The following is a 288,358-nucleotide window of genomic DNA, read 5'->3' as shown; positions in this document are numbered from 1 at the left end:
CTGACCCGACCCGACTCACTAGTGCAGTCTGATTGGCTGATTACTTTAAAATTTTAATTTTAAAGTGTTTCAGATGTTTTGAAAACTTTGCTTAAAATTATTTGATTAGTTTTAAAACTTTGGTTTGAAAATTTTTAAACCTTAGGGTTGTGGTTACGATTAATCGTCTAAGGTTTATCGATTGGAAAATTGTTAAAACTTCAAACTTGATAGGTAAATATTAAGACCATTTGATATGTAACAACAGTTTCTCATAACTCATAGACTAAGGTAATTAATTGAAATTATCCTTAGAGCAATTTGATTGATTGAACATTTTGAAAAGATTTTGAATTTTTAGTAATATTTTTGTCCCTGTTTTAAAAATTTAGTTTAAATATCTATAAATCTTTAAAAATCAAACTGTAATTGATAAAAAATTGTCAAAAAAAAGGGCATTTCGACAACTGATTTAGACAATGAGACATAACTACAATAATAAGATTCAAAATTCTCAAACTAAAAATTTTGATTTCAATGGAAGAAATTATTTCGGTTTACAAACATTTTGATTTGCGAACAGCGTTACATGAGCAAAGTTGGTGACACCAGGGTCCATTGCATATTACTATTTTAGTATTAGCAATGAAGAATTTGCCATTATAATTGAGCATTGTTCCGGAAAGACATTCTACTTTATTTACTCGCGTTTAACGAGAAAAAATTGCCTAAAGATGAAGATGAAACATATAATAATCGGTAGAACGTATTGAGCTAAACGAAATGACATAAATGAATGTAAAACCCCATGCGTAGTTTTTGAGAGAATGGGGAAAAAGGAATTAGTTTGTAAATCTAAGGATTGAGATTGTATGAGAACCGGACCTGTATTAATTTGAAATTGATATTGAAAAGTACCCTCACTAAGATCTTCATTATCATACTAGCCAGGCGACAGTATATAAGGTATGGTTATTTACATATAGAATAAAGTTTTAATTTACTCTTAAACTAGGAATGCAATGGATATACTCGATTGCAATGAAATGAGCTGAGCGAGCTTAAGCAACGTAATCAGTTTATTGTGACTTTTTAAAACAATCAGTAATTTTCATAACAATCGCACAATTCTTCGTCTTGACCTTTTGTTCCGGCTAAAAAAAGTTTTAAAAATCGTTAATTTGTTTTTAAATTGTGATTAAAATTGTAAATTTTTACGCTAAAAAAATAAAAGGGCTTCGCCGGAATTTTTGAAAATCACGCGCAGATTTTAATTGTTGACAAAAAAAATCACGTGAAAACTTTTTCCCCATGTTAAGTCTATGGAAGCGTTATTCGGTGATTATTCCTCGATGGTACATCGGATTTTTGATTTCAACCTATGTTGTCACTCAGCACGACATACTCTATCAGCGTGCTAAGTTTGGTTGAGATCGGCCAAACGGTCTAGGAGGAAGCGTTTTTCGGTCATTATTCCTCGAGGGTACATCGGATTTTTGATTTCGACCTATGTTGTCACTCAGCACGACATACTCTATCAGCGTGCTAAGTTTGGTTGAGATCGGCCAAACGGTCTAGGAGGAGTTCGCGGACAACCAAACGGCTAACCCGAGTATAAGAGCTGAGCGAGCTTCGGTCGCTCAGCTCAATTATATTGAATTAAAATATTGTCTCAGGATGAGACATATTCAGTCGATAGAAAACATATGGCTTAACAAAATAACATGCTTGTGGGTAACGTCAAATGCGTAGTTTCTCAAGGAAACCAAATAAACTAACTTTTCTGATCCTAGGAAATATATAATCGTTACTGATGATGATGATGATAATAATAATAATAATAATAATAATAATAATAATAATAATAATAATAATAATAATAATAATAATAATAATAGACTTTTAATTTTGATAGAATAAATTGTTATTTACGTATTTATTTATGTATAGTCAAGCAAGAAAAAAATCAACCTTTCAAGTTATACCGAAGAGGGAAAATATTCCCAACCCTGTCTCAACACGCGTTGAAAACTCTTGTTTGCTGTTGCCCTCAGACGAGCCAACCACAGCGGGTGAGTAGATTGTCACCAGGGTTTTCCTTACCTTCATCGTGAAGAGAGAGAAAGAAATGTAAATGAAACTCATTTCATGTAGAAAACAAAATAAATTATATATATATATAAACTAGTTTCAAATAATGGCGCGTCAACACTCCATTATTATTGTTCCCAGTGCCTTGGGCATGTCTATCTTATTGTATGCAAAAATTAGTCTTGTTTGCAGGAGGGAAGATACTTCTGGACGGGAGCCAAATTCTCCGGGAGATAGGTGACCACCCCCTCCCATGGAACTAATGTAATTGAAATTGTGATTACATGTCACTCTTGTCCATCACACGTTCTTTACCAATGCCCAATTGAATCCCCCCTCTCAAATTTTGATTTCGTTTTGTGTACAAAATTTTCTGGAAAAAAGCTTAGTTGCATTTCCAAAATTGCTTTTTACTTTTTTGGCACTAATGATACTTAGTTATGGGTAGAACAGGGGTGCCAACAGGTAAGTTTTAGCTCTTTGGATGCCCCCATGAGATTTTGGGGGGAAAGAAATTTTTTGTCCTTGAAAATGGCACAACGGCACTTCAATTGCATAATTATTCCTTTAGATAAATGCTAACCGTGTAGGAGAACTTACCATGAATAACAATTTAAAGCAAATAAACTTCTCTTTACAGTTGTGAAACCACGATTGTGTTTCCAAACTATTTAAATATAATTTTGAAAAAGATTTGAACCTCGTGGCTTCAATCTATACAGGGTGTTTCAAAACTACACCGACAACGTTTCGGAGTTGATTCCTGACACCAAAATAAGACGAAAAGTATATGCCTGGGTGCACAAATGCTTTCTTTCAGAGTTATAGGCTGTCGAAAACATGAAAAAATGAAATTTAAAGGTCAATAGCTCCAAAACTATGAGACCTATCGTAGTCGGGTTAAGACTACTCAGGAACTAATATGTACTTTATCCAAAAATACATGTTTCAGAATCCTAAGGTACTCACGCAACAATTTTTGTACAGGAAGTTTGGTTACGGGCATATCATCTGAAGTACTCAATACCTCTATAAAAATTGTTGCGTAAGTACTGCAGGATTCTGAAGCATGTATTTTTGGATAGAGTACATATTAGTTCCTTAATAAAGTCTTGACCCGCCTACGGTAGGCCCCATAGTTTTGAAGCTATGGACCTTTAAAGTTCATTTTTTCACGTTTTCGGGAGCCTATAACTCCGAAAAGAAGCATTTGTGCACCCAGGTTGGTCTATACTTTTTGTCTTATCTTGGTGTCAAGAATCACTTCCAAAATGTTGTCGGTGTTGTTTTGAAACACTCTGTATATTAAAATGTTAGGTTTATATGTTTGTCTCCAAAGATAAGTTTATATATTTGTCTCCAATCCTTTCAACAATGAGATCTCGAAAGCCACTAGTGCTAGAAAGTGAAGTTTTCGCTGCTAGAATCCAGATTTTGTGTAGATTGTGCAGTTATAATTGAATATTTGAAAAGAAAAAGTGCCCGATATTTCTTTATTACATTTTTAAGACTATGCTGGAAGTGTTGAAATTTAAAACAAGTAAAACATCATACCCTATGAGTTATACATTCTAACACAACGTAGTTGTATACAGGGGTTGAATATCCCTAAGGCGTTTATTTTATGGCCAAAGGATGAAAAATGAAGGATAACCATTTCTCCAGGCTAAGATGAATCTTTATTTTTTAGGGTATTTTGCCCAATTAATATCATATATCACTGACATTATAATTAATTGTGTATGTAATGTATTTGCTTATTACATACTGCATGCAAGAAGAAAGAAAACACTGATCATACATGAATTAGAAACTCCAACCGGAAGTAGGCTCAAATCTTGCAAACGGTGCGAGATATTGAAAAAAATCTCCCCTTTTTAGTACCGATTGCCGATTTTTAACAAGACGTCTTTCACTTGTGTCTGGAAATGGACATATACGGATGATGTGAGAAATGACAAGGAGATTCATGCTTATACGTGAATAATGTAATGTGTAGAAATCACAGGTTCAGCTAGTAGAAGGATATTATGAGAGAAGGAAGCTGTTAATCTGACACTGAATCAATATTAAAAATGGTTTCTTGACATGTCTTTCAGCTATTCCATTTTTATCACATATAAAATAATATTGAACAGAACGATCTACAATTTCTTACTACTTTCGATTGAGAATGTAGTAACCCCTTGGGTACTGTATCCATATAAAATATGGTTTGTACCCTCCTATTAACGTTTTCCCTCTCAATGGGAATAATTATATTGAAACTGGAACTAGTAATATAGTTCTACCACTTCTGGTTGCATTAAATGAATGAAGTCAAAGATGGAAATTATTTCTAAGGTATTAAGTCCATATTGGAAAACTACTTCTGACTCTGTGTCAACATTTTGCACTTTTGTGATCAATATTAAAACCGAAAATCATAGATTTCCACCATTGCGGACATAACAAAGATAAGGGTCGGATTGAAAGTTTTCTTTGGACGCTCAATGGATTCTGAAAGACTACCTCTCAGTATCTCTTACCAGTTTAACTCTATTTAGATCAGTATCTAAACTAGAAGTAGTAATAAATTTTTATCACCTCCGCTTTTAAGTTAGTAGGGAGATACAAGAGAAGGTAGAATCTTCTTAAGACACTGAATGGATTCCAAAAAATCATTTATCGCTTTCTATTACCAGTTTTATTCTATGGCGATCAGCGACCAAACAAGTAATGAAAGATTTCTACCACGTCCAGTTTGAATAGAGGATTAGTGGGAGAGACGAAACATATTCTTTGCAGGAGCGGATCCAGGGGCGAAGCGATCGCCCCTCCCCAGAGGAGGAAATTTTCATATTTTATATATAAATAAAACCCATCCCAGAGTTTGGAGCTCTTAAAAGCAGCTCTAAGTAGCAGTATTACAACCCCCCCCCCCCAGAAGTCTGTCCTGGATCCGCCCATGATTTTTGACAGCTAAATTTACTCCAGGAAACTGCATTTCAATATATATTACATTTTGGTGCTATTATTATTATTATTATTATTATTATTATTATTATTATTATTATTATTATTATTATTATTATTATTATTATTATTATTATTATTAAGTATTCTGCCTTTTGACAGGACCTGGGACTAATTATTTTTTTTTTTTCAATTTTAGATTTGGGCCTGGAAATGTTTCTTCCACGTTTCTCGATGTTCAGCTGTCTCTTTTAATGACCAATATTTTCTTCTATTCCTCAAATCATCTATCACTTGTGTTCTTATTCCTATTTCTCGCTTTCCTTTATCTTTTTCTTCTATGGCGAAGACAGTATCATCGCAAGATGAGTCCAATCCAATTCGCCTTTCTTCAAAGGATGATGGCTAAAAGCGTCCTCTTCTCTCCTATCCGGTTTAAGACATTTTTATTTCTTGCTCTCTCTGTCCATTTTATCTTATTCATTTTCCCCCAATACCACATTTCAAAGCTCTCTAAATATTTCTTCTCTAACTTCCGTAACATCCAAGTTTCTGAACCTACAGTCCAGTGCTCCATATATAGCACTTAACCAACTTTTTCGTAAGTACAATATTGAGCCTGCTCGTTAAGAGTGATCTTTGGTGCTATGCAGGCCGGTAGCCAGCCCAAAAATGTAGGGGGTTGGGGCAGGATGAAGTTAGGGAGAGAACGATCCAACCATATTATTTTCATCACCATATTATAGTTCATTTCCAAGCGTACCGTGAAAATTTTAGGGGAGAGCCCGACCTCCTAGACCCCTCTGGATACGGGCCTAGTGCTATGGAGATCAATATTGAAACTTGAGGTACCAGTAAATTTCTACTGCTTCCAGTTTCAGTAGAATTTTACGGCTGGAAATGGTGTATTTTATAGATACACCAAATCAATTCCAGATAACCGCTTATCGCTATCTATTACCGTTTTTATTCTATGGTGATCAACGTTAAAACCTAAAACAGTTGATTTTTTACCACTTGCGATTTGAAAAATGAAGGAGATAGAACCTAGTCTTAGAACACTAAGTCGACTATAAAATTAAAGAATAAAATAATGATTTTTTTTTTTTATCGTTTTTGCTCTGATGCCTCTCGGCAGACGGACGAACGGAATTAGCTGTTATAGTTAGACGACAGTTAGACATAGCAAAAAGCTTAGAAGTCTTATAATTAATTGTTATAGCAAAGAATGCATTCTCTTTTGCGGTCGGAATGGCGTACTGATAGAGCGCTCAACCCTGGTGTGTGGGGTTCCTGATATGATTCCAGCTCGCATCAACCGGGCTTAATTTTGGAGAAACACCATGAGGATTAGTTTTCCCAAAGTTTCCCCTTCAGGTTATTGTTACTAGTAAAAAGGAAAATAAATATTAGCATGTAAATTTATTATTGAAAGTAATAACAATTGTAAACTGTATGCGTATGAATTATTGTGCTTTTTCTCATGTTTTCGTCAAAAATAAACTCCAAGAACTCCTTTTCTCTTTCTATTTGAAAGCAGAGGTCGTGCGTGGGGTCCCTGGTTTGATTCCCGGCTAAGTACATTTGTGGTGGACAACATCGTGTTTGTGGGTTTTCTTGGGGTACTCCGGTTTCCTCCTACATTATCATTCCACAGTTCTTTCATCATCATTCATTTGACTTAATCATCGTATCTCTTAGCCTAAAGGGCATAACTGTGGGGCGCTAAACTTAATGATTTCAAAGATTTTTCTACCTGAAAGCACTTAGTTTAGTATCGAAATCAATGTTGCTTTTAAGGAAACACTAGGTTTGCTCGGGAGAGGCGTCTCATTGTAGACCTCAGGTGAAAGCAGCAAGTCTTCCAATGCAGTTACATCACGTAAACAGGGTTGGAAATATTTTTCCCTTTCTGCTGTAACTTGCATGGCTTGAATTCTTTATTTCGTGCCTGTACTATGTATGGAACAAAATGCACTGTTTAACTACCAGAAGGTATCTATTGTTAATTGTCTTTTCCTTTACGCAGATAACCTACTATTTCTAAATACCAAAATATCATTAATATCATTCCTCTGTAACATTATGTGCATATATGCTTAATACATTTCAGGTGTATATACTTGGTTATTTTGAGATGAGGCTACATAAGTTAAATGCCAAAATTGAAAGACTTAAAATGATGCGAACACTGACTGTAATTGTTATTATAAGCCACATTGCAGCATGTTCGATTATTTGGGTCTTCTGTACCAAAGCAATCTGTGATCACAAAGAAGGAGTACAAGCAGAAAATGAAACGATGACTAGTAAGTATAGCCTTACAAAGACCTGTTATAAGTTGACTTGAAATATTATTACTTTAAGTAGATGTACAGTCACGAAAGAAAGTATTCTTCAGTTGACAAAATTTCTTTCCCTAATAACTCAACAATAAATTAACCTATTAGAGTAACGACTTTGTCAAGTTGTCAAGTTATAACTATTCTAAAGATAACAACAAAAAGATCCAAATTAATTCATTTGTTCTCGAGTTATTGGCAAAACAAAATTTGTCAACTGTCAAATACTTTCTTTCCCGTGTGTACAAGTTATTGAAAATTTAAAAATTATTTCCTCTTTCAGAACCTTCTATCCCAATGACAGAATTACACACACACACACACACACACACATATATATATATATATATATATATATATATATATATATATATATATATATATATATATATATATATATATTAGGGTGTCCCTAATTTGGGGTAATTTCGTGTTGAGATACGCACACCCCCCAAATGTGATCATAAACATGCATTAGTGAAATAGAAGCTCTCTACGAGAACGTTAACCCATGCCGACTTCACGACAAAGTCATGAAATGGCGTTTCCACATTATAATATAATTTAGAATTTCCAACCGTGATAACGGATAAACTAAAAGAGACAGAGAAACGAAACTTTGCAAGAAGCAACTAGACAAAGGGCGACATCTGCTCATGTATTGACAAACAGCACCGGATGTTGCCAACCCAAGACAAAGTTGTGTTTTTGTAAATGGAATGACCTAAATTGAATATCATCATTGGAAGCAGCAATGAAAATAAAGATAAAGGAGATAGTAAAGGAGATCAGTGGTGCAAACTTTTTTAAGAAATAACGTGTAATATGTGTTGGCGCACACAGGGAGTGAGGAACTAACGTTTTGTACACCTTAAATCAGATATTGACAAGAATTGTTTGCTTCGACTCTAAGTCTAGAAGCATCCGCTGAACAGTGTTGCCATCAACAGAAGGGAGAAATTGAGTTTGGAAGAGATACAATAACTCGGAAAAGGTCACTAGTGTATGGTTTAAAACCTATAATGCAAGGCAGAAGAGCATGAGATGAAAGGACTTTATGGACACCCTATATATATATATATATATATATATATATATATATATATATATATATATATATATATATATATATCACGTTATCATGAATTAATTCAATTCAAAAAATTGTATTTGAGCTTATAGAAAGAATATTTATGCTAACTTCCAGTACCTTGCTCTTCATTGCAGTTTGTTTTAGTACAGAACGTTGCTTAATTTATCAGAGATTTGTTCATATTTGCCACTTTATATTCAACATTTCCAAGCATTCATTTTTCTCTACTTATGTGAAGAAACATAATTGCAATAGTTACATTTTGAATTATACATTCTGCTTTGTTTAGAACTAAAGATGAGTATTAGTTATTAAAATCTAGTTATATTGAGTACCAGATATACAGATAACGGAAACCAGTGTGCTGACCATGCCCCGAATAACTGAAATTCATTTCGTTGACCGTAGCTGTTTATAGACTATAGAAGAAAATTTAATTTTCAATGTAAATCTATTTGTAGTTTTTATTAATAGAAAAACCTAGAATGATCTTTCTGTTTGTAAAATTGTATTTTATCCTCATTACGTGAGGAAAACAGGGAAAAGATCGCACCTAAAATTGTAATCATATTTTTCATTATGCTGTTGTCATACCTAATCAATGAGAAAAAAACAAGCCGCACCGAAGAATCAAATACGGTTGTTTGTGTGGAAGTCCTGTATGAATCCAATCAACCACGCTATAATATGTTAACAGATCTTGTGTACATATTTATAAATATGTAGATAATAACTGTAAGTTTCGATTATAGGAACGTAGTTATATTTTCTTATTTTTATTAAGTTTTATTATATATCTATGGTATCTTGTGTTAACTGCAAAGAGAGAGATAATATAGTATATCTATCGATCTTGTTAGGAATTGGGCATTTAAAATCTTAAAATTATTTAATTAAATCGCGAGGATGGTAGAGAGGAACGCGTAGAGATTTCATTCTCATAGCAAGGGGAAAAATGTATTATACCACAAAAAGCAAGCGTTTTCATTGTGAAAAACAATACCCAACATACAGGTTCCCGGTCGCTTTCCTCCTTCCCTGGATAATTTGCTCGCTTTGAGATGTCATTGCTCATACGTTACAAGTTAAAGACCATAGATGCCGATAATGTCCAAATACATCAGAAGAACTCAAACACATAAGAAAATTCACAAAGAAACCTAATGTAGCAGTATGTCGTATCTGGTAACAAGATGCAATTCTATGCAGAATGGTAGAGCTATGTGAAACTGTTTTCTACTAATGGAGAATGTTAAACACATTTTTCAAATAGAAATTGAATGGTAGCTATGGGAATGGGGAAATCGAATGGTAGGATTCAAAGGTAGAGCAACTTAAAAGAGGATTTGTCTCACTGCTGTGGCTGTAGATAAATGTTTCTCCAGGATGGTGCTGTAGAGTTTCTTCCAGGGTCTCAAGGCATACATGCGCAGGTCATCTCCAGGTATTGCAACGGTCAAGTGTCCGTCAATCTTTCATAGCAAGAAAAGACAGACAAGCTCTAATAACGAAGAGTTTTTCCAAAGATCAAGATTGACCAGATGACAAATGTCCGGCAAAATGACCATTACTGAATAACCAAGAACAACCAAGAACATGCCCGCTCAATCGCTTTTGACCCGACTGCCTCTCTGACGCCATGATAAGCAGAATGATGTGGCACCCACAGGGTCACATGTACGTGGTCGATTACCCCAAAATGATATTAAGTCCATGTTTCCACATGTCGTCGACCCAACACAAAGCTGTTAAACCTCCTCCTTCACTGGCTATTGATGACAAATAATCACACAAAAAGGAGACTCATCAGAGTCAGGCTTCCTAGTTGTACATCAAGATGCAGGTGAACGGACTAGCGGGCAATGTCGTAAGATGACATGACTTGAGAGAAGCAAATTAATGTAAACGAAACAAACGAGAAAACATCGCGTGTGAGAATAGGAATTAAAGGTGCTAGAAAAAGCTACCACTGTTTATTACATTTTTTTTTACAGCTATAGACTTCCTTATTACAACAAAATAATAAGTAGTTATTTCTTTGATGTTGATGTCAGATGGCGACGTGAAAACAGGTAATTGATGACAATACCCATCAGGCAGTGAACTCTCTGCAGGATTCTTGGCTTTCCATAGATGTATGATTAAACTCACAAGATGTCCTGGCGGCTCCTTGGTTCACATCCCGTAACACTAGCAAGAATCTAATAACCTTCACACGTGTTACAAAAGGTGTTGATTTACACCATAATGTATGTGCTATCAATAAAGAACTAAGGAAGCAGAAAATAGATTGTCACAAGAATACAAGGAAACAACAGATCTCTCCCGCTGGTCAAGAAGTTTTTCCATCTTGAACAGATCAATAAATTCATGCGCTCAGGGATCTGCTATTCGAAGAGATTCACAAGACAAAAGCATCTCGCACGACAACGCGCTCTTCGCTATGTTTGAGGTGCTACAAATACGAACACACGACCCCATCTGTGGAAATCAGAAAATCTGTTTTAGATACGGGGAGAACCACACTCAAAATTGCAAACCACCAGTCAACTCTTGCGTCAAGTGCAAGCTGATGAAATACCAGACACGACAAAGTGTCTGCCCGAAAAGACCACACCAACACATAAGTAGTAGCAGCTCCATTTAAATTTCCAGCATACTCAAAAATAGAACATAAGTAGCTCCATCTACAGCAAATAGATCTTTTGAGAAACAGGAAATAGCTCCACACAAGAACAGTCAACATCAACATCTGTAGCGCAACAATCAATCACAGCAACGAAACTAAGACTAATTAGCCAATAGAAACCGTCATCCGAGAAGCCATTATAATAAGCAACACAAGACTTCATTATGTCTGTAGCCTCAATACTCACATTGGCCACCGAACACACAAAGAAAAATACTACTACAAAAAGCACTTCAAAAAATATTACTACAAATCGTAAATGTAAGTATAAATATTATCACGTCCACCCATGGTATAAATATTTAAATCACACACACAAATTTAGAAAAGAGGCATTACAATGAAACAAAACCACGAAAGACAAACACACGCAGATCCAAACTATACAAAAAGTGAACATAATACCGAAATCACCAGAACCAAACTAAACGCACACACACCCCAAACCAGTGGCGGTTCGAAACTATATGAAGTGGTAGTGCCAAAATTGTACAGGATAAAAAAAAGTGCATGTGATTCCTCACATCAAAATCAAGGTCAAAAATGCATAGTTTCAGAGCTAGGGCTGTCCAAAGCCGTGAGAAAATGAACTGTGGGGAAGAATATCTCCAAAACTATTACCTATTGAGCTGAGGCGGCATGTTTTTGTCTTAGACTCGTAATCTGCTCTATCCAAAAATGCATGAGTCTGAATCGTTCTGTGGAGGCGCAAAAGAGTCCCCGCAGGAAGTGAGGGGTCCGCATATTCCGTTAGAACAGATGGGTCTGATTCATGACAGATGGAACAATACCCCATCAAGTCACAAAAAGTCGTTGACAGACCATGGATATTTCGAACACAATCAAGATGGCGAACGATTTTTGGTGTATTGTAAGTGGTTATATAAGTACATTAGAGACTGAATGTAGTGGACAAAAGGAAATTAAAATTTAAAAACATCTGCAGGTTGATGATCCACAATCATGACCTCTATGTTAAAAGAGACAGACATTAATATGTAATGATTTTGGAAGAACTGATCCAATGAGGATTTACGAAAAAATGACAGTATCGTAGCAAAGGGGCCGCGGTGGCTCAGTGGTAGAGCGTTCACCTCTGGTGCTTAGAGTCTCGGGTTCAAACCCTGCTCCCGCCAAGTGAACTTTGCGGTGGACAAACACCGTGTGCGTGGGTTTTGTCGGGGTTCTCTCGTTTCCTCCCACTTTCTTCATTCCACCATTTCATTAATCTCTCATCATTACCGTCTCTTTTAGCCTAACCGGCGTAAGTGTGGGATGTTAAACTCAAAAATTTCAAAAAAGTATCGTAGCAAAAAAAAAAAAAAAACGAAAATAAGAAGAAGTGACAAAATGTTCTTCATCATAAAATCTCTTGTCGCGGATTTAAACTGGGATCCTTTGCCATAAGATGCTCACTACCACTGAGTTACCATGTACTCCTCTTGGCTTGTTTACAACGTATGGGAGGGAGCTGATGATACATAAAAGCAATAACACTGGTTATGTAAAAAACAGAGGGAAAAGTCGTGTTGAGAGGGAAGATTCCTCGAGAAGAGTTGGTAACTTATCCTCGTAGATTTGTTTGAAACAAATTAGCATTTCACAGTGTTGTATCTTGTAACCTCTAGGAATCGATTTCGGGATTCTTGATTACAAGGCGTCGCGTGATATTATTCATTCGTTGTGGCCAATGTGAGTGCACCCCTGAACAAGGAGTTTTCAGTTTACTTCCAATTTGTTTTCGCTGTCCCTCTCATAAAGGTCTGCATGGTCCGGAATTTTTAGCCCTGGTCACCACCCCCCGTGAATTTATAATGTGAGGCCCGATCTGAATCCGAAATTCATTTTATCCCTTAGGCCTGAGCCCGGCTCGAGTCAGTGTGATAATCAAATGAGCCAGAAATAAGTCCGAATTACAGAAACTTAATAGTTAACGGAAAATTGTATTTTTATTTGCGGTAATTAGAGGTTTAATTTTGTAGTTGTGCTTTAAAAGTCCTCCAGAAAGAACAGTCCGATAAATATCAAAGTATACAATATATTTACAAAGTTAGACCCGAAAACTGTTAACAAAATCTCATATGTTCATTCGTCAAAGAGGGAAGGAGAAGGTAAAGGGAGGGGGTTACTTTCGGTGCAGATTGTGATATTGTTCCGAGACATGTTCATGTGCTCCTGATCCGTTCAATGATGCTCTCATCATTGTGGGTGCCTGGCAATACCATGTGCCCTATTTGCTACTACTACTTACAACGCAGTGGCGTATACTGGTTTAAAGGTATGGGCTACCACTGACCTTGTATATGATTAATAATAATAATAATAATAATAATAATAATAATAATAATAATAATAATAATAATAATAATAATCAAAGTATGCATAACAATGAATAAAAAGTGGTAGATGTGTTTTGTATGAACTTTTGCTTTGAGACCATTAATGTTTTCCACCGGAAATGAAATTCCATCCTACATTTGCGTAGTTAAATTCTCGTGGATTGCATTCGTAAAATGTTAATTTTTACCAATGTCACTTCCCTCAAGACTCGCCTCTGTGACTGATGTTGGTTGTGATTCCGTACCAGTCTTCGCAAAAGTTCTGAGTATAGCAACGTAACGTAAAAATGCAGACAGTCATTATAATTGATATGTCTATTATCAGTACTTGGATCGCAAAGTTTACGTTGTGTTAACGCAAACGATTACTGAATGTGCCCGGTTATCCCATACAATATTCTTCGTTCATCAATTTACACGTATAGTGATTTTGCTATTTGGTCTTAAATCCATTAGTGTATTGATTTTAGTCTTACAAAAACGTTTTATAATCAATTTACTTTGTAACAAAAATAAAAATTGATAATTTTCTTCGTAGCGTTTCATTTTCCCGCTAAATATTACTCGCAATGCTCACTAGAGTAATAGATTAACACATTGTCCAATCTACAATACTGTCTTCGGACCTCATTTCGTAATTGTTGGCGTAAAATCAGCGGATTCAACTCAATACAAATAACGCAATAAGTAATTATAACTACAATAACAAGAATCGCAAAGTAAAACAAATTTTGCATTGAGTTGACGCAGAGCGCAACGAAACGATGCACCGGAATTCTTAGACAGATCCAAAATGGCTGCTATGTCATTGTTCTTAACTATCCCGTGCCTCGCTAGCATACTGTTACGGAGGAACCTACGTGAGCGCGAAGCAGTTACATCTCTCTCTCCGCTGGAAGACGAATGCGGTTTCCCAGGAGTTGTCAAATGTTTACGTTTACGAAAGTGAGGGTAGCGTTCTAAGCGTTAATGGCTGCCTTAGTACGTATTCACATCTGCGAAAATATAGAGAAACTAGTACCATGAAAAAGAGATAAACTGTAAACGGGTTATTTTAAATTAATTTATACGTGATATATTAACTTTCTTTATTAATGTTGCAGTGCTACCGCCGGTAGCCTCAGTTGCCCATAAAATACGCCACTGCTACAACGTGACACACATGGCCAAGAAACTTTCAATATTGGTCATCGCAATGAGCAGGTGGCTTTCCAGAAGTGTCCACGGGTTTCCTCACGGTTCCCCCCCCCCCCTGTCTTGCGTTCTACATTCTCTCAACTCTTTTCATATTTCTTTAGATATCCGCCTCTTTTAAGCAAGGAGATAACACTGTGAAATGTTAATTTCTTTCAAACAAATCTACAAGGATACTCTTCTCGAGATATCTTGCCTCTCAACACGACTTTTCCCTCTGTTTTTTACATAACCAGTGTTATTGCTATTATGTGTCATCAGCTCCCTCCCATACGTTGTAACAAGCCAAGAGGAGTACATGGTAACTCAGCGGTAGTGAGCATCTTATGGCAAAGGATCCCAGTTTAGTTCTGCAACAAGAGACTTTATGATTAAGAACATTTTATCATTTCTTCTTATTTTTTTCTTTTCTTTCTTTCTTTCTTTTTTTTGTTACGATACTGTCATTTTTTTTAAATACTCATTGGATCAGTTCTTCCAAAATCATTACATATTATTAATGTCTGTCTCTTTTAACATAGAGGTCATGATTGTGGATCATCAACCTGCAGATGTAATGCAGATGTATTTAAATTTTAATTTCCTCTTGTTCACTACATTCAGTTTCTAATGTAGTTATGGAACCACGTACAATACACCAAAAATCGTTGTGTTCAAAATATCCATGGTATGCCAACGACTTTTTATTACTTGATGGGACATTGTTCCCTCTGTCATGAATCAGACCCATCTGTTCTAACGGAATATGCGGACCCCTCACTTCCTGTGGGGACTCTTTTGCGCCTCCACTGAACGATTCAGACTCATGCATTTTTGGATAGAGCAGATTACGAGTCTGAGACAAAAACATGCCGCCTCAGCTCAATAGCGAGTTTATGATATTCTACCCCAAAGTTCATTTTCCCACGGTTTTGGACAGTTCTACCTCTGAAAGTATGCACTTTTGATCTTGCGTCCATATGAACATTTTTCCTTATTTTGATGTGAGGAATCACCTGTTACAGTTTGTCGGTCTAGTTCATTAACACCCTGTAGATAGCTATGAACTATACCTACAAATTGTATGAGGTGATTCCTCATATCACAATAAGAAAAAAAAAAAATCATGTCGGCTTCTAGGAAGAAGTGCATAGCTTATGTTCAGGGCCGCCCAAAATCTTTGAAAGCTACAATACAACATTTCCTATTTCGAATTCGACAAACTGGAGTGACAGTCCATATTAGCGTGTAGGAAATCAATCACATATACACTATTCGAAACTGTCTTAATTCAGCAAAATGCAACAGGTGCTCAACGGACTCCCTTCAGATTCACAATTCTTTATGGTGAGTTTTCAAGATTGACAAAAGTTGTCCTAACAGCAGTGAATATGGAAATCTTCAGATGAAAGTCGGAAGTGTTAGGGACTGTGAGCACCACGATCCCTCGTGTTCGGAATAACACAAACTGTAATGTTTTGTTTCACAGTTATATGTTAAAAAAAAAGTGAAACCATGACAAAATACATTCTTCAAGTGTACTGTTGACTTTCATTTATTTTTTTAAATCTAATCCCAAATATGCATTAAGTCAGTGACGCTAGATTTTTTCCAACTTGCGTCCGCTCCGAACAAAACACACAGGAAACAGAATAAAGCATTCGTTACATCTCAACTACAAATCCAACTGTTTTTCAAATGCATGCTCTTGTTAAATTTAGACAATCTTTCTTTATTACGGGTCAGTTGTTTCACACATAATTTTAAATTAAGCATTCTCTTTTTAAGATTTTAAGAGTTAATTTGTCGCCATATGATAGCAATGAAAACGGAGATTTCAATAAATTACTTATAGCATTCATTGTGGTGAACTGTCCAGGCTTCGTCAAGACTAGCAAAAATATAGAATTCACATCTTACACTATGCAACACCACAAATGCGCACCACACAACACATTGTTTTTGTTTCTATAAACCGGGAAAATTTATACTTGCGTATATAACAAAAATTAAAGAAATCGAAATTAATGGTTTGTTTGGATGAATCCAAATGTTAAAAAATGATAATTTAGTTAGAAATGATCTTGCTTAGAAACATTGCAATGCAAACAAGTTAATCAGGGGTCACTTGACACAATTCCAAGTAACTTCAGCTGCGAAACAAATGTCCGGCTTGGAGTCTGCCTCGACCGTGGCACAAAATGGTAGTTATTTTTCCGTACTTTTATCCTGATCCCCGAATAACACGCATGCGCAGAAAGCAGTTTTCAGGCTATCAGGAGAACCAAGTGAAATCTGGCACTCGACTGATTCTGAGCCATTTCAATCACCGTGCGACTCAAATGAGCTCCTTGTAAGCAATGCTGCAATTAAAGTTGTGTGCGTCAAATCGAGTGATTTTTTTTTTCAGTAAGAGGCCGCCGATGACACAAACCAACTAATCCCTTAAGAAACTAACCTAAAACAAAAGAGCCACAATCAACAAGACACAAACACTCTCAGAAATAGAAGAACAATGCAAGGTCCACACAATCAAGACTTCCTTCTCCGCCTTTGCCACCCTTATCCAACTAGGGGAGCAGACGAGATTTATGGCACCTAAAATTAAACGAAAGAAGAATGGCCATAAATAGAGTTTCTTAAACGAGAATGATAAAGCTACGCTTTTGATTAATTGATTCTAGTCTGGTAAGTGCGAAGATAGAAAGCATCGAATGGACTTTTTCTGTCTTATTCTGTTCATGCAAAGCTGGCCGCCTACTAAAATTAAAATCTTACTAACCAAGACTAATAAGATTTTAAGGAAATCCCTTTATTTCCTCTTGACCACTACTGGAGATCTACATATTCAAACATATGTAATCTAGCTAGTTCACGTTATTGTTTAAAATCAATAATTAAACATCAGTACCCGCTAGAACAGCTTTTGCTCACCTATCGCAGGAGTATACAGATGGCCTAAGTCCCTACGAGGGATCCTCCCTTTGATCGTCTATAGCACCACGCATCAGGACTATTTAAGATGGATACTTTCACTCTGCACATTCTGCAATACTTCATCTACTCTCTCACTGCAGCGAGACAGTACAATTGTTTTTACATTACTACAAAATATATCAAATCATATATTTTGAAAGTAGTGAAAGCTAGAGGCCCGTCATTCCTTCGAGGGTGTAAATTGATGTATTTCGGTCGTACGTTTGGCCTCATAAAATAGTATGGGTATTTTGGTACCAGTCTTGTCAGTATGTTTTGTTGTTCCAGTACATTAGTTGGTTACATGAAAGATTAAAACTCTTAAGCGTACAGTACTAGGGCAATCTCCCATAAATATCTGAAACAAACAAAGTTGTTTTTCACACTCTAATTCTATATAATTTTATTTTACCGAAGTATGTAAATAACTCCAATTAAAACACCAGTTCTTAATTCTAAATAAAATGTACATATTTATTTCTTTGCAGATTTTGTCATGAAAAAACAGTTGTATATACACGCACAATTTTATGTTTCTTCCCTTCTTACGAGAAATAACATTGAAACTGCTTCTAAAGCCCCGACAGCAGAGAAAGTAATTGTGGTAATACTGGTTTTCTTAAGTATCCCATGTATGGCCAGTTACTTGGGTGATATCTATTCTCTGTTTGAATCAAGAAACATTATCAGAATGGTACGAGAACATGAAGTCAAGAAATTGAAGGTATGTGACACGTTAAGCTTCTATTGTAATCATTAGAGTAGGTTTTAATTTAATTGCATCATAATGTGAAAATAGACAGGAATTGTTGAGGAGATAAAATTCTGTGTACCTCATTGACCTGAGATATGTATGAGGAACTGGCCCATGATGTGTTAGATGACCATGTATAGTATATCATGTAGGATACTTGGGGGCGTGTATTGAAGCGAGCAGACAGTAATAACACAAAATGGGAGACCTCTCTTAGTTTCAAAGAGGCCAAAAATTGGCACAAGTGTATCTAAACTGATCAATATGTTTGGTGTGTTGCGAGCAACAGTGTCCCAGGTGAAGAAGGCCTATAGAATGCGTGACAACCCAACATCGGTGAAGGATAATAATACATGGGAAAACATTGAATGTTGCCACCAAGCACTGTAGAGCGAATTCCAACTCCTGAGCTTATTCTCACAGGATGCATTATTGTGATTATGTGAGATATGCAGATGACAAGATTTTCCTATAGTTCAGATGTTATTACCTTCCAATGGTACAGTTATCCAAGATGCTAATACACCAATTTACACTGGTGCAGCTGTTAAGGTGTCATTTCATGAGAGTTAAGATAAACTACACCTTCCTTACCCATCCAGTCCCCAGACCTCAACATTATTGAAGATCATGTTTTCCTCGATTCTCCCTGACGGAACTGACCACTGAAGACCCCCTCTGGCTCCTGAAAACAGCTTAAAAACGTACCCAACCAGGGAGATACCCCCCTGGAAAATTTTCTTCGAGCGCCCATGATGAAGAGTGACATAATATTTCTTTGGAAACCATTCATGGTATATAATTCCATTCTCCGTTAAATCAGAGCTGTTCTACAGGTTAAAGGTAGCTCCATGCAGTATTACTAAGGTAACATGTACTTTCTTCTAATGCTTTCATTATTTTGATGACCATCTGTGTAAGTAAACTAGCCAGCTTATTCATCTATAATTTTTAACTTAAACACGTCACTATCACACTTCTCTCCATTCTTCAGTAACCAGCGAATTTCCAGACAAAAATAAATTTCTCCTTTTGTTTGAATTGTATTTTAGGTAGTAAGTTTAATAAAATGTATAAATATTTCGTTGTTAAAAAATTGTTTTGTATTGTATTGTATTTATTTTTATCCTTTTTCATACAAATTGTTCACAACATGAACGTATGAGTTGAACACGTCATAAGAACACTGAATGTGTACATATGTATACATTTAAATCTACATGCAATATTAAAATAGTGTGAATTTATGTAAAAAAAAAAAAAAAAAAAAAAAGTACAATTTTTCATTATTCTAATTTACATACATCTATATAAAACAACATAACAGTTAATAAAACCTTACATTATAGATATACAAAATATATATACTTTAAACCTTATTTACTACAGGGGAGATATTCTTCTACAGAATAGAAACAGTGCTCGAGTAGATAGTACTTGACTGCTTTATTGAAACCGGATGTTTTGTTTTTTTAAAGTGGAAGGAAGCTTGTTGTAAATATTCACTGCCATAGGAAATGTACTATTCTTATGTACTTTTAAACGTGAGGACTCTACATGAGGAACAGACGCTTGTCTTGTATTATGCATATGAATATCTGAGTTCAACCGGAAGCTGCTCGTTTTTTACTACGTGAAAGCACATGCACGAAGACTTTGTTGTGTTTAGTATTAGTTTATTTCTATCCATCCAATCACTGACGGCAGACATGGTGGAATCTACTGCATTACATAACTCAACGTAAGTTTCTCCAGTTACTAATATATTTGTATCGTCAGCATACAGAACAATTTTAGCAGAGTCTAAACATTGTGACAAATCATTTATATATATTAAAAATATAATAGGGCCTAAGATGGAACCTTGAGGAACTCCAAATTTGAATTCTTTGGTATCTGAATAACATTTGCTTACTCCCTGAGTGTTTCGAATTTGACAGTTAATTTCAATAGTTTGCCTTCTGTCGGATATATACGATTTAAACCACTCATAAGCATTCCCTTAATACCATAATCTTGCAATTTTTTAAGTAAAATTTGATGATCAATTGTATCAAAAGCTTTGCTAAGATCAAGAAATATGTCGGTTGTATGTTTCTTAGCGTTTATTGAATTTAAAGCAGAATAGAGAAAGGAGTAAAGAGCAGTTTCAGTAGACTTATTTGATCTAAAGCCATTTTGAGCAGGAGATATTAAGTTAAAGTTATTTAGAAAGCTAACTAGTCTTATATACATAAGTTTTTCAAAAAGTTTAGAGAAGGTAGACAGACATGATATCGGTCTATATTTCGATGTAAGATCCTTCTTGCCACTTTTATATAAGGGCTTAACAACTGCTAGCTTCAATGCCTCAGGAAAAACGCCACTACTAAATGAGTTATTTACTATGAAGCATAAGATATCAGCAATTTCATAAGAACATTGCTTTAGAATTTTATCAGGAACTTCATCATATCCTGAAGAACTCTTATTTGTCATTTTCGTGTAGTATTTAAGATTTCCTGATTAGTTACTGGGTGCAAGAACAATGATTTTTCGAAAATATCGTTGTCTACTAACGTATTGTTTGCTAGATAGTTTATTGTTCACGTTATTAGTGATAAGCTTTTTCACTTCATTCGTGAAGTAATCGTTAAAAGCGTTTGCAATTTCAGTCGGATTTTTAATAATTTTATTTTGACAAGAAACGCTAGTTATCTTAGAGGAGGGTCTTCGTTCCCCAGATTGTTTCCGAATAATTTGCCATGTAGCTTTCATTTTATTGGCAGCTTTCCCAATGTAAGTATCATTCTCTAACATTTTTGCCTGTTTTATGACCTTATGTAAAACTCGTTTATACATTTTGTGGTATCGTTTAAACACGGGAGTACGGCACCGTCGGGATAGTTGATGTAAATAGCGCATTTTTTCTAGAGAAACCTTTATTCCAGAAGTCTTCCACTTCGAACTGACATTTACCGATTTATTTATCTTAAATTTTTGTTTAGGAAAAGCAATATTAAAATAATGAGTAAATATACATAAAAAGGAATTAAATTGCTCGTTAACATTACATTCAATATAAACATCTTCGCACGACTCAGTTTTCAAGTATCTGAAATATGCCACGTTAGTGAGTGTAAATGAACGCCGTTCAGACCATTCCACGCCCACGTTTGTATTCTTATTAATTATTTCTGAGTAAAAATAAAGAAGCTGAGCATTATGATCAGAATAGCCTAGGTTTAGTACATCAACATGAGATACGAAATCATCACGTGAAATTATAATTTGATCAAGAGCAGAGATTCTTGTTTTGCCTATTCTGGTAGGAGTATTTACGATAGGTTTCAGATTAAATGATGTACAGAGCGAAATGAGATCTTCTTTTTCTTTGCTATTATTTAGTAAAAAATCAATATTAATATCACCACAAATTACTAACGACTTTTTAGAGGACGAGAATTCCGATATAAGGCTTTCTAATTTATTCAAAAAGTTCTTGACATTACTGTCTGGCGTGCGTGATAAGTATTAAATTATGATCGCAAAATTCAAGTGCTACAGATTCGAAAGATTTCTCAACATTCAATATAAGGGTATTCGTTAGAATTTTGATACGAAAGTCCTCTCTGACGAATATGGCAATACCGCCATGGGATATATTTTTCCTACAATAGTACGCAGATAGTTTAAAACCTGTGAGTGAAATTGTTTCTATTTCTTCTTTATTCAGCCAGTGCTCCGATATACACAAGACGTCAGTTTTACTTAATTCATTTTCCAAAATAATTTTTAATTCGATTATTTTATTTCCTAATCCTTGGACGTTGTGGTGTAGGATTTGGAGACTGATATTTTTAGACTCACTTACGTCTTCTACTTTCCGGATCCGGGGTTTTTGGGCTATTTTTTAGACTTTCAGTCAAGCAGCTACTGCATCGTCACTATTTATCCTAGGATCATGGTTCATAACCTCATTCTCTTCAGAATAGAGCTGGCTTTCAAATGGTACCACTTCCATGCTCATACCATATACCAGGAGCGGGAAAATGATGTGAAAGGGAAAATTTCGGAGGGAATTTTTCTCCTCGCATTTTGGGCCCCTCTGGAGCGGCCCGGTGTGAACGTAGCCATCTAAAAAAAATCTGATAAATAGTACTTGGTATACTGAATGTGTGTGCCAAATTTCAAGTTTCTATCCTGAATACCAAGGGCGGCAGAAATTTTATCAGGAATTCCCACCATGCCCCAAATTACCGTAAAACACCATGATCTCAGGTAAAAAATTTCCTGAGACATCCCTAATTACCCTAGGGTCATGTTTCGCCCATCATTCTCTTCAGAATAGAACTGCCTTTCAGGCGGTATGACTCACGTGTCTCCATCATGTATCTAAGGCGGGAAAATGAGGAAAAACGTGATTTTTGGGGTAAAAATATCCTTTTTTTTCAACTTTTAGCCTCCCTGGACCCCCCTGTTTTATCGCAGAGATCTGAAAAAAATCTGGTAAATACTAATCGGTGAGCTGAATGTTATGCACAATTCCAATTTTCCAGGTGCAAAAGTAAGCCCGCCAAAAAAAAATATATATATATACCGACAATGTCCCATATTCAAGTATACAGAGGGAATTTTTTAAACATTCCCTGAGACATACCTAATTACCCTAAGGCCATGTTTCACCTATCATTCTCTTCAAAATAGAACTGCCTTTCAGGCGGTACCATTCACTTGTCCCCATCATGTATCTTAGGCGGGAAAATCCCGTGAAAGGGATTTTTTAAGAAAAAATTCCCTTTTTCAACGTTTAGCCCCTCTGTACCCCCCTGTTTTAACGCAGAAATCTGAAAAAAATCTGGTAAATACTACTCGGTTGACTGAATGTTTTTGCACAACTTCAATCTTCTAGGTGCAAAAATAAGCCCGCAAAAAAAAAATAATACCGAAAATGTCCAAAATTCCCCTATACAGAAGCATATTTTGATAAAAATTCCCTGACACTTCCCTAATTACCCTAGGGCCATTTGTCGCACATCATTCTCTTCAGAATAGAACTGCCTTTCAGACGGTATGACTCACGTGTCTCCATCATGTATCTAAGGCGGGAAAATGATGAAAAACGGGATTTTTTTAGGTAAAAATATCCCTTTTTCAACTTTTAGCCCCTCTGGTTCCCCCCTGTTTTAACGCAGAAATCTGAAAAAAAAATCTGGTAAATACTACTCGGTAAACTGAATGTTTGTGCAAAATTTCAATCTTCTACGTGCAAAAATAAGCCCGCCAAAAATACTTTACATAAACCCCCGAAAAAAATATTACACGAAAATATATATTTTAGAATTATGACGTCATCACCTCCTATGTCTCGACGCAGGAAGGTGTGAAACCATACGTAATGTTTTCTACAATGTCTCTGGACTTGAAAAACAAACAAACAAAAAAAAAACGGACGAAAAAGCTCAAATAAGAGAGTTATAACGTACCATGAAACACCCCGTATGGTATAGATTCTACCATGGGATCCCCAAAGGGTTAGGGACATACCGGTAGTTATATCTACTGTTTTTAGTAGGGGAGTATTACTTTGGCAACTTACATTATCTACAACATTTAGATCCGAGATACAAGAGGGCATACCACAGCACACATAACCTACATTACTTTTTTTGTCATAACAATTACAGGAAACTTCTCTATGTTTATCTTGCGGAAGTGAAGTACACATCATAAATTTCGTTTTTCTGCAGAACTCGTAACCTATAAAACAGCATTTGCTGCCTCAATAATCCAGTCACAGACCCTTCTCTTTCCTTTTGCATTTAGATGTAAACCGTGACTAGTGTAATCCTGTCTACGCAATGCACCTAAACTAACAAATCTAACATGGCTGTACTTTCTAGAGATTATTTTTTTCACCTGCATATTAAATTCAAATATTGATCTCTTTACACTACCGTTCGGCCTATGCGGAAAATCAGCCCTATAAGGTGTTGACAATACTACTGTTCTAATATTTCTTTTACCTGTGCTTTCAAGTGTTCTTTCTAAAGATACTAACACATTCTGGGTTTCTAGTGGATGGCTTAGGTTATTATTAGTTCCACCAGCCAACACAACACAATCGTTTTCATTGAGATTACTAGTTAGTATGTTATGATGTTAAAAGTTATGATGTATTTTTCTCTGCGTTATCCAAAAGTCACTTATTTCTATAAAGATCAAATATGAATTACAGACATGTTTTGTTCGATAACCTTTGCCACATTTCATTGATTTTCGTAATGTTGTGTTCATAAGATCTGTCTGGAAAAAGATGCTGATTCATAGAATCGTCTGAACTGAACGATACGCTAGGTAAAACGTTTTGAAGAGACCGAAACAAGTAAGAGTGTGGCGTGGCAAGGTAAGGCGAGTATCCGATTCAAGCTCCAATAATTTTTATAGATGATTAAACTGAAATGTGGTTTTGCGTTGTCGTGTTGCAGAACAACCCTTTACAATTAACGAGCTTTGAATATTTCTGGATGATGGATTCGTTTAAATAGCCAACAGTACGTGATACATTCGATTCATTATTTAGTTCCTTGGTAGGAGCTCCACAAACACGACAATTTTAAAATGCCACCATACTGAGAGCATAAGGATCCTCTGATGCTCAGCAGATTCTGTAATGTAGTAACATTGCCCCGTGCCTTCCCAATGAATTTGAAGAATAATATTTAGTAAGAATAGTGATGAACACTTATTCTATGAACAAAAATTGTATATGAAATCTGTAACCCTGATTCATGTGGACAAGAGATTTGGAAAAATAGCTTAAGTGAAAATGTTTGATGTTACTGTTTACGTGTTCTGGCATAGTTCTTTCTCGCGTTAGTCTCCTTTACAGAACAGTCTTTTAAAACGTCTTCCTTTCAGTACACTCGAGGAAGTAGATATTTTCCTTGTGGCTGAAGTATCTGCTGAGAATTGTAAATCTACTATTAGCAACACCGCTCGACTGTGAAGTTTAACTTCTCTCCCTTCTCTCTCTTGCCAAGCAAACGAATCATTCAAAAGTTTTGAACTCAGACAAAATATTATGAGTGAAGAGTGTTTTAAGGCACAAGTAGTTTTTTTTAAAGCATATTTAAAGACATTCTGCTTGGGAACTTTACATAAAGTGCTACTCAAGCTGAAGTGCGAAGGGAGGAAACGAGATTTTGTTATTCTTTTTTTTTTTTAATTATTTATAAGGGAACTGCTATTGTGTCGATTTATTTTTTTAAAAAAAGTCGATTCTATAGATTATTAAGGAGTTGTGTTTCGTCTACTACTAAATAACCATATTTTGGATATTGATAATAAAGTCTAGATTTGATATGAGTGGTAATTTCTTAAAAGAATTGAATTCAAATTGATATACATTTATTGGATCAATAAATCATTCGTGACTAAACAGAAAGTTACAATTATAGCAGACCTATTCTAAATGAATATGAATTAAGAGCTCTCTTTTAATATGCTGTTTCAAACATATTAAAATTCACTATTTGTACTATTTGAAAGCTACTTTATGGAAAATATTGAAGTGTATTGAATACATGTAGACCTGACGAGAGACCTCCTTGAGAAGTATTTAAAATACATTCTCCAACATAAAACAAATTTAATTATAATGAAAGGTTAACGTAATTGAATACAACGGAAATTCTCATGTTTCTTCTGCGTTGACAACTTGTTTCGTTCTGTCCTTTAATATTGTTTCTCGATAGTTTCTCCTCGAACTATCATTTTTGGGAAGTATTTATATAAGTCCTAACACTTTAAAAACAAACTATCACGTCATACATCCTTTATCCCTTTCAACACGGCGACAGTCATGGCTTCGTTGAGAACACTATTTTCTTTCTTGTACGCGCCAAAAATGACCTATCACAGACCAAAACAACTATTATAGGGAGCTAGCTTGTTTACCAGCGGAAGCTGAGGTAAAGGGGGAGAAATTTCAACAATTTTTCTGCCTGACTTTTGCAATACTCACTTACCCTCCTTCTATATGTCGGCGTTGCCAGGGTTAAAAAATTGTCACATGAATGTCATTCTGAAGAGTTACTGTGAGTTGGTTATTTGTTGTGTGCTGTTGTGGTCGCGGTTTTTGTTGCCTATTATTCATTTGACAATGGCTTCACAGCGTAAGAGAGGGCATACTATAAACAGCGAAGCTAGAGAAGTAATAAGGAAGGCCATAGTGCAGTGTGACGAAGAAGCGAAGGAGAAAAAACTGAAGCATTTGTTATCACAGCCTAATTTGCGTTTGTTCACGTATACAGGGATCTTCGATAGGGATTGCATAATTGCATAAACTCTTTGAATTAAGTGAGTATTAGCTGAATTTTTTGACAACGCACTGGCAACCCCGCCCAGGACCGTCGATTGACCGTTTCTTGGCGACGGGGTGGGGAACCTGCCAATCAACTCTGAATTCCTCAGCCTCGCATTAAACAAATAATACAAATCCCTATAATATTACTGTAGCTTGGCGCTGTGTTTTGATACAAAAACTGGCTAGCGAATCTTAGCAGTCCTTCCCCTTCTTTCCCCTTATCACAGTGGTAACAGTGGCACTAACTCATCAACTTTAGCACTAGTAGAGTTTGGTATTTGCAAGTTGCGTAAATTTCGAAACAGTTTACCTCTTCTCTAATCAGGGCCCGTAACTTGTGTGGGGCAGGGGAGGGGCAACTGCCCCCCAGGGAGGTTCCTCGCCGTTTGAAGGTGCCCATTTTGAGGCAAAATTTTCTTAATCCATATACGATACGAATATGAAATTATAAATGAAGAATCAAACAGTTTCACTACATTACATAAAGCAGCGCACAAAAGATAAATAAAACAAAAGTGAGTCGTGGGCCCACTTCAGTAAAAAAGTCTACTATTAGGGGCCCTAGAAATAACAATTATTCGTATGGTTTTGAGATTTGTCAATATTGTCCCCTGTCATGTATGGAAGCGGCCTAGGGGCGTAAGTAACGGCCCCGCAAACCTTGCCGTGAGGGAGGGCCACAGGCTCCGGGAGACATAGATATTAAGAGAAAGATAGAAAAGGGGGGCCTTAGAATGAGAAAAAACTTTTTCTAGGAGGCAAAAATACACGTATTAATGCTTGCCCCCCAGAAAAAATCTAAGTTACGGCGCTTTCTCTAATGTGAATTTATTGGTACAGTTCTGCTAATATCAGGTTGGTCTCTTTAAACCTCTGGTCATGGAGAGAAACAATCTTACAGGAGGATAGTATTCAGATTTTAAGAAGGTGAGGAAAAGAGAGCGAGGATGAGAAAAATGAGAAGAAAGAAAGAAAGAATCACTTCTACATTTACTTCATAATGAATTTAAACACATATAAACGAAAAAGAGATATCCGAACCCAACACCATAATATTTGTGGAAGTGTTGGCAACATTATGGCGTAATATATTTCCCGCCAATTCTGGGACCTCAGTGTTTGGACCAATTCTGGCCTTACAGCAGTGGCGGATCCAGGGGACCATCAGGACCCCCCGGAGAGGAAACTTTTTTATTTTATATATTTAAATAAAACCCATCCCAGAGTTTGGAGCTCTTAAAAGTAGCTCTAAGTAGCAATACTAAAACCCACCGCCCTCCCCAGAAGTCCGTCCTGAATCCGCCCCTGCCTTACAGAAGCTATCGTCTAGGCATTCACCTCGTGGGACTGAGTAAAACCTTAATAAGGAATACCAGCCAGAGCTGGATTCATGCCCACGCTCGATCTACCTATTTTAATGCCTTTTTTTGTGTTGGACAGTGTCTGGTAAGGGCACCGAAACAGGGTAAATGCGTACTGTTTTAAAATATTTACATGTGAAAATTCGCTTTATACTGTACTTGGAACACTTAATTCAATGTATATTATATTCTTCTTACAGCAACATGCTTTATTTCCTAATACTTTAAGTCTATGGTTGTTAGTATTTATAATTATTGCATCATATTAATCCTCAAAGCTCGTTCAATTAGTATGAAATCCTAGACTCGGCAGTTTGCAACATTGCAAACCTCCACGAACAGGCAATCATGTGGCAAGAATATTTCCACCTATACTCGCATCGAAATTCCCAGCCTCTGTTTACAATCAGTACAAGATGTTTCTGTCGCCTTATCATGAAAACAATACTGTCCAGCGAACCTAACAGTGTTCGCTTTCTCTGTTTATTGTTTACAATACAAGCTGCATGCTTCCAGTATTGCCAGGCGTACAAGGTTTTCGCACACTTTCGAACAAGAACACTTGTACAAAATTGAGTGTGCATTATATGTAAGATTGTATTACATAATAACTAACTCGATTTGTCATAACGTTAATATCTCAGTCATCCCAAAAGCAGCAATTTATGTAGTAATAACAATTGTTCTATGACTGTGCAGAAGTAGGTACATTCGGTTCGGCGATTCATGTGCCTGGCAACCATGAATTTACAATGTAGGGGTGAGAAGCAAGGTGTTGACGCTCGCACTACAATTGTTGTTTGTAAACAATCTTCCATCCTAGAGTGAACGGACAATACAAATCGTTGAACGAAACTTACACAATCACTGCACCCGTTTCGAAGCACAAATGTAATAGGGGGCACTTCTATTTCGATTTTAATCAACCCGCACAATTGTGTTTCCCCGTGTTGAAAGGGGTATGGAGTATTTTGATGTTGTTTACTACTTATTAGTTCCTATTTCTTTTTAAAATAAATGTTGTTTATAGGACTTGAAAATTATTTCAAGTTCAGTACAAGCATGTACAAAAGTTCTGTATGTTTCTAAACTGCAATAAAAGTTTTTAATATTTCAAAGAATTATAAAACGATGTTAACATTAGTTAACACACTATAAACACCTTTTTCATTTCTACTTTATATAATTCTTAAATTTATGGGGTAACGATCCAATCTTGCTCATCGGTGGGTATTTTATTAAATGGTATTACTTGAAAGGTTTGACAAATATGTGGTGTCAATGACGAATATTCCTAACGAAGTCGACACGAAAATGCATGTGTCTGTGGATATTGGGAGCCATATTCCTAGATCCGACCCCCTGTGTTTAGCCTGAAGTTTAGGGTCCTCTTTCAGCATCCAATTCGTAAAACTATACACTATTTACCAATAATAATAATAATAATAATCCATGGCATTATAACTCCGAACTATAATCTACCAATCGACTTTCAGATGAGTGATGTGTGGTGCATATCGACCCTACGCGATTTTTAATGGGTTTCTAGGTCAACTAGATTGCATTTAGTTGATTTCTGTGTAGTCCCAACATTGACCCAAACGCGATTGTTACTGAATTTCTAGGCCTGCCAGAATGGTTGAGTGAATGGCTCAACTAAAATCAATCTGGCAGACCTAGAAAGCACAGTAACAAACGTGTTGGGATCCATGTGCTGACCACACATCGCTTAACTAAAACTATTCTCGTAAGTGTAGAAATTGGGTAACAATCGCGTTCGAGTCCATGTGTTGACCACATATTGCTTAATTTTAAACGTCTACTAGGACCAGATATCCAGTAAGAATGTGCTTACAACATATCACACAGCAAAAAACCATCTAGTAGGCCTAGAAATTCCAATAACAATTGTGTTGAGGTCGATGAGTTGACTGCAAATTACTCAACTGAAAGCCTGGTAGGCTTAAAAATCCAGTAACAACCGCATTCGGGTTAAGTGCTGTTCATACAGCACTCAACTAAAACCATTCTGGTTGGTCTAGTAACAATCGTGTTTTGGTCAATGTAGAGACCACACAAAACGCAACTAAATTCAGTCTGGTTGGTCTAGAAATCCATTAAAAATCACGTTTAGACTCGATGTGCTCACCACACATCATTAAGCTATAAATCGTTTTGTAGACCATAGTTCGATATTGTAATGTCAGGGAATTGTATTATTATTGTTATTATTGTAAATGAAGTACTACGGTTTTGCGAATTGGATGCTGAAAAAGAATCCTAAACTTCAGATCAACGAATCTACTAATGACCTCCCGATAGGGAGTCGAATCTAGGAGCGTGCACAGGGTAGGCCGAATTTCTACTTTTTTCGAAAATCGGTTCGGGGAAGCGGTTATAGAGTGTCTTTTAGTGGGAAAAGTGCGCCAGATTCTTTTCAGAATTTTTAGTCAACGCCTTCAAGTGCCGCATCGAGGTTTTATGGAAAATGTATGCAACCCGCCCCGCCCTACACGGTACAATATTTCAGTTTTTGGCTATGTAAAACACATATATTCCCGTCTTTTTTAGATTCAGCCTTAGAGGCAACTTCAACTATACCTAATGCATCTTTCCAAAGCCCACTTATGTGCAGTTCTTCGCTTAAATTGGCCAAATTTCGACGCTTAAGGCAAGAAGATTTTTTTATTTGTATGTACAAAAACTTGATATATTTTGTTTAGCCTAAGAGTAGAGCTTATTTACTTATTTATTTATGTATTTATTTATCTTTTTCTCTAATGCAATTCGTTATCAACATTCTCGATCATTTATTCTTTGTCCAAAATAATCCAGAACTCACCACGAGGAGGTGACAGCACTTCGAGTTCCACCCACTTTTAGTTCCACCCTGTCTAATTTTCTGTCATGGCCTTACTTGCTTGCGCCCTCACTTACTTGCTTTACTTTTCTAGGTGGCATAGTCTTTTTCTCGATTCGAGTGTTGACATTTCCTTGCTATAAATCACGACACATTTGTAAAATTAAGTTAAACAACCCTGAATATGGGACATATACAGGATATACTATTTATGCAATGACAAACTCATTGTTACTTTTCCCCGTCATTTTTGTACCGCACATCCAGTGGCGTACGCAAAATTTCATCAAGGAAGGAGGCATTCAAGTGCTTAATTTTTGGATCAAATGCGATTCTATTTTTGGGTGGAATGCGATTTTTTGTGTATATATATGTCATAATATAATAAATATTTATTTTTTCATAACCAGGTAGGAGAGGAATACCAGATTGAAGTTTTGAATAGATTCTCGGCTTTAGAAGATTTGAAGTGCACTAGTGTTGAGGATACCTGGATTGAAATTAAAGATAGAATTAAAACCTCAGCAAAAGAAAAATTGGGACACGTGGAAATACGTAGGAACAAACCATGGTTCAACCAGGAATGCATTAAACTAACAGAAAAGAGAAAACAGGCAAAATTACGCTTTCTACAAAATCCTAATGAAATAACTACACAAAATTTCGCAGATATCAGGCGGGAAACTTCCAAAACTTTAAGAGCAAAGAATCGTGATTTTTTGAAAGCTAAAATTAAGGAACTTGAAGATCATAGTAAAAATAAAAACATCCGGGACATGTATAAGGGGATCATCGAATTTAAGAAAGGCTATCAACCTCGTGCTTATATACTAAAGAAATCTGACGGTACAGTTCTCATTGACACGGGTAGCATCTTAAATAGATGGAAAGATTTCTTTGACGATTTGCTTAACACGCAGCCAAAAACTAGTGTGCGTGGAGGAAAGGAGATACACACCGCAGAACAGTATATTCCAGAACCCAACCGAATAGAAGTAGAAACCGCTATAAACAAATTAAAGAAATACAAATCTCCGGGCGTAGATGAAATTCCGGCTGAGTTAATTTTAGCTGGAGGCGAAAAATTGTGGAACAAAATACACAAACTCATTCTCCTTATCTGGAACAAGGAAGAATTGCCACAAGAGTGGAAAGAATCAATCATTGTTCCAATTCACAAGAAAGGCGACAAAACTGACTAATAATTATCGAAGCATTTCTCTTCGGTCAACATCCTATAAAATCCTTTCAAATATTCTATTAGCAAGATTGACCCCATACGAGATGAAATTATTGTAGATTATCAGTGCGGATTTAGACGAAATCGATCAACTATCGACCAAATATTTACCATTCGCCAAATACTCGGAAAAAAGTGGGAATACAACACCCCGGTACATCAACTATTTATTAATTTTAGAAAGGCGTACGACTCGGTTAGGAGAGAAACATTATACAATGTTCTTACAGAACTTGGAATATCGAGAAAGCTAATTAGATTAATTAAGATATGTTTAAATGAATCCCAAAGTAAAGTTCGAGTAGGAAAATTTTTGTCCACGAGCTTTCACGTCGAAAATAGCCTGAAACAAGGAGATGCGTTGTCGCCATTATTATTTAACTTTGTTGTGGAATACGCTATAAGGAAAATCAAAAATAGCAACCAGAGCCTAGAGTTGAACGGTACTCACCAGGTTATGGCATATGCTGATGATGTAAATATAATAGGGGATGATAGGAGAACAATACAAAGAAATGCAGAGATCTTATTAAACGCTTGCAGGGACATGGTTTTAGAAGTAAATTCATAGAAAACTAAATACATGGAAGTGCGTCGGGACCGTAATACAGCAAAATATGGATGCGTTAAAATATTAAATAATACTTTTGATAAAGGATCTTTCAAGTATCTAGGATCAGTATTAACAGAGGAAAATCATCTTCACGAAGAAATTAAATGTCGACTAAAAGCAGGGAATTCGTTTTACTATTCGGTTCAAAATCTCTTGTCTTCGCGAATTCTGTCTAGAAATTTGAAACTTAAAATATACAAAACGATAATCATGCCTGTTGTTCTGTATGGTTGCGAAACATGGTCGCTTACTCTGAGGGAAGAACGTAGACTGAAAGTATTTGAGAACAAGATCCTTAGACGAATATCCGGACCCAAGAGGAACGCGAATGGGGAATGGCGAAAACTTCATAACGAGGAACTACATAATTTATACGGTTTACCCAACATTGTTAGGGTCGTCAAGTCTGGGAGGCTTAGATGGGCGGGTCATGTAGCTAGAATGGAAGAAAGTAGAAACGCTTTCAAAGTCTTGACTGGAAGACCAATTGGAAAACGACCATTAGGAAGAGCTAGGCGCAGATGGGAGGACAATATTAAGATGGATCTCGCAGAGATTGGAATACAAAGTGGAAACTGGATGCAGTTAGCTAAGGATAGAAGTCAGTGGAGAGCTTTTGTGAACGTGGCATTGAACCTCCGGGTTCCATAGGCCATAGAGTTAGTTAGTTTTTCGTAACATTTTACTTAAAAGGATATTAAATCTCGAAATCCCCTTGTTACGCCACTGCCACTGCTTACATCAGAATTTAAAGAATACCTGCAAAGTGTAAAACCACAGTGGAAACTCCAAAGATAGACAGGGTGGAAACTCGGTTTCACCGTCACTAAACGATGTGATTTCCTCTTTGTAGAACTCCGGAACCGTCACTGTTTTGATAAATATTTACTTTCGATGTGGTTTCAGTGGAATCATTACGTCGAGACCAAGACCGATTGCACACCACAATATTATAAATAATTTACTTCTCATTATCAAGTATTAGTCTCATAAAAAATAGTTTTCCCCGAGCAGCACAGATGTTTATAAGCGCTGTCAAACGAACTTCTTTGAATTCAGGAGAAATCCACATATCGAGCTTGGTAACATGCTATCTTCTTTATATGGTCGTAAAAACTCAAATGTGTGATGTTCAATGCTCTTGCAAACTCCCGTATCGTGTAACGTGGATTTCACTCTATTAACCCTTTACGTTCCGGTGACATCCATGTCATCATCATCATCATAGGTATTCTGCCTTTATTGGCAGGTCACTTGCCGCAGCTGAGAAGCTTCCATGCTCCACAGTCCTCCGCTAACCTTTTCGTCTTCGCGTATGATCTTTCTGTTTTAATATCATCCATTAATTGTAGTCTCCTTCGACCCCTTCCTCTCTTTCCCACCATCATACCCTCTAGGACGTCCCTCATGATACAATCTCTTCTTAGGCAATGTCCCAACCAGTTTTTCTTCCTCTTCCTAATAATGTCTAAAAGTGTTCTTTTCTCACCCACCATTTCTAACACTCTCTCATTCGTTTTCCGCTCGACCCAACTAATTCTTTCCATTCTTCTCCACACCCACATTTCGAATCCATGTAAATGTCATAAAAATACTCCGTTGTAAAAAAAAAAAACAGCGACGTCGATGGGGATGTCATGAAAGCGTATTCTTTATTAAAGGTCGTATTAATCCTGAAGGTGATGAATTTTTTACTGGATGCAAAGTACGAGTTAGTTTTACAGTTTCTCCTTAGGTGACAGCACCTTACTGACAGAAAAGAAAATATGTTTTGTCTCAATAGCATTCAATTACGACAAACATGTGTTTGTGTTGACGATAAACAATTTGCAACTTCGAGATCAGTAAGCAAAAAACTTTGATCTCCGATTGGTGTTCCCAACCTGAAGAAGCATAAAATCCCTTCAGAACATAAAAATTTCCATTTTTATCGAAATTATCAACCTTTTCTCCCTTTTCCTTTCAAATTTCCCTTTTTCAAACAATGCAAATTGTGTGTGTGTGTGTGTGTGTGTGTGTGTGTGTGTGTGTGTGTGTGTGTGTGTGTGTGTGTGTGTGTGTGTGTGTGTGTGCTTGAATAACAATGCCCTATGTAACGGTCTAGACAGTCTTTTATCAGTAAATGAAAATCTAATATTACAGCACGCACATAGAAAAATAATACCTGGAATGCAAGGGGTTAATAGCTTTATTTTTTTTCGTCAATCCTACTGGGTCTCCTTCATCGAAAATGTTACAATCAAAATCACCAATTCGCAATTTCGTAAGCCATCGTTGTCACCGACGTTCTCGTAAACCAACGTCACAATAAATTTAGGCACAATAAACTTGTGTTTGTTTGTTGAAGTTTAGCGTTCATTTTCAACACCGAAGCCATCTGAGACATAGACCTATATTTTAAAGTAGAGTTCAAACTTCTTATAGTGTACAAATTTCAATGCTCCCCCAACAAAAAGTGCATATCGCGCAGGCTAGTCTCTAGGAAAATACTTCGACTTTATGCAACTCTTCACAAGCTTAGTCTTCCATCTTGAATTTACTGTAAACTCTGTAAAACTCAATCACATTGTTCAACTTTTGTTTTAGAATCAGTGGCGTACGCAAGGGAGTTTTTCGTGGTTTTAATCTTCTCTTTAGCAACATATTATGAAAATATAATTTTATAAATATAAATTCTCTGTACACCACTATTTAGAATGAAGCTATACCTATCACTTGTCATGTCACGTATGACTGAATTTTTTACCTCCAAAAATAACTTATCACCATCTGTAAAATGCATAATGTCATTTCCAGAAACAGAAATATGAAAGCTATAGATATCAAAATATTAGAGGCAAGTAGAACAATGCTGACAGGAACCTTTACCCGAGGAAAACTATTCAGTGACAAAATATGACAAATTCGTAGGAACTGCCGGCAGGTGTTGATTGTACATCTTTCTTTGCTTCACTTCAAGGATGAGGTTTATTAAAATTTGCAGCAGATATCAAAGATCTTAGTCAATATGATTAGTCAATATGGGTTCATTGTTGGTTATTTAGCAGGCAATTCCTGTTTCTGCTGAAGATCACATGGAAAGCTTTTATATTTCTGTACTGTTATGCCGTATTGTCCTAACCTAAATGTATTTCCTTTCCTTGTGTTGTGTTGCTAATAAAAAAATAAGTTTTAAGGAGTTATGGCAACCACACAAGAACGAAGTTGGTGTGCTTTGGAATATCACAACACGCAGAATCTTGTGCAGGTTCAGCATGTCTTTTGGCGAAGATTTCAAGACCAGGCTCCTACACACACGTCTATTTTGAAATGGTACCGTGACTTTGTAGATACTGGCTGCATATGTAATCAAAGGAAAGGACATTCAGGGAAACCATCTGTCAATGCAGGAATTTGGAACAAATGGGGGAGGCATTTGTATGTAGCCCTAAGAAGTCTGTCCGTAGAGTTGTTCATGACTTCTTTTTATGCGGTTACATAAAGGATTGTGTCTGTGTACCCCCATTGCCTCAAAACCTGCAAGAAGTGCAAGTTCGTACCAGTGCTGCTATCCAGTCCATTTCATCAGACATGTTGGAGCGTCTGTGGCGTGAATGGGAATAATGTTTTGATGCCTGCATCACCACTTGTGGGATCCACATTCAATGTCCATGAGGCATAGTAAAAGATACTTGATTTTTTCTTTCAAATGTGACCAACTTCATTTAAATACTATTATCCAAAGCGACGTAATATCATTTTAAAGTATGATATTATTTTTATGGACACGCTGTATATTTTAATGTCTGCGTAAATTATTGTTCTAAATTCCTATGGAACTAATGAAATTGCACACAGTAAAATATAATAGAAAATTGTGGTATTAATACAACTTCCTGATCAGGGAACATCTAATATTGATAGTAGCATTGGTCAATCAAACAATGCACAATCGACAGAGGAGTGAAGAAAAGTGAGAAATCAAAGTTTTGTCGACTGACACTCAGAAACACAGGAGATACAGAGAAAAGAAGAATCCAGAATCATGTGAAGATAACAATGCAAAAGATACACTCACACAGAAAGAGCTTCCAAATGATTAAAGTAATCAAAATGACATTTACACATCAGTATAGTAAGCAAACATTGTACCCACAGACATGTCCAATAATAACTACAAAAATAATGGGCGAAGCACAATGTTGAAGCATTTTTGGCAAAGGAAAATGTCAGAATAGTACCAAAACACAGCATATAAGCTGAAATTATCCATGCCCTTGAATGACCAAGTGGTCCGCAGGCTCGCTGCTGGTGCACATGTTCTTCGACACTGCGCTTCGTCCGTTATTATCATACTTAAGTGATTATATTCTTGTTTGTGGTCTCATATTTTGGTTTTAACTACTTTGAATCGTGTTCTCTTCTACATGCGGGATTCATATAGGAATTCATATAGGCCTATCTTCAAACGTTGGCAACACTGTATATCAAGACTTCATAGGTATGGCTCTACTCATAATTAGATTTTCTAAATGTTATAATTTGTGTTCCGAGCCATTTAACAAAACTTCATTTTTTGGTCAGTTGGCAATACTGCATTGCATAAGATGTTAATGAGCAGTCTGTGGGTACAATGTTTGTCTACTATACTGTTGTGTAAATGTAATTTTCATTACTTTAATAGTTTAAAGTTCTTCCTGTGCCAGTGAATCTTTTGCATTGCTATCTTCACATGATTCTAGATCCTTCTTTACTCTGTATCTCCTATGTTTCTGGGTGTCGGCCGGTAAAACTGAGTTTCTCACTTTTTTTCACTCATCTATCCATTGTGCATTGTTTGATTGACCAATGCTACTATCAATATAAGATGTTCCTTTGTGAGATTACCACTTGACTGTATATTTTTCTTCAAATGCTGGCGAAAGCTTGCTTCCGAGTCTTTTACTCTCTATCAGGGGAGAGAATTTAATAAATTTTGTACTTAGTGAATGTAGATGAGCTAATATACTTGCCCGTAATATTAGAGTCATAGTTAGCCAGTCATTGATTCGACATTGAGATCATTATCAGAGTCAGTTTGGACAGAAGAGATGAAAAAGAATATCACAGTATATACGGCTAGATGATAAGGGTCTCTTTGAGTTCAATGGCTCCTACGGATAGGATTGAAATTAGTGGAATCCACTACACATACGGGCTACGGTCAGGGCCGCCTTTCCTCTTAGGCACGCTAGGCACGTGTCCCCAGACAACACGTACGTGTACGACACATGTGCACTATCCATGCATAAGCCGTACATTTGCACATATGCATTTGTGTGGATGATGAACACATACATAACCCGTGCATAAGCCGTACACGTGAATTTGCGTGGATGAAGCACACATACATAACCCGTGTATGTGCACATGTGCATTTACGTGGGTTATGCACACGTACATAACCAGTGACTAAGTCGGGCATGTGAACATGTGCATTTGCATGGATAAAGTACACATTTACATAACCCGTACCTAAGCCGTTACATACACATGTGCATTTGCATGGATACAGCGCACGTACGTAACCCGTGCTTAAGCCGTTATGTGCACATATGCATTTGCATGGATGAAGCACATATTTATATAACCCGTGCTTAAGCCGTTATATACGCATGTGCATTTGCATGGATGCAGCGCACGTACGTAACTCGTGCTTAAGCCGTTATGTGCATATGTGAATTTGCGTGGATGCAGCGCACGTACAGAACCCGTACTTAAGCCGTTATGTGCACATGTGCATTTGCATGGATGAAGCACACATTTATATAACCCGTGCTTAAGCCTTTACGTACACATGTGCATTTGCATGGATACAGCGCACGTACGTAACCCGTGCTTAAGCCGTTATGTGCACATATGCATTTGCATGGATGAAGCACATATTTATATAACCCGTGCTGTAGCCGTTATGTATACATGTGCTTTTGCGTGGATGCAGCGCATGTACATAACCCATCTTGAGCCGTGCATGTGCACATGTGCATTTGCGTGGATGAAGCACATTTAAATTACCGGTGCTTAAGCCGTCGTGTGCACATGGGTATTTGTACGGCTACTGCACGTGTGTGTGAGACTTCCATAAGTAGTGTATACTTTTACTTTCATTTTTTTTACTCTCATTCTCATCAACAGAAAGTAACCTCCATTTTTAGTAGGTGTCGTTTTTCCTCCAGGCGGTGTTATAGAGACTTTTCGACGAATAACAGCTGAATGATTGTAAAAACTCCATAACGTCCACTGAGCTAGGATACAAGATAAACAGGTGGCAGCATTGTACTCATGTAACTACAGTCAGGCAGTTCATAGGTTTACAAAATTATTGTTGTGACCGATTACAGCAGAATATGTTGCGTTATTTGTTACTTGGCAAACATGTCAAAGATACTACCTAAAGCTTTGCTCGTTGCAAATAATAAACTCCAAACCTAAATTCTCACTGACAATTATTAGTTACTTGTTATATACTTTGAAGGTGATGTCTTTGCAGTTAAAGATGGTGTTACTGCGTAATACACCACATATATAAACTCCTTTTTTCGTTGCATCTCGAATTTGCTTTTACATCACCTCTGTACTACGAGGAAATCAACTGTGCACTACATGTAAATCATCTGGGTACTGCTTCAAATCACCTCTATCGTACGTGTAAATCATCTGGGTACTGCGTGTAAATCACCTGTGTGTTACGTGTAAATCATCTCTGTCCTACATGTAAATCACCTATGTGCTACGTGTAAATCACCTCTGTCCTACATGTAAATCACCTGTGTGTTACGTGTAAATCATATCTGTCCTACATGTAAATCAGCTGGGAACTGCGTGTAAATCACCTGTGTGTTAACGTGTAAATCATCTCTGTCCTACATGTAAATCACCTAGTTACTGCGTGTAAATCACCTGTGTGCTACATGTAAATCACCTGTGTGCTACATGTAAACCACCGCTGTCTTACATGTAAATCACCTGTGAACTACATGTAAATCGAATACGTGCTACTATAAATCACCTGCGCGGTAGGTGTAAATCACTTGTGCAGGACGTGTACGTGTGCATTGCACATGTTCTGTGCACGTGAAGATGTTGAATAGAATCTGGCATGTATATGTGCATCACATGTACAGGCGTGCATTTATACAGATGATGCACATGTTGCATCCATGCAATTGTACATGTACTATACGGATACTGTACGTGCATTGTGCTGTCTGGGTCTAGGGCGGAAAAATTGGAGGGCGAAAAAAGAGAAAAAATGAAATACCCTGGTGCAGGAAACGTAATTTACGTTCCGGTTAAGCTACCTGGTTACAAACAAACTAGATCTTGGGAGCTAAATGTGATACGTATAATTTTACTTTTCTTAACTGAAAATATAAGTAGATTTATATTACTTGAAAAATAAGAATATTTAAGAACAGTTGTCTGAGAAAAATTGGGATGAAAACAAATATTAACTATACTAATATTAGGAAAAATACGTGTTTTCTGCTATTAGCAGACATAAGCCGAGATTGTGGAAATTATTCCTTGTGAACTTTTTAATTATAATAATTTACGAGAAACATACAGATGCAACCTCCATCTATTTAAAACTACTAGCTTGTCACTCAATATATAAACTGAACATCAACGTGATGAAAGAATAAAAACAAGAAAAGAAAACAACAATTATAATATACTTCTGATGAGTTCAATGTATTATTATAAGCGCGCCCAATAAATTTCAATCTTCTGTACATGCACGGGACTATCTTGTCACTTGGTTATTTAGTAGCAATTACCAGCGTGGCGGTTAATGAAAAGACTCTCCAAAGACTAAAAATAAAGAAAGGGAAAAGAGTAAGAGAGTTAGGGGAAAATCCCTCTCGAACCAAAACTGTCAAGGTAAAAACTGAAGAAGGAGGTACTCTAAAAATAATAGGGGGCGTAACAATTTGAAGTGCCTAGGGCGCCGGGAGGTTAAAAACAGCCCTGGCTACGGTGCGTGAAATGAAGGTAGGTATGTAGAAATGTCTACAGGTAGGAATGTCTTATATTGAAAAAACATCAACATCGGCAGTGTTAGGATCAGTGAAGCCATATCTAGCATCTTGGTGCTAGATCTAGCATAATCCACATGCATTTAGCATCTAGCACCTTGACTTTAGCATCTTGGCCAAATCTAGCATAATTTCATTCTTCCCTCTGGAGAACAGAAAAAGAACGAAAATATAGATGGTTCAAGGACCGTCTGGAATTATTCTTATTAGTTGAAGAGATGGTTTGAGAGTGAAACCAGTCAGTATTTCCGCGGTTGTAATTTATTGTTGAATTCAGAGAAATGTTCAAAAATAGCAAAATGTGACCCTGCAAAACATATTTACTTACCCATAGTTTTATTACTGTCAACTGAAACCTGAATGTGTGGTTATCTGGGATGTTTCTGTCACTTTCAATTTACAACTTGAGAGGGGAGAGATATGAGCGTCAGGGACAGCTAGCAATACACTAAAAGAAATGCTTCAGGGCTGTGTCGGAAGCGGCATGTTATACATATATTTCTTAAAATGATATCCATTCATAAAATATAAATTCGACCTTCCTTCCCTATAATGTGTCATTTACCAATTTATTTCATTATCATTCCTAACAGCGTCATATTAGCTTTGTAGACTACATGAATACAGTTGAAACACTTTATTAAAATAATGAAGATAAGTAGGGGCGGGTCTTTAAATTAGTTAGGAAAGATAATTTGAAAATCTGGCATAATTTACAAAAATCTAGCATAATTCAGAACCGTGTTTGGCATCATTACGAGTCTCGAGTGTGGCAACCCTGGTTAGGATCATCGGGTGTAAGATTATAGCAATATAATGTAAAGAAGAGCAACAGCGGGCTCTAGTATTAGTGGTATAGTGAAATATAACCCTTGTCAATTCGTATAGTCTTAATTAAAACAGGGTGGCGTTGTTCAAACCTAGCAGCTATAAATTTAAGATGGAGGGATTCAAGATGATAAAGAAGATTACGAAAATTAATGCTTTCTTAAAGTTCTTGTGTATGGAGTGTAGTTTAATACGGAAGGCCAAGCAAGATGCATGTCGTTCCAAAATTTTGAGTAGAAGTCGCCAGCTGAAATCCATGTGATATGCCCTTTGTTAAAACTAGTACAAGAAAAAACTTATGCAAGAATTACACAGTATGCATGGGCGTAAGTTCCATGTGATACTCACTAGCCGTAGATGGGAGCACAAAGTAAGGTGATCATGATCTATGATTATTCCAAACTAGGTTACTTCTTTCATAGAGTTATTACATGCACCATTAATGTGGAGTTGCAGTTCTTGAGGGTTCTTTGTACTTGGGAACATTTGTCCAGAAGAATGGAGACTATAGAGTGGGTTTTGACAAAATTTAATTCAAACAGTACTTACTGCACGTATGTACCAGAATAGTAATAACAGAATAGAATGATTTCTGGATTTATTGAATTGTGTGGGCTGTACATGAGAACGTTATGTCATCTATATACTGGAAATGGTGCGTATTGACAGGTAAGGGTGAAAGGTCTGCAACAAAGAGAAAGTAAAGCAGTGAAGATAATGCGGAGCCCTCAGAAACGCCTGAATATAGGAAAGAATATAGGATATGATATACTATTATTGATGGTAACATAACCTAAACGGTTGGTTAAAAGGTGGAAGACATACCTAAGGTGAGGAGCAAAAACGATGAAGTTTGAAGGTTAAGGCAATGTAGCAGATCTTATCGAACGCCTTTTCAAAGTCGAACAACAAGAGGCAGGGTAGCCGTGCAGTGTTAAGTGATGTTTCTGTGTTGAACACATTGAAGACCATAGATGTGCAAGTGTACAGAAAAGGCTGGACGTGTTTGCATTCACAGTACAGGACCAGCACCTAACATTCTGCTAGGTGAGCAAGGCTAGACATTCCGGTTGCCTCTTATCTTCATTAGGTAAGTGTAACGTCGTTCGTGAATCCTCAATCATTTCTTTCCTAGTTTATCTGAACGTTTTGCGGAACCTCATCTTCCAGCAAGATAACGGGCGTTGCCATACCATCAGGATATCCCAGCATGATCTAAGCAATATATACCTCCTATCCTGGTCTGCTAACTGTATGGACCTAAGCCCTATCGAGCAATCCGGGATATTGTGGAACGTTTTTAAATACGTTTCCACTAGTTTATATGATAACTACTTTTCTCGATCTTCATTAAGCCACCAGAGGGAAACGTCATGACGTGACAAAACCCGGGATAAGACAAATTGGTCATAGGACGTCGCTCATCCCTCAATTATCAACCATTCAATCAATGTTGAATAGCCAACATTGAAACGTATCGACCGCAATCGAAATTTCCGCCAAGTGTGAACTACGTGATAAAATTTTATTTTTCCAGCCGGTTGCTGAAATCGCTAAGATTCAAAGATCAGGCAATTCAAGAATCATAATCTACACCTTTAACGAACCACCTAATTGACACACTTATCTGGCACGACAGATTCCCATCTTTGGCTATTCTTTCATGTACGTCGGTAAATCCTACTTTAAAGTTTCTGCAGTAAGCCTACTCGTGCAGACAGACATCACTTATAAAATACTATCCATAACCTTTACTGACGTGCTGCACCTTTATTATGTCCTTCCGCCTGGAGAAATCGAATTACATCACTTGCTTACGCTTGGCTACTTCACAATGATTAAATATCAGTCTTCCCGTCTGTGGGGAAGATGAGCAAAATCCAAAAAATATAGGCTTGCCAACCATACGATAATTTGTCGTGACATACGATAATTTAGGCCTTCGTGCTATATACAATAATGCACCCTTGCGGTAATAGGTGAATATACGATAATTTTAAACGCACACTACTTTTTAGTTTTTAAATGTGCAAATAAATTGTATATGTGCATTAAATAACTATATTAAAAAACACACACACTGAGGTTTTAACCCGAGAAAGCCGAGGGGGTGCCTTCACTTTTAATGCAATTATTGTTAGTAGATGTTTCGTCGCGTGTCTTCCGCTCTAGAATTCTCCTATCTCTTTGGAATATGCCCCCTGATTGAGTTGTTCATACGTTTTCTTATTTTACTTCAGAAAAAAATAGGGTTATTTTTTATATTGGCGTAAAGGCACACTAGACACCCTGGTCAATTTTCAATATCATTATTCTTAACAGATATTTCGTCCCGTATCGTGCGCTCTAGAATTCTAACTCTTTGAAATACACCCTCTGATTGAGTTTTCTAACCATTTTTTACTTTACCTCAGAAAAAATAGCGTTATTTTTTATACTAACGTAAAGGCCCAAGGGGTGCCTCTGAGGCTCCTATTGAAGTGTGTATTTTTCTAATTTTTTGATACTGTTCATTGTTTATTACCATTGACAAATAATTTCATAGCAAAGTAGTGACTAGCCTTTCCTATTAATGACGGAAAATACAAATGGTTGCGGTGAGTTCAGGTAGCTTGTATATGCAGCACGGAGCCTTAGAGGCACCCCCTGGGCCTTTTAAAGGTAGAATTATCATGGGCTTTCTCGGGTTAAACAGTCATTCACGCTATAATAAATCAATAATGATTTGAGAAGTGACAAATGGCAACCCTTAGGGAGTGGAAATATTGTTGTTGAGAGCAGTATTAATAAGAATGAAAACAATGGTGAGGACAGTGAAGCTGATTTGGAATTCGATAATTGAAGATTACTAGATAGGTTCATTATATATTATTGCCATTATTAGTAGTATCTTACTTGACATTATAATTATTACGTACATTACCAATAAACGATATTTTTGTAATATATGATAATTTTAAAGACGAAAATCAATAATTTTGTCCTCTGAGGTTGGCAACTCTGAAAAATAACCCTTATGTAACGAGCTTTTCCTTTGATGGCTTAACGGAAGAGAAATAGCTCTCGTACATGCATTTATTTGAAGACATAGGAATCTAGTAAAAGTATGGAGATTGTTTATTATTACTATACATTATTATGCTTTTTTAACCTTTCTCCCATTGCATTATTTTTCATAAATGTCCTCACCAGTAGTCAATAGCACAGTTAGGATTGGAAGTTAAGAAAACAATAATAATGAAGCAGGGGCGTCATTTAGGGGTGCAGGGAGGGGCGATTGCCTCCCTGAGTTTGAGATTTATATAGATTTTATCAATAAAATAGTAGTAAATCAGTAAAAAAACGCAAAATTTTACTGATATCAATTATATATAATGAACCTATCTAGTAATCTTCAATTATCGAATTCCAAATCAGCTTCACTGCCCTCACCATTGTTTTCATTCTTAATAATACTGCCCTCAACAACAATATTTCCACTCCCTAAGGGTTGCCATTTGCCACTTCTCAAATCGTTATTGATTTATGATAGCGTGAATGACTGTTTAAACAAAATCTGAAATGACGCTCCTGTAATTAACAGATATTATTTGTAAAATACTTTTTAAAAAAATAATTTTAATGTGGGCATCATAATATCTTTTTTAATAATGAACTTTGTATAGTAGTTCACTAAATTTGATTTGTAAAAGAGTTAATTAATACTGAACATTTTATTTTCACCGCAGTTATATTTGAAAAATATTAATTTGTCTGTCCTGCTACAATCGAAAGTTAATACTTACGTGACTGCCTTATGGGAGACCAGAAGAAGTCAGCATTTCCCCACGTTACTCAAGGAACCATCTCACTACCTTCAAAATGAAATCAAATACGAAGCGTATATAGGAAACTTTTTTCAGGTAACCTTATATACAATAGGTTATATACATACACAGCTTTTCTTTAAAGTAAGTAAAGTAAATTTAAATAGTTGTTTTTAAAAATACTGTATATACCATGTCGGTTTTTGTTTCATTTGATACAAGAGTCTTTATGGTTTTATGATAGACTAAATACAGAATATGGATTCAATATGGGTGCCGATTGTGACGCGACAAACACTTATGTGGAAATCTAGCTCCTGCCTGATTTTGGTTAGCATATCTGGTGTGACCAACGTTCCTGCTTCTTGAATTCTGATTCGTAGTTCATCTAGGCCCTGTGAAAGAGGATCCCGGTGGTAAAGCGCTCACTTTTAGTGCGTAGGGTCCCAGGTTCGATCCCAATATGCGCCAAGTGTGCTTTATGGTGGACAAACACCCTGTATCTGCGTCTTCACAGGTTTTTTTCTACTTCCTCTCACTTCCTACATTCCATCATTTCATTCGTTCTCATCACCACTGTCTCCTTTAGCTTATACGGCATAACTGTGTAATGTAAAACTGAAAGATTTCATTACATTTTAGAGGAATTTCTGCAACTTCTTCTTAAATAGAATTGATATACAGACATAAGGAAACTATCTTTTAAAAAAAACATATTGGGAGATGGCCTAATTCACTGTTATACCCTCTATAATACTGTCCAAATGTAAGATATACATCAACGGATATATGACATGCAACAGGTTAAACTTTCATGTGAGTTTCAGTGGCGGATGTAGTCCGGGGCCGGGGGTTCTAGCACCTCCCCTGTTTTTTGAGTGACAAAAATAATTTAAGATAATATTTATATATTTTTTGAAGGTTTACAGAAACTCAGAACATACCGATCATAGTCTAGGTTCTTTCTGCCACCAGTTTTCACCTTCTAGATCCGCCACTTTTGACTTTCCAAGGAAAAATGGTTTAGGGTCTATATCTTTAATAGCTATGAAAATTTTTGGCAATAATAATTGATGGCCTTCATTCTGCTGTAACCTATTATTTATTTAATTATTAGTGTAATGTATGACAACACCCTAGTCGCAACGGAATATAGTCTTTCGTCAGATCAGCGGAATCAAGCAGTGTCGGGTCTGGCCAGAGAACAAATAAGTGACAGTTCGTACTCATTAGATGGTGTAGGCGTTTCGGCATTCATCTAGCGTAATGAGGATAATTGGGGAGCTAAACGAAAGAAACCTCACAGGCATGAATGTAACAAACTTCTTGGTAGACCTGGCCCCTAAAATTAGTTATTAGTTCAGTTTCAGTTTGTGTAAATATATCAGGTTGTCTTTAAAGTACTGAGCCTTTAGAGCTCAAATTTGAGAATACATTTGTTGTGGTTTGAAAATTACATTATCAAACTACGTATGCACTATTTTGGTCGATAATCGTTTGAGACGAGCCATTCTGAATGAGATTTTCCTGTGATTTCGTCATTCACACCAGGCAAATGAAGGAATGGTATCTAACATAGAAGTCCCAGACCGCTTCCTTCCTTTCCCCATCCTTTCTTCCTTCCCTTTCCCAGGATAGTGTGCTCGTCGAGGGACGTCATCCCTCCTACGTGACGGATTAGCATGACCATAGATGCCGAAAGCTCAGAAATCTAAATCCCATGGTCGACGATCTTCTGCTAGTCTCCCGGCAACAACATGATCCCATCGCTATAGATATGGTACTTACGGTCTTCTTTTGAAACTAATTTGACAATATTCAGGGAGTTTTGCAGAGACCGAAACAAATTATGGTCTGATGTAGGGTGCCAGAATGGCTATACATGTAGGGTGCCAGGATGGCTATACGATGGATACATGAAGACCTTTCAGCCAAATTCTCTCAATTTCTGACACGTCGTTAAGTTGCGGTCTAGCGTTGTAAGCGTGGTATACGATGTCCTTTCTGTTGACCAGTTCCGGCCGTTTCTTTCGAATTGTTAAGTGCACATTATAGGGGTCGGAGTCTATCGTTCTGCCCGAAGACAGCACCCTATGAGGAACGATACACTTCCAATCCCACCAAACACACATCGTATCGTTCCTGAGCGTCAATGTGAACTTTGAGTCAGACAGTGGACCTTTTCTTCATTTAGACCCCAATCTTTCTTTGCACAATGTAGTCGTACGTTATCTACTTTTCATCACCCGTGATCAACCGCTTAAGAAATTACTAGAGTTCCTAAGATAAATTCGATCGGGTAAACGTTTCTTGTGTCAGATCATGTGGCACCCAAATGCGGAGCTTTTTTTTTTTTTTTTTTTTTTTTGTACCCAACTCTTCAGATGGTTTAACACTGCTTGGTAATGAATGTGTAGGTCATTGGCGATGCTATAACTGGTTACATGCCGTCTTGTTCGATCTTTGCTTGAATATCATCCAATTTTGGTCTCCCACTGCGACGAGGATCTTGGGTTTCAAAATTTCCAGAGCAAAAGCTTTCGGAATCCACCTTTTGTCTGTTGCTTTTGATAATATATCTTTCCCGTAGAAGCACATATTTCTTCACAGGTCGGAGCAGCATTTCCACCTTTACTGAAATAAAATTGTAAAATGTAGTGGTTTGGCGAAAAGTTCATTCATATTCACGGCGCAAAACCTTGCATCTGATTATAAGGGATTTCGATACTTTTTGCCACATCTAGTAGCATCAACTGTCGGCTGTCAAATGATGTTAGACCTATCATCATCGAACCGAAGATTTCCCTCCTGAAGGGGGGAGGATTTATTAGCACAGTTGCTGCTCTATCCCTTTGTAATTTACTTTGATTGTGCTTTTCTGTCTCACCAAGCGATTGAATTGTGCTTTCGTTGTGGGGGTGGAGGGAAATAAGTCTTGGGAGATGCGTGTTCTTCTTTGTGTGAGCTTTTTTTTTTTTTTTTTTTTTGTTCAGTCAGTGTGCTCTGGTGATGTTGTGCGTAGCCGCATATTTCAGAGCGTAAGGCAGAAAAATTCACAGGAACGGGGTTAGGTTTGGTTTTATGTGAGTTTCAAATTATGTTTGTGTATATTGGCATACTGTGTACTGTTAGTTTTCTGTCGTGTATCCTGTCGCTTTCTTTGGGAATATTTATAGTTCTTGTTCAGTGAGTGTGAAATATGTATTCCCCCATGAGTAGATGTTATGATGCTCAGATTATCGTTTAGTATTTGTTTGGATGCTGTTTGAATTGCTTTGAAAACAACTGTTTATTTAGCAGATCCGGCTATTGATGACAACCCAATTCATGATGTCTTCTGTTGCTTTCTTGATCGCATCTTGGATTAGTGTCCCTATTGGCACGATGCTATTGATTTCCTGTGCTGTGATTGATTGTAGCCTTTCCTCTTCTTTTTCTTCTTCTTCTTCTTCTTCTACCGTAGGGTGTGCTCGGCTGTATGTGGAGTTCTGGACTCCTCACGGGCTTTCTAGGCAGCTGCTGTGCCCGGTCCGGTGTCCCATCTTCTTGCATGAGGCGCAAAAATGTAGGTTGAGTCGAAGTTTGCAGTCATAGATGTGGCTTTCTCTGCATCTGAAGCAGATCTTCTGGTTCAGGCAGAGAGAGGTTGTGTGTCCATATTGAAAGCACTTTCAGCAGGGCGACGGCCTTGCGGGAGTGCATCATGCTTCTGTTCGGTGTAATTTCTGAAAAAGGAGCGTGCCGGAGCAGACGAGCTTATTTACTTGTTCAGGATTTCGGGAAAACACCCTGACCAGGGGAACAGGACCATCTTTTCCCTAGATTCTTGTTGCGTTGCAGAAGTCGATGTTTTGTTTCTGCAAGTCTTCTTTGCTTTCGCACATGCTTCACTTCAGGTCCACTCCTTTCATGACGCAGGTGAAAGTTATGCCGCTCGTGCGCTCCTCTTTTGTTCGTGAAGAGTTCTTTGTGATGGGGATTGTTTTCACGTTTTCTTCTTTGTTTTCCAGTAAGAAGTTTGTGTCGTTTTCCGTATGTTAGTGTTCGATGGATGTGGGTGAAAGGAGTTCTTCTTTCTTACTTTGTCTGTGTTCTTGATTGTTTGTGGGGGGTTCATTGATGTCTACGTTGGTCCCTTTTCCATGCAAAGTATGCGTCTTTTCCGAAATCTGATGCCACGTAGCTTTCTCTAAAGAACAAGGCATCTGTAGGGGTCTTGAAAGCAAAGTGAAGGAAAGAGTCCTCGTCTTCTATCACTTTGTTTCATTTCGAACTTGATTCGAAAATCTCTTATTGCGCGGAAATAAGTGTAGATGCTCTCTTCTATGTCTTGGACGTCTTCGAAAGGATAGTCATTTTTGTGGGGGTGTAAACCCTGAGAAAAAGGTTAGGGTCATTTTCAGCGGGGTCTTCCATTTGTGCGCTTCAGCTTGTTTGTATCAATTACTTCACGCTTCGCAGAGTGGCAGTGCGCGTCTGTTGATGTAGCTCCTGGGGGGGGGGTGACGGATCCAGGTTTGGGGGTTGCCTCCTCTGATTTTTTCTCAGACGACCTCTTCCCATGATTTAGTGTATGCAAGAGAAAGAGGATTTTGTATGTATGGTTGTGTGTAGTGGTCCTGGGGAGGGCCGCTTTTCTAGTTGTGTGTGAGCGAGTGCTCCTGTGTATTCCCGAGGAAGGAAAGAATTGATCTACACCATCGGCTGATTGCCAATGCGAATCTTAGGATCCAAGAGGCCACCACGGCTCGATCGTTCTTCCTTTTCCACGGGAATGACACAATGTGGGAAGGATAACAGGGCCAAAGCTACGAGAATAGCACTATGTTCGTTGTGTCTGCGACGATGAAGAGAACACTAGAGAACATCGACGAATTTTTCCAACACACTTCACTACTCTTCTTTGTGTGGGAGCAGGGCACAGACCACACCCACTTGATAGACTATCTACTTCCTTCTTTCTTCTTACGGCGGGAGTCTCAGTTGCTCATACCGCAACATAATTTTGGTTTCTTACGAATAGCTTTATCTTTAAGTATACGGAGTGAAGCTTTGTCAGGTCCGTTCTCACTCGCTGTCTTACTCAGAATCGACGTTAACCCACTGTGACTTATGTACCCTGAGAATTGGGACACTAACGCTATCTCGTAGACAAAAGGCTCACTAATTTTCAGACTACCTGATATATATATATATATATATATATATATATATATATATATATAATCAACATATACCTCTGTTAAGCAACAGGTTCTTTCTTGTCCTCTTCAGTAACGCACTTCAAACTGAGAATTATATACAAATAAGTAATTTACTGTAATAAACTTTTTTTCAGCATCAATTGTTTGAAAACCTTCAAGAGAGTGTAATCCGTATGATAGCATCCAAAGTAAAAGAATATCATTATTTCCCTGGTAATTACATAGTATATGCTGGTGATATGACCAGAACTTTATACTACACTCTAATCGGTGAAGTTGGAGTTATTAGAGGCTGGGGAGGGATTGAGGAAGCACTCGTCGATTTCATTCCCCAAAACAGTATGTTCGGGACGGTAAGTATACGAATTTTCTCGTAGTATCAATTCGATAATTTTATGAAAGAGAAGTAAAAAGTAAATGGTGTAGTCATATATACGGATAAGTTGAAACTAAGACCATTACAATTATTTTAACGATTATTAAGTTATCTCAATAATCACTCGAAAAGAAAAGTTCATTATTCAATTTTTTTTTTTATTTCGAGTATAAACCCTAGCCATGTCTTGGTATGGTCTACGTAGCTTAAAGGTAGAGTTGGTTTCTGATTGGTACTCGCAAAATCAAGGTTGAAAATTAAATCAAAGATGAAAACGGTTCATTTAAAATATTGAGCCATTAAAAAGCCAACTCCGTTGAATAATTTTCTTTATTTATTTCTATTGTCCTGATAACCAAGATCCCAAAATCCTATTATTTAAAACACATAAAACATATGAATATCTTTTTATATCGATATTATAATTAACATATTTCTTGGTCTTTCTTTTCTCCTAATTACATAATCAGCCTAGTACATATTTTAAAATATCTTTCGCCCAAATAAAATAAGGGTTTACAAGTAGTAAAATTATACAAATATACAACGTACTGTTCTATATTATGGCGCTCGACGAACTTTTCTTTTTATTTATTTAATAAAAAGAAAAAGAATTCTGGACCGTTTACCTTTACATGTTAATCATTCGAGTTTTCGAATGCACCTCGTATATTTGAAAATTACAATTCGTATAAATATACATATATATATTTAATTTTATAACAATATTATTATCATATTTATTTTAAATTTTATCATTGACTTCATTTATTTATACATTTCAACGACGATAAGGCACATTCGAAATTTGATTTACAAGTTATTTAATTTTAAGTCCTTTTTCGGGTCCATTAAATGCTTGCCACAAGTTAATAATTATTTACTTGGGCATAATGAAGAGGGTTTTGAAGGAGATATATTTATGATATTCATATGGTTGTTCTTTATACGAAAAAGATCGAGTACATATATCTTCAACAATAACAATAAGACTTAAGATAAACATGATAATTGATATTAGAACAAAATTAACCTTAGTCACAATTTCAGAAGGAGCTAACGTTTTGACTAATTGCATCCATTTACTTCTAGTATACTTTGAAAAATGTGCAAAAAAGTAGCAATTCCAAACGAATGAATTATCATCACAGAATTCAAATAAAGTACAAATAACACATAAAAACATAACGATATTTACAGTGGAATAAAACAAGAATCAATTGAATATGGTTTTCTCGGATGCCGTAACTTTAGCTTAAGTTACGTGACCAACGAATTCACTTAAGTTCCTCTGAAAGTCATAAATCGAAATACAGTCTTTCGCGTTATTTATCTCTACAGTTCTTAGTTTCTTACTTTGATAATTTTCGCCATCTATGAGATTTCTACGAAGTCCCCATCGAACGAAATTAGATCTAACGCTTACATGCTTCTTAGGTGTACGTAATCGTACTACACTAGGATTAGGTTCGGTTACATTACCGTTACTCGTTATTTAACATCATCTTGTATATACATTGGGATCATACTTTAATCTCACATGAATGTATCGAATTTGGTTTCGATTAAGGTTCGTTTGATTCAGGTTATTACTGTATTGTACGATCGATGGATTTTCAAAATTTTGCAATATCACACTTAGATGATGGAAACCAACGCACTGCATCACGTTGTGTGAAAGCATCATAGGATTGTCTACTAACATCATTTTGGTCTTTTCGTTGAATGTACAATTTGACAGATTCAACTCAATCGGCCAATCACTACAAACATTGGTGGGAACACACGTTTTCTTTCGGAATTTCACGAATACTGGAATCAACTTTCTTCCTGCTTCATGAACATATTTCTTGGTCTTTCTTTCATTCTAATTGCATAATCAGCCTTGTACATATTTTAAAATATCTTACGCGCAAATTAAATAAGGGTGTACATGTAGTAAAATTATTCAAATATACAACGTACTGTTGTAAGATGTTCTGCAGGATGAGAGTGGCCCCATGTCTGATTAACCCTTTTGGAATTTTGAGATTTTTAAAGTAAATTTTACATTTTCAATCAAGCAGATACTGCATCATCACTATTCATCCTAGGATTTTGGTTTGTACCTCATTCTCTTCAGAATAATGCAACCTTTCAAGCACTACAATTTGCATGTCCGTATTATATGCGTGAAAAGGAGAATTCGAGAAAAATGGGGATTTTTCTGAAAAATCCTTTCCTCAAAAGTTTATTCCCCCCTGGACCGGCCCTGTGTTAACGTATAGATCTCAAAATCATTTGAAAAGTATTAAGTGGTGTACGCAATGTGGATGTCGACCACATATAGCCTATATGTGTTCTTGGATCCCATAAAATATTTTAGACAACATTTGCAAGAGATCAAAATAAGCCATTTGCTTTATAACCTTGAAGGCCAAACACTTGACATCATGACCACCACCAACTTGACGAGCTCCTTCTCAAAACACAGTACGTATGTTTTACAATGCATGCATGACTGAATAACAAAAAATCCATCAGTAATAGATGTTAAATGAGCGTTTTAAAACAATACACACGCATGGTATATATACACAGGGCCATGCCGTTGGGGGCCGAATGAGGCGAGGGCCCCGGGCGCCGAAATTAGGGGGCGAAAATTCGGAACAAAAAAGGAAAAAATATAGGTAAAATTGCTTGGAATATATGTATGCGGGCGCCGTCGTATACTCTCGCCCCTGGCGCTGATTTTTCACGGCACGGCCCTGTATATGCATACCATAAACCTCGAAAGGGTTAAACACCTTGCATTTTCTTCAGATACTTCCAGAATTATGATAACTGTCTATATGTTCATAAACATAGACGCTGACTGCATGAGTGCTACTAGCGACAAGCACCCATTGGACATTTTTGGTGAAATTAATTTCGAAATTACACTTTCATGTTGTGAATAAGCAATATGTAACCTAATCTGAATTCTAGTAATGCAAGTGATCTAAGTTATTTAGTAATTACACGATGAAATCTTAAAATTGTGAAAGCAATCTATCGAACGAGTTCATTTGCAACTTTGTGCGATATTTATTATTTATAATTTTAATCTTTCACAAACTGATTGAAATATACATCATTATTTTAATATTTTTGTCTCTCTTTCTTTTGCTCAATATTTCTAAACACACTTGGGATGGGAAACCAAAATTTCAATATTTAGTTAGCGTTTGTTCAACACAAAATGTAGGTAATCGTGTTTTTTTTTTTTTTAAAAAAAAAAAGCACTGACGCTTTTGCAATATAAAAGTGATTTTCACTGTTCATTTTTTCAATATCCTATTGCGAGCAGTCCCGGGTTCGATTCTGGATGGGGAAACTCGGTCGAAAAATTGTAAAAGCTTTTCCAGGCCAGCCATCCTTAGTGAGGTTTTAAGGTTTTCCTCATTCACACCAGGCAAATGCCGGGATCGTACATAACAAACAGGTCCCAAGCCGCTTCCTTCCCATTCCTCCGATAGTTGATCGCCGAAGGACGTCATCCCTCATACGTGACGGGCTAACATGGCCATAAATGCCGAAAGTCCAGAAATTTAATCCCTCATTCCTAATTCAGTACTACTCGAATTCAGTACAACCAGTTTTGGAGGCACAGCTTTATTCGACTGTTTTTTTTTTTTTTTAAATTAAGTGCGAGGTGGCGTGATTTTTCTTACAAGTACTGAAGAGGGAACACACATTTTAAGTAATAATAATAATAATAATAATCAAAAATAAGTCTTCAAACGCTTATGTAAATTCTAGGTATACCAAGGTATTTTGGCTTCCATTAAAAACTAATGGCTGTATCCCTTTGGTGTTAATAGGGTTAATATAGTATATAAGTTTCTTGTAGAACACGAACTTCCATATAGGGTAATTTTATTACGCTTAAGATATAAGAACTAAGTAATGTGATATTACGTTTAATAAAGTAAACATTTTAAGAATTGAAAGCCCTCTACCTCACCCCCACCCCCCACCCCGTATTGTATACGACTGCTATAGGAGCCTACCGCTTGAGAGAAATAAAAAGCTGTTCTGTTGTTTCAGGTCGAAGGAATCATGGCTAATATACCTTATGAATATACATATAAGGCTATGACTCAATGCGTGATTCTCACATTGTGTAGAGACGACTGGTGGGACCAGCTTGCATATTTTCCAGCAGCTGTGAAAAAGATACAGGAAAATCTTAGAAATTTAAACATAGAGGATGAAGTATCTAGACCGGAACCACAAATAATAATGATATGATAAAATATATTTTAAGCTCATTAGAACCCACCTCAAGGAATTTAGTTCTGAGTAAACCAGGAGTTAGCAAGTAAACTGCACGTTTTAAACTTTGCCTCGTTGTAACATTTCTTTATAGGTCTAACTTATAACAAAAAAAATGTTTTGATGCGTTGGCATTTCATTGTGATTGTTATGAATAATTAATTTTCTTCCTTTCTGTGATCGTTCATATTTCTTTAAGTATTGAAAAAAATGTTTAATTTGTGTCTTGATATATTCGCATTTCTATATAAATATTGTTAACTGTTCTCGTTATGAATTGTGATTATTAATTTGATATTGTGTATTGTGAAAGAAGTAAAAGTCGCACAGAATAAAGCCATTTTAACTTCTGTTCCGTGCACATTTTTATATTAAGATGTACTAAACGAACTTAACACCTTCACTGCCATCATATCTGTTGACCGTTATCACCTGTACACCACTGGTAACAGTTCGCCAGTAATATTTTGTCTTCTTTCTTTTAGGTGTATAATAAATTCATGGTTTTCTTTGTGTATGGTTATGCATATACGCGACCTGGACATTAAATTTCGACTTCTACCTCATATATTTGTAATTGCATACACACCTATAAAACAAATGCGACACTATATTGTTTGTGTATGGAAAAGTCATACACGCGGTGTTGTACAGGAGAGCCGTGTATATGAAATTCCATACTTACAGCAGTCAACGTGTTAAACAAAGGGAGGTAATCAGTTCTTTAGATTTTCTGAGCAGTAACGACGCTAGAGGTGACAAGGGAGGCTGGCGTCCCCGATGACATCGTTTGCTCACACTGATTGTTCTCCAGACATGTAGTATTCTAATGATGTATCTCAAGTAGGGTTGTAAACACTCATTTTTGAAACGAACTTAATAACTCAGCTTAAACTCAAAGTGTAAAAAGTAAGTTATCTCATCCTCAAACACTAGTGAAAGGATTCTCCGACCAAGTAACTTTGTGGTGGACAACGTCGTGTCCGTGGGTTTTCGCAGATACTCCCGCTTCCTCCCACTTCCCCATTCCATCAATTCTCCATCATCATTTACTTGCTTTAATCATCGTCTCCCTTAGCCAAAAGGGGCCTAACGTGGAACGTTAAGCTAAAATATTTCTTTTCAAGTGAAAGAAGCGCGCTGAACTTATGCTCAGAGCTACAACAGGACTAATCCGTCGTTCAACAGGAAAATTATAAATAAAACTACACCATGACTTACTAACTAAAATATTTACTACTAGCAGAAATGTCAGTTCCCCGTACGAACAGTATGCGACCTGAAACACAGTAGAGTGAAATGGGTTATCTAAGGGGTTTCTTATTTATTTATTTATTTATTTATTTATTTATTTATTTATTTGTCCTACAGAGCGCGTGACCCTCCAATCCCACCTTGAGCTGAAATTCAAAAACCGGCTTCGTACAATATTAAATATAGTGAAGATCAAACTCTGTTCAAATTGTGGTGGCTCAAGGTGTCTATGCGAAAATCTGACATACATAAATCTTTTTAAACATTAGTATAGATGGTGCAAATTAAGAACATTTCGGTGTACAAATGATACAAAACTACTGTACAAAAAAGAACAATGTCTTCAAAACTCATTTATACAAGCGGCAAATGTAATTGTAGTAATAAGATAGAAAATGAAATGAAATCTTTCAGTTAACGTACCACGACTACGCCATTAGGCTAAGGGAGGCGAATGATTAAAGGAAATAAATGATGATGGAAGAATTGATGGGATGATAATGTAAGAGGAAACGGGGGTGTCCCAAGAAAACCCACGGACACGATATTGTCTTATCACAAACTTACTTGGCCGGGACCGAATGAGGAACCCCATAATACACCAGATGAAAGCGCTAAACCATTGAACCACCGTGGACCTCAGCAATAAAATGGAAATAACAGATAATAGAAACGTGATCACCATATATAGGCTTTATAAGAAATTGAGCCACAACGGTAATTTGTATGTGAAAGCGTGAACAGAACAGAACTTATGAAGCAATGATCGAATGATGTCTCATCCGAAGGGTCCAGACAAAAGAACAAGGTGTCCGAGTAGTCTAGGGGCCACCCATAGGTCCTGTTGGATCGAAAAGGTTGAGAGCAAATTAATGGACTTTGTCTAATGGTACTAGTGGATGATTTCTGGCTTGGTCACATGTTCTGGAAACCGTGAGTTTTTTTTTGGCAATATGGCCGCCAAGGTCAAAGTCGCCGAAAGAATACTCTATATCAAAAATCTTTAAATATATTTAAAACGGTTGAGTTTTTTGTTTTTTAAAAAATACCCTCTATAAAAGTTGTTCACAAATAAATTTTGAGCAAATTCACTATTTTTACCTTTTTGTTCAGTGGCGTAGCATGATCAAAAATTTAGAGGGAACTATTTCCTAAACAATCTTACACATATCTGGACCATATAAATATCAATTTGATAAAGAGATAAGTAGATATTTCAAGGGGGAAAGTTGGAGCATGTATCTCCCTATGCACCCTGCACGCGACACTCTTGCCTAAAATCTACCATAATCGCAAAAATGCACGCAAAGTTAAATGCTGATATATAACGTAAACGTGTAGTCTACATTTTATTTTATTTACGTTTACAGTATTTAGTAAAATGTAAGTCATTGTAATTTGTCAGATGTTTTAATTCATTAAGTAAAAGTAATCGAAGGTGCTTATAGACTGGCAAAAGAACTGCAGCTGTGGTTCCCGACTAGTGATGGGTAAATTCCCGGGAAGATATTTTTTGGGAATATTCCCTGGGAATATTCCCGGGAAGATTCCCAAAATGGGAATTTATGTACAATTACAAAGAAAATTGCATTCTATTACTATATTATGATTTCAAAGATAAATTCGTTTTTATATCCCAGTATGTTATTACTGTTGTCCCCAGAGGAGTCTTTAAAATGTATATTCTGAACGATGTTATCTTATTTTATTAATATTCTATTATATTTTAAAGTACGCATAAATGTATATTTACTTACAATATGTTCTATCAATTAAATATGTGTGAAAAATTATGTAGTAAGTCCTAATACTTTTAAACCGCTAAACAGTTTAAATTTATATATAAGTGGATTTGCTAAACTTGACTCTACTACTGATATTATAAACACATTAAATTTACAAATTTTATAAACCAATTAGATTGGGTAAATGCCAGAAGATACATGTCTGACCAATTTATCAACATTTGGGCATACATATTTATGTTCACAAAATTTGCAAGATACTTACTTATCTTTATATTTTAGCACGTAACACTTCCATACACGACCTTTCATTCTACCTATTTCTCGAAATTCACATGTAATACGTTAATTCACATGTAACAGAAATCCGAGTACCTCTTCAGAAATTAGTCAGAGATTCCCGGGAAGATATTTTTCGGGAATATTCCCGGGAAGATTCCCCAAAATGGGAATTTTCTGGGAATTTATGTACAATCACAAAGAAAATTGCATTCTATTATTATATTATGATTTCAAAGATAAATTCGTTTTTATATCACAGTATGTTATTACTGTTCTCCCCAGAGGAGTCTTTAAAATGTATATTCTGAACGATGTTATCTTATTTTATTAATATTCTATTATATTTAGAGAGTACGCATAAATGGATATTTATTTACAATAGGGTTCTATGAAAGTAAATATATTTCAAAAATGGTATAGTAAGTCCACATACTTTTAAACCGCTAAACAGTTTAAATTTACATGTAAGTGGCTTTTCTAAACTTGACTCTACTACTGATATTATAAACATATTAAATTTTTAAATGCTATAAACAATTTTGTCAACATTTGCGCATAAATATGTATGTTCACAATATTTGCAAGATACTTTCTTATCTTTATAACTTTGTATGTTACATTGCCACACACGACATTTCCTCCTGCCCATTTCTCGAAATTTCGTGCGTTAATTCACACGTAAGAGAAGTCCGAGTACCTCTTCAGAAATTCGAGTCAGAGAGAGGAGACAGGCCTACGTCTATTACTAACGGTAGTTCAGGTTTATTAATAGTACTTCATCTCTATTTCTACATAAGTTTACTTAATTCTAAATTACTTTACAAAATGGTTCCTTTTCATCATTTGTAAATTAGTACTTTGCTAATTTTGGCTGTTGTTTAGCATTGGGAGCCAGTTTTTGCACGTACTTTTTTGCAATATTCTATTCCGATGCGGTTGTTTTATGGTTTCATACGTTAAATTACGTTACCAACATTAAATTCAGACAGCATGGCAGAGCGAGAGTTAGCGAGTGAAGGCGGGTTACAGCCCCGCATGGCGCGTTGTTTTATATCTTTGTTACCAACAATTCACTTTCTTTTCTCACATAAATCACTTCCACTTATATTTACTGTTTGTACAAATCCCTTACTGCCCTAAAAAATTGTGTTCGATACTTTCAAGACTACTTGAACATCACTATCAACTCATTTCTTCCGTAAATCATCCTACTATTTGCTAGTTTTGGCCCCCCAATATAAACAATTAGCTTACTTTTTAGTGCAAATTCAAATGGAACTTAAAAATCATATTATTAGTTATAGAAAGTACAGTCAAATAATTTAAAATTTTTAACCTCCAAATTCTGAAAACCTAGAAGTAAATAATAATATAATAAAATAAAGTAATTAGTCATATGGTTCTTATAATAAAGTAAAAAGTTGGAAATAAATTCCTTCCCGGGAATTTATAGGTCAGGGAAAAAACCCGGGAATATTCCCACTTTTAAATTCCTTCCCACCGGGAATATTCCCACTGCCCATCACTATTCCCGACGAAGTTTAAAAACATTTTCTTCGGCCTGGGTTCGTTAAACACTTGTACAGTTATCGTCAACTGCATTAGTGGTTATCTGAGTGAAAGTGGAGCAAAAGATGTGCTAACAGAGGCAGAAATATTTGGGACAAAAATGATTGAGATTGTGCTTTGTGCTAGTCACTAGTCTCGTCGAATTCGAGGTCTATTTCTATTCGCAAAAGCAATTAAAATTTTACAGTGGCAACAATTCTTTCTCAAATCAGCTCCCAGGAAATATATGGATGTCATTCAATCAGTGAAACATCTTCGAGATGCATGTAAAGTTGAAGTCCGAGATGCAGCAATACGTTCGCATATTGAAGTTTCCAACGTTATGCTACCCATGATCGGTTATTTCAATTCCTTTGTGAAAGACGGATGCAATAAGGCAAAAATGTTCTGTTATTGGAATACATTCATCACTTTTGTGTTCCCAGTCTTAAGAGATATTATTCGAGCTGACAGAGAGGATAATTGGGAACTTCATATATATCTTCTTTTCCGACGCGATCTTCCACTGTTCTTCGCGTTCGGAAAAATTAATTATTCTAGATGGAGCTCAGTTCATTTGGAAGACAGCTTGAAGCTTCAAGAAATATACAAAAGCATTCATGAGGAGGTCATGAGAGGTAATTTTGCTAGATCGAAACTTTAGTGGAGTTGCAATGGACCAGGCACTGGAGCAACTGTACAACAAACCCGCAAATGGTCCAGAAGGAATCATTGGGATCACAAGACGGAAGGAAGCTGTTCTCTAACGCGGTCTAATTCAACATGAAGAGACCAGCATCAAACACTTCCATCGTATGATGTGCAAGTTCCAGGAAAATAACGAGCGCACGCTTCACTACGAATTCTCCTTAAGTGTCACGCAATCAGATGCCGATTTTGTGAAAGAAAATTGTAAATTTTATCTGTGCAAAAAAGAACCTGTTTGATTTAAATGATTGTAGTTAGCACAATCTAGTAACTAGAAAATATTATACGGAAACTGACGAGAACTTCAGGCTGACATGCACGAGCATTGGCGACAGAAAATACCTTAAATTTCGTGACGATAGATTTATTAAAGGGACAGTAAGTTGTTCAGTCCTCTTTCGCGAATAAAAATCCCGAAAACTCAACAAGAAAACAAGAAATTTGACATCGTGAAAGAAACATCTGAAAGAATGAGGATTATTGACATAGCTCACAACTACAGAATATCCACTTGATCACTTATTGTGCTACGAAATAACTTCAACTTTGTTCTTCCTAAGAAAAGACGGCTTCCTGTCCAAATGAAACAAATCTGAAATGATAGAGGAACTGGAAAAAGAATTGCCTGAAATGTCTACTTCAACTCTCTCTGTGTCTTCTTTAGCACATTCAGTTGCACTTGACTTCATGCATCATGCCTGTATTATTGCTGCGTCGGTTGAAAGTCGTTGATGACGTTTGGAGATTTTGCATATTATATCTTGCGTAGAATTCTATCGGTAAGGATCAAGCAGAATTGATATCACATTCGATATGTATAAAGAGTATAGTGTAAAATCGCACGAACACCTCAGAAGATGTGAGGATCAACTCACTGAAATTACCATCAATGACACAAAAACCCGAATGTCAAAAGATATGCATGCATTCTGGGCATCTTCCCAAAATGGGTACAGACTGCAAATGGTTTTCGTCAACTATTTGATGAAACAGAATCATGAATTGCGACTGATGGATGTGTATGTTCGTAGGGAAAGAAGCATTCACATATTAAATGCGGAAATAAGCGATGTTCCTGATTTGCAATCCAAGCTAGAAAAAGCTGATGAGAGGATATTTTTGCATACTAAGCATGCAGTCTCCAACTCGAGCATTAAGCGTCTAATTCTTGCATCCTCTGATACTGATGTATTTATGAGTGCCATGTATTATTACCAGAAAGACTTCAGAAGTCACAGATTAGTAGAATTATGGGTATTATGTGGGGCTGGGATCACTTCACGGTATGTCTCCATCCTTATTCTTGCTGAATGTTTGCGGAGTCCTGTGACTGATGTCTTACCGCACCAGGGGTGTAGCCAGCAGGTTTATGTAGGGGGGGCCGTCGTTTTTGAGGGGGGCCAGCTACAAAGCCAAAAGAAATTATGTTGCAGCTAGTGTTTTTGAGGCATGAAAAAACCGGCAAATTTTGGTTTCCAGCTTCTTCTTCTTCTTCTTCTTCTTCTTCTTCTTCTTATTATTATTATTATTATTATTATTATTATTATTATTATTATTATTATTATTATTATTATTATTATTATTATTATTTGCTTTTTGTGCATAAATTATATTCCAGGTAGTTTTATTATGTTTAACCAATAATCACTGTCCCGGACCAAATTCCTTACCGGACCCGGAATATACCTTTTGCATAACTAGTTTAAGCCCTTGTACGCAGAACCTATCTACATAAGGCTAATTTTCTTTGAAATTTCACTTATTTTCTTTAAGATTTCCTCACAAAAATAATTATTTATTATTCGTGACTAAAAGAACATAATTATTTTATTAACATCTACAGTACTGGCACAATTATTGTGGATTTTTGATAAAGACAAAACTTTTGTGCAAAAATGTCTTGCAAACAATTTTATTAACTAATATTTTATTTACTTTACCACACCAGTACCAAACAAATATTTATTAGTTATTTTAGGTTGGTTTTACAGTCTTATACGGGAGTGTCTGGCAATACAGAGAGAAAATGTCTGACAACCCTGACACAATCACTGCATTGTCAGGACAGAGCTCAGTAATAGTCTGGCATTTGCGTGGAGAAATGTGTGTTTATTGCATTATCCGCCTGCCATTTGCATGTTATCACTTTAGTTTTGTGTGCTTGTGCATTCAAGTTTAATACCAACTTTTTTCCCCAGATTTTCTAATGTGTTTATGCAATTGAGCAGACATGGGCAAAGTTCGTGATTTGAGTTCTCGCAAAGTTGGACAGATTAGTGTTTTATTGAAAGAAACCACCTTAAAACAGAAAGAAATAGGGAAGAAACTTAAAGTTTCAACTCAAACCGTCAGTAATATGAAGAAGAAGTTGGAATATGGCCACAGTTTGGCATCAAATAGGGTTGGAAAATGTGGTAGACCTAAGAAAACAACACCGAGAATGGACAGAAAAATAATTAAAATGGCAATTAACAACAGAAGAGCATCTTGCAGAATGATTTCCAACTAACTTGAAGCAGAGGGCACTACCATTGCTCGCAGAACAGTAAATAAGAGACTATTGGAAGGTGGACTAAAAGCATATCGTCCCAGAAAAAAGCCTCGCCTTACTGATAAGATGAAACAGGCTCGCAAGGCCTGGGCAGAGACTCGCGTTGACTGGACATCTGAGCAATGGGAGAAGGAAAGAGCTCAAAATATTCATGTAAAAACGTTAATAACACAAATGATTAAAATTATGCAAAATATTAAACTTTACTTCCAATTTTAAGCCTTGCAGACTTTCACGTCATTAAGCTTACTCGTTATTCAATTGCTTCCATCACTTTCATCAGCTGTTCAACGCCTTATTTTGTGGCCTGTATTGTTGCAGACTGTGTTCTGTGACGGGTCTATCGTTGCAGTGCTTAACGACCGTGTGCAGACTGTAAGAAGGCGATCAGGTGAGCAATTTACACCGGAATGGTTAAAGAAGACTGTAAAATTCCCTCAGAAGGTCATGGTCTGGGGAGCCATTTCTGTGCATGGAACAATTCGTTTGGAGATTGTTGATGGCACCATGGACTAGTATAAGTACAAAGAATACAAAGAATTACTACAAAGACGTTTGCTACCTCAAACAAGGGACTGGTTTGACGATAGACCTTGAATTTTTCAACAGGACTCTGCCCCGTGTCATACGGCAAGGTCAGTGAAGACCTGGTTTGAAGAAAATGGTGTAGAAGTGCTCTCATGGCCTGGAAATTCCCCGGATATGAATCCGATTGAGAGTTTATGGTCTGTATTGAAAGATGAAATACATGAAGTTCCCGTAACGACCAAAGCAGAGCTCATACAACGTCTTATCAAAGTATGTATTCATTCAGGTAGAATCAGGGAATTGTGCAGGAAGTTGATCACTGGAACACCCAGACGTGTTAAAGCACTTGTTAATGCAAAGGGTGAACAAACTAAATGGTTGTTTACTATTGACGTACTCACTATTTGTGAATAAAATTGATTTGCATTATTATTTGTTTGCTTAAATGTCGTTTTTGTAGAAAAATTATGTTCTTTCCAAAAATCCATAATAATTGTGCCAGTACTGTATGTCTTATTTCCTGTTCTAGGGGCCGTCCACATATTACGTAACGCTATTTTTGACCAATTTTACCCCACCCTCCTGCTTGTCACACTTCGTAACGCAAGGCCGAACCCCACCCCTTTGTTACGTAACACTTTTTGATCTTTATTTTTTCATTATTTTGATTATTTTAGGGGTTATTACAATAAAAAACTATTTTTAATGGTAGAACTTTTTATTAGAAAATGCTTATATTATTGTGAATATATTTATAGCGTTTTTCGCCAACAAATCAAAGTATTAGAAAATGGTAGACTCGTAATAATCTTTTATCCCCATAAGGTTGTTTAATTAACCAAGGAGGTCGCACCCATCATTTTAGGTCACTGGTGATTGGCAAGGAGAAAGTACTGCGGAAGATGCAGTTAAAACAGGATTTAAAGAAATAACATCGACCTCTTCTTCCGAGATACAGGGTGCTTCGTGCATTTGAAGTTCGCCAGTGTTAACGATGCAGAGTTCTGTTCCTCGTCGACCACAGATTCGAAGTGGCTGCACACGTGAAGGAGCAGGGACATCTCGTTTGTAAACAAGCTTCCGAGCATCTTCTTTGCATTTCGGACTTCAGTTTACCACTATACAAATTCTTTTTAAAAAAAATTAGTGCGAGAATGCGAATAAAAACGGTTTCTTCAGAAATATTCAAATCCAAAAATAATAATAATAAAGTAGTACGACAATAATATCCGACGAATTAGGTTTTTAATATCTTTAGGTCTGCAAATCGTGCATTGTTCCGTCAAAAATGTTTCAAGAAAAAAAAAAGTTTCTTCTGTTTCACATGCGAAACTGCTTCGAAGGAAAGAGTGGGTAATGATTCGAATCAGAAGTTTTAAATAATATTCTCAGAAATAGCGATACAAGTGGGAATGCGAAGGAATTTTAAAGCGGTGGTTACGATCACTAACAACTAACTCCAGAAAATCGTGTGACGTAAACGCAATGCTGCGATAGCCGCAAAACCGAGTTTTATTGTATTGTGATACACACAGAGTTCTTCACCAGTCATGCTGGTGTCTAGTGCGTCTTCGAATAACTTCTGTATGATTCAATTTATATAGGCTATAGTTCGAAACTTTCCGAAATAATGTAATTATTTATTTATCTATCTATATATACAGGGCGAACGGTAACTACGTGGACGAACTTGGACGGGTGATATTATATCTTTAAAAAAGCAAAGATGTCCTAGTGAACATGGGGGAAATTCCGTTCCGTTTAGGAATGACAGAGTGTTGAAAGCATGGGAACATGTACTTCAGTGGCCAACAGCTTAAAAACAATACATCGTGGAGAGTGCGGTTAAAAACGTCACTTAGAAAGTCATACCTACTCTATTGAAAAATCCATATTTAAAAACGCAGCTATGTGTGCGCACGGGATTAACATGTGACACTTCTTTCCTTTACAGCATATCCGGGAATCCCTCCGTTCCTTTGGGGAATGCGCACGCATAGCTGTGTTTCCAAACATGCATTTTTCAACAGAGTAGGTATGACTTTCTAGACTTTCAACAGAGTAGGAGTGCGGTAGAGACATTTTTAACCGCACTCTCTATGATGTATTGCTTTCTACACTCTGTCAGTCCTAAACGGGACGGAATTTCCCATATTCACTACGACTTTATTTTGTTTCTTGTTAGATGAACTATCACCCGCCCAAATTTGTCCACGTAGTTACCATTCACTCTGTAATATATATATATAAATAATGAAATTACTACATTTGTAACAACTCTTGAGGCACCCGATTGATCTCGATTAACTTTTCAACGTAGATGAGTTTCGGGCCTGGAATGTTTTTTATAGCTTTACTTTGAATGTGCACTTTGAAGAGAAGGGGGAGATATACAAAAATTATCGAAAATGACTAATATTAATGTTGAATCATAGTTTTCGGAGTGGCTGATACGAACAGTGCCACTTCTGATGCCGTTTAAATCTAAATTCAGTCCCCATTATTACTCCTAAGGGGGATGGTGACATGTAAAAATAATTGAAAATTACCGATTAATTGAAATCCATACTGAAAAACGTTGTTTTTCACCAAATTTTTCATCTGATATAAATATTTTTTTTAAAAAAATACTCGTTACAGCATATAAAAAATGTAATGCAGGCCTACTTACAAATCAGTTTAGTACCATTGTTTTATGGTAGTATTTACAGTAAATTGTTGAAACATTTGTTTTCAAAGTGTCAAATATATATCGCAGTAAACTGTGTGATCTGCTGTAAAAAAAATAATAAACAATACTGTTTTCCGACTGGTATAAGGAGGAAATACCATACAATTTTTCGATTGGTATAGTAAAATAGTATTTTCCCATACTATTTTACCGTAAATTATCAATTATATGCAAACTTTGTTATTTTCAAGTGACTGAAGCGAGGTAATCTTACAATGATGTTTTAAAAGTTGGTCATTTGGGGGGGGCAGGAAGTCATTTGGGGGGGTCGGGCCCCGATGGGCCCCCCATGGCTACACCCCTGTATTGTCCGTTCACTCTAGGATGGAGGATTGTTTACAAACAACAATTGTAGTGCGAGCGTCCAAACTTCGCTTCTCAAATTACATGGTTAATTCATGGTTGCCAGGCACATAAATCGTCAAACTGAATGTACCTACTTCTGCACTGTCATGGATAAATTATTTTTACTACATAAATTGTTATTTTTGAGGTGACTCTAACATTAATGTTATGACACATCGATTTAATTATGATGTAATACAATCTTACATATAATGCTCACTCAATTTTGTACAAGTGTTCTTGTTCGAAACTGTGAGAAAGCCATGTACGCCTGGCAATATTGAGGTTGCAGTTTGTGTTGTAAACAATAAACAGAGAGACCAAAACACCGTTAGGATCGCTGGACAGCGTTGTTTTCATGATAAGGCGACAGAAACGTATTGTACTGAGTGTAAACAAGGGCTGGGAATTTCGATGCGAGTGTGGGTGGAAATATTCTCGTCACATATTGCCTGTTGGTGAATTTTTGCAATGTTGCAAACTGTCAAGGTTAGAATTTCATACTAATTGAATGAGCTTTGAGAAGGAGGATTATGATGCAATAATTATAATAACTAACAACCATAGACTTAAAGTACTAGGAAATAAAGCATACTGCTGTAAGAAGAATAGAATACACATTGAATTACGGGTTGAAAGTACAATATAAAGCAAATTTTAACATGTAAACATTTTTAAGCAGTACAGATTTGTCCTCACTGTCTTGGTGTCCTTACCAGACTCTCCAACACAAAAAAACCGTAATAAAATAGATCGAGCGTGGAAACGAACTGCGAACGTGGGCTGCGGCTGGTCAGGAAGATTAAGGTTTTCCTCAGTCCCATGAGGTGAAAGCCTAGACGGAAGTTTCTGTAAGGCCAGAGCATCTAATTTGCACAGCTTTGTTCATCTTCCGCGCAACACAAGTATATATTCTCATAATAAACTAAGCACATAACCACCGGAATATGCGATATGTTCACAATATTCCTGATATGCGTAGTATCCTCTTAGTAATTGCTAAGAATATCGCTATATCAGCTCTTTATATATATTTTAGCATATTCTTTTCAATATGTTTAGCATATTTTTCAGTTTTTTCCACGGATATTCTTTTTAGTACATTAGCATATTCTTTTCAATATAATGTGGCCCCGCGTAGCGTAGTCGCTAACGCTCTCGCCTTCGGTGCGAGCGGTCACGGGTTCAATTCCCGGTGGGGTCACTCGGTCAAAAAGTGTAAAACGCTTTTTCAGGCCAGCCACCCTGAATGAGGTTTTCCTGGGTTTTCCTCATTCACACCAGGTAAATGCCGGGGTAGTACATAACTTATAGGTCTCAGGCCTCTTCCTTCCTTCCCTTTCCCTGGATTGTGTGTTCGCTGAGGGACGACATCCCTCAAATCGTGAAGGACTAAATGGCCTTAGATGCCAAAGCCAAGAAATCTAAATCCTAAATCTTTTCAAAATATTGTAAAAAAAATAATATATTGATATACTAAAAAGAATATGCGTAGAAAAACTTAAAAGCATATATAAAAAACACACTAAAAAGAATATATATATAAAAAGCGGAAACAGCGATACTCCTAGCAATTGTCGAGAAGATACTAGGCATATCTGGGAATATACTGAACATATTCGCATATGCTGTACTATTTGGCTTTAAGTACCAAAAATACCAAGGAACTACCACGAAATACCTACATGTTTATATGCACTGCAGGTTACTTTTTTAAATTTTTGTTACTACGTAAGTATATATATATATAGTGCGAAATTTCACTGTTTCACAACCTTATGAAGTAGAGTGTTTTCTTTAAAGTAACTTCCAAGGAACACTTTCCGAATAAATATTACAGATGCACATACATCAAACAAACATTACTTTTTTTACACAAATATACATACTCAATATAATTATACTTGGAAGAGACAATAAACCACTTCTTGTACACACATATACATAGCTAATATAGGCCTAGTCTATACACCTATACTTTAGAAAACCTAAACACAATTATACTTACTTCTGCACACAAAGTCTATAGGCGTTCTTCTGACAGTGAGCCACGAAGTATTTTAGCACACAAATATATATAGTTAATATAGTCAATATGCTTCAGAGTCATTAAACATATACACATTTATTTTATACACAAATGCACAAAGTTAATATTTACAATACAGAGACACAAAATACCTACATGTTTATATACAAACACCACCAATTCAAGTCATAATGGCTCGATACCTGTCTCGTCACTTTCAACAGCAGTTTCTGTAGCACTGTCGTTCACAACTGCTGTTTCCGTGGAACTGCCAGCACTTGAAACGATATCCGAATGTATATCGATATCGCTTCCGTTTTCTGTGCAAAGCTCAGCATCTGAAGCGATATTTGCGCAGCTTGCACTTTTAATTGTAGCACTCTCCATTTCAGAGGCCGTTTCTGTACTGCTGTCTGATTCACTTGAAGATTCATCTTTACAGTTGGATGCAGATTCACTGGACGAGTCTTGAATCACTAACGGCTCTACCATGGTGTCAGTCACTCCGTCCTGTTGAATATATGTCTCTTCTGTTTTTTTTGACATGTATACACTCCTTCATCCAATCCTCCCTCGTTACCGCGCCAAATGCTTCCTCACACAGTGCTTTCACGTCCTGAAGCTTGAAAGTTACATTTCTATAACCGATTCTATTTTTCACTTTTGCCCACACTAGTTCAATAGGATTAAGGTCCGGGTGGTATGGTGGTAAACGCAGACACTCGTGTCCATGTTGACGGAGAATCCGATCCACGTTAAAATCTATTTGTCGGTTTTTCTCGATCAGTTCATACAATTCTGCCTTGGACATGTTTTCAGTTGCAAGAATGTTGTTTTGATTCAACCATTCCATCATAGTGGCTTTCTTTGCAGAACGTGGCGGAGCTTTATTATGCACAACATTGTGGTAAGACGCATTGTCCATTATTACCACACTGTTTCGCGGTAGGTTAGGAATCAGCTGTACATTCACCCACTTCACGAAATTAGTAGCGTTCATGTCATGATGATAGTCTCCTGACCGACTGTCCGACTTCCAAATGGCCAAAGCACCTGGAATGAAACCCATCTCACCCCAGCATGCACTATCACCAGACGTGATCCTTTACTAATTGGTTTAAGTCCACTAACAAACACAGGGTGATACCAAGTCTTTGGTTGGGTGTGTGAACTGTGTACGTAGGTTTCATCTATATATACTATTGAATGACCCTCTTGCCGATAACGTCTTATTTTCCTCAGGTAATGAATTCTCCGATTTCTAATGTCCTCTCTTTCGCAAAGATCTTGCCGATTGGATTTTATTTTAAGCCATCGAAAACCTAATTTCTTGATTATTTTCCACAAAGTTGTACGACTTCCCGCAAATCCTGTTGCTCTTCTCATCGTTGACAAAAGACGCCTTGTTGACGGAAAACATTTTTCCTGCCGAACAAAGTCTGTCATTGTTCGAGTCAGTACTGATATGTCGAATTCGTCTAATTCGTATTTTTTACGTCGATAACGCTTTTTGTTTGGCGTAGTGAATTTTCCGGACGCTCCTTGTTTGACTATGCGTCGCACGGTACTTACGGACACTTTCGTCGCTGTGGCAGTCCTTCCCACGGCTGCATCATTCGAGTGGCATTCTTTTCTCATAAATAGATACACATTGTATACGATTTCATGTGATTGCCTATTTAACACTTTGTGAAACGTGTTCGATATTACACTCATGCTCAATACACAATTATAACACTATATTAAGTACCACATGCACATCAGCACAAACGAAGTATCAAACCTCTTCAAAGGCGCGCGATCACAAACACTGAGTCTCCAGAACTAGCGGGGAATTGATTCCGCCAGAATATTATGTTGCCAACGCTTCCGCAAATATTGTGCTAGTGGGTTCAGATATCCCTTTTCCGTTTCACGACTACTTAAATGCATTACGAAGTAAATGCACAAGTGTCCCTTTTTTCATTCTCTTTCTTTCTTCTCGTCGTTCTCATCCTTGCTCTCTTTTCCCCACCTTCTTAAAATCCGAATAATATTCTCACTGTAAGGCCGTGTTTGTTTCTACGGCGCGAGGATACTAAAAAGATCAAACTGATATAGTAAATTCACAAAGAAATGTAGGCCTACTGTTTGTTTCGAAATTTATACAAGTTAAAAATGCCAAACCCCACTAGTGCTAAAGTTGATTAGTTAGCACCACTGTTGCCACTGCGATAAGGGGAATGGAGGGGAAGGACTGCTAAGATTCGCTAGCCAGCTTTTGTGTCAAAACACAGCGCCAAGCTACAGTAAACAGACAATACCGCACCCTCTAACTGGATGTGACAATACAAGCAAAGTTGGCACTAAGCATTTTGCTATTACCACTACAAAGAATATGGCACAGTATTTGACTCAATTCGGTAAAGAAGAATTGTCAGAAACTATGATAATGTCTGCAGAAACCTTTCTAGTGCAGATTATGCCACGTAAATTCTCATCGATGAATAAATATAGAATTGACCAGTGTCATCGCATGAAGCGCCTGAATTTCTCCAAATTACCATCAACCTCATCTTCCATACATCTTCACATCAGAAGAGTTTACTTTCAGTGCTGCAAGTAGTACTACATACTGTACTTGATGAAGCCCCAAAACTCGACTCGTCTCAGTATGGCTACACATACAATGATGACGAATAGATCCCAGATATGACACTTGGAACTCTTCCCATCGACTTCTCATCCCCTGCACTTGCAAAAAAATGCGGAAGGAGCACATCTTGTAAGTGTCGTATTAGTGTCTTGTCTCATTGTCTATAATGTAGTTGTGAAAGCAGCGAAGGTAAAAATCCGTTCTTGTAATTTTGGTGTTATCGAACCATGTCTATTTTTATAAATCATATCTATGTGCACCTATTCGTATAAAGAATCATCTTCGTGTAAAAAATAACACCTCAATATCACTTTATTTGTTTATCGATTGCAATTATATTCCTACTTAGCGTTCTACGTTGTATCTTGTAAAGAAAAAAATGGAAATAAGCTCTTTGTTTGTATGTTCAGCGTAATCAGTATTTGAAGTGATTGGAGAGAAAACAATTCGTACAATTAGAAAAATAATAAACAAATATCAGTATATATAACGTCAAACTTAATATAGTAATAAGCTAGAACATAATTTAAGTATCTTTTCAGAATAAAATTATTTTCTTATAAGTAAATAGAATTTATATTCAGAACCCAGACAACGAAGATATAAAAAATATAGGTTATATATAGGAAGAACTAGTTAATACTGGCTTCACTAAATACTGCACGACTCCTACTTAATAAAATAAAACATCAGAGAAATAAATGACTTATATTTAATACTTACTGTAAAAGTAAATAAAATAAAATGTAGCGTATACGTTTACGCAGCATTTAACTTTGCGTGCATTTTTGCGATTAAGGTAGGTTTTAGGCAAGAGTGTCGCGTGCGGGGTGCATAAAGAGGTACATGCCCCAACTTTCTCCCTTGAAATATCTACTTATCTCTTTAGCATATTGATATTTGTATGGTCCAGATATTTGTAAGATTGTTTAGGAAATAGTTCCCTCTAAATTTCTGATCATGCTACGCCACTGGACAAAAAGGTAAAAATAGTGAATTTGCTCAAAATTTACTTGTGAACAACTTTTATAGAGGGTATTTTTTAAAAAAAACTCAGCCGTTTTAAATGTATTTAAAGATTTTTGATATAGAGTAATCTTTCGGCGACTTTGACCTTGGCGGCCATATTGCCAAAAAACTCACGGTTTTCGGAACATGTGACCAAGCCAGAAATCATCCACTAGTACCTTTAGAGAAAGTCCAGTAATAATTTTCTCTCGACCTTTTCGATCCAATAGGACCTATGAGTGGCCCCGCACTAGAGTTAAAACAGCGCGGATCGAAAGAGCAGTGTGACCAAAGAGCTCCACGTCGAAAAGACTGAGATATAGCCTGAAAAGCCTAAATATTATAAAAACGTTTATTACATAAAAGTATTCTATGGACAGTACCTGATTTGTTGAGTGAACACAGAGTGCACATGCAGACAGGGTCGCTTTTCCGCTTAGGCATGCTAAGCACGTGCCTACGGCGCAAAAGATTTGGGGGAGCAAAAAATAGGAGGACGAAAGGAAAGAAAATATTAAAATACGCTTGTACAGAAAACGTAATTTCTGTTGTGGTGAGCTACCTGTAGATCTCGGCGGCTAATGTAAATGTGATGCGTATAATATTATTTTTGTCAATTGAAAATAGCAGTAAGTACGCCAGAAATTTTTACTTGGGGGGGTGTGAAAAATAAAAGGGGGGTGCTCTCAGAATAGTGATAAATTTTTTAAACAAACTCAAACAAGAAAACAGTATATTTTATTACGCAACTATTTCAATACTACTGCTATTATTATTATTATTATTATTATTATTATTATTATTATTATTATTATTATTATTATTATTATTATTATTATTATTATTATTATATCATCAAACTGTATAACTAACTCGATAGCCTACGGAAGCCGGAGGTTTAATGCAGAGTTCAAGAAAACTTTCCATTGACTTCTGTTCTCAGTCAACTAGATCTCGTTTCTACTTTGCATTCCTGTTTCTGCGAGATACGTCTTAATATTGTCCTCCTATCTGCGCCTAGATCGTCCTAATGATCGTCTTCGCAGTGGTAGGATCAATAAAGTAAGTTCACACATTTGAACATTTATTATTATTATTATTAAACTAAGTAATACATTGAAACCTCTCAAAACGGACATCGGTGGAACCGATTATTTGTCCGTAAATGAGAGGTGTCCCTAAAAGGAAGGGTTCTCTCTCATAACACCACACCACACATATTTATGGCATGCAAGAATAAGAAAGTTTGTCCTCTTATGAAGATGTCTACTATTAAGAGATGCCCGTTAAGAGAGGTTTCACTGTATTAGGAATTAACCTCCACTATTTTACCCAGTAATTACATGTGAATTGATTACATACGAATTATTGTAATTATTTTGCAAAATTCTGCTATTATTTCAATTTTTTCACCCCCAGCAAGTTTTAATGGGTGATCTTTTCCAAAAATTAATTGGGAAAAATTCCCTCGTTCCATGCTGAAATCACATTCGTTTAGTAATTAATACTGTACATAGTTCCAATTTCATTATTTTAATATTCTAACCCTCTTGTTAACGTTAATTGTTATAATATCATTTGATCTCTTAATCTTCGTTCCTGTCCCTTCCTGGCTACGTTATTGGTTCTGAATATCTTTCATAAGAAAATTATTCATTGATTTAGTTGTTTTCCAGAAATCCAGTTTTTCAATTTACAAATATTTTTTATCTTTCTCTTTTGTCTTCTTTAATATACCCTAATTTTTATAATCTCAGGGCTCATAGTGGTCTAGTCTCTTGTAAATAGTTGAAAAGTGACCAAAAATGGCCAAAAACAGACGAAAAAGTAACCAAAATCTCATCATGCCCCTTTTTTCCTTTGTCAATTTCTTCATCACCTCTCTCTTCGTTTGTTGTTTTCTTTCTTCTTTACTTCTCCTTTTTGAGCTTCCTCCTTTCTTAGGTTTTCAAAGTATGCTTTGTAGTTACGGTAAGCAGACTTAGCAGATGTAAAAAGCTTCTGAGTAAGTGGAACCAGTTCTGGCCTATTTCTGAATTTCTTCATCCTAGACATTATATTTAACTTCGCATATAGAGTTCTCAAAAACGTGAAATATTCAAATTCATCACCTACTCTTAAGAAGAATATACATACTTTTAAGAAGAACATAACACAATACGAACATGATGAACCACACAAACACAAACACACAACGTTGAATGGAGCGTTAACTATTACGAGAGAAAACTAAAAGATTATTATGATAGAAGAAAGAATAGACACAGAAGAGTTCTTAACCCCACCTTGAGAGATTAAGCATCCACCAACCGTTCTCTGTTCTTTAAAAAGAATAAAAGTTGAAGTGAGAATAAAGTTGACTCTTTCACATGTGGCAGCAAGTACTGAAGCTTTCAGAAGAGTAATGAGTAACAAGTTTTTGCCTTTTTCCATTTGTTTTTATATTTTTTCTTATAAACCTGCCAATGGGAAACACAAATCACACGAAAAAGTCACTTTACCTCTGAAAAAAGTAACTTTTAGAGACAAATTTGAAAAAAAAAAGTAACTTTTAGTGACCAACTTGAAAAAACGTAAATTTTAATTTTTAAAAAGTGACTCGCTATGAGCCCTGTTCTTCTCAATGAATTTACTTGAATAAAAATATACTTTACAAAAAATTAAACTAGCGCCAAATGCGTTCCTGCATAAAACTAGACTCAGTCTAAAATATAGATAATTCTTACTTAGATCGATCTCTTCAGTTCTAAAAACGTTTTGACTACACCCTTTTCTAACGTCCGTCCGTTGATACACCACTTGCAGATCAGGCTAGAAACCAGCCACAGAGCTTTGGGGGGGTCATGAATTTGTTAGGAGGGGCCAAGTCATTAAAAATTCTCTTACAAATATCTAAATTGTGCATTTTGTATTGAGGTCTGGAGGGGACATGAAAAAATTAGGAGGGCCAGGCCCTCCCTAGCCCCCCTCTGGTTGCGAGCCTGTTACAGAGTAGCACTTACCAACTGAATCTGGTATAGGCTTATTACTATATTGTCACACTTTTCCTTATTGAGGAGGTAGGTGAATGACCGCTCAAGATGTTGCCAATTACAGTTATCTGCATCTGTCCATCAATCTCTTTTCTCGGAAACGACCGCGGAGCCCAGGAGGGTAGGTATCAGCGGTCTGTTTTGTCAATTGTTTCGATCAAAACACTGCCTGAAGCAATGGGGTCAGGTGGTTCTCGAAGCCGTATATGAGAACGAAGTCGCTTCGTATTTTGAAGTGAAATAAATAAATAAAAATATTGCCTTCTTTCCTAAACGCTACACCTTTTTTTTAACTTGATGTAATAAATAACCTATATGATACTGATTGATATAATTGGATTTGGGGGAGTATTCCTTTTCCATCCAGGAGTGTGTGTAAAGAAATTTGGAGGGGTGTTAGGGGGGTGTTGGGGGGGTGTAGATTACTCCCTGGAAAATAGAGATTTATACGTATTACTTCATAAATAAGAATACTTAAGGACAGTTGTCTGAGCATAACTGGGGGGTGAAAACAAACTATTAACTGTACTAATATTAGGTAAAATAATGTTATCTGCTAGTAGTAACAAAAGCCGAGACTGTGAAATGATTCTTTGTGCAGTGCATTAGAGGTGGGTGAATGGGTGGTCCGTAATGCCGTAAGATAAAAAATGAACAAGAGTGGCCAAACCAGGCCACTATCTCTTTCTTACGGCTGCCGGTTTCCAGTCCGGGACACGGCGGGTCCATAGGGGTGGATAATTGAAAGACTCCAAAAAGCAAAAACAAAGAAAGGGAAAAGAGTAAGACAGTTAAGGCAAAATCACTCCCGAACCAAAACTGGCAAGATAAAATAACTGAAGGAAGAGGATGCTCTGGAAATAGTGAGGTGGCGTAACAATTTGAAGTGTCTAGGGCGCCGAGGAGGTTAAAACTGCACTGCCTTCAGATTTGTATATAGGGTTACTCAAAACAGTACAGTAATAATGATACATAAAGACGGAGGAAAAGTAAATGTTGCACGTAGGTATTGATGCAAAAACTGCATTGAATGGGGTCTGGACCACAAGTGAACTCATTTTTATCTAACTTCATTCGTTTACGAGATGATCACTAGTACCATTAATCATCCACTAGCACGGGCTTTCATCTCGTTCTTTTATGTTTGACATTTTATCTGGTAGACAAAAGTATCTGGACAGGCAATTAATAACGAGACACGTGGGCGGAGGAAAGGAAAATTTGGCAAGTTGTATTGGTGCGAAAACTGCATGGAGTGAGGGTATGGACATCATAGCAGCCATCCTAGATTCTGTCGTACTTGATATCACACAATATTTTTAAATGAAAATGTGTATGTTTGGCACATCATAAAGAAATGTGACTTCCCCAACCTCATAGAGAAAGACCGCCAGGTTGTTGGGAGAATTTCGACATCAGCATTAATTAATACCTTATGTGCTACGATCACTGACACAAATCCCGGGGGATGAGGGGAAATTGTCCCCTTCAATCTTGGAACTGGGGGACTGTCCCCCAATAATCGGATTGTAAATGTGTTTTTTGGAGAGAAATGTGATGACTTGTGTCCGATTATCACAAAGGAAAGTGAGATGAAGTTGATGTCCCCACAGAATAAGCCTCAAATCTGCACACCTCCCAATGTTAAAGACTACTGCTGCTCCCCTGACCCTCCACAACTTCATAAATATTTCGAACATCGCTTAAAATATATATATATATATATATATATATATATATATATATATATATATATATATATATATATATATATATATATATATATATATATATATATATATATATATATATATATATATATGGGAACGATCTTACTCATCCCCCCTAATGTTGACAGATTTGCACCGCTGGCTGTGAGGAGTAAACAAGTTTCAAACAAAACAAAATTTCTTTTAAAACTCAGAAATGTAGCTATACTCTCGATTTAGTATCTAATGGATTACATGAATCTATGAAGAACAGAAGTTGCTGAAAGAATAAATTGCTTAAAACAAAATTTAGCCGATTTGTTCCAACTTTGGATTTTTAATCCTGGAAGGACACCATAGCATTACCATGACACAAAGTACACCGTGGGGTCATATACGACCCATTACACAACATATACATTTAGAAAACACCAGTCGAGTAAGAGGTTGTGCCATGTGCTAATTTATTTTAGGTTAAACTACAACATGTGTACCTCACTCATATACATGTGAAACTTTTCATAGTCTGAAAACAGCTTTGATTATTGAATACAAATATTAGGTTAATGGTTTACTATTAAATTTTCGGTAATCTTCTAACTGGTGATCTACCGACGTATATCTATAACGATAACCTAACATGCATTTTTGCAACTGGTTAGGTTAGTTTAAGTTATTGTTTAACATATAGCTTTGTAGGTCATCAGGTAGAAGAATACCGAATTAAGTATTCATTAGTTATATTATTTGAATAGTCATACAAATGTTAATAATCTCTTCCAGTCCAAATTATTTGAAACAGCTATACAAGTTTTGGAAATTCTGATGTGTTCACAGCATTAGTAAAAAGTCACTTCACATCTTTACAATCGCCACAAATTCCAAAGCGATGTTCAGCACATGAGCTGCGTAAGCAATACATACATCTTGTTTATCCCTTTCTGTCGTTATTACGGAGACAGAAAACACAACGACCAAATCTGATAATTTCACAGCTTGAGGATGATCCTCTTCACGCATTATTCCAGGTATTTCTTCTACTGTGAGTTCTTTACTTATTGACCCTATGATACATTGCACTTCAGCCCGGATGTGTTCGAAAGAAAAAGAATATAGAAGATTTCCAACAATGCTATTTTCGTACCACAAAGAACACCCTTGCATCGTTTGCGACCCAGCTCACAAAATAAACACAAATAATGTGCAGAACCAACAATTAAATGTTCCTAATTTCACCTCTACTCAAGAGACAAATTATGAACTCTTTAGGTTATTTAGCGCAGGTGCAGATATGCGTAAGTCAACACACATGGGGCCGCCGGCGATCCCAGTGTCTTTCCAGGGTTAAAATATAATAATAATAATAATAATAATAATAATAATAATAATAATAATAATAATAATAATAATAATAATAATAATAATAATAATAATAATAATAATAATAAATCATTCAGTGCTCTTAAATAGTATCTATATGTTTTAAAGTACTAATGTTTGCGAAATATGAAGATAACTGTTACATTTAGATAAACATCTAGGCATCTTTCGGGAATTTGCCGGGCCTGAGAAGATGCCAAGTGATTGTATTTAGGCCCTCAGCGCCCATGGCCTGCAAATTACAAAGGAGAAAGGAACCTGAGGAAGATACCATTAAGGTAAACAACCGTCAAAGCTTCCTTTTCATAGAGGGTCTTGTTCCAGGGCGCTGTTCCCCTTCCCTCCGTTGCCCCTAAGTAATCTTAACAGCCAAGTTACAAATTAGCATATTGATTTAACATTCATGCTAGTTCTTGTATATATGCTGTTCCTTCATTCTTAGTAACGTTTTTAGCCTCAACGCTACTAGAAAAAAAAATGGGGAAAATGTGGGGAGGAGAAAAATACTTACCATAACTCACTAACTTTAACACACGAATAAGGAAAACAACTCTTAGCAACAATTTGATTGTTGGTGTTTTTTTAACAAAAGATTTGTCATTGTTAATTTAAAAACCCCATTTCTAAAAAAAAAAATCGAAGTATGAAAATTTTTTAACACATTTTTCAATTTAGATAAAGGTCATTGAACAATTTTAAATAATACAAATGATTTTCAGTGGTATTCAAATGATTTTTGTTTCACGTTGTATACCTACGGTAGATCTCTAAACTATTTGAATTCAATGCTGAAACCTGAGCTCCTTCGTGGCTAGAGACCCAGGTTCGATTCCCGGCTGGAGTTCATGTGGTTCAGATTCCACGTTAATCCGTAGGTCCACGTCTCATATAGCCTCGCTGCTCAAAGGGACGTTAAACAAAATCATCAACTCAATGCTGAAACCTTAAGAAGTAGATCTAGAAGTTATGGTTGCATCAGAAATAAAAGTCCGATGCATATAAAAAAGTTTTCCGCTATCTCTTACAATCATTACTATCGAAGAACGAATATTGAAGTCGGGAGCTGTCCCCTTAAGGAATTCGTTGTTCTCAGCATCCGGCTCCTAGCTGTTATAATGGGCCCAGCAGCTACGCCTGCCGTCGGTATGCTAGTCAAAGTTATAATGTCGGGGTCACATTATTATTAGTCCTGGCCCCATAGTATACCCCCGTAGTTGGCATCTGTTCCTAAGTCAAGGGAATTTACTTGTAATTGTTTTCCTTTACTGATATTAAACAAAACGGAGAAAATGTCAAGAAAACGTCAGGCATTCTTATTGACTCCCATGATTTGCGGAGCTCTGAGGCATCACAAAATTTGTCTGTAATCCAAAATCTATATCTTTCAGGGCTTCTCTTAAAATTCTTCCTGCTGATTTCACTGCATCCTGCGATCTTATTTTGGCTGCAAGATCTTCAGGAGTCAGATCTGCTGAGAATAGCATAAGCGGTTCTTTTTTTTTTCTTTTTTTTTTTCAGGCGGACAGAAACGAATTTTGTCACCGTACACTCTCACTAGAAACATTTTAATCTCATTGTTACAAACACTTACTGTTTCATCCATGTTGGTAATTAATTTCCTGATATTACTGAGTGTGAATCCGTACCCAGCACTCAAGAGTGGTTATAAAACCTCATTTGCTTTTTCGAAAAGCACGAACTTATCAGACGCCTGGAAGTGAAGCTTCTGTTGCTAGGAGCTCGCGGCACGTTCGTATCTCCGAATAAATGCACGCACACAGTTCCCGTGGGCATACAAAACTGCTGCAAACACGTAAACCTCACAGTTAAGATCAGCAACACGACTGAAAACTTCATCTTGGAAGAAACTAGCTGCAAATAGAAACGCGTTTGCTCTTTAAAACTCACACACCCTGTATTTTCCTCCATCATTCCCTTTCGCCCTTATTTTGGCTAAACCACAGATAATATACGGAAGGTCCTCTGGTTTGTGATGAGATGTTGGAGGTGGGCGAGGGGTTGTCATAGATCTCCTAAGTTGATGGACGCTGGATTTGGCCGAAGCTGCCTTCTCGGAACGCTCAGAATCTTGTTGTGGTACACTGGATTCTGCTAGTTGTTGATTAATTCTTTCCAGGCTTTTCTTTATTGTGTAAGACTTGTAGCACTTGTTGTTACAGTGATAAAATATTGGCTCTTGTTCACCAATCAATTTCAATCTTTTGTGGACTTAATCTTGTCTTGTTTCAGCTGCGTTTCGAATTCACTTCTGTCCAGCCTTGGTATATGTCAGTATTACTTTTGTATCACTTTAGTATATAACACATTTGTCTTTGTGGAATGGGTTCAGAGAGTCTATAGCTAACAAAAATTTATCAGATCTCAATCAGCTGCTATCATCTTCATCACTCATGTTTATTTCACCAAGTCAATAGAATACCTGCAACACACAAAATGAAACAACACCGAAACTAGATATTACCTGCCACTGCAATTGCAGTCACTGCTTACTGTCTAAAGTTATGAAGAGAAATTTTCACCAATACTGTCTGCCAATATGAAGAAAACATCTACCAAACCAATAAAAAAAAATCACACCATGCTATTTATGTAAGCGGCAGTCTTCAAGAAAATCTTCTACAAGCAAGGTTGTTATACAGTACTCAATTTTATAGGTGCGAGTATTACTAAACAGACACACTGTTTAAAAAATTGACTTTCGTGCACCCCTGTATAAATCGTTTATTATGCCGACTTAACACGCACTAGTGAGATTTTTCTTTTTCTTAAATTCCAAGATATCTGATTCACAACTTTGAAAAAACTTTTAAAAGAAAGAAAAACATAAAATAGTCAACCAATCAGTTTAGCGATAATTCCAGAAGTTGACCGATCATGTTAAAGGTTAAAGGTAATAAAAAGAAACAAAGGGGGGGGGGGAGAACTCAAGAGGTGATACAACAAACTGGAAAATATTTATTTTTATAAAGACAATGTTGTTACTAATAATACTATTAATAAAAGCGAATATATTTCAATCGAAACCTTCTAACAACTGCATGTAACAAAGAGAATATACAATAAAAATTATTTTTTGTTGCGAAATTAGACTTAAATTTCTTTAAAAACTAAGTGAAAATGTTATTGAAATATGTTTTAAAAAATTTTTCTTTGCAATAAATAAGATTCAGCAGTGGCGTATTTACCATATTGTTTCAGGAGGGCTTTGCTAACATTCGGGGGGGAGGGGCTTTGCCTGGAAATGTGAAAATTCTGCAAGATATTTAATTTACTTTACTATACTAAGATTTCGGGGGGGGGCTTAAGCCCGGAAGCCCCCCCCCAAACACGCCACTGAGATTCAGATTCAGATTCGAATAAGAATATTTAACCATATTTTCTAAATTGAGCTTTCATTCTCACCCGTTGATGAGTGGGTGGGCCGTAGAAGGCTACACCTTCTCTCGGCCAGAGATATGAAAGACATTCATAACCTACGTCTGACACAAGAATGTTGAATGTAGGTCTCATGATTCACGAAATATTAAGTCATCATTGAAATATATTCGCCATTCTTAAAATGACGTCCAGAAAATGGCGATTTTTTAAAAGATAGAATGATATGTTTTTTAAATTACATGCTTAGTTTGTTAGATATCGACATGATATTTCTAGGATATATTAGTGGTGTACCCAAGTTTATTTTAAGATGAGTTGCATCTATCTAGTGGCAGTGTTTCCAGCCATGAGAAATTTTAATTCCCGAATTTAGGTGAATTTTTTTTAAAAAATCCCATTTTTCCCTTTATAATTTCCCTCTTATTAGCTAATTTAGAACAAATATACCAGCATCTGAAAACCTTGTTTTTGGCCGACACAACGCACTATAGAAAGTTTCAATAGGATACTTAGGGAAGCTGCAGCACCTGCATAACTTCGTCGACGAAAACATCAAAAAGCGCACCGTATCGAAAGGGTTAAAATGACGTTCAGAACCTAATCGGCCCGGATTAGAAACGTCTACCCAAGCTAAATTAATTCAATAATGATCCGAGAATACAAATAAAAAAATCAAATTTTCTGGACCTCGATTTTTTTACGGGGGTATACTATGGGTCCTGGACTATATATGCCACTATGTACTTAGTTGCCCACCTTCCTCCCGACATGTTGCAGTAATAAAACCACTTTTCAGCCGCAAAGGCGATTCTCGAAAGGCGTGCCACCAGATGGTGGTCTTTCTTCCTGGCGACGTGGTAGCCTTATAGGAATAATTCTGCGAAAGCGTATCGGCATGTGGTCATCGCCTCGCCATGTTTCAGTAGACGGATTTCCTAAATGGGTTAGTGGTCTAAACTCATAATTTGGAGGTTTTGCTGTAGCATGTATTTATCTCACTCTTACATGCATCTAAATTGTGTACATCCACAAATACTTCCATCTTAGCAACACTGGTGTAAATCTCGGGGGATGAGGGGGACATGTCCCCTCCAATCTTGGAACTGGGGGACTGTCCCCGACAATAATCCAATTTGAAATGTGTTTTTTGGGGAGAAATGTGACGATTTGTTTCCGATTACCACAAAGGAAAGTGAGATGAAATTCATGTCTTCCCAGAATATGCCTCAAATTTGCACGCCTCCCAATGTTGAAGACAACTCTGCTCCCCTGATCTTCCACAACATTCTTTTTCAACTTCATAATTGTTTTGAACACCGCTTTAAAAAAAAAAAGAAAAAAAAAAGATTATAGAAACGGTCTTACCCGTTCCGTCCTCCTACAAAGTTGAAGACCAGTGGCGGCGGTTGGACGTTAAAAGTGGGGGGGCAAGATATGATCTGAATATTTGATATCAATATTAGTTTTCCTGGTTGGTTGTAACACTTTGTTTGACGAAAGGTTGTATAACTATTAGGATACTGTCTTTTTCAGTTAAAATACCGTATATCTTGTTTCATATTGATTAAGTAAATTGACAAGAGCAACGCAAGTAGATACTAGCCCTTTGTACTCTTAAACAACGAAGGTGTAAGAAGAGATTTGATTCCTTGCTCATGAATATCTGTCTGGAAAATTGTGTGATCAGATTAGGGGCCTATTTAATAAATTTGCAAAAGAAATAAACAGAAAGGATAATATTAACCAAATAATCATAGTAATGAATAATGTGGCTTGTTTTGCAAAAGTTATATTGAAACTGGAAATTAATGAACAATTTATATTTTCAATTCCACGAATGTTATTATATGTGTTATTACTCTTAGAATGACAGTGAATACTATAAGCATATGCTACAACATTTAAAGAAATAATTTTGCAGCTTCCCGAAACATGTTCGTTGCCATTAGATACAGTTTTCACTTTCTTGGAATATATCAAAACTCAGCAATACTTAGTCACTCCACATTTCAGTTATACAAAATAATCCTAAAACCTAGAATTATGCTGAATTCACTAAATTTAATTGTATATACAAAACTGTATATGTACACCCCTAAACTCGTATATTACACTTCAAAATTAATATTCCTCACTGAGCTCCTTCGTGGCTAAGCGGTTAGCGTACACGCCTTTGACGTGGGAGATCCGGGCTCGATTCCGGGAATTCGGGGGAGCTCACGTGGTTTGGACTCCACGTGATCATTAACTCCACGTCTCAAATAACTTCGTTGCTGATCAGGATGTTAAACTGAAAAAAATCAAATCAAAATATTCCTTATTTTTAGAAAGAAGGAAATACATTTTAGGAACTGTCGATTTTTGTGCAATTAAAGAATAAATTGTGAAGGATTTCTTTTCTTGCAAAATGTTATCTCAATTAGTTCCAGAGCGGCTGACTAACATATAGAGCCCTTGCAAGAAGAAATGAAAGTACGCTCGAATTGTGGCGCTCCAATAGGTTAATTTTTGGGCCATTTTTAGTGGCAATTCAAATGCAATTCCTGTAGCTTTCTTAATTCCATAGGAAGACAACCAATACGTACTCATCGAACGACAAATATTTTATGGCACCATTTTTATTCTATGAACCAATAATACATACAAAACTATATATTTTCATATTAAACTACATACACTAATAGGTAATTTCAAAAAAGTGGGGGGCAACTGCCCCCCTTTGCCCCCTAATCGCCGCCCATGTTGAAGACAGATTTGCGCCACTGGCTACATACGGTTAGTAATAACTCCTTCACACAGATTACTGCTCACAAACTGAACGTTGATTGTCTTGCACTCAATGAAACTTTTTTGAAACCAACTGACCGGTACTACTTTCCACAATACCACTTGTAACGTAGTGATCTCCCTAATAATATTGCTCGAGGTGGAGCCGCCATTGCCATCCGACACCCTTGCCTCGTCGTCACGTCATACCACCGTATCCTGACCAGTACTCCGAACACGTTATCAGTACCGTCTACTTTCCAGCCCTTACTCTGACCCTGGCAACCATATACGTCCGATCTACTCAACCTTTGCCATACCGCTTTCTCACTTACCTGGATGTCAACTTCAAAACATACGTAGTTCTTGCAGATCTCAATTACCACTCACACACTTAGGCGCAGAAAAAACAGCGTTTCCAGAACTTCCTCCATACCACGCATAGTTCTTGTATTCCTCTGCCCCACCACACTCGGCCTGAGAGTGACACCACACCTGATGTGGTTGTAGTCAGTAACAATCTGCTCCCCAACTCTTCTGTGGATGTCCTTAGCTCGGTTGGCAGCGATCATCTCCCAGTTCTGCTTACAATAACTCCTTCTGGCACCAAACCCAAGGAACCACCAGCATCCTCTGCGACCTACAATTTCGCCAAAGCCGACTGGGAGAAATATCGAACCTATATCTCTGAGCACCTGGCTGTTACTCGCACCGAAGTCTCATCTTTAGACGACATTGACCATGTCTCCATGTCTCTTAGTGCACTCATTGCCGGCGCTACCGAACATGCAGTAGCGAAACGTTCAATCCACTCACATCGCTCGAGTTTACCACCTCATGCAGTCACTCTCCTTCACCGGTCACATGCCCTTTTGACTGAATACAGGCGGACTCAAGATCCACACTTTCTCACACTGCATCGACAGTTCCAACGCATGGTCAAACAGTACCTCATAGCCCGGAAAAGACTCGACTGGCGAACTTCATGCAACGAGTTGCGCAACGAAACCAATGCCACTAAATTCTGGCACTTATTTAAGCGTCTTACTTACCAACGCCGGGGCTCCCAATATCCTATTCTTGTTGATGGTAACGTCCCTACAACGGATTCTGACAAAGCGGTCGCCTTCGCTAATCACTTTGAGGCTGTCTTCACACCTCACAGTGCTCCATTATTTTCCCATCCATCACACCGTCATATTATCACTTTGGGTAATCCTGAGCGACCATTATTTACACCTGACATGGCCCATCAACCTGATCCGACTGATTCCTTGACAGCTCCAATCACTAGTCCTGAAATAGTCGCTGTGCTTCGTAGACGCCGCAATACAGCCCCTGGGGCCGACACTATCACATATAACCAAGTTCGGCAAGCCCCAACAGAATTCCATATTGTCCTCGCTCAGTTGTATACTACCATTCTCACGACTGGCCATTTTCCTACTCTCTGGAAGCTCGCAAAAATTGTAGTGTTTCTGAAACCGGACAAAGATCCAACCAACATCGGATCTTACCGCCCAATTAGTCTCACTAACGTCTTTAGCAAAACTATGGAGCGTATTGTGGTCACACGCCTTCATTCTTATCTACAAACTCATCATCATCTACCCCCAACACAAGCTGGCTTCAGGCCATCATTCAGCACTACGGATCAACTGCTCAAACTCTCCAGCCTCCTGGTTAACCACTTCAATAAACGGCTGCCTTCTGTCCTCATCTCATTTGACGTCGAACGAGCATTCGATACTGTGTGGCATCAAGGCCTTATTTTCAAACTACTACGTATTCTTCCTTTACCGTACGTTCGCCTCATAGCAAATATTCTCCATCAACGTTCAGCTTATATCCAACTTAACCAGGCTCAATCCCACCACTTTGTTCTGGTGTACCACAAGGCTCAGTGCTCTCCCCCTTACTATACATCTTATATGTAGCAGATATGCCCCAACCTCGGCCGCCGATCCACGCACTCCAATTTGCTGACGACACCGCCTATATTGCCTTGTGTTCCTCTGTTGATCGTATCAACATCACTCTCCAACCAGCACTCGATAAGCTCGTCAGCTGGTAGAAGCTGGTCAGAAGTGGAAGCTGAAATTAAACCCCTCCAAGACCCAAATGGCATTATTCGCCCGCAACCGCAACAAATTTTGTCTAACAAGAAATCCCGAGCGTCTACATCTTACGCTTCTCAACTCACCGTTGCCCTTGTCAAACAGTGTCAAATATCTAGGCGTCATTTTTGACAAACATCTCACCTGGACCGCCCATCTATCCCTTCTACAAGCTAAGATTAGACGTTGTATAAATTTGTTGCGAAGTCTCTGCGGCACCTACTGGGGTCTCAACACCAGACTTATTCTCCATACGTACAAGGTTTTTGTCCGCCCTGCCCTTACACATGGTCATATTGCCTGGTTGTCAGCTCCACAGCACTTCTACGACAAATTACAAGTCCTGGAACGTCATGCTCTGCGGCTTGCATACTCATTACCGCCACACACTCCTACTCAAGAGGTCTATCGCCGCACCACCATACCCACGATCATGCCGCATCTGTATCGCCTCCGCACTCGTTATATTCATCGCCGTATAGCGGAAGCACATCCTATCCTTGGTGAATTAGTAGATCAGACTCCTGCACGACCACGGCATGCTTATCCTCCAGTTGACCATCTACTCGCCTTACATGAACTTGAAGAGGCCCCTGCTACCTATAACCCACGTCGTCGAATATATCATTGCCATCCGCATATCTATAATCCGTAACCTCTGTCCTCCACATTTGGGTTTTCATCCACGCTCATGCACTTCTTCTACCGCATCTATAGATATAATAATGACTATACAACTATACTTTTAATAGCTTCCTGAACCCATCTATAAACAAAAGATTCCAACAACTCCGTTTTCACTGGCCCCAGAGAAGGCGTTACCTTCTGTGGCCCGCCCAGTTTCGACTGGGAATGAAATTGCAGATAAAAAAATTGGTGGTCATTCTCACCAGCTCTGACGTACCAAACGTCAAACCAGCCGATTTTTGAAATCCTTTCCCCGATCCTGGGACTTGCTCGACAGATATTCGCTGAGCAACAGCTATCAGACTTATCTCAGCCAAGGGTAGCTCGTTGCGACACGTTTAGACTGGGGCATTTCCTCACCTAAGCCACTATCCGAATGGATGGCTTCTACCTGCTTACTATACCTCATTAGTTGTTTTGTGTGCTCATCATCATGGCTACTGGACCTAACGCTTCTAATCTTTCCTTGGGCCCCTACGCTCCGTCTGCATCTGCCGACAACCGAAGGGAGAGCTCTAAACGCACAACGCGCAATGAAGTTCATCCGAATCAGCCTCAGTCATCTAAACCAAAACGCCATCACACCCTCAGCGAATCATCTACCGCATCTGATTCATCTCATCACATGGACGTTGAAACTTCTTTCACTTCTGTTAAACCAGTCATTTATACCTTTCTTCTTACCAACTACGATCCTCAGTATTTTTATCTCAAGAAGCTGTATCATCGCATTGTCAAATACATACCTCGCATGAGCATCGCACAAATCATCTACACACAGAAAGGCATAATAATTAAAACGCCAGACGACAAATTTGCATCCACCCTTCGCAATACTTATTCCTTTGAAATCTTTGGTAAAAACGCTTCTATCTCTAAACTTAACACTCCATCAGCCAAGCAACCACCACCACCACGCAAACAACCTGCTTTGTCAGTTGTCATCCGAGGTGTTGATCCGTTCTTTACAGACGAAGAAATCAGCCAGGAGCTGAAGCTTGATGGACATTCTATCATTAAATGTATCCGTATCAAAAACACACAAGGAAACGCCTACATGGTCCGTGTTTTAACCAATTCTCACGACACCATAAACTCTCTTCTCTCAAATGGCGCCTTCATTTACCGCAAACGTCATCGTGTCGAACCTTCTCGTTCCCCTGCTCCACTTCCTATGCGGTGTGAAAAGTGCCAAGTATATAACGATCATCCAACCGGCGCATGTCCAAACCAACTCAAATGTGGATTCTGCACTGGCCCTCATAGCACCCGCAATTGTTCTAACCTGAAAGAAACTCCTAAATGTTCCACCTCTAATGGAACTGGACATCCTACTTACAGTTACAAATGCAAGGCTAAACCTACTGCGGATCCATTCAAGCCAGAATTAACGGTACCATTAAAACCGCATATCACTCAATCAGCTTCTGTTCAAGATATTTGTCAACCAATTACATTCACCCAATTCTTGCCTTTTCTTACTGTTACTCTACAAAACATTCAACCGCAACCGCAACCGCAACCGTTACTCTACAAAACATTCCGCTTCTTCGCAGCCATATTCTTTGCCAAGTCCAACAAACTGCCAAAGCCATACTTAACATCAACTTTACAGCTACTTACTCTGGCCAAACTGTTTACTTTCATTCAGATCCGTTGCAAACAGAAGTTTAAGACTCTCTCCGACAACATCTGGTTTCTTAATATCATTATGGACATTACTTTTCTCTTTTTGAACATTCGTTCTTTACCTCAACATAAAATCTTATTTGAACAGCTCCTCTTTGAAAAACATGTTGCGTGTTTCGTTTTGAACGAGACACATCTTAAGCCTCGCACCCCGTACACCTGCCAAATTATACTATGCTTCGACACGATAACTTGATACCAGTGGGGAGGGCAAGTGGTGGGGTCGCCATAGGATTTTCACCATCCCTTCCTTTTCGCCGCACTACTCTTCCCATAACTCCACTACCCGAACATCTAGTTACTACTTTATATTTCAAACAGCTCAACATCACTGTTGCGACCATCTACATCCGTCCTGGACATCCTCTTCCATATCCGTTTATTCAGTACATTTCAGATAACTATCGTACTTACATCATTCTAGCGGATCTGAATTTTCACAGTCGCACTCCTCACCAACAGGATTTCCGCAATTACCTTATAACGCATACTTCAGGCCACTTTCTTCCGATACCTAAGCCTACAAGACCTTGTAGTAATACAACATCAGATGTTGTTATCACTTCTCTCAACCTACAAACTCGGTGCAGCCTAGCTGTCCTGGATACTCTTGGCAGTGACCATGTGCCAATCCTTCAGACAATTACAACCCCACGTCCTGCTTCTCGCACTACTTCTCCACCTCCACCCTCTTATCTTCTGTTCGACAAAGCAAACTGGAACGGTTACCGCACATTACTTCAACATCAATTAGAAAATGTCCCGGATCCCGCAACAGAAGATGACCTTTATATCGCATTAGATACTATTACAGCTTCCATCCACACTGCCTCTGCCCAACATATTCCGCATCGCACCGCTCATGCTTATAAACCAGCTCTTCCTCCTCAGTATCTTACATTTATCAAACCTTCCCGGACACATTATCGAGACTTCACTCACACTGGTAACCTTGAGTCCCTCCGTCTCCACCGTCAGTATCAACGTACTGTTCACAACTATCTCGTTGCTTATAAACGTAGTCGTTGGATCGCTAGCTGCAATGATATTTCCACCATCACCCATCCTACCAGATACTGGAAGCGATTCCACCAACTCACTGGCCGATCATCTCGTACACCGTACCCTCTCTTAGCTGGAGACGATGCTCTCGGTGACAATACTGCTAAAGCAAACGCCTTTGCTGATTATCTTCAAGGCATTTTCACTCCTCTTGCACCTGACCCATCAATACGCCGTCATCCAGCAGAAAATCTCAATCTTTCTTCACCCGATCTCCAACCCAATTCCAACCACCATTTACCTGCAAATAGTTATCTTACTGCTCCTATTACGGTCGAAGATATCCGCAGTACAGTCGCCAGAAAACGTCAGTCGGCTCCAGGCGCTGATCGTATTTCTTACCGACATATCAAAGAGGCTCCCTATGTTCTTCTCCATTTACTTGCAGTTATTTATACATTTATTTTGCGCACAGCTTACATTCCGACTCACTGGAAATCATCGATCACTCTAATGTTCCCCAAACCAAACAAACCTTCACATGATGTCTCTTCTTACCGGCCTATTCAGCTCACTCTTGTATTCAGCAAAATTCTGGAACGCATCCTTGTCACACGTCTACATCGTCATCTTTCCGCTCATAATCATCTTCCTCTTCCACAAGCAGGCTTTCGACCTTCTTATAGTAACAATGATCAGCTTATGCGCCTTACCACCCATATCACAATGCAGTTCAACACATCCAAACCTTCCTGCCTTGTCTTATTCGATTTGGAAAAAGCTTTTGATAAGTTGTGGCATCTTGGTCTTGTGTACAAACTCTTCTCTTACCGCCTTCCTCTGTGTTACATCCGTTTCATCTTCCACTTTGTTTCTTGCCGCCTTAGTTACATATCTATCAACAACCACCTCTCGCACCCTATATGTCTGCATTCTGGTGTCCCTCAAGGTTCATCATTATCTTTGGCATGTGGCAGGGCCGTACTGGCCAAGCGGGAAACCGGGAAATTTCCCGGTGGGCCTTGGGCGGTGAATTTTTTAGTTGGCCCTCGGCCTCGTATCGTAAGTTGCGGTTTCTGAACAAAAAAGCACACGTCACTCACTCTTCGCGTACGGGAGTAAGGAAAGAAGGACAATAACATGTCAAGTACCGGAAATACAGTAAGCTAATCCCAGACCAGCGTTGCCAGGCCATGATGTTGCGAAAACAACCTTTCACATTTTTTGTAATTCAACCCTCGAAAGGTTCCTGATTTCCCATTCTGCTTTATAATTTGCTAATATTGAAGTAGCTATTAAGCTAAATTGAAATCTCAAATAATGTCATAATTTGAAATTAAATAATAATTTACATTTTATAGCACCTTCTTTTCCGTATAGAAAATATATAGGGCCGGAGTAAGACCATTGGGGACCCTGGAGCGGGAAATACAAGGGAGGCCCACCAAAACTGACGGACCTTCTCTCAACATATTTAAAAGGGTTCATGAGTTATATAGGAGTGGCTCATGTCATGTTTTTTTAAACTTTTCTGGTGAAAATGTTTTCAGTAATTTTTAAAATTTTTGGTTCCCCTTGGTCGCTGTCAATCAGAGCCATAGCTACAGATTTCGGCGCCCGCGACGAAGTAGAATTCGGCCTTCCCTCCCCTGCACTCATCTCACCAAGGTTTTTTAAATATACATATAAGAGAAGCATTTTTTGTCGTTATGTTGCGATAAATTTTTATCGAGTTGCTTGGACAGACCATTGCAACAGCCAAAAGCGATCATTAGTATTGTTTTACAAGTAAGAGTTTTTTTTTCAAGAGGCTTATATTAGTTTTGTTGTATAAAACCCAAATGAAGAACAGTTATAGAAATTTACGTTTCATACTATCGATAATAAATTAAATTTCAATGCATTAGAAACTATGTGCTTTTAAAATGTTCGAAATGGGTGACAGCATTCATTTCCAGTAATAATTGTAATCTTTTCAAATTTTATTCCATCCTTTCTTATATATTTACGTTCATTCTCCGTACCGGCTACTTTCCCCCAGACTGAAAAACTTCCTCTACCCTCATGTTTCTAAAGCCTAACAAACCTCCAGCTTCTGTTGCGTCCTACCGACCGATTCAACTAACCTCTGTATTTAGTAAAATCCTAGAACGCATCATTGTCATCAGACTTCATCTTCATCTCATTACACATAATCTGTTACCTGTGCATCAGGCTGGTTTCCGACCTAATTTTAGCATCAATGACCAATTACTCAGACTCATAAATCTCATTACAAATCATTATAATACTGCACGTCCGTCTTGCCTCATTCTTTTTGATCTTGAAAAAGCTTTTGATAAAGTCTGGCACTTAGCTCTCATGTTTAAACTTCACCGCTTCCGGCTTCCACTATCTTATCTCCGCTTCATCTTTTATTTTCTTTCTAACCGCCTCTCTTACGTAACCATCAATAGCTCTCTATCTCATCCTATTTTTATTCACTCTGGTGTACCTCAAGGCTCCGCTCTTTCACCCCTTCTATACCTTTTGTTTGTAGCTGACATGCCGGAACTTCCTCTCAATGTGCACACTTTTCAATATGCCGATGACACTGCTTTTATCTGCACAGCCCGGACCATTCAACAGATTAATTCTTCTCTCAGCATAGCGATTGACTCCTTCCTTCGCTGGTGTAATACGTGGCGACTCCACATCAACTCCACTAAGACGCAGGCAATAGTCTTTATTCCACCTCGCAAGCGCTCTAGAATACAAAAAAAATCCGAATCTTCTTAACATCAGTGTCAATGGCACACGAATTCAAACCGCCAAACAGGTTACTTACCTAGGTCTCACTATCAATCATCCCTAACTTGGCGGCCATATTTGAAAGAAATCATTCGCAAGGCCTACAATCGACTAAATCTAATTAAACGTCTTATTGGCACCACCTGGGGATTACAGCCTACTACAGTCCTGAATACCTATAAGGTATTTTTACGTCCCATCTTGACGTACGGCCACCCTGCCTGGGTTAGTGCTTTGCCTTTTTTCTATGCCAAATTGAAAGTACTCGAACGCCATGCTTTCCGTTTAGCTAATCGAATCAAGCTCCCGAGTCCAACGCAGGAGTTGTCTGACCGCATAACGTTTCCTACCATACTTCATCACATAGAAAAGTTAAGGCTCAAATTCATTACCACCCGATTTCAGCAAAGACATCCTTTACTTCTGGATACAATGGACATCGACCGCCACTACTATGTGGGATATAATTTCGTCACTTGCCCTCTCTCTTTGCTCTTCTCCCTTTATCTGAAAACAATTCCACCTGACCACCCCGATCATTTTGTCGCTTCTGCCTACTCTTCCGACCATCTTCCCCATCACGTTTCGCCCACATATGTTGCACTGTAAACTCATCATACTAACAGGGCTTCACTCGTCTTCATCACTGTCCAGAGTAGCCCCTGGACAAGAAGATAACCAGCATTCGTGTTTTTAACAACTTGTTTGTGTTTGTCCTGTCAAGTGCACCTCATCATCATCTTTCCCAGCCCTAATGATTATGATCACAAGATCATAATGACCAAGTGGATACCATACTTCCATAATGTACTGAAATAAAGATGAAATATAATAAAGTGATATATATAAAATGATGTTCCAGTCTTCCTACATATCCCTTAGACCAGCTCCAATATCCTCTCTGACCCAATAATTTCACCTCTCAACCCGGATAGAGGGCGTAACCCTCGCAAGGGAGCTAGCCTTTGCCTAGCAATAAAAAACGCTTTTAATTGCTATTGTAGCATTTTAATAGATAGATAGATATAACCAGACAAATAGCATTTTAATTTCGATTGTTTTGTGGTAAAAAAATATATTTTGTGAAATGTAACGGAAATTCAGTAGGAGCCTTCTTTGCGAATTTTTCAATATTGATCGATGCAGATGAAGAATATGTTTAATGTTTCTCTTCCAAATCCAAATGTAATATGGCTACTACATATGTTTGAAATTATAGTAATTAACTAATTTCTTATTGAAAGAAAGTTCTGAATTTAAGGCTACTTATTATTAATTAACATATTGAAAATATACTTATTATTAATTAACATATTGAAAATACACTAACACATACACATATGTTAATCTATGCATGCACAAAAATATTCTGGCGATACAAATAGTTGATGGTGAAATCATTCCAACAAATACCTTCAAATTGGAAGAATTTCATGTCAATGGAATTTAAAAAACAACACCTCACTGGTAGTGATCAGTAGTTGAAAAAGACGGAATTCGTTAGGTTAAGTTCTGACCCCTTATGCCCCTATTCTACAGCTGCTTCAAGTTCGCAAATGTTATTATTCCCCTTCATTTTTAATATTCTGGCGCAAACAGCAGCTTGCGGCCTTCTATATCCCATCGTCATTACCGGTAACAAATCATATATAATAACTTTCTTTAAGTAATAATAAGTAAAAGCTTGTTGTGAGTTATTGAAACGTTTGGGTTGCGAGCGAAGCGAGGAAGATTATTTTTTTAAAAAACAAATCTATTCCTTTACAACCCCACAATATTTATTTAATTGGGCGCCAATACTTTTTAGGGGTGACGCGTCGTTTATTCATTTCCAACACTTTTTCTTTCCTCTTGCTATCAGCGCCCGGGGCCACGGCCTCGCTCGCCCACCCCTTAGCTACGATTCTGGTGTTACTACAGGATAATGGAGAAGTGTTGCATTTGTATAAAGTATAAATTACTTCTGATGCTTCATATATGTATTTGTATATGCACCAGGGTCGTCTTTATAAGGTTTATGGCACAAGTGCGGCATTGTTATTTTAGGGGGAGATATGAAGTAATCGAGCTTGTGCAGATGATTGTACAGTTGCAAGAGAAGAATGGAAGATTAGACATTACGTCAGATCAGTCAGTGTCAGGGGAGAAATTACTGTTTTAAATAAAGTTTTAAATCTGGATTTTCAGACTTTTTCAGCATACTTGATCCGAGTGACACTCCCGCACTCCTTTTATTGTACGTACATGTGAGTGGGCTCCCTAGAAAGTACTTTCCCGGTGGGCCCCTGGGCTGCAGTACGGCCCTGGCATGTGGCACAGTAGAAGCTTGTATGTAGGAATTATACACTGAATATTGCGAATTTGAAAAATAGTGTCGTTATCTTGCTTTCTAAATCTCTGGTTGCTGCAAGAAACTTTGTTTACATAAGCAATAGAATTCAAGTAATAGCTTAAACATTTTCGAGGTCTGATGATTTCTTTAAGTACCTATGCATGTCTTCAGGTTTAAAAATACTTAAAGTAAAATATCTTTCTAAATTAGAACTCTTTAATGTCGAGGGTGTACGTAAATATGTTCTAATTCCTTACCGTATTTGCGTTAGCAGCGCAACAGTAGAAAGAGATACTTTTGTATGTATCCTAATGGCATATACTGCTGCTTACTGATGCGTACTGAACGGCTGTATAATAATGAGAAACTACTTTGAGGTTGAGGTCGAAAATGCGGTGTCTTGAAAGGGCGTTTCAAAAGTGTATGCAGGAACGTCAGAATTTCACTTCAAAAAGATGGAAAATTTTAAGAAATATAAACATAAGTGGTTGATGTCAAGGAATTGCAACAAATCGTACAAAAAAAAAAAAAAAAGAAAAGAAAAGAAAAAAGAAAAAAAGAAAAAAGCGCAGCACAACAGTTAATTTGACATCCTACATAACAATCAGCATACTTGTTTAGGAATTGGTCAGCGCAGTTATGTTCGTTGTGGCATACTCTGTACTCCTTTTTGCCTTACTTTCGTATATTTTTTTCCAAGCACAGAAAAGAAGGAAAACACGTATATTTATGCGTTGGCTTTATCTGAATATGTTACTGTGCCTTTATATCAGTAGCACAAACTTTCGTGATCGCTCTGTTTCGTCCTGTTTCATTCTCTCTTTATGATGTAAGGTAGTTTATCAATAATGTCTAAAAGAGGGTTTCTCTCTGCATCTTCTGGGTAATCTCTCTCCATTGTTCTTCTTGGAGATGGGTCATTGGCAACTGAAAACGTGCTGTTCATGTTCAACGGACACTGTATGATCATTCTCATTAATCATTGCACTGCCGGCCTCGCAAGTCAAGTGAGTTTCTTTCCAGTATGAAACTTACCTTGTAAATTGATAAATAGCAAAAAAAAAAAAAAAAAAAAAAAAAGTGTTACAGGCAGTGGTGTTGAACTGAAAATACAGTAAACTTTTGTGTATCGGCGGGCGAGCCATTTTGCGGACTATCCACTGTGCTCATTTCCTGGTTTTTCTCGTTTTTTGCGTTAATTGCGAAACAATATTAAGTAAAAAAAAATTTATCTTCTAAATAAAGGAAATGTTTCAAAATGAAGACACAAAACATTACACAGATTTTTTTTTTTTGTGCAGAAAAAGTACACAAACAAACCCTGTAAGTACAAAAAATTATTAAGTCATAATGGTATGTATAGTCCCTTCTACTGTTAGTAGCAATTGTACAAAAGTATTGTCTCGTAGATTTTTGTCCTTTCTCAGCCATTGTACGCATTATCCACAGTTGCCACACCACCAAATTCTGCAGATAATTGGGAGTTTACTGTTTCTGAACTGTTCTCACTGGTAAACGAACACCCTAGAAACTAAAAAAATAAAAATTAGTGTAGAAAATTTAGTAACTTGCCACTTTTCTATATCAAGACTAGGTGCAGAATTAAAGATTGAATACTTGTACCTTGACCGTTTATCGAACCGAGGGCCTTTGGCCTTACGTGAAAATTAGTTACACAAAAGATTTGCAAAATGTGTAAAAATTTACCTTTCATTTGCAGTGTATTATACTTTTCACCAGTGTAACAATAAGTTGTTCTAGCTGTAGTGCTTGCTTACTGTATAATAGTGGGTATGGTTCATGAATAATAAAACGAACAGTATTATCTGCAATGAATTTTCTAATTACTGAGTCTGTAAACAAAGAAACTTTGTTTAAATGTTACACAGAAAAAATGCAGTCGCCCTGACTGGGACTCCAATCCAGATCTAGTTGCCGGTTAGGTATGCTATCCAACACCACTTTCTTTAATTTCCTTTATTGAGAAAATAAAAGAAAATACAGTTGTACGTACATGAAACGTAAAACAAAATAAGAAAAAAGATAAAAGAAATAAGAAAACAAATAGAAAATGGAAATTTCTTATTGTGTGCACTTGGCAGCTGAGATCTTTACAGATACATTACATATATGTTCATAATGCTGTGCATACAATACACGTCCAAGGCTCTGCCAATTCTCTGTGTACATTGAATGTTTCTCCGACCTCCACACAGGGGAGAGATTTGTTGACAAATTTCTCTGCATATGATCAGTTCGAATCTGCGGGAAACATTTGCAATTGCTCTTGTGTATAATTTCTTGTATATACACCTCTCGCAAGTTTGCAAAGAAAATGTAACTATACTTTCGCACTGCTCGTATGCAGAAGAATGTCTCAACAAATTTCTCCCCTTTGTGTGGAGTCCCTTTATTTAATAATAGCCAGCAACGTAGCAGCTGATTGAGTATGGAGATCGAAGAAACATTAAATATACATTGAGAATTGGCAGGGCCTTGGTGGTGTAATTATATAGCATACTGGGAGATCTGAGTTTGAGTTCCAGTCAGGGTGACTGTAAATTTTCGTCAATATGTACCTCTCGCAGATTTGGGAAGAAAATGTAATAATAACTGAAGAAAATATTTTTCTTAATTTTTTCATTGAAATCTTGTACATTATTATTTTTGATATTCATAATAATAAAATATATTAATGGTACGAAATAATTTTATTTACTTTTTTTCAACTTTCCTTCTTGGGGTATAACACTTTCGGAAATTATTTTTACTACATTTGTTTCAATATATTTAATATTGACTGAGTGTTTAGTGAGGTCTACTAGTTAATCAGTTTTGTGTTGTCTATCTGTGTGTGGGGAGGTGGGAGGGTAGTGGTGTCTCATGATATCTGCCGAACGTATAAACCAATTGTTTACTGGTTCAAAGCACAGGTCAGGCTTGTTCAGGAAGAAAACGAGCCAAGGGGCGGTGTTACAACTTCCCCTACAGTGAAAAACTCTCGAAAAAAGAAAATTATTAAAAATGGATTTAATGGACTGTTTTCTGTTATAAGATCTATGCAAATGTGCAAAATTCGGGGATTCCGGGTTATTGGTTAGAGGGCAAAATTGGATAAGGGAGTCAGCAGAAAATGAAAAACGAAGTGGGAGCTCCAAAGGCGTTGCCAGAAATTCGTACGAAACTTTCACAGGTTTGTAGCAGATCTACTGGTCAAACAAGCTTTTCCTTCAAAGAACCTGTATAATATTTTCTATTCACTACATGTATAGTTCCACATCTCCTGTGATCTGTGGTCTATCGTTTATGTTGCGAGTTAGCATCTCATAGAAGTTTGAGGTTGTATTGGTTCTGCCAGCTATCTTTGAAATTTGCCTCCTCGCAGTTGATAACTTAGGATTTATGTAAGTATTTCATTTAGTGTAAAGTCTTACCAGCGCAACCAACACATATGAAACATGATGTGATCTAGACTTCGTTGAATCTCATTATAACGCACAAATCATACATGGAATCGAATCAAAAGGCATAATTATGATTTTATTAAATCTAAAACTAAATGTGTGAACAATTTCTTTCTAACACACACATACGTGTTATAAGCAATTGAATATTTCATTTCAGTGGTTGAAGCTTTGTGACGAGGGCGTACACTAACGTTATATGAATAGTTTATTCAGTGGTGCCCCCCCCCCTCATGTCCATGACGCACCCCCCTCAACTGTCTATCCGTAGGTGTTCTTCCATGAAAAAAAAAATCTTTTCGATTAATTTTTACATCCCCTCAAACGTATTTATTTATAGATTTTTAACCCCCCCAAATATTTCAATGACGCAGTTTGCGTCATAGCCCCCCTTGTGGGTACCCCTGGTTTATTTTTAAAGAAAGAAAAAAACTACAACATTTTGCCAAAACGCGGTTTATCTCTTTATTTTGATTTTACTAGCATGAATGTCCATAGTTTGGTGTAACAATTTTAAATGTAGTATACAAGACGAAGCATTTTCATGCTTGTAATCATAATGGAGAATAAAACGCATTTTGTAAAAACAAAATGTCAGTTGTGAGGGTCAACAAGCGATTCACAAAAATATTAATATCGATACATATCAAAGTTTTGGTTTTGATGCATTTTGCCATCAACGTATAGCATTGATGTTTATACCCTGAGAAGTTCTATATCAATCCATGGCAAAGCTTTAGTACTTGAATTATTTCCTTACAAATATACGAGTTACTCAAACACAATTAATATAGTAAAATAGCATAGGTTCTAAGTATTTCGTTTAAATTATGAAAAGCTTCTTCAGTTCTACATAGTCACTCAATTTGTGCAACTAAAAAAAAAAAAAAAAAAAAAAAATCTTAAATTAAATTATCAGCATGGTATTTTACCATATTAAATACAATTAATATGTTAAAATAACGTGCTGAAAATTATATATATATATATATATATATATATATATATATATATATATATATATATATATATATATATATATATATATATATATATATATATATATATATATATATATTTAGTTTCACACAATGAGAGACTATGTGGAACTGAAGAAGCTCTTCATAATTTAAACGAAATACTTAGCATATATGCTATTTTACTATATTAATTGTACTTGAGTGACTCATATATTTGTGTGTAAAGAAATAATTCAAGTACTAAAGCCTTGCCATGGATTGGTATAGAACTTCTAAGGGTATAAATATCAATGCTATACGTTGATGGCAAAATGGAGAGTAGAGGATTAAAGGCGGCAACGAAAACGCGATGTGACGGGTTAACGGCGGTACTAATGGTTTTAAGCCGGCACTGACGGTTATGAAGCGGCCATGTGGCGGTACTGGCGGTTACGCAGAGGCCATAGGCCTGTTTAAGGGCGGCATTAGCGGTTCAAACGAGGAGAAACGACGGATGCCGCCTTATTACCGCAATGGCGGCAAAATTGCGGCATTCGTGTAATTTCGTCACGGTACCGTCACGTTAGCCGCCATCGGCCCGCCAAGTTTTTGACGACAAGCCGCCGCGGTTCGTGATCGATCCTACTACGTTTTGCACATGGGGTATTTGGCACCAAAATATTTACCGTCCTTTTAGGTATTGATCAACATCAATATCATCTCTCTATATAACTTATGGTTCCCGAACTATAGCTCCTTAAATATCTAGAAATTGGCCATTTTTTGCCCAAAATCACGGAAGCGGTAAGTAATAGAGAGATTATATTGGTGTTAATCAATACCTAAGAGGAAGTTAACGTTTTGGTACCGATACTAATTGGTGGTCACTGGGCAACTGGCCATTGGCCAAACCAGTGGCCACTGGTTACTATTTGCTATCAAAATATTTACTATGCTCTTAGATATTGATCAACACCAATATGATCTCTCTATGACGTACGGTTTCCGAGATATGGCTTCTGAAATCACTGGAAAACGGCCATTTTTTGGCCAATATCTCGGGAACGGTAAGAGTGACACGAAAAATTTAATAACTTTCTTTGATAGTGTTTGATGCTCTATCGAATGCAGGGTTCAAAATTGAAAAAATCGCAAATAACAGACATACACACGGACATAGAGAATTCAGTAACGAACTTTTAAGTTCGTTGAAAATAAACAGTAAATGGCACGTTTTGCAAGGTATTTGCTGTGTGGCAGGCTTAAACGTGCAGTGGACACACAATCAAAGACATTCTGTACCATGTTAAAATCGATCCTGTGAACCACCTGAAGCAAGAATCAATGAGTTAATTGGCAATGTTATGCCAGAAATGCTTGACAAGATCTGATGTGAACTTTGTCGCATGAATGTATGTCGTGCAGTGAATGGTTCACAGATACTGACATGTAAACACACTTTAACATGCTTTGTATCACTGTACCTAGGTATATATAGTTAATTACGGTACTACCTGTTTATTTGTACTGAATACTATTGTACTTAAATTGCCAAGCAAACCAGTGTATCCTTCAACCAGTTAAGTGCTATCACTCCTGGCAGGGCCGGCCTTAAACCGATTGGACCGATTGCTCCCAATCGGGCCCCGTGACTGAGGGGAGCCTCGCGCTAGTGCCGTGTACTGGACTCTCCAGTCTATTCTACTCTCCAGTGCCGTTTTAAGGCCTGTTCCTAACAAGTACACCAATGAATATTTTTATTAAGTTTCCGGGCATAAGCAAATATTTTCTGAATTTAATGCTGCAGTAGTTCCTTTATTTTTTCTAAGTTTACAACTACTGTTATAAAAATAGATATTATGTTCAGGGAGTATTCTGCACACATTCGACAGGGTCAATGAAAACTTGACCCACGACCCACTGACCCATCACCCACCGTGACCCACGACCCACTGACCCACCATCCACCGTGACCCACGACCAACCGTGACCCACTCTGACCCACCACCTACCATGACCCACTGTGACCCACCATGACCCACCACCCACCGTGACCCACTCTGACCCACCACCCACCATAAACCACTCTCATCCACTATGACCCATTCTGACTAACCAAAATCCATCGTCATCAACTCTGAACACGATCCACGGCCTCTTCTGTACTGACTAAAGAGTTTACACTTGAAATAAAACAAGACTGTGAAATTGTCACTAATCGAAGTTTGAATTTCTAGTCAATCGCTCAAGCACCACTCTGATACAATAACGGTGGACCTTTACAATATAAAATGGCAAAGTGTTTGTCAGTAAGGAAATTGAAACAGTTCGAGGTGGGGGGAAATTAGTGTGTGCCTAAAATATACATGTACTAAGAGAGTATTCTTGCAAGTGTTAATTTCTGAACGCTTTCCAAAAGGAACTTCTATTCGCAGGAAAATACCCCTGCACAATATGGAAAAGGTTATGGTTTCTTAGTTCACAGTATTTTTCTCACAAAAAACTCGAAAAATCAGTTTTTCATAGTTTATAAAGGTGCTCGGGTACCCTATGTGAGAGCATCTCCATAAAATATGCTCATAATTGTAATTTGTGTAATCACTAAAACACCACGTTAAATTTAAGTTACAAATATGCATAATTGCAATTATTATGAATATTTATTCAAAGTAGTTTACTTAAAGCATAGAAGAGGCTTACCAAAAAAATAGGTACAAAGTTCAATAACACAAATAAGTCATTACTAATACAAGTATACATTTTCTATAACTCGTAATTTTCCACGTTAAAACAAATCTGAAATCGGATTTATTTCCTGTTGGTAACTTTTTCGTGGTAAATCATCCACAGCGGAATGATGTCCATCCTTTAGCAAAGAAATAACTAGCTCGTGTACTTTGAGCTTGTCTAGCGGTGGGCCATTAACATTGATGAGCAACAAGTTAGACAATGTTTGAGCACTTAGTCTATCTCTAATATCAGTCATCTGTAAATTCATAAGGGGGAAATCCCCTTCGCACTCTGTCGTGGAAATTGATAATATTTCTACCCGATTTCTGCAACTCCTCATCGATAATCTGCTTGTTAGACTTAAGTCTAATAACGATTTTTCTTAGTCAGTTTTGAAATACTCAGCAAGAAGTATGATCTCTCTATCACCATACAACATCTTTTCCACATCGACCATGTCAGTTGGCAATGTCTACTCATGGAGAACAGAAACTTCATCTACCACGCCTTCGATAGGGAATCTTGTGAATAAATTATCAATTAAAGCCTGATAAACTGATGATTTCTTATTTGTTTATAAATTTAATTTTTGTAATTACACATGAAGGTTTGATGCCATTACCAAGTTCCCTCCCCCGTCTAGAAAGCGAAAGGGAACGAGGTTCCTGTAAAGTGTTCAGAGGTGAATGGGAATTTCCCTCCTTCTTCCCCTTCAATTACCACACTGCTGTTTGCCATGGGCCAAATTACGATGAATTTAAATTAAATTATCATAGTATAATTATTTCCTTGTTGAATTATCAATACTTTTCAGTGGAAAAAAGAATGAAATTTGAAAGTTCCAAATCAAGGTAAGTAGACCAACGTAAAGGAAAAAAGTGTAAAATTTTCCATATAATTATGCGTACAATCCAAACTTAAAATTTCCGTGTAATTAAGCTTACAGTACAAATTTTATGCCTATTTTAGTCACACGTTTTTGGGTTGATTGCCCTGTGCTGTAAGCGCTCCATATAATAAACATAAGCTTCAGCAATTATTATATTAATAGTAGAAAGCAATGGATATATGAAGCCAAGCACTGTATTTTTTGTTTCTGATTTTTTTTCTCAAATAACATCGATCGTTTTCGATCATATTTACAAACCAACTCACTACCAATTTTCCATATATAGAAAGTGCCCCCTCCCCAGGGGTGTAGCCAGCAGGTTTGTGTAGGGGGGCCCAGCTATAATGTACAAAGCCAAAAAATGTGTTGCTGCTAGTGTTTTTGAGGCCTGAAAGAAAGGAAATTTTGGTTTCCATCTGGAAAACTAAAAACACTATTTTAGCTTCTTCTTCTTCTTCTTCTTCTTCTTATTATTATTATTATTATTATTATTATTATTATTATTATTATTATTATTATTATTATTATTATTATTATCCGTAAATTATATTCAAGATAGTTATTATACTTAATCAAGAACTACTGCCCGGGACCAAACGCTATACTTTTGTGCATAACTATAAAGGTAACCAAGAAAGTTCTGTCCCTTTTCGTGGAAGTCTGTGGACCTCACACCGTGAGTTGAATGCGAGTGGAGATAAGGCGAACGTCAGTTGTTGGTTTGGGTATATCCAACATACTACCTGGTTGTGGCAATTCAGACACACTGTGAACTTACGTAAAAACAGATTGAACATGGGACATCCACAGAGCGTCATTAGAGCATGTATGCTGAACGAGTTCAAATGGAGGTCAAACGCCGCTGAAGCGGGACAGAAGATATGCCAGGCCTTTGGTGAGGGTGTCGTGACGACGCGGACATTGCAGCGATGGTTTAATAAGTTTAAGGACGATTACGAAACACCCGAAAACAACACGTGCCAGAAGACCAACACATGTACAAAGAGGAACTGGGACTACAATTCAGTGTGTGGAGAAACCATTCGGCTGCACATCCATCAACTTGTGAAGCACTACAAGTTGGGTCGATGGGTCTCACATATTTTGACTCCGGGCCATAAGGCAACGCGGCAGTCGCCTGTGTTTATTTACTGTTTCGGAGCCATTTCTGCACAGGGCGTTGACATGTGATAAAAAGTGTGTCCTATACGAAGCTCCACGGGGCCGTCGTCATTGGAAATCCAAATTGAACAAAAGCATTGTTTCTTACCAAATTTTCCATCCTCTATGTCTTTTAAAACACTTGTTAAAACATATAAAAATATACTGTACTTACAAATCAGTTTAGTACCTTTGTTTTATGGCTGTATTTGTAGTACCTTGTTAAAACGTTTGTCTTCAAACTGTCAAATATAAATCGCAGTAAATTGTGTAATCTGCTGTCACGAAAAAGTATCCTATTTTTCGATCGGTATAAGGAAGAGATACTATACTATTTTTCGACCGGTATGGAAAAACAGCATTTCTCCATACTATTTTACCATAAATTATTAATTGTCAATAAACTTCGTTACTTTTAAATGAATGAAGCGAGATAATTTTACTGTGATGTTTTAAAAGCTGGTCATTTGGGGGGGCAGGAAACCATTTGGGGGGGCCTGGCCCCGATGGGCCTTCCTTGGCTACACCCCTCCCCTCCCCCACACACACATAAAGGAAAATTTTAAAAAATGCTAGGACTCATTCTATTTATCTATATATATAAAAGAGAACGTACAAAATCCTTTGTCCGCTCATCACGCTAATACGGCTGAACCAATTTCTTTCATTTTTGGGGGGTTATTAGGATTTGGACCCTAGATGGTTTTTATCATATCACTTTAATTTTCAATTACCAGTGTCTTGAGATAATTGACCATTCAGGTGTCCACAAATCCTTTGTTATTAGTTCATCATAGGTAAAAATAAACGTATTTATATGCAACCCGCATGACCGTGTCACTCGGCGGGTTAACATAAATGACAGGCGATATACAGCGGAAAATAGCTTGAATCTTCTGTTTAAAATTTTTTAATTGATTTGCTTATTTTTACAGACACTTTTACAATATGCCAGCACCGGGATGACCGCAGCGAAGCGGGGCGGGTTAACATAAATGACAGGCGATATAATGTTAAGATTTACTGCAATCTTCTATGGTTTTCATCATATCACTTGAAAGCGAAAAAGTAAAAATTATCTAAGTAACAAAGTTTATTGCGTTCCGGGGTGACCGCAGCGAAGCGGGGTGAACGCTGCTAGTATTCAATAAAGAGTTAATACACTGAATTTCAGTTCCGTAAGTTTAACAGTTTGCGAGATACTCATTGTTTTCGAAAAAATTCGGATCCTCTCTATCTCCTTAGGATATTATGCATTATAATAAAAGCAATATAACATCCCAGTTTGGATTAATGCCTAACTATATACCAAAAGTAATTTCATTTGACTTTGCAATTTGACCGTGATGATCAGGCACACATAGTTACATTCAATTTTTTATATAATAATTTATATATTACAGTGATTCAAAAATGTATTTTTTCCACTAGTTAGCTCCTCTAAAAACTCACAGATCTCGAAAGCCAAGTAGTAGATATACTATACTTGGTTAGATATACTCACCTCAGCTAAGTAGACAGAAACAAGTGGAAAAGGAAGGTCTTGAAGGTAAAACGAAGACAAATTTACCAGTCTTCAGAAGATACTGTCTACAATGGAGTGAGTAGAGAGGGTCGGTAGATCATACTGAGTCGGTGGGTCGCAGCGGGTCACGGTGGGTGGTGGGTCACAGTGGGTGGTGGGTTACAGTGGGTCATGGTGGGTGGTGGGTCGCAGTGTGTCACGGTGGGTGGTGGGTCACAGTTTGTCACATGCTGTTGACCCACGACCCACTGACCACTCAGAAAACTTGACCCACTTGACCCACCTATCCACTCCATCTCTGCTCGACACCCCTAATACTACTCCAAATTTTCTTACACACATTCCTGGGCGTAAAAATATAATTTTCTTTGAGTTTGTATAAAAAATGTATATCATTATTCTGGGTGCACATCCTCTTTTATTGAACACCCCCACTGAGTAAAAGTTACTGATTATGGCATCTGATACTACCTTGAATATCGAAATAGTATTAAATAAACCAGCCTCAGTGCGACTTCTTTGCATATTCTTTCTCTTATTATAGCTATATTAAAAATACAAAACCAGAAGACAAACTTTGCTCTCTCCTGCGAAAAATCCCGTGGATGTATTTTTTTTTTTTTTTAATCAAGTCAGGAGAACCGAATGTATACTAGTGCGTACTGAATAGGTGACTGATTATAACAGTTTGTCTTCTAACTCGAATAATCCATTGGAAAATATGCCATCCATCTTCCACCAGTTCTTTAAGGTTTGTGATCGTCTCATCACCATTTCATTTTGTCTGCAGTCGATAACAATTTCAAGCTGATCACACCTTTCATAAGTAGTTACCTACGATATTCTCACTAGCGTACATTAGGTTTTCCTGACTTGAATTCTTTTCAAAAAGATACAGCTGTTAAGAAATCTTTGAACCAACGACTTCATATTAATGTGCATTTCACTATGTCTTACAAATATAAACTTACGGATACATAAACTTCATTGTATTTCTCGTAAAATCCTAGCCCAATTTGATATATTGTTTTCTATTACATGTCCCCCTTAGTATTTAAAAAAGTCGAGCGAGATACAAGATGGCTGACTTCAAGATGGTAGCCATGATAAGTATACCCCAAATAGATTTATACTTCCTCGCGGTGTCGGTTAATGTGTTTTTTGTTTTTCATCCCTTTATCCGTTTGAAAATAAAGTGAAATTTTCAAACTTGAAACACATTGTTATGGCTTATTCTAATCAATCAGACCACTGCGGCCGTCTACAGACGGAAGAACTTTAAATTTTGCTTACGCACGTTTCTTCATTTTCCACACTTCTCTGCCAAATTTGGTTAAGAAACTAGATTTCAGCATCGATAGGTTTACTTGTAAGAGGAGAAAATTATGAAATACTGGTACAGAACCTTCTTGAAAAATTGCGAGGCACGAGGATGAAGTGTGTATTTTAAAATTCATTCACTGTCTGCATTTCCATCTGAGTTATTTCTTTGAAAAATTAGGTGCTGTAAGTAATGAACAAGGAAAGCGTTTTTACCAGAACATTTTGTAGATAAAAAAAACGTTATAAAGGGAAATGGAACCCGTCCATGATGAGAGATTCCTGTTAGTTTTTCCTGAAAGATGACTCCACAACATAGAAACCGGAAAATGTTTCGAAACTGTCTTTGCCGTTAATCATTTTTCTTATTCAAATCAAACAAGTAAACATGCAAGGTGTTCCGGAGATAAACTGACAAACTAAGGACTAACTATGTCCTTTTGAGATATTTTATACTAATATTGCTAGTTGTAGACGTGCAAGTTAGTTGTAAACCTGGGACCCCGCAAAAAGTTCCCAATCGGGCCCCGCACCATGTAAGGCCGGCTCTGACTCCTGGGAAGCTGCCCTACAAAACCACACAACTCGAAGATCCATTATTATGTAGAGTGATATCTCATAGTCATATTCTAGTACATACCACGCGTGTTTTCTCCACATAACAAACCACGTACAAATCTTCAATAAGTTCATCATCAGGTTTTGAAGGAATAATATGGGGAAAGGAAGTAAAATCAGAATGGAAAGGTAACCCTGCATTTATTCGTCCCACATTAAAATACTTTCGAAAACGTCAATTCTCTTAGAGATTTTGTTTCTCTTTTATCTTGCTTCCGTGGCCAAGGTGTCTACATTCACAGTTCCTAGACTCGGAATCGATAACACACTTTCTGCATTCACAAATCATTTTTCAACTTGTCTAGTTGACCCCTGTTCTTTAATTTCGATTTCTTTATTTCAATAAAAATAATCCTATACAAGATTATACGATGTTCAATTGAAATAAAATTATTGTTTTATATTATGTGAATTATACCAAGAGTCCATAAAAACACTCCCTGATTTAAACTGATTGCACAATGAAAACTTTTTGTAATATCTTTGTAAGAAGGTGTAATAACTCAAAATATTTTTATTTCTTTCCCAAAGTTTGTAACATATATCCATTTTTCCGCTAGAGGGCAGTAAATTCAAAATGCTCTCCAAACAGCAACGCAGTTAATATTCCACACAACGATGAGTGTTCACTCTGTTCAACGTGCATTCAGGCACAAATTTGATGTGGAACTACCTTCAAACAAGTCAATTTTGAAGTGATACAAGGATTTCTTCGCAGAAGGATGGATCTATGACCAGCAGAAAGGGCGGATCTATAACCAGCGGCCGGCCAACAGTCCCGCTGCAAGTTGTTGATCATATGAAAGACACCGTTCTCCGGAGCCCCAAAAAGACAGTGTGCAGAACAAGTAGAGAACTATAAATGCCAAAAATATTTGTGATAGTGTCTCATGAAGCCTAGTGCATAGTTGGCGAAACTGTTACACGTTTATTGGTTTATGGAATACGCGTATTGTTTTGCTCAAAGAGTAGATTTTATCCGATTGAAGTCTACTAAAGCAAAGCTTGTATCGTGCTGCACATAAGTCTTTGACCAGGTAATAGCGACTGCTTTGAAACAAATGCAGAGTATGAGAATTAAATCTGTCATATCTGTAGTTTCGTGTGGAAAAGAAACAAACTTATGAACCAAAGCTTTAAGAAAAACTCATATTATTAATATAAACTTTGCTGAAGATTATTAGCTTATATCATCATAAAAGAAGTACGAAAGATTTTTTCAAACGAAGAAAAACTACATACATTCTTGCAAGCGAAGGCACCTAATGTAATCAGACTAAAGAGGAACCACTTACCTTGTAGTGATCGTGGTTCAGTGGTCAACGTGCGTGGCCAGTAATCTGGAGGTTCTTGGATCGAATCCACGTCTGGCATTTTTTTACTTTAGAAATTTTGACGGCGATTAATCGGCGATAACACACGTTTTATTATATTCAAATATTTGAATACTCGGATGTTTCAATACTTGAACTATCAAATCTTCAGGAATAATAATAGTAATAATAATAATAATTATCTCGTAGAAGATTAAAAATTAGAAACTTATTATCGCTCAGGTCATACCATTACAAGAAGAAACGTGATATTAGGCAAACGATATTTATGTTTTGTTTAATATTGCCCAAGAGGAATTTCTCATCTCGATTCTAAAACAAACCAAACAAAATTGGGATGAGATTTAACATTTTACATTCGAAACGGGACAAGGCTAACTCAAATTATCGCCTAGCTTTGGAGATGAGAATCGAGACGAGACGAAAAGTATCGTAAATGTATTATTATTATTATTAATAATAATAATAGTAATAATATTATTATTATTACTGAAGCGTTTGTAATTCAATGGTTCATCCTGTTCCACCTTGCTCGCGCGTAGTGAGCATTGTGCTGAACTAACATCGTGTGTATGTGTTTTTTCTAGGTTCCGCTTCCTTCCACTTTCTTTATTCCAATATTTCTTTCATTCTCGTCATTGACGTCTTCTGTAGCTTAGTCGGCATAACCATTACTTAAAAACAAGTTTTCTTACAGCTCTTGTGAGTTGAGTATCCCTAGTTTCTACATGAAATTTAACTGGAAACTTTCCGTTTAACATTTAGCTAGTTCTAAGGACGTATGCTGAAGGTAAGTACTGACGGTACTGACACTTCTCTCCAATCTCGACAATTTTGTAAGTTTTGTTAAGGCTAAGGGTGATTTTACAGATTTTAATACAATGTCTCCTCATATGCAATTTGTCTTCTATATTCTTCTTCTTCTTCTTCTTCTTATTATTATTATTATTATTATTATTATTATTATTATTATTATTATTATTATTATTATTACAGAATGTTTTGAGACCTCAATATTTCATCCTATTCCAATGCACATTAGCATGCCGAAATTAAGAAAAATGAAAGGAAATTTTTTGGACCCTCTATAAGGACGAATTGCTTTAATAAACATTTTGGAAGGAAAAGAGGGGAAAAAAGGTTGTCAGCCACTGGGCAATATGTAAATCGAACCTTCGGATGCCTTAACAGAAACTAAGTAAGATTTGTCTTCATCACGATACATAGTAACACCCTTTCTTTGGTAAAAGACGTTGGATTATGTATGCGTATTATTGATATTTTAACAAAATATACAAAAACATATAAAAAAGGATAGTTCCATTTACCAATTTTGGTTGAACGAACATATGGAACGTGTTGAAAATGGCGAACGAAAATATTATTATTATTTCTAGTAAGAGTGGAAGAACTTCTAGTAACAATTCCACAATGACGTTCCACACAAATTTATGACTCATACTAGGCCTGAAGGATAAGTCGTTTGTATGCATGAATTATTTGCGAAACATGCGAAGTTTTCAGACGGTGGGAATTGAGATTGTAGACTGTAACATCATCTTGTTAGTTTTTCCCCAGTGAAGGAACTCGTTTCAACTCTAACTTGTAAGAACTAGAGAAATTGACTATTTTTCATGTTATTATACACCAGAAATATCAACATTCTAAATTATAAATTTGTTCTCAATATCCTCGTAGGGAATCGAACCGCGGACCCCTAACTCACGAAATGACTGCGCAAGCCACTACCCTAAGACTGCTCTTTTAAGTAAGTAAAGAAACACTCATCTATGTAGCAAATTGCAAGCGTTTATGATTCCAATATTTTATTAAGGATGAAATACTGATTTCGATCAGGATAAAATACTATAGTCCAGATAATTCAAGTTTAAATTTTAAAAAAGTCCGCAAGTATCTCTGTAACTTATCTCTTATATTCGGTTATTCTCGTTGTACTGTTATTTCCAGTAACCTTGAATGACAGGGACACTAACACAGATACATCGAGGACATTTAATATTTCAAATGCTCTCCCACCGGGAATTGAAACTGAGACCCGCCTACTAAACTATCTGATGGGTGGGGTGCCTGGTTCGTTCCCAAGACAAGTAAGCTTGAGAATGACAACATCGTGCTCCTGGATTTTCTCAGAACACTCCCACTTTCTCATTCCACCAATTCGTCCATTATAATTCACTTGCTTCAATAATAGTCTTCCTCAACCTAACAGGCATAATCGTTGGACACTAAACGTAAATATTTCATTTTCAAGCTGTTAACCCAAAGCAATCCGAATCGAAAAACAGTCGTATTTTCTATTGCTCATTAACGTGTTCTCACAAAAAGAATATACAGAGAAAAAGCATGGGGAATCGTAATTCCATTTAAATAATGAAACAGCAGACTTATAATACCTTAAGTAAAACGAAGACACTACTTAACGTTTGGAACTTTTCCAAAATATGTACGGATATTCTGCAAAGTTGAAAACGGCTTGGGCGTGATAACTAACATCGTGGTTGAAAGAGGAGTCGCCTGAATTTAGCAAAAGAGTGATAATGAAATATCTACTACTAATTGAAACTATATTATTTTCTAATAAAGTAAATTTTGAATAAATTATATTATTATTCTTAGTCTTCCTGTATATATTCATTTTAGAGGTAATTATCCCACATCGGACTTCTGAAGAAACTTATCGAAACAAATTTATTGACCCTGCTGTTAACGACTACTCCCAGTCACGACCTCGTTTTCAGTTTTGTTAGAAAGAAGAAAAGAAAGAGTGAGAAGGAAAAGGAGGGGAAGGAAGTAGGAAGAAGAAGAAAAGAAAAGAAAAGGAAAAGGAAATATTGAGGATTTTAAAGGAGAATGGATTACTGGATGATTTAGGAGATATAGTAATGAACTCCAATGGTTATTATCCGGTAAATCATTCCAAATACTATTAGTGGAGAATCAATTTTGAAGTGAGTTGGAAGAGACACATGTTCATACATACAACCCCGACCTGGATCCAAGCAACCGCTCCGATCGGTTGCCCAAACCCAGTCCAGGTGTGGAGAAAAATGGAATTTAATTCTTTGTAATTTAATCCCAAACAATAATTGATAACTATCCAGTATCTGAACTCCATGATCTGAGATCGACCCCACATATGAATTAGCCGAAGAAAAAAAATCAAAGTTATCAACTCAATATATGCATATATTGCATCAATAGGAGTTTCAATTTCTCTGACAGAAAAATGTCGTTTTCTGGCTCATCCTGTTATTTTGGTTTCACTCCTAGAGCCGACCTCGGTTATTTACCTTAACACACATATTAAATCATGACACATATGTTATAAACGTTAATACGACAAGACAGTATAACTTAATCTAAATTCTATCATACATTCACACGCTCACTCACACAGGACAGTGTATGTATCGTTAAAGAAAACCATCTAGCTACGATTTTACATAATATTTATTACATTAATGGAGGAAAAGAATAAAGAATAAAAAATATTGAAAGAACAATTTCTTAATTATGTGTCAACGGAATACCTAAAGTTATACCTTCATAAGCCATTTCTTGGAATTTAGCTTCATATATTTAATTACATTGACGAAAGAAAGAAAAAAAGTTAATATAATTACATATACCACGTTTTAGGCATGCTAAATCAAATTTATACTTCACAACATAAACGAAGAAGACATTCATATTTATATTAAAAAAATTGAACAAAGAGGAAAGCAAAAAAACTTTTATATATAATGAAAACCTTTATGAGTCTCTATCTCATGTCGAGACATAAAAAAAATATCCTTATACGTCCTGTAGCGTATATCAAACTCGAGCATTCAAGATCACTGTTAATGCACTAAAGGTAGTGTCCAATACATTTCGCTCGATTTAATTTAGTTTATATTTATACGCATGTATATATTGATTTAGAATAACCATTTGTCAAGTATACACGAACTACCAGTTTGTAGCTGTATTTACATACTGAAAATTCCACCCATCTAAAGATTTCAACGACAACATTTGGTCAGAGGAGGATTCTCCTCTTGGTTCAGTCCATTTTTGATTTCATTCTTTAATAACTCCAGGTTACTAGTTAGTCATTCATCACTGGGACACATCATAACACTTTATTCGTGAATTACGTATAACTTTTACGCATAGTATTCGTATTTGAGAAGATCTTTAATAGTTGGGAATATTATGGTGATATATATCGTGGAAAACACCGGTTAAGTCATAGGATACACACTGGAAAACAGGGGGATTCTAGGTACACTTTCCAAAAAAAGAAATTTCTGGTTGATCACTAAAGGATAATATTTGTTGAGGGATTGGATTACGTTTTAGACCTGCCGTTGTTTTGAAATACATGCCATTGAAACTGTTTACATTACTGATCTCTAGTTACATTTATTTAGAACAAAGGAAATCTTTTAAGTTCGCGGCGGTATTCTTAAAAAGAAAAATTAGGCTACATTATTCCATTCGTCGGAAAACATTACTTAAAAACCCATGGCAACCAATAAACGTATGGGGCAGATGCGGTGCTCTTACATATATCCATATTATAAATTTAACATTTTACATTTCACTTTAATATTCTATATTTCATACATATTTACATTTCGACGTCTATATATATATATATATATATATATATGTATGTATATATAATACACGCGCACACATTTAATTACATAACCCCAACAATAATTTGTCCAAGAAGAAAGTTGCAACATTACACCAAGAAACAAAACTTCCGACATATCATCATAAAATATTATTTTCCTTTATACCGCACGTCTATTAATTTTAAATTCTCACATATTTAATTGGAGAGTAGATCAAAGAAAGAAAAAAAATTGTGAGGCAGGCACGTAACACAGAACATTCTTAAATACATGAACATGTATAAACCAAACAATTTTTATCTTAACTTTGGGCCCAATATTACAACAATATCCACGGAAATCAAATAAATGGAAAGTGACCACTGGATTAAAAAAAAGAATCCCAGACGGACAATGGTGAAGGAATGAAAGTGGAAAATTACGGTGTACCGAATCGTTACCCACTTCGACGATGGGTCAACTATAATGTAAATCCAGTCCCTAAATATTTCATCAAACGAATCGTGTCTCAAGACGTCTCAGCTGGTCATTTCGATTTAAAAAATATATATTAATTCATTGATATCTAATACTTTCAAAATCGGGGGAAGGAAGGTTGAAAAATAAAAAAAAACTTTAGAGAAGGAGTAGAAGAATAGGTAAAAGAGAGGAGACAGAACACTACAACTATGGAAGATAAGTGGTCGAATTTGCGTAGACAACATACTATAACCAAATATTCTCTTTTATGCCAAAAGGGGTTCGGCTTACCAAATAAATAGTCGAAAAAAGATATCTGCAAAGTCGAGACGAGTCTGTGTCCTCGATAGGATTTTCGGAAAGACAAATCCCACCACTCGGAAAGACAAATCGGCTTTAGGGAAATCCCACCACTCGCCGTATCCGGTCAACGCCCTTGCAGATCCCGGAATCCACCGGAAGGTTAGAGAAGGTGCTAATTTAGAATTTCAAAAAGGAAAAAAAGTCATCCGACCTCTCGGAAAGTAAAAGAATCCAGAATAGTAATGAAATTAGAGGGAAAAAATAGCTAAGATGTCCCTAATTAGTGATTTGCCAAAATAAAAGAAGTAAATAAACTGAATTTTGGATCGGTGATTTCAGTGACCAAACATCACCGATGGCTACCCTGCGCAGACATGCCAAAGTCTGGGACGTCGTTAATTTCCATCAACTAAGTAAACTGAGAAAAGAAACGAAAATACTTAAGAGGGTCACGGGTCGACGTCCGGGTACGCGATTGACCTATATTAATTTGATTTGCCCCGTCTGTCCTATTCACTCTACAAACACTGTATGGTAGCGTAATGTGAAGAAAAAAATCTCAGAGTTATAGGATCTTCTCTTTCATAACCGACTGAAAACATAATTCACAACAGCCCAACACCAAATATTTGGTATTATGATCAATGTACAATTACATTTAGCCAGCCATTATATGATGCTATCAGACGAGATTGTTATAAATAAATACTACTGTTATGGCATACTCAACTACGAAGTAATAATATATTCTGATATATAACTCGCCTACCTTGTCGAGTGATGTCTCGGCGTGGGGGTCAGAACTCGAAACGATTCTCACCACGCATTTACGTTTCATCTATATATATCAACATATGGCTAAAATATACTGGGCCCATGTATACACTATACGGGTGTCCTACCATCTATTCTCTTTTACTACACTACATTTATTTCTCACTTATATTACCATTCTATCCATATATTTATTAACTTCTGACAACGCAATATTCTTTTTAGACACTCTGATTCTTCTATCTATGCCCGAACTATACATTCATTTCATCACAAGTTTAAAAATCTATAAATCGCGTCCCGACCAACACGCAAGAAACATCACTCGAACCCAAGACTTCTTTGCCACACAAACCATCCTATATCTTACATCGCAGCTGTTTCAAAACAATTCTCTATATAGAAATATTCACAAAAAATAAAATATGTGCGATAATTTTGCTGAATGTGTTAACATTCTGACAGCAACAATGAAAATTATTCTGCAACTACAAGAAAAGAATTGGAATTCCATATCATAATTTCAGAACGGAAATAGCATCACATTGGCTGACTTTGGTTAAGAATCTATGCATAGTTTATTTACTTAAATATTTTCATTACTGGATTACGCAGAATGTCGCAGTTTTCAGAATATTAAAGTGTCAAATCACATTATCCAACTATCTGTTCATATGGGCCGCAAATTATGTTTACTCAGTTTTAATTCGAAAATAAAGGTCAATTTTGTGGAACCTAAATCACTAACTGGGTTCAATGGTAAAATATGCACGACTGATAGTACTGAATTTCGACACAAAGGCGCTAGTAACTATTTGATCGAACTGTAAACCACGAAATGTGACCTTGTACACTGAATTATTGTACTATATTACGCTCACTTTCAGATATGGATTATAATGAGTTCATTTAATGACGGAATGCGAAAATCGAATAGTAAATACCACACTGTCCATATTTAATTTTCTCACGCTCCCAATCACTCACTACCACAATTACTACTACAATAAAATGTTTACTACATTACGAATACATACATACTACTTAAACTACAAGACATATCATGCTAATACATACTAATCATCACTACCATTAATTTTATTATCTATTTAACACAAATAAAACTCATCAGAGTTTACTATTTTTTTAATCGGCTCTAGTTGATGTAGAAGAAGGAAATGGACAGTGAAAACTGAACCAATTGGTCCTGATTAACTCATAATATTCTGTAAGATACTGGTCAAAACGTGTCCCAAGGGGACATACCAAAGCTATTAATTTAGAGGTTCCCCTCCCTAAAAGGGAAGGAAACCTAGAGAATTAAATATTTTACCCATCCCTACTGGAAGCTATCTCAATTCGGGATGAAAACAGGAGCCCTTAAAGTTGACCTAAGCGATCATTCTAAATGTTACAGAGACTGCTAAACTTAAAAATACCGGCATGTGGGTTAGTAAAAAAAATCACTTACTATCTATATCAACAAATTGCTACACGGACAGGTCTTGACTGTATATGATATTGGAAGGGGTGAAAAGGATAATCACTGTATTGAAATTTCTTAGTCAAAGCAAATGAAAAGTTTATCACACCAAATTTAATGCACCTAAATGCCGAACCGGTCCACACTAATTGTTTACGTCCAGCATGGCGTCCTGTGTTGACAGCTACATTTTACTGAATTTTAGTCTGTTTTAACTATGGAGATTTTCTAATTTTTAGCTCCTGTGCTTCCGGGTAGTGTAGTTTTGACCTTGAGATTTAATTTACCTGTTTTAATCGGCTATTCTGCTACAAATTCGCTGGCGGATCAGACATGCATCTTGACTATTCTGCTGGGCGATGTAGAGTGAAGACGATCGCGCCTTGATATGTAGCGTGGGTAACTGCACCAATCAAAGTAAAGCTTTTTTGGCGGTGGAGTATTTAAAACGAATAAAAATGGTAAAATCTGGATTGAACCGGATCTTTAGAGAAACATTGGTACCAAAAGAGGGGTGAGGAGAGTCTAAAATATTGTGCCAAAATTTAGATTGGTTAATTATTCTAAAACTTCCATCCAATGTTGGGCCCATATTTCCAAATAGCACTGACACCGTGAGATTTGTAATCGTCCATTTAAAATATGCATATATGAGATTTATAATTAGTTAATATATAAACAAAGATATGAATCCCCAAAAATATGATTCCTAAAGAATTTTTTTTACCGTCTTCCATGTTAATTTGGAATAAAATAACGAACAATTAAAGAACTTATATGGACCGAAAGAAATTTTTTGCTAAATAGAAAGTATAGTCGGTGCAAAAATTTTTGGGTTCAAAAATATCATTACATTAAATTGTAATGTTCCATTACAAAGTGGCAATCAGTGTTGGAGTGGGTCAGTGAATCAGTGGGTCAAGTGAGTCGTGTTTTCTGAATGTCAGTGGTTCGAGGGTCAACAGCATGTGATCCACTGCCACCCAACACCCACTATGACCCACTGCTACCCACCACTCACTATGACCCACTGCTACTCACCACGCACCGACACATTCTGCCCACTGCGGGGCCGCGGTGGCTCAGTGGTAGAGCGTTCAGCTCTGGTGCTTGGGGTCCCGGGTTCTATCCCAGCCCCCGCCAAGTGAACTTTGTGGTGGACAAGCACCGCGTGCGTGGGTTTTCTCGGGGTTCTCCCGTTTCCTCCTACTTTCTTCATTCCACCATTTCATTCATTACTCATAATCACCGTCTCCTTTAGCCTAACCGGCATAACCGTGGGACGTAAAACTCAAAGATTTTTTTACATTCTGCCCACTGCATTGTAGACAACATCTTCTGAACAGCATGCTTCTTTAAACACTCGACCCAACCATAGAAACTGAAAACACGTTTCTAATTGGTTGCACTTTGCGATTGTCCAAACCAGGCCCGCAACCAGAGGGGGCTATGGGGCCTGGCCCCTATAAGCTTGTCTTGGCACTCCAGACCTCAACACAGAAAACGCAATTTAGATATGTTTAAGAGAATTTTTAATCACTTGTCCCGCCTAACATATTCATGGCCCCTCTAAACCTCTGTAGCTGGTTGCGGAACTGGTCCAAACCTTCTGGTGTATGTATTGTGTATTATAGTTTTAATAGAAGAAAATTGTCACTTTGTTGGAGTTGAAGAAGAAAATTAAAGAAACAGTTGAGGTTAAATTTATATCATGGCAGTCAAGGTGGAACAAAACAACCCCTGCGGTGCTTCCAATCCGTTGCTACTATTTCTTCTTCTTCTTCTCATACTGTGGAATCGCATAGCAAATCTGCACACGTAACGTAAGTAAATCACTTTTTGGGTATCACTTTTTATAAAAATAGAAAAAATCCTTGGCCCGGGATTGAACCCACGCCAAAAGCAATTATAATTACTAGAAAATTACGCTAGTACGCACGGCCAGGAAGACCGCCAGTAGCAGTTATTTGATTTGTGCTATATTTATATATGCTATGTGTCGAGAAACTGATAACTGCCACTAAGATGATCCGCGTATTTACCTTCTATGAGTAAGGTCGACCGTGATTTTAAAAATTGTTTCTGAACACTGGTGAATTTGTCCACGTTTTACTTTTAAGGCCTCCATTTCCCTTTTTCATGTTTCTGTTTACTTACCTGAGATAAGTATCTCTAGGTGAAAAAAGAACTTGAGGCATTTTTGGACATTGATACTTGTAATAATAGCAATAGGACTTATACTACTACTTGGCTTTCGGGACTATGAATTTTTAGAGGACCTAACTACAAGAAAAATACATTTTAAATCACTGTAATATATAAATTATTATATAAAAAATCAAGTAACTATGTGTGCGTAATAATTACGGCCAAATTGCAGTCAAATGAAATGATTTTTGTATACATTTTGGCCTTATTTCACACCTGGATGTTATTATATCTCTTTCATTATAATATCCTAAGGTATAGTGGAGAGTTTACGGAGCTGAAATTCAGCATATTAACTCTTTATTGAAAATGAACATAACGTCTCATAGCATTTTTTAAATTTCTCCCTTTTGGGGGGGAGCGGTACTTTCTACATATGGTAAATTGATAGTGGGTTAGTTTGTAAAAATAATCGAGAATGATCGATATTCGTTGAGACACAAACAATACAGTGCTTTGCATCATATATCCATATATGCTTACCATGAGGGAGGGATCCATGACGCTCTTCTGCGGAGGCGGTGGGTTGTAAAAATGCTACTTAGAGCTACTTTTAAGAGCTCCGAACTCTGAGTTCTATTTATATATAAAATAAGAAAGTTTTTCTTCTGAGGGGCGATCTTTCCCTGGATCCGTCCCTGCTTACCATGCGCTTTCTACTACAATAATTGCTGAAACTTGTTTATTATATGGAGCGCTTAGAACACAAGACAATCAACCCATAAAGTTGTGAGAAAAAAAGACTAAATTTGTAATGTGAAGGGTAAGGGAAAAAACAAGGAATGTCACAAAACTGTATTTTCGAGAAAACGGCGTTTTAATATTGAAAACCGCGTACAAAGAATAGGGTTATAAAATCTTTTGCCACTTTTTACATGAACGTTTCTACATCTACGCATGCATGGCATAGACAGTCAAATAGTGCCACGAGTCACCAACAGTTAGGACAAAGCACCCGAAAAAGCACACACATGGACATTCCTTGTTTTTTCCCCGTACCCTTCATGTAAGCTTCTGTACGTTGGTCTACCTACCTTGATTTGGGACTTTAAAAATTTCATCCGTTTTTCCACTGAAAAGTATCGATAATGAAACAAGGAAATAACTAGACCATGATAATTTAATTGACATTGATAGTAATTTTACCCATGACAAACACTTTACCATTTTATATCGTAAAGGTCAGATTCATCATTATTGTAACAGAGCGGTGCTTGAGCAATTGACGGTAGAAATTCAAACTCCGATTAGTTAGAATTTCACAACCTGGTTTATTACAAGTGTAAACTCTTTACTCGGTAAAGAGGCCGTGGATCATGTGTCAGAATTGGTGATAATGTATTTTGATGGGTCAGAGGTTCATGGTGGATGGTGGCTCGGAGTGGGTCATAGTGGGTCAGGGTAGGTGCTGAGTTACGGTGGGTCATGGGTGAGAGTGGGTAACGGTGGGTGCTGGGTCAAGTTTTCATTAACTCACGCAATCTCTGGGTTAACTGGTTTGGGTTCGGTTTAAACTTGAAACAGAATATGTCCGTTTATTTTAGGAAACTAAACGTAATTTGGTTGTTTTCTTTGAAAACAGAAACTATATTGCCAATTTTCAGACTATCCGTATATATTTTGGAAAAGTCGCAAACGATATGTAATGGTTTCGTTTTAGATTAAGGTATTATGAATCTGCTGTTTCACTTTTCAATGGAATTACGATTCCCCATGTTTTTTCTCTATATATTTTTTGTGAAAGCACGTTAATGCACAATAGAAAATACAACTGTTTTTCGATTCGGATTGCTTTGGGTTAACAGCTTGAAAATAAAATCTTTGCGTTTAATGTCCAGCGATTATGCCTGTTAGGTTGAGGAAGACCATGATTGAAGCAAGTGAATTATAATGGACGAATTGGTGGAATGAGAAAGTGGGAGTGTCCCGAGAAACCCCATGAGCACGATGTTGTCCGTCTCAAGCTTACTTGTCTTGGGAACAACCAGGCAACCCACCCATCAGATGGTTTATTAGGCACAGTCTCAGTTTCGATTCCCGGGGAGAGCATTTGAAATATTAAATGTCCTTGATGTATCTGTGTTCGTGTCCCTGACATTCAAGGTTACTGATAATAACTGTACGACGAGAATAACCGAATATAAGAGATAAGTTACAGAGATACTTGCGGACACTTTTAAAATTAAAACTTGAATTCTCTGCACTATACCATTTTATCGTGACCGAAATCAGAGTTTCATTTTTAATAAAATATTGGAATCATAAACGCTTGCAATTTGCTACATAGACGAGTATTTCTTGACTCTTACTTAAAAGAGCAGTCTTAGGGTAGTGGCTTGCGCAGTCATTTCGTGAGTTAGGGGTCCGCGGTTCGATTCCCTACGAGGATATTGAGAACAAATTTATAATTTAGAATGTTGATATTTCTGGTGTATAATAACATGAAAAATAGTCAATTTCTCTAGTTCTTACAAGTTAGAGTTGAAACGAGTTCCTTCACTGGGGAAAAACTAACAACATGATGTTACAGTCTACAATCTCAATTCCCACCGTCTGAAAACTTCGCATGTTTCGCAAATAATTCATGCATACAAACGACTTATCCTTCAGGCCTAGTATGAGTCATAAATTTGTGTGGAACGTCATTGTGGAATTGTTACTAGAAGTTCTTCCACTCTTACTAGAAATAATAATAATATTTTCGTTCGCCATTTTCAACACGTTCCATATATTCGTTCAACCAAAATTGGTAAATGGAACTATCCTTTTTTATATGTTTTTGTATATTTTGTTAAAATATCAATAATACGCATACATAATCCAACGTCTTTTACCAAAGAAAGGGTGTTACTATGTATCGTGATGAAGACAAATCTTACTTAGTTTCTGTTAAGGCATCCGAAGGTTCGATTTACATATTGCCCAGTGGCTGACAACCTTTTTTCCCCTCTTTTCCTTCCAAAATGTTTATTAAAGCAATTCGTCCTTATAGAGGGTCCAAAAAATTTCCTTTCATTTTTCTTAATTTCGGCATGCTAATGTGCATTGGAATAGGATGTAATATTGGGGTCTCAAACATTCTGTAATAATAATAATAATAATAATAATAATAATAATAATAATAATAATAATAATAATAATAATAATAATAATAATAAGAAGAAGAAGAAGAAGAAGAAGAAGAAGAATATAGAAGACAAATTGCATATGAGGAGACATTGTATTAAAATCTGTAAAATCACCCCTAGCCTTAGGCAAAACTTACAAAATTGTCGGGATTGGAGAGAAGTGTCAGGACCATCAGGACATACCCTCAGCATAGTTCCTACAACTAGCTAAATGTTAAACGGAAAGTTTCCAGGCAAATTTCATGTAGAAAGTAAGGATACTCAACTCACAAGAGACGTAAGAAAAATTTGTTTTTAAGTAATGGTTATGCCAGCTAAGCTACAGAGGACGTCGATGATGAGAACGAAAGAAATATTGAAATAAATTAAGTGGGAGGAAGCGGTACCCGGAGAAATCTACAGACACGGTGTTCGTTCAGCAGAATGCCCACTAGGCGGGCGCTGGAAGGAACAGGGTGAACCATTAAATTAACAACGCTTCAGTAATAATAATAATAATAATAATAATAATAATAATAATAATAATAATAATAATAATAATAATAATAATAATAATAAAAGTTTTAAAGTTGTCTTAAAATTTACCAACACTTACTTAAACATAGGGATTTCGGGGAAGTGGTTCCATACCTTCAAGAGACACCTCTGCAACTACCCAAATTTAAACGAAAGCTTTCCACGAAAGTTTCATGTAGAAAGTATTCTACTGTACGTTTTAAGAAAAATAGCTGTAATAATAATAACAGAATATCATTGAGCAGTAAGGCATATAATAAAGTAACTTGTACAATATGCGGATGTAATTATAAAATCTTAGCTATAAAATATATACACACACCATAATTCAGTGAGCTCTGAAATACAATGTAACAAAATAACAATAAGATTTTGTCTACAGAGTAAATGTTACTTAAAGATGGCATACACTATTTCGAGAATAGAGATAAGACGAGAAATGTTTACGATACTTTTCGTCTCGTCTCGATTCTCATCTCCAAAGCGAGACGATAATTTGAGTTAGCCTTGTCCCGTTTCGAATGTAAAATGTTAAATCTCATCCCGATTTTGTTTGGTTTGTTTTAGAATCGAGATAAGAAATTCCTCATGGGCAGCATTAAACAAAACCTAAATATTTTTTGTCTAATATCACGTTTCTGCTTGTAATTTTATGACCTGAGCGATAATAAGTTTCTAATTTTTAATCTTCTACGAGATAATTATTATTATTATTACTAGTATTATTTCTGAAGATTTGATGGTTCAAGTATTGAAACATCCGAGTATTCAAATATTTGAATATAATAAAACGTGTGTCATCGCCGATCAATCGCCATCAAAATTCCTAAAGTAAAAAAAAAAATTGCCCGACGTAGATTCGATCCATGAACCTTCAAATTACTGGCCACGCACCTTGACCACTGAACCACGATCACTACGCTGAAAGTGATTCGTCTTTAGTCTGTTTACGTTAGGTTTCTTTGCCTCTGCTTGCAAAGTTGTATGTTATTTTTCTTCGTTTCAAAAAGTCTTTCGTATTTCTTTTATGATGATATAAGTTAACAATATTCGGCAAAGTTTATACTAATAACATGAGTTGTTGTTAAACCTCTGGTTCATAATGGTGTTTCTTCTCCACACGAAACTACAGATGTGACAGATTTAATTCTCATACTCTGCATTTGTTTCAAACTAGTCGCCATTACCTGGTCAAAGACTTACGTCCGCCACGATACAATGGAAAATATTACAGTTGATATTTTCTGTTCTTTTAACTAAGTATAGAAATTTATCATTGCAATAAACAAGAAAAGTACATTTTACTCTCTAATTTCGAATAGTTTCATACAAAATTTGAATATTAAAATATCACCAAAACAGAACATAAACGTTTTCACTTTCAGGAGAAATACAAGGACATTTGGAAGTGAATTAACTCTCCCTCGTTATATCAATATAGTAACTATTGCAAGAACTAACATCATGCAACAATGAACAATATGAGAATTATTAACTTCAATAATAATAATTGGTTACGTCATAAAGAGAATTAAGGTTATTTTGTTTGTTCTGCATACATTTTGAATATAGGCCTATAATATAAAATGATGCAACATATCCAGGGGTGGACTGTCCATAATCAAGTACCGGCCCGATGGCCGCTGCGCCCTCCTCACATCAGTGCCTTTGCGCCCTCCTCGGGAGGGGCTAAGACCCGTCTTAGCCTCGGGAAGGCGCACAGTTTCCTCTCTGAACACATTAAAAATAAAACAAAGCTACATAATTATTTTATAAATTCGCTAGCCTTTGTCCAGCTAGGGCTCCACCCCAGACCCCGGTATTTGCTCGGCCTGCGGCCTCGCTCTTTCTGTTTTCGGCGTGGGAATGCTATTAATGATATTAGATTTACCCCTAAATGTATAGATTTGACTCTAATATCGGTCATTTTGGACGATTTTTACATATCGCCCTTACCAACCCCACGCTCCGCCCCAAATCCCAGTATTTGCTCGGCCTGCGGCCTCGCTCTTTCTGTTTTTGGCCTTGGGAATGTCATTATAATGATCTTAGGGACCCTGGAATTTATAGATTTGACTCTAATATTGGTCATTTTGGATGATTTTTATATATCACCACTGCTCCGCCTCCAGATCCCGTCTTTACTCGCCTACGGCCTTGCCCTTTCTGTTTTAGGCTTTGATGGTACCATTAATGATTTCAGCGACTTCGAAATATATTGATTTGACTCTAATCTCGGTTATTTTTGATCATTTTTACATGTCTCTCCCTCCCACTCCCGGCGTTAGAGGCGCTACTGGCGTTACATAAAAACAAGACTCCGTTTAAGACTTACAGATGAACATCTGGAATCATTGTTCTTGAACTCAGAAAGAGACATTCTGACCAAAATAGACAACAATCTTATTGACAAAATGTGTGAAAAAAGCAAGGAGATGCGAAGGATGCTTCAAGCATAAAGCAGTGACTTTTCTTTCATTTTCCAGTTTTGTTTTTGAATTTCTTTTTTCGCTAGGTAGGTATATAATTCTAAATTTACTTTGTTAATTTGTAGTAAATGTTTCATGTATACTTTTTATTAACGGTTTTAAAAATAGATGAAATATAAGTTAATGTTATGATGAACATAGCTTTAAAAGGACAGAAGTATGAAAAATGGCATAAGCCCCAAACTTAGCTCAAATCTTCAGTTATAATTACGCTGTTAACAAATGTAGCCGAAGAATTTAAACAACTGGTGTGTTTTTTGTAGTCTCAGTTAAAGTGCGCAGATTTATATAGGCCTAATATACGAGGCGTGTTTTTTTTTTTAAGTAAGGCCGTTTGAACATAAGTACACAACAAAAGGTTATTTCAAAAAAAGTGAATGTATTTTCAGAAAGTACATACTTTACTCTATTTTTCGACATAGTTGCCAAGTTTGTTCAAACACTTATCATACCTCTCAACCAATTTCAAAATACCCTCTTCATAGAAACTTATCTCCTGCTCCCATAACCAAGAGTTCACTGTCGTTTTCACATCGTCGTCATCATTGTAACGGTTGCCACTAAGGTGTTGTTTGAGGTGGAGGAACAGATGGAATCGCTCGGCGCAAGATCAGGACTGTAGGGTGGGTAATCTAGAACTTCCCAGCCAAAACTGTCCAACAAATCGCGGGTCTGACCTGCAGTGTGAGGTCTTGCATTGTCATGGAGAGAAACAATGTCCTTTGTCAGCATGCCTCGTCGTTTATTTTGAATCGCTCTGCCTAGCTTTCACAGGGTTTGGCAGTATGCTTCTGCATTGATAGTGGTTCCTCGTTGCATGAAGTCGACCAACAAAACACCATGCCTATCCCAAAACACCGACGCCATGATTTTGCGCTGGGACAGAGTCTGTTTGGCCTTCACCTTTACAGGCGAGTGTGTGTGTCTCCATTCCATGCTCTGTTGCTTCGATTCGGGTGATATGCGAAACCCATGTTTCGTCTCCAGTTACGATCTGACTCAAGAAGCCGTCACCTTCTTCGTGATAACGAGTCACGAACTTCATGGCACACTCAAATCTTTGGTTTTCGTGGTCCTCTTTAGGAGTTTCGGGACCCAACGGGAGGACAGTTTCCTAAACTTTAGGTGTTCAGAAACAATTTTGCAAAGCACTGATCTCGACACGACAGGAAATGCGTTTGAGAAACCTGTTATTGTGAAGCGCCGGTTCTCACGAACCCTCGCTTCAACTGAAGCCACCAAATCGAAGAAGGGCGACCGGAGAGCAGTGTTGGGCAAAATCAATTGAAATCAATTGCAATTGATCAATCAATTGAAAGTAATTGCTCTGAAAATCAATTGCAATTGATTTCAATTGTAATTGATTTCAATTTGTAATTGACAATTAATTTCAATTGCAATTGAATTCAATCATAAAATTTGCAATTAAATTTTCGTCAATTGTTAATTGTTAATTGGTCACCAGGCAATTGAAACTTTTAATTGTTAATTGTCAATTGCAAAGGGTGCAATTGAAACATTCAATTGTTAATTGCAATTGACAATTGAAACTTGTAATTGTTAATTGTAATTGTTAATTGCAATTGAAATCAGCAGTTAAAATTGAAGATAAGAAGATGTGTGTATATTGTATTGTCCACTTGTTACTGTTTTACATATTTCAAATAAGGTACTTATAAGAAATGCTGGATACCTACCATCCCTTTCCCCCCTGGGAAGAAAGCCGTGAAACTAAGTATTTTTTAAATATATTATGTTTATGGTTCTATCCCCCTCGAAAGAATTCTATATGCCCATACAATAGGAATGAGCACGAGCGAGTACGAGCGAGTTTTCTTTAAAACTCGACTCGACTCGAAGCAGACATCTTTGAGTTCGACTCTAGACCTCGGCTCGAAAAATTTCCCTCATCTCGACTCGAATTCGGATCGAGTTTCCAGTCGAGTCGAGCCAATTTGAGCTAAATCCTTTGTGTAGTTCCAAGTACTACTATCTTCAAGTATCCTACATAGACAATATAATTATCAATGATACTACTACTACTACTATAACTAATTATTATTATAACACCGTGTACCTGTATAACATGGAACATAGGCGGTTTGTATCGGAATACTAAAAATTAGTTGACTGTCGATCTCGGTAGTCAAGAAATCTTCAGGAGGCAAGGACATCGGTCACGAGGTTTTTGGTTTGAGTTCAGGAGGAGCAAGTATTCGGGCTCGAGCCAAAAATTGTTAGAAGTTATGGGACTCCAGCCAAACATGTTTAAAACTGCTCGACCCGGGTTTAGGGTTGTCAACGACTCAAGCGGCTCGCTCACAGCTCATTCACTTATCGAGCCGAACCGAGAAGTGAGCCGAGCCAACAGCTCATCCAACCGAGCCAGCTCGAGTCGATGGCTCACACGAGCCGAACCGAACCGAGCTGATTGCTTACCCCAACCGTGCCGGTTCGAGCCATTGGCTCAGTTAAGCTGACTCGAACCCAGCCTATGGACTCGTTTCAACGGAGCTGATTCGAGCCATTGGTTCCAATCGAGCCGAGTCGATAACTCGTCTTTACCGAGCCGGTTCAAGCAATTGGCTCAATTGAGCCCAGTCGATGTGTAATCCCAACCAAGCCAGCTCAAACTCTACGCTCAGTTGAACCGAGCCGGGCCGGTTAACATCACTATTCCGGTTGGGCTTCTACTTTGGCTAAAAAATTGGATCGTGCAGTTCTCAGCCTTGATAGTAAGAACTACAAAAAATGATATGAAATCTTTAGTTTTACGTCCCACGATTATGCTGGTTAGGCTAAACAGACAGTGATGATGGGAAATGAATGAAATGAAGAAAGTGGGAGGAAATGGGAGAACCCCGAGAAAATCCACGAGCACGGTGTTTGTCCATCACAAAGTCCAAACTGCGCGAGCTGGGATCGAACCAGAGACCTCAAGCACCGGAGGTGAACGCTCTACCACTGACCCACCGCACCCCCTGGTAAGAACTACAGTATATACTTATATTGGTGCTCACGGCGTCATTAACTTGTTCCACCACCAACGAATTTCGAGGTACTTTATTTTGCATCTTTTGTGCGTGTTTTGTGTCGCTTTGTGCGCCTATTCCCACATTTTGTGCATCACCGGAAGTGGGTCAAAATGGGCCTACAAATATGGCGGAAAAAATTATTGGTCTTCCGCCACCAATGAATTTCGAGTTGGTTTCCTTCACATCGTTTTGTGCCGTTTTGTGCGTCTACTTCTGTTTTCTGCGTCATTGGAAGTGGGTTAAAATGAGTCCCCAAGGTGGGACGAAAATGACCAAAAGATACCGCCACTATTGAATCTCGAGGTCATTAATTTCACTTCGCGTACCCTTTTGTGCGTCTATTTCGACGTTTTGTGCGTCACTGGAAGACGGTCAAAATGGGCCTCAAAGGTGGGACGAAATTGGCCCACTGCTCCGCCACTACCGAATTTTGAGGTTCTTCCTTTCGCATCGACTAGTGAATGTTTCGTGCCCTTATTTCCACGTTTTGTGCGTCACCGGAAGTGGGTCAAAATGGGCTTTCAAGATGGGACGAAAATGACCCACTGCTCCGCCACTACCAAATTTCGTGGTCCTTCCTTTCGCATCGACTAGTAAATGTTTCGTGCCGTTTCGTGCCCTTATTTCCACGTTTTGTGCGTCACCGGAAGTGGGTCAAAATGGGTTTTCAAGATGGGACGAAAATGACGAAGAGTTCCGCTACTATCGAATTTCGAGGTCGTTAATTTCACATCGTGTACCCTTTTGTGCGCGTATTTCGACGTTTTGTGCGTCGCTGGAAGACGGTCAAAATGGGCCTCCAAAGTATGACGAAAGTGACCCACTTCTCCGTCACTACCGTATTTCGTAGTCCTTCCTTTCGCATCGACTAGTGAATGTTTCGTGCCGTTTCGTGCCCTTATTTCCACGTTTTGCGCGTCACCAGAAGTGTGTCAAAATGGGCCTCCAAAGTGTGACGAAAATGACTCACTCCTCCGCCACTACCGAATTTCGAGGTCCTTTCTTTCGCATTGACTAGTGCCTGTTTTGTTACGTTTTGTGCCCCTATTTCCACGTTTTGTTCGTCACCAGAAGTGTATCAAGATGTGCCTCCAAGGTGTGACGAAAATGACCCACTGTTCCGACACCATCGAATTTCTAGATCGTTACTTTCACATCGTTTAGTGCCTTTTTTAAAAAGTTTTCTGCACCTATTTCTCGTCTTGTGCATCACGCGAGGTGAGTTAAACGGGGCTTTAAAGTGGGAGTTAAATGGCTCACTGTTCCGCCACTATCGAATTTCGTGGTTGGTTCTTTCGCATCGTTTAGTGTGTATTTTGTACCGTTCTGTTCGCCTACTTCCACGTTTTGAGTATCACTAGAAATGCGTCAAAATGGTCAATCAATGTGTGAGGAAATAGAGCCATTGTTCCGCCACTATCGAATTTGGAGGTAGTTTCTTTCGCATCGTATAGTGCCTGCTTTGTACTGTTTTGTGCTCCTATTTCCACTTTAGTGCGACAACGAAAATGGGTCAAATGACCTACAAGTATAGCAGAATAACTTAATGCTGTTCCGTCACCATCGAATATCGAGGTCGTTCCCTTCACTAGGGATGCGCACGAGACGAGTCGAGACAGAATTTCCTTGACAAATTTCGAGTCGAGACACAGCTCTTCCAATAGAAAAGAATACATTTTTCGAGACGAGACATCACTTTTACAGCACATTTTCGAGACGAGACAGCCTCAAATCTTGTCTCGTGCGCATCCCTATCCTTCACATTTTTTATGCATGATTTGTGTCGCTTTGTGCATCAGTGGGAGAGGGTCAAAATGGACCTTAAAGTGGAATGAATGTCTTTTTCTGCCATATTTGTAGGTCGTCTTTGAACCACTTTCGTTGGCCTACAAAACGTGAAAATATGCGCAGAAACGGTAAAAACATGCACTAAACAATGCGAAAAAGCGACCTTGAAATTCGATACTGGTGGGAAAGTGGGTCATTTTTCTTCCCACATTGAATGCACATTTTGACCCACTACCATTGATTCACAAAACGTGGAAATAGGCTTACAAAACGGTAGAAAACACGACAAGACGATGTGAAGGAAACGACCTTGAAATCGTCCCTGACGGAACAGCATTAACTTGTTCCGCCATATTTGTAGGATAACTTTGACCCATTTCTGGTGACGCAGAAAACGAGGAAATAGGCGCACAAAACGACACAAAAATTTCCATGAAATTAAGCTAAATTTCCATTTAAGTTTGTAAGCTTAATTATATGGAAAATTTTATACATTTTTCCTTTACGTTGGTCTACTTTACGTTGATTTGGGACTTTTAAATTTTATTCAGTTTTCCGCTGAAAAGTATCTATAATTCAAAAAGGAAATAATTATTAATTATAATTATAATTATTATCTATATAATTGAATTCATTGTAATTTGTTCCATAACAAACACTTTACCATTTCGTACTAGCTGTTATGTCCGTTCTTCGCACGGATCAGATAAAATATCAATGTAAACAAAGTGAACAACGGGAGAACAATTAAGAACCATTTCTAAAATAGGATAGGCTATATTTTGTGTGAATATATATCCAACAATGTACATGTGTTTTCATTGGGAAGGCCGATGGGGGCTGAATTTCAATGTAAACACTATCGGGGGTGTCACTATACGTGTGAGCAACCCCAATAAATATGGATTCGACACAAATTCTACTACTTTTACATGGCCCAGTGAACCCCCCTCAGACCCCCTTGGTTCGTATTGTGAAAAAATCTCCTCTGGACCCCACCAACCCCCAACCAATACCGCGAAAACTATGAATGTGACACTAACATATGCCATTTTCTACTACTTTTTACATATGCCGGTAAAAGTCCCTATAATCCTCTGGTTCCAATTTTGAAAAAACAATGCCTCTGGCCCACAGCCGATGGGGGCTGTATGTGGAAGTCAACGCCTGTGGAAGTATCACCATTCATCTCAGCGACAGCGGAAACTATGGATTTGACACTAATATCGGTCACTTTCCATTATTTTTACATGTCTCGCAATTCCCTACCCCGGTGACTTCCGGCCCGCATACAATGGTGGCTAAATTTGAAAATCATCGCTAATGAAAGTATCACCATTTATCTCAGCGACAGCGAAAACTACGGATTAGACATCGGTCATTGCGGATTATTTTTACATGTCTCGTGATCCCTTTTATAATGCCCCCCTTTCTTAGCTGATGGGGGCTAAATATGAAAGTAAATGCGGTCTTGAGTTTCACCATTGAGCTCAGCTATCCCGAAAACTATGGATTTGAAATTAATATCGGTCATTTTCGATTATTTTTACATGTCTCGGAATTCCCCCCCTCTGGTGACCCAAGACCCGCATACAACGGTGGATGAATTTGAAAGTCATCGCTAATGGTAGTGTCGCCATTGATATCAGCAACCGCGAAAACTATGGATTTTACACTAATATCGGTCATTTTGGATTACTTTTACGTTTCGGTATCCCCCCCTTGTTGACCCACGGCCCGCAGCCGAATACGGTGAATTTGGAAGTTAATACGATCGGAGTTTCACCATTGATCTCAGCGACCGCGAAAACTATGAAATCGACACTGATATCGTTCATTTCCTACTACTTTTACATGTCCCGGTAAACGCCCCCCTGAGACCCCCTGGTTCGAATTTTGTCGAAAACGCTTTTCCTTGGTGTGGGACCTGAACCAAGGTATCTTTGACCAAAATTTGGTAACTCTCGGTCGACTTTTCTGGTCCCCAGGCCGTTCCCGGTAAACATCCCCTGGAGACCCCCTAGTAAGAAATTTAAATAAAAACTCTTCGTCTTGGTCTGGGTCCTAGACCAAGCTACCCGTGACTAAATTTTGAAAAGTTTCGGTCCACTCGTCTCGTCCACAGGCTGCACAAAGGTAGACAGACAGACACACGAACAAACTCTATTTTATTTATATTAGAAAGGTCAGATCCGCCGTTATTGTATTAGTGCGGTGCTTGAGCGATTGATCGTAGAAATTCAAACTCCGATGAGTGATAATTTCATAGGCTTGTTTTATAACAAGTTTAAACTCTTTAGTCAGTAGAGAAGAGGGCGTGAATCATGGGTCAGAGTTGATGACAATGGGTTCTAGTGGGTCTGTGGATCACAGTGGGTAAGAGTGGTTTATGGTGGGTGGTGGGTCACAGTGGGTCACGGTGGGTCGTGAGTCACGACGGGTGATGAGTCAATTGGTCGTGGCTAAAGTTTTCATTGCCCCACGCCCTCTCTGAACTACAGTGTTGAAAATTAATCAGTGAAAATCAATTGCAATTGATCAATCAATTGAAAGTAATTGCTGTGGAAATCAATTGCAATTGAATCAATTGCCAATTAATTTCAATTGCAATTGAATTACAGAATTCAATTGCAATTACTTTCCACTGCAATTACTTTCAATCGATTGATCAATTGCAATTGATTCTCCTTTATTAATGGCCAACTGCAATTAACAATTAACCATTACTTATTTCAATTGTTAATTGCAATTAACAATTAAATTTACAGATTAATTGTTAATTGTTAATTCAATTGAAATTTGCCCAACACTGCCGGAGAGGTCCTCATCATGGACGTTGTCACGGCCATTTTTGAATTCCCGTACCCACTTACGCACTTTGCTTGCACTCATAACATAACACTTCGCAAATCTGTCGATGAATTTCTGCAGCGGACAGGTTACTTGCTGACAAAAACCGTATCACTGAGCGAACCTCACACGCGGCAGGCGACTTGATAGTCTTAAACATTGTGAAAGCACAGAACACAACCGTACAGGTCAGCTACAGAGTTGAAACTGAGCAGAGTTGTTCCTGAGGCATGCCGGTACACGACGCACACGCTAGTTGCGGTATGCGCGCGAACTACTAGTGTCTACAACAAAACGGACTTTACTTTAAAAAAAAACACGCCTCGTATTTAGTACTCAAAGTCTCTTTGTTTGTTTATGAAAATATTGAATTTGTATAATTCTATCGGGATTAACTGCAATAGCTACTTAATCTTTTGTTGTTTTTTGTGTACTAATTTTCCGGGAAAGCCCCCGGCACTTTCTTTTATTAGGAGGGGATATTCCATACAAGCGAAAGCCTCGGATGGACGGCGCCCTCGCAGAGTATGTGACCGCGCCCTTTTTACATAGTCAGTCCACCCCTGAACATATCACACCCACACATACATATTCTATACAAGTATTGTTGTAGAATTGTTGGAGTATTCAGTTAATGGTAAGATCGGCTCTGAGTTTGCAATCAAAAAGTGGTAGATTAACTTGAAATAGTGTACAAATATTTTCATGTGTGTCATCATGAATTTTAAGAAGAGAAACTTGTGAAATCGAGTCAAGTGGTACTTGGGGTCAAGAAGGAGCTAATTTTATCAAGGAAATCGGCCATCGTATTTCATTTATATCAGGAGATAAACGATCTAAATCTTTCTTCCTTCAACGAATCAGTATCGCAGTTCAACCTGGGAACGTGTCAGCCATTTTGGGTTAGTTACCCACCGGTGAAGAATTAGAGTAGATCTTTCTCATATAAAGAAGAAAGTAACGAATTGGTTTCTGATTACCAACGACGCAAAGATATTTTAAACAATATGCACTTAAGAATTTATCTAATAATAACTGTCATCGTCATTGAAAGACACATTTTCATTTTCACGTTTACTATCCCAATTTGATTCTAATGTATATCTTTTGTTTTACCATAATTTCTTGTTCTTTTACCACAATTTCGTCTTATCTTGATAGTGTTTGTTTTTCTATTAATTCTGTTAAGAGCTTATGGTCATTATGAATTAGTTTAAGTTGATCGTATGTGTAAATAAATTCTTTATATATATATATATATATATATATATATATATATATATATATATATATATATATATATATATATATATATATATCGAGAGAGAGAGAGAGAGAGAGAGAGAATGGACCGTTTGTTTTGATACGCCCTTGACTGAATCCACTCTAAGTGATTGAGAAAAAAGAAAAATTGCCAGTCGACCTTTACAAAAAAAATCTAATTTTTTCATGAATGTTTATCCTATATCAGGGTACTTCAAAACCACAATTAATTATTTTTTACATCCTATAGCGACGCAGCGTTTGCCGCCATTTTGCGTTTTTTTTTTTTCGATTTTAGGCGTTTACGTTGTTTTCATTATCGCAGCATATATTTCTCCTAACAAATTGAAAATTGCTGCATGTCTCCAATTTGTGCAGAGCTAAAACTTTGATCTCTTAACCGCTTTGCCTAAAGCCACTTGAAAAGGTGAAATCAGGGCCTACAGTAGCAACATTTTTGCACATTTAAGACGTGTTTGAAAAGAGGAAACAACTGACGTAGTAGTCTGAATTTGTGTGTGCATGTAGTACGGGGTCATAAGTTTATGCAAAAAATCCTCAGACCTGTATCTGCTCCCAAAGATCTGAAAAAAATCGTAAATTTGGGAAATTATGCCATTTTGGCTGTTTCACTGTCCAATATCTCCAATGGGCCTAGAAAAAAAATCTGAAATTTTGGGAATAGTTAATCCTTTAGTATACCATAACACACAACAAAGCGCGTTTTGTGTTTCTGAGCAGAAGGGGATCAAAGTATTAAGTAATGGTGTCATACTATCGGAGATGTTTTGTTCACAAATTCAACTGGAAATTCGATGTTTTGAAGTAAAATAAAGTAGGATGTGGGATGGATGGTTAGTCTAGTAAAGGCTTTCAAGCTCGTTTCCTTCCTTTTGTTGTAACACTGTCTTATTACACCACAGCAGCACAGGTGAAGAATGCCGCTATCAGCAGAAGGCGGGACAAGTCAAAATGCACACTTGACCAAAAAGTCCGTATGTACCCATTGTTCTTGCAGTTTGCTATATCAATGATATTCAACCCTGTTTATTCTTGTTTCAACTGTTAACTCATGCAGTAGACTGTTGTCCTTTCGTTTGATCTACATTCCCAAAATGTTAAGAGATCAGAGTTTTAGCTCTGCACAAGTTGGAGACATGCAGCAATTTTCAATTTGATAGGGCAAATATGCTGAAACATTTATTCAAAACAACGTAAACGCATAAAATCGAAAAAACGCAAAATGGCGGCAGCCGCTGCGTCACCATGTAATGTAAAAAATAATTAATTGTGGTTTTGAAGTACCCTGATATAGGATAAACATTAATGAAAAAATTAGCTTTTTTTTTAAAAAAAAAAGGTCGAGCGGCAATTTTTCTTTTTTCTTGATTACTTAGCATAGATTGACCGCCTTGTAACTTTCAAAAAAAAAAAAAAAAAAAAAAAAACACTAAAATTTTCTACTCTGCAAATACCAGTAAGATAACATTGTTTGACATACTCTTGAGCTACAAAAAGGTTAACAGTGTTGCTAACAACATAAAGTTATGTTTTCAGAACGGGACCAGATCAGATTGCTACACATTTCAAAAATACAGGCTAAAAGAATCTTACAATATCATATTTGCTATTCAGTGTTTCAAACTAAGAAGAACGCTACAGTATCACAAAAGTTCAAAATTTTGGTGGTCTCTACGGCAACAATAACGCAAGTGTGGCAGACGTGGTAAGGTACACACAAAGTATTTTAGTGTCTAACACTATAACCATGGAATGGTGAGTTTCTAATGAATAGGAACAGAGATACAAGGGATTGAAAATTTGATTTTTAAAAGCCTTTATTTCGAAAAGGTACCTAAGTAAGTAGCTCATCCGACTGCATAAATGGTTTTCAATAGATATGAAGATTACAATATCGTTTGCAGCAATTTGTTATCTCAAATCGTTTGGGAGATGTGGTAAATATTGGTAATGTTCTTACCCTGCTTAAAATTATGTAATTCCGAAAACTTGTAATGATTACAACTACCAAAAAGTATTAGAAATAAGTTAATCAAAACGTGTTTTAAAAAAAGTTTCCACAAATATGCAATTTTAATCAATATATCAAATTTTACCATTTACTTCGTAAATATATCTTTCGAATGGTTTCAGATATTAAATTAGTGTAAATAGCATTATGAATTTTATGTCTATCGAAAACCATCTACATAACTGGATGTGATACTTAGCCCTACCTAATACTTTTCGGAGTTATAGGCTACCGGAAACATAAAAAAATAAACTTTAAACGTCCATAGCTCCGAAATTATAGGACCGCTATTTAGGAACTAGTATGTGTCCTATCCAAATATCAGTTTCAGAATCCTGCGGTACTTCCGTAACAATTTTTATACAGGTAGTGTGTGAGTACTTCAAATTATAAGACCGTAGACAAACTCCCTATCCAAAAATTGTGAGTACCTTAGGATTCTGAAACATGTATTTTTGAATACGGTACATATAGCTCCTAAGTGTAATCTTGACCCGACTACGGTAGGTCCCATAGTATTGGAGCTATGGACCTTCATTTCTTCATGTTTCCGACAGCCTATAACTCCGAAAGGAAGCATTTGTGCACCCAGGTTGGTCTATACTTTTTGTCTTATCTTGACGTCGGGAATCACCTCTCAAACGTTGTCGGCAGGGCCGTAACTTGTGGGGGGAACTACCCCTCCCCAGTGAAGCTCTCCGTCGTTCGAGGAGGGGCCCATTTTAAGACAAAATCTTTTTTTACTCCATATACGATACGAACATGAAACTATAAATGAAGCATCAAACAGGTTCACTACATTACACAAACAGCACAAAAAAGGTCAATAAAACAAAAATAAGCCGTGGGCCCATTTCAGTAAGAAAATGTCTACTATTGGGGCCCTAGAAACAATATTTATTCGTATGGCTTTGAGGTTTGTCAATATTTTAATTTGTCATGTATGGAATGGGCCCAGGAACGTAACTAACAGCACCGCAGACCTTGTCGTGTGGGAGGGCCCTTAAAATGTAAGAGAAGGAGGGGGCCCAAGAGTTAGAAAACAACTTTTCTAGGGGGCCCAAATATGTGTATTAGTGCTTGCCCCCAAGAAACAAATCGGCGTTACAGCGCTGGTTGTCGGTGTTGTTTTGAAACACCCTGTATATATATGAAATGCAAATTGAAAACTGAGTAATGAAATGGAAATTGACTAATACAAGTAAATAGTAAGGAAGTGGATTCCCTACCATCTGAAGTATATCATTTTCATGACCGATATATCTCCAAAACTACTTTTCGAATCTACATTTGTATTTTAGGTCGATGGAATGAGATATTACATGTTAAACAAAATTGCAATAATCCGTTTCAGGTAACTAATTTCTATTAATCATTTTATGTATCCTTATTCTTTTGTAGATATTCATAACAATTAACTAATGTTAAAAATCTCATAGTAACTTCTAAATAAATAAAAACAGATTTCGGAGAACTTCGCCATTGCATTTATGAGATTCCTCTCTTTTAAACTTGTGTATTAAATGACTTTTTTTCTAATTAAGAATTTGATCAAAACCTGAAATGGACGTCCTAAGAAAACGTCTTGTACTCTTTTCAGTAATATAAGAGGAAAACATCCTATCTTTCATCCTAAGAGAACATCGAAACTTCCTATCTCCTAACAAGGAATCCTAGGTATCTATCAGACCCCGATCTTAATGAAACTTTGTATATAGAGAGAATGCCTCGGGAAACTCCCACAGGCAAAATTGTAGCTGCAGTGTCCCTAGAGGTTGGGACATTAAGACTCGAGAAATTTCAAAAATAGAACGTCAGTACATTGACATGCTTAGAAAATGCACGTTTAAATATATCTATATCTATATCTATATCTATATATATATATATATATATATATATATATATATATAAAACTGGTCATTGTACCGACACCAAATGAGCATACATGGTTACCAGATGGTAGATATGGTCTGTTAAAAGTGATAACAAGAATATCCGCCATCTTGAAAGAGGCCATGTTAAAGCTGGTGTCTGATTTGTGTCAGAGACAATATGTAGTTGGCGTGGATGGGCTGAAATGACGTGTTCAATCTGCATAATAATGCTATGGTTGGCATACATTTGTAACTATTTATTATATTTCTATTAATAATTCCAATATTTATTATATTTCCATTAATTCGAACATAAAGTAGAAAGAAAATTGTCTTACAGGAAAAGATGACAACAAAAGAATGTTCTTTAGAAAATATATTTGCTGATAAATTGTACTACAAATGTATACATTACAATTTGAACAGTATATTGGAACGGAAAGGCGGTAAGTCTAGTTTATAAAGGAATTACAATTGTTCTCATATTGGCTACCCAGAGATATTTCCTTTTTAGGGAGACTCATCACTGAAGAAGGTTCAGTGATTGAACATCACATCACAAAATGTTTATGATGTTGTGGAAGTGCCTGCAAGTTGTTCCTTCTGTTCTTTTTGTGATAATGGTATGCAAAAAAAATTTTTCAAAACATAAGTCAGCTGAACAATACCTGCACCTGATAAAAGCACGAATCTCACGTTCGCAAAGCACAACTACCTCTAGTTATAATACATACTCATTATATCAATTATGGCATTATTATGAAGATTGAACACGTCATATCAGTTCATCCACACCAATTACAAGTTGTCTCTGACACAAATCACGTAGTGCTACAATTATATTTCGCTCTGTTTTTCTAGTTACACTCATAGCGCTCCATACCCTCCATCTGCTCCAGTGTCACGAGATACACTTTGCTCATCTTGTACCTAAACCACTCTAACAGAAGCACTGAAATAATGTAATCCCACAAGACTTCACCAACAGGTTTCTACGTCTATTTACGTTCAAACTGATGCATCAGATGACCCTCTACGCATTTACACCAATCGCACCAGCTTCAACATGCCCTCTTTCAAGATGGCGGATATTTTTTTTATAACTTTTAGCAGATCTTATCTACCATCTCGTACCCATATATGCTCATTTCGTGTCGTTATAATGACCAGTTTTAAAGATAAACGTGCTTTTTCTCACCATGTCCCTAATGTACTGACGTTAATTTTTTGAAATTTCTCGATCCCTAGTGTCCCAACCTCTTGGACACTGCAGCTACAATTTTGCCTGTGGGAAACTTTCCCGAAGCACTCTCTATATACAAAGTTTCATTAAGATCGGGCTCCGATGGATATTTAGGGTTCCTTGTGAGAGAAAACTTTTACAATTAAACGTTTTGTAATCATTGAATCAATTAGATGTAGATTCTCCTAGTTTCTTTTCAACAAAAATGACACATTAATATCATTCCCAGTAGGTTATATTTCTTTAGAAATTTATTATGAACTGTAACAATGTGCCAAACTTGTAGCAAAATGTCATATTCTGGCATTTAATATATATATATATATATACATATATATATATATATATATATATATATATATATATATATATATATATATATATATATATATATATATATAAGTGACATTTATTGTAATCATTGGCCATGTTTGAATTTTTATGCTTATTTCTTAACTTTTGTTTGCCTTTCTACTAGAAATTTAGGTAACACTGCTCCCCGTAACATCGGAATGAAGGGACAAATCACTGGAGGGGATAAATCATTGTCGGCCATCTAAAGTTTGATGTGCATACAATACATGATACAATAAATACAACGTTGATGATATGCTTCAAATAGGGTCCTTTCAGATTGGTAGACCTTCAACGATCGTTTTCATGTTTCAAGTCTATCTGAAGAGACAGATGACTAACTTCTATATGTATATAAACAATATAAAAAAAAACTTGTGATATCCAGGAAGTGTTGCTTTATCCAGCCATAGAAGTAAGATTTACGTAATATAAGCCAGCTTTTCCGTAGCTTTGGTTCAGGATATTCATTAATATATTTTCTCTGCAAGTTTATGTTATGATACTAATAATTGTGTGGTTTGTAAGTTTGATGTTTTGGTTATTCATACTTACAAAATCACACTTAGTAATTAACGCTATTTACAATTTTTGGTGCAAATTAACATATTTATTGTGAGCTTTCGGAAAATTAATGACATAAAAATAGAATCAATATATTATTTTTTGTAATATAAGCTGACACTTTTGCTGCCATTTAAAAAAATATTTTGCCTTCCATTTTCGGTTACTTCTTTTGCCAAAACTGCCGGCTTTTAATAATAATATATCTGATCTGAAAACAATAATGTGTTGCTGCGGATAGTCTCATTTGAATTTAAACTTCATTTATATTTATATTTGTGCTAGTCTAACTAAACTCTAACCGCAAATAAAATTACAGAAGACCACAGCATAACAGCTGGAGAGTTGAAATGCATGGTCATCACATGCCTAATCCCATCGCAGTTTTCTTGACCGAATGCCGCTATCTCTTCGTGGAGCTGCCAATTGTCCTAATGACGTTTACAAAACGCTAAGTATCAATAATATCTGTTCTCCCCAATCACTACCCATCCAAGTATTAGCTAGATTCCACACTACTCAATTTGAGCGATATCACGAGAACCGGTAGACCAGAACTATATAAATGTGCGCTGTTCTATTAAGAAACATTGAAACATACTGTACTATGTACAGAAGTTTTTGTCGGAGTTTCAAGTAAACCGATGACTATCAACATGCAACTTGCTTGTTTTTTTAATAAAATAAACTAATAAACATGACATTGTTTTATGGATTCTGTCTTTCATGTGAGTTTGACGCACGAAAAAACATTAATTTTAATCTCAATCAAATGCGAGAAAAGCTTATATTTTCAAAACCCACATCAGTTTAGAATCTGTTCGAAGTCATCTTTTGAATGTACTTTTCTATAATGTCTAAGCAAATTACGTCTAAGATAAAAAGGTTTCTGACATCTCGCGCATTTAAAAACTGCCTGTTTGGAGTGAACATTCAAATGAGATTCGTTGGAAAATGACTCGTCTTGGTCAGGACATGGAAGTCGATTTTCGTGATAATCTTTGTGCATATTCATGTGATTTGCGAAACGTATTCTCACTGAAAAGGTTCTTTCGCATATACTACACTTGTAGGGTCTCCCACTATGAGTGTATGAATGTCTTGTAAGAGTCGAGCTTTGAGAAAATTTTCTTCCACACTCTTTGCATTCATAAGGTTTCTCTCCGCTGTGCCGCGTATAATGTTTTGCCAGACTACCTTTCTCCACGAAACACTTTCCACATATATCACACTTATGGTTCTTAATAACTTCGTGTTTTTTCTTGTGTAATTTGAAAGTGTAAGAATCAATAAAACTTTTGAAACATACAGAACATACAAACAGCCTTTTGTCAACATGTACATTCATATGATTAGTAAGATGTACTCTAACTGCAAAAGTTTTTTTGCATATACTACATTTGTATGGTTCCTCTACGTGAATATATGAATGTTTTCTTAAAGCCGAGTTATGTGAAAATTTTCTACCACATTCTTTGCATTCATATAACTTCTTTTCGCTATGGCATTTATAATGTTTTGCAAGGCTGCCTTTCTCCTTGAAACACTTTTCGCATGTGTCACATTTATAATCTTTAACCCGTTCGTGGATTTTCATATGTATTTTGAGTGTGTCAGCATCAAAAAATCTTTCGAAGCACGTAAGACACGTGCACGGTTTCTCGTCACTGTGCTTTTTAATGTGCCTAGTAAGACGTACTTTCACTGAAAAAGTCTTTTCGCATATACTGCATTTGTATGGGTTTCCGACATGGATGTATGAATGTTTTCTTAGAGCTGAGGTATATGAGAATTTTTTACCGCACACTTTGCATTCAAAGGGTTTCTCTCCGCTGTGTCGCCTCTGATGTTTTATAAGACTTCCTTTCTCCGCAAAAGATTTCTCACATAAAGCACATTTATAATCCTTTATTCCTTCGTGGATTCTTTTCGTGTGCATTGTGAGGCTGTGTCGCTCAAAGAATCCTCTGAAGCATACATGGCACACATATGGCCTCTCGTTTAAATGAGTTCTCACGTGGATATTCAAGCGAGAGCTCGTAACGTAAGCTTTCGAACAAAATCGACATTTGTGAGGTTTCTCCCCTGTGTGGTACCTCATATGGACATTCAAAGTAGATTTCCGACTGAAACCTTTGCCACATATAGAACATAAGAAACGCTTGTATTCAAACCTCTCGTTAGAATGAGTTCTCACGTGGATATTCAAGGCAGAGCTCGTAACGTAAGCTTTCGAACAAAATCGACATTTGTGAGGTTTCTCCCCTGTGTGGTACCTCATATGGACATTCAAAGTAGATTTCCGACTGAAACCTTTGCCACATATGGAACATAAGAAACGCTTGAATTCAACAGTAAGTTCCTTTGCAGCTCTTGTACGTTCCTCATTTACTTTATTCACTATAGATCCCAATATTTGGAGTTCTTCCTTCCTACCCTGTGATCTTTTGTTACGCATATCACCATCAGTTTCAGCTGAAGCACGTGCCATGGATCTTATCTTGCTTTCCAATCCATTATATCTAAAATATATATATATAAAATAATACATTACAGAACTACTAAACTCAGTGCTATGATTTATTTTCTTAATATTTGGGAAAATATTTCCCTTAAAATACCGTTCATTGTATAAATTTAATGTAAGTTTCTAAAATATTAACTTAACATTTTAGCTTAGAGAACAAATAAATCAAATTTTACCTCCAAATAAATAATGAAGTTACATACGCTAATAATACATAAAGCGATATTATAATAACACATAAACAATAATACGTTAATAATAATAAATAATAATACATAATATAATAATAATACATAAACGGAAGATTGCCGCTACAAATATCTTCCTGGTTTGCCGCTTTGATGCGACGTATTGAAGGCAACAAAATTGCTGAAAATTTGGCAAAACTAGCCCACGAGGACACTTGTAAAGGTGATAAAATTATATTAAAAATATGCAATTTGTGAAAGCTAACAATAAATATATATGCGCAATATTATAGATAGATGACCGAACTCAGCTAACTGTTATTGGATAATGTTTAGCTTGTAGTACAGGTTACACGTATCATGGAATTGAAAACACGTCAATCATTTCCGAAGGAACAGTGGATTACTCTTTAAGTACTTCAACGCGTAACCGACGATGGAGGAAATGCACAGTAGATTCGCTGCCTTTAAACTAACCATAAATGTTTAAGGGCTATCCCATATTTACGGGCAGGCCATTTACACTACATTTTTGATGCTTTGAAGTTATATATTTCTAAAAGTACAAGATAAATATCTGCGAATATATGATATATGAGCAGTACAAACTTAGAAGTATATGTAGCTGTTTTTTTTTTTTTTTTTTTTTTTTTTAGTAGAAAATATGAATTCCTAATCGTCTGTCAAGGGCGCGGAGAAAGAAAGAAAAAAGGGACTTTCGGTACACAAAATTCTGTGAATTCTTGGCTCAAAATGTATTTAAGTACTTCAACGGAAATATACAAATGATGAAATTTTCCAACAAATTCCACATAAGACAAATATGACATACATATTGCTCCTCGTTAGAATAAGTTCTCAGGTGGATATTCAAGCGAGAGGTCACTACGAAATTTGCATTAATAAAAAATCTAAACTTTACGGGCAAGACACCATGTGAATCACCACACAAAATCTCAATATGAATGATTTCTAAAATGAAAAAAACAATCGAAAATAAAACGATTTCTCCTGTCTTATTGAAAATTGTACACAAGTGATTCAGATTTTACCTGAGACTCGTTTTAACCACACAAAAATAACAATATGCAGTACACTCATTTGTCACCTACACTTTGAAAGATGTTTATGCTTGCTCTTTTACATTTACCTTGTAGGGAATTTCGTATAAAACACTGTGCCTTACACTATGTAAAATAGGTGCTGATAACATACAGATTATTTGATCGAAATGCACGTAACACACATCTTCAACAATCCTGAAAAATTTACCGCAGTCGCTGGCGGTATTCATACAAATTATCTTGACTCCTTTGTCCTATTCCACTGGGCTGTGTGTGATGGCTGTATACCTGTATATTCTCTTTTCTTTTCCGCTAGAAAAAAAATCCACAACAAAAATGTTCCCTGAGATATATCTTCAACAGCTGGTCTTACACAAGCCTTCCCATCAAAACCTAAGTCGTAGCTGTGGGTAGCTTCATGGCTTTCGTCATCATCATTTTCGAAATCTGAATAAACATCTGCCGTTAGGAATTTGAAGACATCACGGATGAAGCTCTGATTTAAAAGTTCGACCAACGATCAAACAAATGTTTGTTGTCAAATTCCAGAAACAAGTACTTTAATTGGAGACCTTCAATTACTAGAGCTCTTTTCTATCTTTCATTCAAAACTTCTTTGTTTTCTTCAACTTTTGCTGGTGATAATAGTAAAACAGAAACATTTTGAAGTGATAAGCTTGTAGCTGCTACGAAATCAGCAGCACACTCTACAATTATTATTTGTTCTACGATGTTCCATACTGCCCTTTTTCTATGGCCTCCAATCCCATCAATCATACCACGGAAGGTAGCACAGAAGAGCAACTGTCTCTGCACACTGAAGTCTTGCTACATGTAACACATATTAAAGTAATCTTGTTTCTAAATTGTGATGCAGCACCAACCTAAAATATTTTCCCCAGACAACTTGTGTATCAAAGTATATATAATTTTCTTTAGGCACACATAAACACACTATTTATCACGGCTCAAATCATCGCATCGATAGTAAATGATCGAACAGCATGTTTTAGGCACGCGCAGGCAGTGAAAACCCTAATTTGCTTATGGCTCTCTAGTAGCTGACTGAATTTCATCTTGATGAACAGCACTGTAATTTTCCGCAAAATCAACTTGCAAGATTGCCTCATCATAGTCTGTTTTTTTATTATTACTATTATTATTTCGATAAATGTTTTTGACCGTACTGTTTTAACAAAAATGTGTTTTTTCGAAGTAAATCAACTGCGACTGAAGCTTTGATATCAGTGCGTCTCGGGCGGCCTTCACAGTCTTTCCATTTGCCCCAGTTGGTCAGAGTACAGTAATTATCACGATAATTAAGATGTTTATATCACTAACGTATTTGGTGCAGTCACCTATCATACATCTTTCACTCCATGTATCACAACAGACTCTTTCAAGAAGTTCAACACCATGAGTAGGTAATGTTGAAACTTTTTTTTTTCGCAGCCTGAATGAAAAAAGCTGACATTTGTAGGATACTTGCAAAGAGATATATTATGTGGCATCTCACTTGAAAAAATCATATGGGCTGGGCGAAGATAATAAAACTTAGGATTATTTGACGTTAACATTATGGTTCTCGTCAACAAATAATTGACAAACCTCTTTCACTGTATTATTCGTGTGAAGATTATGCACTTTTCTTCTTTCACTAGTTTCCCGGAATTGAAAAACTAGTACATGGAAAATCATTTTCTATCAAAAATAATCAATCTACAGAAACATTCCCACCCATGGGGTGTCCACTGTCATGGGCAACGCAGGTTTTCAAGTTGAAATAAATCGTAATATGCAGAGGTTGACAAAATAAAACCAAAAACACTCCATACAGGACACGTCAGTTTGGCCCTCCACTGCACAACGCGTGTTGCGGTTGCCGAGCATTTTTTGTTTTCAATGTGTCATGTTCACCTTCCTCTTTCGTCAGCAGTAACCCGTTCACCTGTGAGTGCCGTGGTGTGGTAAAATGGGCGATCTTACAGACTTCCAAAGAGGCATGATTGTTGGTGCGCGTCTGGTTGGAGCTTCAGTGGCAACAGTGGCGAACATTGTGGGGGTATCGAAAGGCACGAGTGCAACGTCACGAGGGCATACACAATTCATGGGCAAACGACGTCTGCAAGGCACAACAATGGTCGAAAGACAATCCTGTCAGATAGGAACCGGAGAGCATTGAAACGGATTGTAACAGCTAAAAAAAGACCCTGCAATGAAAATAATGTCTGAACTCACTTCCGGCCTACAGAACCCGGTTTCATCGAAAACAGTGCGACGGGAACTTCATAAAATGAAAATTCATAGCAGGGCCGCTATCGCCAAACCCCTGGTCACAGCAGTAAATGCGAAGAGGGGTATCCAGTGGTGCAAGGACAACAAGGCGTGAACTCATGAGCAGTGGAAACACGTAATATGGTCCGATGAATCGACCTTCACCTTGTTTCCAACGACCGTTTGTGTTTACGTATGGAGAACACTGTCGCAGGAATATAATATAGACTGTCTGCTCCCAACTGTAAAGCATGGGGGTGGTTCTGTTACAGTAGGGGCAGATATATCGTGGTTTTCCGGAGATCCCATCATAGCCCTGCATGGAATGATAAATGCTACGGCGTATGAGGCCATTTTGAGGGACCAGGTTCTACCCATGGCCCAAATATTGTTCCCTGATGGTGATGGCGTCTACCAAGATGACTTGGCACCCTGTCACGCTGCAAAAACGGTGAAATGGTTTGAGGAGCATGACCAGGAGCTATAACACCTCCCCCGGGTCCCACAATCACCAGATCTGAACATCATTGAACCATTATGGTCTGAGTTAGAAAGGCGTATTCGGTCTCATTACCCTCCACTAGTATCCCTTAAGGAAATTGAACAAGTTTTAGAGGAACAATGGTAAAAAAAATCCACACACCACGATTCAGGAGCTGCATACGTCCATTCCACGTCGGATCCAAGCTGTTTCGGACGCAAAAGGAAGACCCACACCATACTAGGTACGATTTTCACACTTTTGCAAACGTTTTAGATTTTTTTGTCCAATCCCTGTATTATTAGTTTGAGTCCAACATTCTGTAGATGTAAAATGCACGTGTAAATTCATACTTTCACTACGTACGAACCACACTCTCAAATTTAGTAATTCACTACAAAAACTTTTGGTAGTTTTCTGTAACGGGCAGGACATTTCAAGTTGACGTTTATGTTTTTAATGAGATTATAAATAATATTTACCCCCTAAACACCTTTCAACTGCAGCTTGTAGAAAAAGAAACACCTTCAATAGCACGAAGTTACTACAGCTAAACATACACATTGTACCGTACAGTGATGTAAATAGAAAGAATTAACAAATTTCCTGCAGCTGACTTGCTACAAATTCACGATTTAGACTTAAAAATTTACGTGAATTCTATATATAAACAAGTGTTGTTTTACAAGAAAGAAATTTTCGTTCTATTTACTTCATATATAAGTAAAAACGCATTGGTTTTGACAAGTTTTGAAAATTTGGGTTCAGGCTCACTTTCGCATGGAGCCTGCTAGCCCTAATGGCCCTTAAGTAAAGGGATTAAGCGGATCAAAGGAAGGGTTTTTCATCCCGATGGTAATTAAATTTAGCCTGAATAAGTCTGGTTGTGGTTGAGGTTATGTTGCTCTCGTCAGGCTGATTTTGTACGCAAATATCGCTCGATACATTGGTTGAGTTCTGCGGTCAGATGTGCTGCACTAGGTGTATGTTTCTGGCTATAATATTTCTCGTTAATCTTTCTCCTACACTTAGTTTCCGTTCACTATTTCTTTTCTTTGATTATGTTTTGCCACGAGGTCTTTCACCATCATTAATATTGCCGCTCTTAATACCTAACACACTAGAAGTCTCGGATACACTTTCTCCAACTAACGACTCAAGGTCGCGGTGGCTCAGTGGTAGAGCGTTCACCTATAATCTCAGTAAATAAAGACAATGTAAAGTACCTATTACAAACAGTTCTCATACCTATCATCACAAAGTATATTTGTAATAGTTTTCTCGAAGATAAATTTATATAGTAGACCTTTAAATTTCATAAATTTCTCTATCCCTTTTAAATTTGTATGTAAATCATTGTAATATTTTATGTATGCGTAAGGGCATTTCTGCTGTAAATCTGATCAAATATGTAAGTTTATACTCCACTATATATAGGGTCCGAACATGACAAAAAGTTACTAAATGAAAATTTCAGTATAGCTTATATTCATCAAGTATAATAAACTGTATTGGTCTGATATTTGCCTTGACTTCAATCTAATATAGTCGCTATGATCTACAGAACAATTATGTTTTCTTCATTACTTATCTTAGATTTAATTCTACTGTCTTGGATCTCGTAAAATATTTTCTAAGTAAAATTTTCTTTATTCTGATACATAATAAGTATATAGTATAATATACATCACTGTACGTAAGCACTTTCACAGGGCCGCACTGGCTCAGTGGTAGGGCGCGCCTCTAGCACCAGGAATCCCTGATTGGATCTCAGCTCTCATCAAGTGAGGTTAGTGGGGACCAACACAATGTATGTTGGTCTTTTCGGGGTTTACCATTTTCTACCAGTTACTTCATTCTACCATTATCATCAAGCTATCATCACCGTATCTCTTAACTTTGGTACGTAACCGTGGGGAAAACAAATATGTTTACCTTAAAAGAAATGTTTCTACACAGGCTCGTATCCAAGGGGGGTATAAGAGGGTCTCCTCCTAAAATTTTCACAGAAGGATTGTAAATGAACTATAATATAGTGACGAACTATAATATGGTTGGGTCGGGCTTCCCCTACATTTTGGGGCTGGCCACCGGCTTGTTTCTACGAAATTTTATTCAACATTATAGTGAACGTAAATTGAATCCGGCATAAACAGAATTAAGAAAGCAAGAAGGGATACCATTCATGAAGATATTCAAGCAAAATTTTGCCGAACAATTGCATATCTCATTACTACAAACGACTCGTTGACTGACTGTATGCTAATTTCCAAAATACTGAGTGTCCGATTGAAGGTAAAATTATAAAAATGAAAAACGCGTCGCACCGCGCTGAAAATAATACGTCATCCTATCGACACCTCAATTATGAATGAAATAAGACCATTCATTAATGTCATCTATTCGCCTTCCAAGTTAAAACTTCCTACACAGACGATTCGGTTCTTCCAATACCGATAGAAGATGTTGATATCTTTCACACCTAAGGATATGGAGTATAATAACATAAGGTAACATTACAAGCTATTCTTTCGTTCTCTTTCCAGGGACACAGAAAAAGGCAGCGATGTCTTCGTGCAATTTACTTCTGGAAATGTTAACTTCAACAGAAAGAATGCTGAATGTGATAACACATATCATAGCATAGAAGAAACGCAGTGTGTTGCAGCTGGTAATGCAATTCATCTATGAATTGAAATTTCTGGTTGAAAGACACGCTAGCAACTGAGAATATAGCCTCCATAAAGCAATAAAATTATCCTATAGAAGTCCACAATTATCCACTAACTCAACATTCTGAAAATATGTACTTCACATCGGCCACAACAGAACTCATACTCAATTTCTTGTAGGCAATGACGTACATGAGTAAACACTGCAAGAAGTTGGGTACAGTGGATACAATCAAAAATTTTGACAGGAACCAAGTCATAACAAGGAAAGAGAAATACAGTACACTCACGTACTTCCGTTTATTATCATGCAACCATCTACCCGAAGAGCTAGACGCAGTGCCCTCCAATATATTAGAAATTTGTGTGGAAGTTCCCAATGCCTTGTGACACGACATCGAGGCCTTTGACATAGTAGACACAGTTAGAAAAGAAGATTTGATAAAGATGGATCTGAGACTTGATATATTTAACACCTCTACGTCGTTGACAGGAGCTCCAGAGAATGTAATTTCAAAAATTGCTTTGAAAAATATTTTGGAAACTATTCTGGCTTCCCTATTCCAAAAACGATGGACGGTTAAAGTTATGTCACAGCTGTGTGTGCTCACTTTTAACACAACTGTCTTTAAATTGTGGAACGTGATTGTCTAACTTGACCTTAGAAACAAAGCATGTTCATCAGCGTTTATAGTTACTTGTTCTATGAGTAAACAATTAAGTTTACACATGCTTAATTTCGACAGGCAATGATAATGATGAGGAAGAACAAGTGAACTGTAAGCAAATTATTTCGATCAAGTGAGATTCAACTTTATGTATATGCTGAATGTATCAGGGCACCACGCTGAGATGTGTCAGTCCCGGAGGAAAAATGATTTTAAACTCATTGAGAATTTCGCGCAATGGATTCAACGACATTTGCTTTTTACATATACAGGCGATAAGTTAGTTCAATTTGGACACTTGTAACCCCTCTATCCCGATGGCTGCGTATACCTGTTAGTAGGTGAGAATATGAGAGAAGTGTGGGCGAGAAGAGATAGTTGGATAGGAGTGCGGACACGAAAAGATGTGATAGGGTAATGACAAAAGTGACAAATGCAGCAATCTCGTTATGACATACGTGTGTAGACGAAAAGGTAGCAATAGAAATTCCGAACAAGGCAAACATTGCATTGTACTTGCAACAACAGTTGCCGCAGTTGACGTTTGCGTTCCAACGACGGGAGAAATATTTGATAGAGAGAAAGAAGTGGCAAATGACATCCTAGTGTTTTTGCAGCACGAGGTAGTGGCTTGCGCAATAGCATATACTCTGGATTGTGATGACAACGTAGAGTCAGATTCACATGAAGACGAGAATGTGTATGTTAATGACTGTGATACAGGAATCGATGTCGAGGCGGGGATATCATCAGCAATGTCAGATGTCACAATCCTTTCCCCACAAAGTGAATGGCGTAAAGCAGAAGTGATGGCTGTGGAAAGGATACAGGCAACAATTACCTACATGAATTAACATCCAAATCACAAAAAGAAAACAATCATGAACAGATACAGCAATATGATCGAGTAGTCCATTAAAAAAAACACGGGGAGTCACAGAAGGATAAAGCAGGATTTTTACGTAAACTGGTGTTCATACGATCCAAGGACACTCGGAACGAATTACATGTGCATCACAGTGATATACAATGTTATAGGCAATAATGTGCGCGTGATATTGGGTACATTACCTTTCAAGCAAGCAAGAGTGGCTGCAAAATACAGCACTGCAGAATTGGCAGACGCAATATCACACAATTTCAAACAAAACAACTTGACGATGAACAAGAAATTGCAGAGTCGGTACAAAGATTCTGGGTAAAGTTAACGGACTGATTCCCATGTTCAGCAGGAAGTGTGCCTTCAATGCGGACCAATCAGGATTCAAAGAGGAAAGGGTACCCTGGCTATTCGTGGTAGCAAGAAAGTTGTGGCACGAGCAAGAGATATCACGCTCTGACCCATTCTTACACTATAATGCTGATTGTTAGTTTGGATGGGATATTAGCAGGCAAATTATTCTGTGTGAAGTTTGGGGTTCTTTACCGCCTACTATTTGGTCCCGTATCGACGAACCCATACGTACATCAGGGAATGTATACGTCACAACCTGCAAGAACGGTAAAATGGGATTACAAGAACTTGCAGATGTGGCATGAGCATTTCTTTTGGCCCACAGCTTGTGAAAACTTGCTCCCACTGGATTCCTAGTCTGCGTATAAAAATAACGATATTCTGGACCACATCATCACTCCTGGAAAGGGTGTGTCGTTCCAGTTCATCCCACCTGGAACCACTAGGCAAATTCAACCATTGGATGTATGCTTTTTCCGTGCATATGAACCATACTTTCGCACCATCTGTAGCTATACTATATTCCCGTTTATAAGAACAACTTCATAACAAATTGTTTCACATTCGATTACAAGCAATCAACTTCCATCAGTTTTCCTCACCTCGGTATATCAATATGCTTGTGTATGCATTCCATAGAAGTGGCTACCAATGTGACTATTGTAACATGTACACCTTCCAAGTTAAAATATAAAAAAAGGAAAGAAAATGAAATGCAAGAATTTATGTACTGAAAATAATAAAAAGAAAAGGAAATGAAAAATAATGTATCATCTAAGGACATTTAAATTGCATTGTAAAGGTCGTCGAAATGAAATCCAAAAATGTCATTTTTTATTACTTTTTTAGGATTGTGAAAATAACGTCTTTTGTTAAGTATTCTTTAGAAGTAAGATATTGTGTAAACAACTGCTCTGGAAGTCATGATGTATACGCCTGATGATGTGGTTGTTGGTTGCGCTGATCTGGCCTTGGTGAGTAGGCGGAGTCTTCACCCTCCACCAGGCTTCGAGCAAGCGAGCGAGCGACGGCTGAGTAATTACTGTTTAAGAAACGTAGCAGTGAGGCACCTCTCAGCCGGATTTTGTTTTCCCTTTGTTGACTTGATTTCTGCGAAGTTTAAATGATATCAAAGTGATAGAGTTAAAAAGTTTAAATTACTAAACGAACAACATGAGTTTTTGGGAATGAATAGAAGTTTAATTCATTTTTCTTTATTATGTTAAAATCAGATGAGATACGTTAAGGAGTTAAATAATCCGAGAGATTAATAGGGTGAATTAAGAGGGTTGAGTTTCAATGCACCTTCTAAATTAGTCTTATTTTAAAAGTAAAAAAGGTTTTTAGTAGTAACTATCGGTTAAGATATCTTAATTAAATACCTAAAATTAGCTCGATATGTTAACTTTTGTAGTCGAGTTGTGCCTACTCTCGGAGAGAAGCTCAGAAGTTTTGATTAAACTAAATATAGTACTCTAAAATCGGTTAAGGCAGTTAGTTACGTTGCTCTGATGTTTAAATAACTAAAGTTGGTTGGCTTGTTTGACTAATCAATTAAAATATAATAAAATAGTGATAAATTCTTCGATTTATTAAACATATTGAATTTTGTTGCGAGTAGGGTTAAATTTAATTTCGGCTATAAATTCTGGCAGTGTTCAGGAATTGATAAAGTGATCGCACTGAACAGTTATAATTAGTACCTATTTTAAAGTTTCAAACATTTTTAAGCAGTAATCTCGGTTATAAAAATCGGAAAGTATTCAGGAATTGATAAAGTGAGAGCGCTGAACAGTAGTGTTGTTATATTGTTTAAACTATCTAATATTTTAAAACGAAATAACTTTCCTGAGTTCAGAAAATATTTGCGTAATTCTTTGTGAAGATTTTTCTTGAAATTAAAATTGTGAATTTTACAATTAATATTTAAAGTTGAGGAGAATTGGAACTCATTTATTTCTGTACGGGAAATGATAGTTTGCTGAGAAGGTCAATTTCCAAACCCATGGTTGTGGTGTGACGTATCAGGATAAAAGCGTAAGGGTTTTTAACATAAGAAATATTTGAATCTGGTATTATAAATTACTGCTTATGGTTAAGTAGAGTAGAAGTAGATTAAGTAGTGGTTGAATTTCACCTCACGCTTCACCCAATGGGTAACTGAAAGTGGTTTAATAGTATTCGTAAAATTAAAAAACGATAGATTGCCATCTGGTTTAGACAAGTAAAAAAAAAAAAAAATAAAATAAAATCGATAAAAGTATTTTTTTTTTAACTTTCCCATTTCCCATTAATTAAAAATAGTGATGCCTGAAGAATAAAATTAGACTTAGAATTTATTATACCTTATACCTTGCATCTCAGGGCGCTATTTATTTAAGGCTTGGAGAATAAATTTGCTTCAATTCAGACTTAAGACATTTTACAATTTTTGATAAATTGTGCGCAGTACTTTAAATTATTCGATTCTATATATATATATATATATATATATATATATATATATATAGAGAGAGAGAGAGAGAGAGAGAGAGAGAGATAATGAATTCTGAATGAAATTTAACTATATAGCAGTCCAATTAATTAATAAAAGTATTGAATCGAGAACTAAATTTTATTTCTACCTGAATAATTTAGTTAGAATTTGAAGGTAATTAGTTATGTTAATTGGAATAGGTGAAAAAGTTTATTTTTGTGGGGGTTTACACGTGCAGCTGAGAGGTACTGCTTCGGCTGAAGTCACTCGCATTTTAAATAATCCAACCAAGAAGGGGAAACTTTTTTTTTTTTTTGCTTGATTGCAAATGACGGTTGTAGTAGAGTGTGATATCGATAGTTTGTAACACTGTCCTGAAAGCTTTATATCTTCCACGGACTTTGCATTTGATCTTGAAGAGGTTACATTCTGTCATCAGTGTGGAGCGTCACTTTCCATTCGTTGTTCATGGTGCAAAGTGCAAGTGTGTTTGTATTATTTTGTGAATGTGGTAGATGTCCATTTTGTGACGTGCAACATGTATGTTTCATAAATGATCTGATTCTGTATCACCAATGCGATCTTGGCTTTCCATTCGTGTCACCTGTACGAGATAAGTCACTAGGAGCTCACTGTTAAAGTTCTCTATTATTGATACTGGACTTATCGAATGGTACACAGAAACTCTATTTACAGGACATCGACCTCAGCTTTGGCCTAATGCCATTGCTATATTTCGCCCTGCGCAATACACTTCGGACACACTCTTCCGTGAAATATACATTCCTTACTTTTATCATGTCTATTGATTCCCAGAGGATCATATTCCTTGCACATTCCGGGTGTCCGTAAGTCCTCCTGAAATTGACGAAATTTCCTGATTTTGGGATATGTTCCACTTTGCTGTGACCATTTACAGCTAATATTGTGTATGCGGTTGTTTAGTGGGCTGGTGCTTCACCTGCCACCAACCGTTTTTTACTTTCCCGACCTTGCGTTCAAGTACCTTCCTTGTCCGCAAGCAGCTTCGAATTCCTCGAAGCAATATCTGGAAAGCACTATGCATTATATTGACAAAAGAGCCTATCACATGCAAATTCTGCATAAGTAGGAGGTAGAACACTACACAACGATGTGTTATTATTTGCTACAAGCTGTTAGGTTTCAAGAATTAATGGAAAGTGGTGTGTTTAGTGGTGAAGCCATGATCCACATGTAAGGGTTAGTCAACACATATAGTTGTAAAATTTGGATACTTGAGTACCCGAACATCCGGTCATGTTAGAGTGGGAATGAAACACACTCTGGTTAATGTGTGGATGGGTATTACCAAAAGGAAAGGTTATGGGTCATTCATGTTTACACAGAGAACAATGACGGGAGATATCTACTTAAATATGCTGCAATTCTCCTACCTGGCGCCTCAGTTGATCCAGGATGCAATTTGGGTACTGTTGTTTTTCAGTAGGATGAAGCACCACCCAATTTCTTTTAAATGTGCAGGAATTGCTCAATACCATTTTTTTTTTTTTTTAATGTAGCTTGGCCGTGCAGCACCAAGGACTTGGGATTCTCGGTCACCTGACTTCACCTCAATGGAACTTTTTCTTTCAGGTTCATTAACTCTCGTGTGTATCAGACAAAAGTCGGCGTGGAACAGTTCTAATGTATCTACGCAACTGCGGTAGAAATTACGCCAACTATGCTCTGACGAGTGTTTCAAGCCACAGAACAGTGCTGTAAAACAAGTGAAGAGCTAAATGGTCATCACGAAAAATTTACTCATTTCTTAAAGTACCTACGTATATATGCGTTAAAGTTACAGTTGTCAACCAACTTTGTTCAGAAATACTGATTGATGTTATTACTAAATGTACTTTTTAGTATGCTCGTTATTACATCAATAAAATTTGTATAAATGAAAATGTTAAGTGAGTTATACACAATGTAGTAATCATGAATAATGTGTAACATTTCGATGACCGTCATTTTAGTTCCCAAGTTTTCTCCATATCCAACCCCTCAATATCATCACTTGTTACACACAATATAAAACCTTATAAATTATATGAATATAATCAAGATAAATTTCGTTTGCTGTTTAGAAATGAGAAAAGATAAAGAGATACAAGGTTAAATGTATGAACTGCATGATTATAACTGCTTGTTCATGGGAGACTAGCAGAATTAAAGGAAATGTAAGTTTTAACTCAATAGCACACGTTTGTGTCCGATGCCCACATGAGGTGGATAGTAAATGCCAATAAATCTGTACTGCCCCTTAATAAGTCGCGCTTTTTGCCTACATTCCAACTTTGAAAAGTTGTAGTGAGGCTTAAACTGATTTTTTGTTTCTCGATTTTTCTAAGCAGCAGCTAATAGTCGAATACTATATTTTTTTTCTTTTCTCCATGAATTTTAAAACAGTAGCCTACATTTGGATATTGTTTTCCTTTTCCTCTAAAATTTAAAGGATTACTTATCTGTGGGGTTTAGCGTTCCTCTCAGATCCGAAGTTGAATGAGAGTGGACCTACAACTTAGCGTCGGATCCGAACAACATGGACCACAATTTTATAGAACCGGCATATATTAAAGAATTCTTTTGCCCTTGAATTTTAAGAGTGGTCTATATTTGGGTATTGAGTTTTTTCCCTATAAATTTTAAATAAGGGAATTTTAATATCTTCCGATACATATTTTCTTTTTTTCCATTCTAGTTTAAGTGAACGGCTTATATTCGGATATTTTCTTTTCCTCTTTCAATCATATATAAGTGACTCATATTCAGATACTTTTTCCTTTGAATTTTAAAAGTACGGTTTATTTCCATGTGCGGCTTATTTTAAAACAATACAATGAATATGGCAAAGTTAATGCAGTGAGAAAGTGAGACGAAGCGAAAGAATTACTATGAAAAATAAAATATATAAAAAATAAAGGGATATGTACTGTCCAGCACGAACTCACACAACTGAAGATCGATCAATGGTCCTTCGTAACTGTAAAATGTAAATAAATATAAATATATTAACTTTAGAAATGCTAAGTGTACAACGAAAAGCGAAGTAAGAGATTATAATTTTTTTAAAGCTGACTTTGATAAACTGTACCGCGAAATATCACAAACAAATTGGGAACCTATCACAGATAGTTTGACTGTGGACGGTTCTGTGGATTCTTTCTATAATATACTCTATTCTATTTTTGACCGGTGCATCCCGAGAAAAAGAGCTAAATTCAATTATCCAAATTGGTTTTCAAATGACATAATTAGATTAATTAAAAGCAAATCATATCACCATAAGAAATGGAAGTAGGGTTCATGGGACGCACTTTATCACTACAATAATTTTAAAGAATTGAGAGCTCTTTCGAAAAGAGAAATTTCCAAGGCATACAATGCATACTTAAACAACTGTGAGGCCAATAATATAAGTAATCCTAAGACTTTCTGGACGTATGTTAAGAATAAAAAAAGTAATTCGGGAAGTAACTTGTTTCATTATAATGATCAAACTTTAAGGGATGATGCTGCTATTGCAAATGCATTTATGGCAAATTTTCAAGTGACACACAATAAATCAAGTTATAATCTTATTGCTATGGAGCAATACAATAATTCGGAAATCCTGGATAAATTAAATATTAACTTTATAGACATCGAAGATGTTGGGAATGCTATTAAGAAACTTAAACCAAGGTTATCTTGTGGACCGGATAAAATACCACCGTATATCATTAAGGGCTGCTCAGAAATACTGAAACATCCCCTACAGGTTATTTTTAAAAAGTCCATAGCTTCTACGTTTCCTATGAAATGGAAAATTGGTCGCATTCCCGAAACAGGTTGTTCTACTGACCAAATAAAAAAATTATCGGCCGGTAACACTGCTATCTGCCCCATCTAAGGTATTTGAAATTATTATATACGAAAAAATGTACTCACTCCCTTTCAACATGGTTTCATGCCAAACAGGTCAACTAACTGTAACTAATCTCTCAGAACTTACACATTTTATAGCTAATCAAGTTGATAAAAAGGAACAAGTAGATGTAATTTATACAGATTTCTCCAAGGCGTTCGACGCAATTAATTATGATATACTTCTAAGCAAACTTGTGACATTTAATTTTTCACAAAAACTTCAACAATTTATAGCGTCCTCTTTGCCAACGCAAACATCGCGTTCGATATAAAAATATTTTAACTGAAGAATATGTCGTAGACTGGTGTGCCTCAGGGATCGAACTTAGGACCTCTATTATTTATATTATATGTCAATGGTTTACCACCTTTAATAACATTCTTCCACAAACTATTCTTTGCTGGCGATTTAAAAATCTATCGTACTATTTCCACGGAATTAGACGCTATTTCTTTGCAAAGCGACATAAATTCTTTTTTCCAATAGTGTGAATCAAACAAGTTGCTGTTAAATATTAAAAAATGTAAAGTAGTATCACACACCAGGAAAATGAATATATGCGCAATGTGTATACTATTAACCAAACACCAATTGAGAGAGTGGATTATATAGCTGATCTTGGAGTCACTTTGCAGTCAAACCTATCATTCGATATTGATGTCAACAGAGTAGTTGGTGAAGCCTTTAGAAACCTTGGCTTTGTGATGAGATTAGGAAGTGTTTTTTCTAACACCAATGTCCTCAAAACACTATACATTGCCTATGTAAGATCTAAGGTGGAATATGCAGCGATAATATGGGGTTCTGATAGTAAGAAATACACAAATAAAATCGAAAATATTCAAAACAAATTTGTGCGCTTTTTAACATATAAAGAAACAATGATATATCCGAAATTTGAGAAGTATGAAGATCTTCGAAGCAAGTATTCATTACAATCACTTGAAAACAGAAGGACTCACTTCATTTTATTTTTCTTACATAAAATAATTCATAGTACAGTAGATTCAGAATATTTATTATCAGAAATCAAACTTCACGTCGCACATAGAGCAACCCCATAATAGCATATTCCATCTCTCGACGCAAAGGACTAATGCATTGGATGTATCGCCTGTCAGAAAAATGTGTTCATTGTATAATAAGATGTCAGAAAAGCACCCAGAGATAGACATTTTTAGCTATAGACAGAATTTTACTCTAAATAAATAAGGTGTAGATCATGTTATATGTATTTTAAAGTATTTTGCTATCGTATTATTATGTTATCATATGTACATTTTAAATTATATTATCATGATAAAAAACTGTAATTAGGCATCCGCCTGTTGTTTTCTGAAATAAATAAATAAATAAATAAATAAAAATCCTGACTAGATAGAAGAATACATTGAACAACGAATAGCTTATCAGTAAACTAATCGGAAATGGTTCTGGATGAATACTAAAGCACTCTTTATTGTCTACAACAATAAATGTAACTCAACCTTTTCAGCATATAATTACTCTCACAGACAATTTAACCACAAGAAAGAACCTACGATTGGCTCTTCGTATTCTTTAATACGGTATGTAGCAAAATCATTATTACTTTTCATTCCGAAACATTACAACAGCAACAAAAGTGTAGAGGATCAGCGATCTACTGCATCCAAATTTCGAAAAACCTTAGTATTTAGAAAGTAAACAACAGTAAATGAGATATTATTTTTATTTTACCGTTCAGACTATATTAAATGAGACGCATAAAGAGAAGCAAATGAACGATAGGAAAATAAGTTAAATAAACGAAGTAAAAGGAAACGGAAAACCCCAAGAAAACTAATGGACACTACACCAGCTACCACCATGTCACATAATCTGGACCCAGAATTGTACCAAAGAATCTTACTGCAGAGATAATAAGCCCACTACCATTGAGCAATCAGAACAATTCACTTCAAACACACAATGATTCTTTCGTGTCGATTTCAATGATCTCTAAACTTCAAATTCACAACATATTTTGTCTCTTGATCTAACATCATTATTGATTTCGTAATTTCAGTTCTGTAACTGTCAGAAGTTGACTCTGAAGAGGTGGTCCACCACTAGATTACAGAAGACAAGCTACCTCTACATGTAGAATTATAGTCTACGGCACAACACTAGTTGCAACTATATAAAAAGCAGGTCGTAAAAAGTGTGATTAGGCTTAGTTTTACAATATTTAGCATACTTCAGACCAAGAGACTTTATTCGAAGGCATCTTTCAAACCGAGACAATTGGAAGGAGGATTATATCACTCCTTCCATCGGTAGCAAGTACCAAACCAGCACAAAAGCCTCTTATTTTATTCCTGCGGATGGGCGAATAATGATGGTTACGGAAATAATACGCATCTTAGATTCGAAGACTATATATGAACAGTATGCCGTGGACGTGATGCACTACTGCAAGAGGAGAGGCTACACAAGAAAAGAAGTGAAAAGACCTCTCACGACTGAAAACTGAATATATATATATACAGTATATATATATATATATATATATATATATATATATATATGGGACACCAAATTAATTAGGAAACAGAAATTTTCTACTGATTAGTAAAGAAATTTACCTTTTGAGTCTTTTCCCAGCGTCTGTTCTTGCTTCTCCGGACGACGTTATTGTGGATAAATGTGTTGTTACCTCAGTATCATTTTCTTTTTCAAGCTCGTCTGCATTTTGTGAGTTTTGTGCAGGAAGTTCTTGAGAGGATAAATCTAAAGAAGGTTTGCTTTTAAGTCTGCCTATATTTTTACAGCTCTTTTGTGTTTCTGAACAACCAACACACACCTGACAATCGCCTTTCGCACATGACATGTTGGATATATTCCGTTTAGTCCTGTTTGATAAGTCATTATTTTTGTTTGCAGGCACATTACTAGCTTTAGTGTTGCGACTATTACTATCTAAAAATAAGCAGCTTTTTTCTCTCATTGTTGAACCCGTATCCGAAAGAGTAAAACTACTTGTGGCGTCATCAGATACCTCGTTCGCTACCTTATGTTTCACTTGAATAACAGCTTCATCAGTTACCTCCTCACATCTTGTTTGAGCATATAATTCATCATCCACTTCCTCAACTTCAATAAATACCTCTTCATTCAGTTTATCTAACTCTCCTTCTTTATCCAACTTCTCAAGCATTACATCAACATGCACGCCTTCATTCACTTCCAGAAATTCTACTTCAGAAAGGAATTCTTCTTCCTCTTCCTCAAAATCAATTTCAATACATGATTTTTTATTCATTTTTTTAATTTCTCCTATAGCAGTTACTTCGTAATTTCTTTCCACAATTTTTACTGGGATAAGTATATCTTCATTTAGTTTTCCTTTGTTCGGTTTCTCATTTTGCACCACAACAGCTACTTCTTTATTTAGTTTATCTTCATTCATTTTCTCAATTTCTACTGGAAAATTTACCTCTTCAATTACTTCTGTTTCACTAACTTCCTCAATTTCTACTGTAACAAATACTTTTTCATTTCCTTTTCCTCCACTCAATTCTTTATCTTCTGTTGCAACAGATACATTTAAATTCAATTCCTCAGTTTCTACTGGAACACATACTTCATTTACTTCTTCATACATTTCCTCAATTTCAACAGCTACTTTTGCATTTATTTGTTCTTCAATCAAATCCTCAATCTTTATTGGAACAGGTATTTCTTCGGTTACTGTTTCTGCATTCACTTCCGCATCCTCTGATAAAACTGAAACGTTTTCACTTATTTTTTCTTCACTCACTTCCTTAATTTCCATTGGAGCATACACTTTTTCATTGACTTCCTCTTCTTCCTCATGCACTTCTTCACGATCTGCTGGAACAACCAATTCTTCATTCATTTCTTCAATTATCGTTGGAGCAGATACTTTTTCACTAACTTTTCCTTTATTTGTTTTCTCAATTTCTACTGAATCAAACAGTTTATTTACTTGGTCAAGTTCTGTTACAATAGATACTACTTCGCCCAGTTCCTCAAGCTCTCCTTTAATATCACCTAATTGAGCCAAATTCACACTATCACTATTTGCAGTTTGCATTGTGTCTGAATGAAAATACACTACTTCGCAATCAGAAGATTCTACAAGCGAATCATCATCTGAAACACAATCCTCTAGTCCTACGGATAACATTTTGAAGTCTTTAGTATAAGCATAAACGCAAAATATAATATTTGAAGAATTTACTTTTTACTTTCAGACAATTGTTAGCAGATCCTTTATACCTAGTTGTACACAATCATTTTCTGATCAATTACTAGAATATTTTCGTTGCTATTTCAAAGCGTGGTATTTAACAATTTCATTTCTTCCACTGCATCTCTCCACAGAATCATCAACCAATGAACAAACTTTTCTTTCCAAGTTAGGTTGTTCAACGTCATATTCTGTTTCTTCAATTCAATTCATTGTCCTGCAGAAAGGAAAGAAAAAAAATAGTTTTAAATAATAAATATTACTCGCTACTAAAGACTTCCTTAGAGAGCACCAAAATGACTACAACGAGAAAATACTGAAGTATTCAAAAGCTAGAGTATTCAACTACTCAACACCTCACTTAAGACACACTGCTTGTATTGTAATGTATCTTTTCAATAGTAAAACTAGATGAGATGTGGGGAATCCAATCATGTACTCACCTCGAACCGCTCAGGGGAACAATACACAAATCCTGAATACTAACCACATGACCACTTTGATCTCTTTACTTCCTTTCGGATACCAAATAAATCAACCGGCGTGAGGACACTATATAGTAACGATTATACAGGGTGTCCAATATACAATGCAACCCAGAGTTTGAGATAGTAGAACTTTTGAACCGGAAGCAGCACACAAATAATAGTTATACCAAACTGAAACCTTGTTCATGCATATATTTTTAAACTAGGAAGCAACGATTGAAGTACAATAGGAACCACATAGCGTTGCCAGATGTAACCGAAGGTGTAAATCAATTTTTTTTACAAGTCACGTAAATTGACCCATAACTCGTACGTATAAATGTTCTGTCGTTAATTTTCAGTTTGAATAGTTGGAGTAGCTTGGAAATTATGGAATGGAGAAAAGAATTTTTCATTTCCACCGATAACTAATCGGATGAGGCCTCTGTATGGAGTTACTAGAGAAAACGTGGTTTTCATAAATTAACATTCTGAATTAGCAACAGTGCTGATGTTTCAGTGCATCAAAAGGTGTGTTAAGGATCTGTCTTCATTATGCAATTCCTGAAAACAATGAAAAAGAAACTTTGAAATTATCGTGATAAAACTTACTTACATGCACCCGGCAAACGCTGTTATTCATTGTAATGAAACGGGGGCACTTCCAGAATCTGCCGTAGAACTGACAATTCAGTTCGTGATGAATAAAATGTTGCCGGGTGCATATAAGTAAAGGTTTTATCATGATAACTTCAAAGTTTATTTTCCATTGCTTTCAGGAATTGCATAATGAAGACAGATCCTTAACACACCTCTTGATGCACTGAAACATCAGCACTGTTGCCAATTCAGAATATTAATTTATGAAAACCACGTTTTCTTTAGTAACCACTTGCAGAGGCCTCATCCAATTAGTTATCTGTAAAAATGAAAAATTCTTTTTTCCATTCCATAGTTTCCAAGCTACTCCAACTATAAAACTTGAAAATTAACGACAGAACATCTATACGTATGAGTAATGAGTCAATTTACGTGACTTGTAAAAAAAAAATTGATTTACACCTTCGGTTACATCTGGCAACATTCTGTGGTTCCTATTGTGCTTCAATCGTTACTCTCTAGTTTAAAAATATATACATAAACAATGTTTCATTTTGGTATAACTATTATTTGTGTACCGCTTCCGGTTCAAAAGTTCTACTATCCCAAACTTCGGGTTGCATTGTATTTTGGACACCCTGTAGTAGCAAAAATAGGAGTAGCATTTTCTCAGGAACAGTTATTTTGGTACTATTATTTAACTCATTCATAGATTAAAATTATGAGAAAATTAACATCACTTTACGAAAACATTTTCTAAAGTATGATTGTGAGACTAAATTTCGTGATAAATGCCAAAATTTTAACGTTTTTAAGCATGAAAATACTGGACCTATTCTGCGGCACAAAGGCAATCTAATCTAACTTCAAATTAATCTAACCTATTCGTAACTCATTATTGTCATGTTAGAAATAGTGGGGGAATAGGGAACGGTCAAGCTTTTTTTTTTTTTTTCTTAATGATACTTTTAGTTTATTACTATAAAGTTTCCGCTTGTATAAATGAATTCCCTATTTTTCTTTGTCAAATGTTCGATATCCCCGTACATTTTATATTTTGGGGTATTCTCAAAAAAAAAAAAAAAAAAAAAAATCCGTTAGGTGCATTCTTATCGGTCTGTGTTCTTTATGTTGCATTCTTTCCAACAGCCTATAAGACGCACACCTAATGACTAAGATATTACAAAGCCTCGGTATTCATATTCTTGATATACACCATACAGAGCTTATGAAGAACCATCCAAATGATTCTCTCATTGGAGTTAACGTATTCCCTTAAAAGTTTTGGAGAGAAAAGCGCAAGTTTTGTTCAGCTGCACGAACATAATCTATATTTTAACTCCTCTAGACTATACAATGAGGAGAATACTACGTGAATGTCCTTATAATCCAGTTTGTCAAGTATAAACAGAGCCACACCACTCGAAATAACTATTAAAAAATTAACACTCTTTCACTAAACTCCTTATTATCCTCCACGAGATTTGCGCTGGGCGACATTACAATAGTCCATTTAGCAGTGGTGCCCACTCCCCCTCATGTCCATGACGCATCCCCCTCAATTGTCAATCCGTAAGTGTTTTTCCATGAAAAAAAATCTTTTCGATTAATTTGTACACCCCTCAAACATATTTATAAAGATTTTTACCCACCTCAAATATTTCAATGACACAGTTTGCGTCATAGCCCCCCTTGTGGGCACCCCTGCATTTAGCATAGATCAAACTCAAGGGGTTCACCGGAATTCATTTTTGAAAAATTATAATTCTTCCATTTACATGTAAATATAAGATCCAGACACATTTCGTAAGGACTACAGTGCAAAAACAAACCTGTGGTAGGTGACTACTAAAACACGAATGCTATCAAACTGAGTCTGAGAATAGCAAACAGTGTTGAATTCAGACATTTTCACCCGGGGGAGATGTAAAATCTTTGGGAGTAAGGATGGTTTTCTATATTGTTGTAAGAAACAAGGTATTCAAAAATTCCATTCACATGCACATCTTACTTCGTATTGAGACAAATTGCGGATAAATATTCAATGTAAGATTATAATTTTAAAAACAATCGTTTAATTTTATCTAAAACATTAAATAAAATAAAGAATGGGGAAAAATATTTTTAGACTAAATTTTAGCTGCTATTAATAGTAGTTACTTTTGCTACTATTTCATGTTTAACAAAGTTTTTGATATTCTTTATATGACTTTCTACAATATATTTTACAAATGTATTATAGAGATGTAACATTCACTGCCTGAACATTCGTACAGTATTCTGGTTTCTACGGAGACTTACTTTTTATGCCGAAAAAAGACCAATCGTTACTTACCTCTTTCGTTCTTTACAAATATGCATTTCAATGCAGCATAAATCTTTTTTTTTTTTTTTATACAATTATCATAGATCTCGATGAGAGGAGCACAACGGTATAAAGATTTTAATCGGAGCTTCAGTTAATCCTTCTGAAATGTCAGTAACATTACCGTAAAATTATGATTACTTTAAGTTTCGAAAATGCAATCGATTTTTTTTTTCATCTGATTATGTTCCTCTCATCGAGATCTAAAATAACTATGAAGAACATTTTTGATGCCACAAAGCTTTTCAAGTAAAAGTAAAAGTGAAAAAACTATATATATATATATATATATATATATATATATATATATATATATGTATATACGAGTTTCTCTAGTTCGAGCCATTTTGGACGGGGGTATGATTATTGAACGGGGTATAAACGGAGGGGACCATTACAAATGCTATAGGAACTCGTATCACTATGAAACCCTATGTAGTCTCACTACTCTATCTTACGCATCTATACCCTCCTTTGGTTTTACGTCTTTACTCTTCGGGTGCAACTCGTAATACCAACCGGGTCCATTAACTGATTCCCTGATTCCTTCCCTGATTCGGTTAGAAGGCATTCATGCTTCTAAGTGGCCACCTAGAACAGGTTGGTTTGTACTTTTCGCACTGCAGTTTTGTGGCATATGTCCAAACACTTTTTACTCCACAATCGTGAAAGAATTGTAAATTTTTTAACAATTAATTAGTACTTGCAGTAGCCTGCTTCAAGTTATTTATCCTAAGATGCATATTGCCATGTCACCTGGGTGCACATCTTTTAGAGAACAATAACAAAGAAATTGGTGGAAGAATTATAATTTTTAAGGCTTATTTTGAGTGGTATGTCTAAACTTAACCTCCACAGTAAAATATATTTTTGATGCTATAAAACTTCTTAAGTGAAAGTTCCAAAGAACTGCGATCACGTGAAGTTCCACTATTCGGATCATAAAATGATTGTATAATTGTATTCCCCTCATCGAGATATCGTGTAGAATTATTACACGGGTCCATAGTATAAGTAGTAGTAGAAGTACGAGTAGGAGTAGGGGTAGTAATAGGTGTTGGAAAGGGTTAGAAGCCCCGTAGTGATACGTTGGGTTCTGTTCTCGACATAAAATGGACAAATTAAAGACTTCCCCACATTTTCCCATGTATTTTGCAATCTATGAATCCGTATAGTAAAATTCCACCCGAGATCTAGTATAATTATGGTGCTATTAACGTGAAAAATATATGTGATACCACAACACTTCACCCAAACCTTGAATTTTACCTGTATTTTATTATATACATAGGATGTGTATCAACTAGACGTGCACCCTGATAACGATCACCTTCTGTGTGTGACTATTACGGTAAATAATAGCATCAACTAATAAATTTAATCACTTCGCAACATATTCTAGTTCAATGACTATAGAACACATAATGGTAATATGTACTCTCCAAGATAAAATAAATAAAGACTTCTCTGATGGATATCTCCTCAGTTTATAATCAATTCTCAGTAACAGTATTAATCAAGATATCCGTAGGACGTCCTTACGACCGCGGGCACTTTCAATAATACTATGAGCGCAAGATTTACTATAATTAGCATAGCAGTATAATAACTTTTTGCTCTTTTGTAATGCATTCGAATCCCAATAATTCCGCGAGGACTGGTACGGAATGATCCCATGGTAGTACCTTAAATGGAGGTTGTTCAAACTATAATTTATTCGAAGACAACTATCATAGTTTATGAACCAAATACACAGGAATGGGTTTAGGATTTTAATTTTGGATAGGCCCGCTTCCTCGTTTATGGATACGTTAACACATTTGATTGATTAATGACAGTAGGAAATTACTTTTACAGTAGTGGTTAATGGTATTTGTTAAATAATTATTTACCATTAATAAAAAATAGTGCAAAATATAATTACTCTTTATTGTAGCTCTTAGCGTTTAACCGCCTAATGTAGAGTCGTTTTGACATATGATTAGCATAATACTAAACGCCTTACTACCTGCAGGAAACATATCTTAGTCCAACACTTTAGGATGGCGCTAATCGTTCGTCATTACGACTGTGCATAAGGCCCTATATGTTTTTGGGTAGACCCGCACCTACCCGACCTACCCGCTAAAGCCGCTACTCCAAGTACTGTCTATTAAATGTTTCACAGTGGTGTTGTTTATCACGGAAAACTCAATGCCTTATGCAGAGATGTTCTGAAAGGGTGATTAGTGCCATGCTAAAGATTCGACTAACATGTTTCCTGCAGTAGTCAGACTTTAGTATGACGTTAATCATTCGTTAAAACGACTCTGCATAAGGCTCTCACTGTTCAGAGGGGCACCCACGGGGAAGATTACAGTACTGTTTTTGTTTAACAGAGAAATGATTAATGTGGCATAAAAATTTGATTTTACACTTGATTTGTACTTTTTTCTTACAAAAATAACCTAGTTCTATCATTTTTTTCTGAAAATGTAGGTGGAAATTACTTATTGCCTTTCGTGCAAAATAATACCCGTTTAATACTACATAGACATATGGGCTTTTAATATTGGACCCATCGCCCCAAAACTTGAACATTTCCCAAAAAGAATTTCTGAGTGCGCACCTGCCACTTTCCAATCATATAATAATTAAAACAGGGGCTTTATTTAGGTGGAGCAGGGAGGGGCATTTGCCCCCTGAATTTTAGATGTATATAGATTTTATCAATAGAATAGTAGTAAATCAATGAAAAACGCGAAATTTTAATTATATCTAGGGGTCTTGCCCCCCCCCCCCCCAGCAAAATATGAAATGACGCTCCTGCTTAAGACTGGTTAACGAACACGAAGAAATCATATGGTCTTATATTTTTTAGAAAGATTGAAACTGATTGAGCAAGGTATATACTGCCAGAAAATTAAATGTACACTTGTTTGTGTGTCTGGCATTCCTCCATTAGCGTGGAATTAGACTGTTATTCCGTTCGAATATATGGCAACACGTTAGTGAAGTTACCCATTATTAATCTTGAACGTGACCATCCACGACAGTAGTAAGGGCCTGACTTGAGGACACTTTTGGTCCATCGCACTCTTGGTTATCCGATGTAGGGGTCCCATGGACCATAGCGTTGGTTGCAAATGAGTCAGAGGTAGTTTGGCCCGGGATTGCGTCACCTATTGAAATTTTGCCTATGCTTACTCAGAGGCCATGCAGGCTGGTGCGAATTTTCAAAGGTACCTTGGCCCGCCTAATGCGTTTGTATGACGTCATTGAACTGGGATGTTTGAATTAAAGGTTATGACCAGTCTTGCGAAGTAACGTAACGCAAGTAACACGTTACTTTTAAGTAACTTTTCCTAGTAACGCGTTACATTTTTTCCAAAGTAACTGTAACGGTAACGCGTTAAAAAATTTAAGTAACGTACCTAGTTTGCGTTACTTTTTTCGCGTTACATTGCGGATGGATAAGTAATTTTTCTTCGGAAACAAATGTTTATTTCCTGTAAGTGAATTTCTCAGAATGGAGCAATGGAGCATGAACGATGTCAGTGACCGACAGTCAGTCACCGACATATAGAGAAACAGATAGGATCATAATGCCGCTTGCTGTTTTTGGAATATGAGGACAGCTTCAGGGAAATCGCGTGTACTGATTGCAAGCACCTGCAAAATTTTGTCGCAGATTTTGACAGCTCCAAATCAATACATTCAGTGAGTGAACTACTAGTGCAATGGTACCGGTAGTCTATTTTACTTTGATTGGTGTTGCTTTTATAAAGATGGAGAACGAAAATATTTTATTGTTCGAACATTTGAAAGAATGCCTTTTCTTGAAAGCTGAGGATGGTGGAGGACAAAATTTAAAAGTAAAGTGGTGCCCCGGTGGGAAATATTTATCAACAACTAGAGTTGATATTTAACAACTAGAGTTAATATTTATCATCACCTCATAATTAACGATATACAGTAAGGGGTTAATATGAGTAAACTGTGTTCTGATGAATAGACCTACTTTATTACTAGAAAATAGTCAGTTGATGGTATGTAATATTGGAGTTCTTTCAGATCAATTTGCGTATCCTAGAGTTACGTTGATTATAGAGTTTGGAACTACCTTTAAAGAGCCTTTACTGGCGAGCTTTGATTCACTCCCAGTTCATGTGTTCTCATTTTATTAGTTGCAGTGTAATGTTTCTCTATATTCTGTATTTTCAATTTTACATAACAACATTGTTGTTATTATATAATTAGTTTAGCAGAATAATAATAAAACAACCAGTTTTTCTAACTCATAGCGATTGGAACGAGTCGAGCTAAGACTAGACTCGACTAGAGTTCACGACTTTCGACTGGAGTCAAAGGTAATTTTCTCGAGTCGAGTTCCGAACCGATTCACTGTGTTTAGCGTCGAGTTTCGAGTTGAGTCGAGTTTGATAAATGGCTCGCTCGTTTTAACTCATGTTTAAATCATGGCTTGATTACGCTGGACAGAGAAAGCCATGAGAAATGTAAGCTAAGCAGTAATACAGAATACTTTTAGTGTTGCTCACGAGAGGGGACATTGCTCGAATCTCGTCTCGTCTCGATAGTGAGACTACAAGAGATCTTTTATAACAAGCTCAGTTCGGCTTGGCTCAACGGAGCCGATGGCTCGAGCCGGCTCGCTTGGGGTGAACCATCGGCTTGAGCTGGCTTGGTTGGGATGATCCATTTGCTCGGTTCGGCTCAACTGAGCCGAGGGCTCTAGCCGACTCGGTTAGGTGAGCTGTTGGCTCGGCTCACTTCTCGGTTCGGGTCGATAGTGAATGAGTTGTGAGCCGAGCAGCACGAGTCGTTGACAATTCTAAACCCGGGCCGAGCAGTTTTGAAGATTTTTTATGTGGGCAGTGTCCTACAACTTTTAACAATGTTTGGCTCGAACCCGAATACTCAACCTAGACCCTCAACCCAAACTCAGAAGCTCGTGAACAATGTCCTAAACTCCTAGACTTCACGTCTACCAAGGTTGGCAATCAACTAGTTTTTTAGTATTCAGATACAAACCATCTATCTTTCATGTTTATACAGTGCTGTTATAAATAATAATAATAATAATAATAATAATAATAATAATAATAATAATAATAATAATAATAATAATAATAATAATAATAATAATAATAATAATAAAAGTTGTAGGAGTATCATTGATAATAAATATAATGTCTATACAAGGCACTTGAAGAGTACTCGAAACTACACACGGGATTTGGCTCGACTCGACTCAAAACTCGACCCAAATTCGAGTTCAGTTGGAGGAAATTTTTCGAGCTGAGTTCTCGGGTTGAGCTTAAAGATGTCTGTTTCTAGTCGAATCGAGTTCCAAAGAAAACTCGCTCGTACCATCCCTACGAGTAACGCAGTATGGGATTTTATTCAGTGTTACATTATATGGAAATGTTCATATACAGTAGCTGTCAAGTAAGAATTTGTTTTTGCGTCTACATAAAGCAATTCAAAACGTGCGATAATAATAATAATAATAATAATAATAATAATAATAATAATAATAATAATAATAATAATAATAATAATAATAATAGTGGTGGTGGTAGTAGTAATAGTAGTATGGAAAATTGAAGTAATAAGATTTTTTTCACACATTCAGTTTTGGACCGTAAAGTAACGCGTTAGGAACGCATTACTTTCGAAATAAAGTAACAATTACTTTTTTGAGCAAGTAACGCGTTACTAACGCGTTACATTTTAAGAGAAAGTAAAGTAACTTTAACGCGTTACATTTTTACAAGTAACTTACCCAACACTGGTTATGACGGTTCTTTTATGGGTATAAAATTATTAAAAATATGGATTATTAAAAATATTAAAAATTATTAAAAATATGGATAAAATTATGAATTAGTACAGGGTTTATATATGCTTTTTATTTTCGTTCACTTTTATGGCATAAAATTTGGAATTTTTAGCCCCTTTGATGAGATGGTATTACCCTATATCATTATATATTTGGACTAACACTAGTGTGAATGAAAAAAGTGAAATGAAATCTTTAGTTTTACGTCCCACGTTTATGCCGGTTAGGCTAAAGGAGACGGTGATGATGTGAAATGAATGAAATGAAGAAAGTGGGAGGAAACGGAAGTACCCAGAGAAAACTCGTAAACACGATGTTGTTCACCGCAAACTAACTTGGCCGGGGATCGAGCCAGGGACACCATATACCAGAGGTTAGCGCTTTGCCACCGAACCACGGCCCCCGTACCGGTGCGAATGAATTGGAGGTACAGTATTAATATGAAACTCGTAAACTTTGGAGCTCCTCCGTGGCTAAGCGGTTAGCGTATGCGCCTTTGGCGTGGGAGACCAGGGTTCGATTCCCGGCGGGAGTTAATGTGGTTCGGATTCCACGTTAATCAGTAGGTTTTCTGCTCGCTGCTGAACGGGACATTAAACTCAAAATCAACTCAACTCAACTCGAAAACTTTGGGAGGAACACTTAACTTTTGGTTAAGGTGTAGTTTTCATTCACGGGACTTATGGGATCGAACCACGATATTCAATTGTTAAAAAGTGTCCAGGAAAGCATACATTTATTTAAAACGCATAAAAGAGGGGGAGGGGCGATCCCGGACCTGGCTAATACCTCTTAAATGACAACAATAATTTATATTGTATTCGTTTGTGGATTAAATAAAACTGTTGGAAATATTTTAAAAGCTTCTTTGTGTATTGACTTATAATCATATGTTTAAAAGGAAACGTCAGCTATATCGTGTTACACATGCTTACGTATTCGTTGTAACATTATCGTTGGCATTATTTGTTCTAACAAACACAGTGTTTAATTGTCAAATAGTGTGAAATAGTTTACTTTGAAAAGATATATTCATTCTTTGTGAAGGAAAAAAGGGATGGGTTGATGTGATTTTGAACCTAGTTAGTACCTCTCGTTTTCGTTTGTGGATTAAAATAAATGACGTCACATTTACGTTTTGCTTAAATCTGATTGGTTCATTGTAATAATGATGAATCATACTTATGTAACGAGATAACATTGAGGAGTTATTTCTTACAACAAAACAAGAACATATATGTGTAATGGTTTACTTTCAAAGAATACATTCATTCCTAGAGAAGGTATAAGAGGGAAGTAATGAGCTGACTTCGAACCTAGTTACTACCTTTAATTTCCGTTCGTGGATAAATAATAATGACGTCACATTTACTCTTTGCTTAAATCTGATTGGTTCACTGTACAAGCAGACCTTGTTATTGGTTTGAGCGATTTAAACGTTCAGCGTTCCAGTGTTTAGTTTAATTAGTAAGGGCTTTGCTGATGAAAAACTGTTCCGACTGCACTTGTTACATGTCGTTTAGGTTCATGAATAACATGTTCTCAATATTGTGTAATATTTATAAGCTTGATTGGTTCTTTATTACTTTATATGAATGAGTATAGGCTTCTATAGGGCATGAGTACATGAACAAACACTTTTAAAATTTCGTGATTGGTGGGTTAATTTCGCAGGACCAAAGTCATCGTCTCCAGAACTAATTTATTTATTTATTTAAAGAAGAAGAAAATTAATATATTGGATGTATCCAATATATTAAAGAATATACATGAAAAATACATAACCATATTAAATGATAAAATAACAATATACAAAATATTAATGAAAATAAAATAAAAGAATAAGAAAAATAACTGCTACAGAAATTAACAAGTAAATTTCTACTTATAAGTGCTATTACTTCTCTAAAGGAAATCGGACTTCCTAGATTTCCTTTATTAGTAGAGTTTAACGTACCCGGCACTCAGAGATGACAGGACTTCGGACTTCCAGAAGTCATGTCTATCACAAAGTGTCGGGTAACTTAATTCAATGCACTTATTTCTATATTGCGAATTTTTTTGTATTTTTTTATGCAAAGAATAAAAAAAGATAGAAAATGGATCACATAAGCAAATGCTTGTGTGTGAGATTGATTCTCGTGTTCTATTTATTTTCTTATCGTAACATATGAGGTTTATCCTTACTTTTAGCTAACAATAGTTTTTTAAACACTTTTTAATTCTTTTAACCACTGTAAAATTAACCTTTTATAGGTTTTGAAATTACTTTCATCTTTGATTCGGAGTGGGAGTTCATTATAGATCTTCGGAGCTCTGTAATATGTTTGGTATTGAGTTATAGATTTATTCGTTGCTCTAATTTCTAAATTTTTGTTTGTCACATTTCTGGTTATATACGTATGTTTTATGTCTTCCCATTTGTTTCTGTTCTTTTTAACATATATTAATACTTTCTGCAAATATAATTTTGAAAGTGGTAATACTGAGAATTGGTCATAGAGTCTATCTAGTCTACTTTCAAGTCCCTTTTTTAAACATATTCTTACAATATTATTTTGCTGAACAATCAGGGGTTTTAAATGGGTAGGGTAAGCACCGCCCCAAATTAATATACCACTTTAAGTGTACTATTTACAAGAGCATAATATACAGTTCGTAATATTTTTATGCTTACAATGTTTCGTAATTGAACAAATTTATATAATAATTTTCTTAGTATTGTGGCGATATGTGTAATGTGAGAAGACCATTTTAGATGCTTATCAATAAATATACCTAAGTATTTTACTTTATTTTCACTAATAAGAGGACTACAGTTACATTTTTCAGTATTTTGACAATAATGTAATTTTAGTGACATGTTTTCTGGCTGTCCTGTTAAAGTTGGTGAAAACGTTATATACCTGGTTTTTTCAGCATTTAATACTAACTGATGATTATCAAGCCATTGTTTTACTTTCTTCATTTCTGCTTCAGTTTTTTTGAATACATCTGTGCATGTTTTACCAGTAAATATAAGTGAGGTGTCATCAGCAAATGATTGTATATGCCCGTCCATTTTTAAATTACACAAATCATTTATATAAATTAAAAATAATATTGGGCCTAATACAGTTCCTTGAGGGACTCCTTGTTTTACATATAAATAATTGCTTTGAATATTACCTATTTGGACGGCCTGTTTTCTGTCTTTCAAATAACTGTTAAACCAAGATAGTGATATACCCCTTATTCCATATCTTTTTAGTTTATTTAAGAGAATTTTGTGTGATATTGTGTCGAATGCTTTAGCTAGGTCTAGGAAAACTGCAATTACTTTTTCAGCTTTATCAACATTTTTACAAACAATCTCTGTTAAATTATATACCGCATCTGATGTACTTTTACCTTTTTGAAATCCATATTGATTTGAGGAAAATAATTTATTTTGTTCAAGAAAATTAACTAATCTTCTCTTCATACATTTTTCTAACAGTTTAGCACAGTTACTGAGGATTGATATAGGTCTATAGTTATTAGGATCAGCCTTTGAGCCTTTTTTATATATAGGTTTTATTACAGCAGTCTTAAAATCATCGGGAAATACACCTGTTTCTGAGCTTAGGTTAAAGATATATTGCAAAGGTTTTAATATATTTGATTTCGTATGTTTCAATACACTTGCTGATAATCCGTCTATACCAGATGTTGTTTTTGGTGATTTATGAAGCGTTCAATTTCCTGTTCAGTGATTGGAGTGAAGAATATAGAGTTTACTACTTTAGTTTGGGTATTCAAATTAAAATTTATTTTATCATCAATCTCTTTGTTAACTATTTTTTTTTTGCCAACACTGGAAAAATGCTCATTAAAACTTTCAACTATTAACATTGGATCACGTTCAAACGTTACTAGACCATTTTTAGTGTTTAGTTCATTTATTTCTACATACTTTTTGTCATTTTTATCTATAATATCTGTTATTACCTTCCATAATTTACTAACATTATTACATAATGTAATTTGTTTTCTATAGTAGTCATTTTTAACTTCTTTTATTAATTGTGTAAGTTTATTTCTATACAGGGGTGTAGCCAGCAGGTTTGTGTAGGGGGGGCCCGTCGTTTTTGAGGGGGGCCAGCTACAATGTACAAAAGCCAAAAAAAAAAAAACATGTGTTGCTGCTAGTGTTTTTGAGGCCTGAAAGAAAGGAAAATTTTGGTTTCCTTCTGGAAAACTAAAAACACTATTTTAGCTTATTATTATTATTATTATCCATAAATTATATTCAAAATAGTTTTTATTATGCTTAATCAAGAACTACTGCCCGTGACCAAATGCTATACTTTTGTGCATAACTATAAAGGTAACCAAGAAAGTTCTGTCCCTTTTCGTGGAGGTCTGTGTTCAATTGGAACCCACACTGTGAGTTGAATGCGAGTGCAGATAAGGCGAACGTCAGTTGTTGGTGTGGGTATATCCAACATAGTACCTGGTTGTAGCAATTGTACACAGTGAACTTGCGTAAAGACAGAGGGAACATGTGACATCCACAGAGCGTCATAAGAGCATGTTTGCTGAACGAGTTCAAATGGAGGTCAAACGCCGCTGTAGCGGGACAGAAGATATGCCAGGCCTTTGGTGAGGGTGTCGTGACGACGCGGACATTGCAGCGATGGTTTAACAAGTTTAAGAACGATGACGAAACACCCGAAAACACCACGTGCCAGAAGGCCAACACATATACAAAGAGGAACTGGGACTACAATTCAGTATGTGGTGAAACCATTCGGCAGCACATCCATCAACTTGTGAAGCACTACAAGTTGGGTCGATGGGTCTCTGATATTTTGACTCCGGGCCAGAAGGCAACGCGGCAGTCGCATGTGTTTATTTACTGTTTCGGAGCCATTTCTGGACAGGGCGTTGACATGTGATAAAAAGTGTGTCCTATACGAAGCTCCACGGCGCCGTCATCATTGGTTAGCATCCCATGAACCGATTTCAAAACAGCAGAAACCAGCACTGTACCTGCATCGTGCATCGTGTGTGTTTGGTGCATCGTGCATCGGGAACTGCTACCAGCTGGTCAGAGTATCAATGCAACTGTGTAGTGTCAGCAGTTGAGCTGTGCTCAACAAAAACTCAAAACTCTGGAGCCATCACTTCTGAATTGCAAATGGGTCCTCGTTTACGGGACAACGCTAAGTCCCACGTGGCTAGGATGACTCAGGACACCATTTTCCGCCTTGGATGGGAAACAATATTGCAACCGGGTATCGCACCGTTCGATTATCACCTATTCCATTCTTTGGACAATCACCTTAGAGGACGCCAGTTCAAATCCCTAGTAAAAGTCCAAAATGCACCTGATACTTTCTTCGTTTCACGGCCCACCAAGTTCTACCACGATGGATTGCATGGCCTTCCAGAACATTTTCAGAAGGACGTCGATGCTGATGGGGACTATTTTTGATCTTCCACGTTAGGTGACATATCGATGTTCGAAGGTGGTGGGTGAAAAAGCAACAAAACTTTTCTTGGTTACCTTTAAATTTAAGACCTTGTATTAGAGACCTGCACGGGCCGGGCTTGGGCGGGCCGACTCTATTATTTCTTTGGGCCGGGCCGGGCTTGGGCGGGCCGACACTGATTTCTCTTCAGGTCGGGCCGGGCTGAGGCCGATTAATTGCAATTCTTTAATAATTATTGACATTCGTTAAACGATAATTAGAATAAAGGCAAACGTTGAAGAACTGTGCCCGTAAAAAATGTTACAAAATGAAACTTCGAAAACTTATCGGGCCTGGACCGGGCTTGGGCCAAGGATTTTAAGATACTTATCGGGCCGGGCCGGGCTCGGGCCGAAAATCTCCAAAACTTTTCGGGCCCGGGCTGAGTCGGGCCTACGTACATTCGGGCTGGATTGGGCTCGGGCCGAAACATTCGGCCCGTGCAGGTCTCTACCTTGTATACAGAACCTATCTACACAAGATTGATTTTCTTTGAAATTTCACTTAATTTCTTTATGGTTTCCTGACAAAAACGTATTTTTTATTATTCGTGACTTAAAAAAACATAATTATTTTATTACACTAAGTAGAAATAAAAGAGAGCGAATGAAATCCAAATTGAATAAAAGCATTGCTTCTCACCAAATTTTCCATCCTCTATGTCTTTGGAAACACTTGTTAAAGCATATAAAATATACTGTACTTACAAATCAGTTTAGTACCTTTGTTTTATGGCTGTTTAGTACTTTGTTAAAACGTTTGTCTTCAAACTGTGAAATATAAATCGCAGTAAATTGTGTAATCTGCTGTCACAAAAAAGTATCCTATTTTTCGATCGGTATAAGGAAGAGATACTATACTATTTTTCGATCGGTATGGAAAACCAATATTTCTCTATACTATTTTACCATAAATTATTAGTTGTCAATAAACTTTGTTACTTGTAAATGAATGAAGCGAGATAATTTTACTATGATGTTTTGAAAGCTGGTCATTTGGGGGGGCCAGGAAACTATTTGGGGGGGCCTGGCCCCGATGCCCCCCCCCTTGGCTACACCCCTGTTTCTATACCTTCTGTAATATTCCTTAAATTCTAAATCGTTTTGGTTTTTTATTACTAAACGACTTAATCTATCTCTTTCTCTTACAGAGTTGACTAATCCTTTTGTTATCCATGGTTTTATTTTGCGATATTTACTACTTACTTTTTTATTTTTATTGTTAATACGTGAATTACTTATACAATTTTTCATTATTTGGATGAAATTCGATGTTGCAGTATTAACACAATTACTGTGTATTACCAGATTCCAGTTACATTTTTTCAATTCTTCATTTAATAAAGTATAATCTATAATTGTTGTTTCATATGATATTTTTTCCCTCTTTTGCATTGTAATGGGAACATTTATACTAGTTAGAAAGTGGTCAGTTATACTTGTTTGCAACACAGCTGATGTGACATTCAGTGGACTTTGGTACTTTAAAAATATATGATCTATACAAGTCTTACTATATTCTGTGACTCTAGTGTGTTTATTTATGCATGAAACATAACCATGACTATAGAGTAAGTTTAAATACGTGTCTATATTTTCGCAGTATTTGTCACTTAATATATCTAGATTGACATCACCTAAAAGCAAAGAGCAAGTTAAAGAATTTTTAAGCTCATCATTTAGTGATTGTAGAAATGCTTTCTCATCACCACTTGGAGTGCGATATATAGCTATTATGTTACAACTTTCTGCATTATTTAAATGTAAGCGCCTTCCAGTGGCGTCAGCAAGATTCAGTTCCGTTACCTTGTCAATGTCAACTTGCTCGTTTACAAATACCATGACTCCATCTGCACGTGTTAAAGACCTATTTGTATAATAAGAGCGATATCCGTTTATGTTAATGTTAGAAGTTGCTTCATTTTTCCATATTTCTGTTAAAACAATTATATCTACATTTATTGCAATATTTTGTAATACTAAAAATTCATCTAAATTTTTTCTAACACTTCTAATATTCAATTGAATAATCGTGATTCCTGTTTTATCACTAAATAATTCATTAAAAGAGTCTATTATTAAAGATGTTAGTGTCTATATTTTGGTATAAGAAAATTTCATTAATTACCTGTTCCATCTTGAGTGAAGTTGACAGTCCTGTTGAGCCACTTAGTTTTTTAGTATTTGATCACCTAAAATTGCTAAAGATATAAATGGGGAGGTTTCTAACCTCATGTATTCTCTCTATTGCGTTATGGGCATACACGGTTTACATTTAGTCTCCGAAGGTCATGAGTTTGATACCCGATGACAGCTTATATGACTTTGATATTAACTTAAATGTTTGTACTGTTTAGGATTTAGGCCTATGCTCTACATAGATGTTGTGTGAGCTCTTCAAAGTAGAATTTACTCTCACTTTATTTACATATAATGAGAATATGCCTACCTTAATGCACTCCTCTTAAGCTTTTTGATAAGAGAGAACCATTGAAGCTATATGATACTTTAAGGTCACCTTCTTGGTCCTGGTGTTAGTTTGTGTGATTTATATTTTAAATAACCTAAACGGTTTAGTTTAAATCATCATCTCAAAATATTTTAGTACATGCCAAAAATTTTCAATGAGTGAAAAGAGGGAATTGTTTCACGGTTAACCGTCAAACTTTATCCGTTTTTTAACTATTCAATTAAGAAACAAACAGCTTTTAACTATTCGATTATATTTTTGAGTCCACTAATTTCCAGTTATTACAAAAGTTTAAGTGAAAATTTGAAACTAAAATTTTTCGAACTCAAAAGTTTCAAATCAAAAATATTCAAACTGAAATTTTCGAATTAAAAACAAACTAAACTTTTCGAACAAAAAAGTTGAAATGAATATTTTCGAAACAAATTTTCAAGCAAAAAATTTCGATTAAAAAATCAAACTGAAATTTTCGAATTATAAATCTTCGAAAATGAAATCCTGTAGTCGCCAGTCTTGAAACCTTACCTGAAAGCGAAAAATCAGCTTCACAGGAAGACAACCTCTTGCTTTCTGCTATTAGTAAAGCTTCCTTCTTAAAAACTGCTAGGTTTCACTGTACATCTCTCGCAGGGGCGCCATTTCAGACTTGACTTCAGGGGGGCAAGAGCACCACCGACATAAGACTTTCACGTTTTGTACTAGTATATTAGTAGACAATCGATTAAAGTATATGTATTCCTCAAACTCTTCGGGGGAAGGGGGGATTGCCTCTGATCTCTCGACGTATCTACAGAATTCTGACCATGATCTTAGTTCCGCTTTGACACGTAATGGATATTGTTGCTCAACTTCGTCAACTCAGAAGCCAGAATGTAAACCAAGAGTTTCAAAAACCTTGAAAGAGCCTGCAGTGCTTTCATGATGAACAAAAATTCCATGAACATGTCACAGACAAATTAAAAGAGGTAATCATTCTACAAATGATCTAGCTGAGTATTACCGAAAAGCAATATTCATTCTGTGCTTGGATGATCTTATCATTTAGAAAGCCGATTTGTGAATAACAAACAACTCATTGAAAGCTTTGAAATTATATTACTCCGGAAAGTATCAGAAGAAAGGATAGAATTATTGCAGACGCTAGCAGATTTAGATCAGTCTGTTTCTACTTCTGTACTAGAACTAAATATCGCCTATGGTGCAGAAAATGGCCAAAGTCATCCACTCTGACAAGACCAAAGCAACTGTGGATTCCCTCGATTCTTGCGATAGAAACTTTTACCCAAATACTAATTCCTTTTGAAAGTTCTTCTCTCCCCGTATCGATAGCTAGTGTTGAAAGATCTTTGTCAACTATAAACAAGATTAAATTATTCTTTCGTAACAAGACAGGAAATGAGTGTTTAACTGGTCTCACTCTTATGTCAGTGCACTGGAACATTCCTTTACATCGTTCCGAAGTTCTGGATGTGGTGTGCCAGCAGCAACGTCCATTGAACTTACTAGTTTGAGTATAAACTCCATTTTGTTTATTATTATGTAGAGTAAGGAGTAGAGTAAGGAGTAGAGTAGAGTAAGGAGTTTTCTAGGTGCGTCAACATCTGGTCTGAGGTCGTGTAAAAGGTATGTAACGCGCTTATTTCACAATTTGGGTGATCTGAATATGTTTTGTTTAATTATATGTAGCATCGAATTTAATTATTACAGTTTATTCGCTTTCTAACAAAAATTAAATCTCTATATTCTACCTTCATCAAGCTCCATCTGAATATACGAGGGCAGATCGGAAAGGCATAATATTTTTTTAAAAAAAGTTTAATATGTACCAAATCCAAACAAAGCACAAATGGACTAACATCTTTCTCCCAGCGTGATAACAGTTTCAAGATGTCCTCTGGGAACTTCGTTTGGTTGGAGTATAGCCATCTGCGGACTACTGATTTCATTTCCGCATCCGTCGCAAAGTGTTGGTAGCCCATGAATTTCTTCATGAGACCATTACTACGGTCCATACAATCGTCCTCATACACGTCATGCACGCCACGCATGTCCCTATGAATTTCAGTCGGTGTATGCCTTTTGGCCCGCAAAAATCTAACCATACCTCGCTGCTCTTCACACGTGAACAGCAGTAACATGCGCGCCTGGTTTTTAAAGATTAACTGAAAGAATGTTTTAGGCAGTTTACTTCAATATATTAGTTACTGTTATATTGATGATATTTTATACGTATTCGAATATGTTGGCAATTTTCTTGCTAACCGAGAGCACAATGTTGATAAAAACTTTCACGTATGTATTGTTAATATTTTAAAGTATGTTTCAAGCAGAACATTACTAAATTTGCGATGTATAACTATTTTACCTAAATTCGTTAACCATTTTGTTTTGTTGTTTTTGTTAAATTGTTCATATTGAAAGCGTTCTACCATCAGAACTCAATTTTATTTAATACAATTTTCTTGTATATTTAAAAAAATGCAGAAAGGTGTGGAATTATACAATAATTCTAAATATAGGTGTCGCGGACGCAGAGAATAGACCTCTACGTCAATTGTTTCCTCTTCCCAAACATGTCTTCAATGTCCAAAAATGTTGCTACTGTAGGCCATGATTTCACCTCCTTCAAGTGGTTTTAGGCAAAAATGTTAAGAGAGCAAAGTTTTAGCTCTGCACGAGTTGGAGACGTCCAGCAATTTTCAGTGTGGTAGGACAAATACATGTTGAGATATTCAAAACAATGTAAACGCCTAAAACCGAAAAAAACGCAAAATGGCGGCAGCCGCAGCGTCGCCATGGGATGTTGTAAAAAATAATTAATTGTGGTTTTGAAGTACCCTGATATAGGATAAACATTCATAGAAAAATTAGACTTTTTGGAGATGATCGATCGACACATGCTTGATCACTTAGAACGGATTGACTCTGTCAGCAATTGAATTACTAGTTGAAACACATGACTGTGTAGTTACGAAATAATCTGTACTAGACTAACAGCTGAATATCAGTGCCAAGGATTGCACTATACTACAGATACATGAATAAATAGTTAAGCTCCCTCATGACTTAAGTAGTTAGGGTACGCACCTTTGCCGTTCGAGAGCCGGGTTTGATTCCCGGTGGAAGCTCATGTAGTTCGGATCCCACGTTAAGCTGTAGGTCCACGTCTCCTAGCTTTGCTGCTGAAACGGACTCTAAACTGAACTCATGAATAAATAGCTAAGAAATGAACGATTCGAGACTGATAAACAGCTGAATATCAGTGTCAATGATTGCATTACTACTCCAGCGTTCATTCTCCAAAGAACTATGATATGAAGGAAGGTACGTCGGAAAGTATGTTTCTCCTGACAGCTATGTATATGTAAGACAAGTAATATATTTCAAAAATAAAGAACAAGGCTTCTAAATAAAAATCTAGGACTTTGATGCATTTGTCATTCCACTCTACAGTTTGAAAACCCCTCCTGGATAAAAATGCATACAGAAAAACATCACTTCGTCATTGGATACGAAGGGCTTTCCACTGAGAGCCTTTTTCAATGCTAGAAAGAGACAGGTTGCTGACAGTGCCATCTTAACAGCACTATGGGACCCTACAATTAAATTTTAAACATAATAAAAGTAATTCTACTTATGGAGCCTTCATGCTAGCGGGAACCCTAAGGAAATGACCACTGGCCCATGCCTTGAAAGATCCTTATATATAGGTTAGAGGTCGGAAATGTACAGTCAATTCTCCCAACCAAATGTGGAAAGATGATTTTATTTTATTTATATATAAAATAAGGAAGTTTCGTCTTCTGGAGGGGAAATCGCCCCGATCCCCCCCTCCCTGGATCCGCCCCTGATTCCTGCGAATATTACACTTCACTTTTGTCAGTGCCTGGCAATACCGTTATGCATTGATGTTCCAACCTCCTCTATACTTGGAAGGCACAGAATGGGTCCTTATCCGAAATTTCTATCATTGCGAAAGTGCTATCTACAGGATCTTGCTCATACGTTATCCAATAACGTATAGCTGGCTCTTGTATTAACAAAGGAAGACTTATTTTACGACTTCTCGTACAAAATTACTCATGTTTTTACTATTACAATTTGGAAAAAAAAAAAAATACCATGTAATTTGTACGACAGCTTTCTTTTGCTCCTTTAATTTGCGAGAAGAATCTGTGGGCTACTTACAACAAAAACACGATAAAAGTTCTAATACATTTCATTCTCTCATTTATTGGTAATGGTCCAGTATTTTAATTTTTTTTTTCTGAAACACAATTGTATATTTATTTACACTTTCACACTTGACAACATTACAAGGACATAAATATATGTACAATCATTACACATATAATATACATATAAAACAACATACGTGCAAAAATTATGGTCCCTACATACAAAAACTTTTGATGCATTACCAATTAATTTTGATCTGAAATTCAGGCACGAAAAAAATAGCAATTTACATGCATATCAAAACTGGTGTGTATCAAACTACAGTATAACACTTTATCCATCAAAATTATGATTTGCTGTTCATTTATGCTCGGTTTTCATAGACATTGAGTCCCGGCTGTCCCTTAGCTTCAACATTCTCTTGGCACCAATAAAACGAGCCATCCTAAATGTGGAAAAGAAGGAACAAAACATTAAAACATTAGAAATTAGCTATTTTTACAATAATAACACAGATGTAATGTTATTAAGAGACAAAAATTATCTGGTTTGTTCAATCAACAGCAAAAGTATCTTCTCCCCTGACTCCATTAGGTCGGATGAAGTATCTCTGCTGGTATTACGAACAATTGGACAGATGCTACCCAACTTCCATATTACTTTTCAAGCAGTTGGTAAGCCTGTGGTGTGAAACAGGCTCTTGCTATCCAATTGATACAGAAAAAAAATCCCCTTTAAGATTAATTTGTGTTCTCTGGAGTGTTGTCAATGGGAGTCACATATCAAAGACATTATAACTCGTTGAGACATTATACGTTAAAATGCGTATAATGTATTATTTCACTACATACTGCATATGAGAAGAAAAAAACAACTGATCATTCATGAGTTAGAGAATGGTTGAAATAAACTGAAAATATCCCATATAGAACAACTGAAGGAAATATGTTTGTAAATCTTTGACTCAATTCATGGTCCTATTTCAATTGTCCATCATTTCAACATCTCCTTCCTTCTTCACAAGATCTTGCTTATAACACTGAGTTAGAGACCTGCACGGGTCGAATTTTTCGGTCCGAGCCCAATCCAGCCCGAATGTACCTAGGCCTGGCACAGCCCGGGCCCGAAAAGTTTTGGAGATTTTCGGCCTGAGCCCGGCCCGGGCCCGATAAATTTTAAAAGTTTTTGGCCCGACCCCAGCCCGATAAATTTTTTAAAAATTTAGCTCGAGCCCCAATCTTTCTCAAAATTTAGTATTAAACTTGACCTAACCCTCAGAAACATTTTCTAAACTGGTTGACAACCTGACGCTTGCCTCCCGAATGGTACCATTGCCTCCTAGAACTTTGCCTATCATCGAGAGAACAAAAACTCCATTTCCTGTAACAAAAATCTAACTTAATTGATTTTAGCATAAAGTGACGATGGCAATATTGTTTAACGACAAGCAATTTGGGTTCAGTGAAGATCAAGGTCAGAGCTCAATTTACTGCGCAATACTTGCAATCCTCTATAGTGAAAGTGGAGCCGCTAAGCAACACAAACTGTAAATAGCTATTGCATTCTTTGTAACATTTTTCACGGGCACACTTCTTCAACGTTTGGTTTTATTCCAATTATCGTTTAAAGAAAAAGTCAATAATTATTAAAGAATTGCAATTAATCGGCCCCAGCCCGGCCTGATCTGAAGAGAAATCAGTGTCGGCCGGCCCAAGCCCGGCCCAGCCCAAAGAAATAGCAGAGTCGGCCCGCCCAAGCCCGGCCCGTGCAGGTCTCTACACTGAGTACGCACTAAAATTCAAATTGAATCAAGTTAAAAAGTTCACATCTGCCGAAATTCAAACCCAGATCTTTCGCTTATAAATCTAATATGTTAACCACTCAAGTTCCTTAAAGTTACACAAAAACTCTTAGCTAGTTAAAATCTTGTCATTTAATTCTAGACGAGCCACTAAGGCACTATGAAGGGAGTTCTTCATCAGATTTTATTATCTACGTTATTGTTATTGCAATTCTATTGTTCCTTTAATATTATTAATAACCAACGCAACCGCTACAATTTCACAGATTCAATATTTTTTACATCAGTTACTGTGACGTCAAAGAAAATGTGACTTGTGTGGAAAATAAGTTTGTACATTGCAAGAGATGTAATTTCCAACTATCCGCCGCAAGCTGTCACATCAAAACCTAGTATGGAACAAAAAAAATCACTTTACATAAAACAAAATTAAAGTAGCGTACGAAATAGTCGAGAGGTTGGGCGAACAGTTTGTTAATCCTATGTTCGTATGTTCAAATCCTGAAGTAGGTTAATTTCTTTTCTTCTCCTAACTGTCCGAAGACTGGAAACATTTCTTTGAATAACCCTTTCTTAACTTTTTTTTTTTTTCAATTTCGATTTAAAATATTACTATAAGAATTGTAAATGTTGAATGTCATAGCTGAAACAGGGTATTAAGTATTTTCACTATTTTATTATTATTCTCTTGAGCACGAGACCAGAGTTCAATTCCTGGTAGCAGCTCATGTGGTTTGAATCCCATGTTGAGTTGTGAGTTCACGTTTCAAATAAGCCGCTGCTGAAAGGAATACTAAACTCTAATAAACTAGCTATTATCGTGTGAATCATAAAAGAAAATAATTCCCCAATAGTTTCTTAACAAATAGAATAGTTTATGTTATTATACACTTACAAATGACAAAACCGTAACTTTTCTAGAAATGAATGAAGAAATATTTACGTTTTTCCTCTTATAATTACCACATGTAATACTGATTTCCGAGGGAGGAAGGTGTTTAACTCAAATTAAAACTCGAGTACTGTTTCGTACTGTACTTTAGGGTCCCTTCATTTATATACAAATCTTCCAACTAATTAATTAATTGATCAACCTCACACAGTAACAAATATGGCGCAGTGCGTCAGTGCGTCGAACTTGTATAAGTTAGGACTTGGTAATATCAAATTATCTAAAAAGTATTGACCATTTGGAGGTCAAAATTGAGAAGACATCTATTGTCATTTAAAAATAACATCATTAAACCACATATGCATCACTTTATTCAATGACTTCCCCCCATTGTTCTGACAACACCATAATCGCGTCGCTATAGAACTTTTATTGTTTCTTATATAGATAGGTATAAACTATGACATGTAATTTTTACGGGCTTCGTATGAAGCTAACTTAACACAATTCAGAGAATTCCGGAGAAATTGATTGTCTGACGTAGCCAGGTCCGGGCTGTGCGGTGGATGCATTAAAACCTCCCAGCCAAGTTCTCACAACTTCTGACGAGTCGTTCAATATGTATGTGGTTTGGCGTTGTCTGCGTGATATGATACCTTTTCGGTCGACCGGTTCCTGCCATTTCTTTTTAATTGTTATATGGACTGTAGAGTGCACGTTCGAGTCTACCATTTTGCCCCGCGGTTGCAGCTCGTTGTGCACGATGACCGTCTAATCACACTAAACGCACAGTATAGCCTTTCTGGACGCTAGTATGGGTTTTCCCACGGACTGGAGTTTCTCATTTCGACCACGATAATTTTCGCACATAATTGTAGGTTATCTAATTTTCATCATTCGTGAGTAACTGCTTCAGAAATGACTCGAGTTTGTTAGGTTTCAGTACAGATTTGTAAATAAAAATTCGATCGAGTAAACGTTTTTGAGTTAGATCATGTAGCACCCAAATGTCGAACTTCTTTTCGTAGGCAGCTTTCTCGAAGTGGTTTATCACTGTCTGGTAATGGATGCTGAGGTCATTGGCGATGTCATGACTTCTTACACACTAGTCTTGTTCGTCTTTTCACAAAATATCATTCCATTTTTTCTGTGATATTTGGCCTCCTGCGAGTAGCATTTTAGACGTGAAATTTCCAGAATGCAAGCGAGTGAACCATTTTCTGGCTGTTGCTTTTTGATAAAGTATCTTTCCCAAAAACAGTGCAAATTTCTTCATGGGCCAATGCAGCATTTCCACCTTCACTGCAATCGAATTGTAACATATACCGCAGTCTTACAGAAAATCACGGCCACATCTACTTATAAAAATTCCAACGTATTTTGCATATCTACTAGCTTCAATTGTAAACTGTTAAATGGCGTCATAAAGAGTGTCGTATACTACGTTGATAACGCCAAATCACATACATCTTTATAGACTCGTCACAAGTTATAAGAACTTGGCTTGGAGAATTTAATGCATCTACCGTACAGCCTGAATATGACTCCGTCAGACTATCATTTGTTTCGGTATCTGTGCAATTCTCTGAATGATGTTAAATTAGTTTGAAACGAAGCCCGTGAGCAACGTGTTGCACTTTTTTTTAACAAGAAAAAAGCATAAAATCTATGGGGTTATGGTGTTGCCGTAAGTGACAGTAGATGTCTTCTCAATTTTGACCTCTAAATGCTCAATACTTCTTAGACAAACTGATATTACTAAATCCTAATTAAAGTTCCTCGGTTTTTCTACCACGCATTGTGCCATATTTGTTACTGTGTTGATTGATTATTTAGTTAATCAGGATTTAGCATTACCTTCCAGCATTATTTTTATATAAGAGTTGACTAGTGCAATACGAAACAGTACTCAAGAGTTTTAATTCGAGTTAGGCACCTCCCTCCCGCGGAAATCGGTATTATACAGGGTTTTTCAAAACAACACCGTCAACGTTTGGGAGGTGATTCCTGACACCAAGATAAGACAAAAAGTATAGACCAACCTGGTTGCATAAATGCTTCCTTATGGGCTGCCGAAAACATGAAAAAATTAATTTTAAAGGTCCATAGCTCCAAAACTCTGGGACCCAAAAATACATGTTTCAGAATCGTAAGGTAATCACGTAAATATTTTTATAGAGGGAGTAAGGCTATGAGCATATAATCTGAAGTACCACCAACTATCTCTATAAAAATTGTTGCGGAAGTTCCCATAGTTTTGGAGCTATGGGCCTTTAAAGTTAACTTTTTCACATTTTCGGCAGCCTATAACTCCGAAAGGAAGCATTTGTGCACCCAGGTTGATCTATACTTTTTGTCTTATCTTGGTGTCAGGAATTACCTCCCAAACCTTGTCGGTGTTGTTTTGAAATACCCTGTATACGGTAATTACAATTGGAACAATCTAAATGTTTCTTCGTTCATATGTTCAAGTGTTAAGATTTCGCCACTTCAAAATGTGTAACAAGAAACAAATGAACTATCCTACTTGTTGAGAAACCATTGCGGAATGATTTCACATTACAACTCACAAGGTACATTCGCAAAGTGTCCCCTCGGGATTCGTGTAAAATTGATTCAAATGCAAAGTTCTCCGCAGCCCAATGTATTTTGTACTAATTTTAGCGGCCCATACGGGTACTTTGCATATTTATGGGCCTTCATATATCCGGAATTCAATCAACCACTACTATAAAGCTCGGTCACAAAATTGCTTTTAGTTTCTTTAGGTATAATTAGACATGAATCTGGGTATATGCAAAACAAATTGGATCAAGTACTGCTTCCCTGACACGTGTTACCCATCCCGGTCGCCATCTTGGATCCGCTATATTGGATTCAACTTTCGGTTTTCCTACTGGGAGTAGGTATGATGCATCAAATTCGTATAAACGTTTCTCGGAAATTCATTGGTGTAGTTAATTTTAACGTAGCTTGTACCGTTTGCAAGGTATTGCATATTAAATGTCAGGCACTTCACGAATGTTGACCAAATACAAAGTTGTGCAGAGCCCCATGTGTATATGTAATCTTTTACGCGGTTTATCGTTGACAAAATATTCTCTGAACGTACATACACACACAAACCCACAGACAGACAGATAAATACATACATACACACAGAAGTAAATACGAAAATGGTAGTCTTCACCCAAATCTGGTCGTATCTGGATTTACATTAGGCATCTTGACCGTAATAGAATACTTTCATGTTATAGTATAACATGAAAGTAAGAATAATCACTCACAGAAACGTAATAAGATTATGACACCAATGTTGTAAAGAGTTTGTTTATACCTACAGTCAGTGGCGTATTTACGATTTTGTTTCGGGAGCTTTGCTAACTTCATTTCTGGAAATGGGAAAATTCTGCAAGATAATTCATTTACTTTAAGATGGTAATTAAAATTTTGGGGTTGTGGTTTAATCCCGAAATCCCCCACTTAAATACGCCACTGCCTACAGTATTTTTCCAGTTAGAAATTGTTTTGATTTGTCAACATCGTAACTGTAACCGATATTACTCTGCAATGTCTATTCGCGAATTGCCTGGAGGGATTTAATATGCAATAGCTTCCAAACGGTACAGGCTACTAAAACTAACTACACCAGTGGATTTCCGATATATGAATTTGATATATCACTTGCACCTACTCCCATTTGGAAAACCGAAAGTTGAATCCAATATGGTGGATCCAAGATGGCGGCCGGGGTGAGTAACATATGTCAGAGAAGCCGTACTTGATCCAATTTGTTTTGCATATACCCAGATTCATGTCTAATTATACCTAAAGAAACTAAAAGCAATTTGTGTCCGAGCGTTATAGTAGTGTATGTATTCTGGATATATGAAGGCCCATAAATATGCAAATTACTCGTATGGGCCGCTAAAATTAGTACAAAATACATTGGGCCGCGGAGAACTTTGGATTTAAATCAATTTTACACGAATCCCGAGGGACACTTCGCGAATGTACCTTGTCAGAGTATAATAGTTGATTAACTAGACTTTAGCGCTCCTTCAGCAGCGCGCCTATAAGACTTGGATTCACAACTCAACGTGGGATCCGAATTACATATGTGGATTGCTACCGAGAATCGAAGCCTGTCTCTCGCGTTCGAGAGAATAATAATACAAGAGTGAATACACTTAATACCCTGTTTCCAAGTATGGCATATTACATTTACAATTCTTACAATATTGTTTCCTAATCGAACTTAAAAAGAAGAGTTGATAAAAGCTTATTAGAAGAAATGTTCTCAGTCTCCGCATAGGACTACGAGGGGAAAAAAATCACGTATTCCAGGATTTGAACACAGAAACATATGATTAACAAACTATTCAGCCAAACCGCTCGACTATCTCGTACACTTCCTTAAATTTGTTTTGGGTAAAATGTTTTTCTGTTTCGCACTAGGTTTCGATATGATTTAGTTTGTGGCGAATAACTGTAAAATTACATCTCTTGAAATGCATAAACGTACTTTTTGCACAAGTCACATTTTCTTTGTCACAATAACTGATGTTAAACAGGCTGGATCTGTAAAATGATAGGAGTTGCTATGATCGTTAATAATAGTAAAGCAACAATGGAACTGCAATAACAATCTAAACAATAAAATCTAAGAGAGAAAATTAAGTCAACTAATGTCTTCATAGGGCCGAAAATTAATTAACTCTTCATACAGTCTTACTGTTTCGTCTAGGCTTACATGAAAGGTTTTAACTAGCTAATAGTTTCTGTGTAATCTTAAGGAACTTATTAGCGTAGGTGTGTGCTTAACACATGGGATTTATAAGCAGATTTGGGTTCGAGTCCCGGCAGATACGAACTTTTTAACATGCTTAAATTTCAATTTCAATTCATACTCAGTGTGATAAGCAAGATCTTCTCTTGTGAAGAAGGAAGAAGGAAAGAGATGTTAGAATGATGGGAAATTTGAAGTAGGACCATGAATGGAGACAAAGATTTACAAACTTATTTTCCTTCAGTTCTTCCAAGAGTTGATATTTTCAGTGTATTTCAACCATTTTCTAACTCATATGTGATCAATGTTTTTCTTTCATCTCATATGCAGTGTGTAGTGAAATAATACACAATATACGAGTTATAATGTTGTTGATATACGGCATTCACTGGACAACATGCTCCGAAATAATAATAATAATAATAATAATAATAATAATAATAATAATAATAATAATAATAATAAATCTTAGAGTGGAGAAATTTTTCTGCATCAAATGGACAGCATCATTGTTTCAGTGCCCCCACAGGCTTACCAACTGCTTCACACATGACGTGCTGACGTCCTGCGACAAGTTGTGCTGCGTCTGTCCAGACGATTGTGATGCCAACAAAGTACTGGATCCGACTTAATGGAAATATTGTAGCCAGGAAGGAGATACATTTGCTGTTGTTGTGTGACAAACCATAGGGTCTCAAATCTCCTGGTATTTAAAATAATTTTTTAAGTTTATTTACAGAGTAAGGCTTTGAAAGAAGAACAACTCAGAAATAGTTTCTGGTAGAATGAATTGCATTTCGTAATTATGAAAATAAATGCTTAAATAAGCCGCGAAATAACATTACTTTCGTAATATCTTACTAACATAAACTTATTAGTATCGTGACATTTTTAAAATCACAATTGTCCCACATACAAGACAGCTTTAAGAATTTCCCCGAATGGGCGTCTAACTTTGCGGATTAACCTTTAGGAATCCAAGCCCGTTCCGACATGTAATTCCCTTGGAAGCCTAAACAACTTTTTCAACGAAATACAATATTGATAGAGCTATTTCCAAATATCAGTAGTTCATTCCCTAATTGTTTTAGAGACATAAAACAACAAGCAAAATACGTAGAATGGATCGAAGATTTATAATACGTTTATAATACGATATATGATTCATGCTCATTGAAGCAAGCGACGTCGGAAACTTTTTTCTTTTTTTAAATGGGATTTGTCCCCCTATTTCCTTTCTGGAGCCCATTTTCTCTTTCTCTCTCCCCCGCACCCTGTGAAAGTAGGGATGGTTCTGAAATCTGATATACATACCACACTAGAGGAGTATAGCTCTTTGAACCATTTTTTTACAAAAATACTCCATTATCCACCTCTTATATTAAAAGAATCTTTTTTTTTCAGCTGAAAATCATAAAAGCGGTAAGAGGAATGTATTTACTAATAAATAACACCAGTAACTTAGACTTTTAAAAAGAAATGTAAAAAAAAAAAAAACTGCATTTAAACAAGGTAACTATAGGAGAAAGTTTGAAAGTGACCATGCAAGATGCAAAAAGGGAGGAGACAACAGAACCCAATCACACCTTTCACCTCTTCTTTAAGTCAACGGGAAATATCTGTATTTATTTAAATATTTGCTGATCACGGAAGGAAGAGAGAGTCAATTTTTCTTCCTTTTCTGTTCCTTTTTAGTACAAATTTGGAAATCGCCTTCCTCTCTTTAGTCTGCCCCTTCCACTCTCCCTAGGAGTGCTAACAAGCTAGAATAAACTATAAGGAGAGAAGAATATCATCATCTTCGTGTTATAAAGGGGAATGGGATTTTCTCTGGATTCTCCCGTTTTCTCCTACTTTCGTCAGGAAGGAAAATACAAGCGCCAAAAAAGGAAGAAAACTGGTAGGAAAGGTAGACTATACCAATTGCACTCTTTCTCCCCTTTTTGTTTTTTTATTCTTTTTTCTTTCTTGAGCACCATTGCTCCCCAAAAAAATGTAGGCATGCTTCCCTTGGGAGGAAGCAATTTCAACTGCAGAATTTTTTCATCCTTTCTTTTAGCAACTGCTGCCCCCAATCTCATCTTGGAAAATAGTGTGGAAAAGTTGACTGTTACCTTCCACCCCATAGTATCTCTGTACACCCACTCCTTTTCCTTCCCATTTTTTTTTTCCTCCTTAATAGTTACCTGGGCTTCAAGGAGGTTGCATGAGAAAACTTATATACAGTTACATGGACTCCTAAAGATCGAGAAACTCTAAAGAACAAAAGCCCCGCATACATCCTATACCGCGTCAATTCAATTCAGCCAGATTTGTTGCTACATGAATCTCTGCCAGAATATGGAAAATAGAGCAAGGGTTTGGGATTACTTGCACTTTTTAAAAGGTGTCTTCGTTTGCAATAATTAGTACGCATTATAATTTGCAAAATATCTTTATGGGTATAGATGTTCTTTGCATAATCACTTGCTTTCAATGCGCCTTTGGTATGAATGTTGATTATTAACGAGGCACACAACAAAGATATCACACCTGAAATAGGCTGATCCATTACATGATGGATTTAAGGCGAATTTAAAGTAGCTGCAAACAACAGATGGCAGCATGTTCCCCCTACATTTGTAATGTATTCCCGTAGCGAGCAACATTTACCATAATTCAGTCAAGATCAACGGATGGATTTCGAAACTTTGCCATAAAACAACTGAATCAATAACCAGATATAATCCGTGTAGTTTTCCGACATTGTGTTTCTTTCATTGTTGAGAAAGTTTCACCATAAGCGTGTTGGTGAAGAGAAAAATCAAATACCCCCAACAATAAAAAATACAATTAAAAATAGAACGAATTGTTCTCTAACTACATATTCAACTATCTTTAACCAAACTTTCCATATCGTTCTGTGAAATTTGATTGATTGTTGTGAATACGTTAGAAAGAGCGGAAACGTGCTGCCATCTATTGGCAAGTCAAGCTTTACACTCAGCTTAAGAGCAGAGAAGTCAACGATCGAGAAGACTTCCATTGCTTTCCTATGACAAAAAATTACGACGAGAATGTTAAGTTAGGGATGATAATTTTTTTTTTACGCGGGGCTGGCAACACTGAAGTTGAGCATGCCCAGAAGCACGTCCCAGTAAGCTGTGCTTCAACAGAAATAGAATCGTCCGAGTAAAACTGCGTACGCGCTAGTAGCAGTAAGTTGAAATGCCTGCCGTAATACAAATCCCGCCAAATGTGAAGTGAGGTTGATCATACGATTTCTGAACGCCAAAGAACAGAATACAACTGATATCTATCGGGAATTGTGTGACATTTACAGATCGACAGTAATGAGTGAAGGGGAAGTCAGGCAATGGTCCAGAATTTCAGAAAAAGCGTTCATATGTTCATGCCCATGAGTGTAGCGGAAGGCCTAGTGTTCAGACGGACGATCTTGCGGAACTCGTTAACAAGAAAATGCGATTCAATAGCCGATTCACAATAAATGAGAGTTTCCAGAAGTGTATGAGAAAACTGTGCATCGAACTGTGACTGACAAGGTCTTTAAGTACTTGACACCGAAGAAAAGGGGCGATGGTGGTTCAGAAGATGCCCATACGAGATATTCGCATTTGGAGATTTCAAGTTCAGACGAACTCAATATGAATGACCCAGGAGGAGGAATGAAAATACTGCCAGCAGTAAATACGTGAGAACATTTGCTAGTTTTGTATATATTTCAGATATCTCCATTTTTTCGCTTCCGGTGCGAAGAACACATTTCTGCTAGTTTATAAATAAATAATTGTTCATAAAATTCTATGATGTTGAATAATATGGTGTGCAAGCTTTTCATGTTGATTGGTTACACTTACTTCTTCGCTGCATTTGGGAAATAACGATGTACATAGCAAATCGGAATGATTGGAAACAATCCCATCCATGCTTCGTTTAAGGTATTGGCAATTGCTATTCCACACAAGAAGGCACATCTCTCCGTTGACATTCTTCGATCTAATGGAGTTACGGACTGACCAAATTTCTATAAAATATGGAGAAAGCAAAACAAGTAGATAAGTAAAGAATATAACACTTCACTACCGATTATAATAGACCAAATCAATTATATTGTGGATTTTATGTTGATTTTTTAAAGTTAATTACAGAAAATGGAAATACCTAAATAATATAAATAAAATCTAAGATAGCACGAAAACATGAAAAAAACATTGCAAGTTAATTATTATTTACAATAATCATAATTTACACAAGAAAAGGTCCTAAAGAACTGACTACATTATATAAATTTATACTCAATCGTCCTGATATTACATAGAACAATGATTTCTGTAAGCATTAGGAAAGCTACGTGCATTTCAGTCTTTTAGTTTCAGATGTTAAACTCCATATAAATAACTCGAATAAAAATTAGCTTTTCGTTTAGAAGGTAAGAGGCGTACGATAATACCGATTACAATTCCATAAAGTGATAAATGCAAAGAACATATGATATATTGGGAGAAGCAATCCTTCCCGAGACCTCATAATTTTTGAACTGCTACTAACGTCGGAGTGAATTCATGTATTTGATTGTGTTGCGTTTTCACTAAGACACAGTGAATTGCGCTTTTTTTTTAAAACTGAAAGTTCGGCTAATTATTTTCCTCGATATCCTTATATAACACCGTGATTATCAACGATGAGACTAGTATTTCTACATAGACATCGTGTATCTAATGCACCTGACAGGTGCATAGATCATCACGATAGATCACCCTAATAGAATAGGCCCTTTTCCGTTACACTAATCTTATATCCAAGAGTCTTCCTCGCTGGTCTACTGGCTACCGCATGCGACCTAGGTAGACGTACTCTCTGATTCGATTTCCGAGTAGAAGAGCATTAAAAACTTAAATGCATTACAATGGTTTTGATTTCACTTTAAATTGTAGATCCACGCCTCATATAGCTTCGGTGCTGAAAAGACACATTAAACTTTAACAAACAAACAAGTCCATAAAAACTGAATTACCCAAGTATGTTATAACGGTTCCGACTCCTTTTGTAGCCAAGATAACGATATTTCCACATTCCAGGATAAAGACAAAAGAACATTTGAAAAACTGAGATGTATTTTTGCTGATAACTATAGTACCGCCGACTAAATACTGAAGACAAGTTTCTTTGTTTCTTAAAGATTAGTGACCCTTTCTAGCATCGACATGAGACATGGATCTACATTATGCTTTTCGCCCGGGCACTGAAGTCAGGACCACATGAACCAAAGACGAACGCGCTAATCATTAATCAAGTGGGGATGGTCAGCAGAAAATCCTCTTCATAGAATCAGATTCTATCAAAATATTCGATTCAACAGACATGAAGTTTACAATATTATTGTTCTTTACGAAGTATAATTCTGACCGTTGATGAATACAGAATTTGACTCTTGATTCAATCAAAGGTCTTCGAAAGCACTTTTGATAAATGAGTGAACAGAGGAAATGATACATTGAAGAACTGACAATGCGTAGTTCACATTGAGCTTCTTATAATGATTTCCCTGAATTTCCACAACTGAGTAAATAAACTTTCACAATCCGCGACAAGGTAAATATTATCATTTATGGTTAAGTTTAGAAAAATATCTCCTTTTAATCGGCTTCCATCATTCCCATAGCTGGCCAATTCTTACTTCTGAAATGTAATGACTTTAGCTTACTTTCTTACTTTTAATACTTACGAGTCAAACTTCCCGCATTTGGAATACAATAAAATTCCAATGTTAAACAATAATTATATATTAGGAATATCAAATATCTCGACAGTCTGGCTACACTTGTAAAAGTAATATATCATATTTTGACCTCTCTCTTTCATTATATAGGGGGCTAGGGTAAAGCGTACCTCTAGCTGTGGGGTCCCTGGTTCGATCCCAGGCCATATAACTTTGTGGTGGACAGCATCGTGTCCTAGAGTTTCCTCCCACCTCTCATTTCACCAATTCTTCCATCATCATCTACTCCCTTAGGCTAAAGGGCATAATCGTGGGATGTTAATCTGAAAGATTTCGTTTATTATCTACAACCAATAAACCTAACTTTTTTTCTTTCTTCTGTAGCATTTGAACTTTCTATTTATTTATTTATTTATTTATTTATTTTTTCAAAGCCTAAGTTTTAACATTATTTGATGCTCTTTAAGCTTCTTTATTTCTAAAGACAGTCATCTTTACACCATCTTTCTGATTCTTTGCGGTGTTCTTGATGTGTTCTGTGACTAGCGCTTGTGTTGGTTAACATCCCTTGAGTGATAGGAACTTTTTGAATATTTCCAACATCTGATTACAATTTCCCTGACTTTTTTGTGAAACATAGCAGACTTCTCTAACTCTCGACATATTTTGAAGCAATATTAATTTACCTGATTTTCAAGATCAGTGTGAACCATGCAATGGCTACAGATCACCGAACATCGAACTGATAAGATCAAGATGTCTAAATTGGAGAGGGCAAGTTATCTGTATGAGGAGTTCACGCAGAGCACAGAGTTCTGATTACGAAGTCTATTGGAGATAAACTTTTGTGAGTAGAGGTTAAAAATGGGACGATAATACAAAGCAGTCATACAACGTTGTTTGCAATAGTTCTGATTCGCTTGAATTCGAACGGGATAGCGGGAATTCGAACACTTTGATTCTATCGACATAAATTCACATCGATTACTCCGAAGCCTGTGTCTAACGATGATTATTTATATCGCTAACTTCAAAATTTTAAAAATAAGAATAAGAATAAGAATAATTTATTGTCGTTAAACAACATGATGTTGTAATAGACAACGTCAAAATTTAAGTTTGCGTACATGTAATATTTACAATTTTAATTAATCAATACAATATTTTATATTTTACCTAGTACTACTTTTCTATTCTAATCCTGAAATTTCTTCCTGAAATTCTGAAATACTATATATACACTTTTCTAAGAGCCACTTTTTACAAAAACATTTAAAATTTTTTATCTCCATTTCTCTCACTCTGAGTGGCAACAGATTATACAATTTCATCCCTATATATTTATAACTATTTTGAGTTTTGCACAGCCGCACATGGGGAATATTTATTTCATTTTTGCGCCTTGTATTGTGTGAGTGAACACTACTTCGAGTAACATAATTTGTACAGTTTTCTTTGATATACATAAGGCACGATAATATGTACAAGGATGGGATGGTCATTATTCCAAAATCTTTAAAAAAATGTCTGCAAGATTCTCTCTCTGGAATTCCTGTTATCGTTCTTATCGCTCTTTTTTGCCACTTAAATACAGGGTTTGTATGATAAGTAATGAGACCAGGTCTGGAAACATTGTTTTATTGATCTGATCTGTACAGGGACTTAAAAGCTTTCGAAGTACTCTCCTCTTGCGTCGATGCACTTCTGCAATCGATGTTTCCACGCTGCAAACGCCCCCTGGAAGTCAGCAGCCGGCATGTCCTTTAGAAATGTGGTCACGGCTGCTTGGATGGCTGTGACGTCTGCAAAACGGGTTCCTTTCAAGCGTGGCTTCAGCTTCGGGAAGAGGAAGAAGTCGGCCGGGCTCACATCTGGGCTGTAGGGTGGTTGTGGAAGGACTTCCACCCCAATCCGGGTCAAAAAGGAGGTCACTAAGAAGGCGGTGTGGGCAGGGGCATTGTCGTGATGCAACTTCCACCGGCTAGCGATCGCCGGTCTTTTCCGATTGACGCTCCTGTGCAGTCTCTCAAGGACTTGTTTGTAGAAGGCGGCGTTGACGGCTTGTCCTTGGGGTACAAACTCCTTGTGGACCACCCCCACATTGTCAAAAAAAACAATCAACATTGTTTTCACCTTTGACTTCGACATTCTGGCCTTCTTGGGGCGCGGGGACGCAGGAGTGTGCCACTCCGCGCTTTGACGTTTCGTTTCAGGGTCGTACTGGAACACCCACGACTCGTCACCTGTTATGACGTCATCTTCAAAGTTAGGGTCACTGTTCATGAGGTTCAACATTTCCTGACAACAATCAACACGTCGTTGCTTTTGTTCGTCAGTCAACACTCGCGGCACCAGTTTCGCACAGATTTTTCTCATTCCCAATTGTTCCGTCACAATCTTGTGCACTGTTGTGTGGTTCATATCGAGTTCATCAGCAATCAATCTCAACGATAATCGACGGTCTGAGTTCAGGAGATCCCTCACTTTTGCCACAGTTTCGTCCGTAGTCACTGTTGTCGGGCGTCCAGCCCTCTCCAGATCCTCAACGCTTTCCCGGCCGTTCCGGAACGCACTGTGCCAACGAAACACCTGGGCTTTGGATAGGGCTTCCTCTTTGTAGGCCTCCGTGATGAGAGAAAGCGTCTGAGTAGCCGTTTTCCCCAGGCGAACGCAAAATTTGATCGCATAACGCTGTTCGATGGAACCCTCCATGTTTGTTGATTTTCCGCCGTGACAAGAATGTTCAAAAGGGCTTTGTCCAAGGCTTGTCCGCGCTCCACTAAGGCTCGGAGCCAACTGACGCGCGGTGCGTTGCTTTGCTCGGACCCCCCCCTACATCCTCCATCACCGACAAACCCGCTCCAGCGACACGCGCGCCGCGGCGCGGCGAGTCTCATTACTTATCATACAGACCTTGTACTGTTTGTGCCCCGGAAGAATTACCCCATAATAGTATGCCATACGAAAGATGAGAGTGAAAGAAAGCATAATATGCAGTGATTAATAGTTTTACTTACAGATATTTTTAATTTACGTAACACATATACTGCCCTTGATAATTTTTTACAAAGTTGCATAGTATGCACATTCCAGTTTAATTTCGTATCTAAGTATATCCCTAATAGATTAACTGAGGAGCATTCTTTTGTATCAGTTGTGGAGCTGCTGAGATGAAAGTATAACTTCTCTGTTTTATTATGATTCAAATGTAATTTATTGTGGAACAGCCAAACAGTAGATTTATCTATTGCTTTATTATTTTTTGTGTGTATTGCGTTGATATTATTATCTTTCGTTATAAATGTAGTGTCATCGGCATACATAACAGTGGTTTCTAATACGTAGTCAGGTAAATCGTTAATATATACCAGAAATAGAAAAGGTCCAATGACACTTCCCTGTGGCACTCCTGTTAATATATCAAGTACGTTTGACTGTTTATTTTGTACACACACAACTTGTTTTCTACTTTCAAGATAAGACCTGATCAATAGGAGCTCAGTTCCTCTGATCCCATAATACTGTAATTTCTAATCAATATTTCATGTGAAACAGTATCAAAAGCCTTACTTAAATCTAATAATGTTGCGCAAGCGAATGAACTGTTTTCAAAGGCATCAATTATCTCAGATACAACTTTTTCAACAGCTTTAATTGTGGACATACCTTTCCGAAACCCATATTGTGCACAGTTAATGAGTTTGTTATTTTCAAAGTACAGAGTTAGTTGTTCTTTCATGCAATGTTCAATAATTTTTGATACAATTGGTACGAGAGATATTGGTCTATAGTTGCTGGGACAGTTTTTGTCCCCTTTTTTATGTATGGGAATAGTAACCGCAATCTTAAGACAATCTGGGAACACTCCTTCTACTAGTATCCAATTAATTAAGTGTGTAAGGGGTTCCACTATTACGTCTATAATGTTTTTAATTATACTATTAGTAAACCCATAATAATCCTCGCTACCAGATGTCCTAAATTACGAACCACTGACAAAATTGCTTCAGGTGTTACGTTTGTCCATTTAAATGTCAAGTTACTAGTATGATTTCTATATGAACTTAGAATACTTTTAAAGTCTATAACACCGTTTTCTGTGGACTTAGAGATATTGCTTGTATTACCATTTACATACTTAGCACTACTTACAAAGAATTCATTAAAAGTGTCAGGGGATATTAAATCATTTTCTTTTCGTACCCCTATTTCCCTGTTTATAATTGTCCACCCTGCTTTACATTTATTTGTATGGTTTACAATAAAATTGTCGTTTGCCTTAATTTTTGCCGCACTTATTTCCTTTCTGTAGTGTCTTTTAGCTCTGATGTATTTTTCTTTTCCCACAGGGCAGCCCGATTTAGCCCTATTGTACCAAGCAATGACAACCTTACGAAGCTCTGCTAGTTGCGGAGTGTACCAGTTACTAACATTTTGCTGTAATTTGTTTGTAGATAAGTTATAGCGTTTAAATTTTCTTGGACAACATTCGTTTAGGCATCGTGTTAAATTATACATAAAAAATTCACACGCTTCTACTACATTTTTACATCTGAAGAATATTTGCTGCCAGTCAATTTCTTTTAATTTATGTCTTAAACTACAGATGTTATCTAAACTAAGTACTCGAAAACTCTTGGTCACCACCCTAGTATTATTGTGTTTGACAAAGGGGTATAACACATATAGGCCATCGTGATCTGACAATGAGCACTGTACTACACCACACGATAAATCATTTCTATATACATTTGTAATAATGTTATCTAAACAAGCTTCCTTTCTTGTTGGCTGATCATTTAGAAAATAAAAGTTATATGATCTAAGTATATCAGAAAAATAATTCTTGGTAGGAGTATTAACTAAAACATTGATATTTACATCCCCCAGATATAATATGTTATATTTATCACGCTTACTCAAGTAGTTAGTAAGGTCTTCCCAGCGTGCAAGAAAGACATTGACATCCGTATCTGGTGTTCGATAAATTGATACCACAATTGTTTTCGCGTTAGGAAATAAAATTGCAACTACTTCAAATTCCCCCTCATAGCAGAAATTATCTACGTTAATAACAATATAGTCATTGGTGAAGCCATCTCTTAGGAAAGCATCACTGTTTATAATATAAGCCAATTATTTTCAATCTTTCTCTGACTTTTAAAATAAAACGCATTTCAAATGCACAAAGGATATCTCGGCGCTGTTTAAATTGTTACTATGCGTAGGTTGCTTTTACATTATTATATCCCTTGATTTTCATATTTTAAAATTTTATATATATATATATACTTATTTTATATTAATAAGTATATATATAATACTAATCAACAAAACAATCTATAATTTTGGGGAATTTCATGAGGTGAGGAGAAATAACTGACATTTTTATTACGGATTAAGATTACGGTTAATATATAAAGATTAAGTTTTTTTTTTCTGTCAAATACGGGAAAGATCTGAGTCAGAAATATTTGACACAAATAAGGCCAGGAATGAAGTGTTCATTTGTATAGCGACAAACCGTAAGGTTTCTTAAACCATAGAGATAACGATTAAGTTCACTGTTCGTTTTAAAAAGAGAAAAATGATAGATATTCCGTCACTTTTTGAGAATCGGTTACACAGGATTTGCTTAGGAAATATTTCCGCATGAACTGTTTTAATGGATAGAATGTCCTTTGTTCGGTACAATAATAGCCACTGGTTCACCTATTTGTTGTGTTGTAGATATTTTAGAATGTCACCACAGTTTCTCACAGATTTAATCCCAACTCCCGTCAAGTGAGCTTTGTGGTAGATAAACACCGTGTGCGAGGACTTGCTCCGAGTTTTCCCGTTTCTTTCCACTTTCGTCATTCCATAATTATCATCCATCTCATCATCACCATCTCCTTTAGCTCCGGTAAATAATCGTGGAATGTTTAAACTCAAAAGAAATTTTCTCACAGACTATCATGAATACCATGTTGCATGGCTTATGTAATCGATGACTGTTCTGTGACCGTTACTTCTAACACGATCATTAAAAACACTGGAATGAGTACGTAAATATGTTAATCAATGCTTATACTACAATATGTAAATAGCTGATTCAAATCTTAGATACTCACCTCGCCAGCTTTCCCAGTGAATGATTCCGAAAGGAAATTACTGAAGACAGGCCCCGGACATAATAAGGTGATGTTTAAATTGCTACCTAGTTTCTCCGATCTTAGTCCTTCAAAATAACCCTTAAAAAAGGAAATTAAGAAACAAGTTAACCAAATACTACATACACACAAGAGTTACCGCAAAAGTCATGGCCATTTTTATTGTTATTATTATTATTACGAAAGTGGAAACGAAGTAAGAATTATGAAATACGCAAATGAAGGTTAGTACATACATAAATGTTACATTTAGGAATTTACATGAACATATATATTCATAGCAAGATATAACATGAGAAAAATGAGTACAACCTATCACTCGTTTCGTACATATTTTATCTCGAATTACAACACTACAAACCAAGTTCAATTACCAAACCCAGAAACACATACCAAAGGCATCTGGAGTTCTTCGAAGTAGTTTCCCAAAGAGAATCTACCATACACTGGTAAGGAGTGATAGGCGCCGAGTGCCAGTGGCCTCTCTTTAAGCGGATCTTCTGATTTCACGGCTTACTGCTCTGGTAATGTCCTCACGTGCTCCAAACCTACGCAATGGCACCGTAATTCTGGTACGAGGTCGAAATCGCAAGGTGATAGGTCTAGCGAATATGGTGGATGCTTGAGTACTTTCCACCTCCATCGCGCAGAAAGATCTGCACACACGTTGCCGTATGAGCTATGGCGTTATCATGAAGGATAAATGCATAGTGTAGACGTTCAGGGTGTTTCTCCCGAATAGTTCATGCAAGTGTCATTGCAGGAAAGTACGAACAGTACAGTGCGTTCATAGTTGGCAATTTTTACATACGCACGCTGTTCAAATCGGATAACATCCCTAATGCACGACTGTTACATACACATTGTGGTGCCTCTTCTGTGTTAACTACATGTCTCCTCACCACCACTGCTATCTAGCGTCACGTTACTCTGGCATGATCCTGACATCTAGTGGATTCTTTGAGATACTACTTCAAAGGACTCTGGATGTCACTGTATGTGTGTTTCTGAGCTTTCCACATAATTGTAATTAGATGTGTAATGGTTTGTAAAGTTGTGCTTCGAGGTGAAACACGTATGAAACGAATGATTCATGTACTCATTTTCCTGCTGCTATATCCTGATGGGATATGTGTTCATCCAACTCCTTACAGGTAATATTTACATATGTGCTAACCCTCCATTTGTATATTTCAGAATTTCCTGCTACATTCCCACTTTCGTATTAAATAGAGAAAAAAAGTTGCCATTACTGTGATAGATTCATTAAGTACATTTCTGCCTGTGCCTGTATCTAAATATATTTTATGACACTCTCTACTTAAATATCTTGACTCGGGCTCAGCTGGGAGTTAAACCTCAAAGCAATACAATTTCAAGAAACAAAGCATTTCAGATATGTTTTGCGAAAGGCACAACTGGGTACGAATGGAACAAAAGACACACAAATGCCAATACAGTATGAGTGAATTATGAACGTAATGTGGGCAAAGCGCTCATTACTATGTGGACATTACTATGAATTAAATAAGGTATTTATACCTTTCGGAGAGAGGTGAGAAACAGGCAGAAATATACAGAAACATGAATAGTCACAAAAAGTGTTATGTGATGCTTGTGGAATTAATTCCAACGAATATGATTCTACAGAAATGAAATGAAATTTCTGATTTTACACAATTATAAGTTTTAGACTAAAGGAAACGGATAACTAATAAAAGCTAATGATTATACGAAAAATAATCGGTGCAATGATAATGGGGGATGAAACCTGAGAACCCAGAAAATAACCATGAACTCATGATGATGTCTACTACAAACTCACTCGGCCTGGGATCGAACCACTGACTCCTCACACCAGAGTCTACCACTCAACTACCGTGCCCCCTATGATATTATATGATATTATAGCGTGTTTATAAATGAATGGTGTGGCACTAAAAATTACTAATGAATTTATTTATTACTTTATATGGGCAAACCTTACAACATAAGTAGCGGCAACTGTCCAAGTTTCTGATGCATTAATCTCAATCCTTCAATATGTGTAGCCTTGGTCACACGACACACATCTACATGGTAATCAAATTCTTTTCATACTCGGTGAAGATCGTCAGCCGTGATGGTTTGCAGTGCATGCGTTATCCGATCACAAACTTCCTCAAGAGACACGGGCATTGGTGGTACACAAACTCTGTCTTTAACAAACCCCCAAAGAAAGAAATCGCATGGTGTTAAATCCGACGAACGTGGTGGCCAGGGAAGAAGGTTGTTGTCTTCTAATGCAGCACGTCCAATCCAGCGGTGGTGAAGAACATGATTAAGAAGCTCTTGTACATTCCTGTGAAACTGGGGCGGAACACCGTCAAACTGCAAAATGTAATCATCATAATTGGTGTTCAGCTGGGGTAACAACCAGGTTTCCAACATGTCTAGAAATGAGTCACAGTATTTTATTCGAAGAAAAATAGGCCGTGCACTTTCTCGCAAGACACCGAACAGAAAACGTTCACTTTTGGAGAATCACGCTGATGCTTTATCTTTGTTCTACGAACTGTCGGTATCATCTATTTATGTTATTCTTGTATGATGGGTCTGACCTAAACCATGAATGAAACTCACACTGCACTGTAATTACAGACGTGGACACTTCAAAACGGAGCACACAGAAAACCTTTTCCTGTTGCGACGCCATCTTGGAAACACGCTGCAGCCCCGCACTAAGCATGACAAGCAAACATCAGGTAGCGCATGAGAAACTTAGACAGTTGCCGCTGCTTACCGTATAGATTTTACCCGTGTAAAGTAATAAATAGATTTATTAACATTTTTTAAAACCGCGCCATTTATCTATAAACACGCTGTATATCACTAAGTAATCCTTTAATTTATTGAAGGAAGCTGTCTATTGTGCACATGGTTTGAAGATTTCCAAGACACTTCATCAAACGTTCAAGACTTGAAAAATGAAAAAAAAAAAAAATCATCACAAACAGGCTTAGAGTCGTAAAATTTCTGCACCATTTAGGCGTTTAGGAAGTTAATGATTCTTCTTAATTGTAAATATGTGTCTTTTGTTATACTTCTAATGGGAAACTTACGGGATACGGTGGCTCAGTGGCAGAGCTCTCACTTCTGGTGCGAAAGGTCCCTGGTTCAATCCCCGACCACGTAAGTTTGTGACGGGACAACATCGTGTCCTTGCTTTTCTCGAGGTTCTCCCGTTTCCTCCTACGTGCACACAACACTAATCATTTTATAATAATTCATTCTTCCCCTTAAAGTTAATTCCATGAAAGCAATTTCACTTGTCCCAATGAATAACTGTCTAAAGTTTGTTCTCATCATTTGAAACTACTCAGTATGTTGAAAATACCCTTCTTTACTATTTGATTTATTTCATACTATTTCTGAAACTATATTAGACTTTTAAAAATACTCACATGAATAGCATGTTTCGCTGCAGTGTAAGTTCCAGAGAACGGCACGCCAACGACACCGGCAAGACTTGAAGTAACAACCACATGGCCTTCTCCTTGTTCTTGAAAATAACGAACAACAATTCGTGATAGAGAGACCACGGCGAACACATTCAATTCAAACATCTGGCGGTCAACATCGAGTTCAATATGCTCCCACAGCGCACGCTGAGAGCGACCTGCGTTATTCACCAGAATATCTAGCTGCAAAACATCAAGTTGTTTTAGCAATCGTATTTTTTACAAGTAAGACTAGGTAAGAGAATAAGGTAATTACAAATTTATATTGTGTTGTGTTTTATACAAAATACTGTCAAAGACTTTGATTATCGTTAGAGAGAGAGAGAGAGAGAGAGAGAGAGAGAAAAGAAGAAAGAGCCGTTATGCAGTCTATCACTCTACTACATCATTAGTCTTGTCCTGTTATATCCTGTTGTGAGAGTTCTAGCGTAGTCACGAAATCAGACTGTACTACACTTCTTAGCGTATATAAGGTTTCAGAGCAAAACACCCACAAGGCTCTGTTCCTTGTCAACCGGTTATAAATCTAAGAAAACAACAGGCAACCCTCGGGTAGAAAGAGAAGAAGTTGCCAAACGTTCCCTTTTATCCAGATTTCTGTTATTAAATTTATCACAAAAAGGAATAGCATTATGTCTTCATTTCTCATTTGTTTTCCTTTCTTTTTGTCTTTGTTGTTTTTTCTTCTCCCAAACTACATCGGACATCTGGCAACATCCACCAACCATGGTCTTAACAAAGGTTGGGTTGCTCTTGTGGTAGTTGTGTGAGACAAAGCTCTTATATATTGAAACGGACAAGCTCTTTGGACCACTGAACCAATAGATATGGTTCATTGATTTAATTTATGATTAACTCACATTTAATAATTAAAAAAATAAACTTAAAAAAGAAAAAAAATAACTCAAGACTATTGAAGTTTTAGCTCTCGTACTTGTTCAAGCAGTTATTTTACTCAAATCTATTAATTTTAAATATGAATGTCTTATTTTGCAACGAACAATGTGTAATCAAACTCTCATCACACTTCTTGAATCAGGGTTGGTAAACCCTGTAATTGATATTATTCTTGTGTTTTTATAGTGATAGCAAGGAGTCGTGAGGCTTGACTTCGATCGACTAATTTCTCCACCTAACAGAACGTGAGTGTGTGTTCCGGTCGTCTATCCATGAAAATTTGCCAGTGTCATCTTTCGCCCTCTACGGAAAACATCTGCTGAGGTTACAGTGTTGTTGGATTGCCGCTAAGTTTCGTTTCGTTAATTTTTGTTGTTGTTGTTGTTGTGTTATGGTTTAGTTGTTGTTATTGTTGGCGATTGGTATAGAATCCAGGTTTCATGAGTTGTTGTGGTCACTACAGTCTTTGCGTTAAAGAAACAATTACACGTCTAAATTTTTACTTACTGGTACAAATCCTTCGCATTCAATCAATTTTCTATGATTTTCTTTTATGTGATTCTAGCTTTATTCCATTATCAATCACTGTTTGAGGATCTTCCTTGTTAATTAAAAAAAGACATTTGCAAATACACTGTTCCGAAACGATTGTTATTTGAAAAAAGAAAAATATATGCAAGGTATATGAATTATTTTATTTTTATTTATACATATGTGCGACTAATACAAAATAAAAATGGTAGCATATCAATTGATAAGTTTTTTTTTTTTTTTTTTTTAACATTTAAATTTAAAATCAAAGTTACAGGTTAGTTTTTGCAATACGTCTAAAGGTAGAATGAAAATTTTCGTATAATTTATGATACTGAAAACCACGTCATGTCTATAGATGTTAAAGAAAAAAATGAATATCACAATTGTATAAATTCAAATTTTACTCACCTTTCCAAAATGTTTCAAAACTCTTTGAAAAAGCTGCTGATGCTCATCTATGGCAGTTACATCCATAGGTAACACCAGATAATCATCCTCAGATTTAAGAATTCCAACATCTGAAGAAGAAGAAAAAAAAAAGCCGTGAGCTGCAAAAACTATACTTCAACCTTAGGAACATGCATCTCTACAACAAAGTCTAACAATAAAAAACAAATTGAAAGAAATATTTACTCTAAGGCAAAAAACTGACCCATTTTTAATCTAATTATCAAAGAGGTAGGTTCAGCACATGAAGTTGCTCACATGGAGATCGAATCACTTTGTACACTTATTTCGCACTTTTGGATTGAAATAATATTTCTTGATAAACTGGCCATTTATGTAGAAAAAAATTAATGGCGATTCTTTTATGAAACAGACTGAAGTATTAATTATTCTTCTCTGTACACTAACAATGTGAGAGACTCTGCTTTTTCATTTCTTGTTCAGCGGCTACAAACAACGTGTTAACGTTAAATGCCTACGAATTTAAGTTTCAGTATATTATAATGGTTACATGCTCTATAATTTCTTAAATCACAAATTTTAAATTAAGTTTTGCAGGAGTTCAAAGTTAACTATATAGTTACACCAAGAAATAAAAAAGCAGTGTTAAAGAGGGATGCTCGCTGTGTTAATGTAACAGGCAAATCTTCAGTTCTTCCAGAAAGAAACCTCTATAATAATAATAATAAATAACAACTTTATCAGAAGGTTCCATTTTAATTTTACAACACTTGCACCTAAAGTGCAAAATGTGATTACGAAGTGATTCGACATGCTTAACCTGGCTTAACCTTAAGAAACAAAACCAGAGCATAATTGGTTGAAACCGTACAGGAAAACTTTTAAAGATGCAATGAACGAAGTAAGTGATTCACTTATCTCTTTAATAATTAAAATTGGAAGTTAAATTGTAGGTCTTTTATTTCAAACCTTATTTATAACGATTCTTTTATCGTTAAACTACCAAAAACGCAAATAATTTTTCCAGTGACCACATACGTTATTACATTGAACATCGTAAGTCTCCTGCTATCACTGGCATATTATTTGCTGTATAGCACCTATGCATTACTGAATTTAACTAACCTCTTTGTTTCGAAATACAAACCACTCCCTTTAATACAGTTTTCAATTCTTCTTCCCCTCAGTATATATTTGCACTATACCTAATACAATTACTTCTCAACAATGTTCTGTTAGGGCATGTCTTAGTGATATGAATATATCGCAATTTAAGAAAGATGATGTTTCAAATTAATGTAGCTACTTCAGACTGACTTTATTATGTTAACAAATAATAACTGCGAGTGTTTGTTTTATAATCAATATGAAACAATTGTGCATTTTAAGTGGGGTTCTTATTACCTAGTTTGAGAGCATGTTACGCCCTATCAAATCTAATTAGTGACATACTCAACTAAATAGGATCCAAGTAAAAGTGCTGTGAACCTCTGAGATTCTAAATAAATGTAGTTGATTTTATGACTCCTTTGTGATTCAGCATTACGTATCGCTACTAGCTAGCATTTGTTTATTAGAAACCACGTGAACTTTCGTCAAGTGGATATCCATATAGATCTGATTACAGAGTTGTTACTATTTAACCCTACATATATGTTGAATTCCTCTGGTTCTTACATACTTATACTATAAATCAACATAAAATCTTTTTAAGAGATACTATTACAATTGCAAGAAACATTATTACATGTCCTATCTAGTTTCTTTATCTCGATATTCGTTTTTCTGTCTCCGAATTCTGCTAACACCTCCTTGTTGCAGACAAATGTAACAGCAGTCATTTCCAATTGATCAACGTATGATGTTGTATCACTACTTTCACCTCGGACTACGGAACTTGGGAAGTAGTACAATGAAACTGTTTATGTTGGCCGACATCTGTTCCATTAAAACATTGAAAAGTGGTCGAGAAAGTAGCTACTGTCAAACTGTGTTATTAATCAAAATACATTCAAGCAGTTATTTTAACGAGAAAGGGAAAAAAAATATGTCTTTAAAAAAAATATCTTTTTTAAAAAAATTCTACGTACACAAAACAGCTGTTTGTTTTGATACAAATAATCACCATACAAATTGAAAAAGAAAAGAATATACGCATATATTTCCTACATTTCTATCTATAAACAGAGGTTCTGTGAAAGAACGTAACTGTTTATTCTTTAAATGGATATACAGTTCGCTTATCCTGGCCATCCACCTCTCTTTGAAAAGCTATGAACTCTTATGTGCAGTCGGAATTAAATCAAACAAATGTGATTTAAAAAATAAAATAAAATAAAATAAAATAAAATTAAGATCTTTATTTACAGCCAAAATGTTAGAATTTCCCACGAACAGTTGCCAGAATATGGCTTCCTAAAGCAAGGTGGATGGCAAAGATTTTCTAAACTGTACATAACCAACTTCCTTATATTGCATATAAAAGCAAAAAATATGTTACTTGCTTTTTGAAGCAAAATAATGTAATATTACTCAAGTTATATAATATGACTAACGTTAATATGTTTGTCCCAACAAGAACATTTCGAAAGTCACACCAACTTTCATCAAGCTCTCTCTTGGTTACACAATCAGCGTAGCGTCTTTGACACGGGAGACCCGGGTTTCATTCCTGACGAAAAAGCTTTCATCCTCGGTCTCTCCACGCATGAAAATCAATGAATACGCTAAACTTAATACTTACTAGTCCCAACTAATATTAAACACAACGCAAAGCTGATATGTTGGCCAAGAAATGATCCTACCACCATGGACATCCGCACGATCATTCACAGGAGGGGTTAAGTTTGTAATCCTTCTGTTTTCATTTTACTAATTTTTAGAATTATTCATGGCATTCTGGCATGTAAGGCTCAGCACTACATAGAAGGAACAGGACGTACACAGGAATTATCCTGATGCTAATTTGCATGGTTCCACCATGGAAATCACGAAAGTTTTCATCAGAAAGACATATAATTTTGTATTTTTTTCTGGACCCCTAGTATCATACAACAGGTTTTTTCTATCAAAAGTTGGAAACGTAAAAAAATAAGGTATGTACTGGACAACTAAATTTTTAAAAAGTATTGTACGTGCCCGAGAACTTAATTCAAATTATTGATTCGTTTGAATTCAAGTCCATACCTACGATCTCATGTATTAAAAATAAAATAAATAAATAAATAAAAGGAACTAAATAAACGAAATAAAACCTGCAGTTTTCAACTGTAAAGACAATACTTCTAGATTGATTGTTGGCTAACATATGGTTTATTTACTAACGGACGCTATACGATGCATTACTGCACAAATGAATCAAAAGTACTCACTTACGTACTCTGTTTAAAATCAGTTTATACAATTTTGATTCTCTCTCTGTAAACGTTGTCAGTAACACATCTAGTCACACATCCTCCATTACAAAATCATCTTAAGAGTGAAGTAAATTTAGAAGATTTAAAGGGAATTTAATCATTCAAGAAGTCGTTTGTACTTGTCTTATATCCTGAACTTTTTCTCTAAGGATTAAAAAATCACTTCTTTCTTCCCTCACTTTGCGCTGTTCTCCACTTATAGAGTTCCGCTCGTAAAAAATAATTTATTATTAATATTGTTATAATTATCAGGAATGTTACTATATTATGTTAAGAATTCTTCGAGTGTTTGAAAATATGTGATCGTCTTTCGTAACGTCGGTCCATTTGATATGTAACGCATCTACAATTGTTATTTCGGATGATTAAATTTTCCTAAATTTTCCCTTAAACTTTCTAGGGTTACTTCACTCTAAAATGATTGTAAACAAGAATCTGTATAACTAGAATTGTTATTGACAAAGATTCTACAGACAATCGAAGTTATTTAAACAGGATACAGAGGTGAGTACTTTTTATTCATTTATACTATGATTTAGTTCTATTTAAATTTAGTTATGGACCAATAAATATAGTAGTTCAGTGTGTTATCGATTTTTGTGCTGAAACGACCGAGAATGTGAGCAGCAGCGGTTCTCAAAATGATCTCGCTGGGATAAACACATTGAAACTTAGTATGTGCTTTCTACGTATATTTCACATTACCTAAGCATTTTTTCTTTACTCGCTCTAACTCTTGTTCTCTCCGAGCCGATAACACTAATTTTACACCATTTTTCGCTAATTCATAGGCAAGATATTCCCCGATTCCACTGGATGCGCCTGTTATCCAAACCACTTTTCCTTTTAAGGTACCTATTAGGAGAGAAACAAAGAAAAAAAATTACAGCATTTAACTCCTGCAAATGAGAAAGCATATTTAGCAAAGTTTGGAATTCAAAAATAGCATGTACAGTCTTGTTCAAAATAGCTAGTCCTAAAGTTCTGTCTCAATCATAATAACAAAATTTTAAAACTACAGCTTGAAATAAATTTATAAATTAGCCAAAGAAGATTTATGTTTGTCTGATTTCATTCTTTCTATTCAAAAGAAACAGGTTAACAAAAAGAGTTTCTTTGAATAAGGCTGCACATACACATGCAAAGCTAGGATCATCTATGTTCTTTAGAACACAAAATCCTCTGTACGTATTGATTCGGCAAAATTCAAAAACTGAAAAATCGTTCCTGAATCAGGATTGAGGTTTTTTCTTCTTTTCTCCTTTTTTTCTTTTAAAGCAGTTTCAAATTTTCTTTCATCTGTAGACTTTTCTTCTGTCATTTGCTTTCCTCTTCCTTTCCTGTCCTATTAATTGGATACCTTTTTTCTCTCTCTTTCTCTTTCAATTCTTGTGAGCGTGTAGCCCCCCTCACTCCCATTCCATTTTAATTTTCCCAGTTTTTCTTGGCTGAATTGGAATAAGGCTTCATGTACTGTACGTCAACGCAAACTGTGTTTTAGTTTAATCTTTACCTATGAGTTGGCAGTCCTGTGAGTGGTGACTTGTACTTACTGTTCACGGAACAAAAGGGATGTGATGTGGTTGTGATGATATAAAATATAGTACCACAGAATCTAAAGTAATCTAGAAATACTTTTATTATTTTTAGTATTTTAATTATTTTATCTTAATGAAGAACACATTTAATCCTTTCTGATATATATATTAGTTGTGAAATACTCGTAGATATTTTTTTTAAATATTTTCTCTGGCGTAACTGGCGCAATCTTACTGACGCCAGAAGGATAACGCGCGAAACGGGTGTGTGTGCAAATGGACGTCATAGAAAAGAGAAGATGTACACAACTTGCCACCAATATCCAACGTAAATTTGGTGATCTTTTGTATAATTGTGTCAACATAAGCAAGAGTGAACTACAGAAGTTACGTTATTTTATTATTTACGTAAGTTATAGTGAAGTTCCACGAAAATGTTATAAAACACATTAACTTAGCTGAAACTAAGTAAGAGCACATTGTTTCAGTTTCTCGCAAACGTTGCTATTCAAAAACGAATACTAAATCTAATATTGAATTATACTCGTGTTCATGATAAAGAAACGTAGGCAAGACGAGAGATCAATTTACTTTATAGATTGTTAATCAGTGGGACCATAAGTAACTACACGGTCAACTATGTAGCCGGACAATGGAAATTGGAGCTAACCTAGAAAGCAGAATATCCGTTCAAAGAAAAATGGGAAGAAGATTCCAAAGAATTGCCCTCCAATATCTCTACTGACCCCCTCCCCCCTAAATCCATCAATTTACAGCGCAGTAAAGCGTGATCCGAATAAATAGCGTGTGTTAAATGATAATGCATCGTGAAATACAAATTTTAGCCGGCATTTACAGTGCTTCATCTTCTTTAAAGAAAGAAAGTAGTTAATCATATATAATTATTTCTTCGTGTAAATTCCAAATTAGTACGAATATGGGCTCACAGAGTGTCAGTACATGTTGAATAAATTTCCTAATAAAATGTTGTAATGTTGTAAACGTAAGTACTATACATAACCTGTGTTAATTGAATAAAATTGACATATTGCATATTTTGTGTGCATTTACCTTTACAGTATTTCTGCACAATCACTACCGAAATGGTGGATGTTGTCTGATGACTTGTATTTATTCTGTTAATGCCAGCAGGCGTGGCAAGGACGGTGGGTACCCGCAATCGCAACCTCGATTGAATATTATTTTGGTTCGAGATCCAACTTGGAGGTTTGCACACTCTTCATTTTAGTGTTGTCATTTGTGTAGCGAATGTCCTTCTCCCACCAACTACTAAAATCCACCATAGGTCAGGCGTATCGAAAAAGAGTTGTATCCAGTGGAGTTGTAAGAATTACTTATCCCAAAATGAGAACAGGTAAGAACCAAATGAAAATTGAATACTTGGTGTTGTGAAATGTTTTCCGAATAAGGACAGTCAACGAACCGAACCACACACGATCCAATCGTGTCATAAGAATGGCTAGTCCGAACAGGAATCGAACCAAACACGATCCAATCGTGTTATATTCTCAGTTTCATTAAACTATCGCTGCTTCTTCTTAGAGGTGCCCACAGGCGGGTTTTGTGAGATTATTTGGAAGAGACCTAATTTTTCATTAAAAATGGTATAATCAAATAGGAGAATGACAAATTTGGAGAACAGAGTAGTAAATTTGGTAGGAGAAAGATAAATTTGGGAAGAAAATGGTAAATTTGGTAGAAGAAAGGTAAATTTGGAACAAGAATAGTAAATTTAGGGAACAGAACGGTAAATTTCACAGGAGAAAGGTAAATTTGGGGAGCAGAACAGCAAATCTGGTAGGAGAACGTAAATTTGGGGAGCAGAATAGCAACATTTGGAAAGAGAAATGTAAATTTGGGGAGCAGAATAGCAAATATGATAGAAGAACGTAAATTTGGAGAACATAATGGTAAATTTGGTAGGAGAAAGGTAAATTTGGGAAGAGAATAGTAAATTTGGTAGGAGAAAGGTAAATGTAGGGAGAATAGTAAATTTGGTAGGAGAAATGTAAATTTGAGGAGCAGAATAGCAAATTTGGTACAACAACGTAAATTTGGTAGGTGAAAGGTAAATCTGGGGAGAGAATGGAAAATTTTAGGGAAAACATGGTAAATTTGAGGTAATTGCGCACAAGCTCTTGGAATGGGGGAGGATGGGCATTGCTGTTTCTCCTGGTTGCTCCTCTGAAGATACAAATCATCCCTATTGTATCTTCAACTCTGCCTACTTCACCAGAAACTACTCTAACTGCATCCTATACTTGCCGATAAGGAACAACAGTTTTTCAAATTAATTAACTCATCTATTATGGATCCTGTAAACTATAATCGGATTGTTATATTCTTGGCCTGGCTGTCCAAGGCAACAGGATTCGTAGCCGAAATCATACTAGGGAATATACTCATCTGATTACACACATAATAGGTGAGTACTGGTTAGCATTAACAAAACGTTCTAGACTACGTCTGTGTTAAGACAATGTCTTCTTTCTGGTTCTCGATTAATAACTGCCGTAAAAGAATTAATCCTTTAAAAGCACAATATTGTTCTGGACCTGCATGCAACTTACTACTATATTCCTATAACGCTCGTAAACAGTTAACTTTATTTATTTATTAATTCATTTTTCCTGCATTTCCACGTGAAAGAGCCTACACATTCCCAGCCGGAGAAAAATATTTAAAATATTTTGCCTGACTGATGGCTTTTCATTCTTTTTTTATTTTATTTGTTTTATTTTATTATTATTTTTTTATTAATAAACGTGGATTGGTTTTAGTTTTCAACATATCCACCAAATTCTTAAATCGCTAAATACAATTTCTAGACAGAACGAAGTTTTGGCTTCAAGAAATTTTAAATATGATCAACTTACACTTTAAAAAAGACCGCTCACGAAGCTTCTCTGTCGCAACATGCACGACTTCATTGCAACTGTTTAAAAAGAGAAATGCATTCTTTGCTTCAATTTCAATTACTCATATTTACAAACTAACCATGGTGTGTTAATAAAATTTGTACTCACCGAAACACCTCGGATAGAAATCACCCACTCAAAAAAAAATCTAAGCAGGCAATCAAGATTATATATAACAACACCGGGAAATTTAAATATGTCATAAAAAAACAGTTTGGACCTCATTTCTGATGAAGCTTCTTTAGTAAATGCCAGTGAACTCAAATAAGCTTCTATAGATGTGGTGGATATGTTCAATTCTATACCTGCATAACTTGCAATAGAATGCACACAACAACAGAAGAGGAACAATAAAAACTGCGATTTGGTTATCCTGAATAACGAATACGAGGGTTGGAACTTTAATAGTGGCAAGTCAGCTTTACAGATGCCACGCAACAAAATAAAATAATATACCTAATACCATATGTTACTTAAAAAACATACTTTACTGCAGCGCAAATAGACTCTCCCTTCCGATGAGAAGAACAAAGATAATATAATTTGTATGATCTTTCCTTTATTAAAACGTATGATTAATTATTTGCTTACTCTATATTTTTCTAAGATTCTCAACTATAGTATGACATACAAATTCATTTCCTCTTTTTTTTCTTTTTTGAACTAACACTACGTTCAATCTTAGAGGACCACAAAGGCAGAGCTCAAGAATCACAATTTGAGAAATTCTGCTTTTGCCTATGTCTGCGCGATATCGGAATCTGAATATGGAAAATCGATATCGACAAAATATCGAAACATGATCGACATCAAAAAATACGAAAATACCGTCAAATCGAGAAACATCGAAGTATTGTAATATTGAAAGATACCGATATTTTGATCAGTAAAATTTTTCGATACTGTTATTTCCAATATCTGAAAAATATAGATAGATTGAACATATCGAACAGCTCTACTTTAGCCTAAAGAATAATAAATTACGATTTCATTTCATTTTTAAACATGCAAACACAACGGGTTTTCTTTAGCTAAATTATTCAACATACATCCATGGTATTCAAATTCAAATTATATTCGTACCTAAGATAGTTATTATCTTATCCAGTGTTTTATTTTTATTATAAATATTACTGAAACATTCACGTAAGTACTAAAGGACTTAAAAGATGTCATCTTTGACCACTCTAAAATTTCAGCAATTGAGTAAAAAAAAAAAAAAAAGTTTCGTTGTCTCACATTTGCCAAACTACAGTAACTTCCAAACTATGCGAATTCAAACTACAACCGGAAGTAATAGATATATAACTTCCGGTTGCAATAGAGATAAGGTTTGTGATGGAACTTGCTCTTCGGACGCTGAATCCATATCAAAACAGTTTCTCATTATTTTTTACAATTATTATTGAATAGGAACAGTGGCGATCCAGGGGGCGATCACCCCCCACCCCCCCAGAAGAGGAAACTTTTTTAATTTTTTGTATAAATAAAACAGAGTTCCATCACAGAGTTTGAAGCTCTTAAAACTAGCTCTAAGTATAAGTATTACAACGCCCCCCCCAGAAGTTCGTCCTGGATCCACCCCTGCGGAAATTGGATTAGTTTTTTTTTTTTTTTTCTATTTTCAGTTTTAGTAAGAAATTGAGTGCGGAGATGAATTCCATTTCTGTGATCCTGAATCCGTTACAAAAAGCTTTCTCACTATCTCTTACCGTTTTTTGTTCCATAAATATCAATATTGAAACTCAAATTTCTAGTAAATTTCTACCATTTATTTTGGTTTTAGTAAAGAGATAAATGAAATGGAATCTATTCTCGTGACGGTGGACTATTTTTAAAAAATCTCGCTATCTGATGCTGTTTTCGTCCTATGTTGATCAATGTTGAAAATGGAAATGGTTCATTTCTACCAGGAGCATAGCCACGGGGGATCCACCAGATTCGGACCCTCCCTCGAAACTTCATAACTCAACATACATTTGTACACTTTCTCAATTAAACTATCCTTGTTTAACACAGAAATGACTGATGTAGCAAGAAAATTTGATCATATACTTAAAGAAAACCCGTTGTGTTTGCATGTTTAAAAATGAAATGAAATCTTAATTTATTATTTTTTAGGTTAAAGTAGAACTGTTCGATATATTCAATCGATCTATTTTTTTTTTAGATATTGAAAATAACAGTATCGAAAAATTTTACTGATCAAAATATCGGTATCTTTCAATATTACGATACTTCGATGTTTTTCGATTTGACGGTATTTTCATATTTTTTGATGTCGATCATGTTTCGATATTTTGTCGATATCGATTTTCGATATTCTAAAAAATGTCAACGTCCCTAATTTCACATGGATCTTTCGAACCAGAAGTAATCGTAAGATCTCTAACACGAACCCAACATGTCTTTAGGGCCCGCGGTGACTCAGAGGTAGAGCGTTCACCTCTGGTGTTTGGGTCCTTGGTTCGATCCCAGCTCACGCCAATTGAGCTTCGTGGTAGACAAACACCGTGTGTGTGGGGTTTTCTCGGGGTTCTCCCGTTTCCTTCCACTTTCTGCATTCCACCATTTCGTTCATTTCTCATTATCACCGTCTCATTTAGCATAGCCGGCATAATCTTGAGACGTAAAATTTCATTTCATTTCATTTCCAACATGTCCTTACCCTGGTGGTTTATAGAGGCTCTTGCAAGAAATTGAATCTAGAACTATAAATAAGGTAGCCATGTTAACAACTCGATTACTTGAAAATCACAAATTGTATTTAAACATTTAGGAAAGCATTCGTAATCAACTTCATGACTGCAAATTAAGTACGTAAGCAAAAATGATATTTATGCGTAAACTGAATCTTCGAATAATGTATACTACTACCTTATAACTACACATTTTGGAAGTAAGGTTGTTCAAACTTATATTGTAACATTATTCATCTCGATTACTTACTTAATGGCTGTCCAAATTTCTCTGCCCATGCAAGTCCAAGATCACAATCCGTTACCGACAGAGTTATAAGATATACCAGCACGTAAATAACTACCAACAATCCAACAAATGAAAGGAAGTCCATCATTGCGCTGGAAAGATACAAATCAAAGTTTGACACAAAAAGACACAGTAAGACACAAAAATAAGCAAGCACTCATTACATTCAACTAAAGTTTCATATTAGCCGTCCAAAATAACAACTTATCCCTCAGAAGTTTAACTGCAGTAATTTCAGATTGTTAAACAAGTGAATTCCGTTTCACATTCTGAAATTATGGTAGAATTCCAAACTGCTCAGATTCAATAGTGAAACTGAAAGTAATAGGTCTACAACTTCTGATTGAAATAGAGAGATACGGTCACAGATGAAACTTGTTCTTCGAGCACTGAATTCATATCAAAAGATGTTTCTAACTTTATCTATATTTATTACTATCAGGCTGTTTAAAAAGTATTAAGCCTTTAGAGGTTAACATTCAAAATATACAGGGTGTATCAAAAAGGACTTTACAACAAACTCATACTGATTTATTTATTTAGCTTATAGACATGGTTTCCGTGTCATTTTGTAGCGAAACACATCGTTTTTTTCTTTCTTTTCTTTTCTTTTTTTTTTAACCTTCTACCTAAAAGAGGTTCAATGTAGCTTCCAATTGGTGATGCGACACACATCCTATCTGAAGTCTCACTTCCTCTACAGCGTCTTCAAACGTACGGAAACGACCAAAAGATTTGTTGTGTCTTACTGAACATCCAGTTTCAATAAAACACTTATGCCACTGATAAATACTAGGCCTACTGGGAGGATCTTTATCATACTTTGTACGAAAATCACGTTACCCAGTTGTCGCAGACTTGGATTCTTCAAACCAAAACACACAGCTAGCACGCTCGGAACCAGTTAAGGCAGCCACCTTTGCTGCAACTGTCGCTAGCACTTGCGGTGGCTTGTTTCTCAACTAGTGTACTACGTGAGTCAAAACTTCATGTATTTTGCTACAAAATGTCACCAAAACTATGTCTGTAAGATACATGAATAATCAACATGAGTTTTCAAAGCTGTAAAATCCTTTTTGATACCCCTGTATTTATTATGATTTTAAAATAACATAATGAAACCACATATGCACTATTTTATTCGATGATCTCATTTATTATTTGTGAACAACACAACAAGCATAAGCCCAATTACACTGTTGATGTGTTCCAAAATAAATTTACATTTTTTTTTTTTTTTTTTTAATATTACAATGTCAATTTCTATTTGTTCGCTACATATTTTGTTATTGGAAGAGCTTATTCTCCAGATTGGAGACTTAGATAAAACGTTGATTTTTTTGTTATTATTATTGTTAATAGAACAGACAAGAGTTGTCAACACGAGTTTTAAGTATCAAAACACGAAAATTTAGTGTCGATATCAGATTCATACAGTTAAGCTCATTTTGTATTATTTTATAGAGAAAAATCAAATCTTTCACATTACACCTTTGTTCAAGTGTAGGGATACAGAACTTGTCTTTTAATGTAAGACAGTTTCCGTAAGATGGGTAAGTTCCAGTTCTTTTACATGCTAAGTATTTGATAAATTTAGATTGGACTTTTTCCAGTTGGTGTTGGTATTACTGTTGCGATGGGTTCCAGATCACAGCAGCATATTCCAGTTTTGATCAGACATAGGAGTAATACATTTTTGTTAGTGTGATAATCTTTAATTTTTCTGGCAACATCATAATCCCGTCGGTACAGAACTTCTGTGGTTTTCTGGTCAAAAAATTAGAACACGTGGTCTTCAAAGGTCTGTTCTGAAACTCAACACCATTCAGGGATTTCTGCAGAAGCCGAAACAAATTATAATCTGACGGTGCCAGGTCCAGGCTATATGGTGAATGCATTAAAAGTCCCTCAGCCAAGTTCTCTCAATTTTTGATGGGTCGTCACAGATATGTGCGGTTCGTGTTGCCAGTATGCTTTTTGTTGGCCAGTTCCGAGCCTTTCCTTTCGATTGCTAGGTGCACATTCGTGCTAACTGTCGACAGTACAGGTCCGAGTCTATCTTTTTGTCGAGCAGCAGCAGTTCACCAATTCGTGATGCACAATACCCTTTCAATCTCACCAAACGCGCCTTCCTGGCCTCGAATGTGGACTTCGTCACAGACTGTGGAGCTTTTCCTCGCTTTGAACACGATTCTTTTCTCCACATTGTTGTCGTAAGTTATCCACTTTTCATCACTCATGATCACCATCTTGAGAAAAGGCTCGAATTCGTTATGTTTCAGTAGAAAATTGCAAATAGATTCGATCCAGTAAATGTGTTGAAGTCAGACCATGTGGCACCCAAATCTCGGGCTTTATATTCTAGCTAACCTTCTCCAAATGGTTTACCTTTGCTTGGTGACGGATCTGTACGCCACTGGTGATGTCATGATTGCTTCTATATCGATCTTTGCTCGAATTTTATCAGATTATTATTCAGTTTTACTGTAATTAATCGCCACTGCGAGAAATATCTTGAACATCGAATTTTCCAGACCGAAAGCGGCTGAATCATCTTTTTGCTGTTCCTTTTGTTAACGTATCTTGTTCATAAGAGCACAAATTTCTTCACGAGTTTCTGCAGCATTTTGCGCCTTTATGGAAATACAACTGTAAAATGTAGCGCAATTTTGCGAGAAGTTCACTCAGCTTCACAGAGCAATATCTTACGTCTGATTATAAGGATTCCAACATCTTTTGCACATCTAGTAGCATCAACTGTCAGCTGTCAAAAATGATTATGGCCGACCGCTGCGATTCATAAGAATCTCGTGAGCAAAAGGTTTAATAGTTTTTAGACTACCTGACAAGATAGAAATTAATATTACAATCAGAATCAGAAAATATACGGTTTTATTAGCTCCGGTTTCAGTAGAAGACCAGGAGCTAAGATAAAATTTATTCTTGAGTTCCTGAATTCATAAAGAAAAGAAAAACTTCTTGAGTTGTATTGCCGTTTCCTCTATGGAGATCACTTCTGAATCCGGAAGTAATACTAAATTCCTATTACTTACGATTGCAATAAAGGAATCAAATCGGAGGTGGAACCTATCCTTGCGGTACAGAATCCGTATTAAAAACTGCTTGTCGTTATCTATTACCGTTTAATCACTACAGTAACCAATGTTGTAAGTGGATATCGTAATTATGCACGGTTTTCGATTTGAGCAGAGAAATGAAAGTCGATATGAAGCTTATTTTTATGAAGCTAAATTTATATCTAAAATCCATTGCTCACTAGCTCTTATATCGTAGGATCAACTATTGTATTCCGATGTTGTAACAGTCAGCCGCCTCGAAGTGGAACTAGTGTATGACAGCTGTCTGCAATTATTCATCCCTATGAAAATCCTTACCGACTAGGAATGTCTTGAAATATACGAAGACATGAAAATAAGGCACAGGCAAATGGAAGGCACAATAAGGCACAGACAGGCACAATACGACATAACTCGGAGCAAGATCCAGGCTATGTGGTGGATGGTCAAAAAATCGCAGTGGAACGACTGCAGAAAATCAGTTGTTGTGGACGCACATTGAAGCGTGGATTTTATGGACAGATAAAACTATAATTTGGTGGACTAACGGAAGATGAATTGAAAGAGAAACTAAGGAAGTCCTGAAACAGTACGTTATTACTGGGCTCATCTCCAAGATGTAAGGTAGTAGTAATTTCTTTTTCCTAATAATACAGCGCCAGCGTGCTTTCTTACAACTATCTGAAACATAAATGACGTTTTAATTTAACATGAAATAGATAAACCACGAAAAGAAGGGGGGAAGGAAAAGACATAAAAATAATACAAATATAGAGAAAATATTGTATTTTCGAATTGATGTAAGTCTAAAAATAAAGTAAAATTCTTGGCGTTAGAACTTGCGAAGAGCTATGAACATCCAGACGGCTTTTAGTTGTACGGTGTGCAACTCCTATCATTGATACCACTGGCTTTCTAAATGTATAGTTGGGTTAATACCGAGAAATCTGCAACCCCGCCACGAATCGAACACAAGACTACGGACACTAACTCCTGGGTTGTGTGATAAAAATAAAAATAAGCGATGACCTATTAAATCTCCAATCATATTTAGTATTGTGATTCCCATTATTCTACAGTAAAGGTTAGAAAAGATAAAAGAAATATTGCTACATTGCTATGACTTGTATTGCTAAGATGAAGTAAAAATTAAAATTGTATTGGCTAAGGAACCGTTTTCTAAGCAAAGGAGAATATTAACAGCACCACTGAAGAAAGACCTTAGGAAAAGACTCATACAGTCCTTTGTATGAAGTGTTGTTCTTTACGGAGCAGAGACCTGGACACTGAAAACAAACAAACAAAAAAAAAAGTTTTACGTCTCACGGTTATGCGGGCTACGCTAAAGGAGATTATGATGATGAGAAATGAATGAAATGGTGAAATGAAGAAAGTGGGAAAAAAACGGGAAAACCCCTGCACATGGTGTTTGCACACCACAAAGCTCACTTGGCACGAGCTGGGATCGAACCAAGGACCCCATGCACCAAAGGTGAACGCTCTACCACTAAGCCACCGCAGACCCGACCCACACTGAGGACAGACAAAAGAAGAAGACTAAAGGCGGTCGAGATGTTGATATGAAGAAAATCGATTGAAAGAATAGAGTTAAGAATGAGGAAGTCCCCGAAAGAGTTAGTGAAGAAATGAAGACATTCCCAGAAAAAAAAAAAAAAAAAAAAAAAAAAAAGATGTGGAGAGTTTACTACTTGTGAAGGAAATTTTTAACAACTGACGGGCTGGAAGGGAAGATTCTGGAAAGAATGAAAAGGGGAAGGAAGCGATATCAGTTGCTGAACGATGTGAAAGATGACGGGAGCTACTGGAGGATAAAGAGAAGAGATAAGGACAGAACAGCATGGAGGCTAAATATGTAAATCTATTGATGATTCCAGTGATGACTGATAGATGCATACCTAGGTATAATTCTACCATGCTCGGAAAAATATGTACAAGTCAAAAGCCTACATTAAGATGGAAGTGTGTTTTCTGTATTTTCTAATTAGGGAATATTTTTAGAGATAAGATCTCCCGTTGACTAGCGTTAAGCGCACAAGCTTTTGGTTCACAGTTTATGGGTTCGATTTCAGATAATAAATTATTGAACGCATCACGGTGGTTCAGATTCCACCTGAAACTGTAGGTTCCCGTCTCATAACCTGAGTGCTAAAAAGAAACGCTAAGCTTCAACAAACTTTTACGGATACTTTTGTCAAGTTAAAATATCATCTCAACGCAAATAGTTCGTTATAAAACACGCAATATTGACCTTCACCTTAGCACGATAAAGAATTATGCATGAGAATTTTTTTTTTTAAATCGCACCTATCTACGATGGTAATTTCTTTTTATGGCATTTCATTGGATTTTTATATATCCTTTATTATGAATCAGTTATGTAATAGAAATGTTATGTAACCAAGTATCGTATTTTTTTAACAACTATTAATAGAAGGATCAACGAAGCGAATGATTTACGGAGAACTCATTATCCAAATCTCATACCAGATACTGTGATGTTTTGTAACACTCCCGTCTTTTCTCTTTCTTTCCATCTCCATGATAAATAATTAACTGTGCTTCCTATGCAATACTACAAACATGTCCCATTTATTTATAGTGAAGTTCAGTAATTACATGGAAAATATAATAATAATTACATTAAAAATCACACGGCTCTCATTATCGGTCTAGTGGTTAACGTGGGAACCTTTGGCGTAAGAGGTCCTGGGTTCAATTACTGTGGAAATGCACCCAAAGGAACTGCAATGGGCAGTGCCATGCCGTTGGGGGGCGAGCGAGGTGACGGCCCCGGGCGCCGAGGTGAGGGGGCGCAAAATTCGGGAAAAAGAAAATATATATAAAATGGAAGGAAAATGTAATAAAAAAAGCTCAAAATAAAAAAACTGTTAATTTTTGAAAATGTTCTTACGCTTCGCGCCAACGATGGTGGCGCTTCGCGGCTGGTCTGTCGACCGCACTCGTATGTACGGCCGGATGCTGATTCTCCGCGGCACGGCACTGGCAATGGTTCAGATCTATAAAAAAAAAATAATAAAATAAATAAATAAAATAAAAAAAGTGTCACGTTTACACTACGTGAAGGACTTTGGTGATATTTTCTCAAAGTTGAAACCGGAACGGTAGTAGAAAATAGCTCCCACTTCCGGTTTAGTACAAATATTAGGGTGGAGATAGAATATACTCTTGGGGTGTTTAGCTGATAACAGGAAACCGTTTCTTCTCGCTATCTATTATTGTTCTTATTCTATACGATCAATGTTAAAACCGGAAGTGGTTGATTTATGTTACTTCCACTTTGAATAGAGGGTTAAAAGGCAAAATCAATTCAAAAGAAAAAAGTGCTTCTCGCCATCTCATCGTTTTAGCTCTTATTGAAAGTAGTAGTGGGTTTCTATCACTCCCTGTTTTAGTAGAGAGCTCACAATGGAGACGAAATGTACTCTTGGGATACTTAATCGATTCCAATAAACCGCTTTTCGCAATCTATCGCCATTTCTGCTCTATAGTGATCAATGGTTCTTTCTACCACTTCTGATCAATGGATGATTTCCATCAACTAACTCCATTCTGGCCAAAACTGACAGTGATCCACCAACTAATTCTTGCAATTCTTTGTTTCACGGATAGACAGAGTTACAATTAGAGATTAAAAATTAGTTTCTGGGCTTTCCGCATCCATGGCCATGTTAGGATGTTAAGTATAAAGAATGACGTCCCTCGGAAAGGGAAGGAAGAAAAACGGCCTGGGACCTCCATGTTAGGTACCATCCTGGCATTTGCCTGGTATGAATGAGGAAAACCTCACTCAGGATGGCTGGTCTGAAAAAGCTTTTAAACTTTTTCGATCCCAGTGTCCCCACTGGGAATCGAAACCGGGCTCTCACCAGACAGACAGAGGTACAATATAAAGGAGGTTTGATAAATCGAACTCTTAAAAAATATTAGTCAGTTTTCATGCGCAATCGGTCGAAGGCATTACGAAGGTAAATGGAAGATCAATGGTAATATGTAAGGTTCTTCTACTACTCATTTATTATCGTCTGAATTCGTCTAAGGGCAGTACATAGGACGCAAAACTCTCAAAATATAACACAATACAAATTATACAATACAATTCAAGAACTGTTAAAGTACGAGAGTGTTTCCAAAAGTTTGCGGCTTCACTCATACTGAAACTGTTTATGGCATACAGTGCCATCTACGAAAGAAATATCAGCTTTCACTGCCTAGCTGCGTTAGTTTGTTGGAGGCAGTCATTTGAATCAGTCGCTGTTGCCAAGGCTTCAGTGCTAAATTTGGGCTGTAAGGTGGAAACTGAATCTTCTCGAAGCCTTTGTCTGGGTTACAAAGAAGGATGATGAAGAGGTTACTAAAGCGTTGGCGCAAAAGAAGAGGCCCGCGTCCGTAAAAGGGAGGGTTCTCTCTCATAATGATGCTAAGGCGTGCAATTCAAAATAAATGCCGGGAAAACTTAGCGCGAAGGTGTTGTTCTTTTTCACGATAACGTACGTCCACATACGGCCAAGCATATATATGTACGAGGGCTGTCCAGAAAGAACAGACGTTTTGAAATTTAAAAAAAAAATAACAGATGAACAAACCAAATTGTATTATATACATGTGAAAGATACACTCTTAAGCTATTTTCACATAATCGCCATGCAAGTTAAGACACTAATCATACCATGGAACAAGTTTTTCAATACCGCCAAGGTAGAAATGTGCCGCCTGCGATTTCAACCACTGGCTCATACCTGCATGCAGTTTGGTGTCAGTATCAAAGTGTTGTGTAGCGAGTCATGTCTTCATCGCTGGGAAGAGGTAGTAGTAGCTCGGCGCCAAATACGGGCTCTACGGTGAGTGATCGAACACCTTTCATTCAAAGCCATCCAAGAGCTCTCGCGTACGCTTGGCCGTTTGTGGACGTGCGTTGTCGTGAAAAAACAATACCTTCGCGCTAAGTTTTCCCGGCGATTGTTTTGAATCGCACGCCTTAACTTCTCAGTGTTTCACACAACTCAAAAGAAGCGGGAGTTTCTATTATAGTGCACATTGTAATATGTCACAGAACGCACAGAGAGTCCTTATGCTTCCCCAGCTGGATGCATAAAGATCGAGAAGGCTTAAAGGACTTTTTCCTCAGTCATTGCTTCTTTTCACGACCCCAAATCTCGGTTAGTCCTCGCGAGCATGTAAGCTGTAACTGCTCTCAGTTTTGCCGTACCTCTGATCCACTTGTGTAGTTAAAGCCCGGCAGAAATAAGGAAAAAGTCCCTTTCCATCCTATTTTCAGTCAACAACAATAATAAAAATAAAAAAATATTTCAATTAGAAAAAAACGAAAGGAACTGAGGCAACATTGGTTTTCAGCCAGAAGGGATATCTCTACCACGTGTCGCGAGGACTAGTAAGCAAAAGTTTGAAGGAGTGAACAGGGATTTTAGAATTCCTGGAGAATATATATAGGGTGATTCAATAAGAACGTACCAGGCCTATATCGCAGCTAATACTGCACGTAAAGCCTTCAAACAAAAATAGTAGCGAAACCAGTGGCGTCTCGTGAATAAATCCAACGGGGGGCAACTTCAAAATTTGAAATGAAAAGTGGTATAACTGTTGGAATCGTTCGAAAGGACATTAAATGTCATGCAACTTTTAGAGGACAAACTTTGTCATATCCTTTCCCATTTAGCCGCTAGAGGTGTTGTTGCAGACTTGTATCTGACTACCGATAGCAGGCCTTTATCTCAGCTAATAATGCATATAGAGCCGTCAAACAAACAACTGAACTACCAAATCGTATGTGTAGACATCAATAAAAATAGTAGCGACACCAGTGGCGTATCGTGAATATCTCCAACGGGGGCATCTGCAAAATTTGACATGCAAACAGGAGTTGGTTATGCCTCCATTGAAATAAACACACAATGGGAGAAACGTCGAGAGGAAACACGTTGGCATATTTCTTCCTCTTTGGCAGCAGCACGATCGCATTATGAGGTCAAAGTCAGATGATGCGAGGGTTTCTGCATGCGGAACCAAAGGGAAGAGTAAATACTGGTCTGAAACGAACGGGACGTACAATTGTACATACGCGGAATCACACCGTGTAAGTGGCGACAACAATGGCGTCAGCAAGAGACCACGACGAGGGAAGGATACATACTGTAATAGTCAGCAGAGATACATTTGCTGGTGTTGAATGAAGCTCTAAATAGGGAATCAATGACATACACAATATTTGAAGAGAGTGGTTTCCGTATGGCTGCGACAGAAGCGCAGTGGATGGGGAGAACTATGATGAGGGACAAAGTACGAGGCTATAATAAAACGGAAGAAGAAACTGTTGGTTGCAACGAAGAAAGACGAACCGAATGTGCCGTTGCCAAAGTATGGAACAAAACATGGGGTCAGAAAGCTGAGGCGTGGCATTCAAGCCATTGGAGAAAGATGAGTAAAGAGCTAAAGAATCAGCTTACCTTCTGCGGAGTGTAGTCGACGTCCCCTGGCTTTTACAAATGTTCAAAGTGATGTCCCCGAACAACAATACAGCGATTTATTCGCTGTACGTAATTGTGAGCAAGAGCTTCCATCTCAGCCACGTTGATGATGCGGAATGCGGTTGTAATGCGGTCTCGCATGTTGCGAATTGTAGTTGATCGGTTGACATACACAAGATCCTTAATTCGACCCCAGAAAAATAGTCCGTACAAGTAAGGTTGGGCGACCGCGGATGAAACTGTGGATTGGAACCTCTTCCGTTCCAGCGTTGCGGAAATAGAACATTTAGCTCTTCCCTACACATGGCAGCATTATGGGCTGGACAGCCATCTAATTGAAACCACAGCGTCTGACGTATACGGAGCGGTACGTTTTTCAATAGCGGCTGTAGATGGTGTCGCAAGAAATCTCGAAACATTGCACCTGTTAAATGACCAGCAAAAAACCATGACCCAATGACCTGAGTCCCTACACTGAGGGTTCTCCGCTGCCCAGTAATGTGCATTGTGGAGATTCACGTTGCCATCACTGTAGAATGTCGCTTCATCAGTCCATAAAATGAAGTGAATGAATTTCGGATGTTCTCTCACGGGATTGACCACCCAGTTGCAGAACAGAAGCCGTAAATTACAGTCCGCATCACTTATTTCTTGATGCAGAGAGAGGTGGTACGGGTGAAAATGTGATTTCCACAGAATACGCAGGACACTACCTTGACTGATACGCGAAGATACATGAGGATTTTTTACAATAGCGGCAAGTACATCAATGGCAACGTCTTCATTTCGTACGACTCCTCTCCGGACACCATAGCCTCCACGCATGTTGCCTGTCTGCCGCAATCGTGCTGCTAATCTCCGCAGCAGATTGTGGGAAATAGCTTGTCGCTGTGGATAGCATTCTGCATATAATCGAGCTGCAGCCCCATAATTTTCCCAGCATTCCCGTAAAATCATGAGCATTTGGAATGCCTCCAAATTCGTAGGCCTATACCCATGAATGTTATTTACTACCGACACTTCCAACTACAATCACTCAAACATAAACACAATCAAAGAGGTTTCACTGCTTGTGGAAGTTTCGTATTCGTCCCGTCACGAGCTTGTAATGCACAGGGGTAGTAGAACTCAATGCACGACACCTTGTCCAGTACACGGACCACTTTAACTCACTGCAGAGGTTAATCACTCTCGGACTCTACACGCTTGTGTTACCTGTTTTGGCTACAGCATCGCTCCTTCTACCCTCTGTCTGACATAGCAATAATCGCCTGTTCGAGGCCGCATAGACTATGTCTTGAGCAAGGTCATGTACGTGTTAGCTACTGGATCTACAAGAGTACCACCACACAATCACTGGCAACGATAAATGAGTGTGCTGTTCGAAACAACGACAAACAAGCCCACAACACATGCTCTCGGATTTAGGAGATATTTCATATTGTACGTACGCACACAAGATACATCGCGATTCCAACACTTCTACAACTTTCCATTTCAAATTTTGAAGTTGCCCCCGTTGGAAGTATTCACGAGACGCCACTAATCTCGCTACTATTTTTATTCCATTCTATACATACGATTTGGTAATGCAATTCTTTGTTTGAAGGCCCTACGTGCAGTATTAGCTGCGATATGGGCCTGGTACGTTCTTATTGAATCATCCTATATACAGTAAAACCTGTGAACTTGGACACCTCTCTAAGTTGGTCTGGTTCGTCTTGAACCTACATTTTCCCATAAGACATTCGTTATTTATTCCTGTCTAAGTTGGCCACCTGTCTATCTTGGAAGCTGGCAGCATTGAAGCAATGTTTATCCTATGATGGTAATGATAAATTTACCTGCTTTTCTTGGCCACGCAAAATACCGTTTTGTCATTTTTCTTAACTCTTTCGTATTCCCATATGAGAGGCAGATGTTCTGTATTTGTGACTGGAGACATGAAGCATGGATCTCCACGATTTGTTCTTGGAGGTCACTGGCCAGAACACTACCCTGATAAAGGGGTGGTGAAGGAAGACGTGAAAAAAAAAAAAAAAAAAAACACGCACAGGAACACAGGAAATGTTGTACGTATTTGTTTACCCCGTCTGTTTTGGTAAACCCATTAGCTATATCGGCTCCTTTCATCAGTAGAGAGCTTTAGTAATTCTGGAAAATTCTCAAGGTTAAAGCTAACCATGTCAACTGTCATCTATTGGCACCTGACTGCTTGTCGAAAGGTAGCGGAGGTTTTGAGAAATGAATTCCCTTAAGATTTTCTCAGAAGATCTTTTACTTGGAGGGAAACACTTGTATCTCATTAACAAGAGGTAGTTAACTACAAAATTAGAATGTGCACATGTGCCAAAAAGAATAAAAGAAATACGTTTAGAATGAACCACCTTGAATAAATTTGTAAAATAAATGATTTGCTATTATTTTCGAAAGGTATCTACAGAAAACATTTGTCACTCGAAAAAAAGTCATATAAACTACATATAAATTGTTCAGTTTATAATTTTGCTTTTCTTATTTTAATCTGAATAACTCAATGTGCTACAATATCAATTTCAATAAACTGCGTAGTTTCTATTTTATGGTTGTTTGTGTAAATGTGTTTTCAATGCGAATAATTCAGTGTACCAGACTAGTACATTTACTAAACACACTGTACTGATTTTTCTAGTAATGTATATTGTTATGATTACTCTCTCTATATATATACATTATTTAAAAGTAGCTGTTGTGCCATTGCTTATTAAAATTTTACAATCAAATATTACTGGAAATCTTATTCTAAAAACAGAACAATCACACTTATTTTCTGTAAGTTTGCCACCTGTCTAAGTTGGCCACTTTTCACTGGAACTGATGGTGGCCAACATAGACAGGTTTCACTGTATATACCGGTATATATTTGTAGGGTCCAAAAAGTTTGTCCGCATTTATAGACATATCCGCTAATGAGAGATATTCATTAACGGAGGTGATACCGTACTTAGAGACTACTACTCCCACATTTTCATCCCATCAATTCTATCCTAACTCTCTGTGTCCCAGTGGTTACGTCATGAAACATTCACCATCTTTATTAATGTTTTCCGCTACTTACTCAGCGAAACCATGTTGCAGCACTTACTGTATTACTGCTGTCATCTGTTATGCAGAAATACAACAAACTCTTATCTAGACCAGCAAAAGACAAAGAAATACAAACATAAATCAGTTGTGGTGTATATCAACCTACGCACACTGATTTATGATTCAATGTACAGTACAAAGAAGTATGAAAAAGGGAATTTTCGATTTACTGAAAAACGTGCCGAGATAAATATCTGAAACTGATTCATGTTTGACACATGGTATTACTAACATTCGACATAGGAACCATTGCGGTCCAACATGCATGCCAACGTCACACCAAATCGTCCATACCCACTATAAAGAAAGCTTGTTATGCCTCTTCCAGTGTATCGAAACGTCGTCCACGGAGGTGTTTCTTCAGGGATCTAAACAAATGGTAAAAATGAAATGAAATCTTTGAGGTTTACGTCCTACGCTTATGCCGGTTAGGCTAAAGGAGATGGTGATTATGAGAAATGAATGAAATGGTGGAATGAAGAAAGTGGGAGAACCCCGAGAAAACCCACAAGCACAGTGTTTGTCCACCACAAAGTCCACATGGCGCGAGCTGGAATCGAACCAGGGACCCCAAGCACCGGAGGTGAACGCTCTACCACTGAGCCACTGTGCCCTCGCCCCAAACAAATGGTAGTCGAAAGGACTTAAATTAGGGCTATACGGAGGATGATCAAGAATTTCTCAGTTGAAACTCATTATGCATGTATGGGTCCATTGGAATGAATGTGGCCATGCGTTATCATGCAGTGACAACACCCCTTCTCGTAGCATGTCTTCTCGTTTCTGACGTATGGTTGCTTTCTGCCTGTCCATTTTTGCCAATACGTTCTAATGCTAGTACTTTTGGTCTCGGTACAATACGGTCTCAAAACACAGTAGCCATTGTTTTCTTGGCAAATGTTGTAGTTCTGAATTTCTTGGCCGGTGACGACGACGGATATTTCCATGTCATGGTCTGGCGTTTTGATTCAGTGAGTCGGTAGAATGCCTTATATCGCATTTGTAGCCAATTGATTCCGGTTTCGAGTCCAAATGGAGGACAATTTTTCTGGGATGTAAGCTGGGAAGCGGTTTTGATTCTGCTTTAAGCTTATGTGACCCTTCCAGCATAACAACACCAAGGGGAAAGAAACTTATTTCTGTCCATATGTAATATAAATACATAGAGCAAATTATTTAAAATAAAAAAAGTTTTTTTAAAAAAAAAACTGTTTTTGCCAACCCTGCTTTCCTGTAATGCAGTCACAAACAATAGACAACGTCGATTAACTTCACCTGACTGAATATAGTAACGAACTCTGAAAGCAACAAGACCAAAAGTGGGCGAAAACACTATTGTGCTACAATGTTGCCAACAAACTGTGAAATTAAATTCACGCTACAAATTACCAACATTAAAAAAAAAAAAAGCCTTCTTAACTGTGATCAACCAATAAATAAATATTTATGTTTTAAAATACTTTTACATTCTTTGCATGATGAATTCGCAAAGACATTAAGGGTGCCTTCCATTTCAATTCAGGCAGAGCATGTACCATCACCATCTCAGATATTGTTGAAACTTTTTTTATAGCAACTAGACATGTTTTTAAGAGACCCATATTTTTTTGTTTTGTCGAAAAAAATTTTCCCGCCAAGTAATGGGCCATCAAAGACGGGGAGTACAATTTATGAATTGTAGAAGACATGGAAAATGGTCAATTTCGGAGCCTCACCATTCGGCTATGGAGACAGGTAGAGTTATAATTCTTGTTGTGGTATGTACATAGGGATATAAATAAACTATATTTTATTATAGTTTGGTTTGCGCATGCGTATCTTTTTGTACATAAATTAACAAATGAACGTCAATTTATCTGAAAAGTCGAAGTTTGCGAATTTTTTTCGAGCACTTCCGGTTCGAATTTTAAAATTCTGTTTTCACGGTTGGTAAGATCTAGTTACCCGCTTTCCGAAAAAAATTTTGTATCGCTTCTGTGGTCAACCGTTTTGTCGAAAAAAATTCGAGAAATTGTAAAATTTTCAAAAATCGTCATTTTTGGGCGCCATTTTCTCGAAAACACCATTTTTTAAAATTCTGAAATTTTGTCAGATTGTTCAACTTTACCTGAATAATAAACACACCAAATATCATTCTCGACCAATGCTTCATGGATTAACTGCAGCCTTTTAAAGTTAGCGAAGTTTCGCTAATTTTGATGTCACAGTTAGCAACACTGGGAACAATAAAAGTGCAATGATTTGATGATGTTTGTGGTTCATATTCATTAAATGAAGAAGAAAAGGTTTTCTTGGCTGTTTTTTTTATTATTTTGATTAAAAAGGCTCTCTGAAATAGTAAAATGAGCCTCCCTCTACTCCTCCGTTTTCCACCATTGACATAAAAAACAGTTTCATCACTGTAAAACACACTTCTATCAGTCTTTAGTAAAATTGATATTTTCATCCAATTTATCTGGAAACCATTAAATTTCAAGTTCACTTACTTAAAATGGTCTTCGGAAACAAAATTTCACTGATTTTTTTTTTTTTTTTTTTTTTTTTTTTTTTTTTACATGGACCAGTCATTTGCTTGGTGGTTGTCTTTTTTGCTAATAGCATGTAACCGTGCAGATGCTCCGATAGATGTTGGTTCACTCATAACTCATCCAGGAGTGGATCTAGGAGGACGATTTAGCCCCCCCCCCCCCAGAAGAAGAAACTTTCTTATTTATATATGAATAAAACCCATCCCAGAGTTTGGAGCTCTTAAAAGTAGCTCTAATAAACGACGATAAAACACACGATTCGGCTCATGTACTCATAGTCATAGACAAGATTCTAAACATACTCGAAGAAAAGCGAAAATATATTTTATAGAAAAAGGTTTGAATACGTGAAAATAGGTGTCTACAATTTCCCAAACCGTGTCAGTGATTTCTGATGGTGCTGCATCCCACTTTAAAAATCGCTTTCAGATGTTCGATACGCAGACAGGTCCGATAAAGCAGTGTTTTTGCAGTGAAACCGGCCATGCAAGGGTCTCTGCGACGGTAGTGGTGGGGCAAAGAATGTGGCAACGCGCCATAGCCTTAGGCTCAAACAGATACACAGTATTAAAACCGCAGAAGAAAAAAATGAAATGAAATCTTTAAGTTTTACGGTTATGCCGGTTAGGCTAAAGCAGACGGTGATTATGAGAAATGAATGAAATGGTGGAATGCAGAACGGCACGAGCTGGGATTGAACCAGGGACCCCAAGCACCGGAAGTGAACGCTCTATCACTGAGCCACCGCGTCCCCACTAAAACCACAGGAGAATTCGTGAGTATAGTGCAAGTACAAACTCCGGGTATTACTCTCGTTTTGTTACCTGGAACTGAAGCGACGACTTCCGGAAGAAAAAAGGAAAAGTATGCGACCGGTAACTGGTATTCAACGAAGTTATCTTTGGCTTTCGGAAAATTGCGAAGTTTTTATTGGCAGTAACGGGTCACCATGAACTAACTCCATACTTTCCCCAAAATCGAACTTTTGCAATTCAAAGTGTAGATTTAAGAAATCTGCAAAAAGGAACTTTTGTTATATACATATATGTATGATAACCAGTGGTGCGTAGCAGAAATATGAATAAATCATGAATTACGTGAGGTTTAAAGTGGTGCGTAGCAGAAATATGAAAAAATCATGAATTGCGTGAAGTTTAAGTGCTGTTTATGCTTCCACATGAACCTTCAGCAGGGTACAGGTCTCCAGTAGAGCATAAGAGAAGTGAAAAATAAGTGTTTTGTGACTATCGACAATGTGCTACGCAGGGGCGGATCCAGGACAGACTTCTGGGGGGGGATTGTAATACTGCTACTTAGAGCTACTTTTAAGAGCTCCAAACTCTGGGATGGGTTTTATTCATATATAAATAAGAAAGTTTCTTCTTCTGGGGGGGGGGGCTGAAATCGTCCCCCTAGATCCACTCCTGGATGAGTTATGAGTGAACCAACATCTATCGGAGCATCTGCACGGTTACATGCTATTAGCAAAAAAGACAACCACCAAGCAAATGACTGGTCCATGTAAAAAAAAAAAAAAAAAAAAAAAAGGAAAGAAGAAAAAAAATCAGTGAAATTTTGTTTCCGAAGACCATTTTAAGTAAGTGAACTTGAAATTTGTGTGTTTCGTAATCGTAATTTCCACCTCAGATTACTTCAGTTTAAGAAAACGGAGGAGTAGAGGGAGGCTCATTTTACTATTTCAGAGAGCCTTTTTAATCAAAATAATAAAAAAAAGCAGCCAAGAAAACCTTTTCTTCTTCATTTAATGAATATGAACCACAAACATCATCAAATCATTGCACTTTTATTGTTCCCAGTGTTGCTAACTGTGACATCAAAATTAGCGAAACTTCGCTAACTTTAAAAGGCTGCAGTTAATCCATGAAGCATTGGTCGAGAATGATATTTGGTGTGTTTATTATTCAGGTAAAGTTGAACAATCTGACAAAATTTCAGAATTTTAAAAAATGGTGTTTTCGAGAAAATGGCGCCCAAAAATGACGATTTTTGAAAATTTTACAATTTCTCGAATTTTTTTCGACAAAACGGTTGACCACAGAAGCGATACAAAATTTTTTTCGGAAAGCGGGTAACTAGGTCTTACCAACCGTGAAAACAGAATTTTAAAATTCGAACCGGAAGTGCTCGAAAAAAATTCGCAAACTTCGACTTTTCAGATAAATTGACGTTCATTTGTTAATTTATGTACAAAAAGATACGCATGCGCAAACCAAACTATAATAAAATATAGTTTATTTATATCCCTATGTACATACCACAACAAGAATTATAACTCTACCTGTCTCCATAGCCGAATGGTGAGGCTCCGAAATTGACCATTTTCCATGTCTTCTACAATTCATAAATTGTACTCCCCGTCTTTGATGGCCCATTACTTGGCGGGAAAATTTTTTTCGACAAAACAAAAAAATATGGGTCTCTTAAAAACATGTCTAGTTGCTATAAAAAAAGTTTCAACAATATCTGAGATGGTGATGGTACAATTTTATATTTTTTTGCCTGAGTTGAAATGGAAGGCACCTAAGACATTTTTCTAAAATGAGATCGTGTCTGTTGGCTTAAGATCACAAACTAAGAATATGGGTGAAGATCAGTTCAATATTTCACCTATAAACGGGCATTTGCTCTTTGACGTTACCTATGAGCAAATTCTACACCGTATTCAGATACGATGAAATAAATATTTTCTATGATTATTAACCAACGTCTTCTTAATTGCGATCAACTAATAAAAAAAACATTAAAATTTTTAGACTCAGACAATAATTTGCATGGTTCGTTTTCTTAACATTAACATTAATATGATTTTTCTCAAATGTGATCGTATCTGTCTGTTTAAAATCACAAGCCACGAATATGGAGTGTAGTTCAAGATTTCACCTACTGAAGAGTACTTTACTTCATTGGTTGAAACCAAGTTGTTTATTCTGGGTGTAATTTAGCAGGCTTAACTCGGACTAAGGAGGAGGCTGGTCAAGTGCTATATATGAAGCATTGCATTGTATGGTTCGGATAACTTCATAACATTATTACATTATCATCCTATTATCTAAAAATACAACAATAAACAACAAAGTGGATATTACGTCAATTTGCTTGCTTAGCATAAAATGCTCTTCGACAACACCTATTAGCAGTACCGGATTTCCATGTTTTGCACTCATGGACCCTAGCGAAATTGCCGCCCCTAATCACACTAATCTCATCGCCCTCCAAAACTTCCATTCTCCTGAATCCATTTCTTAAAATATTACTTTTACCTTTGCTATTAATACCTATATTTTGGCCAGTATTTGGAATAGATTCATTAAAACTTTCCTGGCTTCTGCCTAACCTATTCAACATTACATGGTGTAAAAAACAAAATACGGACTACATAACTACGTTTCACCACCTTCAAGATTTTCTTTCTTTTTTTACGAGCAGTTGTTTAAATAAATGTAACTGACTTTTCTTTTCGAAGCAAAAATGGTGCTAATGTAAGCCATACTGCTTCAAACCGAGCGAAATAGCTCTGTTAGTAGAGCGTTGCGTCTGCATTCCGAAGGTTGTGGGTTCGATTGTCACCACCGACCATCCTAATTGGGATTTTCCCTATTTCTTTTCTTTGTTGTTATATATCCAGTGTAAAATGACCTCCGGGCTGTATCTAGTAATTATTTGTTGAATTTATAAATAAATAAATACACGCCAATTTGTGAAAGTACGAGAGTCGACCTGCCTACTGCCGCCCTTTCCAGCAGATCCACCGATAAGTGATCAAACCGCCATAATAACCACCTGTCTTATGACAACATTTACTATGACTAATCTGCTACAATATTATTGGAGTCACGGCCATTAAAAAATCACTTTCGCTTATTTTATTGAGAAGTTGGTGACATATGTATTTGGAATAGTTTTATTGTTTTTTTAGATATTTTTTTTAAAAAACTGCCGCCTCCGAAAATTTGCAGCCCTGGTCTCGGGCCCATGTGACCCATGCCTAAATCCGTCCCTGCCTATGAGCAAATTCCCTATATTCAGATACGGTGGAATAAATTGGCAATTAAGCGACACCTTCTTAATTGTAATCAACCAACAAAAACGATAAACTTTTTACAGAATTAAAGGCAATAATTTATATGGTTCGTTTTCTTAACATTACTTTTTTTTTTCTAAAAAGTGATCGTGTTTATTCGCTTAAAATTATAAGCCAAGGATACGAAACTTAGTTCAAGAATGCATATATTGAAGGGCACTTTATCTCATTGGTCGAAACTATATTGTTTAATCTCAATGTATTTTCACTGTCATACTTTAATATATCACCCTATATTAATTGACAGGTGAAATTTTGAACTAAGCTACATCCATAACCTTGGCTTTTGATCTTAAAGCCAATCAACGATATCCCACTTCAGAGAAACATAGTAATGTTAGATAACGAACCATACAAATTACGCCTACGTCTTGAAAATGTTTAATATTTATTTGTTAGTTGACTCCATTAAAGTTCTTTTTTCTTTTTCTTTCCTTCTTTTTCAAGCTTAACATCCAATGATTATGTATATAGCTTGCAGCTTAGGAAACGGGAGAACTCCAAGAAAGCCTATGTACACGATATTTACAAGTGTGAAGGAGTGTCCTCTTGGTCGTTGAAAAGACATACTCCTTCGTATCCAAATATATAGTCTGCTCGGAGGTGACATCACAGAAGTACTTATACGAAGCGAATTAAGGTATTAATCAGGTTGTTACAAGCATTTTTGAAAAAGGAAGATTCATGAAAGTAACGTAGTGAACTTACATCGAGATTAAACATTGTGGTGTCGGCCAATGAGGTAAAATGTCCATCAATAAGAGAAATATTAAATGAAGCTCAATCAATAATCTTTGTTTCTGATCTTAAGCCAACAGACACGAACACATTTTAGAAAAAATACCATACAAATTACCACTAAGTCTTCAAAAAGTATAATATATATTTGTTAGTTGACTCAAATTAAGAGGGAATTGTCTAACGGTCATCGAAGAGATCTATTCCTTCATATCCAAATATAGAGTTAGTTCAGAGGTGACGTCAAGGAAACATTTTATTTCAAGGGAATGAAGGAGGTTCAACACACAACGTAAAGTACCCTTTAGTAGGTGAAATACTGATCCAAGCTCCATGCATTACTTATCATTTTAACAAACATAACCGCATTTCATTAAAAAAGAATACTGTTTAAAAAAAAAAAAAAAAAAGTTTGTGCAGATTTACTGTACGGATCCACAGATTTGTAAAATTTACAGAGCAAATTTGTAATAATATTTGAGTAGACTAGTATGTAAATAATTTACATATGTTGTGTTCTTACCTGTGACACACTAATGAAAGTTGAACCTGTTACGTACGGATTCACCGAAGGTAGCTAGTAACCACAATATACAAAGTGAAAGGAAGTAATGTAACTGAAGTCAGTGTGCTGACTAATGACGCACAACTATAGAAATTCCCGAGAGTTAAGAGATCCACATAATTCTGAAATTTACATTAGGAATGTGTTACGTTACTTTCAACACACATATGCAAGCAATGAAAACATATCAGGATAGCATGTATAAGTTCCTTAGTAACGTAGAAATACATAATTCAACAGGTAAGGTAAGTAATTTCATTCCATAAACAGTGTTTTGAGCTATCCTCGTTTATGTCTATACCCACCTTCGCAGACGCGCCTACTCCCTAAGGACGGACCCCCACGCTATCGCTCGGGCCACCCTGCTGCGCACTTGCTCTGACTCAATTAGATAATATTCGTGCATTTTAATGGCCGCCTAGCACAGGTTAGTTACTGTCCTTTGAAGAATAGTTTATATCGTGTACGTACACTGGAGCCACCTAAAGTGAATCTGAATCAAGGAATGCAAGTCCACACCCCAAAAAATGATTTAGATACAAAAGGTGGATTTAGTGAAAAAGTACATATACAATGAATTTATATATGGATCCGTATAATAAATTTGCACACATTAAGTCTTTCAAAATATAATTTATTTGTTGATTGATTCTAATTAAGGAAGCATTGTTTAATGGCCAGTTTTAGGTGCTGTTTCATTTGTATGATAGCAGAGCGGAAGCTAATTTAACATGTAAGCAACACTAAGATTGTAGCCTTAACTTTCATTCATGTTGAAGTCATTGTTCTCACAATATTTCGATCTCCTCTAGAATAATCCAAGTCGTAATCCATTTTTGAACACTTGATTATATCATATAAAAGCTCGTGAAGAGAAAAATTGGCCCCAAGTGTTCTGAGGTACATTTCTGTAAATTCTGTCACCACTCTTTATGCAAATAAACTGTTGCCTTAACTTCTGTACCTTCCTAGTGTACAGCTCTGTTGTTATTCAAATCTGTTTACGAGCTTGAAAAATAACGGAATAAATGTCACTTACCCTTTTGTGCATTCAGAGCGCTAAAATGGCAATTGAGTAGGTTTTATGTTTGAAACCACCTTTGTACGTTATTCACAATCAGGTTAAGTTCCAAAGTTGGTCCTCACTTCCTAGCAAAATTTTGAAAATTTACCGGAAAGAAATGGATAATTTGCTCGTCTGCGTGTATGATAATACGTAAGGAGAGTGGAATTTGTCCTTATTTTTTATATAAGCGGAAGAATCTAGTTCGTGGAAGGTTACCGCATGGTTGAATAGTAGGAAAGCAATGAGCATCTGTATTCTGAACATGGTTTAGATGCACAAAGACGCTCCATTTGGCATCCTTAAGTAATGACGAGAAATTATACTCTATTAAATATAACAAAATGGGTCGAAACTTCCCTACCCCTAAGCTAACCCGACTCTATCCTACCCTAGTTTACTCTGCCCTACCCTATTCTTCTCTGTTATATACCCTCTTGAGCTTCCTCGAGGATTAGCGGTTAACGTATATGTCTTTGGAGTGGGACACACTGGTTCGATTTCTAGCAGGGACTCATGTGGTTCGAATCCCATGTTAAACTGTAGGTCCACGTCTCATATAGCTTCGCTGCTGAACGGGACGCTAAACTTAAAATCAACGAAAGAATCTACTATACCCTTTTAAAGCTATCCTAAAAACTTATTACTTTTAAAATTTTCGTAGCTATTACGCTTTTTTGTCGAAAAATAGGCGGACGACCAACTTCGGAATAATGCCTCACAGTTGATTACTTACTCCTTTGTTACTGGAATTAAGCAATCTCCTGTTGAATTTAATATTGACTTTTTTTTTTAAAGGTGTACCGGTTGGATGTTTTGGGCAACACATATTTCGAACACCCTTTAAAAATACCCACCTACTTTTAATTAACCATATTTCTCTGAAATTCATCGTTCTCTTATCCGAAACCCAAGAGTTCATACCCGACTGCGTTTACGCTTTCCTTGCACTTCATTTCATGAATAATTCATATAAGATACTTATTCATATAATTTAATGGAAGAAAACTTATTATTTTTCCACATAGCCTATAAAAGTACCAACTTAATATACCTGACCTTAAATATTTCCTACTAGCATTTCCTACATTTTAGTATTTATTAAAATACACAAAAATTTTAAAATCCAAGCTTAAATCTTTGTTTAGCTAAATGTTTTTCTATTAAAATAATTATTAACGTTACAAGCTGAAATACTTACTCTATCGTCATGAAACCGTTTAAGCGAAATGATTGACCTTCGCTCTCAAGTTGTGCTTAGCTAGCATAATTGAACTTAGAACTCAGAAGTAAGCTACAGTAAGCCGGCGACCACAGTTGTTTACATTGAGTTTCGTCATTGAAAATACGATACGAGCCGGGTAGCCTAGTACGGAAGGTTATGTGCTTTTGTTTCCTTCAAGAACACTCAACACAATGTTGCCAGTAGCATCAAGCTGATAGTATGCCATCGCAAAGATATTACATACTATAAGAGGAGTTTCCAGCCTTGTTTAGCTGTGTACCCGTTTTTCGATTTTCGATAAGTTGAATGTAGACAAATGAAAATGTGTTATATATTATTTAAGTGAAACATTAAAAAGAAAATTCTAAACAATAAAACTTGCATAGAACTGAGAACATGGCGCTTCAGTGAGGGGCTGTTTGCGAGTTTGATCCAAAGTATTTTGCTATCTTGTATGTAAATGACCCCCACCCTCCTCCAAAAAAAAAAAAAAAAATTAAATTTTACAGAATGGAGGAAGCTTTCCATTTTCTAGGTAAGCAGTTATTGAGGTAAGATTGAATGTATTATGGAGTCAAAGGTTTGCCGAGCAAATACTTTCTTCTTGGTACTTCAGCGTTTCCCAACCTTTTTCAACTTACGGCACACTAAGGGTCTAACTTGAATTCTCACGGCACACTCATAGGTATTATTATTATTATTATTATTATTATTATTATTATTATTATTATTATTATTATTATTATTATTATTATTATTATTATTATTATTATTTGTAAATAGAAAATACCGTCGTATTTGTTTTCTTTGATTACTGACCTCCTTCCCTCAAAGAATAAAGCTCGATTACTGGTTTTCCTCCATCGTAAATCATTATACTTACTTTTCATTCAAATTAAAAATTAGAAAACAATTCCAATGAAATATAGAACTCAGTCTTTTAAAAAATACACTTTTTCGAAGAATGTATCCAACCTTTCACAAGGAAGATCACTAAATTACGAACGAACAAACAAATCTCTTGTACTTTTAAAACAGAATTGCGGTAATTTGTATGAGTGTTTGCTTTGTCGAAAGGATATAATGAGATTTTAAAATTTCAAGTTACGAAATAATCTGTAACAATAAAGAAACAATAATGGTCATAACAGTGATAATTAATACTTTCTTCAACATTAAAAGTGAACAGATAAGTAACACAGTGTGAAATTTATAATTTATTAACATGGTTAATATACGTCACAATTTTAAATATTAATAAAATTCTGTTTTCGAAATACAATATTATGTAGTAATAATGTATGTAAAATAATATATTACAATTACAGTATTTTTTCATTGTAGAGGTTCATAGTAATGTGAAATTTAAATACACATATTTCCTGTCTTGCAATTATGTTCCTATATAATTAATAATTTTGTTTTCATTTCCTCGCGGCACACCAGCGGCCCATTCGCGGCACACCGGTTGGGAAACGCTGTGGTACTTCCTCCTCTCGAAATAGGCCTACAGTCCTTTCTCGATAGTATACCATTCCACTAATTATTTCATCACCAATTTCACACCTTTCAGCCTACATTTATATGAGACCGTATTTCCTTGTGTTGTTACAAATTATATAGCCTTTCTCGGCAAAAAAAAAAAAAAAAAAAAAAAAAATCAGTCCTGGCAACTGTAGACCTACCTTGGAAATTCAAATGCTTTGGGTCTAAATAAAGGTCTCAATCACTCTACATCAATTTACATCTATTTGATTTAATTTCAGCCTGTGCGTAAGGGTACAGGGCTCTTCCAAGAAAGGTTTGTAACCTGTCGTTCTTTCAGAAAAATGTTCCGGGGAGGCACCCTTAGTATTCCGGGGGCACCACTGGTACTATTCTACAGGGTGTCCAATATACAATGCAACCCGGAGTTTGGGATAGTAAAACTTTTGAACTTGAAGTGATACACAAATAATGGTTATAACAAAATGAAGCCTTGTTCATACATATATTTTTAAACTAGGAAGCAACGATTGAACTACACTAGAAATCACACAGTGTTGCCAGATGTAAAACCGAAGGTGTAAATCAATTTTCTTGCAAAACATGTAAATTGAGTCATAACTCATACGTATGGATGTTCTATCGTTAATTTTCAGTTTGTTTAGTTGGAGTAGCTTGGAAACTATGGAGCACAAGAAAGAATTTTCCATTTCCACCGATAACTAATCGGATGAGGCCTCTATAAGAGGTAACTATGGAATTAGCATTGAGTCATCAAATATGTTTGTACTATCAAATATTTCGTTGCTGATGTTTCGAAAGTAAATAACAGTTCCTTATTACCCTATTCAATGGCAGAATTTGTGCTTTTGATTTTTTCAACATTTGTGGGAGCAATTCCCCCTCCCTCAAAAAAATCTGCCATACCGCCCACATAAAATGCTTAACCTGGATCTTCCCCTCTAATTGACAAGACTCTTTTCTAAATTCAAAATTATTCTTTTCACATTGTCTAGACATCTTTGTTTTCCTTTATAAGAAAATTAGTGTTGACCACGAGACAAGACGAGACCAGAACCTTTTGAAAATGGAAATATGATTGGAGAGAATCATTAAATACTACATACTAGAGACAGAAAGAGAGTGCCTACAAAGCCTTGAAAACGGGACAAAAAGAAAACACAAGTACAACGGAAAACAATATTCACTGAATACTTTTTTAAATATATATTTATTTGTGTTAGGCTGGTGATAATGGGGAGCAAAATATTTAGATATTTGTGCTCACACACACACACACTCTCTCTCTCTTTCCATCTATCTATCTCTGTGTGTGTGCTTCTATAGATTTTTCACGTCAAAAATGATGCAAAAATTTCACGAGTAGAAATGCTCTTCAGGGTTCTGTCAAATTACTGCTCTAAATGGTCATATTTGTTCCATACCGTCACCTCATCTGATGTCACTTTAAACACTGTCGTAAAGTTACTGCCAACCTGGTAAAACGAGTGAACCATTGTTTGAATCAAAACAGGAGACACTAGCAGCATCCGCTGTAGAGAATTTAGGACAGAATGGCAGGAGGACAAAATGGCAGGAAGATTTGGCAAGAATTTTTAATTTGGCAAAAATTATAACTCTTAGGGCTCGTATTTTTAGGTTTCACCTATCGTGTTTGTTAGTAGATAACGGTTTTCGATTTAGTCATTTCTGCCTCGAATGTCCAAAGCATATAAATATAGCTAAATTGAATCAATGGTGTAAAAGAGTGTAAATATGTTACCCAAACTTAACTTAAAACTTAACAAATCTTAACTTTTTTCTTAAATTTATTTCTTTGTAACCATCTTCTAATTGATATCTTGGTCTTATAACAATTCTGTTGAAAGCAAAGAAGGTAAGTACAAAACTGAAAGAATGGTTACTATTTATTCTTCAATACTAATACATATCATAGTACAGACCTATAAAACTCCTTTACAGTTACAGGAATGACGAAGTTATTTTTTTTCTATTTCCGATCACATATCCCTTAAATCATAAAAATAGCTTGCAGTTGTAAGAATGACTAATTACGTACATCTTTCTTAATTCTCAATAATAACGGATATCGTAGAACAGACAATAAGGAACACTCTGTAGTCATCAGAATAACCAATTACTTACATCGTCATTAATTTTATACAACAAAACTAGCCTTTGGCTAGCTGGGGGCTCCGCCCCCAGATCCCCAGGTCTGGTCGCGGGGGACTCGTTTAGGGGGGGCAGGAGGGGGCACTTGCCCCCCCCAGAGTTTGAGGAATACATATATTTTAATCTACTAATATACTACTACAAAACGTGAAAGTCTTGCGTCGGTGGTGCTCTTGCCCCCCTCAAGTGAAGACTGAAATGACGCCCATGTCTGCTCGGCCTACAGCCTTGCATTTTTTATCTATCGGCCTTTGCATCAACAATGAATTTCGTGAACTTGCTCTTTGTATTTCCTGAATCTGCCCGTCCGGGGGCTTCGCCCCCACACACTGTCTTTGCTACCCTACGGCCTCGCATCTCTTAAACTCATAATTCTATCGTTTCTTTTCCTATTTCAACTACCTAAAAGATAAGATTTTGTATCCCAAGAAAACGTCCGTTTAAATAACATGGGAATCTCTTCCATCCCCCTTTAGACCCCAAAAAAATTAAAAATATTCATTTTTGGCAATTTTTATGTGGGTTTGTCCCGGAAAGCTACAAACATGCCAAATTTAATCATTGTAGCCCTACAGGAAGTGCTCAATAATTTGGGGATGTAGAAGACGTCCCATATAAATAACATGGGAAAGATTTCACTTCCCCATAAAACCACTCAACGTTGGAAATTTTTATTTCTGATGATTCACTTAGGTAACGCTAACGAAAACGAGGAGATTCTTCATCCCCTCTTTAGACCCCCTAAAATTAAAAATATTCACTTTTGGGAATTTTCCTGTGGGTTTGTCCCGGAAAGCTACAATCATGCGAAATTTAATCATTGTAGCCCTACATGAAGTGCTCAATAATTTTGGAGTGTAAAAGGTGTTCCATATAAATAACATGGGAAAGATTTTTCCAGTTCCCTATAAAACCACTCTAAAGTTGGATTTTTTTATTTTTACTATAATATACTTAGATAGTGCTAACGAAAACGTACAAGCATACCGAATTTCAAGTTTATATTTCAATTCTAAGTACCTAAAACATGAGATTATATGTCCAAAAAAATGCGGTACGCCAAAAGAGACTTTTAGAGGAAACATGAAATGTTTTTCAAAGAGTTGTTCAAATAAGATCTTATGTTGCGGTAAAAAACTAATGTTCATAAAGAGAAATTTAATATCCATAATAATTAAAAGCAGTATGATGTGTGAGAGAGTTTTAAACATCAGTTTGCAATGGATCGGAATGGAAGTAAACAGTTTGGCCAGAATAAGTAGCTGTGAAATTGATGTTGAGGATGGTTTTGGCAGCTTGTTGAACTTGACAGAGAATATGGTTACGCAGTAAAGGATTAATATTTTGAAGTGTAACAGTTATAAACGATAAGAACTGTGTAATTGTGATTGGCTGACAGACATGGTGGGGAGCAGAAGCTGTTTGAGTAACATGTGGTTTCAGTGGTACGGTAATTCAGGCTCGAATGGATCCACAGTAGGTTTTGCGTTGCATTTGTAGCTGTAAGTGGCATGTCCAGTTTCATTACAAGTCTCTTTGAGATTAGTACAATTGCGGGTGCTATGAAGGCCAGTGCAGAAACTACATTTAAGTTGATTGGGACATGAAGCGGTCAGATGGTCATTATATACCTGGCACTCTTCACAGCACACAAGAAAAGGTGCAGGGGACCGAGATGGCTCCACACGATGACGTTTTCGATAGATGAAGGTCCCATTTGAAAGAAAAGAATCGATGGTGTCGTGTGAGTTGGTTAGTACACGAACCATGTATGTGTTTCCCTGAGCTTTTTTAATACGAACACATTTGTGATAGAATGACCATCAAGTTGGAGTTCCTGAGTGATTTCTTCGTCTGTGAAGGAAGGGTAAACACCACGGATGACGACAGACAAAGTAGTTTGTTTGCGTGGTGGCGGCGGTTGTTTGGTTGATGGAGTGTTGAGCTTAGAAATAGATGCATTCTTCCCAAAGATTTCATACGAACAAGTAGGGGCCTATTACGAATTGTTGAAGTGAATTTATCGTCTGGAGTTTTAATGATGATGCCTTTCTATGTATAGATGATTTGAGCGATACTTGTCCGTGGGATGTATTTGGTGATATGAAGATACAGTTTTTTCGGATCGAGGTATTGAGGATCGTAGTTGATGAGCAGAAATGAATGAATAGTAGGTTTAACAGAGGTAAAAGTAGAAGTTTCGACGTCCATGCGATGAGATGAGTTTGAATCAGTGGATGATTCACTGAGGATGTGATGGCGTTTTGGTTGAGGTGACTGAGGCTGATTCTGATGAACTTCGCTACGTGAGGTGCGTTTAGAGCTCTCCCTTCGCTTGTCAGCAGATGCTGCCGGAGCGGAGGGGCCCAAGGAAAGATTAGTAGAAGCGTGAGGTCCAGTAGCCATGATGATGGGCACATAAAACACAAAACAGCTAATAAGGTATGGTAAGCAGGTAGAAGCCACCCATTCGGATAGTGGCTTAGGTGAGGAAATGCCCAGTCTAAACGTGTCGCAACGAGCTACCCTTGGCTGAGATAAGTCTGATAGCTGTTGCTCAGCGAATATCTGACGAGCAAGTCCCAGGATCGAGGAAAGGATTACAAAAAACAGCTGATTTGATGTGTGGTACGTCACAGCTGGTAAAATCCTGAATACCAACCAAATCATTCCATCAAATACCAACCTGAATACCATTGCCTTCAGAGCATATCAGAAATACCTCGTTACTGGCTGTGAGTATTTGCATTGTTTTTTATTGTTTTGTATGAGCAAAGCTTTGCGAAATATATTTCGCATTTATGGCAAGTAACTGATAACATTCTGTTTTCTGTAATCGGTCACAATATTATTGATGTAAACCTGTGAATCGTCTGACAATAGTTACACAGATAGCAGTTCTTCTATCTGTTTTCTTTCTTTGTTATTCTTGTGTATTAGCACGTATGAACAAAAGATGGCAGAACTGTTGCCTATGTAACTGTTGTAAGACGATTCACAGGTTTAAAACAATATTATTGTGACCGATTACAGAAAATGTAGAACAGTATTCGTTACTTGGCATAAGTGCAAAATATGTTTTGCAAAGCTGTGCTCATATTAAATGATAAATACCAATGTAATTCTCTCGGATGGTACCGAGTTATTTCTGATATGCTCGGAAAGCAATGTGCTTGGTGTTGAACTTCCGCACCACAACTTCAACCGAATATTCACCATGCACTACCTGCCAATTCACCCATAACAATGCCGATTACCATACAAGAGATCACTCAAGTCGTTCACAACAAACGAAATACAGCCCCTGGCTTAGACAATATAACGTATAGACACATTAAAGAATGTCCTGGCAGTCTGTTAGTCTTACTTGCGCATATCTATACTTTCATATTCCGCACTGGATACTTTCCAGTCTCTTGGAAGACATCAAAAACGCTCATGTTCCTTAAACCTAATAAACCGCCACAGGATGTAGCTTCTTACCGTCCCATACAATTAACTTCTACATTTAGCAAAATCCTGGAACGCATATTAGTTAAACGTTTACATCAGTATTTGACCAATCGCAATCTTATTCCTTTCACACAAGCAGGTTTCCGACCCTCATTCTCTATAAACGATCAGCTCCTCCGACTTACGTCACTCATCACTCAGCAATACAATTCAGTTCAACCTTCCTGTCTAGTGCTATTCGATCTAGAAAAAGCCTTTGATAAAGTGTGGCATACTGGGCTCATATACAAACTCCATGCATTACACCTGCCAATAATATATATTCGTTTCATTTACAGTTTCATCTCCAACCGCCTCGCATACATCTCTGTGAACAACAGCCTGTCACACCCTATTTTTCTACTCTCAGGCGTACCACAAGGTTCGGCCTTGTCACCATTACTTTACTTACTTTATGTTGCCGACATGCCTAGGCTTCCCGATAAGATCCATCTATTTCAGTATGCCGACGATACCGCCTTCCTTGCTTTATGTAACACCATTCAACAAATAAACCATGTCTTACAGATTGCAATTAATCGCTTTACCTCCTGGTGTACTCTTTGGAAACTTACCATAAATGCGGCTAAAACCCAAGCTATTGTCTTTCTCCCACCACGTCGAAGATCCAAAGTACGTAGAAATCCTCGCCATCTCTCACTTCATGTAGATCATGAACCTATTCGACTCAGTAACACAGTCACCTATCTCGGAATTACGATCGTCACTTAACATGGAACAAACACCTTGCAACTATCACGGCGAAAGCATATAATAGACTCAATTTACTGAAACGTTTAACTGGCACGACATGGGGACTTAACGCACAGACAATCTTAAATACATACAAAGTTTTCCTACGGCCAACTTTAACATATGGATTCACTGCATGGATAGCTGCATCAGCTAAATTCTACCAGAAACTTTTGATCCTCGAAAGACACGCTTTCCGCATAGCCTTCCGTGTCCAATTACCTAGCCCCACCCAGGAACTATACCAACGCATAACTTTCCCCACATTACAGTATTACCTCGAAAAACTACGTCTCACTTACATCAACAAACGCTTCCAAACCCAGCACCCTTTACTTCATGATACTATGCGATACCTTGCTTTGAATCCCACACCACAACGTTATTACCATACCCCCTTGACTCTACTTTTTACACTCTATCAGTACATTTTACCTCCGAGAGATCCTTCGCTCTTACTCATTTCTGACTACATTATTGATGCACATCTTCCGCTCATTCACCCATCATATCATGCACAGTAACTACCTTTGTTTACTCACTTGGGCTCCCCCTGTTTCTCATCATCGCCTAGAGATGCCCCTAGGCAGAAGATAGTTTCATTTGTCTGACTAACAAAACCCACGTGTTGTCCTGTGCTTCGCACCTCGCCTCATTCTTCATCCTCATTACAAACATATCAAACTTTCAGTAATCATCTATATTATTTTGACCTACTTATCTTGTATATCCTCATATAAATTTTTCTCTATTATATTTTTATTTATATTATATATTTTCCATTTACGTTCAGTTATTTGTTATTGTTATCACTTGCTATATATATGTATCTTTTTTCCTTTCATAATGGTAAGGATCAAAGTTCCTTACGTCCTTTTGTTAGTTAGTTAATGTAAGACGCAATAATAAATAATTTCAATAAAGCGCATAGACCACCAACTGTACCTCACACCTATAATCCTTTTCTACACTCACCTCACAGAGGGCATAACCCTCTTATAGGTTGCTAGCCGCTTTGGCTAGCCGGTAAAAAAAAAACTTGGTGTTGAATTGATACACAAGTAACACGCTAAAGTGGTAGTCATTTTGTGTTGTTTCAACACCTCATTTTTTACAGTGTGGCATATAGGTTTTTTTTTATTATTTTACTGTAGAACCGTAGAACTATCATTTTTGGAAAACGACCATTAGGAAGATCTAGACGCAGATGGGGGACAATATTAAGATGGATCTCGCAGAAATAGGAATACAAAATAGAAACTGGATCCAGTTGGCTAAGGATAGAAGTCAATGAAGAGCTTTAGTAAACTAGAGTTAGAGTTAGTTCGTTAGTTAGTTATTGAGTTTTCCCAGAAGGTTTATGTAGGGGGGGCCGTCGTTTTTGAGGGGGGCAGCTACAAAGCCAAAAGAAATTATGTTGCAGCTAGTGTTTTTGAGGCCTGAAGAAACCGGCAAATTTTTGTTTCCTTCCGGGAAACTAGAAAACACTGGTTTCTAGCTTATTATTATTATTATTATTATTCCCACCCAACCAGGTACATTCTACGAACGTGCCATTTAAGTTCCATATGTACCGTTTACGTACCTGGTACTTGAAAAATGTACATTTCATATGCATAGCACGTGTCGCTAGGTACGTGCCTTTCGAGGAATTTCTGACACTTGAAAGGTACTTTTACATGCTTCACTGGAATGTGAGGAATGTGAATGGCACATACCCCATGTACCATGGCATGGTTGTGCGTAAGTTGCTTCGTATTGCGACTAGGGTTGCCAATTTAGCCACTTTGTGACGAGATCTGGCCATTTTGAGAACGTCGTTAGTCACATAATTTCCAAAGAGCCAATAGTGGCTTTTTAGCCATATGCTTTTCACTTCTATAGCCACTTTCTGAGTTTAGCCACATTGTAATATATTGTGTGTGTCATTTTGCAATTTTCTGACGTTTGATGCGTTCTCTAGGTTGTAACATTCTAAACCCCACTGGCAGAATTGTCCTCATAAAATTAGCATTGATGGTTATATTGTGACGTTACACAGCAGAGAATTAGTTCAAAACCTGTACGTTACAACTAGACGTTAAATAAAATTTTCGGGAAGACATAAGTTTAAGTATAAACTAACTCCTTAAAGAAATTCAGCCTGATAATATAGACATCCTTCAGGAAATGGTTATCCTTCCTTTTCCATTATTATTTGGCTATGAAACAAATGCCGGAGACATATACAACCGCTATATACAACAGTGTGGTGTTGGAATGTGTAATGATTAGGATGTGATGTTTTATTTTATTTTTTTGAAAGTTCAACACTTCCAATGTACCCGTAAAAATGTACTAAAGAAATAGTGCCCATGTTTTTTAAATATTCAATTAGAACTGGACAATCTACATGAAATTTGCAATCGATCAGTGAAAACGTCATCTTTCTAGAGCCTGTAGTTTCTGAGATCTCATTGTCGAGAAACATATATGTGTATTTTAAAAGAGCTCCAAAGATGGCAACACAATTCATTTGCATGTATTTCAGAGAAGACTTACTAAAGGCAAAGGCCTTTGAACAATAATTTAAAAGGATAAACTTTGTGAAAAATATTTATTTCAGTAATTTATTTAAACTACACTCTTTTAAAAATATTTGTCTTTGTTATAAACGTGAAATCACAAATAACCGTAAATCAAAGGTTTGAATGCTAAGATTATACGCTGGTGAAGTAAACGTCATTTCCTGCTCACCGATTTTGACAACAAATATACTCATCCTAAGATGGTATTCCTACAAATAAACAAGTATCTACCTAGAGCCAGTATCGAGAATATTGTTAAAACTAGAAATGGCTTTATCATCCGCTCAAAAGACTCGAACTTTGGTATCACACTTCGGAACAAAGCGTCATACGAGATCTTTGGCAAAACGGCTAAATTAACCAAACAAGCTGATCGAAAGACAAAACAACCGCCTCCTCCACGAAAACCACCCATGTTTTCCGTTGTTATCCGTGGAGTAATACCTGAAATCAGCGATGAAGAAGTTCTTGAAGAACTCAAACAAGAAGGCATTGAAGTCAACAAATGCATTCGTATTAAAAATAACAATGGTCCTACTTACATGGTACGCGTTTTGTCCCAAGATCAGACAACACTTGACTACTTGTTAGCACATGGAGCTCCTATCTATAAGAAACTCCATAGAGTCGAGCCTTCCAAGACACCGGGACCTTTGCCAATTCGGTGTGAGAAATGTCAAACTTATAACTCACACTTTACTCGCCAGTGCCCAAATCCATCTAAATGTGGCTACTGTGGTGAATCTCACGACACAAAAGCTTGCAAAAATCAGCAACAACAGCCACACTGCTCTACTTGCAAAGAAAATCATCCAACATATAGCTACCGCTGTAAGGGCAAACCTCAGGCACAACCGGAACGTCCAGAACTGACAGTGCCAGTACAAAGTTTTGACAAAGCCACACCACCCTCACAATCTGTTGCTCAACCTCTCACTGTTGAAGATCTTCTACGTTATATCACCATTGTACTACAAAATGTTTTTCCTTTCCAACGGGAGCATATTCTTCGTGTAGCCATATCAACAGCTAAATCTTTGTTCAATCTTAACTTTACTGCTACATATTCAGGATCTTTCGTTCACTTCCATATCGCACCTCTAGAGACAGAAGTCTAAAACCAATATGGCAGTATACATTATGGCTCTTACTTTACTATTCGTTAACATCAGATCATTTCAACAACACAAAATCCTTCTAGAACCTCTTCTGTTAGAAGAAAAAATCGATATCGTAGCTCTCAACGAAACAGCTTTAAAACCAGCGTCTTCTGCACGACTTTCTGGTTACCAACTTCAACGCTGTGACTACCAAGATGTACGAGCACGCGCTCAAGGAGGGGTGTTGATTGGCTTTTCTCCCAAACGTCCTTATAGACAATACAATCCTACTGCATTTGCAAACCTTCCTGAACATCTCTTATTCTCTATATACTACCCTTCTTTTACTGTTAATGTAGCTACCATATATATACGGCCTGGCCACCCAATACCTTTCACCTTTTTCGATTATATAGCCCATAACTTTAAAAACATAATCATCATGGCTGATATAAATATTCATAGCAGAAGTGCAAGGGAGAAACAACGGTTTATAGACTTTGTTTCAACTACACTACAACTTCACATTCATAATCTCCCTGGTCCTACTCGACCAGCCAGCCAAACCACCCCGGATGTAGTGATTACGTCTCTAGCACTTATAAATGACTGCGAGTTGAAAGTTCTTGATACGATTGGAAGCGATCACTGCCCAATCAAACTAACCATCAAGAAGACTCGACCATCTTTACAAAAGCTAGAACCACAACTTATCCACCGTTATGATAAAGCTGATTGGCCTCAATTTCGGCAGACCGTAAATAACCGTGTTTCCCCTTTTCAACCACCAACTTCAGAAACCGAAATGTACAATGTTGTAAACCACATCACAGATGCTTTACATACTGGTGCTCAACAAGCTATTCCAGTGGAAAAAAATTTATCCATCTAAGCCAAAATTACCTCCACAATATCTTTCTCTAATACAAAAATCACGCCAACAATTTCGAGAATATAAACAAACCGGCAACCAAGAATGTCTCCGTCAACACAGACAATGGCAAAGAACTGTTACAAATTATCTCATAGCATATAAACGTCGCAACTGGATCAGCGCATGTAATAAACTAAACGATGAAGCCTCACCAACCCGATATTGGAAAACCTTTCATAGACTCACAGGAAAAAGCACTAAAATATCATACCCTCTGTTGGACAATGATGTCCCTCTTTTTACCGACCAAAATAAGGCTAACGCATTCGCAACACAATTACAATCGGTCTTTACGCCTGCAATGTCATATATTTCTCATAACCGTACAGATTTGTCTACTATCCCAGCTCTTCAACCATCAATCTCACACGTTATAGATAACGACCATCCTCTTACAGCACCAATCACTACTCACGAACTTCAACGCGCACTTCGTAAGAAACGAAACACTGCACCAGGCATCGATCATGTTTCCTACCGGCTCCTAAAAGAAGCTCCACTCACTTTACTTACACTACTTGTTGCTCTCTATAACTTCATTCTGCGCACCGGGTTTTACCCAATGGATTGGAAGGTATCCAAGATTTGCATGTTTCTTAAGCCTCATAAACCAGCGCACGCTGTGTCTTCTTACCGCCCAATACAACTGACAACAGTGTTCAGTAAACTGTTTGAGAAAATTCTTGTCCATCGGCTCCATTTACATATTCAAGAACATAACTTACTGCCCATACACCAAGCAGGTTTTCGACCAGGTTTTTCCATTAACGACCAGTTACTTCGACTGTCTACACTAATAACGAACCAATATAACAAGGCCTTTCCATCTTGCCTTGTATTAATGGATCTTGAAAAGGCTTTCGATAAAGTGTGGCATTATGGGATTATACAAAAATTACAGAAACTAAACCTCCCTATCTGCTACTTACGTTTCATATATTCATTTTTAACTAATCGAATAGGATATGTATACATAGGGTCTGCCATCTCACATCCCATTTTTCCATATTGTGGCGTTCCACAGGGCTCTGCCCTCAGTCCACTCTTATATATACTGTATGCCTCTGATATACCTAAACCTATGCAAAACGTGTACTTATTTCAATATGCCGATGACACGGCCTTTCTAGCTCTTGGCAAAACTATGCATCAGATTAGCACGAGATTACAATCCACTCTCAGTGAATTTATGCAATGGTGTCAAACTTGGAATCTTACCATCAATAGCGATAAAACACAAGCGTTAGTCTTTTTACCTCCGAAACGCCGCTCCAAGGTTTATCGCAATCCGCGAACCCTCAAAGTCACGCTTAATGAACATTCTCTGCAAACAACATCTACGGCAACATATCTCGGGGTAGTATTCGACACAAAACTCAACTGGAAGGCTCATCTTGAAAAAATATCACAAAAGGCTAATATACGGCTCAACCTTCTACGTCGGCTAACTGGAACTACTTGGGGATTAAACGCCCCATTGCTATTAAATACATATAAAATGTTCCTTAGGCCTATCTTAACGTTTGGTCACATTGCTTGGTGCAATGCTCCAACAAAGTTCTACGACCGTTTATCGATATTGGAACGCCATGCCATCCGACTTGCATATCGTATAAAGTTACCATATCCAAACTTCCTGACATATGAACATATCAATTTCCCTCACCTTATTCAACATATTGCCGACCTTCGTTTGAAATACATACTATCCCGCCTATCAGACTCCCATCCATTACTTCTCGACACTTTACAAGCTGATGCCGAAACTGACGCACCGTATAAATATCTACATTCAGCATTAAATATTCTTCTCACGTTATATCTAAAAACCACCCATCCTACAGCTGAAGAACACGACATCTTTAATATATATCATATACCCGATCATCTTCCTCATTTGTTTCCATTGTAGCACAATGTCTAACTTCAATATTAACCTTGGGCTGCCCCCTTGTTTCCATCAGTCTCGAGTCGCCCCGAGACAGAAGAACTAACCTGCATTCGTATACCTAACACTGTGTTTGTGACTGTGGCGTGTATGCACTGCATTTCATTTTACATCATCATCTTTATTTCATAAAAGCACAACACATTGTTTCTATACAAAAAAAAAAAATCTGTTTATACCTGCACCATTTAGATGTTCGTTCCTTTCTTCTATGCACATTTCAGTTATTCAGTTATCAGTTATTCAGTTATCTAATATATTTTGTTTATTGTAATTTTTCAGCACTGTTTGTTTATAAAACTACTCTTAGACCATCCTACATGATTTAATCCGTCAATGTCGTAAATACTGTGCCAAAGAGAGGGCGTAACCCTCTAATGGCTAGGGTTAGGAGACATACTGCACAAGCATTTATTCTTTCGGAATTACTAATTGATGAATAAAGCACAACCTACCAATCCCAAACCCTATTACACTTAAAAAAAAAAAAAGTCATTTCCGCTTCCTGTTCAGCTAGCTGGTTACAAACAAACCAGCTTTGAGCGGGTTATATGAAGGAGTTTACATGGTACTCGCCTATGAAAATGATTTGTTTCGTTTTCGGATATAACCATAACAGTTTAAGAGGTATATGCAATGTTCTTTTGTTTTCCCAAGAATGAAATTAGAAATATTGTACTATATAACATATTAAAGAGAAACAAAAACAAAGCCACACTGTACAACAAGCGATATAATGATTGATTACTTATTGGGCGAACAGATATAAATCTCAATCTTTTTTGAAGAACACTTTCTCTCCTCGCATATACTGCCAGAAAAAAATAAAAATACACCTTTTTTTTTACCAAAGCTCCCTTGCTCTATCTTTTTCTTTGTTTGTTTGTGACATTTTTAGGCTATTTTTTTCTGTTTAATACATATTAATACTCAGAACACTGTAAAATCGTTTCTTAGTAAACTGTTAATTGAATCACACGTTTAAAGACATACTGTAATCTTCGAACAGTGCCTGCCCCAGCATGGAGTGTGATACTCGCCTGCCTCCGCTCTTTCCGATCCTCACCAGCGTACTTTCGATAACAATTTGACCTTTGTGATTACATATATGTGCAAAAAGTTGAAACTCTTGATACAATTGAGATTTGCAGGCAATTGATGATTTTAAAATTGATAATTCGGCATTACACATATATGTCAGACAACCGCATTTAAGTAATCACAAGCTAACCTAACCGTACCTTACCGCATATGAATTTTGGTAAGAGTATAGTAAGGCAATATAGTAAAGTTTAAACCGGACTTGTTAATTTATCTCATCCTGTTTGACATAAAATATAATCGTTCCATCCTATCGATCTACACTAAGTATGAATGAAAACTACGGGATCATTATTTGAAAATTTATGTATAAAATTTGTCTAACCTACGAAAATACTTCTGTACAAGAAAATTATTTATGTAGAGGGAGAACATAGAAACAGCGTTAAAAATGTACCATTGTAACTAAGAAATTGAAATGCAAATCCACTTGCAGTGATTACTAGCTCCGGCTAGTGTACGCATACCCAACTTCACTGATCCGCCTGCTCCCTACAGATGCATTTTTACATGCGCTCGAGCTTCAAGCTGCCCTTAATCATCATAGACGTAGTGTTACGTGAAGTGACCACCCAGCGTATGTTGGTACGTGTTCTCCTTATGAATTTTAATACATGTATATGCTCGCATGTTACAAATCTGTACTTCGTTTGTGATAGACGCAAAGAAAATAATTCAGATAACATTAGGACATTATATAGGATAGTTAGAGAGTTATACCTTTTAAAGTATTTAATTATTTCTGGTGACGCATTTCAACTTTACCAGTGCCAAGCAAAGAATGGACACCCGCTAACAAAAGAATGAAGAATAAATTAGGAAATTATTTCCAACAAAGATGCTAAGTTTCTGAGATTATGTATTTGTAATTGTATGCTTTAAAATGCATTGGTTATTCTAGCGCTGTACTCCTTTGTTCCGAATATCTGATCACTAATTTTATAAAAATCAAGTTTCTTCCATATTAAACATTTCCACTGAAGCTAAACAAACAATATGACAGAAGTATATAGCATAACCATTTTCAATAATTTTAATTAAACTCAATCTAAAATTATTATTAAGGGGCGCTCATGTACATGCTTGGGATTCTCACTCACTTGTTGTCCAGCAAGTTATTGGCGATTGAAGGAATTCAAATGTAGAGTAATTTTGTTTCATATTATGATAAATATAGCCTTCCTATACGTATAAAGTAAACATATTCACTGCTATTCGTGAAAATGTAGACTTTTTTCATAATTTTAAGTTCGTCTTTCACAAGACTCACAGCTGTCACATACAACACCATTGAAACTGCCTTAGCAACCACCTTAGCAACAGATTGTTTGTAACCAATATGGCTGCGCCCAGTAAAATTCACAGCAGACGACTTCAGCAGCGTATAGGTTAGAGCTCGGTCGCTCGTAAATGTTACTGTAGTATTTTAATAGATAGTTAAATTGCCACACAGATGCCGGAGGAGGGCATATATTTTCAGAGTTAGTTGCTTGGCTTTTTTAAAAAGTACAAGCGTCTAAATTCGAACGTAAACATGAAGCGTTAAGGTTTTAGTATTTAAGTACTCGCACCCCCAGTTGCATAGCACTGCCCTAAGGAACATTACTGACATGCCTAGTACATTCCTGGCACATGCCAATGCCAAGTAAATGTGTCAAGTACATACACGGTACGTGATATACACATAATAGATACATTCCTCGGTATGTGTCATGCACGTACTTTTGGGCGGAAGTAACCTTATTCCTTACATGTGTATTTCACATGATTGCTCTATTCACGTACCTATCATGTACATTCCAATGTACCTCGAGGAACATTCTTTACACATGATCAGTATGTACTTGTGTTGGGTGGGTTATTATTATTATTATTATTATTATTATTATTTGCTTTTTGTCCATAAATTATATTCCAGGTAGTTTTTATTATGTTTAACCAATAATTACTGTCCCGGTCCAAACATTATACCTTTGTGCATAATTATTTTAGTTTAAGCCCTTGCACACAGAACCTATCTACATAAGGCTGATATTCCTTGAAATTTCACTTAGGCGTACTATACACTATACGATAGATCCTAGGAAATATCTTACGATTTGTCCTAGAGTCAAAATCTCAACGTGTATGGCATCAGATTGCATGTCATTTCCTGTGTTCTGAACGATCCTGTGAGATTTCTCTTGTTTAGAGCATGCTCTATTTCGGAAAGAAAATTCGTAAGATTTCGATTTAAGCGACATCTTGTGAGAGAAAGTGAAAACAACTGATAAGGTATCTTCTGATCGTGCAGGTTTACTTTAGGTGTACCACTCGATATAATTGTTGAAACATTATTATTTATCACTGCTTCCTAAATGATTTGCGTTGACCGACATGAAAATTAATCACATAGCATAGATAAAATCCCTCAAGGGTACCATCAAAAGCAATTGTGGAAAAACTACAATTCTTTTACGATTTGCGTACAAATACGGGGTCCGGATATATAGTATAAAAACTATAATGCAAAAACCGCAAACGAAGTTGTGCCAGGTGACCTCTGGAAAGTACAAATGCTACCTAACCGAGTCAGGCAGGGCGAAGCTAGGGCCCGAGCGTCAGTCAGGGAGGGCGAGCGAAGGAAGCAGGCGCGTCAGTGAATGTAGTGAAAACGAGTGGGTTTCTGCAATGATACGAGTTTAAATAGCAATTGTCATGGTATCGTGGTAGTAGCGCTTCACTTGTAAACATAAACTATAGCTTCTATAATCTATACAGAAATAAACCGGTGGTGGAAAATAATATCACCGGTCATCTTTCATATGCACTTACTTAGGTAAATGTTTCGCAGAAGGGGTCCAGAAGTAGGGAAAACATACAAAATTTACAGGAGAAATGGAAAATGCAAGTACTTAGACCTAACACAACCTAAACTAATGAAATTAACTAACTTAAACTAACCTAATATTAATAGAAGTAAGCGAAATCTATCACTTTTTGAAAATTAGCTGGAGCCATATACTAATTTAATCTAACGTAACATAACCGTAACTAACCTGAACCAGCCTAAACTAAACTAATGTAAATAGAAACTACCGAAATTGTAACATTTCTTAGAAAAATTAGCTGTACCCTTTCTTCTAAACATTGTCTCTCACCTATTTTATCCGTCGTTAAAACATTTATAATGATTTTACACTAGTAAAACTAGAATTGTAAACATAAAATACTTTGTATTCAATTCTGTTGTTTGCAGAAATTGATCCTTATAAATATGTCTTTTCATGCAAAGTATTAAATTTTATTTGTAAATCTTCTAAAATGTGGTGCGCCAAAAGTATACCAGCACCTTTCTGACATTTATGTTTTTTTTTTTTTTTTTTTTTTTTTTTTTTTTTTTTTTTAGATGTATCCAATTTAACAATATAGCGCCTGGTATTAATATCAGTGGGATGTGTAGTATGGTTAGCATAGTAATTCTTCAACTTTGTACTTTTATTAAATAGAACTCACGTCATTCGGTCAGATAGGGAAACTCTTCACGTGTGTGGCACAAAAAGGGTAGGATTTCCTACAAGATATGTCATAACATTTTTCCGAAGATAAATCCTAAGATATTTCCTAGGATTGATCTCGTAATGTATAGCACGCCTTATTTTCTTTAAGATTTCATGACAAAAATATTTTTTTATTATTTGTGACTAAAAAGAAACACAACTATTTTATTAACATCCATGTCTCATTTCCTGTTCTAGGAGCCGTCCACATATTACGTGACGCTATTTTTGACCAAGTTTTACAACCTTCCCCCCTGCTTGTCACACTTCGTAACGCAAGGCCGAACCCCTCCCCTTTGTTACTTATCACTTTTGATCTTTGTTTTTCATGATTATTTTAGGAGTTATTACAATAAAAAAAAAACTATTTTTAAAGGTAGAACTTTTTATTACAAAATGCTTATATTATTGTTGTAGCGTTTTTCGCCAACAAATCAAAGTATTAGAAAATGGTAGACTCGTAATAATCTTTTATCCCCATAAGGTTGTTTAATTAACCAATCCTAATTCTTCAAAACTACTGTCGTTTCCTCAAGGAGATCGATCCATCATTTTAGGTCGCTGGTGATTGGCAAGGAGAAACTACTGCGGAAGATGCAGTTTAAACAGGATTTAAAGAAATAACATTGACCTCTTCTTCCGAGATCCAGGATGCTTCGTGTATTTGAGGTTCGCCAGTGTTAACGATGCCGAGTTCAGTTCCTCGTCGACCACAGATTCGAAGTGGCTGCACACATGAAGAAACAGGGACATCTCGTTTGTAAACAAGCTTTCGAGCATCTTCTTTGGACTTCGGATTTCAGTTTACCACTTTACAAATTCTTTTTTTCCTAAATCAGTGCGAGAATGCGAATAAACTCGATTTCTTCAGAAATATTCAAATCCAAAAATAATAATAAAAAAGTAGTACGACATTAATATCCGACTGATTTCGATTAAATTTTCAACGTAGATGAGGTTCTGGCCTGGAATTTTTTTTTTATAGCTTCACTTTGAAGAGAAGGGGAAGATATACAAAAATGATCGAAAATGACCAATGTTAATGTCGAATCATAGTTTTCAGAGTGGCTGATTTGAATTGTGCCACTTCCGATGCCGTTTAAATCCACATTCAGTCTCCATTAGTACTCCTAAGGGGGATAGTGACATGTAAAGATAATTGAAAATTACCGATTAATTGAAATCCATACTGAAAACGTTGTTTTTCACCACATTTTTCATCTGATATAAATGTTTTTTTTTTAAATACTAGTTACAGCATATAAAAAATGTGATACAGGCCTACTTACAAATCAGTTTAGTATCATTCTGCCGTGTCGTGACAAAACGCTGTAACTTTGGCGGAGAAGTTTTGCGAAAATGAGCCGTAAAGTTTTCATTCGAAAATGTGATCTGTATCGTGTAGAACCAGTGTATCTTGACTTTGGAAACACGTGGTTACATGTAATGTTACGTAAATGCATGTTGTGTGACTAAATTTGGTGAAAATTGATTCGTTGACCATTATTGCCTAGTTACACTGGTTCTACACGATACAGATCACATTTTCGAATGAAAACTTTACGGCTCATTTTCGCAAAACTTCTCCGCCAAAGTTACAGCGTTTTGTCACGACACGGCAGCATTGTTTTATGGTAGTATTTACAGTACCTTGTTGAAACGTTTGTTTTCAAAGTGTCAAATATAAATCGCAATAAATTGTGTGATCTGCTGTAAAAAAAAAAAAAAAATCATACTGTTTTCCAATAGGTATAAGGAGCAGATACCATACTATTTTTTGATTAGTATGGTAAAATAGTATTTTTCCATACTATTTTACCGTAAATTATTAATTATGTGTAAACGTTGTTATTTTTAAGTGACTGAAGCGAGGTAATCTTACAATGATGTTTTAAAAGCTGGTCATTTGGGGGGGGGGCAGGAAATTATGGGAATTGGAACTTGACTCAATTGGAACTTGATTCAATGGGAATTGGAACAATCCAATATTTATCAAGGAGATTAATATACTTATCCTTTCTGTCAGTATACTTACAAGCAGCTACGAGACCGCCTGATGATGGATGTGGCAGATTGGAGGTAGAATAAGTAACTGTGTAAGTGAAGTCCCAAACTAGAGCTTTCCCTTTTTTTTTTTTTTTTGCAGGGCACTAAAATCATTTCATCTGGTCTTTTTTCGTCTGAACGATAGCATCCGATTGATTCTCGTACTGATGGGACACCTGCAGATGTGAGAGCTCTCAAAATGATATCGTTTACACTTGAGTGCCGTGATTGTCTACCTGCACTGCTCTTGCATGATAAGCCAATTTAAGCCTCTCTTATCGACGAGAGCATTACAAGCACAACAGCGTGGTTCGCAAATATCTGCTCCTAACAGCAGAGCTGTAGCTATACAAAAACTTTCATTGCTGAGATGTAGACCAACAGAAGATGATGGTAGAACTTGAAGCCATGCACGTTTCCCGGGGACGAAACAGCGAGGAATTTGGCCTTGTCTTCGATCTTATGAGTTGATTGTATTAATGAGGAAATATGATGTTTTACAATGGGTTCGTTCCAGGCTGATTGAAGATTTCTTTTCTCATTAACCGGAAGAGTAGACCCCACTGAATTAGACCAATCGTCGATGCAGTTTTGTACCTCTGAATCGGTCTCCAACTCGACTTATCTCTGTAGCAGAGTTCCAGTTAATTGACTTGAACCATAGAAAGAAGCAAGAAATGACGGCTTTGCAACATCTGTGACCCGACGTATTCCGAGACCTCCATTTCGGACTGGTAATGATGCTTGTAACCATGATTCATTGCTTAGGGTGGAGTTGAGGATAGATTCCAATCCTGTCCTTATAGTATCGTCAAATTTCTCAAGCAAGTCCTCTTCATGGCAGGAATGAGAACATCGGAGGAAATACTGTAATCTTTGTATTTATAATGAAGCCCGCAATAAATAAAACGCTGAATGAGCTGAGATGTTTGATAACCGTGACAAGAATAACTCTAATTTCGAAATCTTCTCTACCAATATTTTCCTCCGGGCTCGTGTATTAGAGCTGCGCCTAGGAGTTCAGCATTAATTAATAGCAGTAGTTGTATACCAGGTGCAGATTCATTAAATTTATTATAAAGACTGAATTTCCTCTTCCTTAGCGCCTAGGAAACTCACTTCGCATTTTGAGTGGTTAAGATGTAAATCGATGGATGTTGCCTGCGAGCGAATGTTGTCTAAACTATGTAGTACTACATCAGTATTTCCGGCTATGGTCCCGCCGTCGAGATACCACACATTTAACTCTGTGTTTATATTATTGACAACTGGTTGGAGGGTCAGAGCAAACAGTGCTGGTCGCTCTACTGAACGCATCGTTAAGAAAAGATAATATTGTTTTCTACAAAAAGGTTGCTAACACTGAAAAACATAGGGATAGAAATATGGAAAGTGATTTTTTACTGCCGCTAGCATGGAATCTCGATTGACCTCATTGAATGCATTTCTGAAATCGATTTTCAAAAATGCCTTTACTTGTGAGTGTGGAAACGAGTAAAACATTCTAGCAGCATGTACGGCAGCTTCAGCTCCAGAAGGTATGCATACCCTACTTGGTGTGGGAACAATGTATCTACTAATGATTCGCATATTCAAAAACAAATTATCTTAGCTGCCAAACGTCTCCATACGTTTCCAACCGCTACTGGGCATATCCCTCCACTTTCCTTCCTGAGCGCTATCAATGATGCTCCGAAGAAGATAGGTCTTAAAAAGATTGGTACATTTCCAGATATTATTATGTGTAATAAGTCACAAATAGAGTTGACTAGACGATCCTTTGATTTACATTTCTGACTAAGAATAAGATAACAATAAGATCAATATCGATGCCCTGAGATTATCCATTCACCAGCTGATCCGGACGGAAAAGATTTTAGTGCCTTAAGGAATTCATCAGTCGAGGCTCTGGTTACTGGAGTATTAATCTGTGGAGGCTCCGGTGTAGCTAATGAATGTGAATGAGCAGGATGCTTCTCTCTGAGAGCTTCCAACACTGATGAATCTGGAGTTGTCATGATGTCTTCTAAAGTTAATAGCCTCACTGCCCGACGTCTATCTCCATCGGATAATTTGTGCTCAATACTCTTGAAGTTGAAAGATTTATTTGTTGGTAATTGGCGAGGTTTGTATGTTTTTGTGTGAATGTCTAATAAAGCTTCTCGGCGATATTGCGATCAATTTCTAACTCTGCTTAACCCATGTTGTCAGATTAGTAACTTTTTCGGAATGTGGAGGGACACACAGAACTCAGTAGGGGAAAAGCAAAAGGTCCATCCAGGAATCCCAGTCATTACCAACCGTTATGAACCAGTTCATATAAGGAATCTGCCACCGACAATCTTGCTCCTCTTGGAACTCGACGAAGGATTGGAGTTTTGGCTTTTAAATGTACTAGCAGATCACATATTTTACTCTGTGATTCCTTGGAAATGATATCTTTAAACTTATGTGTTAATAAGTCATTAACAGCATTGTGTTTCAATTTAACGGACGATTGTTTGCTCTTGGATACTTCATGGTGACTTTCTGTAGTATTAATGGCCAAACCTCTTTGGCTGAGAAAGTATTTATTGCAATGGAGGCATTGTATGTCTTTGTAATGATTGGTACCAGCAGATTTGTGGTCTTGAGTTCTATCACATTTTGAGACATCCGTCTTACTAGCAGTAACATTAGTGTCGTCATTCTTATTTCTCTCAATCATATGAGGTGTGGCTTCAACTGGCAATAGGGTCTACTTCGCTAGGCTTGTCTATATTCATATTCAATTTGTTTAAAATCGTCGAAACTTATATAATTGTAAAATATATTTAAAATACTGTTCAAAACTCTTCATTGTTGAAAGTTGCAAGAAGGAATTACCAGTCATAACGTTCCGTTAATCCAAGATAGTTTATGGAGTTTTATTTTACTAATACTCAACGGGTTTGGAAACCGATTTCACAACTTTTTCTTCTTAAAACTCATGATGACATACATTAAAATATTTGTACACTATTTCAAGTTGACCTATCACTTTTTGATTACAAATGCAAAGCCGATCTTACCATTAATTGAATACCGCAAAAAAAAAAAAAAAAAAAAAATAGATATAATAAAATAACACATACCGGTAATCTAATTTTCACGAAATAAGAAACACAAATAGAAGAGATAAGTAAAACCAAGCAGTTAAAATCCCCTTGATTTCGAAGAAAGTAGAAAAATGTTTCCACATATACAGTATAGGCCCTATACATAGATGGAGAAACAAAAGCAATGAAGGTATCAACATCCTTAAATCCTCTGTCTGCTTAATTTGTTTGACATCCTGACATAAGAGCTTTGTCTTAAATAGCATTATTATTATTATTATTATTATTATTATTATTATTATTATTATTATTATTATTATTATTATTATTATTATATTTAGATTCAGCATTTTGTTAAACTTAAGACAAAAGGTTTTAAAATTCCCATGTATTCTCTATATTCTCATGTTTTTTTCAGTATATTAAAATATGAAACTAACTGTTTAGTTCAAACAACAGGGTTCATACTTGAACTTCTTATATTTATTATATTTATTAAAATTCAGGCATCTTTCGGGAATTTGCCGGGCCTGAGAAGATGCCAATTAATTTTATGTAGGCCCTCAGCGCCCATGGCCTGCAAATTACAAAGGGGAAAGGAACCTGAGGAAGATACCATTAAGGTAAACAACCGTCAAAGCTTCCTTTTCATAGAGGGTCTTGTTCCAGGGCGCTGTTCCCCTTCCCTCCGTTGCCCCTAAGTAATCTTAAAAGCCAAGTTACAAACTAGCATATTGATGTAACATTCATGCTAGTTCTTGTATATATGCTGTTCCCTCATTCCTAGTAACGTTTTTTGCCTCAACGCTACTAAAAAAAAAAAAAATGGGGAAAATGTGGGGAGAAGAAAAATACTTACCTGAACTCACTAACTTTAACACACGAATAATAGAAATTTATTTCTTAGCAATCGTTTGATTGTTGATTTTTTAAAAAGAAAATTATGAAGTAACAATGTTGATCTTAGAGAGTAGTTATTAAAGATTTTGAATATTGAAAATTGTCGTATTCCCTTGTTTGTCGTATTCCGATCACCACCCGATTGTCAGTACATATTTTAGCTCATTCCCTTTAGTGTGCAATGAAACGTTACATGGTATAAATATTGTATTGGTATAAGTATTGTAAGGTAGAGTTGTGTTTCAGCTGCAACACAAGATACTGATTCATTTGATTGTGTATTCTGATATTGAAAAACGTAACAAATAAAAGAAAATATTTTATTCGTTTTACAATGAGCACACAAGATGGCACTTGCTGTTAGATCTTCCTGGAAGTGCTCAGTTTTATGAAATGTTTACTTGTTTGTGTAAAGTATTTTAAAGTAACGATCTTATTACGAAATAGATATATTGTTTAACCGTTATTCGTGTTATGTTTCACATTTTATTTAAATATTAATTTACATTTAAGGAAATACAACTGAGAAGAAACTTGCTCAGAAAGCCATAATGAGTTGTTGCCAAATTTGTACGATTACTATGACAGTCACAATAAGAAAATTCCTGGATTCCAGCGTTGCAGTTCGAGAAGCGGAACTTTACTGTGTATTGCCGTAAGGGTCAAAAACTACTTTTTTCCATTAAGTATCCAAGCAGAATTCCATGATTACTTCCTTTATTATCTGTCATCAATAAACACTCGACATTATCTGACAACGCCTCATTATTTAAACACCGTTTAGCATAGCACCCAGAACACCTAGTTATCTACCTTAATTTTCAATTTAAATAAATGTAGGTCTAATTGTTAATTTCCAGCATACAGGATTTCTCCACCTGGTGGTCGAGAAGAATGATGAAAAAGGATGAAAAATGTAATTAGGATCTATTGAGCGACTCACCCTTAGATTGCAGTACAGGAATAAATGGCAATGCTTTTCCTAATGCCCATTGTTGCCAAACTTAGCCTGGATTTTAGAAATAGTTTTTTTTTACTAGATATGGATAGATTATTATAGAACATTGTATTCTCTATTAAATAATCTGTTTTTCTTATATCAAGAAGAATTTTCAAGTATTGAAATAAATTGAAATAGTGGAATCTTACTAATGGCAAATTCTAATGTCGCGTTAAACATATCACTTCATAAGTTCGGAACTATAAGAGATACAAATTTGAAATTTATACAGGTATTAACATCATATTTGGTGTCAATGTTGGAAAAGTTTGCATTCAAGAAAACTTCGAATTTCGAAAAAATAAAATGTAAGAGAAAGTGCGTACACTATTGAAATGCAATATCTAAAAAGTTGACTAGTGAGAAACTTTTTTTTTTATTTTTCAGGTTAGATGGGGGTGCAAAGAGAAAGAAATGTTGAGAAATGATTGAAGTTATTTAAAAAAAAAATTACAGGTCGATATCTTTCTTTATTTAGGTTTTATAGCTTTTATTGTTAACAGGCAACTTTCCAAAGCGCACGCATCTGACCAGAAGAAATGCAGTGACAAATCTTGCCAATGCTATTTTCCTTAATGTGGTTGGAACGGGCTCCACTAATTTCAGAAGCCCTTCCCCCCCTACATTTTGGAGCTGGCTACCGGCCTGGCTTGCGGATTATCGAGGTTTTACTGTACAACTGAAAATGAAACTTAGTGTGAAATTTCAGCCTGATACGATTTCACTAGGCTTCAAAATCCACAAGCAGGAATAATAGAAAGGTTATTGCATACAAGACATGTATTTCCACGAGGCGGCGAAAACTGATATATTGCAAAATTAATTACGTTTTGCAAATCTATTTATTTAAAATTCACTCAAGGCTATATTGTTAGCGTAGGTCCATTTGGTGCAAGAGGCCCAGGTTCGATTCCCGATGGGAGCTCATATGGTTGGGATCCAAAGTAAAGCCGTAGGTCTACATCTCATATATATAAATATATGAGGCTATAGCCTCACAGTTGAAAAGAACGGGAAACTCGAATTAAGTTAAGAGGGCCGCTGTGGCTAAGAGGTTAGCATAAGCTCCTTTGGTGTGGGAGACTCGGGTTTCATTCCCGGCAGGAGCTCATGTGGTTCGAATTCCACGTTAATTAGTAGGTCCTGTCTCATATAGCCTCGCTGCTGGAAGGGACGTTAAACTCAAAATCAACTGAACTCGGATTCACTTAACCAACAAACTTTTATTACTATTTATTCCAGGCAACCTGATAGGAAACTCCCCTCCCTCCCACCACTCTCCAGTACAGAGGGGAAAGCAAGCCGTTGACCTTCACAGGGAGGAAAGCTTTTGTAATAAACAGAATCGTGTATACTCTAAATTTGTACGTTAATTCGCTCGCACCTGATGTTGAGAAAGCACTGCTATTTCTTTTACTTGTCAACCCCGAATAACAAACAATTACTGTTTCTTTAATTTTTGTTTTTAAGAAAAGTTTTATTTCAATTTATGTATTAAAGTTTTGGCTTTAGTCCTATTTATTAAATTGCATTTCTAGAAATAAGAACCAATTCGCTATAAAGTTAATTTCCATCATTGTTTCACTTAAGAATCGGGAGAGGAAGCAAACCAATCCTGTCGACATTCTGTCTTTATTTACAATTTTAAGGAAGGTAATCTTCTGTTTGTCTAATTATCGAGTACGCAGACTATCAATCTGTGCAAATATTGTATGAATTTAGCGTGTGTGGCGACTACATTACATATAGTGTCGTGTGAAATTAATGCATATTAAATTGTAGACCTATTATCTATCCATTATATTTGTATAGTTTATATTATCTGAAACAAATTTTAGTCCATATTAAATTGTAAATAATTGCGTATTTAGTGCTTTGTGAAGCGACAATTCATGATGCTTGCAGTAGTTCTGTGATAAAACATGAGCCCGGGAAAGCGTTACGAAGTGGTGAGATGCATTGCATTTTGAATGTCTTCTATGCTTTAAGAGAACAACACCCTAATTTAACGGTTGGAGAATTAGCCGACATGATTGGGTAACAGACAAGTGTAGGAAAGGCAACTGGTTGTAGAATTAGGCGGGAGGCTAAAATCAATGAAAATAAATTTCAAAAGTCACAAAAATACGAGTATTTCCTACTCGGAAAACTATGACTTCATGAAATCGGCAATTCGATCAAAGATACATAATGAATTGCCAACGTTAAATAAAATTCTGGTAGCTGTAAATACCGATGATGAACTGCCTGCTTTTCTTTCACAGCTCTCCATAGACTGTTGAAAATAATGAAATTCAGGTATGTATCGCGCAATAAAAGGTCTGTTCTAGTTGATAGGGATGACATCGTATTATGGAGTAGAAAATATTTTAGTTAAATTAAGAAATACAGAGCAGAGAGTAGGAATATCTACTATCTTGATTAGACATGGGTAAATGCTTCTCATACTGTGTCAAGGGTAATGGTAGATGAAACTGTGACTTCTACTTAACAAGCCTTTCTTTCTGGACTCTCCACTGGACTTAAGAATCCTACCGGTAAAGGTAAAATGTTACCTTTATTTCAGAATATACTTCCACATCTAGAACCGAACTGTGTTATAGCCATGGATAACGCATCTTATCACAGAGTAAAGGTAGACCGGGTTCCCACAATGTCTTGGACAAAAAATAAAGTAAAAGAATGGCTGCAAAATAAAAGCATTTCTTATGAGGACTCGTTCGTTAAAACTGAGTTAATTAGTCTTATACCTCTTGCAGTCAAAAGTGAATGCTGCAAATATAAAGTGGAGAAAATGGCGGCCTCTTCAGGTAGGGAAGTTCTCAGAATACCCCCCTACTACTGTACACTTAATCCAATTGAACTGATTTGGAGTCAAGTAAAGGGGCATGTGGCACGAAACAATAAACGTTTTACACTTAGTGAAGTGAAGACTCTTTTGGAGGAAGGGTTAGAAAGGTAGCAGGTGAAAAGTGGAAAGATTATGTGCAACATGTAGTGGAGATGGAAGAAACGAAATACTGAGAACTTGACAGGATAACTGACGAAGTTACAGACAAAAATCGTTAACCTTGGAGACAACAGTGACGACTCTAACGAGAGTGACCAAAATATGAATACAGAGCCTCTGGAGAGCAGCAACTGATACTAATACCTTTCACTCAGTATTATTTGTCCTTTCGTGTGTATTTGTATTTGATTTTGTAGAGGATTTGAAGTCAATGCAAGTAAGCACCCATTAATTGTATTGACCTTCAGACAAGTGTTCTGTGAGAACTCCAAACTTTTGTTGGAGCCGTAGTGGTTCCGTGGTAGAGCGTTCACCTCTGGTGCATGGGGCCCTGCTTCGATCGCAGCTCGTGCCAAGTGGGCTTTGTGGAGGAAAAGCACTGTTTTCGCAGATTTTCTCAGAGTTCCCGCGTTTCCTCCTACTTTTTCCTTTCCACTGTTTCATTCATTCTAGTCATAACAGTCTCCTTTAGCTTACCCGGCATAACTGCAATATGTAAAACTTAAAGATTTCATTTCATTTCGAAACTTGTTACTCTCCCTCCCCCACAACGATCGTCAACACTATTGACAACTCCAGTTTTATTAAAATAGTCAAGTAACAATTCAAAAGTCAATTTCCTCTATTATTAATTGACTAGACTCAAGGCCGACGAAAGGGCTGGGCGAAGATTGCAATCGCACAAGGCGCCAAATTTTAGGGGATTTTAGGGTCGTCAAATTCACTATGATGGTTAAGCTCCAATAATTATAATTTTGCTTGCAAACGGCAGACTCAGACATGGCCTGTTCAAATTACATGGCATGTGTCAGGCTTCAATCAATCTGGAATTGTTTTTCTAAGTCAACCATAACAATGCTTCCTCCCTTAATAAACTCAGAAGACTTCAATGTTGATTAATATTATATACGTGATGCTTTACTGTAAAGCCGCGTATTAATAAATAACAAGCAAACAAATAAATAAAAAGATACTTTGCCACCATCAGATCAGGTGCACGTACGAAGAGAACGTAGGAAAATGATTTCATTGAAAAATAATCAATAGAAATCAGGGCATTCGCGAGAGTGTATTATTATTATTATTATTATTATTATTATTATTATTATTATTATTATTATTATTATTATTATTATTATTATTATTGCCTCAAGAGTGGAAAGAATCATTCATTGTTCCAATCCACAAGAAAGGCAACAAAACTGACTGTAATAAATATCGAGGCATTTCTCTTCTGTCAACATCCTATAAAATCCTTTCAAATATTCTGTTAGCAAGACTGACCCCATACGCAGATGAAATTATTGGAGATTATCAGTGCGGATTTAGACGAAATCGATCAACTATCGACCAAATATTTACCATTCGCCAAATACTCGAAAAAAAGTGGGAATACAATACCCCGGTACATCAACTATTTATTGATTTTAGAAAGGCGTACGACTCGGTTAGGAGAGAAGCATTATACAACGTTCTTGCAGAACTTGGAATACCGAGAAAGCTAATTAGATTAATTAAGATATGTTTAAATGAATCCCAAAGTAAAGTCCAGGTAGGAAATTTTTTGTCCACGAGCTTTCACGTCGAAAATGGCCTGAAACAAGGAGATGCGTTGTCGCCATTATTATTTAACTTCGTTTTGGAATACGCTATAAGGAAAATTAAAGATAGCAACCAGGGCTTACAGTTGAACGGTATTCACCAGGTTATGGCATATGCTGATGATGTAAATTTAATAGGAGATGATAGGAGAACAATAGAAAGAAATGCAGATATCTTATTAAACTCTTGCAGGGACATGGGTTTAGAAGTAAATGCAGAGAAAACTAAATACATGGAAGTGCTTCGGGACCGGAATACAGCAGTATTACTAAATAATACTTTTGATAAAGTGGATACTTTCAAATATCTAGGATCAATATTAACAGAGGAAAATCATATTCACGGAGAAATTAAATGTCGACTAAAAGCAGGGAATTCGTGTTACTATTCGGTTCAAAATCTCTTGTCGTCGCGAATTCTGTCGAGGAATTTGAAACTTAAAATATACAAAACGATAATCATGCCTGTAGTTCTGTATGGCTGCGAAACATGGTCACTTACTCTGAGGGAAGAACATAGACTGAAAGTATTTGAGAACAAGATCCTGAGACGAATATTCGGACCCAAGAGGAACGGGAATGGGGAATGGAGGAAACTTCATAACGAGGAACTACATAATTTATATGGTTTACCCAACATTGTTAGGGTCGTCAAGTCTAGGAGGCTTAGATGGGCGGGTCATGTAGCTAGAATGGAAGAAAGTAGAGACGCTTTCAAAGTCTTGACTGGAAGACCAATCGGAAAACGACCATTAGGAAGACCTAGGCGCAGATGGGAGCACAATATTAAGATGGATCTCGCAGAGATTGGAATACAGAGTAGAAACTGGATGCAGTTAGCTAAGGATAGAAGTCAGTGGAGAGCTTTTGTGAACGCGGCATTGAACCTCCGGGTTCCATAGGCCATAGAGTTAGTTAGTTAGTTAGTTTTTATTATTATTATTATTATTATTATTATTATTATTATTATTATTATTATTATTATTATTATTTCAGGTTCTGTTGTTATCATCTTAACGCTCTGATAATTTACTCATACATATTGTACTCGGTTTTCGATTTTATATATTGAAATTATTGTATCAATGCAGTAAATATCCATTCAATTACCAACCCTGCCATCCCTTGCCATTCCAACATTATGTCACAACCCCGACCGCCAAAAAAAGAAAGAAAATAAACAATACAACTGTTCAGTAAAATTTCCATTATAACGACACATGTGCTACTTACTCACTAATGCAGATAAATGTAATTAAGTGCTTTAAAATACGTTGTGTTATTATGAAAGTTGTAATTTATCATTTAGGCCTAGACATATTTAGATACACTCTAAACCTCCGTGTGCGAGGGCTGATGGTGGAAGACGAAACACCACCATTCACCTGTTCTTTAGCGTGGTGGGGGAAAAAACTTCTTTTTCCTATCAGCTTCTGTGAAACAGAGTATAGATTGCTTGTAAGCGTAAGTAACGTTACTTAAGCATTAATTCAATAGATGGCAGAGTGGTGTAGTACTGGTTCGAGATCGTTATGTGGCGTCTTCAACGTAAATGTTAGGAACTACGGTCTTCAATAAGGGTTCACTGTTGTAAGTCTTATAAAAATTTTATAAAATGTAAACTCACAAATTGAATCTTGCTGTATTTTTCAAGTTAAAGAAATTGAGCCAAAAAAAATGGTGGGATATTCAATAAATATTTTTCTTTAAAAAAAGTAAAAATAGCCATTAAAAAGTTTAAAATATAATGCTTCTATAAAATGCACTAAAAAGATTATAGTAAATCGAGGATATGAGCACCGGGGTAAAATGAGCACCTTTAAGGTTTTGGTCCTCTATCTCCAGTCTCAGTCAGTGAAAATTAACGTACAGGCAGTATTCAATAGTGTTGTTAAAAAAAAAACGTTTTTTTTCTGTGGTTTTTTTCATGTTTTTTTTCAAATGTCTGTTTTTTCTGGCAACTATTATTTATTGATTTACGTTGCAAATTATTGAAATAATCAACAGAACTTGAGTCGAAGCCCTCGTAACTTACAAATCTTTTGTTTCTTTGTACCTATATACTAGCAAAATTGTGTGATTATTCCTTTCAGCCCCAGGTCATTTTTGGCGTTTTCCTACATTTCCAGTTAGTGACTTATTGCTCCAAAACCATTCACTCGATTGATATAGATAAGACCTTGTTTTTTTAGAAAATGGATGTGGCTATGTTTTGGTGTAAGTTGCATTGCAGTGTTGCCAATGGGTGGGAAATTATTGAGGGAAATGTAGGAGTGAAAGTTTACAAAAAATTACCTAACCAATTTTCAAAATTTTTTGTATCTAGTACCGCTGCTGCTATATGGGTTCAAGTCACCTAAAAGAAAACTTTGGTGTGTTGACAAGGTACAGTGAAATCCTGAAGTCGCTGGCTTCCATTCAAAGAGGGAAAGAAAAAATTCTGTCACATGAAATTTTGACACTTTTTACGCCTCACAAGCAAAAATCAATTATGCCGGGGCTACAGCTTCTCTAATTATCCTATTGAAACTTTTTATGGTGCGTTCTGTAGGGCAAAGAGGAAGCTTTCAGGTAGTGGTACGTTTGTTTCAATGTAGCCAGTGAGATTGTAATAATAGAAGGAAAAAGGGAAATTTTCCGAATTTTTCACCTAAAAGCGGGAATTAATTGTTTTGGCTGGAGACACTGCCATCAGACAGACGAAAACTATCTGAAAATAAATCTTAGTACTCCAAGAATATATCCTACAAGTATCATGGCGATATATAGCAAAGTAAGCATGAAATTTAAAAAAAAAAATCTCATTCTACCTCAGAAATTCACCATTTTCTTACTATTTCCAGAACATGGTTTATTATAATCCTCAACTGTACTTTCCCTAATTATTTTAGTGAAACTTTTTGTGGTGCACTGTGTAGGCTAAGGATGAGGCTGTTAGACACTGGTACGTTCGTTCGAATGTAGCCAACAAGAAGGAAATAATAGAAATAAGAAAGGGAATTTTTTCCAAAATTTGCCCCTAAAATCTGGAATTAAAATTTTCTGTAGCTGGCGACACTACTATCAGACACACACAAACTATCTTAAAATAAGCTTTGGTATCCCTCTAATATATCCTACAAGTATTGTGACGATATATAATAAAGTAAACATGTCAATAAAAAGTATTTCATTCTACCTTTTTAAAAATCACAGTTATCTTCCCAATTAGAGAACAAGGTCTACTGTAAACCTCAATTGTACTTCCCTTAATTATCCTATTGAAACTTTCTATAGTGCGTTGTGTAGAGCACAGAGGAGACTTCCAGATACTGGTGCGTTTGGTCCGATATCGACAACAATAGGGAAGAGACAAAACAGATAATTTTTCCAAAATTTCCCCCTAAAATCTGGAATTAAAATTTTCTGTAGCTGGTAACACTGCTACCAGACAGACGCAAACTATCTTAAATTAAACATTGGTACACCACTAATATATCCTACAAATATTATGACGATATTTAAGGAACAAAACTTCTAATTACCAAAAATATATTACGGTAAACAGAAAAGTAGAGAAAAACTAGAAAAATCAAGGGTTAGAACCTAAATACGAATTTTTCGTGCGTTCCCTAATTACCCCACTGTAACGATCTGTACTTGCGTTTGTTAAGCAAGGACAAATGTTCGATTGGCGTAAGTTGACTTGCACTCGGACGTATAGGTACGGATTTATAAACAAAAATTTCTAATTTTTTGCCCAAATTTAGGAAAATTTTAATTTTCCTAATTGGCAACACTGCGCGCAGGCCCGTCCAATTGATGCCAACAGTTAGGTATCCATTTGAGGTATCTACCTGGCAAGTCTTAAGGAGGTCTTTCTACAACGAAGGAAGCTACAAGGAAGAAAGAAGTAAAGGAAATTCGAAATTAGAAAATTCTCGAATTTTTGATTGGGGTGAAATTTGAGATGGAAATTCGCCCCACAAGAAAAAAAATAATATGATAAACTATAGTCCCAGTAGCGTAGCCAGGATGTGTGTTTGGGGGGGCCCAAGTGCTGTTATAGGCACATATAGAAAAATTACAAACAAAAAATATATAAACATAAAAATATATAAAAAATTACAAACATCAAAGTACCAAAGTACATTGTCGGACCTCTTTGGGGGGGGGCCGGCCCCTCCGGGCCCCCCCTTCCCTACGCCACTGTATAGTCCAACCATATTTTGCAAGAATAATATCCCGATATCTTAATTAGTATCCACACAGGAGCGGAGTAAACAAATGACACACCCCTGTGTGCCACTTTGGCCACCTGGGCCACTGAGTATACATTTGATTACATTTTTTTGACTACTAACTCGTTGTTAAGCAAGTGTTGTTGTTGTAGTTATAGTCTCGACTAATAATAATATTGTTGTTGTAAACAATAACTTTATAAGGAAAATTTTATCTCCTTTTTACATCTTAGTTCCAACACTGTTGGTGAGAAATGCAGGGTGTTTCAAAATGAATTTTGGGGTTTTAAGTCTTCGTAGTACTTATTACATTTTACGTACAATTATAAGCAATGCATCAAGTAAAAGAGCACTTCAAACAGTCTTTGCTACAAGTGTTCAATGTGAGATTCATTCGTCACACGACACACTCTAGTCGATAGGCGAGAAAGGCCCATAAACTTTCCGCCATATGGCACAAAACACATTCAATTTAGGGGATTCTCGTTTCAAGTGTACCATGTCCTGAGGATTTGCTGACTCCCAGATACAAACATTATGAGTGTTCACATTAGCTCTTAGGTAAAATGTCGATTTTTCACTGAAGACGACACGATCCAGAAAATCTTCATTGTTATGCAGCAATATTTCACTTGCGAAATTGGCACGTAAACCGTAGTCTGTAGGCTTTAGACCTGTAGCAACTGCAAACGTAAAGGACGTTGTTGCAAGCGTCTCCTTAATATATTTCACACAGACCATTGCACTGTACAGATTCAGTTTTTATTAAAACACAAAAAAACTTTCTGCTCTCTAGTCTCCATCTTTTTTGCTTGCTCTTTCTAACGGCAGACAGAAGAAACAATGCATGTACATGCGTGCGTATTGAGTTGCTCTTTCATTTGATATAATATTTATAATTGTAAGTTAATTATAATAGATACTACAAAGTTTCAAAACCCTAATATTAATTTTGGAACACCCTGCATTACTTCAAATTGTGTCATCGTATATATATGTCTTTTATATACATATCATCAGAGCCGGTCCTAGTCAATTTGTCGTCCCATGCAATGGCATAATTTGCCGCCTTCCCCTTTCTCCAGAAAGAACATATCTTAAAAGTCATGATTTTAAGTATGCTACTCCAGCATGAACAACAAAGGTGAGGGTAAGTGCAGTTGCACTCAAAAAGGTTTAAATTCTCACTAAAAATGCAATCCCGTTGTGTGTGTGTGTGTTTTTTTAAAATATTAATCTATTATGTTAGTGAAAGATAAAGCAAACAGACCTGCAGACGAAAGATGGTAATCCTTTTTATAGAATTCACTATCGAGCTTCAATCTCAATATATCAGTTTGCAATTTCAGTGCAACTAGCTCTTTTATCTTTATTTCTTGATTCCTCTTCTATATCTGTTAACATGTTTTTTTTTTTTTTTGTTTTTTAAAAAAAAAACTTGTTTCTATCTTCAATGATAAGCAACTTGTTTCTGACAAAAACAAGACTAGTTGTCATATCAAAACTGTGATAACTTACTAAATGGAACAGATATTCACTACTATTCGAGAATTGAATTTTTGCATTTGGCAACAATCAAGCAATTTGTGCTCGGATTTATTCGACGATTTGCTTTAGCATTGTCCATGTGGCCTTAAACTAATGCAACCTAAACATAATTTATGAACGTAGTATTCAAATGGAAGGTCAGCTTAGTAAATGTAACTACCATCATCATGAAGTCTGTTTCCAACAAGAAATATTTAATTTAAATAATATACTTATGACAGAGTTTGCCGGACCATCCAAATTTGCTGCTCCACGCAAATACACGTGTTGCATATATGGTAGAGCCGGCTCTGCATATCATATATATCTAGTCGACAAATTATTTATATATGACATTTAGAAAATACTATTAGGGAAATTAGTATTAATTTTTACCTTTAGACAAGTTATTTGAATTTTATACTGTTCGTGACATTATTTTCGTACTTATTAAAGGAATGCTTTCACGAAAAAACAAAATTTCATTTCTACTTTTATTTCTTAGTTGATATTGATGGAAACTGCTAAAACCCGAATTGTTAATAGGTATGGTATTTATGTAAATTGTAAAATATTTGTAGCGTATCAGTATCTAGCGTTTAATTTATATTACATTTTACGGTGATTATACCTACATAAAAATATTTAATACTTAAATAGACGTAAGATGCATTACAAATGACTATTTGAAAAAAAACGAAATTTAGAAAAAAAAACGAGGGGCAATGTTTTCTTTCTAAAAAAACGTACATTTCTGAAAAAATACGAACGTCTTTTTTTTTTATTTACAACACTAGTATTCAACATTGTTAGAGCGTGGTCTATGTGAGTGCAAACATGTTGTCCGCTGTATCTTGTTTTCGAAGAAGTAATCGGCATTTCCAAGATAAGTTGTGTTTCAAGAGTACCTCATTATTATGGCTAATGTTATTTTGATTACTTAAGAAATAACGGTTATCGAAACAAGTTTAGAAATTGCAGAAAATTAAGATACATGGCCGTGACGCCGCAGCCAAGAGTTGTTCATACATGCAAGTCAAGCCTTGACGTTGACTCATTTTCGACAATGTTACCAACTTCATTGAGATGTTACATTATGGGGGAACATGGACATATCTAATAAGTGTTAAATGGGCACCAACACACAGGCGTAATGGAGAAGTTATTTTGCAATAATTTAAATAAAACAATAGTATATTTTCCTTGAGAGTGAAAACCAAATCATTTCTGTTCAAAGCAGTTGGTTCCATTTGCCTCCATCTGTTATTTTTCGTGGCAAAATCCTGAAGCTTGAATTTCAAGACCATCTTCCTCCTCAAGATGCATTCTTCATGTGTGACTCAGGATATGTGAATGCAGATATATTTTTCCTGTTTATTCAAGGTTTTGACCACTTTTTAATACAGCGTTAATGGTTGATGGACATGACTAACGCTCATTGTTTAAATTTACAGATGTTAATATTCGTTAAAGATAATGGACTTACACTTATTTTTGCCTCCTCACACTATTCACGCTATGTATCCACCTGATAGTTCCTCCTTCAAACCCCTAAAGGAAGTTTATTACAGTAATGTGTGTGCATTTGTGCGTCCATGGAGGGCGAAATATTGCGAAACTAGAATTATGTGGATATTTACTGAAAGTTGGAATAGATGCTCTAGAATTGCTTTTGCTATTAGTGGTTTTAGATGTTCTGGCATCTTTCAAACGATCAACATTGCGGGTTATCTATTTTCATGCGAGGAAAGACGTACTACAAACATTGAAGAACATGAAATTGAACGTAATTCCTTGCCATTTGATCATTCAAATCCAACACGTAGTGATACTGAATTTTCAAGTGTAGATAACCAACCGTTTTCGGAAGTAATCCACAAGAACCTACACCCTCTTGTTCTTATTCTGTGTCGGACCCTCATAGGTGAAGCAGCTCAATAAAAAAACAACTATGTTGTAGCGTCACCAAAGAAACATTCTCCGTGGAAACTGCTACGAGGACATGAACCTGTTCTCACAATTCATAAGACAACTCCAAGAATGCCAACTCAAGGACGACAAACTAAAGAACTAACATCTACAGAATGCATTGAATTGGTGAAGAAAAAAGCATTGCTACGTCTAAGGAACCACAAATCAAAGATCGCAAAAAAGAAGTTTGCGACCACTGGTTTCACGAGGGTCAAAAGTGGATATGTTGTCAGAGTTGCGGCAAATGGTACCACACTGAATGTGTTGAGTTAAGCCGAATGAAGTTACGTTTGTTTGTGAAAAATGTGTGTAAATCATTTGGAAATACTTCGTTATTTTTAAATAGTGGTCAGTTGAAGAAATTCTATTTTCTTTTTGTCATAGAAAGAAATATTAGTAACAAGTAGCTTTTGTATTGTAGTAGTCTTGTTTATTAGATTTTATTATTACTTTGTTTCGGTCGTTATACGCATTAGAGCAAGCAACACATATAGAATACATGCTGTTGTTTTATAACTTAGATTGAAAATATTGCCATCCTGTATTTTGAGAGACATTTAATACTCAGAAGAAAATGTGCCCATATAGTCCAATGAATTGCCTATTTTACCCCTACAAGTTGGGGTAATATGGGTCTTAAAATAGTTGTGTTTAGAACAATATTACTAAGAGCTAAATGTTATGTTTTCATTCACACAATGAGTGATGAAAGTTAAAAGTATAAGCTATGTCTTATTGGTCTTTTTTTCTTTCATAAGTTAATAAATACTTGTGTTATAAGCTTTTTTTTTGTTAAGGGTCCATTTCCCCCGATTTACTCTATTTGTACAGTGGCGTATTTAAGGGGGCTTCAGGGCTTCAGGGCTTAAGCCCCCACATCCAGGAATAAAGTTAGCAAAGACCCCCGAAACAAAATCGTAAATAGGGCCTACCCAACTGTTTGTAAGGTAATATGAAGAAATTGTACTAAGACCAAAACATTGGGCACATTTCGTAAGGTTGAGGGCTGAAGTATATCTATCTATCTATCTATCTATCTATCTATCTATCTATCTACCTATATATATATATATATATATATATATATATATATATATATATATATATATATATATATATATATATATATAAGGGATGACGGTCTATAATACCGTATTGTGTCCTGGGTGTCTTCAAGTCACCTACTATTTCCTCTTATTTTTAGCAGATCATTTGAGTAGTAGGCCCCCCCGTATATCTAGTCGAGTCAGCAAAAATTTTCTCGATTCTGATTGGCTGAGAGAGGTCACGTGACGTTAGGCCCCGCCCACGCGGGAAATTCAAATTTTCCAGGTCACGTGGTATGACGTCATGAGTCACCCTGCGGGGAAATCCCTCATTCTCTTTTATGACCGGGATTTTTGAAATTTGTTCCCTTTTACGGGTAAGATGTGTGTTTTGATTGGTTGACAAATGTCACATGATCTTAGACCCTGCGATATTTGAAATTCGTTCCCTTTTACGGGTAAGATGAGTGTTTATGATTGGCTGATAGAGGTCACGTGATCTTAGGCCCTGGGATTTTTAAAATTCGTTCCCTTTTATGGGTAAGATGAGTCCTTTGGTACCACGATGCTAGAGGTCACGTGATCTTAAGCCCTGGGATTTTTAAAATTCGTTCCCTTTTTATGAGTAAGATGAGTGCTTTGGTACCTCGATTCTGATTGGTCGACAGAGGTCACATGCTCTTAGACCCGCCACACACCCCATGAGTGAAATATAGAGCGATATGTCGGTGATCCTGTATTTTAGAATTTTGTTCCCTTTTATGGTTATCCTTAAAGTTCCCATGGAGGGTTCAACCTCCTCCTTAAATAACCCTTTTTTTTGGTATCATGATATTGTACTGAAGTTTACCTTAAATATTATCGTTCTCTCTTTGGCAGATAAGATGATTCTTACCTTGATGGAGATTCTGTCCTTGAATTAGTAGCCTATGTCTCTGGAAGTAACAATGGTGAAAGAGAGGTGTCGCTTGTAGATTTCTTATAACACATTGTTGTGAGTTTAAGCGATTTTTTAAACGCTCAGTAAGCGCTTCATTAATGGAAACAGCGTTGCCAGATTTTTTTCTACCTAAACTGCTCCGATTCTTTTCGAAACGGTTCCGCAGAGTACAAGAAATTTTAAACTAAAAATTTTTTCGAACTAAAAAAATTTCAAAACTAAAATTTTCAAACAAAAATTTTCGAACTAAAAAATTTGAAACAAAAATTTCAAAAAATCGAACTAAAAAATTTAAACTAAAAACTTTCGAACTAAATTTTCAAATCAAAAAATTTTCGAACAAAAAATTTTCGAACCCAAAAAATTCGAACTAAAAAAAATTAAAAATTTTTCGAAAAAAATATTTTAAACTAAAAACTTTCGAACTAAATTTTCAAATCAAAATTTTTCGAACTAAAAATTTTAAAAAAATTTCGAACCAATTTTTAAAAATAAGTTTCGTACTAAAGATGTAAACCACATTTGAACATTTTCAAATTAAAAATTTTTTCGAACTAAATTAAAAATCAAATTTTGGACACTAAAAAATTCTTTAATTATTTTTCGAACAAAATCGTGTAAACCAAATCTTGAATATATTTTCCACCTTAAATTTTCAAGATTACCATGATTTGAAAACAAGTGTTCAGGGTTTCAAGAAATAATAAAACATATTTTTTTTCAACTTGTTGTATTTTAACGAAAAGTATGTGGTCTTCCTATACATGTTTATTAACATAATAAATACAGGATCTAGTTAATGAATATATTGGACGCGTCATCATCTTCGAATCTTGTAGACGTATCCTGTAAAGAAAAAAGAAGAAACGACGGATTACTTTAAGAATTTCCTTTTTCTGAAACAATAAAAATGAGTCAATATTGATAAGAGAGAAATAAAACTTACTCGTAAATGATGGATGTGCTTAGGCTCATCTTCCCCCTCCTCGGGTACATTTCATCCACTGATGGTGGTTTACGAACTTTTTTCTGGGTACTGCATTTTTCTTGGTGTTGCTCCTTTATGGTCAAGGTTCCTCCTTCGGTACGAGATGACTACATTTCTTCCACTGATGGTTGTGTTGATGGTTTATGAACTCTTGTGGGTACTTCATTTTCTTCTTGGTGTTGCTGCTTTGTGGTTAAGGAGTGGAAAAAAGGAAAAGGAAAAAAGAAATGGCGGCCTTATTGGGTATTTACAGTTTTTTCTTCTTCATCTTCTTTTTCCAGTTCCATCTTCTGTTTTTTAACGTACCCGTACGGAACCGTATCATAAGAATTGATTTCTTTAAATCGACGTTTTGTGTACTGGATACTGTACATTTTTTCTTCTTTGCGTGTGACGATGGTATGGTCTTTGGTCCTGCATATCTTATGGGGGATAGTGATGGTGACTTGTCCACGACATTGATTTGTAATCATTTCTTTTAGCGTATTGAAATTTAATTGTTGTCCTGCATTGTAATTTAATGTAAATCCTCTAATTTTGCATATGTAACTGGTGACGTTGGTATCCGGATTGTATATTTCTAGGCTGTAATTTTTTGGTCCTCCACTGACAAATGTCTTGATGTATGCTCGTGGTCCGTAAGACTCCATCTCGTCCGATAAGCATCCCAAGTACGTTGAAGGTTCAATGGTTGGCTCCCCGGGCTTCTCCGTAAATATTACAGAATCCGTGTCGAAATATAAAACACGTTCCTGCAACATTTCCAGGTACTTGTACAATTCCAGACGTGCCTGACATGTTGTAAATGCACCTAACACGACATTGGTGTTTCGGTTTTGAACAGGCACATGTTCATTGTACTCCCAGAACGCATACAACATCGTATCATTGATGGGTACAATTTGATGGAGTTTAATGTCGGGGGAAGTGAGTTTTTCATAAAATTCTTCCGGCCGATCAATAATTGTGGTCTGGCTAAAGTTTGATCTTTGCGAAAGTTTTCCCCAAAGAGCATTAAGACAAAGCTTAGATAAACTTCTTCGTGTAGGATTATTTTCAATTTTGGACCGATCCAATGCAATACCTTCACGCTCCAGGACGGTTTGTATGAATTTTGATTTGTCTTCTTCGGTCACACAGGAACTGGGCCAGCCAGACGCTTCCATTTTTGATTTTAAAAATGTATTGATATATTCCGTGAACAAGCCACCTGTTTTCGTGATGGGATCATATTGTTCAATGTCATAATCCCAAATTTCAAAAATTTCCACTGGTTGATATCCTAATTCTACTGCTTTCTGGATTTCATATGATACCCATGTTCCAGTGAGGCACCGCTCCTGGTCGTTGTGCGTACACGTTGCTGTAGGGTCTGGGTTCATTTCTTCGGCACACGCAGCACACAGTGGAAAGAGTAGTTTCTTGTTACATCGGTAAGGCAGGAGACCATGATAAAGATGGCGACTTGGTAATATCGTCATTTTGATTAGACCATTGACTTTATTTATTGGTGGTATATTTTCATCACCCTGTAGATAAATTCGTGGATGGCCTACAGGGTATTTAGCACACTTATTGATGTAAGGATAAAGTGAGACAATATCGAAATATTTTATTACTTCCCCCGCTTTTTCGTCGACTTGGTGGTACAATTTCACGCAATTGGTCCTTCCTCCAAAAAAGCTATCTCTTGGATTTAATGGTCTGCGGTTCATGTACGGGTGATTCTTCAGATACGTCGCCATTGCAGGATTTTGTTTTAAGAACTGATTAAATTCGCACTCCCACATTTCATGTACAATGTACCCCAATTCACGCAGTCTTGCATTTTTGCGTTGCGTTCGTTCATAACGGAATTCCATGGTGTCTTCTGGATTGCTGTAGATGGGCTGATTACGGCCTGTAGTAAAACATACTTTACACCCGTGGTAAAAACAGCCGGCATGCTCGTAGACGTGCTCCTCTAACGTCTCAGGATCTTGGTAGTAACCATCAACATGGAATCCCGCAATAAACACTTCTTTTTGTCGGGCCGCATGTAAGATTTGTTTTTCTTCGGTTTTTTCAATGTAGGCCAGCCATTGCATTGCAGCGATCGATTGGGTACTTCTCCATCGATAGCCATGTGCCGGTAGAATTCCTATGGTATTAGGTTTAAGGAAATTCCGGCGGAATACTAGATTGGAAGCACTGGCAATCGTGATCGTCTCCAAGAAGGGATTCACTTTGGTTTCTGTTTCAAATGACGTCATAAACGAAACGCATGCTTGTCGCAGTACATTGACATCTTGAATACAATACTTGAGAATTTCTTTCTGGAAATCAAACGTATCATTACGATGATCGTTGTACCACTGCATGAACTTGTTTCTGTCTTCGACGGCCATTTCATCTGCACCATAATACTTTGTTTCTGGAAGTGGTCCAATATACGATTGATTCTCCTTGGTGTTGAAGAAATGCGGGAAGTAGCCTTTGGTTGCGGGTAAATTGAACGCTTTTGACAATTTACTTAATGCCATAGGTAGGAAGTTCAACGAGTCAATGAACGTCAGATTATTCAACGTTAAACTCAGTATCTTGGTTCCATTTAATATGACGTCGGGTCTCCATTGGCATTGTTCTACCATAGCCTTTAAAATAAAATGTCCATCGTATCCCTTAGCGTTGTGCGCGACACAGAAAATCCTATTTATATTGGGACGACGTTCCCGCAAGTACTGGAGAAAATTATAAACTGGATCCTCTCCTTGGAAAATATGCTGGCGCTGACCACACGTACTGCAAGACTGCTCGATATTAGCGTTTTCAACACATGCGTAACATACTTGTTGTGCAACCAATAAATTTGGAATGTGTACATACGTATTATCGCCAATATTCGTGTCCTGCATAGATTCTATATCATAGAATATCAACAAGGCTTTCTTTGCGTGCATGAGTGAAGGAACACCAGGTTTCAAGCATTGGCGATCAGGAAGCATAAAACATTGATGCGATCCTGGAACAATCTTCTTACAAACATTGCAAAAGATCTCATTGCAATCATGATGTCGTTGTCCACTTCGTACAAAAGAATATACTCTGTAACATCTAGTACATTGCTTCACCATTTTGCATACAGGTTCCCCTTGATGATATACAATATTACGATGATTGTTAAAACATTCTTCGCCGTAAAATTGACGATTGCAGTCGTTACACAGCACTAGCGTTTGAGTCTTGTCGCATAGAGGTCTCTGTAGACATTTGGAGCACGTTACAGGACAATTTTTCACATGTTCATTGCGTTTACTATACTTTTTATGGCACGCCTCACAGTAGAACTTGGTTGCAAAACAAGCAGTTAAGGATTGGACGATGTCAAAATGGCCAGCCAAACAAATCAAATTTATGGGAGTGCGATTTTCGTCGTTGGGCCCCTCGTACATGATGTCACGGCCTGTGAAACTGGTATACACAGTAATTTTATATTCTTTGAGGTATGCCTGGAATTGTCGAATTTCATTTACACTGGCACCATGATCCAAATTCACTCCTGCATTTGCACATAATGCATCCACTTCATCGTCCACAATACATTTTGTTTGATATTGATACTGCTTATGTCGTTTCATATCTACATTCTTGTATGCCTTCAGGCCAATAGCAATAACAAGGGCGTACGCCAAACACCTTGAATCTTGATTTTTTACACGTACAATCCCTTTTTTGCAACGTAATAATTCTTCATTTTGAAGTACTCCTTGCCGCAAACCGCCATAGCCACGTGGAATATCCACACGATGAAAATGAACGGTGAATGGTTCGTGCAGGAGAAATGCATTGTTACTTTGTAACACTCTTTCGAACGAGGCCCACATTGTTTCCAGTGTCAAGTTTCGTGCTTGGCGAAAACTCACCCAAAACGGTTTATTCGTGTTCCGTGGTGATATTACGGATAAACCAACCATCGCCTCATCGTCGACATTGGCTAATAAATGGTCCAGCATTGCTTGGAAACTATTATGTACATACTGTATGATATCGGTTCCTACGGGCGGTGCGTTGAATTGAATTTCGAGCATTCTGCCCTCAATGTTAAATCGTCTATAATGGCGAGTGATTTCATTGCGAACAATAAAACCCGATTCGGCCATGTTAATAAAAGGAGAAAACAAACAAACAGGTACGGTAAAACAAATATGTAATGTGGGGAAAAAGGAATTATGCAGCGTGAATTTACTACAAAAGAAAAGAAGAAAGAAAAATCTTAATCACCAGATAAACAGGAAATCATAACGTTCATGATAAATTCTTAACTAAACAATTCATGTAAAGGTCCTGAGTTTGATTCCTGGCGGTGACGTTCAAAATCTCATTATGAAAGCACGTGTACTAGAAATCAAAGTTTTTTTTTTTTTTAAATAATTATGTTACTGAAATGAGTGTTTTATTGCTGTCAAACTCGAGAGCACTACATCGGCATTTAACTGACCTACCATTCTATAGTGATAAAAAGAATGCATGAAATGAATGAATGTTTCATCAGTACTGAGATGTGACAAAGTACGCGTCAGCATTTTTTTTTCCACT

At 36.6% G+C, this 288,358-nt stretch overlaps 4 protein-coding genes across 7 annotated transcripts in view; 1 reads left to right on the top strand and 3 right to left on the bottom strand.

Annotated features, from left to right (window-relative positions):
* LOC145673417 (uncharacterized) overlaps window positions 1-55,709 on the top strand; it is a 755,597-nt gene extending 699,888 nt beyond the window's left edge. Inside the window, exons 30-34 of the mRNA XM_081743106.1 lie at window positions 7,139-7,334; window positions 18,126-18,361; window positions 45,426-45,599; window positions 50,842-51,060; window positions 55,152-55,709. Of these exons, the coding sequence (XP_081599232.1) occupies window positions 7,139-7,334; window positions 18,126-18,361; window positions 45,426-45,599; window positions 50,842-51,060; window positions 55,152-55,355 (1,029 nt within the window). The 3' untranslated portion in view covers window positions 55,356-55,709. The remainder of the gene's footprint in view (window positions 1-7,138; window positions 7,335-18,125; window positions 18,362-45,425; window positions 45,600-50,841; window positions 51,061-55,151) is intronic.
* Window positions 55,710-69,596: 13,887 nt separating this feature from the next.
* LOC145672620 (uncharacterized) lies at window positions 69,597-70,169 on the bottom strand. The gene has a single exon (XM_081741780.1). It carries the CDS (start codon window positions 70,167-70,169, stop codon window positions 69,597-69,599), a length of 573 nt encoding a protein of 190 aa, XP_081597906.1.
* Window positions 70,170-96,948: 26,779 nt separating this feature from the next.
* Window positions 96,949-167,460, bottom strand: LOC145673416 (uncharacterized). Of its 4 annotated transcripts, XR_014128764.1 has the most exons (4): window positions 167,109-167,459; window positions 160,780-162,624; window positions 155,661-155,982; window positions 96,949-97,177 (listed from the first exon to the last, which is right to left on the bottom strand). XR_014128764.1 is itself a non-coding variant. In XM_081743104.1 (3 exons), exons 2-3 carry the CDS (start codon window positions 162,342-162,344, stop codon window positions 97,171-97,173), a joined length of 1,572 nt encoding a protein of 523 aa, XP_081599230.1. In that variant the 5' UTR covers window positions 162,345-162,624; window positions 167,109-167,460; the 3' UTR covers window positions 96,951-97,170. The 4 variants fall into 4 exon arrangements, 3 of the variants coding, with proteins under 3 accessions (XP_081599230.1, XP_081599228.1, XP_081599229.1); XM_081743104.1 differs by lacking the exon at window positions 155,661-155,982 and having other exon boundaries at window positions 96,951-97,177; window positions 167,109-167,460; XM_081743102.1 differs by lacking the exons at window positions 96,949-97,177; window positions 155,661-155,982 and adding an exon at window positions 140,159-143,183 and having other exon boundaries at window positions 167,109-167,457.
* Window positions 167,461-183,858: 16,398 nt separating this feature from the next.
* LOC145673415 (dehydrogenase/reductase SDR family member 7) lies at window positions 183,859-242,511 on the bottom strand. The gene is made up of 8 exons (XM_081743101.1): window positions 242,322-242,511; window positions 219,359-219,489; window positions 212,638-212,787; window positions 208,517-208,626; window positions 206,621-206,860; window positions 203,139-203,258; window positions 195,164-195,330; window positions 183,859-184,269 (listed from the first exon to the last, which is right to left on the bottom strand). The coding sequence occupies exons 1-8, from the start codon at window positions 242,330-242,332 to the stop codon at window positions 184,185-184,187; spliced, it is 1,014 nt and encodes a 337-aa protein (XP_081599227.1). The 5' UTR covers window positions 242,333-242,511; the 3' UTR covers window positions 183,859-184,184.
* Between the last annotated feature and the right edge of the window lie 45,847 nt (window positions 242,512-288,358).

Source organism: Thermobia domestica, chromosome 16 (genome assembly GCF_964235325.1).
Source record: "Thermobia domestica chromosome 16, izTheDome1.hap1.1, whole genome shotgun sequence".
Taxonomy (NCBI): Eukaryota; Metazoa; Arthropoda; class Insecta; order Zygentoma; family Lepismatidae; genus Thermobia; species Thermobia domestica.
Note: the sequence above shows the minus strand (reverse complement) of the source record. Positions and strands in the feature narration are given on the sequence as shown.

Bases quoted from the DNA above. Each gene is read 5' to 3' on its own strand.
- LOC145672620 (XM_081741780.1), bottom strand. From the start codon at position 70,169: ATGGGTTTCATTCCAGGTGCTTTGGCCATTTGGAAGTCGGACAGTCGG.
- LOC145673416 (XM_081743102.1), bottom strand. From the start codon at position 162,344: ATGTTATCCGTAGGACTAGAGGATTGTGTTTCAGATGATGATTCGCTT. The intron at 143,184-160,779 runs GTAAATTTCTTT...TATATATTTTAG, and splicing joins GCTGGGAAAAGACTCAAAAG to ATATAATGGATTGGAAAGCA.
- LOC145673415 (XM_081743101.1), bottom strand. The intron at 208,627-212,637 runs GTAATGTGAAAT...CTTCTTCTTCAG, and splicing joins AGTAAAGAAAAAATGCTTAG to ATGTTGGAATTCTTAAATCT. The intron at 184,270-195,163 runs GTAAGTGTAACC...TTCCACATTTAG, and splicing joins TTCCCAAATGCAGCGAAGAA to GATGGCTCGTTTTATTGGTG.